Consider the following 288,358-nt stretch of genomic DNA (forward strand, 5'->3'; position numbering starts at 1 on the left):
CAAGATCATGGTTTAACACTGACATCAACTCTGAAAATGAGCCAACTAAGAGCCACAGAGAGACTCTAGAGAAGCAACCCTCCAAAATCCTCGGCGAACAACTAAAGTAGCTTGCAGGAAGTATAAAAAACACATCCAGAACAAAAGAAACTAATTTTTCTGCACCGCAAGGGACAATGCAAAAAACAGGCCCAGGGAGCTCTTTAACATCACTAGACAACAAACCTCCAAGCCTGCTGCCTCCTCAGTGCAGGCTTCCAAAGAGCTCTGCGGCAATTTCGCCAACTTCTTCGAGGACAAGACCAATAAGATTGAGCTCTCACTGGACATCAACATCACCCCCCTCATCAAGAGCATCTCACCTAGGACCAAGGACAACACAGCAAAGCCCCCTTCAAAATCCTGGAAATCTTTTATCCCTATACATGAAGCAGAGATAGTCCAACTGATCTCCACATCCAATCCCCCCTCCCACTCTCTAGATCCTCTACCTCCACAACTGACCAAAAATCTGAAACTCTCCCTTGCCCCGCTCTGGTGCAAGATCATAAACAGCTCCCTGAGAACCGGAGTCATCCAGACTGCCTCAAAGTCGGTCAACTCATGCCACTACGGAAGAAACCAGGCCTAGACAAAAAAGATCTGAATAATTTCAGACCAGTTTCTAACCTAACTCTTCTATCCAAAACCTTAGAAAGATGAGTACTTCTTCAACTAACTCAGCACTTGGATAGCATCAACCTTCTCCATTCCCACCAATCGGCCTTCAGAAAAGGCTGCCGCACGAAACCGCGATCCTCAACCTCATCGATGACATCCACAAATCACTTGATGTGGACAAATTCTGCCTTCTCATTCTCCTAGACCTATCGGCAGCTTTCGATACGGTTGACCATCAACTTCCTTTTAAAGTGCTTCAAGAAAGGGCAGGTCTATATGAGGTGGTTCTACATTGGTTCTCCTCCTTCCTTCACAGCAGCACCCAAAGAATAAAAATCAAAAACTTTGCGGCCGACCTACACCCTGTCAGCAGGGGAGTCCCCCAAGGTTCAGTGCTCTCGCCGCTACTTTTCAACATTTACATGGAACCACTCACAACCCTACTCAGAAAAACCAACTTCCCCTTCCATCTATATGCAGACGACACACAGATCTATCTGCAAACCACCTCAATTGAGGACATTCAGAGACTGAATGACACGCTGAGAGAAGTCCGACACTGGCTTTCAAGTAACTACCTAAAACTTAACCATGACAATACTGAAATACTCCTCAGCTCTAACAAAGAAGAGAACCCACATATTGTGGAATGGCTAAAAGCGATCGATGCGCTCAACAGGAACCTCATACCTGGCGGACTCTGTAAAATCACTAGGTATACCGCAAGACCTGAAACTGGATATGACCAAACACATTAAGAATTCCGCCAAGAGCGTCTTCCTTAACCTAAAGCTACTGAACAAAATTAAACCTTTCATCCCACCCAAGGACTCAAACAAGCCACCCAAGCATTGGTGTTGTCTAGATTAGACTATGGGATCGCAGCCCTCTAAGGTATATTAAAGTCACACCTTAATCCCCTCAAAACAACTCGCAACGTAGCAGCCAGAATGGTCCCAGGATTGAAGAAATTTGTCCACATCTCACCCGCACTCAGAGAACTAACATGGCTCCCTGTTGAAATGCGTGCTAGTTTCAGAACGGCTTGCCTCACAAAGCCCTTCACCCAGACCAACCTGAATACCAGGCCTCCAAACTCAAAAAAGCTGGTCAGACCAGGACCCTCAGGAGCTCGGACACACTACTACTCATCCAGCTGAAAGCTCGCAAACAGAATACTACGACCCGGTCCTTCGCGGTTAACACACCCAAAATCTGGAACTCTATTCCCCCCCATATCAGAACTATCTTGTCCTTTGCAAAATTCAAAGGACAGCTCAAAAATCTTTTCCTAGATCGCTCCCTAGCAAAGGGACAGGAGCTGCAGAAGCGCTTATGACATTACTCCCTGGAAGGGGAGTGTGGGCCAAGACTATGACACTTGTTAAAGGCATTCCAAGTCTTCAATGCCCCTGGTTGCACAACCCGCTGAAACTCTCCGCCCTTGTTCTATACTATTACTGTATTTTATGAGCTTTTGCAGTATGACTGTTATAAAGTGCTCCGATACCCGCGGGTCTTGCCAGCGCTATATAAAACTTCAGAATAACTAAATAATAAATAAATAGTGAACAAAATAACAATGGGTTTGGATCCCACCCTGAGCGATTAGCAATGGTTAGACAAATTGCAAGCATTCCCCCATCACCTTTTGTGTAATACAACTTTAAGTACTCATCAGTGCCTTTGTGATTTGCCCACTATGACTTTACAATGCACTGTGACTACCTATGATACAATTACGAGCTTCATTTAAGCCACTTAGCGTGCAAGTATAGAATACCAACAAGGCTGTTAAGCTTGCACGAAGAGCAACCGGCAAAGCAAGAAAAGTTCGTAAAAATATGGATTGCTAAGAGCAGCCATCTGCTGCCGTCTTTCCAGAACAGTATAAGCAAACAGGTGGTAGCTAAATGTTGACTTTCAAATAATTATGCACGCTCTATTTGGAAAAGTTGATTATTTCTTGGAAAACACGCTATCGCCAATAACCATCAAATGTTTTTTATAGAATGTTTTCCGTCTACACACAGTAATCAGTATAGTAGGTGATAAAACATGTTCTTTGTAAAATAGCACAATGGGCTGACGTCATTTATTCGCGGTGAGATAATACAGACATGGTAAAAGATTTCTCTTAGACAGTAACTCAGGCACGTTACTGGTAAACGTGAGTGCATGAAAAACATCAAAGGGTCATCTTGTGGGCCTACTCTACATGAAGTAATCTAAAGATGCGATAGATATAGATAGATATATAGATATATAGATAGATAGATAGATAGTCAATAGGTTTGACTTTTGTATAGTTCATGCTCATAACATAAGGACGCACACAAAGGCATCCCTACGTGCAAACCGACCAAAACACTTGCAGACAGCTGTTCACTCAAACTAACATATGTACAGGCATGCATGTAGACAGGCAAGCAAGTATACAGGCACACAAGCACAAAATCAAATTGGTATAAAAGCACTCATGAATATAAATGAGAAATTTAGAGGCATATATGCAGACAGACCAGCGTTACACGTGTATCTAAGCCACCATACATGCAGACGCACATGCACACAAATGATCAGTTATGCATAACCCTGTGCAGCAAATGGCAAAGGATGATGTGCAGTAAGGAAAAACAGTTTGCCATACAGCGAGGGATATGTCAATTTTTTTTCTATTGGGGAGCACAAAGTGATCCACTCAAATGACCACTTGGTTATCAGCCTCGAAGGAGTACCAGATGACGTAGTACTGGAAGAAGTGAGTCGGTGGAGCTCTGAATGATTTGCTTCAGTTAAGCACTGGCTGTAGTGCATTAGGGGATTTATGCGAGTCGTGCATCAGTGTCATATTACACAAGGTTAAACAGTAATATAATAGATGTTTGCACACATTTTGGTGGTGCCTGGGCATATTGGTATTACTCAAGAGGCTGCAGACACTTGTGCTGCCTCTTCTGTAATGTGGAGTGCTCTGCTGCCCTTTTTCTTTTTTTTCAGTTTTATATAGTGCAAACTCGACCCGAAGTTATTGGAGTGCTTTACATTAGCACTAGTTACATCACACAAGGACACATTCATTTAATGTAGGCACAGGTGGAGAATAATTGATTTGCCCAGAATCACAGGATGTTAAGTTGACGCCAAGACTCAAACCTGGTTCCCCAGATTCAAAGTCAGCAGCTCAGGATATTACGCCATATCCGCCCCCTGTTTTGATCAAGCAATTGAAAGGGTACATTCCCTCATTTGAATGAGTTTTTCAATATCATAGAGCAGTTATCTGGGTATTGTCGGAGGCAGCATGCCATAAACATAGTTGTTACAAGTTGACTCCCATCTTAGCTAAGTAAACCCTTTCCCAATAAAGACAGGTATAGCTGAGTTTATTTTTTAAAGTATGAAGACTTTTTCTTGATTATAAATTTAGATTATCAGGCAACATGTACTCCAGGCCCTAGATGAGAATAAAGCATAGGTTGCAGGACATCTATTTAAATCATTAGTGACCAATAGCAGAATTGGTCCTGTGGTTGACCATTAATTGGACCACAGTTTTCCACAAATTCACTTTAGACTCATGAAAGTACTGATCAGTTTTGGATTATAGTCGTCCATAAGGTTTTTGAAGGTTAACAATCTGTGATGCTGAGTAAAATGTTACCAGTATGATTGAACTATAGAATACTGAGTGCAAGAATATCATGGCACACTAATATCATAGCCAAAACATTGAGGGACAAAATATCAAAAGGTAAGTGCCTATAGGGAAGTATAGTTTTACTATTCTTAACTCAACATCTATGTAACTTGGGAATGTATTTATCGTCAAGGTACACATATGTGGAATTAGGTATGGAAAATCTATTCAAATTAACTTTCATATTTTGTCCCTGGATATTTTTTTATTGATATGAGTGTGCAGTGATATTCTGCATTCTATATTCAAGATCCACGCCAATCCACCTACAGATTTACTTCCTATTCCCTAACGCAGGTAGTTTATCTCTTTTAGCTAATTGGATGGCTGTGGGACTCCATGAAGCTCCTTTTAACATCAGACAAGAAGCACCCAGAGAGGATCTGTACAATCGATTGGGTTTTAGAGCCGTTAAACGAGGCCAGCAATCTCAAGAATTATGAAGGTCTAGTGCCAGCTATGCAATCAAATGCCCACTCAGCATCTAGAAAGAGTAACACCACCTCCTCTGGGTCATCACTCACCTGTAGAAGAAGATGTGAAAGAGTATGGAGCTTCTTTCTGGAGGAGGGCAACATAAAACCAATTCCTTATGTAATGCCTGAGTTATTAAGACATTTGAGTCATTCAAAAGCCATAATAAATTGCGAAAATTGGCAGCAAAAATTGCATATTTGCCCCAGTCGAAGTCGAACCTGGGTGGTATATCGAGCTAAAGGGAACCATGGCATTCTTTTACCTAGTCATCACCTCAAGCAAAGGTTTGCTAAGATTCAAGCAGTAGGCCACATATGCTTTCAAAATAAGCCTCCAGGTTTTGCAATCAGTATAAAATACTCCTGAAAGATGGCTACTTCCGTCAACCATTATTGTAGTTTCGGGCCTGAGGCTAGCTTCCAAAAGCAGAGTGTACATTGCCACCATAAAAGAGTCACTAACAATCTCGTTGCATGTTTAGCAAGCTTGTTGAAATTGACTTGGGTTGACTTGGATTTAGTCTGATTGAATTTATACTAAGTAAGTCTTTGTGGAGAAATGTTTTCTGTTATGGGGTAGTTTCAAAGTTTGAAATCTGAGCTGTACCGGGTGGTGGACCATTGTTTTCCTGCAATGGAGAACATAATTTATTCCAGAGCTATTGTGTGATTCCTATGATTCAACTTCTTGATGGCGAATGAGCAGTAGATTTGTCTTCAGGAAAGTGGTGGGGAAGGAATCGCTATGTTTATCAGTTGCATATCGCTAAGCTATCCTTCTGTGGCTGTTCGGCATTTTAAATGTGCCCATTTATGCCAAAAAATAGATTCCAGAACCGGTTCAAGTAAAATGATAAAATGGAAGAAACACATATTGTGATGAACTAATCTGTCAATAAGCATTACAGGTATTTCGAACAGGTCAAGAAATTATAGAAACTGTTCAAGTTCACCCATATCGTGTGGTCTTTGGTTTTGTCATCCATAGTGATTATCCTTGTGGCCAACTCAGGTAACCCATAATAAATGTCAGGTAATTCTTCTGCCTAAGGTTACTATTATTGGAAAATCAGCTGATATGTGGATCACCTGGCCATTGCACCTGAAAGGGTCCCTGTTTTAGCTGCAGTCAAAAAGTGTATAGTGTGCTGGTGGCATATGATACAGGTGACACTGGATTGTTAGTGTGATGCAGCCTGAGTCTGTGAGCACCCTGGAATTCCAGAGACTATTTCCAGCAATTCTTGTAGAATGCCTGCCAGGGATCCAATCAAACCTTCCAAGCTGGCTTTGATATTCCTAGAACCAGACAATAAAACATTTACTTCTGTGCTCGGGCTCTACATAACACCTGCGAGTTCCATATTTTCTGGCCCAAGTCAAGTGTGGCATTTAAATATTCCTGAATTGTATTGAGTCTTTATTTCGGTGGAATCTCTCCTTGCCTGGAACGCCAATTTCAAAACAAATTGATTTTACTGTCTCATAGGCTTTGAAAATTGTGGCTTCTAGCAAGCCAATGAGTATTTTGATTGGTGTCAGTTCGCTCATGATGAAATAAGACTTTACTCCAGGCATTTTGACACAAAATATAGTGCTGGGGTTGCAACTTTTAGCAAGTGCCTCAAAGAAAATAAGTTGCCTAGAGGTTCTGGAAGCAGACACCATAAGATAAGGTATTTCCTCAGCCACCTTAAAATGCACACTGCAAGGGTGTCATCTTCGTTGCATAGGCAGTGGTATCACATCTGGAGTTTCAAGCCACTTCTCAGAAGAGTCAGTACAACAACATGGCTCAAGCATGGGATGGCAAAACATCACAGCAGTATTTAGGCTTCAGAGAAAGTCATGTCCTGTCACATGGAAGTCTGAACCTCAGAGAAGGTGCATTAGCATCATGCTGGGGTCTATATTCTTCCACATCACCCCTTGAGAGAAAAGTAAAGATAGCCTAGACTATTACATTTTCAATAGACTCGTGTAAGCAAAATGCCCAGGTCAAGTACATTGATAGTAAGGGCAATTTGCAAAAAGAAATCCATCACAGGAAGTAAAGTGGGGTCTACAGCAGTAAAGACCCAAACACGTCTTCAGATATTACTAGAGCCATTGGGTCTGAGTGCTCAGCTCCAAAAAGTGTCAGCCTTGCAGTGAGTAGGACAAAGGGTGCATGTACATTAATGTTATTCCAATGTTATTCCAGTATAAAGTGTGGCAACACACAAAGCAAGGCTCAGGAAAGTACAGATCTCACCAAGTATTAAACCTCCATAAAGATGTTCACCGTAAATTGGGAAGACCTGAACAGATCCTCGAAAGGCAAGCAGCGATTCCAAGATCACTAATGATCCTCCCAGGTGTGTGGCAGACTCTAAGATGCCCATTGTGAATGGAAAGCAGCAGTGGCCTTTGCTCCTTGCAGGAGGGCTCAGGCTACTTAAAAGATGTTGGATGTCAGGCAGATCCCATCAGATGCAGCAATCGCAGTCACTGGTAGCAGGTGATATATCGTTTTTTTCTATTTTTTTGACAAACTTTTTATTGAATTAACATTTGTAAAAACTGTGTCTCATAAACATCGTGCAGAATCACATATTGTCTCCTTTACAATAAATCGAATTCACAGATTAGTCCCCCTCCTCCCCCTCTGCGCCCCAGCGGATGATGAACGTTTCAAAATTATAAATTTGTAACACCCCAGTCTGCATGGACCTTTTTTTCATTCAAAAACCCCTATATGCCTGTAAAGGACCCCAAATCCTGTCCCATTTCTTGTAAGTTATTTTCTTGGCCCCGGCACACCAATCTAGATCGCACAGTACCCAGAGACACCTTGGCCCATTTGTTGAAGTGGTGTTCGTGAGGTATATGACCTGTGTAATATGCGTAGTTGAATGAGGCAAAATCTATCTCGTATCGCTACCTCTCTTGGACTTTGTATCGCCTCTTCCCAGTCTTCGCTTTCCAGAGACCTTATTTCCGTTTCCCATGCTCCTTTTCGGGAGTCTATTGGGTTGGGCGAATTGTACATTATTTCCCTATATGTTAATGAGGTGGCCTTAGTTAACATGGGATCCATTAGCAGAGTGTCTTCCAGTGGTGAGTAGTCTGGCAATGCTCCCCTCTCTCTTATGTGTTGTAGCAGGTCATGACTCAATTGGATGTATCTAAATCTTTCTGAGTCTGCCAGGTTGTATTCCAATCTTAGATTGTCGAATGAGATCTGTGCCTGCCCTCTCCATATGTCCCCCAACGTATCAAATCCCAACAAATCCCATCTTTTAAACCCCTTTAGAGCCCGATCTCCTTTAAGTGATCGCTGTACTATAGTGGGGTTTTTCCCGTCAATCCTCCCTCCCAGCCCGTGTGTCTTGATGCTTCTCGTCATACCCGTACCACCGTCTGTGTGGGTTTTGGGAGCTGCTGTTCTTTGCCTCTTCGATACAGGCTAGCCACATGTCCCCCATCTCCTATTGCTCTGTGATCTGCCCTAAAGAGTGGGTCGATGCGATCTGTGAATACCCAATATTTTACCACTATCAGCTGTGAGGCCCAGTAGTACTTCTGAATGTCTGAGACTGCAAGCCTGCCCACATGCACTCCCCGCTGCAACATGCTCAGTGCTATTCTGGGTCTGCCACCATCCCATAGTAGTTTTCTCAGTTCACTATGCATTCCCCGGAACACTGTTTTGAGTATGTTATATGGGATATTTTGCAACACGTACAATAATCTGGATAAGTCATCATCTTGAAGAGCACTGCTCTACCCATCAAGGAGACTGGCAGTTACCTCCAGTGTTCCACATCTTTTTTAAGTTGCATTATTTGGGGGTTAAGATTTTCTGCTAGGATGTCTTCCTCTCTCGTGAAGATCTTTATGAGCAAATAGGTAAAACTAGTCTTAACTGTTAGTGTTTTTTTGTCTATCAGTGCCTGCAGGACTTTTCACCTAAGTGGGAAGATAAGGGATTTATCCCAATTTATTTTGTATCCTGAGTAAGTTCTAAAGAATTGGAAAATATAAAATACTCTTTGCACTGATCGGTATGGCTTACATAGGTATAACAGTATGTCATTGGCATAGAGTGATATTCTGCCTTCCCAGTCATCTCCACCCAGTTTTCCAGAGAGTATTGGGTTGTTACGGATCCATGTCGCCAAAGGCTTGAGCACCAAGGCGAAAATCATGGGCAAGAGTGGACAGCCCTGTCTCGTACCCTTTATCAGTGAAAATTAAAGGGATACCTCCCCATTTACTTTAACCCGAGCTTGTGGATCCTGATATAATAGTTTCACCCATGTGCAAAAGTTTGGTCCAAATCCCATTTTATTCAGCGTTGCAAACATAAATTTGCATTCAATACTATCAAACGCCACTTGAGCGCCGAGGGAAAGCAGTACCAACTCTTCCCTGAAGCTCGCTCTCCTCCAGTCTAGGACCCCATACAGCCTGCGAAGGTTAAGTTGTGTGCTCCGCTGCCGCAAAAATTCAGACTGGTCCAGATGACAGTCAGCAGTCTGCAGTCTGGTTGCCTGAGCGCTTGCCAGGACCTTTGCCTCTGTGTTCAATATAGAGATTGGCTATATGAATCGCTGTCATCCGGGACCTTGCCTTTCTTCGGGATCACCACCATTGTGGCTGTTTGTTGATCAGGCGGGAGTTCCCCCCTTTCCTTAGAGTCTTCGTACATATTCAGTAAATATGGGGCAATCTTGCCTGCGATGCTTTTATATAGTTTGAATGGGATCCCATTTGGACCATGCGCTTTGCCGAGTTGGAGGTCTGGGAGCGTGCTTACCAACTCCTCCTCTGTAAAATCATCTTCTAATGTTTGACTATCTTCTGTCGAGAGTGTAGGAAGAATGATCTCTCGTATTAGTTCCTCATACTCCTCCGTCGAACATTGCGTGGAGGAGGTATACAGTTTTTCATAATACTGTGCAAAGGCCTTTCCTATCTCTTTCCCCGTTTTGTGGGTCTCGCACCCTGGGGTAGTTGGAGGTCTGGGAGCATGCTTACCAACTCCTCCTCTGTAAAATCATCTTCTAATGTTTGACTATCTTCTGTCGAGAGTGTAGGAAGAATGATCTCTCGTATTAGATCCTCATACTCCTCCCTCGAACATTGCGTGGAGGAGGTATACAGTTTTTCATAATACTGTGCAAAGGCCTTTCCTATCTCTTTCCCCGTTTTGTGGGTCTCGCACCCTGGGGTAGTTATTTCCAGGACCCAGTTTCTATCTTTATCCCTGCTTTCTAGCCAGGCTATCAGCTTGTTTGCTTTATTGCCTACATGGTAGAGTTTCCTCTGGGTTGCTAATGTGTGTGCCGTCGCCTTCTGCTCACCTAGCTCCCTGAATTTCTGCCTTTTGAGTAGGAGTCTCAATGCTCTTGACCCGTCCGGATCAGTGTCATCTACAATTTCTTCCTTTAGCCAGCTTATTTCGGTCTTGAGAATGATCAATTCTTTAGTTTGCTCTTTATTTTGAATGCCAATTTGTGCCTGCACATATCCCCTGATAACTGTCTTATACGCCTCCCACAGTGTGGAGGCCGAAACAACTTAACCCTCATTTTCTTGGAAGTATTGTGTGGTGGGCTCACGCACCTGGTCAGTAAAGTCCTTATATTTAAAGTGCCAGGGGTGTAGCCTAGGTGGTAGGCCCTCACTTCGTGGTGTGCCCTGCAGTTGCACTTCAACTGGGGAATGATCTCCGTGCCTTATGTGTGGCCCTCGGAAGAGTCTTGCTTGTCCCCGGTGTGTGAAAATATAATCCAGCCTGGAGTGGCTGCTGTGTGCATCGGATGTGTATGTGTATTGGCGGAGCATCGGGCAGTGCGCGTGTCAGAGGTCCGTCATGCCCATTGCCTGGATGAAGCCTTCCAGTGGATCTGCACCTGCGGTATCCACTGCCCTGGTTAATCTGTCTATCTGTGGGTCCATGACTGCGTTCATGTTGCCTTCCAGAATCTGGGGATATACAGTGAGCAAAAGTTAATATTTGCACCTTCCCAGCTTCCAGTCAGCACTACAAACCGCGATATCTAGTTCTTGGAGATTATTGTGGCAAGGTGGAAGGGTCAGATCAGCACATACCTCCTATCAGGACTCTGCTTCAGAATTGTGAGTGGTGTGCACACCCGCAGAAATAAAGTGTGCAGCGCAGCAGTCAAAACAGCCCAGTAGCCAGCAATCCTCAGTGGAATTAGAGGCTACCAGCAGACCTGTGGCTAACGGTCCGATCAGCACATAGGTGGGGTGGTCTTGTCCGTCAGTCAACTGGTCTGCAATCAGGAATGTGGACATATAGATCCAAATCAGGCCTGTATGTTCCCAATCGTTTCACCAACAAAGCGCTGCAGGGCAAAAGGAGTTGGTGGAAAATAGTGCAAACATGGTCTCTGACCCAGGCAGGCAGCACAGAGCTCAAAGCGAAGCGGCCATCTTGCACTTCAACAAGCTCTGCTTCTCTCCTTTTTTGGCTCACATAAAACCCCTTTGGTGATAATGGATAGCTTTGATTTTCTGGGTTTGGATTGCAACTATAAAGCCTCTGCAAGAAAGAAACACGCATTGCATTGGTAACTGGACAATAGTGTAATGGCGACCAAGTAATTTGCACTTAGCAACTCATGCAATACGATATTTTCACTGACTTGTCTGTGCCCAAAAACATTTGCACTGATTTTAAATTACATTTTGCACTGGTGTGTAATGCCAGTACTCATTGGTCAGTGAAAAAAAATACTAATGCACAGGTGCAAATGAATCCCAAGTCTGATTGTTTACCAAAAGTAAAGGTATCAGTAATCACCAATCATTAAAAAAAATATAAAGATTGCGATAAGTTGAATTTTGCTAGTTTTTATTCCGTTGCAACGTATAGAGCTGAAATGAAGTAATTCGGTAACGATGCTTGCTTTGCGGTTGTAAATAATTGATACTAAGGAAGTGTATTATATATATTCCCATAGGTCTACATTGTCTATAGCTTAGTATTCTGAGATGTGCTTCAGGAAAATCTCAGAATCTGCCAACCCAACCCCCTTCTCTCTCAGATTTACACCTAGTTAGATCCTCTGGGGGCGCCTTATAGAAACTCAATGAAGGCTTTGCTAAAGTTATATAGATCCTTTACCATAAAAAGATGCTCTATTGATGTAGATGAATTCTAAGAAAACATGCTGGGGCATATTTACAATAACTGGTGCATCCCTGCAAATCAGCAGGGATGTGGTAGTTATTGAGCGGCACACCTCCGCCATCATGGATGCGCCGCATTTACAATGCGGCGCACCATGGGTCAAAAACGGCACAGATTCGTGATGCATCTGTGCCGTAAAAGTGACGCATTGCTGGAGTTGCGTCGCAATGCTCTGGGGGCCCTATCTAGTTAATGCTGCGTCAATCCTTACGCCTGCTTCAGGAAGTAGATTGGGCCTAAAAGTGACTAGGTGAAATCTTCTAGATTTCCCTCAGCCACTTTTAGGAGGCGTTCCTGCGCCGGAACGCCCCCCCCCCCCCACCAACCCCCCCTGCACAGGAAAGCCTACATGTGGTGCAGGGCATTACAACGTGGCGCATCTCCCAGATGCGTCACGTTTTAAGTACCCCCGCACCATGGATCAGGATTTGCGCTGCCGCTGCGTCACAAAAGAGAGGCAACAGCAGCGTAAATGAGGCGCAAGGGGCTTGTAAATCTGCCCCGCTGTTTTTTCAATGTAGTGTCATAATTAAATTGTTGCTAGATAGGCAAATAATCTCTAGATATTTCAAGTAAGAGTTCTGTGACTCGACTTAGAGAAAAAGAGAAATCCGTTCTCCAACATAAATAGGGATGGTTCGTCACCTGAAACTGCCTAGTCGCCACCTCCTTGGTTGGAAATTGAGTTGCGACAGTTGACAGCTTTCGAACTTGCATCCTAAGTCTGTGATGTCATCTTGGCAGCCAGGTGTCCCTCCACTAAATTGGTATACAGCTGAAGATGGAACAAATTTGTGGCATTGTGCACAGCAAAGGGCCCTTTCTACCCCTCTTTCAGAGGTCCTTTTGTATATACTTTCTTTGGCCCAGCAAGGCTTTGCTCTAGGCACTCTAAAAGGTTATCTTGCAGCTATTTGCTTTTCTTCGGCTGCCAGATCAGCCATCTTTGTTCAAGTCTTCTTTATTAACAGATTCTTTATAGCCATTATTCATCTGTTCCTCTATATCCCTTCATAATGCCCCATCTGGACTTGAATCTTGTACTCACATTTCTTATGTGTGCTCTCTTTGAGCCTCTTCATAACTGTCCTCTCAGGCTCCTCACTCTCAAGACTGCCTTCCTTGTTGTCATCACCTCTGCTCGCAGGGTGAGTGAGCTTTAGGCTCTATCTTTCAAGCCCCTTTCTTCTTTGTGCATCCAGACAAAGTAGTGCTTAGAACGAGCCCTTTTTTCCTTCCTAAAGTGGTTACACCATTTCATGTAGGACAATCTGTCACCTTGCCCACCTTTTTACCATCTCCTCACCCTTCAAAGGAGAAGTAAAGACTTCACCATCTGGACCCTAAACGTGCACCGTTATGCACCAAAGACTTCTGGGTGGATGGTCAACTCTATCTGAAAGAAACAGTAAGTTATAGATTCCTTACCTTAGAATTACCCCCAGGCGTCAGACTGGATCTGGAAAGTTTTTTGTCAGTAGTACCCCTGCTCATCGAAAGGTGCTGTCGGTCGGCTCCACATTTGTTGTTGGCGTCGTGTTCGCTGGAATGAACCACAGTAGATACTTGGATGCCACCCTTGCGATCTGACGTCAGTTCTTTCTTTTTCGGCGCCAGCAAGCGCACATCCCGAGAGAGCGGTACCCCCAGTCACTTTATTTTTTAATAACATTTTTTATCGGAATTTTATAAGTAACTACAGTTGGTACAGTACAGTGATATTTGATGGTGCACACATCATGATCCAGAACATTATACATGATTTGCACATCTAACATCTTCACCAGAAAATACTCCTCACATTTTCTAACTGAAAAGCAACAAGGACTTACGGTATTCTCCATATTTTCCCATCTTAGTTTTGTCAGTCACTGACATCCGACAGTGATTCCTTGTGCGGGGCTCACATATATTCCTGCAGAAAGCATTCCAACACTGTACCCATTTTTTGGGTCATCCTCTGTGGACATATACTGATATCTCCACTACCATTGCAGTGTCCATGTCTCAGTATCATTGGTGAAGGGTAGAAGTCTTTCACGATCTCCAGTATTGAGCTATATTCCGCTGTGCTAATGTCGCACCTAGTGTCACCCAGTCCCGAGTCATGTGATTGAGATCCGTGGGCTCCCAAATAATAAGAAGGCAACTCTTTGGTTCCGGCGGAACCATAACATCAGTAACTTGCGAGATTGTACTCATAATCACACCCCCAGTAATGTACAATCTCCGGACGTTGCCAGAACGTGTGCAGAAATGTGCCTGATGCGCCACACTGTCGTAGGCAGAGCGGTGTGTCCGTCTTACCTATTTTATGCAGAAGTGTTTGTGTATAATAAGTGCGGTGTACATTTTCTAATTGTATTCGCTTGAGTTTAAAAGATATCGCAACTTCCTTTGGGCAGGCGAGTGCCTCCCGCCAATCTGCTTTGTCTAATTCTCCCCCTTTCGATTCCCATCTGACCTTAAGGACTGTTGTGGGGTCCAGCTGATTATTTAATATTTTCCAGTAGGTTTGGGAGATGGCTTTTTTGCTCAGATGATCCGTCAGGAGTCTATCCTCCAACGGTGATGCCTCCGCGAGTTGTGTGCCTGGTGGAATAAGTCACATGAGGGTGTGTCTGATTTGCATATATAGCGGTACGTTTCCATCTGTGCCAGTCTGTATGTGACCTGTAGCTGGGCAAATGTGACTATTTCGCCTTTCTTCGAGATATCACCTACCTTTGAGATTCCTATCAAATCCCACTGTCGAAAGCCTTTGGTATAGCGTAGTTTACCTAAACTTTTTGTTTCCCATAGTGGCGTGGCCTGCGTTATTACCCCTTCCCAGCCCAGTGCACACTGCACCTCAAACGAGAATTGGATGGTGTGTGCCGTTGGACCTGTGAAAACTGTCCTTTTAGTCTAACTATAGAGTGCCCTCATAATCCCCTCGGCCTCCAGGAGGAGTCTATCCATAAGTAACGCTGGGTCATCTTGAGGTGTGTGAAGCCACTGATTTATGATAGTGAGCTGTAATCCCAGTAATATGCTTTTATATTTGGGAGGTCAATGCCGCCATCGTACCAGCTCTTTATAAGTTTATGCATGGCTATGCGGGCCATCTTTCCGCCCCACAGCAGATTGGTCAGTTCGGCGTTCACTGCTGCAAAATATGCTCGGGAAACCGAGAACGGTGTGTTCAGGAGGACTTACAGGAATCTCGGGAGTGCCATCATCTTAAAGAGGGCTGCTCTCCCCAGTAATTTGAGCGGCAGTGAGCGCCAGTGTTTGTAGTCGCGCCTAAATCGTGCCAGGGGCTGCGTGAGGTTTACAGTGATGAACTGCGGGTTGTCATGCGTTATAAATATCCCTATGTATTTAAAGCCTCTATCTGCAATCTGGATTTTGCAGTCTCGTGGGAGCCGCAGTGGGAAACCAAGAAGCACATAGAGAAGCAATTTTGCAAAATTTACGGTATACCCGGAGACCCACCCATATGATGCACATATATCCAATAGGCAATTAATTGAACCCGCTGGGGAGACCAAGTATAGTAGTATATCATCAGCATATAGCGAAATGCGGTCTTCCCATCTCATAGCCTACCTCAACCCACGGACAACCGGGTCTTGACGTATCCATGCCGCCAGTGGCTCCAGCCCCAGCGCAAAAAGAAGCGGCGAGAGGGGCAGTCTTGTCTTGTCCCTTTTCCTAGCAGGAAATCTGCCAAAATATGACAGTTCACAACAACTTGTGCAAGTGGCTTTGTGTACAGTCACTGCACCCATGCGCAGAACTTGGGGCTGAATCCCAGGTGGCAGAGAACCACGAAGAGAAAGAGCCATTCAACGAGGCCGAATGCCATACGTGCATCAAGAGACAAGATGTCTGGGTCCTCATTGATAGTAGGCCTGTGTGCGATGACACTATGGAGTTGTCTTAGGTTAACCCCTTGGCTGCGGGGCTGTTTCCCCCACTGTGCTGGGGGCGTGAGGTGCGCACAGCACCCCCATGCTCATGACGAGGTCAGCTCGTCATGAGCTACTTTGCTTGTGTGCTCATGATGAGCTGAACTCGTCATGACCACACCCGTTTGTGTGGAACGCTCGCACAGCAGGGGAATTAGCCCAGCGTCCAAGCGTTCCAACGCTCATGACGAGCTCAGCTCGTCATGAGCACACTAGCACCGTGGCTCTTGACGAGCTAACCTCGTCATGAGCATAGGAGGGGTTAAGTGCTGTGTTATGGGTCAGCATAAATCCAGACTGATCCAGGAGGATCAATGTGCTGAGATATGGCTGCAACCGCTATGGCCAGCACCTTTGCAAGTAATTTGGCTCCTATGTTTAGTAGGGAAATCGGCCTATAAGACATGCATTCATTTGCCCGGCTTGTGTATTGCAACTATCGTCGCTAGGGGTTGATCTCTGGGCAGGACCCCCTTCCCTATCTGTGTACATATTAAGCAGGTGCGGTATAAGGTGAGTTGGTGTTTTCTTGTAGAATTCTACCGGGATTCTGTTGGGTCCTAGATCTTTACTCAAAATTAATGCGCCAATTGCTAGCGCAAGCTCGTCCTGAGTCAAATCCTCTTCCAGAGCTGTAGCTGCTGCAGGGGACAGTATGGGCATCTTTATATCTCTGAGAAAGGGCAGACTTTCTACTATCGTGGTTGTGTCATAATGGGCTGCTAATGCATCGAATATTTGCTGGGGATCTGTAGTTATAGTTCTATTATCTAACCGGATCTGCGCCACCCACCTACTGGCCCTGTCCCTTTTGTCAAGCCAGGCTAGAAGCTTGCCTGCTTTATCACCTAGTTCGTAAATAGTGTGGTCCATCTTGGTGAGTTTGGTTTTTGCCTCTTCCCATGCGTCGGCCCTGTACTCCTGTTGTGCTAATTGTACCCTATGTGCAGCATCCACATTAGTGTCTGAGACATGGTCGGCCTCTGCCTGGGATACTCCTTGCTAAAAATTTTCAATGTGTTGCTGTTTGTCCTGTTTATGACCTGCCACTAGGGAGATGGCCTGGCCGCGCAATACTGTTTTTTATGCTTCCCATAGCGTCATCGGAGATGAGACTGATTGTTGGTTTTCCGCAAAGTAATGTTCTGTTGCTTTGAGGAGAGTTTTACCAATCTTACATTTTTTAAGATATGCGGGGTAAAGCAGGAATAGACAGGGCCATCTTGGGGTGAAGCATGTGTATGTAATGAGTACTGGGAGTGATCTGATATGCCCCTGGGTAAGTGTGAGACCTCCAAGACCCTCTCCAGCCCCATTGCTAATGTGAATATGTAATCAAGTCTCGATAGGCCATTATGGACTCCCAAGTGGAACGTGTATTGTCGTTCCAACTGGTATTTTGCCCGCCAGACATCTATGAGACCAAGAGCATCAATAAATTCTACCAATTTGAGGTTCACACTACTGGGATTTCTAGGGGGTTTCCTATCTATGGAGGCATCCATCGTTGCATTGAAATCGCCCCCCATTATTAGTTCGTATTGCGGGAGTGATAGTAGGAATTTTCCTAGGGCCTGGAGGGTTGTCTGATGCAGCGTCAGTGGGATGTAGACTGTCACTAGGTTATAGGTCCGTCCCTCCCATTGACATGTTATCGCAGCAAATTGTCCTTGGTCATCCCTCCAGGATCCAGTTAGGATTAGCGGGAAACGTTTATTAACCAGAATCCCCACCCCTCGAGAACTGCAGGTAAACTCAGAGTGCACTGCCATTTTAAATCCCCATCTATCTAATACCTTACAAGCCAAGCCCACCAAGTGTGATTCCTGGATAAGCATGACAGCAGGACCCTTGCATTTAATGTAATGGAGGACTAGCCCTCGTTTTATTTTGTCACCCAGACCATTTACATTCCATGACAGCACCATAAAAGGGAGATGCGACATACGAGAGTTCAGTGTCTGGGCATCTGAAACATCAATTGCCGTGCCTATTCGAGTCATGTTTGACATCATCAATGCTGAAGTGAGTAGCGTCTTGTGAGATGTATACTGTGCTGTCACCATGGATGTTATCAGTTATTTCACTGTCTTTCAGTACCAAAATGAACAATAGCTCATTAAACTGTACCCTTCCCCTTCACCCCCCTCCCTGTCTCCCTGCACAGCGGACTTGGAACTCCCCGCCACCCTATCTTAGCAGAGGGCTTTTCCCCCATAAGTTTGTAATTGCGTATGGAGGAGAGTTGCTCAGTGATCTCCTTACATTGCCCCCTTGAACTTGTAGTCCACTGCGGATAAACTTCACCACAAAATGTCCATGCCCAATCAGCATTTTTCACCAATGACACCATGTGGGGCCTTCAGTGCAGGGTATGTCTTCTCATAAGTTCGGTACTCGTTACTTCAGTCTGAGTTTTCATCTGCATTCCTTTGTGAACCGCCCGATCCTTCCAATCCTCTTGTGTCTGGCGGTGTTGTTGTTGTGGGTTGTTGTTGCTTCTGTCTTGGCCCCTGCCTCCTGGGTCCCCCGGCAGGGGACCATCCCTCCAGCCAGTCATGAGCTTCCTTAGGTGTTCCGAAGAACCAGGTTCTCCCTTCTGCCTGAACTCTCAATTTTGCAGGATACATCATTGCATATTTTAGTTTACAAATTCACAATTCTTTTGTAACTTCCAGGAAGTTACGCCTCTGCTTGGTCACTGCTGCCGTGTAGTCCGGATTGATGGTCACAGTGCAGTTGTCTACCTGTATAGGTAGTACTATGCATGCCGCCTGCAGAATAGTGTCTCGATCTCAGAAGTTGAATATACATGCCAGTATCGGTCTGAGGGGGCCTCGGTTGGGCATACCCCCTTACACCTGATATGCTGTCTCCACCACAAATAAACTGGATAATCCACAAGGCTGAAGTTGAGTTTTTATAAGGTCCTCTACGAAGAGATACAGACCCGGTCCTTTCACGCCCTCTGGTACTCCAACCAGGTGCACATTGTTCCATCTCGATCGGCCTTCCTGATCGTCATTCTTGTCCTCCAATTGTTTCTGCGTCTGTTCAAGTTTTTGCACCTGTTTCTGCAATGCTGTCGTGCCTGTAGAAAGAGCCGCCGTAGTAGTTTCCACCTCTATTCTTCTTGTGCTCATTTTGGAGACGTCTGCGCGGAGCAGTGTGATTTAGAACTTTACTACATGGTCCACATGCTGCACCACCTCCCCTGACTCATACACCTTCCACCTTAAGCACATGCAAACAATATAAGCAACATGCCACACCTCACAACTTCACTTTCCCATGTCTACTGCACAACAATGTTACACCACGAAAACAACACAGCACTCCAACTCAATTTCAAACAACATATCCACCACATATACACGCAGACCCATCAAAATGCTTTCTTAGCAGGCTGGATGAGGAACATGATACAGAACAGCTACATGATTCCTAACCTAATACAGCTAATGCCAGAACTAAAAACACTCCTGCTACAAACCCTAACAATACTGATCATCCATCTACAAAACAAAGACTCACTATCACCAAAGGCCACTCTCTAAACTGTCTACTAAGAAATACTTGATCCCTCTCTAAAAACAAACATCAAATCTATGACCTTCTCACAGATGCAAAACCAGACATACTATTCATAACTAAATCATGGTTGGCAGAGGATATGGCTCCAGTCCTTCATGAAGCCATTCCTCTAGGCTATCAAACAATCACCCAAAATCATGTAGCAAAAAAAGGAGGTGATATAGCAGATGCCATCTCTATAAAGAATTGTGAGGCTCTTCTAACAAGATGCAATCCTACACCGTCTTCCTCCTATAACTTCCTTCTCCTTTACAGACCTCCACCTAGCAAGGCAACATTCCCTAATGCACTTCTAGACACAGTTTCAAACCTGATAACAATACACTTCAGCCTATGCGTTCTGGGTGACCTCAACATTTGGTTTGACAAACCCAATATGTCCCATCCAAAAACAATAATCACTGGCCTAGATGCACTGAACCTGCCTCAGATTGTCCACAAACCGACACACACTGCTGGACATATCCTAGATGTCATTTTTGCTAATACTGAACTAGTTACCTTTCAAACTATAACTCCAGTCACATGGTCAGACCACCACTTGCTTGCTTTCCAACAAAAAACAACACTAAGCGACTCACCTAAAATTACCTCACATCCATCCACCTATCGTCTGTGGAACAAACTCAATTTGGAACACTTAGAAACACAACTAACATCAAGTACAAATCTGTAAACAATAAATTCTGTTCAAAATCCATATGAGCGGCTACAGGAAGCTCCTGATACCACTCAAAACCACACAACAGAGCTAAAGAAAAAAAGCTCCTTGGAGAAACATAGAAATAAAAGACATAAAACAACAAATTAGAAAGCTGCAACGTACCTGGCTCAAAACAAACGCCAAACAAGACAAACTTAACCTACAGAAAATCAACATTATACAAGTCGGCTATCAAAAAAGCTAAGAAAGGGTACTATTCAGACAGAATTAAAAACTCTGAATTAATAAATATAGAATTCTATAAAATACTGATTGAATTTCAAAAACAAAATTGCCTAGAAGGAACTCATCCTGTTACTCAAGATTTCACAGACAAACTGGCAAATCATTACATGGACAAAGCAGAAACATTGAACTCATACTTAAAACAGAAACGAAGCACCTGCACTAACCCTTGTACAAAACAACAATCCAAGAATACTCTAACCAAACCTCTCCGTTCCTTCCAACACATCTCACACAATGAATTTATGGACCTGTTCAAATCAAGCAGGCCTGCCAGCAGCCCTTCTGACCCCTGTCCACCACAAACTGTCAAGACAATTCTTTTAACAACCTTTGCTGCCACTAGAGTAAGGAGAATCATCAATGATTCCTTCACTACAGGAATATTTACAGAAAAACTAAAAAAATTAAACATACGCACTTTACTGAAGAAAACAAACTTGGACCCGCTGAACCCTGACAACTTCAGACCCATTACAAATAGAACTTTCCTGGGCAAACTGATAGAAAGAGCAGCGTTCGCCCAGATGTCACACTTCATTGAAGAGAATGACATACTTTCAGACTTCCAAACAAGATTCCGTCCGGGAAGAGGCACTGAATCTGCCCTCCTTGCCATCTGGGATGACCTGAAGACTACAGTTGACCGCAACGGGGTTGCTGCGCTACTCCTCTTGGACCTCTCTGCTGCCTTTGACACGGTTGACCATGACACTCTGAAACAAAGACTCTATGAAGCCGGCATGGAGGGAACTGCTCTAGAAAGGATTGCAACCAACATTCGAACAGAACTAATGTCACCCATACCCCACCTTTCTCGTCCAAACCATACTCCACAAAAGCAAGGGTCCCTCAAGGATCTCTCATCTCACCAATGCTTTTCTACATCTACATGTAGTGATTACCAGTACTGACCAATAAATTTAATCTCACGTGCTATAACTTTGCAGATGACACACAAATACTCCTTCAACTGGAATGCCCCAAAGACAGTGGAAAATGACCAATTTCCAGCTGTCTCAGAACCGTGGATCAGTTGATTTCTTGGATCCATCTCAAAGTGAATGCTTCAAAAATGGAAATACTCAAGTGTGGCGATTGGAAACATTACAACCCGCTTGCCCCATGGCTTAATGAACTGGGATCACTGCCTAAAGTATCGAAGGAAGTAATAAACCTCGGAAGGACCATGGACTCCAAGCTGTCAATGAATGCCCAAGTGGACAAACTAGCAAGATCAAGCTTTGTCACTATAAAAACACTGCAATAAATTTTTCCCTCATTTTGGATTTCCACATAAGGTCCAAAGCTACCATCTCCCTTGTTCTGTCCAAACTCGATTACGCCTCTAGCCTCTACCACGGATCACCTTTAACGACCATGAAAAGACTACAATGGATTCAGAACCCCACTGTCAGACTACTCTTGCATATCAAAGCGCGAGGCCACATCTCCTCAGCCTTGAAAGCCCTGCATTGGTTGCCAGCTGATCCACGTTCAAGGTGCTTTGTATCACTCACAAAGCAATACATGGAATTGGACCGCTCTTCATCAGGAATAAAATCACCAAACACATTCAACAGAGGAACCTCCGCTCTTAAAGGATCATCATGCCTCAAAATCCCGATACTAGAAAAAAAACAGGGGTGGCACATCCTTCTCTGTTCAAGCAGCCAAACTATGGAACTCTTTACCCCAACATAAGATCAACCCACAACCACCTTATCTTCAGAAAACTACTCAAGAATTGGCTCTTCTCCACATAAGCTCCATACGCAAACAGAAATTTAGATCATATCCCTCTGTATATGAGCATTTGTTTTTACTATAGAGATGTACATATCTTTGTGTATTGCTTTGTATAAACATGTAGAATAATTATGTTGTAGAGAATAAAATAATAATAATAATAAAAATAATAATAATAAATAAATAAATAAAAATCATCTTTGTTCTACAAGTACTTACTTTCATTGTGCATCTATGTACCTTCCATGTACTTGGTGTCTGTTACTTTTCTCCTGAAAAAGCATATCCAATGCACTACCCTATTTCTCATCCTGTGCCTCTATCAATATCTTGAATCTACATATACTTACCTCCTGTATATATCTATATACGTTCAATGTACTTATGGATCTATATTTGTATCACTTTCTTCTAATTTAGCATTTCCAATGCACTACCCTATTTCTCAGCCTATACGTCTCGCAATATATCTTCTAGTCCGACCTTCTGACTCATATCAAACTTCTTTCTACTGTTCTTCTTTCCATTGTAGTACCCTATCTCTCATCCTATACATCTATCAACATATCCTCTACATCCACTCTCTCATTTATCCAAACCCATACCACTACTATGATCCCAAAAATAACCCTTTCTAGACTCTCTCCTACACTACTCCTCATTACATCATCTGACACCTCTTTTACTATACTGATCCCCTAAAACAAACCTTTCTAAACTCTTCCCTCTGACTACCCCTTCAAAACTCCTTTTTACTCATCCAAAAGCCTCCTCCTACTGCTAAGACCTAAAGAAAAGAAAAAAAAATACTTTACTCTTTCATCCCTCCACTATCCTTTTCTATCAAAATAACAGACTAACGTTCACTTCTCAAATTCCATATTCAACTATACTAATTGATCACTAATCCTTTATGGGTTCCAGAGTAGCGTGCGACTCGCCAATGAAGTGTCTCAACACCCCATCAGAGTTACACATGCTATATAAATGCAAAGCTTTTCATTTTTCTACCCCTTCCCACCCATCTCAATCCAAATAACTGACTAACATATCCACCACAAAAATTACCTTCTTGTTTCACAATACAAATTCAACACAAATCCTTATGGGTTCCAGAGTAGCATGCTATTTGCACTTTAAAACCTCATCAGGGGTAGCAAGTGCTATATAAATACAAACCTCTTTCCCTCTTCTATCCCACCACCTACCCTTCTCTACCCAAATAACTGAATAACATATCCACTACTCAAATTACTTCATATTTTACTATACTAATTTTCAACACTATTCCTTTATGGGTTCCGGAGTAGCGTGCTCCTCGCCAGAAAAGCGCTTTAACACTCATCAGGGGTAACAAGTGCTATATGAATGCAAACCTTTCTTCCCCTTTTATCCCTGCGCTATCCTTCTCACTCCAGATAACTGACTAATATCCACCATTGAAATTACTTTCATTTTTCACCATATTAATTCAACACTAATCCTTTATGGGCTTCCGGAGTAGCATGCTTCAACACCCCATCAGGGGTGACAAGCGCTAAATAAATACAAACCTTTTTTCCTCCTCTATCCTTCTGCTATCATTCCAAATCCAAATAACTGACTAACCTAAACACCACTTAAAATGTACTTGCATGTTTCACTATACCAATTCAACACTAATCCTCAATGGGTCCCGGAGTAGCGTGCTACTCACGGAAAAAGCGTGTTGACACCTTGTCAGGGGTCCTAAACGCTATATAAATGCAATTACAATACAATTACAATACAATTAAATAGATTTGGCTTACACTGTACACTACCCCCACCCTTTCCCCCCAATCCTGTTGAGGCATTTTTCTAATGTTTGTTCGAATCTGGTTTTTATAGGAACATGCTTTCTGTCTTTTGTATTGTCCCCACCACACTTCCTTGTATATTCCTACTTTTTTGTGTACTTCACAGGAAATACGTTGTCTCAATTTTCATGTGGAATAAGCCAGATTCAAAAGAGCTTCATGCATATCTGCACTAGCGAAGGTTAAACAAAGCTACATTTTGCCCGTTTGCTAATTCACAAACCTTTTTGCATGTGCAAAACTACCTGGGTGTGTATTCAGAAACTGATTTGAACAACAACTCAAACTGCTGGCCCGACACTGTCTCCCTTAAGCCTTCTTTTTAGGTCTCGCATGGCGTAGTGTGCACATGGGCAGTCGAGCTCGCAAGATTTTATGTTTTAGAGTGTACTTTACTAGCAAGGGTTAAGCCCCGCCCCTCTTCTCCATTGGCTGGCCTCCTAAATGGTGGCAAGCCATTGGAGAAGAGGTCCTAGTGATGTTCTTCTTTCTCTGGAACGCGGCCAGGGCCAGAGATGATGCCAGTTTTTAGTCAGCACTCCGATACACAAAAAAGGAGTTAATGGAGCATAACGGAATTGGTAAGGCTCGTAATACTCAGCTCTGTGTTGAAAATATTAGAGGCACTTTAATGTGCAGCACGTGTAGAGTGATCCTGACTCATGATAGCAATAATACCAGGCAGGTGTCCATTGAAAATGTAAAAGCCCCATCCAAGCAACTACATTGTGGACTTAATAACGCAAGGTCAATAGTCAAGAATGCTTTACACATTCAGGATTTACTTATTAAACTGAATTTAGATTGCCTATTTGTTACAGAAACTTGGCTGAACGAATGTTTAAACCCGGATATTGTGCAAGCTCTTCCCCTGGGCTACACCCTGACCAGACAAGATAGAATTGGTCAGAGAGGAGGTGGACTGGCAATTATTCACAAACAACACCTGAAACTCTCGCCAAGCAACCCTATAGAACTCACAGAAGCGGAAGGCTTGTCCTTCTGCTTCCAGTTACACTGTAGAACCACGTTTGCGGGGGTTCAACTTTACTGTCCACCAGGCCCCTGCACTAAACTCCTGGACACCGTAGGGGAAAACATTAGCTCTCTAGTGATCAAATACGCTAACTTTACTAAGCTAGGCGATTTCAACATCCACCTAGGGGCTAAAGACACTCCCAACACTAGACATTTTCTGGAAACAATCAGTACTCTTGGCTTAAAACAACTAGCAGATGGTCCCTCACATGATGCAGGACATACCCTAGATGGGATTTGTACGAACATGACCAGCCTGGCCTCTGAACCTCTTATAACGCTCTCTTGGTCTGACCATAGGGTCATTCCATTTAAATTGGATTATAAATATAATCCATCTGAGAAATCTCTGGGACAGGCTGGTCCCCTGGGAAGATGAAAATGGAACAGTATGCTTAACAATACGGAACTTCTACCCATGGCAGAAGCAAGTATACCCATCCCTATGGGTAACCCCTCGTAGATAACGATAGATTCAATGACTGGATGACATTACTTGTGGATTATTTAGCACCAACTGCACGCCCTAGGAAGAGTTCCACACACAAGGTGTCTGCACCTTGGTTTACTCCCTGTCTAAAGGATCAACAGAGCCTATGTAGGAAACTTGAAAGAATTTGGAGAAGGGATTATGTATTAGAAAACCTTATCCTCTTTAAAGCTGTTCTTAGACAATACCATCACCAAATAAAGACGGAAAAAAGACCTACTATTCCAATCTAATTAATCAGGCTACAGCTAACCAGAAACATATTTTCAATATTGTCAAATCTTACACGAATCCTAAAATATTAGATCTGGAGATCCAACCATCACAAGATCTGTGCGATCGAATCGCAGAATTATTTTAACAGAAAATTACAGACCTGATGAAAGAGTTCAAGGAACCGATCCCCATGACAAATAATTCCTCACTCCATAGGACGACTACAGGAGTGTTTTCTTGTTTTCAAGAAATTAGTATGGAACAATCTAGACAAGCCATCCTATCATGTAAATCTGGTTCTCCATTTGACCCTAGCCCTCCTAGAGTACTACAAGCACTTGTTGACATCATAAATCATAAATCCAACTGTAAACCATTTGATTAACTCTTCATTTGAATCTGCCTGTTTACCAGATAACTGGAAGATTGCTCCGGTAAAACTTCTGCAAAAAAAGAAAATTGCAGACCCCACTACTCTATTCAACCTCAGACCCATTTCACTGCTGCCCTGGATGAGTAAAATAGTGGAGAAGTTGGCTAATAACCAACTAAATGACTTCCTGCAGAAAGAAAATATTTTACATCCCAAACAATCTGGCTTTAGATCAGGCCATTCAACAGAATCCGTGCTGCTCCATGCCACAGAAACCTTAAAGCTGGCCTTAGATCATGGTAGGAATGCAGTACTGATTCTGTTGGATTTATCGGCACGTTCAATACGGTCTCTCATAACATTCTGAAAGACAGACTCCAGATGAGTGGCATCACTAATAAGGCACTTGCCTGGTTTGTGACCCTTGGTTGCCACAATTCACCCAAAAAACAGCTATCAGCGGGAGTACAACAGGGTTCCTCTTTGAGTCCGACGTTATTTAAACTTTATATGACTCCACTGCTTATTTTAATTGACTCCTTTGGTGTTGAAGCTATAACAAAAGCCGACGACACCCAGATTATTCTTACCCTAGACAAAAACTCCACCGATGCGGAAGATACATTCCATCACTGCCTAATGGCTTTCATGAACTGGATGAAATGCAACCATCTGAAGTGCAACAGCCAGAAAACAGAGATCTTGCTGTTTGGGAAGGCTAACACCTTCACACCCAGCCAGTGGTGGCCGGCTAACACTGTTCCACCGCCCAATACTGCGGATACAGCACGGAACTTAGGAATCAAGTTTTATTCAACCTTGTCTATTCATAGCCAAGCACTTGCAGTGGCAGGTATGTGTTTTCACACAATTAAAACTCTGAGAAAGTTCCTAGACCTACTTCCAATCAATGCTAGGAAGTCAGAGGCTGTTGCACTGGTCCTGTATCGTTTAGACTATTGCAACAGCGTCTATGCAGGAGCTAATAAATCAGTGCTGAAAAAACTGCAGGTAGTCCAGAACGCGGCTGCCAGGCTGGTACTTCGGCTCCCAAGTGGTTCCTCCTCTGGAGCAGCACTCAATCAACTGCATTGGTTGCCTATTCACAAAAGGATTTTATTCAAAGTTCTAACAATCATGTACAAAGCATTTAAGGCAACAGGGCCTTCCTATCTCAGGTCAAGAATTCACCCATACTCTACTCAGCGATTGCTGTGATCGTCCTCAGGTAACTACCTAGCAACTCCCAGCTACCGCTTGAAGACAAAAGGAGGAAAAACAATTGCGGTATTTGGAACCAAAGCCTGGAATTCTCTTCCACTACAATTGAGATTGACACAATCAGAACTTCTCTTCAGGAAACTTTTAAAAACCTGGCTATTTTCTACACCTGATAATCTGGTATTCGCCCTCATCTGAGCCTCTCTCTACCTTTAGATCTGGCCCTCCCGCTGCACTACTGCATTGACCTTCATATTCCTCCCTCTGGCGCCAAGATACTCCTTGGATTGAAGGTTGCGCTTTACAAATACCACCATTCATTCTTTAAGCCCTGTCCTTTTCAGACTGGGTTCTCTGACTTACTGTTGAAGGAAAAGGTTTCTTATTTTCTTTATGGGTCCAGATGGCCCCATAAAGAAGATGAGGAACCTTTTACCACCCCTGTACCCCAATCAATATTTCAACAACAACTAAGGAGTGACTAGGTGCAAATGAATAAAGGATAATTCCCCTTGTGAATATTCTTCTCTAAAGGGGTTTCTTGGTTCTTGAGGGGAGTAGTAAGAGGAACATATATAAAGAAAAAGACACTACAAACCCTTTTTTTTTAATTATCCTTTATTCATTTGCACCTAGTCACTCCTTAGTTGTTGTTGAAATATTGATTGGGGTACAGGAGTGCCTGCTCATGCCCTTACTCTCTAGTTGTTTATTGATATATTGCGCAGCGTACAGCTGTGAGAGTTTCAGTTCTCTGAAGTAGTATAGCTTCGTCTGTAAAATCAATCCACCATGGAAGATTAGTGTCTCTCCTCTCCCACAGAAGAAGTGGTTATTTTATTAGGTGATAATACTCTAATTTTTGACCCTTTTCTCGCAAACTAGTGACCTCAAGCGCAATGACTCTAGTCTAACTTCATGGTCCCGCTGGTTGAATCGACTGCCGGCCTGTAGCCTTGAACTAATATATAAATCCATATGTTAGACACTCTTGTAATTATTACACTAACTAAATCGGGCATTATGAATTTTGGCATAGCTTGGTGAGCATTGTCTATAATACTATAATATTTGCTCCATCTGGCACATGGGGGATTTGAACCCCGAATGTAAACATATTATCAAGCCACTATCTCTTTAAGAGCTGGAGCCCAGCGTAAAGAAGTTTACGTCAGGCTACCCACGTGATCGGAACTCCCTTGAACTGCATTTTAAATGCGATCCCGGGAAAATGCATTTTGCTTCCGGGGAGACAGCAGCCCAGAGTGCAGGTACAATGCGGGGAGTCGCGAGAGCCGAAGTAAGTCACAAGCTCTGACTTGATTTAGCGGCAACAAAGGAAAATAATTCTGATTCGTGGGATAACAACATTTTTTTCCCCCCTTTGTGAAGATAAACTCCGCGTGAAGGCATCCCGCGCTGTCTCGACCCATGGGGAGAGTCTATTATTCTTGTAACGTGAGTGTATGTGTTCGTATGTCGCTGTTGATAAACGCACCACTGAGATCTTACCAGGGGCCCCTTCTTACACTGGTTTTCCAGGCACTGTTGGAAGAGGCACGACACTATTTAGGACGAAGCATGTTAGCTACTCTTTCATTAATTATTACTTTTGGCAGTGTCAGATTGAGTAAAATATACTCCCTCTACATTCTGCCCACATTAAAATAAAAGCAGCTGAAATACAGCTTGTTAACATTACCTTGGGGTGGAAAAGTCTTTCACTTTATCGATGGGGGACATTAGAAAACCTTGAAGGCTCTCTGTGAATTTCAGTGCCTAGGAATGGTCACCCAAAACAAAATAATGGCTTTGACACCATTCTGACATTGTGCATGTAATATCGCTATGCACTATATTCTGCTAATATGATAAGCTTATTTCATGTCAGTGTGTCATTAAGTGTTATTGTGTATTGTCTTTTTCTCTCCACAGGTTTTTTCACTCCTGCAAATCGCAGTGAGTTACCACGGCGACTAACCGTGACTAATACTTCATAAAAAATAATTTTTCACATTTAAGAGCCTCACGGGAGGGTGCGCCATAACGCGCGTACACCACCGGAGGACTAAATTTAGGTCCTGACGAATGCTGAGCAAATTTGCAGTTGTACCAGCAGAAACATGTTGACCAGTTGTTTGTTCAAAGGATACAGGTTTCCTGAAACTGAACCTTGTAGTCCGCCACTTTGTTTTTAATTTAATACAGGTTGGTCGGTATTAACAATTTTTGTGCATGCCTCAACCTTGTATTTTTAATATTGCACCCACAGTTACACTCACACCTTAATTTGGGCACTGTTGCACTCACCACATCCCGCTCCGCTGTAAATCAGGCGTTGTAGCACGCTGGGGAGGCATTCGGCCACCCCAGCGGGGACCCAATGATGAAGCATGTCACCAACTAGTGGTGAGTGAGGGTCCTTTTACAAAAAGATATGATTTGCCATCCCCCTGGAAACCATACAAGGAACATTGTTTCCCCTTGTGAATATTCTTCTCTAAAGGGGTTTCTTGGTTCTTGAGGGGAGTAGTAAGAGGAACATATATAAAGAAAAAGACACTACAAACCCTTTTTTTTTAATTATCCTTTATTCATTTGCACCTAGTCACTCCTTAGTTGTTGTTGAAATATTGATTGGGGTACAGGAGTGCCTGCTCATGCCCTTACTCTCTAGTTGTTTATTGATATATTGCGCAGCGTACAGCTGTGAGAGTTTCAGTTCTCTGAAGTAGTATAGCTTCGTCTGTAAAATCAATCCACCATGGAAGATTAGTGTCTCTCCTCTCCCACAGAAGAAGTGGTTATTTTATTAGGTGATAATACTCTAATTTTTGACCCTTTTCTCGCAAACTAGTGACCTCAAGCGCAATGACTCTAGTCTAACTTCATGGTCCCGCTGGTTGAATCGACTGCCGGCCTGTAGCCTTGAACTAATATATAAATCCATATGTTAGACACTCTTGTAATTATTACACTAACTAAATCGGGCATTATGAATTTTGGCATAGCTTGGTGAGCATTGTCTATAATACTATAATATTTGCTCCATCTGGCACATGGGGGATTTGAACCCCGAATGTAAACATATTATCAAGCCACTATCTCTTTAAGAGCTGGAGCCCAGCGTAAAGGAGTTTACGTCAGGCTACCCACGTGATCGGAACTCCCTTGAACTGCATTTTAAATGCGATCCCGGGAAAATGCATTTTGCTTCCGGGGAGACAGCAGCCCAGAGTGCAGGTACAATGCGGGGAGTCGCGAGAGCCGAAGTAAGTCACAAGCTCTGACTTGATTTAGCGGCAACAAAGGAAAATAATTCTGATTCGTGGGATAACAACATTTTTTCCCCCCCTTTGTGAAGATAAACTCCGCGTGAAGGCATCCCGCGCTGTCTCGACCCATGGGGAGAGTCTATTATTCTTGTAACGTGAGTGTATGTGTTCGTATGTCGCTGTTGATAAACGCACCACTGAGATCTTACCAGGGGCCCCTTCTTACACTGGTTTTCCAGGCACTGTTGGAAGAGGCACGACACTATTTAGGACGAAGCATGTTAGCTACTCTTTCATTAATTATTACTTTTGGCAGTGTCAGATTGAGTAAAATATACTCCCTCTACATTCTGCCCACATTAAAATAAAAGCAGCTGAAATACAGCTTGTTAACATTACCTTGGGGTGGAAAAGTCTTTCACTTTATCGATGGGGGACATTAGAAAACCTTGAAGGCTCTCTGTGAATTTCAGTGCCTAGGAATGGTCACCCAAAACAAAATAATGGCTTTGACACCATTCTGACATTGTGCATGTAATATCGCTATGCACTATATTCTGCTAATATGATAAGCTTATTTCATGTCAGTGTGTCATTAAGTGTTATTGTGTATTGTCTTTTTCTCTCCACAGGTTTTTTCACTCCTGCAAATCGCAGTGAGTTACCACGGCGACTAACCGTGACTAATACTTCATAAAAAATAATTTTTCACATTTAAGAGCCTCACGGGAGGGTGCGCCATAACGCGCGTACACCACCGGAGGACTAAATTTAGGTCCTGACGAATGCTGAGCAAATTTGCAGTTGTACCAGCAGAAACATGTTGACCAGTTGTTTGTTCAAAGGATACAGGTTTCCTGAAACTGAACCTTGTAGTCCGCCACTTTGTTTTTAATTTAATACAGGTTGGTCGGTATTAAAAATTTTTGTGCATGCCTCAACCTTGTATTTTTAATATTGCACCCACAGTTACACTCACACCTTAATTTGGGCACTGTTGCACTCACCACATCCCGCTCCGCTGTAAATCAGGCGTTGTAGCACGCTGGGGAGGCATTCGGCCACCCCAGCGGGGACCCAATGATGAAGCATGTCACCAACTAGTGGTGAGTGAGGGTCCTTTTACAAAAAGATATGATTTGCCATCCCCCTGGAAACCATACAAGGAACATTGTTTCCCCTTGTGAATATTCTTCTCTAAAGGGGTTTCTTGGTTCTTGAGGGGAGTAGTAAGAGGAACATATATAAAGAAAAAGACACTACAAACCCTTTTTTTTTAATTATCCTTTATTCATTTGCACCTAGTCACTCCTTAGTTGTTGTTGAAATATTGATTGGGGTACAGGAGTGCCTGCTCATGCCCTTACTCTCTAGTTGTTTATTGATATATTGCGCAGCGTACAGCTGTGAGAGTTTCAGTTCTCTGAAGTAGTATAGCTTCGTCTGTAAAATCAATCCACCATGGAAGATTAGTGTCTCTCCTCTCCCACAGAAGAAGTGGTTATTTTATTAGGTGATAATACTCTAATTTTTGACCCTTTTCTCGCAAACTAGTGACCTCAAGCGCAATGACTCTAGTCTAACTTCATGGTCCCGCTGGTTGAATCGACTGCCGGCCTGTAGCCTTGAACTAATATATAAATCCATATGTTAGACACTCTTGTAATTATCACACTAACTAAATCGGGCATTATGAATTTTGGCATAGCTTGGTGAGCATTGTCTATAATACTATAATATTTGCTCCATCTGGCACATGGGGGATTTGAACCCCGAATGTAAACATATTATCAAGCCACTATCTCTTTAAGAGCTGGAGCCCAGCGTAAAGGAGTTTACGTCAGGCTACCCACGTGATCGGAACTCCCTTGAACTGCATTTTAAATGCGATCCCGGGAAAATGCATTTTGCTTCCGGGGAGACAGCAGCCCAGAGTGCAGGTACAATGCGGGGAGTCGCGAGAGCCGAAGTAAGTCACAAGCTCTGACTTGATTTAGCGGCAACAAAGGAAAATAATTCTGATTCGTGGGATAACAACATTTTTTTCCCCCCTTTGTGAAGATAAACTCCGCGTGAAGGCATCCCGCGCTGTCTCGACCCATGGGGAGAGTCTATTATTCTTGTAACGTGAGTGTATGTGTTCGTATGTCGCTGTTGATAAACGCACCACTGAGATCTTACCAGGGGCCCCTTCTTACACTGGTTTTCCAGGCACTGTTGGAAGAGGCACGACACTATTTAGGACGAAGCATGTTAGCTACTCTTTCATTAATTATTACTTTTGGCAGTGTCAGATTGAGTAAAATATACTCCCTCTACATTCTGCCCACATTAAAATAAAAGCAGCTGAAATACAGCTTGTTAACATTACCTTGGGGTGGAAAAGTCTTTCACTTTATCGATGGGGGACATTAGAAAACCTTGAAGGCTCTCTGTGAATTTCAGTGCCTAGGAATGGTCACCCAAAACAAAATAATGGCTTTGACACCATTCTGACATTGTGCATGTAATATCGCTATGCACTATATTCTGCTAATATGATAAGCTTATTTCATGTCAGTGTGTCATTAAGTGTTATTGTGTATTGTCTTTTTCTCTCCACAGGTTTTTTCACTCCTGCAAATCGCAGTGAGTTACCACGGCGACTAACCGTGACTAATACTTCATAAAAAATAATTTTTCACATTTAAGAGCCTCACGGGAGGGTGCGCCATAACGCGCGTACACCACCGGAGGACTAAATTTAGGTCCTGACGAATGCTGAGCAAATTTGCAGTTGTACCAGCAGAAACATGTTGACCAGTTGTTTGTTCAAAGGATACAGGTTTCCTGAAACTGAACCTTGTAGTCCGCCACTTTGTTTTTAATTTAATACAGGTTGGTCGGTATTAAAAATTTTTGTGCATGCCTCAACCTTGTATTTTTAATATTGCACCCACAGTTACACTCACACCTTAATTTGGGCACTGTTGCACTCACCACATCCCGCTCCGCTGTAAATCAGGCGTTGTAGCACGCTGGGGAGGCATTCGGCCACCCCAGCGGGGACCCAATGATGAAGCATGTCACCAACTAGTGGTGAGTGAGGGTCCTTTTACAAAAAGATATGATTTGCCATCCCCCTGGAAACCATACAAGGAACATTGTTTCCCCTTGTGAATATTCTTCTCTAAAGGGGTTTCTTGGTTCTTGAGGGGAGTAGTAAGAGGAACATATATAAAGAAAAAGACACTACAAACCCTTTTTTTTTAATTATCCTTTATTCATTTGCACCTAGTCACTCCTTAGTTGTTGTTGGAACCTTTTACCACAGCAGGAAGTAGGGGCCACCCAGTCTGCAAGGGACGGGGCTTAGAGAGAAAGACGGCCACGCAATGATACACTCCCTCCAACCTTCAGAAGGACTTCACTTCACCTTTGATGTACGTGTACAATTTTAAATTGATATGTTCTAACTTTCTTGTGAAGCGCTCTATTAAATCACTAAAATCAATAGAACACTCACCCGCGTGGCCTCATCGTACCGATTGCCTTGGACCGGCAGCCATAGCAACGGTGCGCTGCCGTGATACACCCAGGTGCTCGGCAGCATCACTGCTCGGTGCTCGCAGAACAAAATTGTGCTTCTTTAGAATTGCAGTCCTTTTACCAAACGGCCTGCCTCCAGAGAGCGGGTGGGCTAAACCAGGGCTGTGCGGGGGGCACTCTGTACTGAATAACTAATCTGTTCTGCGTTGTTAACTGCAGGCCCAAAATCTATCCTGTCCGTCCATGTGGCAGACTTCAAGCCAGCAAGAAGAAACTGTGACTGGCAAGAGAGGCAATCTCAGTCTGTCTTTTTTCAAACCTAGCTACGCAGCAGCCTCCCTGTCACTTTCTCCTGATCCGAGCCACGCGGCATCTACCTACGTCATGGGACGTCATCTCCTGCTGCCCTCGGTTTCGTCTGCACTCGTTGCTGGTCGGGTCTCAGACATCCCCTCCCGCTTCATGGCCCGCCTCACCACGAGCCACTGCCCGAGTGTTCCAGTGAGTTCAGGCCCAACACCGCCCGGCTATAGGCGCTTCACACCCCCCTGTGAGTGCTTCTCTGTTTTTTTGCCGACACGCACCGCTCACCTCTTCTGCGCCGCCCTGGAGCCTGCAGCTGAGGGTGAAATTGACCAGCCGGGAAGAGCTGCCTCGCAGAGCTAAATTCACCAAGTTATGGAGCTGGGGTTGGGCACACTGAATTGCTACACGGGGATGCGCACCCCCCACGATTAAAGAATGTGGCTTGACTGTTTTCACAGGCGCTCCAGGTTGCTGCCTGCTGGGGTCCTGGCGTATGCTCCCTGAGATGCTTCTTAGATGAAGGCTCCTTATGCACCTGTTATTTCAATGTTTGCCCTCTTAAAAACAATGTTACAAAATATCCAGGGTAGTATTTAAACCTGTTTTGCTCTTCCCAAAGCCTTTTGTTCCATCACTAGAGTTCTCTTATGAGGCAGCAATTGTATGCACAAATCGCACACTGTGGCGTTACAAATTGAATGAGTGTTAAAGCTTTGAGTAGCACGTGTTGCAGGGCCTCCCCTGTGATTCAGTGAGTGTGTGTAGCTACTGGTGGTGTGGGCTTGATGTTCTCTTGCAAACCAAGGTGATCTCAGTGACAGAAGCAGGGTGGTCTCCGACTCGTGAGGTGCTCTCAACTTTTGTTCCTAGTGGGGTGAGATTGAAAGGGGCTGTTGACGCTTGTTTCCTTCATAAACTCAATGGTTCTGGACTATGGGGATTAAACATTTAAGGCACTAGTAGTGTTGCTAAATGTCCATTGTAAACCCATGTTTATACTATTTTGGGTAACAGTGTGTGTGTGGCTCTGTGTGTGTGTGTGCGGCTCTGTGTGTGTGTGGCTCTGTGGCTGTGTGTGGCTCTGTGGCTGTGTGTGGCTCTGTAGCTGTGTGTGGCTCTGTGTGTGTGTGGCTCTGTGCTCTGTGTGTGTGGCTCTGTGTGTGTGTGTGGCTCTCTGTGTGTGTGTGTGTGTGTGTGTGTGTGTGGCTCTGTGTGTGTGCGTGTGGCTCTGTGTGTGTGTGTGTGTGTGTGCAAATGCAATAGGTCTCGCATTTGCGAGAGATTAAGCTATTGGCATTGTAAATGACAATGTCATTTATTTATCTGTTTTCAAAACCAACACATTAATAAAAAGTTTGTCATTTACAATGCCAATAGCTCTAACTTTTGCAAAGGCGAAACCGTTGCATTGTAAATGCTTTTTTTAGACCGTCTTTAATCCTGTATTTTCTCCCTCTCAAGTGGAGGAGAGGAAGAAAAGTGACAATATTTTTGGGAACACTTCCCCATGATATCAAAGGAATTAAGCCTTAGTTGCTTCCAGACTTTAAATTTCGCTGTAAAATATCACATACCTACATACAGTGTGCAGTTGGGCAGGTTGCTTTAGTAGAAATAAGTGGATTTCTTACAGCATAAATGAAGACAACACTGTAACATGGTTAACTTTAGGTCTCAGAATGTGCATTTTTTGAGAGAGGAGAGACCAGAGTTAGTGGTAGAAGAGATTGGTTTTGAGATGTCTTCCAAACCTGAGCAAGTTGTATTCAGTTTTAATATGAAGAGTCACAGTGTTGCAAGTAGAGGGGGCAGCACTACGGGAGAGTTTCTGCCATGGGAGCTTTTGAAGAGCATTACTTCAGATTCTAGGGAGTTTTGGCTTCGGTTTTTTTTTCTAAGGCCCTTCAAAATCGTGAGGAGCTTGGCTTTATATAGGGGACCATACAAATGTAAGACTCTGTACACAAGGCAACATAATTTAAACACAATTCTCGTCTGCATAGGTATCCAATGTAGTTAGCATAGAGCCAGAGTGGGGCCGCACGTGCCGCACACACGCACACAAACACACACTTATAAAAGGCTTTTTCCCCCTCACTCGGCAGCATGCCAATATGTAAATCAGTTTGCAAGCCAATATGGAAATCAAGCTTTCGCGCATCAGTTCAATTTGCATCAGCATTGTCTATTTAGCTCATGGTATCAGTGATATATGTAATGTCATATCTAAGACATATGCTGTGTTTTACTGCTTCATGTTGATACTTGTTCGAAGATTATTAATAACCAAATACTTGGGCTGTTGCGTTTGTGAAATTTATAAAATGTCTACACAGCTGTCTGGAGTGCAATGATTTAATATACTATTAACAACTTCTTGCAACCTTGCAAGCACATCGTGCCTCGCAGAGACAGCTGTCATTATTAATTAATTCTTGAGACTTAGTCTTGTTTTTCTGCTTCATACTGTGGGTGAACATTTGTGGCTGTCGATCAACGGGTCGTGTTTACAAACATATTTTTAACTTGTAGTTTCGTTATTGCTTATAAAGTACTAGTATTTACTTCTATTGTTAGTCGAGGTCTTTTAGACTACAGCAATCATTCGATTATTGTTTTTAAGTTGTTGAAGAGCTGGCTGCCTCCTCTGCCTCGCTGTTATTAATCCCACTCAAGGAAAGTCAATAAAGCTACTATTTTAGATAAGAAAAGTTAACTTGTGTAAGAAATTGGGTTTCTGGTTGAGGATGGTGAAACCCTACTCAAACAGGAACCTTAATCCATGCTAGGGGGAAGTCACAAGCAAACCCAAAATTAACTTGTGCTCATCCCTCTGGAAGCATGGCACAGAGTAGTCAGGAATAAAGCAGAGGTAATATGTAAAGTATCTATGCAGCACTTCAAACAGCAATAACTTGAAAACACAAGACAATAAGAATTTATTTATTTATTTATTTATTTTTAGAGTTTTCTATAGCGCGAACTTGAACCGATTAGGTTATCAGAGCGCTTTACATAGCACCAGTTCCGTTACATGTTATCACAGCAGTTTACATAGAATCAGTTATGTTGCACATTTCAGGATCTTGAACCCATTAGGTTATCAAAGCGCTTTACATAAGACAGCATTCGATGTCCAGTGCCCTCCTCCGCCGTGTAGCGGGGGACCACTTCCAGCCCTCCGACGTCGTCGAGCTGTTGGGACTAGGCTCCTGGAATTTCAGCTGCCCCTTTACAACTAATTAGTTTGAAGTCATGACAGAAATCTCAATCCCAGCATCTCAATCGGTGCATTACAGGTAAAAACAGGATATAGGACCACTACGTAAGACCAAATAGAGTAAACTGTGGGCACCCCGGAATATATGAGGAAGCAGTCGGTGCGTTACAGGTAAGAAACAATTTCATAACAGGTTATAGGGCCAGTACATAGAGAAACAAATTGTTGTACATTGTAAGCATCCAAGAATATATGTTGTAGCAGTCGGTGCATTATAGGTAAGGACAGTTGCAAAAACAAGTAGATGTAGAAAGGCTGCAATAAAAGGCAGACACTATCACAAGATACAGGCAAGTAAGGAGCGCGGTAGTAGAACTTAGACTATGTGTCTGGTCTCAGCTCTTGCTCCAATAGTGAGATTGAACTAGTCCATGATGGCCGCCACTGCGAAAGAACAGTCTAAGATGGCCGCCAAGAAGGGGAATCATAGTCCTCTGTTTGTTGTTATTGCTTTGGACCTGTGTGGAGGAGATATGCCGAGGATCCTCGTGGGCCTCTGGAGATACCGGCAGAGATTTATGGTTTCACTTAGTGACCCCTGCCCTTGTGAACAATGGCGGTTTAAAAATATGAAATGAGTGGAGTAAATAAAGTACCTTATGATTATTTTCAGCTCAGTGGCGCCTTAGAGCTTAGGATGTAGTATTGCCGATATCACATTTTGCAGGGTCTATTCAGGAGGTGAGGTAGGATGCGGTGAATTACTGGCAGGCTGCGTGCTAGTCCCCATGCCCGATCTTCGGTCCCCGCCAGCACCGCAAGAAATCTGTTGGTCCGCCGGTCTGCTCCGCATCACTGCTCCTGGAGCCCTTGCAGCAGCATGGGGGGGGGGGGGGCAACCGGGAGTCACGTCCGCCGTCCGCCAGAACTCCTAGGCTGTTCACGCAGCCCGTTGTGGTTGTTGACTTCAGTCCCGGGAAAGTATCCGCAGCTGTTGCTGATCGGGAGTGGGGGAGGGGTCCGGTGTTCGTCTCGCCTTCGTTTTCAATGCCGGCTGCCCTCTATGCCTCTGATGCGTAGCGGGCGGGAGACTTCCCATGCCCCCAACTATCCGCGCAGGTCCCGGTGCTGCAGCCAGTGCCCTCCGCTGCCGATGGGCAAGGGTCCGTTGTCGTTGCCTCGACCCCCGGTCCCGGTGTAGCATCTGCTTTGACTGGGGGTGGGGGGAGGGGTCCGGTGTTCGTCACGTCCTGGTCCCGGAGCCAGTGCACTCCGCTGCAGATGGGCAGGGGTCCGCTGTCGTTGCCTCGACCCCCGGTCCCGGCGCAGCATCTGCTCCGACTGATAATATGATTCATCGTAGGCACTGAGGCAAACATGCCCTTCAGAGGGGCACTCAAAGTGTGCCACAAGAATGTGGGGTACTTTCAGCTCGCCTCCTGAAGGCAGCCCTACCATTACATTTATACCAGTACATTTCAATAAATAAATCAAAACCAAAAAAGGCAAAAATCCAATCAGTAGTACCGGAAATATGCAAGTTAAATTTGCTTGAGTGAAAATAGCACCAAAAAGCACAAAGCGCCTACATGGATGAGCTTGAGCTCATCTGTAGCACCTAGTGGTATCGGATGAACCTTATGAACCACAGCTTGAGTTTTAGGTGGAAGATGAATGTGGTGCTCAAACACCTTCACTGTAACCACATGTTCACAAAATACTTCATTAAAATGACCTAAAATCCAATTTCTGTAATGTGGGAATTTTCTTCTATATATGCAATAGGTTTTTTACCCACCACCACTGCGTTTCTAGTTTCTGCTTGAGGCACAGACCCATTTTGACTAAATCCTGCCACCCTGTTATGTTCCTCCCCTTAAAAACGACTTGTAGTTTGGTTATAGTGAGTCTCATCAAATATACCAATCTGGACACTTAATACCCAAGCATTTCTATATATTTTTCACCAAAAGCCTTGGGATTAATATCTGTCCCTGTGCGGTTAACCTTTAATTCCCAATTTTCACAAAAAGTTGTGTCAATAAAATTGGGATTGGAGACACTTTTGCTGAAGACTACTGAAGCTGCCATTCTATTCTATTCCAGAACATGACATTAAAGAAAACACTCAAATGTAAACAGCATAGCCATGCACTTAACACCTTCCATGCTCATGACGAGCTGAGCTCGTCATGAGCCATGGCGCTCCGGTGCTCATGACGAGCTCAGCTCGCTCACACGCGGGAATAATTCCCCTGCTCTGCTGAGCTTTCCACGGGAACGGGTGCAGCTGTGACGAGCTCAGCTCGTCATGAGCACCGAAGCGCCGTGGCTCATGACGAGCTGAGCTCGTCATGAGCATGGGTGCGCTGTGCGCGCCCCCCCACCCCCCAGCACAGCGGGGGAATTACCCCCCGCAGCAAAGGCGTCAACAAACAGAGATATATACGTATATTTTAAGCAGAGCCATGTAATTATATTACTTTAAAACCCGAGGGGAAGGAGATAACAGGATTGAGGGACGGGAAACTCAATTGTATGGACAGAGAGACACAAGCTGGGAGATATACGTATGTGAGATGGGGATACTGAGGCGAAGACACAGGGCCTAAGACTTCTTCACTATTTCCTCAGCTATTCCCTATATGGACCTCCTTTGGCTGGATGTGTCCATTCCAGATATGGATTTGAAACTCCACCTATTTACAAAGCATTTTGGGGTCATGTAAGATGATTAGAGTGGTGTGTTTAGCATCAGTGTTAGGAGTAGCAAAGAACGAGGGATATAATTCTCAAGTTTTATATCATTTCTGTTTGTAGTTGGAATGGTCTAGGTTGTGAGTGAGGCCTACTTGAGAAGTGTTTTAGTGCTGCGTTGCTCTCCTTATGTCACTCTAGTTGTGCAGCTGCACTAAAGTGGGCATGGAGTGAGATACAGTTTTGCTCATGCATACCCTGCTTTCACTGGAGGCTGGTTCTGGCTCTTTGTAGGTGCAAGCATAGCTCATCTGGTCAGGGAAGAGCTTGATATTTGCTGACTGTACAACTAACCTATGAAATTTCTCAGTGTACCATCACAAATAAAAAACACATACATGTATACACATTTTGCTTTTGTCAACATCAGTGCACATCAGGAGGCAAAGGGTCAGCCCTTTTCAACTATTTATTCACTTGCAATTTGAGACAACATTTTGCCTCATCACGTGTACACATCTACCTAAAAAGAGAGCACTTCAGTGCCAGGGCTAGTGGGACAATTCTATACTGTGCCAATACATTTTACTTTACATTATCTATCCTTTCCATTTGTTTCAAGCCTCCTTCTCTGTTTAATCAATGTATTCAGGTTGCAACAATTCTAAGTCAATCGCACCTTTCTTTGTGCCAATAAGAAGCATAATTTTCTTTGATGCGCATCAAAACTTAAAAAAAGGTTTCTAGAGCTATTCTAACTGGCCCTTTTGGCATTCATACTATTCTCTTGACATTACAGGCAATGGATGATTGTTTTTTTATACAGATTTTTATTGCACGCATTTGACTTTGACATTTGGTCACTGGAATGATTTTTTTTGTCTCTATTTTTGTAGCAAATGCTTGCCAAATAAAAATATTAACCTTCATACTAGCTTTAAATGGCTTTGCTAGTCCTTATTTTATAATGGCTTTGCCTACATCAACCTGCTACAAACAACTTGGTTTTAACATAAAATACAGCCTTCGCTGGCTTGAAAGTCCTTCTGCAAACCACTAGGGGCCTCATTTATGATGTTGTGCGTCACTTTTACGCTGCCGGTGCGTCACTTTTTGTGACGCACCAGTGGAGTAAAAAATGTGCATCGTTGCGCCATATTTACAAAGTGACCCATCCAGGTAGATGCGTCACTTTGTAAACCCGTGCGCCACATTATACCTGCGCCAGGTATAATGTATGCAAGAGGGGCGTATTGATGCAAGGAAGGGTCGTAGAAGTGACGCAGTGAAATTTATGAGATTTCACTGTGTCACTTTTAGGACGCCTTTGCGTCAAAATCTTGCGCCTGCCTCACTGACGCAGGCCCTTTCACATGGGGCTTGCCCCATGTGAAAGGACGCATTGCTGGAGTTACGTCACTTTTGTGACACACTCCAGCAATGCGTCACTTTTGCACTTACAGATACGTCAGAAATACTGACGTATCTGTAACTTCTTGCGACATGATGCGTCATACATTAAATATGATGCATCAGGAATGTCGCAAGGAGTGCACACTGAGAAGTGACGCATCGCTGCTGTCACGCAGCGATGCGTCATTTCTCATAAATGAGGCCCTAGGTATTTGACAAAGACGCCTATATTCTAAATCATCTAGTCTTGATCTAGCTCTCTCTCCCTGCATTACCCTCCTCATACTATGCCTTTTATGTGGTCTCTCCGATACTCTTTGTGGAACATTCTAGAACCACTGCTGATGAAAAATTAGATGTGGAGAACGTGTTCTTCCTTAAGACTCGAGGTTTGACAGAAACATTCCACGTGCAGCTAAACAGACCCCTCTAATAGAGGAAAGATGACCAATAATGTGACTGTGATGAGTGTGGTATGACCTTTTTTTTAGAAGAATCTTTTAATAGGCATTTTCTTAAGCAGCATATGACAATATTGTAACATACAGTATATATCAGAGAAGAAATAGAATTTTATACAGCCCCCCTTCCCAGGTGTATCTGTGTCTCTGGGTGGGTGGCCCCTCACAACCTATGCATCAACCTTCCCTGTGAGTAATTATTGCGAAGTTCCTGGCAGGAAATGGATGTGAGGTTTATGTCTGCCCTATGATCAATCATATAGGGAATACCCAGTTGCCAATTGTGTAGATACAAAAGGAATAAGTAAGAAGAAAGAACAATATTTCAGCTCTTTCAATGTCTAAACTTAGACCACACTGTTTGGCAAGGAATAAACAAAATCCAAAAGGAGAAAAAAAAGAAAAACCTTGGGGAGGGGGTGTTGTTGCTCTTTGTCGGGTTTTCTAGGATAGTCGGAACATATATTTCCAGGCTAGCTGCCTATGGGAGGGGGGGGGGGGCAGTAACTCATTTCTCTGCGGGAGGGGGGGGGGTATGTAATATTGTTCAGAAACTGGGCTTCTTTGGATATATTATTTTTGTGGGTTATTTGGCTCTTTTCTTCTTGACCTAGGAACTCTATGTGGTTACCTCATTTACTGAACTAAGGGTCTCTCGCTAGTTCGAGGTTTCCCCCTCCGACCTTCTCTCATGTGCTGTGTTTTGTCCGCTCCCCAGTTCATCACTGCTGTCTATAGTGTCCTCTTCCCTATCTATCTGCGGGTGGATCCATGTTACCAGGAGATCTGTCCATCAGTCTACTATTGGTCTGATTTGCACACCTCTAACCTCTTCTCAGGTCAGTGGCAGTTTCTCCGTCTTCGTCCACTTCGTGACGTCTTCCCTCCAGGTTTGTACCCTTGGCCAACTTCCATGCCATAGCTACTCGTCTCTTTGCTAACGCTAGTGTAAGATCTATGAACCATGTTCCAATTTTTTTGGGGGTCGGTCTTGGGCACAGCGCCAAAATATAGGTTTCCAAGGTGCAGGAAAGGGTCAAGGCTTTTGCTACGCTCTCCCAAAAGGTTCCTACAGCTGTGCAACTCCATACCATGAGAGTGAAGTTGGCATCCGGGTTGTCGCATCTAGGGCAAGATTGACATTTACCTCCATATAATAATAATAATAATAGTTACATTTGTAAAGCGCCTGGTTACACTGAGGCCAGTGTGTCCCCGCGTTACGGTAACAATAGAAACAGCAGCAGCAAGCTACTAACAGAACAATAATTAAGTAGCCGGAAATAGATGTGTCTTCAGACCTTTCCTGAAGATGGTTTCAGAACACTCCAGCCGGAGTGCCTGAGGAAGCGAATTCCACAACTGGGCTGCTAGATAACAGAACAAGTATGTGGGCCCTTTTCTTTGTAAACTACGATGGCTCACACACAAAGCCTTGAATTTCACTCTCTCCCTGATAGGGAGCCAGTGCAAAGAAGCCAGCGCACTTGTCGCTGAGGCACTCTTAGGGAGCATGAGGACTAATCTTGCTGCTGCATTCTGGATGCATTGCAAGCTCCACAGGCATCTGACAGTTGCACCCAGATGTGGTAGTTTAAGGACAGCTTATTATCAACCCAAACCCAAAGGTTCTTAGCTTGTTCACAAGGTATGGGGGTAGGGCCCAGTGACTGGGGCCACCACGCCGAAGACCATACTGATGGAGCCTTGCCTATCACCAGCACCTCAGTCTTGCTGCCATTCAGCCTTAGGCAGTTGTTTGCCTTCCAGCCCGCCAGTTCTTGAAAGGCAGGATACAATGTTGGAGGCCGCACCAGCCTGGGCTCCGGTCAGAGAGACCACCAGCTGGGTGTCATCAGCATAGGACAGGGCATTAATCCCAAATTTATCTGAGATTTTAGCCAGGGGGGCATCATAAAGATTGAATGGAGTTGGGCTCAAAATGGAGCCCTGAGGCACCCCCTGGGTCAGCTTGATGTTTCTAGAGTAGAAGCTGCCCTGCATAACTGAAAAGCTATGCTCAGATAAAAAGGATTCCATCCACTTTAGTGCTCCGTCCGTAACACCCCCTTTCGCTAGGGGGAAACAACCTTTACAACTCAACCTTTACACCACACTACCAATACAACAAAACTTTTACAACGCAACATCCATTACAACGCATGCATTTACAACGCAACCATTACAACGCATGACACTACAACGCACACCACTACAACGCATGCAATTACAACGCAGTCATTACAACGCATACCATTACAACGCACAGCATTACAACACATAGTTATGTTATGTTATGTTATATGTTTGCTTGTAGCGCGCACTGTTAGTCAAGACTGTCCTGGCGCGGGAGAGGATTCAAATATCAGCTAGAATAAAAGCAGATGGTACAAGGGTGTACTTCTTTTCAGAGGCCTCCTATTAGAGATACTCCCCCTTTGATCGTAAATTCTTTTCAGAATTATTATTTTTAGAATTTTTGTTTTCCCATTTCTTTTGGATGACCTAAACTGAGGTCTTGGTGTCCCAACTGCTTCTGAACACCCTTGTGTAAAACGTATGTGCTGCGACAATCAGGAAAAAGAAGCTTGCAAAAGAGATTGCTAGTACCAATATAGTGAATAGTAGATACATTTCTACCATTGTAATGAAGAGAAACAGTTCCGATAAAAACAGTAGCACTTGCATATTCCTAAAATGTGTGCCCTGAGTAATTTTGCTAAAATGTACCTAGCCTGAACCTGGGTGTGTAGGTGTATGTGTATCTCTACGTAGAACCAGCCCCCTTACCTGATGGTTTAGAATGAAGGACTCCATCCCTGCGTCGAGGATGACAACCCGCATATCAAAATGCTACCAAATCCTGCTCTGAAAAACAGTCCACAAGTCATCAGAACACAGCGCCTACCCTCCCTGATGTCTAAATAAAACAGAGGGCAGCCGAATGTGCAGAGAGTGGAGGGATGAGCGGTGGGCTCCCGGGAGCCAGACGGCTCCATTTTGAGAGCTGAGGAGTCGAGTAAGCAGTGCAACAGGGTCTGATTTGGAGAGGACACGCTGGGGAGCCGGGAGGTCGGCTGGTATCCAGAGGGTCAATGGTGCGTGGAGGTTGAGATCCGGAGTCTGGCGAAAAGGAAAGAAGCGACCCTCCGGTGATGGTGGTGAGTGGCCGACACACAACTGCAACTCGTGCACAGGTTGACCGGAGGAGAGCCCCGATAGATCAAACTACAGGATAAGAAGTGCCGGCACTGAGGTAAGACCGCTCCTAGAAGTGAGGGGCGGAAATACAAGGGTCGGCAAAGCATCAAATATTTGCCGAGAAAAAGGGAAAATTTAAAACTGAGGTGCGTGCCTGCACAAAACAGCATGCAAGCACTGGGTTTATTACTTATGCAGCATCCGAACAGACACCACGTAATGCGGTATTAAGCCTGTCCGCTACCACACATTGATTAATGGTGAGTGGGGCTCAGGAGACTCACAATGAACAGAGGAAAACAGTAAAAAAGGAAGGGAGGACATGTTCCAACGTGGACCACCCTAAGAGACACCACAATGGCCCAAACAATCCGGGCACTTAAAGAACGTGTGAACACTGGCAAAGATAACATAAAAGTACATGAAAATATGAAGTAGTAAGGCCTAGGGCTCGCGAAGCCTACAAAAGGTCAGAAGAGAAATAGATACAAAGGGAACGGAACATCGCAACAACAAAAGATCGAAGGGGAGTAGTAAGGACGGGCAGCACCTACACACTTAGACTAGTGATGCAGCGGCGCTGGTAAGGACTCTCTACAGGAAGTCTAGGCAAAACTGAGGCATTCCTGGAGGGCCAGAAGAAAGGCTGAGCCCAAGAGATACATATAATACTGGGACAGTGCTCTCATAGGAAAAATATTTTGTTTAAACATCACACTAAAGGAAATGCTGGAAAAAGGATTTCCTAATTTTTCTAACACAAGAAGTAGCACTCCCTGAAACAATGGTGAAGGAGCAGGCCCAAAAGCACAAGCTAATAAAATATTGAATTACGCACAACCAACTATAAAAGGTGCAGAAACTAGGGAAGAGGACGCCAATGGAGGACTGGTCCCACATGAACCGATTAACGCAGCTCCCCCTAAACTGGCAGATGTACTCCAAGCGATCCAGACAACAAGAAATGACATGGTACACAGAATTGAAGCAGTAACCATTGATGTTATTATTTTACGATGTGACTTAAGGAAAGTGTCAGACAGGGTGACCCCCACTGAAAACAATTTAGACACTCTCCAGAAGGATGTACGCAATCTCAGTAATACAGTGGTTGAATAAAAAAATAAAATGTAATCAAAATACATGAGAGGACAGAAGATTCCGAACAACGATCAAGACAGAACAATCTACGATTTCTTGATTTTCCAGAGAAAGCAGAGGGCCCCTCAGCAGAATCATTTCTAGAGGAATGGATCACTAAGGAATTGACCCCTAGAAGCCTCTCCAAATTCTTCAATGTGGAAAGTTCCCCCGCCCAGACCAGGCGCTCCATCATTGCTAGCTTTTTTAATTATAGAGATTGCAATGTCATTCTGCAGGCGACCCGCAATAGAGGACAAATTCACAATGAGGGACACCCTATATCAATATATCCAGACTACACATAGAGTCCAGGAGCAGAGTAAAACCTTTATATTGGTCAAGAGGAGACTTGGAGATCTACATTTAAAATACAGTCTCATGTTCCCTGCAAAGCTACGCGTTGAAAACGAGGGGCGTGTTCTGTTTTTATCTCAGCCACTGAAGTCAGCGAGTAGCTCGATACCAGAGGAGAAGGAGGGAACTGTCTGGTGCCACTCACGGGATATGGCAGAACCCAGGAGACCAGGAATTAGGTATAGCGGCACTGAAGATCAAAGAGACAGCAACAGCCAGGACTGCAAGGCAGTCTGTGGTGGATCAAAGTTCTTCAAGATGGGACAATCTAGGCCTCTGATGCAGAAACCGTACCCAAATCAGATACGACATCACATGATCTGACGGCATACCCAGGGGGCTTAGGGTGATCAACTATCCATAAAGTTCACGGATCGTCTGTAATTTTCACATCCTGTCCATTGTCCATGATAATATCTTTAATGGATGCCATTTGTCCATAATTTTGATGATTTTAGGTGACAGACATGGACGTTGTGCCTTCCAGCCATTGATTTTGTGCCTTTCACTCTCCAAATCTACCTAGGATTGGCTTGAAAGCCATAAGCCGATCCTAGTGCTCACTGCTCCACTGCAGGACCAATGAGAACAGCTTTAGGGTGCCCAGGACCAGCAGATCACGCTTTTGGTCGTTCGCTTCCTATTTACACTACAGGATCTGACTCCTGCATTTTTGGGAGAGCAACGTCATCTGCCAGGCCAGCAGGCTCTCAGACCTTGAAGAACCGGAGCACAGAGTCAGCCACAGGCTACATTACCCCCTACAAACAACTTTTTGAACACTTGATAAGTTGAAAAAATATGCTTTTCATGTATTTGTAGATCTGAAAATTATATCTGTCTGTTTTTGTATATTTCTGTCTGTCTCTGTTCACTTGTGAGTGTCTATCTGTCTGTCTGCCTTCTACCAAGTGTTTTTCCTCTCTATTTGTCTTTACCTGTATGTGCAGGTCTGTCTTCTAATTGTCGGCCCACCGTTATTGACGGTTGGTCTCCCTGGGCTGCTGGCTGGTGGGTAATGTGCAACATCTATATCAAAAGAGGGAGTGGAGACAGGGAGTGTCCGGCGGGACGCAGGGAGTGGATTCAATCTCCCCTTACTACAGTTCTTAAACATAAGGAATCCACCCACAAGGCCTTAAGCGAAAAACCAAATGGGCGACCTCAATAGTGATGTGGTTCCTACTCTGGTGGGAAGCACATTGAGTTGTTTAAATACCCCTAACACACCAAAAGGGCCCTGGGTGAAATGCTCCTTCATAGGGGTCTTCGCACCCCTCTACGAAATTTAACATTCACTCACTAATCACTTCTGACCCTACCCCTCACACCCTCTCATACACTACACATAGTGGTTACATCAAGTGCTCCTGCATATTCGCTGGTTAGTATCACGCCGCGCTTCATAGAGGGGTGCGAAGAACCCTATGATGAAGCATGACACTAAGGGCCCTTTTGGTGTGTGAGGGGTATTTAAACAACACAATGTGCTTCCCACCAGAGTGGGTAATGTGCATCGTCTCAGAACCCTCCGTGCACAGGGGCTAAACCCTGTCCTCTGTCTGTGTGGGAGAAGGGAGCGCCTTCACTGCTACAGAAGACGCTCCTTTATCGTTATGTTAATAGCTCTGCTCACATTGTTTCCCTGCCTAACTGCTCGGACAGCAGCACAGAAGGTCACTCACTGCATGGATACGTCTGTCTCACTGTATGTCGGCCATTGGGTCACTACTTTAATGGCAACCCACGAAAAGGAACAGAGCAACCGATAGGAAATCCCAGACCAGATATGTCCCAAATAGGATGCAGAAAGGCTTTTTCAATACCATCTCACCCTGATACTCTAGAATGTTCTTTCTTTTCCCCCGTTCACAAATCACATTCACAGATTCACTACATCTTTCTTACACAATCTGCATTCCAATTTATGATTAAAGTCGAGTTTGGCTCTATACTGATATCTGACCATGGACCATGCCCCTGTAATTATCAATATGGACTATCCCCTTCCTTCTCACGCTTCCAAGAGGTGGAGCTTCAACAATTCCCTTCTTCTAGATACGCAATTCTCTGACCAATTTCTTCCATTTCCCCAGGAGTTTTTTTCAACAGAACCTGGATTCCGTCTCTCAATATCACGTTGTTTGGAACGCTTTCAAAGCCTCTGCTAGGGGTTTTATCATTGACATTGTGTCCCAGAAAAAGAAGAAGGCCCTTTCACACTCGCTATCGCTATTTAAACAAATTGAAGCCCTAGAGCACAAATACTTTACTTCTAATGGTCATGATACTCTACCTCTCCTTATTCAGGCCAAAATGAAATACAACAAACTATCTTGGGATTCGGCCCGCAACGTCCTTCTCAAATTCAATGCTAAAATGTATGGTGGTCACAATGAGGCTGGCAGATCTTTAGCAAAGTATCTTAAGATTAATAAACAAAAATCTAAAATTGCAGACATCAAGGATAACTCATAACTCTACACTTCTCAGATTCTACCATTCTCGACTGCTTTTCAAAATATTACTCCTCTCTCTATACTCCCGAGACTAACCCATCTTCTGATCTTATTGATTCTTTCTTCCAAAACATTCCTAAATCCCCTGTAAGCATTCCTGATCTTACTTCCCTTGATGCTCCCATCTCTGCAACCGAACTTTTGGAGGCAATAGCCCTATTACCTAAAGATAAATCTCCAGGGCCGGATGGCTTTTCTGTTAGATTTTTCCTACACTTCAAAGCATTCATGACCCCCCATCTTTTGTCACTTATAAACTACTTTCTACTTACTGGCGAGTCACATGGCTCTTTTACACAAGCAATGTTGTGTCTAATACCCAAAAAAGTTAAAGATACCTCTTTGTGTAAGAATTATAGACCAATCTCCTTAATAAACACCGATTGTAAAATGTATGCTAAACTTCTTGCCCTCCGCATTAATAAGATCATTCCTAATTTAGTTAACATATACCAATCTGGTTTTGTGAAGGGACGCTCCATTACAGATACTTCACACACTCTTCTTAATATCATACACTTAGCCTCAAAATCTGACTCCCCTATTGCAGCTATTACCGTAGATGCTGAAAAAGTGTTAACTAGGACTTTATCTTTGGGTCTCTAAAATGGCATGGATTCAGCCCCACTATCATTAACTTCATAAAAATGTAATACTCTGCACCTACTACATTGGTCTGGGTAAATGGCTGTCAATCTAGATAATTCCCTCTTCTCAGAGGCACCAGACAGGGTTGTCCTCTTTCTCCCCTTCTTTTCATCCTAGCTCTTGAACCCTTCTTGGAGACCATTAGACGTTCTAAAGATTATATGGGTTTTCACTTCCAAAATGTTGACATAAAATTCACTGCTTATGCCGACGATATCCTCCTTTTTATGTCTAACCCAACTGTTTCCTTACCAACCTTTTTTTCTTTATTAAAGACATACTCTAGTGTCTCGGGATACAAATTGAATGTTAATAAATCAGAAATCTTACCTCTAAATAAATTCTGCCTCCCCTCTATATTTTCTGTTTCCGGTTTTGAAAGGACTACGTCTCATACTAAAAGTCTGGGTATTTTATATTGTAATAACCTTAAAGACCTCATTAAACTCAATCATTCTGAAATCCTTAAAAAAAATTCTGACCCTTACTGATAGCTGGTCTCCTCTTTTCCTTTCATGGTGGGGCAGATTGGCCACGATAAAAATGATGCATCTCCCCATTATTAATTTTTATCTTTCCATGCTTCCTATTTCTCTCCTGAACACTTTCTTTCGCACTATTAATAGTTTGCTTATCAAATTTCTTTGGAACAATCGTAAACCTAGAATCTCACTGGCCTGTCTTCAATCCCCTAAGCATCTAGAAGGTGTTAATTTTCCTAACCTCAGACGATACCATTTCGCTTTTTCTTTTAAACAAATTTGGACTTTTTTGTCGGATTCCACCGCCTCACCATGCAATGCATGGAGCGCCTTAGAACAGGCTATATGTTCTCCATTTTCTCTTCTCTCAGCCATCCGGCTCACCTCACCTCCGAAACGCCTATCCTTTTCTACTCTTGTCCACTCTATGGCTTTATTTCTCTCCTCGCTTACTGCGCACTTTTCTTCCACCACCCTTTCTTTGGATTTCCCTCTATGTTATAATAAGAACTTTACGATTAATAATCACGCCTTATTTTGGAAGGAATGGATTGATAAAGGTATTATCACCCCCCAGCATCTGAAGAAAGATGATACTTTCTTATCTTTTCTGAACTTTAATCCTTATATGACATTTCTCCTTATCATTCCTCTCACTATAGTATCCTCAAAGATACCCTCACCTGTTACTTTAACCCTATAAACCCAATTTACACTTCTTCTCCTGCTCCTTTACCTCCATCTCCTACCCTCATTGAATTTTCCACCCAATTTAAAGCAGCTACCATTTATAAGCTGATATCCCGACCTCCTCTATTTGAATAAATTCCTCCTTGGAACTTCTATTGGAAAGGGATTTCGGTCTTGATCTTTCTGTAGATACCTAGAACCTCCTCTGGTCAAAGATTCACACCACATCTCGCTCAGCCGGCACAACAAAAACCTTATTTTTTTCTACAATAGGTTATTTTTTTACCCCTAGTGACCTCCATAGATTTAATTTACTTGGTTCTGCTACATGTTGGTCCTGCCCTCATGTCCTGGGAGATCCTATTCATATGTTTTTCCAGTGTCCCCTAGTACACAACTTATGGTCTTTTGTCAGATATTCCTTTTCACATTGAACATGTTTTCCCTTCCCCTTCCCCTGTATTTGATAATTACAGAAATGTTGGCAATTTTCTCAATTTATTTTTAGCTATTACTTTTCAGATTATTACCTCCAATTGAAAGGACACCTCAAACATTTCCTTTCAAGCATGGTGGAACTTACTATGTCACCATCACAGAATGAACAGAGCTTATGCCACTTCCACTCCTTTGATGATTAAAAGGACTTACTTTGGTTACCTTTAACCAACTTTTTATCTAGAAAGTCAACTTAACTTTTATTGTTATTATCTTTGTAATGTTATTTAATGTACTCTAACTTTGATTTTCACTATTTTTCATATCTCTAGCTCATTTTCGCTTTTTGGGCTCTTCCTCTTTTTCTTTTCCTCCTTTTCTTTTTCTTCTTTCTCCCTTTCTTCTTCTCCTCCCTCCCCTCTTTCTTTCTTTCCTCTCTTCAAAGAACTTTAAAAAAAAATGCATTTTCACTTTGTACAGCTATATTTCATAAGGATATTGTATACTATATCTTTTTGTCCATTATCCACGTTATTAAGCTTCCTGTTTTTCTCGACTATGTAATGATGTTTTACATTGTTTTACAATCTCAATAAAGCATTTTAAACTACAAAAAAAACAGACAACAACGGCCTCTATTGCACTAATATCATGAAACATTTTACTATTTCTAGCGACTAAATTAATAACAAAGCTGTTTTGCAATTTTAAATACTCTGTAAGTTCAGCCAAAGCTCGTAAGGTTCAATTACCCCCTGCAAAGAACTTCTTGAGTGCCACCATTTTGCCTTTCTGTCTGCCTAGTTTGCTGTCAACTTCCTTTCCTTTACAGAGCTGATTAAGCAGTTTTAGCTATGAGATCTCGGAAGTAAATACCAAAGAGCATGAAACTGCCATAGTAATGCTATCTATCTCATCCCTTGTTATACTGTCTGGAATACGTTGGGCTGTACTTCACAGTGTGATTCCATGCACTCTATGCTTTACGGTGGTAATGTCTGATAGATGCTGCTTACCTGATTCAGTTTCTGTTGCAGCAGTAAAACGTACATAATCAGTAAAGCACAAGCTGTGTCTGCTCCCACAACATACTGCCTATTTGTTGGGGGTTGTTCTCGAACAGGAACACAAAGCGATGAACGGCCACTTGCCTCATTTGTAAGGGTTTCTAGGAATCTGTAAATATTAAAGGGCCTTGTTACTCGCTAGGAATAAACACTGCTCCTGGTATGGTGCTTTTACGCAAAGTTCTTTATATGGAAATGGCTCACACATACGCATAACATAGTCCCAGCAGTGGTCAGAGGAACATTTTTCTAACATGTTAGGGAAATACCCAATAGTTTCGGAAAATTTTCCTGTACTGTTGTCTGGCACAGGTTTGAATTTCCACAAACATAATATTTGGGAAATTGAGAGCAGCTTTGCAGAGAGAAATCCACACCATCCTTTCTTACATTGGTATCCAAAATAGAATTCGCTTCCATGAACCCACATGGGCCGTATGTTTTTTTACCTTGAGAATATTAAGGGTGGGCATAGTATGTGTAGTGGGGCTACGCGAAGCTACGCAAAGTGGGCATGAAACTACGCCCACCCACGCACTTCGCGTAGCCCCACTACGCGCAGCCCGCCTCCTTCCCACGAGAAATGCGCAGAAATGCGCATGCGCGGGCGGACGCGCATGCGCATTGGGATCAAAGACGGCGGCGCGAAAGAGAAGAGGGAGCCCAGGACGCCGCGGACCAGGTAAGTGCCTTTCATTTACTTTTGTAGTATATGTAGCTTTAATTAGGTATTTAGGAGAGGGCGGGAGGGAGGAGGGTGGCGGGCAACTTCGCTCCATCCACGGAGCGTGCGTAGTGTTGCCTACTAGGCCTACAAAGTAGGCAACACTACGTACACTCCGTGGGCGGAGCATAGTCTTGCGCCCAGGGTTAGAGGATATTCCACAGCTTTATGTTGGTGGGGATGATGATGCCAAGTCAGGTAGATTGTGGCACTGCCCTAGTGGGTTGTCTACCGGCCTTTCCTGCTTTTTCGCTAGTGTTTGATATCTCTCCATCAACTGGGTCTGCGGCCCATGACATTACCTATGCCAGTGCATGCTTACATAGTTTTTGTATTACGCAATGGATATAAAAGTAAAAATGTTTACAAGGTTAAACATGACGGAGGCTATTAATCTACCTTTCCTGAATACTGAATTGCACAATAATGAGCTCTCCATTTTATCCACTGCGTGTTAATGTTGCTTTTTCATGACTTTCCATGCCACCAGCTTTATGTTGCCTCATATGCTTGGTAGGGTGAATATGCTAATGCCCAAAGGTTTACTCTGTCTGGCATGCTGTCTCATTGTCATTGTGGGGCTTATTTGTGTGGAATTAGCGTAGGGCTGCACTGTCCTACACAAATGTGAAAGGGCAGGAATAGACCGTATTTGTGCAGTACGTTGCATTCCTGTCCTTTCCTTTGTGCTGGTGCACAATAGGCGGCGTAAGGCCAATGCAAGCACCCTTGCACCATGGTGCAAGGGTGCCTCCATTGCAAGCAGGATTGTTTTTGTGGAGGAAGTGGCACCTTCCTGCTTAAAAGCAATCCAGAGAGGGGTTTTTCTCTTTCTTTGTGTTCAGGACACATGGAAAAATGAGAAATACAAATATTTCTCTTTGTTACGCTTGCTTTAGGGCGGCGTAAGGTGCTAGCTCTTTCCCAGGTTTGTGTGCTGATGTAAATCTAGGGCAGTGTTCAAAACCCATAGCTGTTGCATGGGAAAACCCACCACAAATCCTATGGAACTCTTCCCTGATGCAGAGTAAGGCAATGCAACGACTTCCACTGCTTTGTTTTACTCCATATCTATGAGGCACTATCACACATACATCACAGCCTTATGAGTTTCAGTTGAGAAGGTGAATGGGCAATATAGATTTTGTTTTCAGCTTGTCATGAGTGCTATGTGTTCAAGAATAGAAGACAAATGTCAGGCCATGTCTTCTGACAAATGTCTGCTTATTCCTTTAACGTGGATTGGTGATTACAAAATTCCCTCACTTTGAGGTCAAAGACATAAAAGAAAAGTGGACTGGTTGACAATCTTGTTGTGGTGGTAAAGGATATGTGAAAACAAAGGATGTAAGCTGTCCAATTTTTTTGGAACACACAACAAATTTTAAATGCCTGTAAATTAACTTTTTTTTTTTCACAACTGCGTTTATTGACTGTTTAGGCATAGCATAGGCACAGTTCTCCACAATCAGGAGGACACTGTTAAATGGCAAACATATAGCAGGATGTATACATAGCCTAAACGCTTAAATCACCCCCCTCCCACACCCCTTCACCCCTCCAACCACCCAACGCCCCTACTACCCACCCCTTATCCCACCCTAACCCAATGCACGTGATCACCTTCAACCGCAGCACATGAATGGAGTACAGTAGGTATCGAGCGCCCCCCCTAGGCCCCGAGGTCCCCATCTGCAGGCAGTCCATCATCTAAGTCGATTGGGGGCTCCAAGGTTAACCCTCTATAATCCGCCCACCGCTTCCAGATCTTGTAATGTTTCCGGGGGCATCCCCTGGCTTCAAACACTGGTAATTCTAACCCCATGAGATAATCCAGGCCCGCTTTCCAGGCGCTTAGCGGAGGAGCACGGTCACTCTTCCATGCCCGCGCCAGATCCCGCTTAGCCACTCCTAGACCCAACAACAGGAGGTGACGCTTGTAGATGTTCCCACCAACATTCTCCAGAACATGCAGAAGACCCAGCCTGGGCGTACGGGGAAGGTCCCACCCCAGCACCTCCGACAAACAATTCCACACCCCATTCCAGAACCGGGTCAGACCCACACAGGACCACACAGTATGTAGCAGTGTGCCTTTCTCAGTCCCACAGGGCAGACACTCCGGAGTCGCAATGAGGCCAGCCTTCCACAGTCTCTCTCTGGTGTAATAGGCCCTATGTAGGTATTTGAACTGTATGAACCGGAGTCGCACAGCTATGGCAGCCCCACGGGGGGACTCCAGGCCCTCCCTCCAGTCATCTTCATCTAAAGGACCAATGTCTGTCTCCCAGGAGTCTTTCAGCGGCAGTAGGGAAGAGGAGCAATGGGTGACCAGTGTTTGGTATATTTTGGAGACTTTCTTATCCCCCAGATCTCCCATGAAGAGCTTGGCTTCCACTGGGCTAAATTCGGGAAGCCGGTCCAACCCAACCAGACTAGGTGCAAGCGCATGGCGGAATTGTAGGTATTTAAAGAATTGGGTCCTGGGCATACTAAATTCAGAGCTAAGGTCTTGGAAGGATTTGAGTGTAACCCCAGTAAGAACATGACCGAGCGACGAAATTCAAATAGAGTCCCAGCCACCAAACCCCGTCAACGAGGCCAGTGCGGGGAGCTGTCCATTGTGCCATAGTGGGGTTTCCGCCGTCAGTCTACCCCACCAGCCCATGCGGCGCAGTACCTGTCTCCAGATCATGAAGACCACCTGGGTGACCTGCGGCAGTTTCTTCCGCCGCCCAGCCGAGTACAACAGCGTATGTAATGTGGCGTCACCCATCAACACGCGTTCCAGTGCGTATGCAGGGTCATTGCTATCGCCGTACCACCACTCGTTCAGAACCAATAAGTGGGAGGCCAGGTAGTAGGACAGAAGGTCTTAGGTAGCTATACCTCCACAATATGTGGATAAGAAGCAAGTCCGTAGCGCCACCCTGGAGGCACCCCCCGCCCACAGAAAGCGGCCCAGCAACGAATTTACCCGACGGAACCACTGTGGTTCGATCTTATGTGGATGGTTCTGCAGTTGATACAAGGGACGCCGGAGGGCGACCATTTTGAAGATTGCAGACCTACCATAGATATTGAGAGGCATGCGAGACCAGGTTTTAATGTCCGATTGGACTCTATCCCACACAGGCAGCACGTTGTGCTCCCACGCAATTGCGGCGGACTCAGACAGGAAGACTCCTAGGTATTGTAGACCACCGACCGCCACCCGCAAGGCCGATGCCCAAGGGTATATCCCTGACTCTCTGCCCAGCACCCACAGGGTCGACTTGCGCGGGTTGAGGAAGAGTCCCGATACCTCTCCAAATATACGCATTATTTCCAATATTCGAGGGCCAGAGCGGTTAAGATCAGTCATAAAGAAGAGGACATCATCCGCATACAGCGCGATTCTATTCGAGAGTCCCGCCCCCCACACAAAGCCACGAAGCTGTGCGTCGATGCGCACCCAAGCGGCCAATGGTTCCATGGCCAACGCAAAGAGGTAAGGGGATAGGGGGCATCCCTGTCGGGTCCCCCTGGCAATTGAGAATTTCTCTGAAATCGCCCCTGACACACGCACCGAAGCGGTGATGTCCGTGTACAGCAGTTTGACATAGGAAACAAAAACCGGGCCCAGGTTGAGGCGTGGCAAAAGGGCGAAGAGGTACGTCCAGCTGACCGAGTCGAACGCCCTGTCGATGTCTGCCAGCAGTAGCGCCGCTCGTTCTCCAGTCGCCCCCATAGCGTCCACCGCTGCCTGTGCACGTCTGATGTTGTGTCGCGTCGCCCTATGCGGCATGAAGCCCGCCTGATCCGGATGAACCAAGTCTTCAACATATGGGAGAAGGCGGTTTGCCAACGCTTTGGCCAATAACTTGGCTTCAAAGTTGAGCAATGATATGGGGTGATAAGACTCATGTCGTCGGGAGGCCTGCCCGGCTTCTGGAAAACTACAATTTCAGCATGGCGCCAGTCCGCCGGCAAGCTACCTCGTTCCCGCACTGCCTCCAATGCCCGCCTGTAGTGTGGTCCCAGCTGCAGGTGGAATTTCTTATAAAATTCACAGGGGAATCCACTCGGTCCGGGCGCCTTACCCGTGTTGAGTTGCCCCAGCGCAGCTCCCAGCTCCTCTGCTGTCAAGGGGAGGTCCAGAGCTTTCCTGGCATTGTCTGATACTGCACGGGGGGGCAGGTCAGCAATGAACTTGTCAATCGCGTCCGGTTGGAGGCTGTCTCGGTGGGCATATTGCTCCGCATAGTAATGGGCGAAGCTCGCAGCAAGAGTCGCAGGGTCCGTTATGGCAATTCCCTCGCCATCAGTGAGGCCCGGCAGTGTGATTGGCTGTAGATTATGTTGACACAGCCTATGTAGCATGGTGCAGGACTTATCACCCCACTGGTATACCCTGCTCCGTGTGGCCAGCCCCACCTGTCTAGCCTCGTCCATTAGGACCGAGGCATAGGATTGCTGTGCTTGCAGGAGCAGTCGTATCGCCACTTCGTCACCACCCCCCTGACACCGTCGTTCCAACACCTCCACCTGTGCCGCAGCCGCGACGATGGCCTCTCGACGACGACGACGGGCAGCAGCACACCATGCTATGTCTATGCCTCTCAAAGTGGGCTTCATGGCCTCCCAGACTGTCACCCCATCCACCCCCTCCACCAGATTCTCCTGCCAGTAGTGGGCAACTGCGCTGCGCATATGTTGTGTATAGTCCACCTGTTGGAGATGCCACGAGGACATCCGCCACCGGAATGGCTGACGTTTCTTGCGCAATTCGATCCCCACCACGACAGGGGAGCGGTAGGATAGCCCCCTAGGCTGAATTGTGGCCTGTCTTACCCTATCAAGGAAAGCTCCTGGTACAAACACACAGTCCAGCCATGAGAAGGAGCCATGTACAGCAGACACATACGTATATTCACGCGTCATGGCATGCAAGTGTCTCCAGGCATCCACCCAGCCCAATCCGTCAACCATCGCTTTTAACCGTGTAGGGGAGGCCGCCGCCACAGTCCCCTGTAACCTCCTGCGGTCCAGGCACACATCCAAAACATCATTACAGTCACCACCTATTACGGCCAAGGAGTCTGGGATCTCGGCCCACAGCTCGAATAGTCTCTCTGCCAAGGACCATTGTAGAGGGGGGGCATACACACTACCAAACACCACTGGTTCCGTACCAATCATGCCCTTAACAAACACATAACGACCTTGTGGATCAATCCATTGACGCTCGTGGGTGTAGGACAACCTCCGATGGATAAGAACAGCCACTCCCCTCGAACCCCTGGAGAACCCAGCATGAAATACTTGTTGGTAACCAAATCTCTGTAGGCTAAGCACCTTTGTCCCCTTCGTGTGCGTCTCTTGTAATAGCATCACATCAGCTGAATCCCTTTTACCCCATCGCAGGACTGCCCCACACTTGATTTTGTCCAACATTCCCCTGACATTCCAGCTTAAGATACTCATAGAGTCCCCAGCGAGTTCCTGCCTTGAAGTATCAGCCATAGTCCCGATGGAAAAATCTCCGAGGACCCCAGCACCCAGCCCAGGCACTCAACACCATAAACGTCAATGCAGCAGAGATCACGTGCACCCCCCACCCCGTCACTTCCCTCCAACACCGACCACCCAACTGCCCAACACCCGTTCCCCACCCCCCTCCCCTATACCTCATGAAACACTGAAGTACCTGTCGCGGCATGGGGAGATTCGGGCCCAAAACAGAGCGCCCAAAGCCAACCATACCAATGGATCCAAACTATACCCACCAACCAACAGGACCCTCCCTCAGGGCCACCCCCTACCGTGGGGGGACTAGGCCGCCCTACAGGTCATTACCCCGAACCCCATTGTACCACAACTTTCTGAGCTCAAGTAGAACGAGGCAGCCAGACACCACCAGCATTGTTCCCCTTGATCCAGACCAAGATCCAGGTCGCACAGTACCAAATGGTAAATTAACTTTTTAACCTAATATAAACTTATTTTGACTAGTATTTTTTGTCTATTTACTTACTTACATACTTTTGTGCGACCTCCTTCGTAATGTCTGTTAAGCGTACCATTTGTCCTGATTTTTTGTCTTGAATTTTGACCTTTCGTCCTTAATTTGTGTCCTGAATTTTGACCTGTTGTCCTGAATTTTTACACTGACGTCCTGAATTTTCACCCATGCCAGTTGGTCACCCAAAGGGGGTTCCGGAATTGGACATAAATGAACAGAATCAAGAGGACATAAGGACAAACACAGATAAGTGATCAATGAACAGGTTTACATCGGGGGATTTCTTTCTTTAACAATAAGGACAAAGAGGCGAAGTTATGCCTCACATGAGAAATAACCTATGATGGAGCAGAGCAGTCGAGGGGTAGTATTTCCCCCAACAAAGGCTGAACTTCACCTGAGGAGCTTGAGGAGTTCCCTCACACCACTGGCACAGCAACTAGTTACAGGAACTCTAATACAACAAGCATTTGCAATGCAATAGGTCTCGCATTAGAAAAGTTTGAGTTATTGGTATTGTAAATGACAATTTTTTTATTTATGTGTTGGTTTTGAAAATAGCGAAATTAATAGCTTTGTCATTTACAATGCCAATAGTTATAACTTTCGCAAATGTGACACCTATTGCATTTGTAATGCAATATGTGTTGTATTTACGTGACTTAGATGTATTGATATTACAAATAACAATGGCTTAATTTTTTAAAATAATTAATACTTAAAAGTTATTGTAATTTATAATGGGAATAGCTTAAACTTTAGTAAATAACTTTTGTGAATATTATGTTCAGTGTACTTTATTGTGACGAAAATCCAAGAACAGAAATGAAATATTAACATATTTTTGTGACATTTGTAATAAGGCTTGAAACATTGATAGAACATATTTGAACCAGTTGTTGTTGAATCGTTGCACAGATTGATGCTGTGGTGCCCCTGAGTGCTGCTGTGGTGCCCCTGAGTGCTGCTGTGGTGCCCCTGAGTGCTGCTGTGGTGCCCCTGAGTGCTGCTGTGGTGCCCCTGAGTGATGCTGTGGTGGTGCGCTAGATAGAGTGAGGGCGATAGAGTGAGGGCGATAGATAGAGTGAGGGCGATAGGTAGATAGAGTGAGGGCGATAGGTAGATAGAGTGAGGGCGATAGGTAGATAGAGTGAGGGCGATAGATAGAGTGAAGGCGATAGATAGAGTGAGGGCGATAGATAAGAGTGAGGGCGATAGATAGATACAGTGAGGGCGATAGATAGATACAGTGAGGGCGATAGATAGATACAGTGAGGGCGATAGATAGATACAGTGAGGGCGATAGATACAGTGAGGGCGATAGATACAGTGAGGGCGATAGATAGAGTGAGGGCGATAGATAGAGTGAGGGCGATAGATAGAGTGAGGGCGATAGATGGATAGAATAATTATGTGCCGTGTAATTATGTGGCACTGAGTGGTATTTGGAGTGTATGTTGCATTGAGTGCAGTGTAATTATGTGGCATGTAATTATGTGGCGTGTAATTATGTGGCACGGAGGGGTATTTGGAGTGTATGTTGCGTTGAGCTCAGTGTAATTATGTAGCATATAATTATGTGGCACTGAGGGGTAATATGAGGAGTGTATGTTGTATTCAGTAGAGTGTAATTATGTGGTGTGTAATTATGTGGCACAGAGTGGTATTTGGAGTGTATGTTGCATCGTAATTATGTAGCATATAATTATGTGGCACTGAGTGGTATTGTGTGGAGTGTGTGTAGCATTCAGTTGAGTGTAATTATGTGGTGTGTAATTTTGTGGCACCGAGTAGTATTTGGGGTGTATGCTGCATTGAGTAGAGTGTAATTATGTTGTGTGTAATTATGTGGCACTGAGTGGTATTTGGAGTGTATGTTGCATTGAGTGCAGTGTAATTATGTGGCATGTAACTATGTGGCACTGAGTGGTATTTGGAGTGTATGTTGCATTGAGTGCAGTGTAATTATGTGGCATGTAACTATGTGGCACTGAGTGGTATTTGGAGTGTATGTTGCATTGAGTGCAGTGTAATTATGTGGCACTGAGTGTTATTTGGAGTGTATGTTGCATTGAGTGCAGTGTAATTATGTGGCACTGAGTGTTATTTGGAGTGTATGTTGCATTGAGGGTGCAGAGTGTTTGAGGGTGCAGAGTGTGTGAGGGTGCAGAGTGTGTGGCCTAAAGTAGTGTGCGGGCGCAGTGTGCGTGGCCTAAAGTAGTGTGTGTGGCCTAAAGTAGTGTGTGTGTGCAGTGTGCGTGGCCTAAAGTAGTGTGTGGGCGCAGTGTGTGTGGCCTAAAGTAGTGTGTGGGCGCAGTGTGTGTGGCCTAAAGTAGTGTGTGGGCGCAGTGTCTGTGGCCTAAAGTAGTATGTGGGCGCAGTGTGGGTGGCCTAAAGTAGTGTGTGGGCGCAGTGTACTAAAGTAGTGTGTCACCTCATTTGTCAGCAGCGAGCGCAGATGCTCTTCGAGGGTGGTGGCGGAGACATAAAATAAAATAGGGAAAGCGTCTCCATGGATATCGATGTTTTACTTACAGATTGTATTCCCAGCCTAACATTTTTTTTAAACATCGTTATGTCACTCCCATACATGAGTGCAAAAAGCGAGCCCCAGCGCCTTGACAGCTGTAGGTGGAATGGGCGCTACACAAACATCTGATAACATAGCAGCCAGATCGTAGCCTGAGGTTGAGCTACAAACAGCAGAAAAGAGAGGATGATGGAGAGATGAAAGAGAGCTAGAGACTGCCCGAACAGAGAGTCTGCGGGGGAGGGGCTTGGAGGAGAGAGGGAGATCAAGAAAGGGGGAAAGAAGAGTAAAGAATCATTGAGAAAGCAAGGGGGGGTGAGGCACGGAGAATGACTTAGAGGAGGACAGAGATTTAGGAATGACAGGACAATAGACTAGAGAGGCGGGGGAGCATCCCCACTCCCCAGAGAGTTGGCAGGACAAAGTCATGCGATAACGGGTTGGGCGTGAAACGGAGAGCTAGAGAGAACGGCGAGATAAAGAGAGGAAGAGAAACTGGGACCGATAGAGTGCGAGATACGGGGCTTTTGCAGAGGAATAGCAACTCGTGACTTGAGCAGAGAGTGACAGACAGACGCGGACAGAGCAATCCAGGGAGGGACAATGCAGAGAGATAACAATGGACTAAGCGGATTTTCAATGAGGTCGGGGAGCGTGAGGGCAAAAACAGACATCAAGAGTGGCGAAAAGGAATGAGAGAAATGGGTCTTGGCAGTGAGAACACAATGCAAGAGAGACAGCGAGAGGGAGAGAGAGGAGGACAGCTGGAGTGATGGGGAAAAAAGAGCGGCAAAGAAGGGAAACAGCGAGAGAGAGGCGGTAAAAGAGAGTATGGATTCAGGGAAGGTTTGGGTACCACTGAGCAAGTCTTAAATCTGACTTTATTAACGGCAAATACGTGAATGCTAAAGCTGGGAGAGTGCATATGGCTTACGTAGACTTAACATCAGCCTTCGACTGCGTAAGCCACTCGAAAATGTGAGGCATTTTAATAGAAATGGGTATTGATCTCTCACTAGTTAATTTCCTACGTGAAATGTACTCCAATGCCACGGCCAGAGTGAGATTTGGAGTGGGAGGAGAGCTGACAGCGCCGTTTAGGGTTGAGCGGGGTGTCAGGCAGGGTTGTGTCCTGCCCCCCTACCTTTTTACCCTTTATACAAATGGCTTAGAAGAAGCCATGTTGGAGGGGTGCCAGGACCTACCTCTGCTCCAAAACCGTCCGATACCCGCTCTCTTCTACGCGGACAACGCAGTGATTATTGCCCGTACGCCCCTGGAACGCTCACTCAACAGATATAACACCTTTGTGTCTAATCTTGACATAAAAATTAACATCAAAAAAACTTTTATAATGAATGTAGGGCCAAGGCATAAAAAAAGTAGAGACATCTTTATCAATAATTCCAGGGTGGAGAATACAAATACATACCCTTATCTTGGAATTTAAATAGATGACAAATGCTCATGGAGAAAAGCTATAGAGGCCAGAAAGTTGTTGCTTTTAAGGTCAACCATGGCGTTAGTAATTTTCACTCAGAGGCTAGGAAAAAGACCTCCGGTTGAGATGATCCGTATATATCTGTACTGTATGAGATTTTTAAGCTATTTTTTTATTTTTGTACAAATATATTGTATTTGATTAAATTTTGTGCTATGTACGGTTTTAGATTACTTTTATGGTTTTATGCAAAAACTGAATAAAGTGTATTTGATTGATTGAAACACTGAAATGTAACCTACTTCTATTAGTAACCAAAAGTGTAGGTGCACTCCAATTCCCATATTAAAACTACCTGCCAGTGTTATTATCTAAACAGTAAAGAGGTGCTGAGTGGTCACTCCTCGACAATATAAAGTACAAACCACAGTGATGAAGAGCTGTGTAAATCACTTTTGCCTAGCCTTTATTGCCACCGTGCTCTCTCAGATGTCTGCAAGTCAATGTGCAAGTCAATGTGGTCAATTTTACTAAACGTTTAATGCAATACATTAACCATCTGAGCATTAAACACTTTCTGTAAAGGCGAGTTCTACAAGAAGTATTTACCATGTGCGAATAAATAAGAAACGTGACATCAGTACTAGTAGCATTGCAATGAGGTCAAGAGAACCAGAAGCAGATGAGAAGCAGGGTTGGCAACGGTGAACAGCGAAAGAGCCCGAGCTGCAGAGGCCTCCAAAAATCCAACAACCCTAACTGATGACCACAGGATCCACGAACCCAGCACAATCTAAACAGAACACTAGTCCCTATATACAGAAAATCACAACAACACATCAAGACTAACAATAAGAAAAACTGAGGACCGATAAAAGCAAAACCCAGCACATAACAAGCATTCCAAGTAGTTTATAGTGCAGAATACAAAAAGAGAAAATACACAATAATCGGGCATGTAATCATCCCCAGAAACAAATTTAAAAGAGCCTTAGTCAACAGCAACCAGGCCCGGGTTAAATACACATCAGCAAAACCGTCAAGGAGGTTCAATAATAACACGTCTGCTTCACTGCTTGCATAACACATAAATGTTACAAAACGAACTTCTCCGTGCACTGAAAACAATTCCCAAGGACTCATCTACAGTTTGGAGGGGTCTTAAAATCCTTTCTGAAAGAAAATCTAAATGCGGAGTAGGTGCACCCGAAAGAATTTCCTCTTCAGCATGGATAGTAAACAAGTACCTGGAAATCGCTTGAGTTCCTGGCAAGCCACCGGCCCGACTGGCTCGAAATCCGGAAGTCCGGCAGCGTCATGCTTGCTGTGGGGCGGGACTTCCGCCATAAGCTCGTGCAAGAAGTGACTCGCCGAGATGGAAGTGGTGACGCCGGGCTCCCATGCCGGAGGGGGAGCCCGGCGGTGGCAGCAGAAAAGTGGTGACTGATGCTGTGGATACAAGTGCGGGGCTCCCATCAGTGAGAGAAGCCCCGTGTGTGCCACGTCAATGGAGGCGGAGGAGATGACACCCGGTGAGTGAGACTTGGTGCCTTGGGGGCTCGTGCACAGGCTCGGGCGGCTGGTGCGTGTGTGCATGGCCATGACGGCTGGTGCGTGTGTGGGCAGCTGGTGCGTGTGTGCGTGGCTGGGGGCGGCTGGTGCGTGTGTGAGCTGGTGGGTGTGTGCGCGGCTGGTGCGTGTGTGAGCTGGTGCGTGTGCGCGCTGCTGGGGGCGGCTGGTGCGTCTGTGCGCGGCTAGTGCATGTGGTGGCGGCTGGTGCGCATGCACGGAACAGAATCTGCGCGTTCACGGACCTGAATCGCCGCTCGTGACCCTGTCTGGGTCCGTTGACAAGCAACTTGGCAGCAATAGGTCTACGAGACCTAAAAATCAAAGTTAGATAATTGCCAAAGTTATATGAACTTGGAAAGCAATATTCTAGAGACCAAAGGTACGCACATAATGAGGGGGAGGGCAATGGGGTGGTAGGTGTTGAAACTGGTATCATTTATAATGACGGAGGCGAGAATCAAAAAACTGCCCAGGCGGAGAGGGGACAAGGGAAAGTTGAGTTTTCAATGTTATATCGCGTTGGGGATAGTCCACATTGTCGAGTTCAAAATACAGGTCCCAGTTAAAACCCAGTATGTATGGAAGAAGGGATGGGACAAACCTAAAGTAGGAAAAGGCGAAGAACAGATTACAACAACTAAGGATGGCTGCACAAGCTCTAAAGATTGGTAGCTTGAATGTCCGGGGTACAGCGGGAATTGATATAAGTCGCCAAATACATGCCTTCCTGAAACGATATAAAGTGGCAATTGCCTGTCTGCAAGAGACTCACATATGGAGAGGTACAAATACTAGTGTGAAGAGGAGATAGAGGGGACAGATCTATGCTACCTCCTATGAGGGACACATGAGAGGACCACTCATATGGGTAACACCTGGGACTCCCTTCCAGCACTTATATCATGTTCTAGATTCAGAGGAGAGATTAGTTTAATTGCATCTCTAATGGTACTTTAGATAGAGAGCCACCTAGAAATGACACAAAGCCCCGAATGACAGCATCGCTATTAACAGTGCAGGGCATGCAGCTGAGAGTGAAACATTCTCATGCTACACCCCTGCAGCTAACACATTCAGCCACATTGACCATTGCTGTCTGACACCTGGGCTATCAGCGGCGAAGGAGAGAATAGTTTATCTGCCTCTATATCTCTCTGACCACTCGCCACTATTACTGACGCTGATAAATGCCAGAAACCAGTCCCCGGAAGCTTGTTTCCTTCCCAGTGAAAGAATTGGCTTGGTAGTTTGGTCTGCCCTGTTCCCATGATGCACTGGGCCAGGGACAGACTAATTTGCATATAGCCAGGTTCTGAGCTGGGATGGTGCAGTGAGCTAAAAAACGGTGTTGGATCAAGCCCTGATCTCTTGACTGGGTGAGAGTATTCTGCTTAATTCAGAAACTCTGTCCATCACCACCCCCTGTTGTTTAATTATTTTGTCCACCATAAGCGTGGAAGGGTATACTCAGACTTGAGTCCCTTGCTCATTGCACCATCAGGATTCAAGCAAGCCGGGCCGAAGACGGCTGTAATGCCAGAAACCGGTCCCCGGAAGCTTGTTTCCTTCCCAGTGAAAGAATTGGCTTGGTAGTTTGGTCTGCCCTGTTCCCATGATGCACTGGGCCAGGGACAGACTAATTTGCATATAGCCAGGTTCTGAGCTGGGATGGTGCAGTGAGCTAAAAAACGGTGTTGGATCAAGCCCTGATCTCTTGACTGGGTGAGAGTATTTTGCTTAATTCAGAAACTCTGTCCATCACCACCCCCTGTTGTTTGATAAATGGAGAGGGCAGCCCGCAAACCCACTATGGAGACGATGGGCAGCGTTACTTACTGATCCACCTTACGTGTCGCAAGTATCAGAGGCTGTATCAAATTATTTTTAGGAAAACTGGGGATCTACAGCCAACAGATCCATGGAATGGGAGGCTATCAAGGTGGTAATAGGGGGTATGTATAAAGAAGACATATGGAGTGAAACACCAACTAGGGGGGACATTAAAACACTAAAAGAACAGCTGAAAAGAACAGAAGGCACAATATAACACAATATAACACCAAATGGAATAAAGTTAGAGAGGAATTATTGGAATCATGGAATAGGTTAGAAAAATGTACATGCACAACATATAGACAGAGACTATATATGGAAGGAGATAGAACTGGAATATTATTGGTGAGACTTATAGGAACGGTTAGAGAAGCTACAGCTATGTTACAAATGCAAAATAAAAATGGGGATATCGTCTGTACACAGAAAGCAATCTTAAGGGAATTAGCACTACACTTGGGATCAGCGTGCAACAAAAATCCGCACCCCGCCAAGCAAATAATGCAAGATTTCTTAAATAATATGAAAATACCAAAATAACGACAGGTGACCATTTACGAAAGAGGAAATGTTACTAGCTATTAAGAAACTAAAAACAGAAAAATGCCTAGGGAGTGACGGACTTCCAGCAGACTTCTACCAAAGATTCTCCCCACTGATGGCTGATCCTTTACTGGATGCCAAGATCTTAAGCAGAAGTTTGGCATCCCGCTTGCTTCCATATATGTCCCAGCTTGTTCATCCTGATCAGGCTGGGTTCATACCCAGGCTGAATACTACTCACAATTTGTGTAGACTGGTACATGTATGGCATGCGCCCAGTCTAGTGGGCGAGAACTGTGCATTGGAGCTTCTAGAAATAGAACAGTAATTCGACTCAGTAGAATGGGAATATATATGGACAATTCTCAAAAGAATAGGGCTGGGTCAGGACGTTATGCAATAGATTAAAATAATTTATACTAACACAACGGCCAGAGTAAAACTACGAGGACAGGTTTCGGGACCAATTGCTCTGACAAAAGGCACCCGACAAGGCAGCCCGTTGTCTCCTCTTATATTTGCTATAGCTATGGAACCTCTGGTTATTACACTGAGAGAAAAGCTAGGAAGATGGGAAATCCACCTAGGAGAGACCATGCATATGGTCTCGATGTAAGCAGATGACACATTAGTATATATACGCCACCCAGATAAAGCAGTACCAGCTCTACTTGCAGAACTTGAAAACTTTGAAGCTTTATCCAGTCTCCGTCTTAACCGTGGGAACCTTCCTGTCCAGGCACGATGGGACGATAGGTTAGAGGATCCCCTGTCAGAAAAAGATTGGGTTAAAATACATGAGGGAGTCAAGAAGATAAGTTCCAATGCAAGATTTAAGCTCATCCAGTATAATATTATCCATCAGACCTATCTGACACCCAAGACTTTAAACAGAATATACCTGGACCGCACTAACAAATGCCCTAGATGTGGACAGGTAGAAGCAAATTTTGTCCACATGATCTGGGACTTTCCCACACTCCCACAATACTGGGGGAAAACAGTAGACAGGATACAAATCGCCACCAGATGGAAAATCCCATGAACAATTGCAGAAGTAATATTAGGGCAGCTCCCTATGCCGAAAACTAAGAAGCTTCGTAGAAAATTTGTTCCATTGGGACTTGTGCTGGCAAAAATAAGAATTGCGATGAAGTGGATCAGCTCAGACCCCCTCACCCCCACTCTGGAGGGTTAATCAAAGGACATGGGCAACTGCAGAACTAGTTAGAATGAAAAAAATCAGGAGGGATGAAAGGGTAGAAGAGGATACACACGCATGGTCCTTTATGATAGCTGACACTATAGAACCCCCTGCCCCAGATGAGGAGTCAATGGGGAAGGGGGAGTAGGGCTCAGGTGAAGTGGGAATGACCAATTGAGAAAATAAATGAGAATGATAAAGAGGCTAGACATGATATTTCTCCTTCTAGGTGATCTTACTCAACATTGTGTGGGAAGGGGGAGAGGGGAAAGTTACAGTGTTTCTTATGGAAATGGCATAATACCTTATAACACAAATGTATATAGATCAAGTATCCTACAGATATTGATGTCAGGAAATTGAGATGTAAAAACAAAGAATGTAATTATGAATGTAGATACAGCAAATGTATATGTGCTATATTAACCTTGAAATGCCAATAACAACATTTTTTTAAACATCAGGAGAGAATCATGTATTTGTATAGTGTGAAGTGGCACCATGGGCTGTTCTATTAAAGATACATTGACAGAAACCAATCAGTATAGTAGAAATTTTGTTACATAAAGCAGTCTACTCTAGAAACCACCCTAAAATTAATAAACAATAAACCTATTAAAATGAATAGCATTCTCACTCTTATTCCCTTCAGATGGAACCAGGAGTTCAATAAACATGTAAATAATTGATATGGATACTGATAACAGCACACTGTTTCAATTTGAACTCTCTAAATTAACCACCATTGTGTTATGTTGGCAATAATATTTCTGCAAAGATACATTCTTATTCTGCAGACCAATAGATGTCTAGTGAAGCACCACAAAATCATACACTAAAACCAAAGAACTAACAAGGCACATAGTAGGTCGTGGAGAAAAATAATTTAAACGTGAAATAGTCTCATGAAATTGGGAACAAAGAATTCAAACTGGATCGGAGCCAACAGTAACCATTGCTTTAACCCATGTGTTATTCCAATTTTTTAAATCAATCTTCCACTAATCAAGAGCTGTTTTAAGCCCAGTTGTTCCATTTCTCCTAAGCATTGTTCGGATTTCTGTGAGCAATCCGAAAGGAATATTCTGCTGGACAAGCTACATCCACAAGAGCCCTCCGTACATTCTATTGAATGCTGCCTGGAAATTGTCAGAGTGAAGCTACCACTAACTTGCAGATCCAAATGTGGATGCAGGAACAATATGGAACACATAAGTCTCCTTGAATGTCAACTAAACCAAACACATCCAAGACTGTGCTCGATACTGATGGAGAAGAAGGGGATAGTGTAATAGGGATATGAGAGAAGGCACACAAGAAATGCCATCAGGTTATATTCACACAGTTCATCTCCATCCAATGGAGGCTCCCTCAAGTACATGGAAGACATTTGGGAGTAGTCAGGGGTCGCAGCTCCAACCTTTAACTAGCTCCCTGCTACTCCTGGTACTTTCTTTGTGGCCCCTGGCCTCAGAGGAGTTAAAACGTTTGGCTCCTCTGAGGCCAGGGAATGCAAAGTAAGTAACTGGAGTGGAAGAGAGCAAGTAAGAGGTTGGAGCTCTGACCATTGACTACTCCCACATGACATCCATGCTCAGGTATTCTGCAGTCTCTCTAGAGGGACAGCTCTTTTATGCTAATCAGAACACAAGAAAACTATTACTTTCTGTTCTTGCATCAATTTTAATTGCATGCAGTTATTTATTTCTAAATGGATTTTACATGAATACTAACAATGTTTCAGGATTTGTAAACAACTGTATCAGGGTTCGAGAGACAGAAAGCTTAGATGGTTAATAATTAAAATAGATAAATGTAATTCTTCCTAGCAAATTGCTAATTTGAGGGAGACAACACTTGAAGAAGCCAAAAAGCTCCAACGTTACAGGAAATATTTGGCGTGACACTTGATAGAAGTTCCAAGGTGCTCCATAGTCAGCAGATGAACTTGGGTTCCAAGGTGCTCCATAGTCAGCAGATGAACTTGGCCTCTAGCTTAAAGATAATTTTAGCTGGAGAGCCAGGAATAGAGGTGAAGAGTAGAACACAAGTAAAGGATTTCTCTCATCAACACAGAGGAAACAATGGCAGAAGATAAGCAACGGGCCACGCTCTCCCAGTGTTCCATTTCTTGGGTTTAAAATTTGTCAATAATTCGGGATGTCTTATAGGGTTTTTCTCTCTTGTTGTCCACTTCTTTCCTTTTGGACACTGCATTTTACATCATCATTTTGAAAAATATTTATTTAATCTAAAGGGTGCCTCTAATTTAGATTGACCTTCCATAATGCTCCACTTTGTTACTAATTGATTTTCTTTATTATGTATGAATGTCTTTAACTTTTCCTTTCCTTTATTCGCCTCCTCGGATACCCCTGAGGGACCCACATTGTTCACTGTCTTTACCAATCCTCTAACATTTAACACAGGTAACAACAAATCAGCCTATATGGGTCCCCCATGTTAACTTTCTGTTCTGTGAGTTTAGTTATTGCAGATTTTAAATATTGGCTGGGGGAAACATGATGTCATAACGTTCCTTATTGTTTCTAGTATAATCTAATATGAACAACTGTATCATTCATCACAAAAAGTCAGTTATTTCCTTCTGCCATCTTTTCTAACAACCTTCAAGATCATCATAAACAATGACATTAAGTTCTCACAAATCCTAATACGCAATGGGAAGCTGGCTAAACAACAGTGGCTTCTGATATGGAGCCAGCCACTTGACAGCTAATCTCATTTGATGCAGCCCAGCAACTCTTGAGCAAGTACACTTGCCTGCCAGCCTCTTAAAAAAGGTTTTGAATGTGCATGCATTGCACAATCTTAGCTTTGGTGTTGCAATTTTTGAGGGCCACAGCTAAAGCTGCAAGCAGGCTTCAATTTGATTACATTTGTCACTATCACAGTAGGTGACTGGAAGAGCAGGAAGGGAAACATAACTAATTCCATTTATTTTATTTTATTTTAAGAATTTTATATAGTGCTGGCTAGACCCAGAGGTATCAGAGCGCTTTACATGAGGTTCCACAAAATTACAAGATTACATCAGTTCCAATTTACATCAGTTGCTAGACAAACAATTACAAGAGCATAGAAGACAAGATAATTGAAGTGTAGAGGGGAAGGGGGTAAGGGTTAAGAGTAGGAGGGAGATACTGCAGAAAGACGAAGGAAAGTCTGCCCAAAGTCCGTCTGGGTAGGTGACGGTCGAGGGGGAAGTCCCAAAACCCATCTTCTCTATAGTTATCAGGTAGCTCCACCGGGCATTGGCCAAATAGCTTGGTCTCAATAGGAAAACATTTAAAGAACATGGAGGACAAAATAAATGGAGTGTAGAGGGGAGGGGGCAGGGAAGGTGAGAGGGGGAGGATATGGGAAGAGACAACAAGGAGAGACGATTGGGTAGGTGATGACCAAGGAGGGAGTCTACGGCCCATCTCCCCTATAGCTAAACCAGGTAGCTTCATCGGGCATCAGACAAAATAGTTCAGTCTCAATACATTGAGAGAGGAGAGAAGGAGAGACATAAATAGAGGGAGGATGTGGGAAGAGATGAAAGAGAGACGAAAGGAAGTCTGGCTAAAGACCGACTGGGTAGGTGACGCCCAAGGAGGGAATCCCCGACCTGTCTCCCCTATAGCTAAACCAGGTAGCTCCATCGGGCATCAGACAAAATAGCTAGATCTCAAATGACGAGGGAAAATTCACAGATAAACAAAGTGGGGACTAAGAGCCAGGACAGGTGAGGGCAGAGGTCAGTAGCAGGAAAGTGGAGATTAGTAGAGCGGGGAGGGGTAGGGGGTAGGTAGTTCGGTAAAAATCCCCATGGATCTGCTTTGCAATCATTCAAAAAGCAGATCCGTTCCTTCTCAGGCGCCACCTTGAGGTTAAAACGCCAGGTGAGATTTTTGCCAGTATCCTTGTGTTGGGATGTATGACATTACAACGCATACTTTTACCACGCATGTCTTTACAACGCGGTTTTTACAACGCATGCCTTTACATGGGGCGCTGGATAGTGAATAGTTTAATTTACTATTCCAACTCCAGTCCCCGTGGATAGTAGGGAAGGTGTTGGATTGTAAATTAAACCTATTTCCTATCCTAGAGCGCCCCCTAGCGCAATGCGTTGTAATGGTTTGCGTTGTAAAAGTTGTGTCGTAAAGGCACTGCGTGGTAAAGGTTGCGTTGTAAAGGATGTTTCCCCTTGTGTTGCTACGACCGGTTGGAACGGCGGCTACAGCGTCAGACGCTCCCGACCATCCGATGTCAGGAGATGGTTGAAGCAGTTGTTTAGGTGGGGAATATAGTGCCTCACTTAGTTGATGAAAGTGGGGCTCCAGCAGAACAGAGGCTCTTAGCAGCCAAGTTGGATCCTGGCTCCTCCACCTCTCCCCTGAGGTGACACCCCAGAATGCAGCAATGAAACATGGTCCTGATATTTATGGTAAGGCGTCCCTCAGTTGAATATACTGGCAGAGGAAGGAAACAAGCAAAACCTTACTGAGCCTTCCAGTGTGAGAGGCACCCAAATGATGATATTGCGTGTCAAAGGCGGTGTGCAAAGAGAGACTAGTGCAATGGTGTCCCAGGTGCTATTAGAAACTTCTGCAACCCCGCTTCTTGTGACATCACTTCCAGTTACATCACTCCATATGATGTCATTGTGCATTGTCTATGATAATTATTCAATCCATTTTTCTTAGGATTTGAGCCCTTGTCTCCATTTACCAGTGGGCAAAAGAATCATTCTCGAGGCTCTATGCCTTTTTATTGGAAGCAGAATTCGAGCACTCCCTACCACTTAGCCTTTGCATTCATTCAACTTTGCTGGTCTTAAAATGGACAACAACAAGGTCATAGATGGAATGCTTGAATTATTTTCAACCACTGGCAATCATTAGGTGTTGCATCCCAATCCATCGTATTTCACCAACCATGCCACCTCAGTTTATAGAGAAATCAGCCTTGACTCTGCTCCAATCGGAAGAGTCCAGCACGAACTGCCAGGCCAAGACCTCCATGAATCAGAAAACAAGCAAACCAGCTCTGGTTTTGATCTTATTGTGGGCTCATCAGCCAGATATAGGTTGATTATAGTGGCACAGTGAGAACCGGACCATCTGGGTATACCCATCGCACTTAGGCCAGCAACTGCAACAATAACAAGGTGATGGATAAAATGCTTGAATTTATCTCAGCTATTGGCAAACACTCGGGCTGCATCCCAATCCATAATTTTTCACAGACAATGCCACCTCAGTTTCGACCAAGCCAGATGCCAATCAGTGTTCACCCCGCTCCATTAGAAACAGTTCAGCACGAACTTCTGGGCCAAGTCCTCCCTAAACCAGAAAACAAGCAACCCAGGACCGCTTTTGCCCTTGTTATTGGCTCATCAGCCCGGTATAACTTGAATCCAGTGGCACAGTGGGCAATTAACCCACGATTGGGCACACTCATCGCACTTAGGGCGGCTACTGCAACCACAAACTTCCTATTCTAATTTATTTTCGATGGACCAACATATGCAATACAATATGAACACACATGCAATACAGTATGAACACATATGAACAGCAAAACACTGTCCATACATGCATAAAATGCATTTGTAGGCAAGTATAAGTGGCAAAAGCTCCCAAAACTATGACAAAACACCCACTGTCTGCACTGCAAAGCGGCATTCTGTAGCATACCACTATCAAACGAGTACAATGTATGTGAATACATGTGATCCTTACCTGTGGTCATTTTTAACATATTTGACAATTTCTATAACTACACAAACACACATTTCCTGTGTACCTTATTTTCCTTAATAATGTTGACACACCACCTTCGGACAGGGATCCATAAAGAGAACTTCAATGTATACGCTGTGTGACTAAAGGGTATTTAAGGGGCGAAAAAGAGCCTTAAGGAAACGGTAGCACCAACTATATGGAGGAGTGTAAGGAAATATTGCTTGGTGCCCTGGGAGCCAGTTGCTTAGTAACCAAAGACAGTGCACATGAGTACAAAAAGAAATAGACTATAGAAATCATTTACCGCTTGTCATTAACTGCATAAACAAACTGAGATTGACGCATTAATTTACTTAAAGGAACTCTCTAGAGGTAAGAGCCTCCCACAACTAGTCAGGTTTTTCATACATGATTACATTTCGTACTGCAGGTTGTTTTACTCCTAATTGTATTTATGCTTGTAGCTTTCTTTATATCACTGCCGCAACATAGTTGATTTATTCATTTATTTTGACGTGTTTTCTCTTGATTCAGAGCACAGAGGTGACTTTATGGGGTTTTTATGACCAGGTCCGAGCGGCAGGAATTTCCTGATGTTCTGCTCGCCACCCTAAGCTGTATGAATTGAATTGTAAGCCAGTTGGAAGAGTTATGTTTTCAGCTATTTCAGATGCAGCATATACTTAAGTTCAGCTCTCAAATTTGGAATCAGGGGTGTGATGTTGCAGAATGGTGGCTGACGCTCAAGCTCTAGTGCAGGCACGATGGGTATTGCCTTTGCTACTGCTTCAAATGATGGAAAATGATGGGAAACAATCATTTGTTTCTGTATCTGTGCAGTCTGGATGAAACCCTATCTGTGTGAAACTTACCTCTAAGTATACATTTTCTACCCCTTTCGGCTGCTCTCACAGACTTATCCCACTCAAATTAACTATTATTTTCACCTACTTGAGGGTGAGTCTCACCCGAACAAGGTACTGTAATACTTTATGTGACAGATTAAAAATAACAACGTTTCCTTTAGAACCAATTTATTTTCTGTTATTCAATCAGTTGTGGCTGCAAAGAGTAAATTTACAGTTCTGAATTAACTTTCAGCAAAAAATCTTCAAAAGGATGTTCACGTGTCTGCCTTATCTAAACATTCAATTGCCCAGTTGACTACAGTCTCAACCACTGCTCCCAAAAAAAGACTTCTCATCAAGCTCCACTGATAAAAGGGTAAAAAAAAGATCCTCCTTCTCCTTCTAAGACAAACTCTAGTTCATCTATGGACATTATATTGGGAGCAATTAGAGCTTTGCAGCCCTTCATGGAAAATGTCTAGACCGAATCAATGACAAAGGAGCCTTACTAAAGGACAAAGGAAATAGTAAGTTTCTAACAAGGTTGCAAGATGTGAAATAAATGGCATTGTAGAGGTGTTTCATAACTCCTTAAAGGATCTTTACTCCCAAGACATGAGTATAAATGATGTTGGTATATATATATCTATATATTTACTTCTCTTCTATTCCAAGGAACAGTTCTGGGTCACAGGCTTTAAAGATGTTTTTCTATCACTCTGACTCTATGACATGAGGAGAGAAAAGGGAGGAGCTACCAAAGTGTAGACCTATGTCGCTTAGAGGGGAAAATTACTTTAGATGAACTAGTTAAAACTATTGCAACATTAAAGCATGATAAAGCCCCAGGTCCGGATGGTGTTCCGATAAAATGTTACTCATTATTCTCAGGAAGTATTGTCACAACATCATTGTATCAGTTTACAATGATTTGCTTCTTCAAAATAAAAGTGCAGATATGTTCTTAGAGGCATAAATGTGTCTATGTGTCTGTTTCCTTAACCAGATCATGGCAGTTCTCAATTCCATAGACTTGTATCGGGTACACAGTCTAAATATCGAGTTTTATATATCGACCTACAAAAATATCGAGTTGGAAACATCGAAGGTATAGAATATCGAGGTCAAGAATATCGTTGGACAGAATATCGACCCTAAGATAAGTAATAACTATATTTTTTATATTGATGTAAGTAATATCGAAGTTAGTAATATTGATAGCATATATATCGATGTAACTAATTTCGATGTTACTAATATCGATATTTGTATTATTGTTATGTATTTTATTATGTATGTGTAATATGTTTTTGTTAAGTATATTAATTGTTTTGAATTATATGTGTACTATTTTTATATATTAATAATGTTATTTTTAAGTAAATTTTATGTTTTAGTATCGGAGCGGGTTGTGGGTTTATAGGGGAATAGGGTGGGAAGTCATTTAAATATACTAAATTAATTATTAATTTTTAGGGATTATAAATGAATTTTAATTAATTTTTGTTTTTATTACTGTAGCGGGTTGTGAGTTTATAGGGGAATTGGGTGGCAAGTTATTTAATTGTAATTAATTAATGATTTATATTTATTTATTAATATGGATAATTCTTTTATTCATAATTAGTTATTAATTGGCAATTAATTATTTTAATTGATAATTATTATTTTAATTGGTAATTAATGTTAGTAATTTTTAATTCATTTTTTTAATTGATAATTCATTTTTTAAATAATAAATTATTTTGTTAATTGCCAATTGTCAGATTCAGATTCAGAAATGCTTTATTCGATTTTAGCAAAGTATAAAATCATAAAAGCATCGCAATAAATACACATTACATCATACACTCAAACATCCTACTTTAAAACAGAATTTAAAAAAACATTAGATTAATAACTTTTCGATATAAAGCAGATCCTTATAGACATTACTTTTCAAATGAGGTCATTAATCAGTCAGTTACCATCATTAACTTACGTTTTTTAAAAATACTTTTTAAAAAACAAGTCATAACCATAATGCGTTTCTCACTACCTAATTGCAGGAGGCTTAGATACGCTGGTCTGTATTGGCGCCAATGATCTTGTCTTAAATACTGTCTAATCCATCTTTTACGTTCCCTGTCATAATGTTTACAAAATAAAATCAGATGGAAAGTAGATTGATTTGACAGGTCATCACAAGTACAGGGTTCCAAGTCCCTGGACCAGTCATTCCTTGATGGAAAAGTTACCATGCGAAAGAATAACTAAAATCTGAACTGCGTTAAGAGAAAACGGCCAAAACCCACACTGCAAATAGATAGATATGGTTGGATCGTCTGGCATAGCTGGGTCATTTGATGCTTTAAGACGGTACGTTTCAGGAGTTCACAAGCACTTCTTAACATTCCAAAATGACTCGTACGTAATAGTTTTAAGTCTTTCCTGGATATCCCAATGATATTTTCCGGGTCACTGTATAATTCTGGTCTTTGCAGATCCGTAAAGATATTTTTGACATACATTAGTCACGGGATACAATATACATTGTCGAGGGCCATTGCATCCTTTATGATGTCCTGATTTAACTCCAAAGATTCACCGGTCCATACCCTATGCCAGAGTAAGATTGGTTGGATTTTTACAAGGTCAGAAATATACTCTAGACCTAATTCCTCATGGCAACTAAACGTCGCTGTACCCTGCGGCAATGCCAATAGATATCTTAGAAAACAATTCTCAGCTACCTGAATAGTCGGAGCATTCTGAATTCCCCAGATTCCAGACCCATATAGGGTTATACTCCTGCATTTTGACTTGTATATTTTTAGAAGAATTTACGGGGGTCTTTTGCTCAACTGCTTCGAAAAGTTCATAAGTACAGCTATAGAGCGCTTAAATAACAAAGTCCTACTTTTTATGGCAGCTCCCCACTGCCCCGTACCATCAAGCAGAACCCCTAGGTAAGAAAACGTTTTTGTACATTCGATTGTAAGGCCATCCACCCTTAATCCCTTTGGTTCGGCCCGCCCCTTCCCACACTCATCATAAACGATTTCTTGGCATTAATTCTTAGCCCTCTTGAAGCCATAAAGTGATTATATTTTGCTAAAGCCCTCTTGGCTCCTATCTTGGTACGGGCCATAAGCACTGCGTCATCCGCATAAAGGAGTGATACAGCTTGTTTCTTACCAAATCTTGGCCAATCAATGTTGCTGGCCTCCAATTCTTTCTCCAGAGCATTAGTGTAAGTGGAAAATAAGAATGGGGCCAGCACACAGCCCTGCCTGACACCCTTCTCTATGGGAAAAGGCCCAGTGCATTCTCCCTTGGTCCCGTGCCGTCCCCTAGCTGTTGCCCCAGAATACAGCTGATTGTCATAAAAAGTATTATTTGGTATGAAAAATATTATTATTTAATAATTTTTCATTTTGAATTCATTTTAAATAATTTATATTTTTTGTAATGAAACATATTTTATTTTTTTTATTTATTATTTGGTGACTAATATTTATTAATTAATATTTATTGGTATTTATTGTTAATTTATTTTTAAGTAATTATTCAATTGTAATTGCTTTAAATAATTATTCATTGTTTGTAAATTATGTAGATTTATGTAAAATTTAATTATTCATTATTTTATATATACATTTTTTTAATGAGTATGTTATATTTAAATTCTATGCTATCCAACGGTTTCCTTTCTGTTTCACTCCCTGGAGTTGGAATAGTAATTTTTACCCCTACGCTATCCAACGCTTTCCCTACTGTTACACCCTCCGGAGTTGGAATAGTAATTTTTACTCCTACATTATCCAACACTTTCCCTACTCTTGCACCCTCTGGATTTGGAATTGTAATTTTTACCCCTACGCTATCCAACGCTTTCCCTACTGTTAAACCCTCTGGAGTTGGAATAGTAATTTTTACCCCTACGCTTTTCAACTATTTCCTTACTGTTACACCCTCTGGAGATGGAATAGTAATTTTTACCCCTACGCTATCCAACGCTTTCCCTACTGTTACACCCTCTGGAGTTGGAATAGTAATTTTTACCCCTACGCTATCCAATGTTTTCCCTACTGTTACACCCTCTGGAGTTGGAATAGTAATTTTTACCCCTATGTTATCCAACACTTTCCCTACTGTTGCATCCTCTGGATTTGGAAAAGTAATTTTTACCCCTACGCTATCCAACGCTTTCCCTACTGTTGCACCCTCTGGAGTTGGAATAGTAATTTGTTCCCCTACGCTTTCCAACACTTTTCCTACTGTTACACCCTGTGGAGTTGGAATAGTCATTTTTACCCCTATGCTATCAAACGCTTTCCCTACTGTTGCACTCACTGGAGTGGGAATAGTAAGTTTTACCCACCCGCTATCCAACACTTTCCCTACTGTTGCACTCTTTGGAGTGGGAATAGTAATTTTTACCCCTACGCTATCCAACACTTTCCCTACTGTTGCACTCATTGGAGTGGGAATAGTAAGTTTTACCCACCCGCTATCCAACACTTTCTGTACTGTTGCACTCTCTGGAGTGGGAAAAGTAATTTTTACCCTCACGCTATCCAACGCTTTCCCCACTGTTGCACTCTTTGGAGTGGGAATAGTAATTTTTACCCCTACGCTATCCAACTCTTTCTCTACTGTTGCACTCTCTGCAGTGGGAATAGTAATTTTTATCCCTACGCTATCCAACGCTTTCCCTACTGTTTCACTCGCTGGAGTTGGACTAGTCCTTTTTACCCACCCGCTATCCAACGCATTCCCTACTGTTGCACTCTCTGGAGTGGGAATAGTAATTTTTCCCCCTACGCTATCCAGCACCTTTACCCACTGTTGTACTCTTTGGATTGGGAATAGTAATTTTTATTAAACACGCAAAAGGGGAGAGGGCCAAATCGTTTATACTCCAATACCCCGAACCCCGTAAATGGACTATAATCACATACACAATGGGTATATAGAGTTCACCAACATAAGGAAGGGAAATTCCCAAATTAGAAAAAACTGCCCTCACTCACATACCGAAGTATGTGACATGCTTCATCATAGGGCCTGCTACAAACTCCCTGGTGTAGCCACATCCAGGGTGGAGCATCAGGGAGGGGAAAAAATAATAAATTTCCACGTTACAAGACGTAAATACGTACAACGAGTAACATACATGAGTGATACCGTGTGTGGAGGAACACCTCGTGGATCTGATGTGCGTGTGACGAAAATTAGTGCAGTAAGGACGTGTGTTAAAACTGATTAGGGGTGCCAAGAGAAAGAAATACTTTATTAGAACCAATTATGGTACCCTTATCAGGATTAAAAGAAAAGAAAGGATGGGAAAAATGTCTTGATGAGAAAATGAGGTTTCTCAAGACTTCCCTCCTACCACTGCTCGAGTCAACATGTTTCGACCGCTATCTTTGTGCCCCGAAAGGTCACTCCGGTCTTCTTCAGGACTGTCGCAGTCAAATCCACCAGTTACCCATGTCTTAATCTGATCATTGGGTTGCCCAGCTAGATGTAGGTCTCAGGGATCCGTACTCTTCTGGGTATGTCTCTAAATCAGTGGAGGAAATGTCCCCAACAATTATGGGAAAACATTCACTGCAAAGGAGTAAAGGAAATAGTTAGGTGAGAGTGAGTGCTCGTCCCTCCCAACACACGATTTAATCTCAAAAGAAATCTCTATTCCATCCTGAGGATTAGTAATATGCTCAGGTTTGTCTCCACAATAATGAGATTTACAACTAGGTTCCACACACACACACTTATTAGAATGTAAATGAAGACGGGGTGGTCATATTCAGCCACTCACAGCATATACTTCAATAATAAATTATGAGGCATAGTAATTAGCAAGAACTGGTGACACATTCACAAAGCAATATCCCAACCCGGGACTCCATGCATCCACTAACAACCTATCCATGAGCTCCCAATAATTAGGGCAGGTCGTGAAACATTTTCAAAGAATAGCAAAGGTTAAAAATCCCATGTAAGATAATTCAATTCATCAGGTAGACTCACCGAGTTTATGGGATTCACAAACTCGAACTGGTGGCCGCCCGGGGGCTTCTGCCCATGAACACAATCTACACGGAGTGAAAAACCGGGAGAACCAGGTGACTCACAGAAATTGTATGATCTCACACACCGGCGTTTAACGAACTTAGTATGACGCCGTGACAATAGGCATCTCATCCGGTAGTCTTACCGTTCAGTCCGGCTAGACCCGCATACACCTGCTCAGACGGAGAACCACAGCGTAGATGGAAAACTTGGTGTTCATTCCTTTGTTTATCCGATCGGAATCGTCGCTGGAGAATGACGTCATCGCCTTAGCGACGTCGCCACGCCGACGAGGTAAACAGCATGGACCTTCGGGAGTTGTAGTTACAAATAGCCCGTGATTCCTCCCGCTGTTTGACATAAACAACCGTGACAATCCAGTTGTTGAACCTCAAGTACTGAATTCCGCGTTACATGCGGTAAAGTCGTATTTGCAAAAAAATGTTTTTGTGTATCTCTCACTTATTTCACCATTATCCCCAGAGGGGGTGTGTTAATGATTCTGGTGTATTGTCAGCATAAGCAAGAAATGGATACAATACCCTCGCTGGAATTGGTAGACACTCGTGAAGCCGGGATAGGTTAACCCATCATTAATGTAAAAAAGGCCATTGGTTAGCTCTCGGGCACAGCGCCATCAGGGGTATAAACTGTATCAGCATATTTAAGAAAAAGGGCGTAACAAAATTGGCGAGTGTTATGTCGTATATTATATTCTCAAGTGAAGATAAAAGGAAACGCTCGTTCTTTTTTGGGAAGAAGGGGAAAGTGGTAAATATCCCCCATCACAATCTTACTTCACCCTGGTAGCACCATAAGTCCCAATAATGTGGGATGATGTAATGCTCGCTGACCCCGCGGTAACTGTTGTTATTTTGTTTCATAACATTTTCATTTTATATTTATTTTTGTTATTGTTTACTGGGTAGACTTAATAGAATAGAGCAGACCCCTACATACGGGGAATTAAGACTGACAGAGTACCCACGTGAATACCTCACTATCCCCTTCATGGTAAAGGAACCCTAGATCCATGACCATCCGTCAGGATGATGTCTCTATTGAACTGGTGTGGTAGTGTGTCGTCTAGTGTCCCCCGGGTGTAAATGATTCACTGGAATACACACAAGAGCCATGGAAGAGTCTGGGACAAGAGATGATATTGACGCCATTATGGAGATCATTTCTTCATAATTGTCTCCCTAATGTTTGCCACAGGATCTCATCATTTAAACCCACTACGTGGCTTTTCAAGCGGTAAACCCAGTGTTGTTCTCGTTGTAGTAATAATCTTTGGTCTTCCAGGTGATGTCTGCTGGGTTTTATCTTTTCAATCACAGTCCATCTGATGTCTTCGATGCTGTGTCCTTGCTCAACAAAGTGTGACGTGAGTTTCGTATTGGTTTTGCCACATCTTATGGTACTCCGGTGCTCCGTGATCCTTATCCGCACTTTTCTGCTGGTCATCCCTACGTACATTTTTTGGCAGGGACAGGTCGGAAGATAAATCACTCCCTGGGAATTGCAATTGGTGTGTGATCTCTGTTCCCAGGGAGTGTGGAGTCCTAGGTCAATGGAGGTACAGTTGCTCGTCAAATGGCAGACGCTGCACGCGCCACAACGAGTGTGACCAGTCACTCTAGGTAGGCCTGTTGTTGTGAGATTCTCTCTCATTACTCCTGGATCCCTAGGTCTGGTGTGTATCAGGAGGTCCCTCAAGTTTTGGCTCCGTCTGAAGGAAAATAGGGGTGTCTCAATTTTCATACCCCCTGTATTCAGAATCTTCCAGTTTTTAAGACCAACTTTCTGATCTGTTGGGATGCCGTGTTGAATGTAGAAACAAACACAGGTTTCTTTGTCTGGGGCCTCCTGTTTATAGACAAGAGAGTTTCACGATTGGCGTTAAGTGCTCTCTTCCTTGCTTTCTTAATGACTCTGGTGGGGTACCCCCTCTGTTGTAATTTCGAGGTCCGATGTTTAGCTTCCTCAGTAAAGTCGTATTTATTAGAGCAATTCCGTCGAATCCGGAAGAATTGTCCCACTGGTAAATTCTCCCGTAAGGAGCGTGGGTGAAAGCTCTCAAAAGCCAGAAGAGCATTTTTGTCCGTAGGTTTATGATGGACTTTAGTTTTCAGAAAGCCGCCGCTGGGTTCAATCATTAGGTCCAAGAAAGGCAAGCTAGTTTTGGTGACGGTAGAAGTGAAATGGAGGAACGGATTTTGGGCATTGAGCCACTCCAGGAAAAGGTCCGCAGATGTTCTCTCGCCCCTCCATATCACTAGGACGTCGTCTATATAACGTCTCCATAACCACAGGTTGTTCGACCAAGGTCCATTTGTGTCCAACACTGTGGTGTCTTCAAATGCCCCCACGTAGAGTCCAGTAAGGCTGGGGGCAAAAACACTGCCCATGGAAGTGCCATGGGGTTGGAGGTAAATACCCCCTTCGAATTCGAAGAAATTTTTAGTAAGGGCTATTTCAGCCAGATGTAAAATGAAGGTGCGTGGAGTTTGAAAAGACCAATCTCTTCCAAAGAGCAAAGACTCGAGGACCCTCAATGTCTCACATTGACGAATGTTTGTATAGAGGTCCTCTATATCTAGTCCTATCAGGTATTCTTGATCCGGGTCAAACGTAACATCTTTCAATACATTTAGAATATCCAGAGTGTCCCTCAGATATGTGGGTAAGGCTTGAACCATCGGTTTAAGAAAAAAATCGCAAAATTGCGAAAGGGGTTCAAGTAGAGACCCCATTCTGGAGACAATGGGTCTACCGGGAGGGGGCCTCGCTGTCTTATGTATTTTCGGAAGACAGTAAAAATAGGGGATTTTAGGATGTTTGTTGACAAGAAACTCGGCTTCTTTTTCAGTGATCCAATCGTTAGTCCTTGCTTCTTTCACCATGCTGCTGATTTCTCTTGAGATCTCTTCAGTAGGATCATCTCTGAGTTTGTGATAAGTCCTGGGATCAGAAAGGAGGCGAATACATTCCTGGCGATAAGCAGCCATATCCATCACCACTATCGCTCCCCCTTTGTCTGCGGGTTTCAGAATGATATTTCTGTTATTACCTAGTGATCTCAATGTTTCCCTCTCACAGTTGGATAAATTAGAGTAGTGTCCGGAGCTATTCAAATTGGAAGTTTCCAGGTCGTGAACCACTGCTTCTTCAAAGGCCGCAATCTGTTGGGGAAGTAGCGCCAGCTGTGGTGTGAATGTGGATTTAGGGCGGAAAGGAGTGTCCCCAGTCTTATTTTCATTAGGATTACGGTTTTCAAAAAATACCTTCAATCTTAGATTCCGAAAGAAAACAGAAAGATCTTGTCGGAGTTTGAAAAGGTCTGGGTGGTAGGTAGGTACAAAACTCAATCCCCTATTCAAAAGTTGTTCCTCCATGGGAGTGAGGAGATGTCCCGACAGGTTCACCACTAGACTTGTTCTCTGCTCGTACTCGGGGTCGATCCCTGTGCCATACTCCTGGTTACCCGTTGGGTGATTTCCTGGTCTTGGTCGGACCAATTCACCCTTGTTGGTGGTTTCTGTTTGCCACGTCCCTTTCCACGGCCTCTCCCTAAAAAAGGCCCCTGAAAGTTCTGAAATTGGGGGTTTTGAAATTCCGAATTTTGTAACCTTTGGTTGTCAAACGCTTGATTTTGGAATGGGCCTGGGGGTTGGTAACCCATCATCGGCCAATTGTAAGCCTGGTTAGGGTAAGGTTGGAAGGGCTGGTGAAAGAAAGGTGGTCCAGGACCTCGCCAATTACCCCGACCTCGTCCACTTCTCTTAGGTTGATGTTCATTACCACTTTCCTCACTTGAGCTACTCGTGGTGTATTCGGAGAGGGCAGCCCTGTTGGTTGCTTCTGTTGCCCTCTGACGTCTTTTGTTTAGCATATTCATTGGATGTATAGGGATAAACTTTTTCTCTTGAAAAATTCTTCAGATCTTTTTGAAGTTTGGAGATTTTATAGTGAATCAAATGGTCTCTATATTCTCCTAATTCAGTGTTGATTTGTTCAAGTTTCTGGCTAAAAGATGTCATAACAATGTAAGTTTGTAGACCCGCCTCTGTCGCCTGGATTTTAATTAAGAGGGCGTCAGCTAATCGTTTGGCTGTTCGGATAATTAAAACCAGCCAGTCTCTGGTGCATTTCCAGGATACTAAAGCACAATCTCGTCAAAAATCCTCATCTTCGAGAAAAATGAGGGGTTCATTGGTAACTGAAAGGCCCCATTGTGTATGTGATAATAGTAATTTCCCTACTGTTGCACTCTCTGGAGTGGGAATATTAATTTTTACCCACCCGCTATCCAATGCTTTCCCTACTGTTGCACTCTCTGGAGTGGAAATAGTAATTTTTACCCCTACGCTGTCCAACGCTTTCCCTACTGTTGCACTCTCTGGAGTGTGGATAGTAATTGTTTACCCCCACTCGATTTAACAGTTTCCCTACTGTTGCATTTTCTGGAGTGGGAATAGTAATTTTACGTCCTACGCTATCCAATGTTTTCAATATTGTATTTTATTTGGACTTTAAAAAGTAGTTTTATTTATTTTTCTATTTATTATTTTTTGTGTTATTTTAGATAATGTAGTATTTAATTAATTTTATAAACATTGAAAGTATATATATTTTTCTAATTTATTAAGTATAATTATTTACTTTTTTATGTTATTATTTTATGGGTGTAGATGTATTTGTAATTTATAGTATTTTTAAATAATTTATAAGTAATTAAAATATTTATTAAAACTTATTATTAGGTAAGTATATTATATATTTTATGTATATGTTTAAATAATATATTAATAATATATATGTATTATTTTTTTAATTGTAAACATTATTAAATATTTTTAACTGTTTATTTTATTTTTAAGCATTATTTACTTTATTTTACACATTATTATTAACAGATAAAAAACGATATTTTTAATAACGATATTTTCAACATCTATATTTTTGTTTCAATATTTTTGTACTTACCATGTTGTAGATAGGTTGTCGATATACTTGCCTTCGATATTCCAGCATCGATGTTTCTGTAGGTCGATATTCTGTCTTTCGATATTCTGTCATAGATTCCTTGTTTCGCTACTAATATACATAAAGTGCTTGTGATATATTTGGAATCTGTTATTCTGCAGTGTAATTCCGGATGAGCCAACTAGGTTTAGCAAAGGTAGAATATTTTCTAACAGTGTACATATTTTTCTGAATATTATTATCAAAGCTTTGAGTTTTAAATCTCCCTTTGCTGCTGTCCCAATAGATGCTAAAAAAGCCTTTTACTTGCTAGGTTGGCAGTTCATATTTAAAGCAATAAGATGACATGGTTTTAATTCAAACGTTTTGAATACGTTTTCAATGTTATATTCTAACTATAACGTAGTGCTTTTTATAAATGGCCTACATCTCCTTATTTTATTCTACAGAGAGATAAACTTCAGAGTTGTTCTCCTCCATTGTTTATTTTCTCTCTCAACCCCTTATTCACCCATATCAAACACAATTCTCTAATAAAGAGTTTTTGTGACTTTGAAATTCAGTACTCAGAATTATGTTCATAATCCTCACTCTTACCTACCTAATTTTTCGAAGATGTATTTTGTTTTCATACAGAATCTAATTATGCACCAAACCTTGATTAACCAGAGATAACAACCCACTCAATAGATTATGTAATCTGATAGTTGTAAGTATTTAATTATTATATGGAACCATTCAAATTGTAAATATTTAGGGGTATTGTTCACAAACAGCATTAAAGAAACTGTTAACTCAAATTATTTTTAATAACCATATTTTATTAATTTTCTTCGCATTGAACAACAAAACAAACACACAAAAGAGTCCTCAGTTCATTAAACCAGCAAGGATTGCAGAAAACACAGTCAATAGTCAATAATCCGCCAGTACCAGCATCCAGTCCATGGTAAACCCACCACCAGCCCCAGAGCTTCTCATGATTACTAGTGCAGCTCTGAGCCTCATAGATGGGCCACTCCTGTTGAGCGCACTAGCCCACCACCTTCTGCCACTCTGCCAACGTAGGAGGGGTGGGATACCTCCATTTATGAGCGATATCTGGCTTAGCCACCAGTGTCAATATCCCAATGAAAATAAGCTACATCCGAGGTCCACCCACATGCTCTAGAAATCCCAACAATGCCACCCTGGGAGTAAGACAGAGGCTGCTGACCAGAATTGCAGAAATCTCCCTCCCAATCACCCCCCAGAAGGTATCTAGTCCCGGGCAGGACCAGACTACATAGAAAAAGCCTGCAGCTGGCAAGAAGCTTCTGGCACAGTTTGCTAGGTGAACCCTGCCAGTCAGTGGAGTCTCATGGGGGTCATGTATGTCAAATGCAAATTAAGTTGGCCCAGCCAAAGATGTATGGAAATCGCTAACTCTTGAGGGGCCATCCTAGCCTCAGGCAAGGCCGCATTCTCGAGGTCTCCCACCCAGGCCTCCTACTTTTGTCACAATCTGGAGACTTGGTCTGGGTAATTGACAATCAAAGAGCGATAAATCGAAGAACTAGCCCCAGTCTGCAACTTCCCCATCAATAATTTAGCTTCAAGGGGACTAAATTCCAGGAGCTGTGAGTCAGGTGGAACATTGGCCAACAGGTCATGTCACAGCTGCAGGTACTTATGAAATTGGGTGAGAGAGAGTTGATAGCACTCTTGTAAGTCCTGAAGCACCTGAATGCGAGTGCCTGCCCAAACATCCCCAAGGTGAGTGATTCCAATCATGCCCCTCTGAATAAAGTCCCCAAACATACTGTATGATGTACTCACATCCCTTGCCACATGAGGGTCAGCCCAATGAGTCGACGGTTCCTACCCAGAAAATGGAGCTCAGCCCTCCAACATAGCAGCATCACTCCGTTACAGTAAGGGGGGGGGGTCGGGGACTTGGGGCCCGCAAAATAGGGCCAGCAGCCTATCTAAGCCAAAGGTTTCCAGCTACACTAGTTACGTCAGGTCTTATCACCCCCCAGAAACCAGTCATTCATCGCACCCAGCTACAAGGCCAAGTATTACCAGTAAAGATCTGCCATGCATATCCCTCCTCAAAGGGGGCCTGCTGGTAACTCAGAAAGGCCACTAGGGAGGCCACTGGCCCAGAGGAAGGGACGATCACTGAAGAAAGGATGTGGAGCCATCACTAGGGGATTGGATGTGGAAAGTTCCAAAAAACATATGAAAATCGTGGTAGCACCATAATTTTGAGAAGAGACACTCTCCCTAGAACATGCAGTGGCAGACAGCCCCACCTCTGCAAGCCTTGCTTCATTTAGTAACTAGGAAGGTAAATTAAGGCTAAAGACCAGGTCTGGAAAGTGCAAAACATTCATTCCTAAGTACTTAAAAGACAAGTGAAGCAGAGGAATTGTGGATTGCCAGGAGCAGGTACACCCATTACCAGCAATGGTGACCAACAGGGATATAGACCTGATGACCGTGAATCTGGATTCCTCCCCATACATGTGGGGGATCTCCTAGCACCTTGGACCTGAAGCTGGGGATTCACATGGAACACCAAAATATCATCCGCATACAGCGTGATATGGTCCTCAGGGCCCCCGTCTCAAGACCACCAATGAATATAAGCATCAGAGCGAATGAGACGAGCTAGGGGCTCGATCGCCAAATCGAACAGAAGAGGGAAAAGAGGACAGCCCTGCGAGGTACCACGACAAATATCGAAGTAAGGAGACAAGACACCATTGACCGGCACCAGATCAGCAGAACAAGTGTACAAAAGAACCACAAAGGCACGAAACCAGGGCCCCAGTCCAGCCCGCTCCAGCACAGCACTCAGGAAGGATCAGTCCATGGTGTCAAAGGCCTTTTCAAAATCTACCAAAAGCAGACCTGAAGGATAGCAAAGGTGATGGTCCTGGACGATGACCACCTGGACCCTTTGGATATAATGTTGTGTGCCGTGGGCATTCACAAAGCCACATTGGTCTGAATGGACCAGATAGGGCAAACTGTGGCGCAATTGGTTGGCCAAAGTCTTAGTGAACACCTGCACCTCCACATTGATATGAGAAATAGGCTGATAGGAAGAACATCTATCTAGCAGTTCGCCCAGTTTAGGAATCAGGATAATCAGTGGCCTCGTCCAACCCAGTGGGGAATGTCTCACAGTCCGCCCCTTCCTTGTACATTGCAAGCAGGTGGGGAAGCAGAAGACTGGGGAAACTTTGCTAGTATTCAGCCGGAAACCCATAAGGGCCGGGATTAATCCCCGGCCACAGCTCAGAGAGCGCCATGGGGATCGAGAGCAGCAGAATTTCCTGCAACACCGGGTGCACAGTTTCATGAGGGGTTGAGGTCTACTCTAGTGTAGCCAACTATAGCAATCCACAAAAACCTGAGTGACATCAAGGACCTGGTCACTCAAACAACCTTCAGTATACCTAATTGAGGACACAACTCTGGAAACAACCTCCCTGGTGGCCAGCCAGTAAATAAGTCTATTCAACTTATCTCCATGTTTGTAGATCCTCTGTGTGGAAGCTCTCTCCCATTGTCTTGCTTCCTGTAGTAAGGTGTGACGGAGGCGGGTTTGCACCAGCACCAGCTCAGTGGAGGGCTGTCACTGTACCTGTTGCTCCAGAGGAAGCCTCCAAGGCCATCGTCTGCAACAGCTTTTGGGCTTCTTGGCTTCAAACGTATCCTGTAACCAAGCCTCTCAAGACGGATTTACGGGCTGCCATCAATGTGCCTGCCAACTCCACTATACCCTCATGTATCCTGAACTAGAATGAAATCTCCTCCTCAATTAATTCAGAGCATGCAAGATTCATAAGGTACCAAGCCACCTGGGCCACAAAACTGCAGTGGCAAGGCAAATTTGGAATAAAAGGGGTGCGTGAACCGAGATACCCTGGGAAATGGCCTCAATTTTGGAGAGACGGGTGACATCCACTGAATGAAGCCAGACAAAGTCAATATGCAACATGGTTTTGAGTGCCACTGAGATATGAGTAAAGGGAGAGTCTCAGTGGTGTCATGTTTGTCACACGTCACAGAGGCCCAAGGAATCCACCCATGCCAGAAGTTGTCGAGAGCATGTCTGACACCTTGGCTGTGGAACCGCATTGAAGTCGCCCCCCACCATGGTGGCACCATGAGGGAGGATCAGAAGAAGCTCCCCAATGGATTGCATTGTATCCTAGAGCTGGTGTTGCAGAATGTAGACTGACAAATAACCATAGTGCCAACCCCCCAGCCGACCATTCACATATCTCCCATGGGGGTCCAAGTGAGATGCAGACACCACTTATGGAAACTATCTGTGCAGAAACATAGCCACCCTCTGAGCTCTTTGGGAAAACCCCACATGGTAGATTCTATCCTATCAAAAGCGGCCCAAAAAAGGACATTACGTACCCAGCAGGTGAGTCTACTGAAACATAAGAACTGCATGGCTGATAATGCCTACGTTTAGCAGGGAGTAGTGTGGTCAAACTCTCAAAAACAAAAGGAACCCCCCCAGCTTCTCCCACCCTACACTTATACCCCAGAAACATCTGTACTCCTACCACCTAAACCCCTTCCATGCATCGGACGTGCAGGAGCTGTCCAACGCATAAGTTCTCCTGTACATCGGAGGGCTCCAGCGCGTCCTATGCCATTGCAGAAGAAATCCCTCTGGTACAGGCACCAGAGGGATTTCTTTTTCATCCCCAAAGCCCCTGGAGCTGGGTAAGAGCTTCCCCAGCTCCTGAGGCCCACCCACCCCATTTCTATGAAATGACGATCAGCACGTATGTCGCGCTGACGTCATTTCATAGAAACCAAAACTGAAATGAGCCTTTAGGCTCATTTCAGTTTCACTTTCTACGTGCTCAGGGGGCTATCTCAGCCCCCTGAGCACGTAGAAAGACAGGAGAGGTATTATTGGAAAGGGGAGAATCACCCCAGGAGGGCAATCCCCTAGCAGGGATCCATCCACTAGACACCAGGGAGTGGGAGCGGCCCCTTGGGCAAGTGCCTTTGCTCCCCCCATAATATTTTGCCCATATTCAGTCTTTTTTTAATACATGTTTATAGGGTCGGGCTGCCCAAAACGGGCATTCCCATGACCTAACCCTGTGCCACAATGACAACCTTCCTACCCCCCCTGAGGGCAGATGGAGCAGTAGCCCCCAATCTGCCCCCGGGGGCAGGAAGGCCAGTAGACACCAGGGATTTTTATGGGGCAATTTAGTTAGGGTGGGGCTGCCCAGAACGCGCATGCCAATGCCCCCACCACAATTACAGCCTTTCTGACCCCCCTGGGAGCAGATGGTGTGGTAGCCCCCAACTTGCCCCCCCCCTCTTAGGGGCAGAAATCTCAATAGAAACAGGGATTTATTTTTTATTTGTGTAGGGGTGAGGGCTTGAAAATACCCCCAGAGAAATTCCAGTCCCGGGGGTGGGGAGAAAGACCACAAGTCGCCAGAGATTAAGCTGGCTTTTTTTATGTGTGGGGTTGGGGGCTGTCCAGAATGGGCATACCAATGCCCCCACCTCGATGAAAATTAGCCACAGTATTTCTGCATATCAAGGCAATACCCCCCCCCAGATCCCCCCCCCCCCGATTCCCTCCCAGGGAGGCCAAAAGCCCACTTGGCACCAACTTTTTTTTTAGCAATGTGCCTAGCTCTAGATTTTGAAGCCTGACTCTGCAGCACCTAGGGGAACCTAGCTAACCTATACATTTCTGAAAAGTAGACACCCAGGGGAATCCAGGCTAGAGTGACTTGACTGGCTCTCACCAGGTTCTGTTACCCAGAATCTCTTGCAAACCTAAAAATGTGTCTAAAAAAGCTAATTTTCCTTACATTTCTGTGGTGGAAAGTTCTGGAATCTGCGTGGATCCACAAAAATCCACACACCCCGCGCTTCCCAAATTCTTCTTTGAAAAATGATACCTCACTTGTGTGGGTAGGCCTAGGGCCCGTGACAGGAAACAGCCCAAACGCAACGTGGACACACCACATTTTCACAGTGAAAACTGACCCTTTTTTTGCAAAGTGCCTAGTGGTAGTTTTTGAGCCCTAGCTCTGCCGGCACCTAGGGAAACCTAGCAAACCTATACATGTTTGAAAAAAAGACACCAAGGGTGATCCAGGATGGGGTGGGGTGACTAGACTGACTCTCAGCAGGTTCTGGTACCCAGAATCTCTTGCAAACCTAAAGAATTGTTGAAAAAAAAAGTTTCCTTACATTTCTGTGGTGGAAAGTTCTGGAATCTGTGTGGATCTACAAAAATCCACGCACCCCGCGGTACCCAAATTCTTCTTTGAAAAATGATACCTCACTTGTGTGGGTAGGCCTAGGGCCCGTGACAAGAAACAGCCCAAAACGCAACGTGGACACACCACATTTTCACAGTGAAAACTGACCCTTTTTTTGCAAAGTGCCTAGCGGTAGTTTTTGAGCCCTAGCTCTGTTGGCACCTAGGGAAACGTAGCAAACCTATGCATGTTTGAAAAAAAGACACCAAGGGTGATCCAGGATGGGGTGGGGTGACTAGACTGACTCTCAGCAGGTTCTGGTACCCAGAATCTCTTGCAAACCTAAAGAATTGTTGAAGAAAAAAAGTTTCCTTACATTTCTGTGGTGGAAAGTTCTGGAATCTGCATGTATCCACGAATTTCCACCCACCCCACTCCTCAAAGTCTTCCAAGAAAAATGGCAACTCAGTTCAAGTACCCGCGACAGGCAAAGCCCCAAATCCTATTGAGGCAACATCAAAATTACCTATCACAGACCATCCTGGTTTTGTAAGGGGTGTCCCACGAGTTTTTGCCCCGGGGCTCGGCGGCAATCGAGGGAAACCTACCAAACCCACACATTTCTGGAAACTAGACACCCGGGAGAGTCCAGAGAGGTCCTACCCAGAATCCCCTGCAAACCTCAAATTTCGCTGAAAAAAATCACTTTTTTCTCAAATTTCTGTGTGGGAAAGTTCTGAAATCTGCGTGGATCCACAAATGTCCTCCCACCCAGCGTTCCCCCAGGTCTCCTGATAAAAATGGTACCACACTGCATGGGTGGGTCAAGGACCCGCGACAGACTAGGGCCCAAAACCTATTGAGGCGACATCAAAATGTCCTATCACAAACCAACCTGGTTTTGCAAGGGCGACCCATGAGTTTTTGGCCTGTGGCTCAGCAGCCATCTAGGGAAACCTACCAAACCCACACATTTCTGGAAACTAGACACCCTGGGGAGTCCTGCTTGGTATGGCTTGCGTGGGTACCCCAGCATTCTTCTACCCAGAACCCCCTGCAAACCTCATATTTTGCTGAAAAAATCAAATTTTTCTCAAATTTCTCTGTGGGAAAGTTCTGGAATCTGCGTGGATCCACAAATTTCCTCCCACCCAGCATTCCCCCAGGTCTCTCGATAAAAATGGCACCGCACTTGTATGGGTAGGCATAGTGGCTACACAGGAAATGGCCCACATCTTAATGTGGAGACTTCAAAATTATCTATAACAAAACTACCTGGTTGGCCGGGCCATCCTGGGAAAGTACCAAACGCAAACAGTTCTGAAAACTAGACACCTGGGGAGTCCAATGAAGTATGGTTTGTGTGGATCCCCCAACGTTTCCTACCCAGAATTCCATGCAAACCTGAGCAAGTCCCTGAGTCCTGTAATGGGCAATGCAAAATTTCCATTCATGTTGTGGCCAGCCAATCAAAACACTTGCTCCAAAAAAGACCCCCAGCCAATCAGAAGGCATGGCTATTGTAATTTCAGCCCAACTGTCAATATATCTATACATTTTGAACTGTAAATTCTCCCAAAATACTCAATGGTTTTACTCCAAATCATAAAAAGAACACTTTTTTGCGTAAAGGTCGAGCTTTCCGCCAAATCTGGTGTAATTCCATGTAGCCATTTTGTCTGTAGTACTGTCTACAATTACCTCTGGATATTGCATGGGGAAATTGCAATTTAGGCCCCCCCATATTTTTCTCAGTCCCCACTTTATGGATCACCCTGAAAGTTAACACACAACAAGAGAGGAATTTCCCTTAACGGACACAAATTCTAAATGTCAATATACCTCAAATCGGTGACAAACGCTAAACAATGCATTGCATTCTTTCAAAAAGGTATAGATTGTATTTCATTATATATCAAGTCTTTCATTTTTCTCGTTTGCTAATACATCAAAATTCTTTACCATTCTCTATACAAAAGACCTTTTTTTATATATAGATTTTTTTTAAAATCCAGAAAAGTAGAAAGAGAAAAAAGATATCATAAAAAACATGTAATCTACAGCTCTGCACAATCTCAATTTTGTACACAAAAGAACATAATGTTATTATACCCCTTGAGAAATACAAAGATCACAATGCTATCACACAGCCAACATTCACAACATTCTCACCCTATCTACATACATCACCACACCATATGAAACAAAGAGGAAAAAATCATGAATACAGGTCTCAACACTCAATGTGAGACCCCGCACTTGGTCGATGCGCGTTTCGGCGGCTCAAGGCCATCTTCTTCAGGACCTCTTCCAATACAAGCAAACCAGGTGTCCAGGGGATAAAGGGGAGCAAATATTCTAGACTCGAAGAAGACTCATATGGTATAATGCAGTGTCCGGATAAGGCATTCTTGTGTAATTCGCCTTTAGATGCAGCACTCACAACGGTGGATACTCAAAGGGTCACTTTTAATCTCTTCATGTGACGTGTTTGTTATTTTCTCTTCAACTGGAAATACTCTAATAGTTGTATTTTATCTCAGGGTTCTTTCAACCGCGATCTCTGTGTCACATATATAGGAACGGACTACTAACAGTGCTTCCCAATGTCCTGTCCATAAATTGGTAATCGCGCTGGCGTGAACTACGCTTAGTGAGCCATGACAAGCGACCCTGAAAGTTTTCTGAAAGGCCCTGTGGTGGATGAACTTTTTGGGAAGGTTTCATGAAGACTCATCAAACGGTACCAAATTTGTTCGCGTTTTTAAAATGTGTGCCCTAACTAGAATTACAAGGTAGCGACACTAGAGGAGTTCAGTCTCACCCTTGTTCAAATAAAGTACTGTTGCACTTAACATTTTGCTAGAAGTTGAACTGTGCACACTATACATGTTACTCTACTGAATCAGACTTGTCTTCAGGGCTACATTATTTGTATTTCATAGAAAGAGTCAATGTATGGAATATATATTTTGTGGGCCCTTTACTAGTTACTTTCTTTTCTTAAATGATCAAGTAGTTTAGAGCATAATTTAAGGAGCAGTAGTCTGGATAATGTTTTTTCAGCTCAGACTGAATGAAAGCCCTAAAAGAAAACAAGGTCCACAACTATAATAACAATGTATAACAAAGCATAAAGAGAACTACATAAAAATCTAAATAATACTGTATATTGGGACATATCAAAGAACAATAATTGTGTATAACATATAACTCAAAACTGTAGTAGAAAGACACCAGACAGATTCAAAATATCTAAAAAACATAAATATACATAGAGAAGTCAATTATATACTTACACAAAGCAGCATAGAAAGAGGAAGAAGGCTGCCTTCCTGGAGTTTGTATATACCGGCATATTCTAATTCTGGAATTTTGGGTGCGGTTTTGAGTTGCCTTGAATGACTGAATGGAGTGGCAAATAAAAGATTGATGCATAATGCTAGACTTCGTTCTGACATGAAATTTACTGACACGCTGCTGCTTTTGTTGGAAGTACAAGTTTCACTCAGCAAGACAGACTTTATTGTAACAAGGCTGAGGAAGATAGTGTGAATTTATGGAATTAATGTTCTCATCCTAGATTCTGTAGCACCTTCCATGAGCTCTGTGAGGAAATCATGAGAGAAAGATTTTCTCTCAAAAATGTTTTATCAAATCCCAGCAGATAATCGGCATTTTACTCATGGTAAAATCACCTTAGAATACACTGCAATTCCTAAAATTAGTATTGTACCACCAACAAATGATTTTGAATGTGATTAAAATCTGTTATCACACTTCATTGTTGCTCTTTTTTGTGATCTTCAAAAATTTCAATTCACTGAAATGCATTTCAATAGGGACTATGTGCCAGAATCCTGTAATGGCTGCACAGCATGTTGTCTATATTGTGGTCAGCCAATTAACCACGCCACATGCCCTTGGGGTCACAGGGTACTCACCCTGCCCCTTTACATATTTTATATTAATTTTCAGGACACAGGGACCATGTTTCTGAGTTCTGAAATCACTGCTACAACATATTGTGCAGATTCCAACCAGCCAATCAGGAATGACTGGTTTCCTTTAATTTGGCAAGCATGGAAACAGTCCAAATATCTATACATTTTGAACATTAATTTCTCAATAACTACTGAATGGATTTACAGCAAATCACAAAAGCACACTTCCTGGGTACAGATTTAGATTTCTGACAAATTTCGCATAATTCCATTCAGCCATTTGGGCTGTAGCACTGTTCAGAAATCCCAAATGAAATTGCATGGAGAAATTGCATTTTGCCCCCCCCCCCTTTTTCTTGACCTCTGTTTGATGGATGACTCCAAAACTTGCAGCTGTGGTGGTTGAACTTTTTTGGGAAAGTTTTGTAAATATTCATCGAATGCTGCCAAAGTTATTAGCAAACCAAGAAAAGATATTCCTATGGTGACTAGGCTCTAACTATAACCACACATAATTAAAAATGTAATATTTATTATTCAAATATAGATTAAGCATAATTTTTGATTAGTTTATTTGTATTAATAATTGTATGAATGCACTCAATTTTCTTTTTTAAAGAAAATTACACTAAAGGTTTAATCTTGTTTTAAAAAGTACAAATATCGATTAATAATATAACTTTTAACAACATTTATTACAAGTTCAATAACAAAATAATTTAGTGAGAGGTGGGTGATTTTGTTATTACATTATTGTTTATATTTCTAAATTAAATTAATATATTAATTTATTGTATACATTAATACAAATTTAATTTCAGGAGGTAACATGACTGTTTATTGTATTAGCTCCCGGCTATTATTAGTTATGATAAATTAATGTGCATTTATGTTTTTCATTAATATAACCTACTTAACTTTTTTAAAGAAAACAATACACTTTAATAATTTTCCCTATGGTTTTCTATATGGAGATCTCCACACTTTAGTGTACACCTAGGTGTAAATCTCAACTCAGAAATGGTTAGTGGCAAAAAACTAGGGAGATACACTTAAGTGTAGGATCAGATGTACATTTGATTAGACCTCACATGCTAATGCATTTTGGTGGATTAGTCCCAATGTGCTTCAAAGTGAGACAGGTCTGAACCAAGAATAAATAAACCATTTGCATTAAATGTCATTATTGATTAACTATGGTAATCATAATGGCAAAGGTTAAATAAATGATTGCATTCTTGTACAATTCTGTTGATTAGGATCATTTGGAAAGCCATGCACACAGTGTTTTCAAACATTTAAAATCATTAATATTGGTATGTGGAAACACTTTGCACTTACCAGACATCCCTGGACTTAATTAACATGATAGCCTCTCAGTATTATCCTCTTGATGAAGCTACTGCAACCTAAAACGTAAGGAACAAAAAAGTATTTCAAATGGGACACTGCTACAGTCAGCAGGTGATGTTTATCCTTACACTCATCTCATATGTTACAGAGCTTTTGCTATCTTCAAAAATAGCCAATCAGGCGCAGAGAGTGTGACAGAGTAGTTGGTCTAGTCTAGTAAAAAGCAGACTCCTTTGGTCGAATGTTGAGGAAACAGTAGTTATGGCATTCTTCTCCTTATTGGCCTTCTCCATACTTCATTTGTCACTTTAAAAGCTGTTCCGTGGTCTGTTACTAGATCCTCCATTGTGCCTTGAAAATGTAATCACATAGCACTAGCCATGAAAGAAATGTATTGACTACCAACTAAACTGTATACTGAATAGATCTTTATACGTATTCATCTTAATAACCATCTTGTAGAGCTCAAGATTCTGCCAAATATGCTGTTCTTTATTTTAAATAAATATTTAAAACAAATATTTAATTTTATATAATAAATGTATTTAAGTATTTAGTTTGAAGTGAAGTTAATAGTTCTTTTATATATTTTTGGTTCTACAGTTAAAATAAATATAAACGTTTAGGGGCTCATTACAATGTCGGGCGGAAAGCCTTCTCCCAACATCGTCTCGGATTCAGGACTGACCAACTTGCGGTTCAGAACGCCGGATTACAATGTGACCAAACCCTTTTTGGTAGGATTTCCATTATATCGAATGAGAGCTCGTATTACACCTGAGAACCCGCTGTAACACAGACTCTTATGGGGAAATAAGGTGTTTGTGCAAAACCCCTCACCCTGTTGCAGGCACCCCATGGTGCCTGCCACATAGTGCCGGGTTTTACTGGGAGGTACCTTAGGTACCCCCTCAGCCACCAACTGAAGGCCGCGGAAGCTTGGGGGCCCTGCCAGGGGCCCGCAGAGTCACTTTCCGACAGCCTTTCCGTGTCAGAAAGGCTGGCTTGAAAGGCTGTTGGAAACCAACATCATAATCCCAACAGCAGAAACACCATCCGTAGGGGGTTACGAATCCGATGCAGTTCCGACCTACAGGTATACACCGCGACTCTGTCACATCTGAGTCAGAATGACTGGCTGGTTTACGTTCAGACCACGAGCATCGTAATCAGGCGGTCGGAATGTAAATCGACCGAGTCAGTCGGAAGGGCTCTGTCACGGTCGGGAAGATTCCGACTGTCTGGAGGAAGCTTTCCACCCAACATCGTAATGAGCCTCATTTCATAGAATATCTTTACTTTTTCTTTTGAAAGTTTATTAACATTTTTACATTTCCCTATGCATGTAGACCTATGCCTTCATGTGAAAATTCACTAGCTGTAACTTTACACTCATACATGTTGGTGCCACCCCCTTTTTGAGAGAGTGGAACATAAAAGTCTATCCTTTGTATTACATTTCAACTTGAAATGTGTGAATTGCCAAAAGTAGCAATTTTACTATAAAGTGAAAGAGTAAATTTACTTATGCAGATTTACTCCCATGCAACTTTACCTTTGTGAATAGTCCCCAAAATAAGTAAAATGTAACAATTCAGAATTTTGTTTTGAGTGCAAAAATATTTTTTTATTAGTATACCAAGGGCCAGATGTAGGTAGGCGTTTACCGGGTGGTAACGGCCGAATTCGGCCGTTACCGACTGGTAAGAGCAATTTGACATGTAGGTCGCTGTATTTTACAGACTCGGTAAATTTACCGATAGGTAAATTTACCGAGTATGTAAAATACCGAGTCGGTATCATTACGGATTCCGGTAAATTGGTATGTAGGTGGGACTCTTCTGAGTCCCACAAGCAGTACAAAATCGGTATTTTACCATCAAATACTACTTGATGGTAAAATACCGTTTCTGGTGTGCATGCACATGTGTGCATGCACACCTATGCCATATGACAGGCAGACCTGCCCTTAGGGCAGGTATGCCTGCCACATGGCACCCGAGCCTCTTTTGGGGGTGCCAGAGGGTGTCAAAGTGACACCCCCTGCACCCTTGTGACAGTCGGTATTTTCCGATGTGGTAAATACCGACCGGTAAATGCCCAATCAATCCTATGGGCTTCAAAGCCCATAGGAATGAATGGGCATTAACTGGTCGGTATTTCCCGCATCGGAAAATACCGACTGTTTCCGATTCGGTAATTGCACATCTGCATTTACCTACATCTCGGTACTTTTATTTTCCGACCTCTAAAATACCGAGTCGGTATGACTCGGTATTTAAGAGGTCGGAAAATAAAATTTACCTACATCTGGCCCCAAATGTTTTGTTTTTCTTGTAGCTTTATATATTAAATGTTTTTTTAAGGGAAGATTTTCCTTATCCTGACTGAATTCCTACGAAATTTCTGCCTTCTTTTTTAGCACATTATGGGGCCGATTCCGATTCGGGAAAAACCGCTCCGAATAGCCGTTCGGAGCGTTTTTCCCGTACGAATCGTACCCTGCAACGTCCCCCGTACGTACGACGAAGTACGATTCGTACCAGGAGCCGTACTCCGTACGAGTCGAACATTGGTCCGTACGACTCTAATCTCCGTACAAATCTCCCTCGGAACCCACTGTACGCGACATCTGTATGGTTCGTGGCTGGTTTTTACGACCCAGCAAGTACGATACGTGTCAGGTACGCACCGTATGACCCTTTTTACACGGGAGCTGAAAACAGCCGTAAAAGCAAAGTTCACGCCAAAACAGGTACGGAACACCCCCCCTGGGTACGGTGCGTACCCCTGCGATCATGGGGTGTACGACCCGTACCCCATGTACGATGGGTGTACGAGCAGTACCCCATGTACGATCGGTGTACGAGCCATACCCCATGTACGATGGGTGTACGAGCCATACCCATGTACGATGGGTGTACCCATTGTACATGGGGTATGGCTCGTACACCCATCGCCCATGGGGTACGGCTCGTACACCCATCGTACATGGGGTACGGCTCGTATACCCCATGATCGCGGGAGTACGGTGCGTACCCCTGCGATCATGGGGGGTACGGAACGTACGGTGTGTATGTGTTTGTGTGCTTTTCCGTACGACTCGCGCTTACCTGAAGTGGACCGTACGAATCGCGTCCTCATACCTCGGTCCAGATCGTACTCGTCTGGTCGTACGGCATGTGTACGAGTCGTACGGCATGTGTACGAGTCGTATGGTTCACGGTTTCATCCTTGCAATACGTACAGATCGTGACCATTCGGACGGATTCACGGAATACGGATCGTACTACGCGACTCGGACGGATGGGTACGATTCGTACGGAATCGACCCGTATGTTTCACCAGGCTGTAAACATTACCAAAGGGTTTCATACAAAAAGTTTGTGCCCAAATCCAACCCTATGGAAATGAGGTACCTCACCCCCCACCCCCTCTTCCAGATCTATGCATAGCTTCCTCTCCTGCTGTTGGAGAGAGACAAATGTGTCAGAGCCCTCTGTGGATGAATGCTTCTGTCACTTGGGCCTGGTTCTGGCAGTCTCATATTAAGAGGAAGGATGTTTCTTAGGCCTTTGGTGATGAATTTGTTCCTGTTCCCTCTCAAATAATCCATCCTTTCTAGATCCTATCTAAATGGTTGATTTTGCAGTCTTGTCATTGAACATTATTTCTGGACAGCACAAGCACAAGCACCTAATTTGAATATTAATTGTAGCCACTGGGAGGAAAGGCATGCCACATTAATAGGTTTAATTCTGCTTGATTCAATGCACTGCAAAGTGTATTTTTTAAAGTTTCTTTTCCGCTAAAGAAATCAAAATATATTAACATATACATACCATCATCACTAAGCTACATTTTTGATAAATTAGTAAAACATAACTGTTAGGCAAGCTTCTGCTATTCTATTAGGTGCAATTATAAATATGGAGTTGAATTCCCAGTTAGAACCTCTAAGAACTTGCATCTTGACCTAAAGAGAGACCAGTAGGTTTTGTTGAATGTCCAGAGGTGGCTTAAATATTAGTGAAAAGTAGGATTTTTACAAGACGAAACACTTTTCTATGACATGCCTTACTGCAATAGATTTAAATTTCCAATAGAGTTGTATTTAGCCATGCATTTGTGAGTGGTGTCAGTATACACTGTGGCACACCAAAGACATTTAACTTACATGCTACTTGTACATTTCATGTGCCAACTAACCCCGGCTTGCTGCAAAGCTAAATATACATTACAGTGCACCAAATCTTACCTTAAATTTGCAAGAAAAGAGAATGTGCAATATAATCCTGACTGGCAGGGTCAAAGCACACACTACTTTAATACAAACCAAAATCTGCCCATAAAATAGGGAAATATCTAAGGAGACCACTTAGAAAAGACACATTTTCTACACTGGGTTTCAGGGGATAGTGTCCCTCTGGCTGCAGTCAGTCACACAGGGTTGCATAAAATTGGACTTTTGCCTCCATGCATGAAAGTTCTGGGACCCTAACTCTATTGTCCAGTTTTGGAGTTCCAGCTGGTGAGCCTCTGGGTCTTGTAAGCAGCCCCTGTCCAACAGATGCCTCTACAAACGAAACCTCTTGACAGCAATTTTCAAACCTGCAAAACATACTTCCTAAGTTTGGTTTCACCAGGTGACATATTTGTAAGTCTTATCCTATTCCAACATTCGTGCACAAGCTTCTCTCTGAATTTCTTTTAACCCCTTTGGTGCACATGACGGTCCCCGGCCGTCAAGAGCAACGGTGGGCGTGTGCGCCCGACGGCCGGTGGACGTCAGAACCCCGGCCATGAATGGAATGTCCAGCAGCGCAGCGGAATTCGCGCCGCAGCCAAGATGTTAACAAAACAAATCCTCTCTAAAACTGAGGAAAAAGTAGCATAAATGACAACTAAATGCAGAAGACCAGACAGGATGGACAAATGGATGTGCAATTTACTTCTTCACATGGTAACACCTAGTGTAAAGTGCTAAAGCCAAATAACCAAAGCAATTCAATTATAAGGCCTAGTAAGAGCAGAGAGGTAATTCAATTTGTATAAATAATGTATTTGTTTATTATGAGGATTGTTGGACCTGGCCCTTTTTGGCAGGTTCACCCTGAAACATTTTGCTTCTTCCTAGCCTGTTTCTATGACCTGGTGTTGGTGATTTTAGGCTTCTGCGCACTTTTTCACTGTGGTACAGTGTAAAGTGTGTGAGCTCTCTGTGTGTGTTGAGAGTGACCTGCCCTCCCATAGGAATGCATGGGGAATATGTATGACCATGGTAGTTCCTGATGTGTGGGGAGTGCAGGGTCATGTTTGGTATGTGCGAACTCGTCAGATTGAATGCTGCGCAATGATGTATGTGGCATGAATGTGTCTAGTGCGGAAGTGCCACTTTTAGAAGTTGGCATTTTTGTGTAATTTGTGTCTGGCGTGTGATTGGCTGGAGCTGGCTGGTGAGCCTGGCTCCAAGAGTCTGGGTGGGTCTGCCCCGGTGGTGAATGGAGTGATTAACATGCTGATGTGAAGGAGGGGTACACCTGGGACCTGAATAGGGCTGGGGGTTCCCTCCACAATGCTGGCTCAACCCCCTGTGGTGCGTCTGATGTCCCTAGCCTGGCCAGTGAAAGGAGTTCCCCATAACCAGTTGTAGCTGGTTCTCACACTGCCTGCACCCTGCTAGACAAAGTATTTTGGGTATAAAAAGAGTGCTGTGACACTCTGAAAATGTTCTTGTTTCTGACTTGAATCCTGCCAGGGGCATGCTGCTGCTTGGGCCCAGGGGAAGGCTTGCCTCCCTGGGCCCTGCCCAGCCCCTGGATACCTGATGGACTGGAGGGGGCTCAGTGCAGATGAAGGTTGGTGCCTGATTTAGGCCCCGTGGGATTGTACCTATATGGCGGCCCCAGATGGTAGTGGGCCGCCCCACCAGTGACGATGTTCAAGAGCCTATGGGTGGCTCCAGTTTAGGGGGTCCCTTCTAGTGGTTTAAGGAGCCTGTGGGCTCCCCCTGAAGCCCCATTAGTTTCCAGAGCCCATGTGTGGTTCTGTGGGGGACATTATTGATTTAAGAGCCTGGATTGCTCCCTGGGGCAAATCAGTTGTTGCAGAGCCAGATGGCTCCCTGGGGCACATTATTGAGTTAAAAGGCCAGAGGAGCCCGCGCTGAGCCCCGTGGCTCCAAAGTTTGGGCATATGTTATGTCAGAGCCTGTGTGGCTCGAACGTGCGCAGAGTTTCAGAGCCTGTGGGGCTCCAATAGATGCCGCAGATTTGTTCTAGGGGCTAGTGAGAGCCCCTGTCGCAGTTTTGTCTACAGCTGCCCAGCAATTAGTGGAGAGAGAGAGTCCCTGTGTGGGGCGGAGATGGCACAGAGGTGCCAGGCCTGCCACAGCTGCGCAGCACTTAGTGCCAGCTACAACGTTTAGGCCCTGTTACTGTTCTCAGCTGCCCAGCAAGTAGTGGGCAGCTGCAACGTTTAGGTTTGCGCCGGTGGCGCATCCCTGCCTGGTGCTGCGATGGCAGCGCGCCCTGACATTCTGGACACAGGGCAATTGAGCCCTTCTTTAGATGGCCAGCTGGCCAGGGGGCTAATGTGATTTCTGCGCAATGTGATTTTACTGTGATTGTGAGGTTACTTTACCTGTGTATGTTTATGTTAGTGAGAGTTTACTTCACTGTGAGTCACGCCCCTACATGTGAGTTACGCTTCGGGGGAGAGTCTAATGTGTTTAGACTAGTGAGGAGATTGCCTACTGTATTTTTACCTGTTAGGCCCAAATGTGAGTTATGCGTAATGTGCTATGCCATTATGCCTGTGACACAGCTGAATGTGTTTTATGCATTATGGGCCGATGTAGGTGGCAAATACCGGTCCCAAACGGCCGAATTCGGCCGTTTCCGAACGGTATTTGGCATCTTGAGATGTAGGGGGCCAGATTTGACAGATTCTGTAAATTTACCGAATCGGTAAATTTAAAGAATCTGTAAAATACCGAATCGGTATTTTTACCGATTCGGTAATTCCCAGATGCAGGTGGGACTCTTCTGAGTCCCAAAGGCCCAACAAATTCGGTATTTTACCACCCAATCCAATTGGGTGTTAAAATACCGAATTCAGGTGTGCATGCACATGTGTGCATGCACACCTAGCCATGTGACAGACAGACATGCCCTTAGGGCATGTCTGTGTGCCACATGGCGCCCATGCCTATTTTTGGGGTGCCAGAGGGTGTCAAAGTGACACCCCCTGCACCCTTGCAAAATTCGGTATTTACCGATTCTGTAATTACAGAATCGGTATTGCCCATTGATTCCTATGGGCTTTAAGGCCCATAGGAATCAATGGGCAATACCGATTCGGTATTTACAGATTCAGTAAATACCGAATCTTAACGATTCAGTATTTACAGAATCTGTAATACCTACATCTCCCCCTTCATATTTATCGACTCTTAAATACCGAATCGGTAAAATTCGGTATTTAAGAGTCGGTAAATATGAATTACCTACATCTGGCCCTAAGTGTCTTACCTACAACTCTGATTGTTTCTTTGCATCATGTGTAATGCTTCTGACCTATACCCCTAAATGTATTTTATTCTTAGGTGGTTGTGTTTTGCCTAGTATAATTTATACTAGAGAGGTTAGGTGTCCATGCATGATCTAGGCCTATCGTTATTAGTATTGCGTAGTGTGTACCTACCTGTTACCAGTGGTTACTGGTTGAGGTCTATAGTTGTTATTTTGTGCTATACCTATTCTAAGTTCTAGAAGTGCTATTTCTGCTAAGTGTTGATTCTTACAGTGGGCCATTTGGCCCTGCCCTGTAAATAATCCTGTGTGAATATTGCCAGTGCCAGTTGGCACAATGTATATTGTGTGATCACTATCTGATGTGTTTTGACAACACAAAAGTTATGTTTATATAACCTTGTGTGGAGTTCCTTTTGTGGTGTGCCTAGGATGTTGTTGCTGTTGTGTGCGTGCACAAATGCTTTACACATTGCCTCCGGGATAAGCTGGTCTGCTCGTGCCAAGCTACCATAGGGGTGAGCAGGGGTTATCTTGGCGTGTGACTCCCTTGCCCTGACTAGATTGGTGGTTTCTACCTGGCTTTGGCGTCAGCCTTAGCCAACCAGAAATAGCCAGTTCTAACAAGGATCATGTTAATTCCCCTGTCATCCTATTCTATGTGCTCTATATGATGCACAGGAAAAGTTTCGGAAACAGGCATTTGTTCGACAGTTTGCAAAAGAACCACACACATACACAAACATATACATATAATTGTATTTTATTGTACCATTTATATAGCACTTAACACCCCTATGTGGGATGGTGAAGTCTTGCTTACATGGGTAGAATGCCACATCTTTTCAGGTGTATAGTTGGAATTGTGTCTTTATTTTGATCCTATGTGGGGAGGGATTCCATGTCATGTGTGATGACCACCGAGGTGCGCTTATTAACATATGGGACGTAGTGCTTGGCTGCGTCATGGATGAAGAATTATAAGAGAGAGGCGCACAGTTTATGGTTTTTCAGTAAGCTGCTTTAAATAACTCTTTATGGTATTTCTTATGATCGGTCCACTTAACTGGTAGCTGCCCTGGGTCTTCAATTCTTAAATATTTTGTATATGAATATCATTGTGAAATGATAAAAAGCAGACATCATACATAACTTGTTGGGACCTGCAGTGCAGGACTAAATACAAATTCTCAATTGGCCAGTGGCATGTGACAGATCTCTTCAGGTATTCCATGCCTGTTCAATTGCTGTAGACTGAAGACTGGTAGAGTACTGGGTGATGGACATGATCCATAGCAATTTTATTGTATGTGAGTGTAAGAGTGCCAATTCGGTGTAAGAAATTGATTATTTAGCCTCCATGAACTACAATCGCCTGCCCAACTGCTGTGTGCTATGGTATTAGTGTTAATGTGGGCAAGGAATTTTATATATAGTATTGCATTGTAATTGCATGTATATAGCGATTACTACCCCTGATGAGCATGGACGTCAATTTGGGGTCGCCAAGGTTCGCATTTGTGACCCCTGGCTTGCCCTTTGTGACCCCTGGCTCTGCCTTTGCGATCCCTGACAGAGGTCAGGCAGTGCCAAAACTGACAACCAAGGCGGCTCAGCCTTTTTTACATTGTACAGTCCCCATACTTGTTGTTTCTCCCATAGTCCTTTAGACTTATGAGGGATTAAGGTGGGAGAAGAGGCTAGTACTAACCGGCCCATCTGTGTCACTCATATCCATTAAACAGCCTGTTATTGGCTCAGGGAAGAAGAGGAGGATAGGTATTACTTCAGAATGGAGATTTAAAGAGAGACTGGCAAGGACAAAAGCCTTGGGGTTACCACCAGATATTCTTCTTTTACAGGGGTGGAAAATGCAGTGTTGAGAAGAATCTTGGTGGTGCTGTGGTTTGGTCTTCTGGTCTTTCATGATGCCAACGTTTTGTGTGTTCCTGTTTTCCCGGAAAAGCCACAGCCGCAGGAGAGACTGACTTCTACCCTTTGGAAGTGTAACTGTTCCATCACTCCCCATCTCACTCATCTCTTGGTTGTTTTTAATGAGTGTTTAAAAGATTAGCCAGCAAAGTGCCAACACAAATAGCCCCAAGAATGGAGCTTGGCCGATAAAGGGCCATACAAGAGTTACATGAGGATGGAGAGAGAGCACTGGACACGAAGCACCAGTCCCAGAATGAGGGGGGAAGCCATGGCATTATAGGGATAAAGGGTCACAGCTGTCAGGCTCTGGGGTGAAGTGTGTAAATAGACTAAAGGCAACAGAACAATTAGTGCAGGAAGCATATAGGCAACAAAAGAGGAGATGCGTATACCTCTAGGTCTGTAGGCAGGAAAACTGGGAAGCTGTGGCACTTCGGGACCAGTAACCCATTATAGTAAGAGCCACTTCTTGAACAACCATAATGCAAGAGTGAAAAGGATGGTGTGTCGACAGCGATTGCCTGGCTCAGTGAGGAGGCTGTGCTGGTATAGTATACAGGAAAAACAGGAAGACTAAAACTAGGCCTCAAAACCTATTTGATCACCCAAGGCTCTAACTACCACTTATTCAAGTAATTCAATCTCTATATCGGGGGATATATTATTGAATGGCCCAAACAATGCGGTCCTACTCCTTGACCTGCAGAGGGACTATCATCTGCACATCCCAGTACTAGGACCTACCATAGAGCAACGAAGACCAGACCAAGTCCACAAAGACCACCAACGGCTCAGTTGTGAAGAGCATTCCTTTCAGACCAGCCCTGCACGTAATCTTTCGTAGGCATTCTAGGAATACCCCATATCCATCCACTGAGGATCATTATGAATGGGGGAGAGGGAACAAAAAGCACCTGACCCGGAGCACAATTTATTATTTATTTATTATTTAAAACACTTGTATAGCGCAGCTGTCACCTTGCAGGTATCCTGGCGCTGGAAATAACTCCTGAGGTGGAAGGCAGTGGGGGACAACAAAGAAAGGTAGCCATAGTTTAACATTTAGGGAAAAGCCAGGTTTTGATCTGCTTTCTGAAAGGAAGAAGTTCAGTTGTTTGGCGAATGTCAAGGGGCAGGCTGACACCGTTTTTTAGCCACAGTCTCACCTCCGTCCACAACCTGGGTGTCATGATGGACAACAAACTTAGCATGGAAACTCAGATTGCAAAAACAGTGTCCACTTGCTCGGCCCTACTGCGCTCTCCACGCAAGATCATGCCACTCCTCCCCTCACAGGCCCGGGCGTTAATAGTCAGGTGTACCATTCTTAGTCGCCTTGACTATTGCAATGCGATGCTGCTCGAGGCCCCAGCTGTACTGCTAGACCGACTCCAAAGAGTTCAAACGGCCGCTGCCAAACTGGCCCTGGGCTAGACTAGGAGATCTTCGGCCACAGCGGCTTTGGCCAAGCTGCACTGGCTCCCTTTGAAACAGCGAGTGGCTTTTAAATCACTCTGTCTTGTTTTTAAGGCACTTCATGGAGTCGGGCCCAGCTCCCTGCAAGCCATGTTCACCTGGTACACCCCAACCAGAGCCCTCCACTCCTCCACAGCCCGCCTTGTCACAGTACCAAGATTCAACAAGGTCAGGACCGGGGGAAGATCCTTTAGAGTTGCAGCCGCAAAACTTTTGAACAGCCTGCCCCTTGACATTCGCCAAACAACTGAACTTCTTCCTTTCAGAAAGCAGATCAAAACCTGGCTTTTCCCTAAATGTTAAACTATGGCTACCTTTCTTTGTTGTCCCCCACTGCCTTCCACCTCAGGAAATTATTTCCAGCGCAAGGATACCTGCAAGGTGACAGCTGCGCTATACAAGTGTTTTAAATAATAAATAAATAATAAATTGTGCTCGGGGTCAGGTGCTTTTTGTTCCCTCTCCCCCATTCATAATGATCCTCAGTGGATGGATATGGGGTATTCCTAGAATGCCTGCGAAAGATTACGTGCAGGGCTGGTCTGAAAGGAATGCTCTTCACAACTGAGCCGTTGGTGGTCTTTGTGGACTTGGTCTGGTCTTCGTTGCTCTATGGTAGGTCCTAGTACTGGGATGTGCAGATGATAGTCCCTCTGCAGGTCAAGGAGTAGGACCGCATTGTTTGGGCCATTCAATAATATATCCCCCGATATAGAGATTGAATTACTTGAATAAGTGGTAGTTAGAGCCTTGGGTGATCAAATAGGTTTTGAGGCCTAGTTTTAGTCTTCCTGTTTTTCCTGTATACTATACCAGCACAGCCTCCTCACTGAGCCAGGCAATCGCTGTCGACACACCATCCTTTTCACTCTTGCATTATGGTTGTTCAAGAAGTGGCTCTTACTATAATGGGTTACTGGTCCCGAAGTGCCACAGCTTCCCAGTTTTCCTGCCTACAGACCTAGAGGTATACGCATCTCCTCTTTTGTTGCCTATATGCTTCCTGCACTAATTGTTCTGTTGCCTTTAGTCTATTTACACACTTCACCCCAGAGCCTGACAGCTGTGACCCTTTATCCCTATAATGCCATGGCTTCCCCCCTCATTCTGGGACTGGTGCTTCGTGTCCAGTGCTCTCTCTCCATCCTCATGTAGCTCTTGTATGGCCCTTTTTCGGCCAAGCTCCATTCTTGGGGCTATTTGTGTTGGCACTTTGCTGGCTAATCTTTTAAACACTCATTAAAAACAACCAAGAGATGAGTGAGATGGGGAGTGATGGAACAGTTACACTTCCAAAGGGTAGAAGTCAGTCTCTCCTGCTAGGCAGGTTGGTTCTGCATGCTAGTTTCCTTAGCTTGACTGCACCATGGTTGAAGGAAGGGCAAACAATGATAGTATATTTGATTATTCACTGTTTATTACCATTACTATGAGTCTAAACAGGTGGTTGCTATTGGATTTGTGTATTGCAGACTGCACCCTCTCACATTTAAATTCAACACTTAATTTCAATTACTCCAGTTTACTCTATTTGTCTTTGATAACAACATTATGTTTTCTTGCACAGCTACCCATCCTAGTCCATCCGAAATCTTTGAGCAGAACATAGCACATGCAGGCACCACAATACAGACATTTTTTTAAATAACTTATGGTAAGAGGAGCCCTTTTGTAGATGGGGAGAAAATGGGGAGATATCTGGAAAAGGGCAAAACAGTGGCTGGCACTGTATACCTATAGGTAGAAAGTCCTCTACTCTAAAGCACGTAGGTCCTCGCCCACCCTAGGGTGGCATGCTTCAATATAGGGCCCCTCCTCATCCTTCTATCAGTGAAAAACAGAGGTGTGGACAACTAACTTCGGCTGAGGGGAGCTCCTTGGATGTACCACAGAAGGGTGTCCTTCTGGTTATAGATGTATGAGTGCAAAAGAGTACAGTGTTGCACAAGGGATACAACTATCTCTCAATTGATCATGTATTCTGATCCCCAGTGGCTAAAAGGTAAATACACAAATGTGGAATAATTCAACACATGAAAGTGGACAACATGTTTCTTCCTAATGGACTTTATAAAACAGGTGTCTAGGAACTCATCGGAACAACTTAACCTCTCAGCCAATCAACATCAATTGCTAAAATGATTAATAAGTAAGATGAAAGGACAACCAGTCATTTGTTGATTGAATCACATCCAGGCTGGTTTCATCACTCACTTGGTTGGGTTGAGAAGCCTGTACTCAGCTCATAAAGTCAACACATAAATGGGCCCAATATTAGGCCCTTTTTCTAGTATCCTACCATGCAGAGAAGATTTTGTATTTCCTTACACTTCTTAATCAGCAGTCTGATAGTGTCCTTGCTGCATGAGTGGTTAAAACCTCTAGCGACTCTGAACTACCCTCCAAGTTGGTATGTTGGTTGAGATGGCTTTGTCAAGATGGCTTTGTAAATTATCAATGCTCAGAAGTAGATGTGGACCAGCAATGGGAGCCAGTGGAGTTGTGTGAGGATGTGGGTCATATGATCACATGTCTTAAAACCAAAATGAGGTATGCTGCGACATGTAGGCTGCCCTTAATGTGTGCCAAGCTGGAGTCTAGAAGGTCATGGAGCAGGGTGCTACCAGTATCTATATGAAAGAGAACAAGGGCCTGAACAGCAATTATGAAGTAGCTTTCTGGAAGAAACAGCTTCAGTTTCTTTAGAAGCAAGAGCTGGCACCAGGCCATCTTTGATTTTTGGCAATATGTTCCTTGCAATCAAGTTTGGTGTCCAGTATGAAGCTGGGTATCCATGATAACTCAAATTTACTGATGCCGATTTTTACAACATTTTGGTTATTTTAATGATCTTGAACCTATTGTTTAATTTTGCAAAGTTTATTTTTTAATCTTCAGTGATATCTCTTCCCATGATGTTATCAAGGGCCAAAGATCATGTGACCCCTTACATCTCTGCCTCCAGGCCCACGTATGTGATATCACTTTCTGTGATGTCATCAAGGGTCAAAGGGTGTGTGGTGACACTTCCACTACCCATAATATTTTAGTAATTGACGTCCATGCTGATGAGGTTCTTTATAGCAGGCAGCATTCTGCTCCAAGAAGCCAAGGTTAGTGTGGTTTTTCAGTGAGTATTTTGGGTTATTTTTATTAGCCTTGTGGTCTTAATGAACCATTCTATGCATTTACTCAAGTTTCTGCGTGGTGGATTAAATGAATAGGAGTGGCATGAGACCTTTAATAGAAGGGGGTTATTGGAATTCATGCAAATGGTTGCAGGTATTAGTAGTTGAGCTACCAGAGTTTAGGTGTAGTGAGGTTATGGGGGTATGACTTTTAAAGGAAAGGTTGCGATTGTTGGTAAGTGCATACTCAAAAGGAAGAACATCAGAAAATAAATGTTGAAGAGTGTTGGAGAGTGTGACCAATAAGCCCCTAATTAATAATTGTTACTTCTAATGTACACAGGATCACCTGTGGTATATTTGTCTGTCCATTGCTTGTTGTAAGATTAATAAAAAGATGTTTAAAACAAAATACACATTCTGATTCACTAAACCATTCCTGCATATATCTTTAACCCATACACACAAATGGCCTCTTTTCACAGTCTATAGCCAAGGTTTGGGTTCATAAAGCATGGACTGGCACAACAAGAATAAATCACGCGTATTTATTGAAGTGTACATTTCCCAGGGTCAGGAAATGGGTGTTCCAGGCTTGAACACTTGGAACGGTTTTGGAAACCCATAAATGTCCTTGTTTGGTGGTGCACACAAACTTTTTCACAGCCCAATCCACCTTTGAAATTGCCTGGGGTCAATTTTGTATAAACAGACCCACTTGCAAGAATTTAAAAATGGTGATACTTGCTACTTTGAAGCAGTCAACATTTGTACCAAATCTTTTGAAAACGTGTGGACACAGCTGAAGGTCAGCATGTTATCCAGCTGACATGAGTGTGAAATGTATGATAATACCAATATATTTTCAGCAGCTTCCACTAAATTCCAGATGCAAATATTAATATACTACCTTTGCCCATTCAATATACTGTCGCCCTCATTGCATTAGGAGTCACAGCCATTTAAGGGACTAACAAGGGGGACCATGATTTATTTTTTGAATGTCCACTTCTTGCAGGAAATGTTGTTTTTGCTAGCTTGCCATCAATCCTAGGACACCTACAAAAGACACTCTTACATGCTACATTTGAAAACTTGCCTTGATGCTGTACCATTGAGCAAAAAGAACAATTGATGGACGGAATGCTGAACAATTGAAACATTCACTTCCAATACAGTGATCTGGACCTAAATCCATCCTTTTTTTGCACACCATGCCATTTCAGTTTAGATCCAGCCATTTGCAAATCAGTCTTGACCCTGCCCCCCATGAGAACAGTCCATCCTGAACTACCAAGCCAGGTCCGCATGAATCCTGGGACCAGTTTCAGGATGTCATCCCTTATCAGCCAGGCTATCTTGACCAATGTGGCACAGTGAGCACGGGACCCAAGCCTGGGCAGACCCTTCCCACTTAGGACGACAAATGTAAAAAGAACAATTGAAGGAAGGCATGCTGAACAATGTCAAACATTCAGACCTGGGCCGAAATCCAAGTTTTTTTTGCACACCATGCAATTATAGTTTGGACCCAGCCATATGCAAATGAGTCTTGACCCTGCTGCACCATTGAGCAGGCACAGGAGGTGTGTGGCAGCTACAGTCGTTTACACTCTTAATGGCTCACACAAAACAATCCGCAACCAACAGACAAAATGGTTTCTGAGTGTCGGAATCAGCAGCATGCAACTTGAATACAAGAAAAGAAGTAATAACAAAAGGAAATGTCAAACCTCAAGAGTAAATCCAGTCTTGCATGAAAAAACTGTTTGGATAAGCTTTCGTCTTCTTCTGCTGACTCACCTATTCTGGGAAGGAGACCCAAGAATCTAGAGTAGAGCAGTCAAACATCCTGGTCTTCCCGAACAAGTACAAACGACGTGTTCCCAAATATACCATCACAGAATAACAAGCACGGTACTGTTCTATGTCATGCATGGCAGGCTCGTCACAGCGACTTTACTTGTGTCCGACTTCCCCGGAGTCCTCTGCAAAGGCAAGCACTTCAACTGACAAACATGACGTTGCGTTATTCTTTGCACGCTTAATCTCCAGTTATAAACACGTCACAGATATTTAGATTAGGAGTAGCAATCATTTCCTTTAGCAGACATCGAAACAGTCAACCCACTTGACAAGAAACAGGCAAAAAAGAGAACAAAATAAAAAGCATCTACACATGGAGTACAGCGATCACACAGAAATCCTTATGGTTCAGCAAATAGTGAAAACCACCTTAATATCCTATGTTATTCTTTACCTAGTTCTTTGTGAGACATTAACCCCCTCAGATTTGCAAAAAAATAAGTTAAATTATGATAATAGTAAATTTAGATAACTTGGCATTCAAAGAATCACGTGCATTCTTACCCTAGTGGAAGTGCTTCTCCTTACTTATAATAACGATTAAATGTCATAGCAAGTTTCATTACTTGCCGTTTTTAATTGTGGTCAGTGCATGCTATCTCAAACAAAATTCCAATAACCACTGACAAAGCACATAGGTTTAGTTTTTTTACAGTGCAAACCTAGAAGAACACAAATTCAAGTAAGCATTCATCCATAAAGATGTGTGCATATATGCAGACAAAGTTGCATATCATCAAACATTCTCACACATACACCAACAGACCTAACGAAATCTATAAATGCAGACCTACAGATGTCAGGAGCTTATAAACGTATACAAACAGACCATTCACCAGGCATTCATGCACATGGAATAGCAGACATGCAGGTATCCATTAACATACGTACACCCATACACTCATAGACAACAAATAACAGCCTTACCAACACTCATAGGCAATACATGAAGAGGTTCCTTTTCTTAATATCAAATTGAACCAGGCTTTGGTAAAGCCAATAGTTCTGGATTTTTGTTAAAACTGTTTGATAAAGGCTTGGTAACTTTGTGTGTGTTTCCCACATCTGTCAAATAAATTAAATAGTGTTTTGTTGTGATTCACTTCGAGGATTGAAATGTTTACTTTTGCTCTGGTTCTTTTGTGTGAGCTCATTCTCCGTTAGTCAGTTGATCCCGGGCAGCTGAGGGTGAGTACTCTCTTGTTGCAGCTCTGAAAAAATACTTACAAACAACATGCTAAAATGTGGAAAGAGAGTTATTTGCACCAGATTTGGAGACTAGCTGCCAGCCAGACAAACCACAACACCACCACATAGCCAGCAAACCCTATGTGACGCTCACAAACAATGAGCAAGCAGTAAATGTATGAATTCCTCAGAGTATTTGAGGGTAGGAGCTGATGGGTAGTACTAAGACTTTGCTCACCCTACAAGAGATAGAAGAAACACTTGTATCGTTATTGTATTTGTTCCCATCTTACCTCATGCACATCAACAGCGTCTGACACAAAGTCCTGAATGCGCAACTTCAACTCCTGCCAATCTGGTGACTTGCTGGCGGAGAATGATATAGATGCAAGACTTGGAGAGTTTTGTGAGTCCGTCTCTTATGTTTCTGCTGATATAGATACAGTGTATGCATCATAAATTGTGAGTAGAAGCCATCTTTTGTTGGGAAGGGCTTTAATATGTATGTTTCTGGTATGCACCCCCCTTCTTCACAGCATGCCAACAGTGTACGCACAATCAACAGTGACATGCCCACCGTTACCTGACAAATCAAGTACTGTAATCCTTACTGATTTGAGCTTTCATTTCCTCTAATTTCTTATTGTAATTTTTTTGTTTTTGTGGGTCATCATGGTGCAGTTTGGAACAGCTTCCGTGGTCCTTTTGGAGGCGGTCAGACCAACGCAGTCTCGTCGGAATCAGTCGGTATAACCACCGGATTCCGATGCATGCATCCTGTACTCTAACCGACTGCTGACGGACCGTCAAGTCCGACAGCCTTTCTCCTACTGCCAATATGTTGGTTTGAGAAAAAACAGCAGCCATAGGGCAGTGCAGGAATCTCTGACTGCGGTCTGGATTACAATGTGGGTTTATGACAATCCGACCATGGCTGGCCAACCGACTGCCTCGAGTCGTCAGAAACTAAAGTGTTTGGGTGCATTCTCACCCTATTCTGCTTCTCTCCGGCAGTCTCTACCATAGATTACTTTCTCCAGGTCCTCTCAACACTTGAGCAGCTGTACCTCGATGTCTATGACCCTGTGGAGCCGGAATCTAGATAAGCCCTTCTGCTGTATGTTTACCCATTGACTGGACTGTGCACATTCTATCACACTCCAGCAATGGGGTACATGGAGCACAATGCATACTCCCACATATGCCATACATATGTGTTTAATTCACATGTTTTCTTTGATTTTGTGTGCACTTGCAGCAACATATGCAAGGATATGTGCACCGCTTTAGATGAGACGGCCGCGGAAGCAGTGGTTGCATCGTAATACAGAGGGGCAAACTTTTCTGGCCTCAGCGGTTGGAATTGGATTGTGGCAGTCGACTAGTCGGTCCGACCGGCAACGTAAGGACCCCCTTAGGGTATACAATTTACATTCATGACTCTATTTTGTCATAGAAATCCACTGTGCCATAATTGCACCATCACTATATATTTTTCCAAACAGGCAAACATCCATCGAAAAGGACGACGGCATGGGAATGTTAGATAATATTACACTGGAGCATTGGATGGTCAGGAAAAAAGCTTTTCTTCTAAGCACTCTTGGCATGAAAGGTCCTCATGTCTTTAAATATTTACTGATTGTAGTGAAACTGATGGTCAACCTATAAAGAATGAGTTCAAAGAAGCTTAAAGAAGACTGAAAAGTAAGTTTGCCAAAGAAGTCAATTTGGTGATGGTTAGGTTTAAGTTTTACATCCCACCACAAAATGACAACAAATCCATAGACGAGTTTGTAACCAGACTTATCCAGTTAGCAATGAAGGGTCAGTTTGCTGCCATAAGAGATGAGCTTACATGAGACCAATTTATGGGTCAGTGTAAAAGTAGTGAAATGCAAGAATGCCTTTGGGTTTCAAGGAATCCAACAATTAAGGACGCCACCGACATTGCTAAAGTAGTGGAGCAATCTGTTTTTTGCAGGAAAGGAATGGGCAAAAATTACATGTTAAACCATGAAGTTACAAGTATAGCGGTAACGGGCACATCTTGCTCCAATGTGGATTGCCATAGTGAAGTCTAGTAATACATTTATCAAGAATAGATAGAATTCTAGATATTGCTAAAGTTGTGGCAGAACTACCTTGGAGACTCTGGATCTATCTACACTATTTTCTTAAAAAATAATGTTCGAAGAAGAAGGCCCAACACAGTTTTGTCACCTAAAAACGTTTGTCTTGGAGGCTATCAAGGTGACATTATAGATATTTTGGGTCATGTGTTGGCTGCCATTTATTTAGAAAAAGAGAGATTAATGGCAAAGTGTATATTTCAGAAAATGCGTCACCCTTACTTTGGTAGGATCATCAATACATTTTGCACATTGTAACTAACTCAAGAGCACCCAACCAAAAGATGTTAGTGGATGATATTATCATTATTTAAATTATAAAAGGGACACATAATGTGTTTAGAGGCAGTTTGGGATACTTGAAAAAGCACGTGCACAAGATTGCTGTCAAACCTGATGCTCAGCTAATACAACATAGGATGAGAAGAAAGCCTATTGTTGATCGAGCTGAGGTCAAAAAGATGTTAGATGAAATGATTAGTGGAGACCAAATTGAACCTGTGGAAACTTCTAGTTTGATCTCACCAGTCGTCATCACAGACAAGGTGGATGGATGTTTGGCATTTTGCATAGATATCAGACCTTTGAATGCGAACATGGTTGTCAATACTAACTTTACCCCACCTAACATCAATGAGAAAATATTATTGTTGTTGAGAAGTAGTTAGTATTTTTCGAAAATTGATTTGAAAAATGTATACCACCATATCAAATTGCATGAAGATTCAAACCCTCTTACTTTTATCACTATGGAAGGCACTTATAAGTTAAAACATATGATGTTTAGCCTGCCTTCTGCAGCTACTGTATTCCAGAGGATGATGGATAACATTTTTTAATGGAACCCATAACATCTTGTAATTAAGTAACACAATTTGATACCCAAACATGCTTCAGACAGATTGTGGGAAGCTGGTCTTACCTTAGACAGGATAAGTGTAAGTTTTAGATTAACAAGGTGAGTACTTAGGCTATATCCCAATCTTGGAGAGGGCTAACCCAAATATTTGTTACGTGCCATCAAGCTGGTACCATCACCCACTGTTAGAGACCAATTGAGGTTGTTTATAGGTCCCAAAGAATATTATTCTAAAATGTATTGAGAGATTTGCTGATAATACAGAGTGGCTCAAATGTTGTTGAGAAAGGTTTGCGACTAAGTGTGGGGTGTTGAATAACAGAAGTGTTTTGATTCTATTAAAAATCAATACTGGTATTCTATCTCCAGTTAATACTAAGCTCAAATCGATACTTAGAGTGGATGACAGTGCTGCTGATTTATAAATGTGCTATATCAAATCCACAGAAAAAAGTGAAAAGTGCTGCGGAGTGGATGTGTGAAATGGATTTGGTAAATGGCTTCTCTTATTGGGTGTCTTGAAAAAGAGTGCTATGTCACCTTTGGTGAGACCCTTTGTCATGGTTTTGGGTGAAATGGCAATGTGTTGTGAGATATTGTTAATGAGTGGCAAAATGTTTGTACCACCAATTGGATTATGCCCACAGTTAATTAATCTTGCTCATGAAGGACAGTTGGAATAGACACTTAAAAAGAAGCAACTTAAATCAGTGTTATGGGGGTCTGGAATGGATGACCACGTTACCTCTTGGGTGGAGAATGTCAGAGTGTGCAAAGAGGGGAAACATAGTCTGAAATGGGCCATGTTGATGATCCTGGCTTAATGTGTGCATGGATTTCACTGGGACAATAAATGAGCTTTCAAATGGCATAAGGTCAATGGTTTTGGTGGATGTCCATTCAAAATGGTTGATTGTGAAATTCATGAGGAAATTACTACCAGAGTGACCGTCCATAGTTTAAAATGTATCTTCTCTGAGGAAGGATTTCTGTCTATAATTATCACAGATAGTGGAACACTGCTTACTTCAAATGAAATGCAAACTTTTCTTTGTCCTGTGGTGTTAACCAAAACAGAACATCACTTTGCAACCCACAGACCACTGGAAATGTTGGGTGGACTAATAGATTGGTTAAATGAATAATTCAATTGGTGCATATTGATAATCTGGGGAAAGATGCTACACAGAATACTGTCAAATGTATGTGTGGGAGAATCCTCGTTACAAACTTGTTTCCAACATGGTTTATGGAGTGAGAGTAAGATGGTGTGAAGGCAAGAGAATTTTGTTGGAGGAATGATTAGCGCAAAGTTGGTGAACGCTTAAGGTCAAGGCAGGGCGTTTGAAAGGAGGTCTGACCAAATTTAAAGGTCCTTTTAAACTCAGAGAAACTCATTGTTAATCAGTAGTCTTGGAAAATGGTCGGAGGTGGGATCAGGGAAGAATTGCACTATGAGCATATCAAAGATATAAACAGAGCATATATCAAAGAGGGGGAATATGTGAAGTGGAGAAAGAAAAGTGTAGTGGGCAGGAGAGCTCTTCTAGGATGGGTGTTTGTTGGACTTGGCCCTCCCTGCAGGATTACCCCAAAACTTGTTTTGCCTTCATCCCTCCTGTTTTTCTGAATTTGTTTTTGTTGGCATTAGGACACTCTGTGCACTTTACTTTTACCACTGTTAACAATTGCTAATGTGCTTGCCCTCTCTCTTAAACATAGTAAAATTGGCTTACATCCGATTGCCAGATTTAATTTACTTATGAGTCCCTAATATATGGTACTATATGCATACCTTGCCTGTAAATTAAAAGCTACTAGTGGACCTGCAGTACTCACTGTGCCGCACACTAAAATAGCACTTTAAAGCATGTTTGAGGTTTGCCAGTGCTGCAAGTATTGCTGTTTTAAAGTGCCAATTCATCCTGACAAAAATAAACGTTTGCCAGGCCTGAACCTTCCTTTTTAATACATATAAGTATCCACATGGTAGGTATTAAACAGCCCATTGGGTAGTGTGCAGTGTATTTAAAAAGTGGGACATTTGTTTCACTTGTCCTGGTAGAGAAAAACTTCTGAAGTCGTTTTTCACCACTTTAAGGCATACCTCTCCCCTTCATTACATTTAGTAAATGCTAACGATTAATTGGGAACATGTAGAAATGTCATGTTTAGACTCAATGAATTGTAATTTAAAACCCTCTTTAGAGCGCTGCATTTTCTTGCACAAAACATTTAAGGCCTTCTAGGAGTTTCCAGCTGCTGGGGCCTGTTAATGGCTCTCCCATTAAGAATGAGTTTTGGGCCCAGATTGTGAACAGTAGGGTAGAAGGGTGGGCCATCCTGCCAGGATGGTTGGGGTGAGCTGTTCCTTGCTTCACTTTCATTTCAAAGGGGTTGCCTCCAGCACACATAAAGGAACCTGACACTACTCTTTTGCCACCCCAGACATCTTTGAGACTTTGCAGGGGAAGGAAAGAGCTTTCCAGAGACAGAGTTGTATGTATGTGTAGCTAAGAAATTCTGCCAATTCAAAGGATGGCACCGGGTATAACTATTGGACCTTCTGATCCAATCTTCACACTTCTTGACCTGCCGAAATTACAGTGGAAGGACTGCCTTGTTCCGCAGAGGACTGCCCTGCTGCTTAAGGTTTGCCGTGTTCCCCAAAAAACTGTCCTGCAGCTTGAGGAATGCTTTTTCTCCAGAGGATTGTAGTGCTGTTTGAGGCCTGCCTTACTTTCCAGAGGACTGCCCTGCTGCTTGAAGCTTGACACGTTCAACTGAGGCCTGTCCTGATGTTTGATGCTGGCCTTGTTTTTTGGATGATTGCCATGCTTCTTGATGCTTGCCTTGTTCCCCAGAGCACTTCTCTGCTGCTTGAGGCCTGCCCTGCTGTCTGTGAAGGAAGACTGGACTTGCTCCCTTCATACACGGCTACCTGAGTGACTCCAAAGGTCAGTTGGCTGACCTCCTGATTTGGGTGACAGGGACACTACAAGGAGCCCTGCTATCCTCTGATAGAGTGAGTCCCTGATCCTCCAAGAGATGCCTCCACAGGTCCTGGACCCTTGGCTGGCATCAGAATGCACTCCCCTACAAGAAAAAGCGAAATCCTGAAGTTCTGGACTCTTCACACCAGACACTGAGTAGGTACTTTTTCAGCAGGACTAACACAGTCCCTGTATCCATTCCGCTCTCCATCTTTTTCAAGGCAATATGGGAATATAAACTTGATGTAATCCGGTATGGATACTTCGAAGGCCAACTTCTAGTGATTTGTATCCGGGCAGCAGTAACACGTATTACTGTGTGTGCAGACTTTTGTCAGGTCGCATACTTATCAAGGTTTTGCCTCCTCTGTAAAATATTGGTTCTACAATACTGTTTTTTTTAAAGAACGATATTCATGGTCCTTAGAACATAACCGGATGTGGGTTGGCCCATTAAGATATCTATAAAGGGTCGTAATATCAGCAGGTCACACGTTCCAACAGGGAAGTTACTATCGTCACTCGCGCTATTTCGCAGAGTGAGTCTGAGTGCCCGGACTCACTGCACGGTCTAAATTTATGTCTAGACTCAATTATTCTGCTTGAGACGAATCATTATACGTTGGCCTTCGAAGTATCCATACCGTATTACATCAAGTTTATAGTCCCACGTTGCCTTGAAAAAGTCTAAAAGTAGATGAAACCTGTGTTGGCTAAATCGTGTGCTGGGAATTTTTGGGAAAAAACAATAAAGAGTTTATTAAAATCAACAGTTGACATCTTTGGACTGCTTCCATGTTCTGTAAACCTGTGGTCTCATTAGACTGTTCATGTGAATTCCTGCCAAGGATTACATTTGAAACGAGACCTTTGTTCACTATTTATTCAATACTGTATTGGGATCATTATACGTATTAATGGGTGTGCTGTAACAGCTTTTTTCTTTGGACCTTCTGTGACAAATTGAAGTTGGTCTTTGAGACCCTAATCATTCAAATTAATTGAGCTGAGATACAATAAGTGGCCAATGGTGTGCAAGGGGAAATACCTAACTGTGAAATGGGGAAAGATGCAGAGCAATTAAATGTTAAAATCTTTCTCACCAAGAGGATGATTATAGGCGATGCTGTGCATTTTGTATCAAAAATAAAAATACATTTAACCATAAATGAAAAAATGTATCCAAAACAACGGTGACAAGGAAGGCAAGGCAGGGTAGGTTGGTGAAACGTCAATTACAGACTCTGCAATTGCACATTTGGATGTCATATCTACCATACCACTTGCTTCAAACAAGGGTTCCCTGTCTACACAAATGAAACCTTACCCCTAGGTCAGGGAAGTTACACAATGGAAAAAACAACCTAGGCGGAAGTCTTAAAGTGCCTACACAATGGTTACAAGACAAAAACAAGGAAGGTGGGGGGAGGGGGGGGGAAAGAAGGTGGGGCCGCAGTTTCCAATAAAAATTATACTACTTATATATATACTAAATAGATTTTATTTTTAAACAAAACAGTATAAAAATGCATATATTTCAATACAAAGTAAAAATGCAATTAATAAACAAGACAACGTAATAAAAAACACATATAGATTTCTTTTTGCAAATTCCAAAAGGTGGTGTGTCAAGTTGAGTGTCAACGCGTTTCGGCGTCCAGCGCCTTTATCAAGACAAAGAAACACTCCCTATAGCTGAAAGCAGCTCAGAATTGACTTGCGAAGCTGGTAGTTTCTATAAGATTCGTTTAAAATGATGAAAGGAATCTACTCTCTATATAGTATTCATCTGTTATGCGTCATTGATCTATTTATTCTTTATTTTGATCCAACACTTTGACTCAGTGCTTAGTTATTCGATAAACCTGATATGTAAAAACAATGTGACGCCACCTCCACGGGATGTAGCGATTCAAAATGGGTTTAAAAATGGAGTCTCTCTGTTGCACCCAAAATAATTAATTTCCTGTCTTCGAGTGGCAACGGATAAGTGCTCCTCGAGTTGTTAAGATTTAATACAATAGCAGCGTTGTTCTGCTCACGTTCCAAAAGAGGTCAGTACTTGTAAGCAGAAGGGGCTTCTGAGGCGTCGTCTTAATGTTGACAGACGCTGTGCGAGTTGAGGAATATTCTCGCTTTATTTTTTTTAAAAGCGTCGTCTCGTAGTTGGCGAACACTAAGGCGCGGGTCTTCAGATTCTTTCGATGTTTTCTCGAATTGAAGCGCGTGGAGGCGGTAGTCTCTGTAAAACGGGTATCCGGAATGCATTCCGGATACCTGTACTGACCTCTTTTGGAACGTGAGCAGAACAACGCTGCTATTGTATTAAATCTTAACAACTCGAGGAGCACTTATCCGTTGCCACTCGAAGACAGGAAATTAATTATTTTGGGTGCAACAGAGAGACTCCATTTTTAAACCCATTTTGAATCGCTACATCCCGTGGAGGCGGCGTCACATTGTTTTTACATATCAGGTTTATCGAATAACTAAGCACTGAGTCAAAGTGTTGGATCAAAATAAAGAATAAATAGATCAATGACGCATAACAGATGAATACTATATAGAGAGTAGATTCCTTTCATCATTTTAAACGAATCTTATAGAAACTACCAGCTTCGCAAGTCAATTCTGAGCTGCTTTCAGCTATAGGGAGTGTTTCTTTGTCTTGATAAAGGCGCTGGACGCCGAAACGCGTTGACACTCAACTTGACACACCACCTTTTGGAATTTGCAAAAAGAAATCTATATGTGTTTTTTATTACGTTGTCTTGTTTATTAATTGCATTTTTACTTTGTATTGAAATATATGCATTTTTATACTGTTTTGTTTAAAAATAAAATCTATTTAGTATATATATAAGTAGTATAATTTTTATTGGAAACTGCGGCCCCACCTTCTTTCCCCCCCCCCCACCTTCCTTGTTTTTGTCTGGTAACCATTGTGTAGGCACTTTAAGACTTCCGCCTAGGTTGTTTTTTCCATTATATCTACCATACCATTAATGAAGGACAGTCTTCAGTCAATTGACAGGTGGATTTACATATTGACATTAAGATTAGACCAAAGTAAGGAGTGCCTATACAAGCATGGAGCACAGATGGATGATGCCAACACTGGAGCAGTGGGTATGCCTGAATTCACGGCTATAGGGAGGGTAGTACTGTTTGTTGAGAGCCTGTCATCAGACCTTGTTAGAGCAAAATACATTCTCAGACTTGCTTGATGTTGAGCATGTCTGTAGATTGCTAGCACAGAAGCCACCTCCAGGGGACCCCCATGCCTCATAATGCAAGATTTGTGAATTAGAAGAGTCATGATACAGTGCTCTGTGTGCCAGAGAAAAGGGCATACTACGGTAAGAAGATGGTGAGGTGGCATTGGTTCCAGACTTTACTGCTAATATTCAGGAGCCTCAAAGTACCTTCACATAGGTCAAGCAGGCACGATGATTCACTGAGGTACAGTCACTTACGTTCTTCACTCAACCGGAGGCTGCTCTTTTATTCTTAGAAAAACAAATACGGGAATAGAAAATATGGTGGGGCACTGACCACTTCCCAAGTGGCCCAGATGAAACATGTATGCATGAGATTATAAGTGACATTGATTGAAGCCCTTGCTCTGATACGTGCTGTATTTACACCTAATTTACAGTTATATGTTTTGCAAACGGCCTGCTCATTTTACTCCTGGTTTACATGATTCACAATGCTGGTTAGATTATTGCCTCTTAGCTAAAGAGATAACACATTGGACTTCTCAAATAGTATCACTTCTAAATACACTCTTGGGCCACTCCCCTCTCCTCCTGATGATGGAGATTACCATACTTCAAGATCAGGAGGTTTCCTTTGATGGCCCTACTTAACAGTTATTTTGTGAAGAAATGTGTTCAGCGATTGTTGAGTTCTGTGCAAAAAATATAGCATCTGTCTGGAAAGCATTGAAGGTGTCCATAAGGGGCATAGTAATATCGAAGCACTTTGGGGTATTAAGTTTCATTAGGACTCAACTTAAAAAGCAAGAGGTGGTGTTAGCAAGACTGTGGGAAGCACAGGTCAGCCTGCATTAGCAGAGATAGTCCACTGGTGATACATAGAGAGATGGCTGAGCCTGAAGTACATTTTCTAGACAAGGATTCCCTGGCACGTAGGCATGTGGAAGAAAAGCATCTCAGCAAAACATTAATTAGCCTAGCTACTGCAATCACAAGGGGAGACCAACAGGAAGGTAACAAAGTTGCAGGAATGTATTAACTTTTAGACAAACTTACTCTTAATTAGCTACTGACAGCATCAATGGGTGTCTTAATGTAGTGGCCCTGGCTTGGGTCATTGATGAATAACGTGAATCACATATAATCTTATGTTATGTTAAGAACATTCTAGAGCATGTTGTAGTATTCTGGGTTTAGTGTTTATGTTACTGCTCTTCTCTGCTCCAAGCTACTCAGCCAGTGTGAGTGTTCCAGGTTAGAATGTGAGTGTGATTGACATGGATAGAATGCTTGTGTGACTGGTATGAGGTTGGCAGTTGGAGTATGGGCTGAGTAGCTAGGAGGCTGCTCCTGGTGGGGCTGCTTGTTCCAGCTTGATTCTTCTTGTAAACTTATTTATGGCTTAATAAACCTACTTCAAATCTCAACTACAACTGCCTCGGCTACATCATTGCATGTATGTATGGACCTACATACTACACATGTGTTACCTCAAGGGGTGTTGTGGCACTGAAAAGGCAGCAGGGCAGCTGCAGGAGAAGTAGTATTAGAAGAGCCAGGTCTTGAGTTTCTTGGGGGAAATGATGGTTTGTGATTTGTTAAGGTTCAGAGGTGGCATGTCCCAAATGTTGAGTGTTAGAAAGAGAAAGAGTGGTCTTCCAGATGTAGGCTGCGTATACTGAAGACCACTAGGAGACTAGGAGTAGACTATCTGAGAAGGTGGAAAGGAAGTTTGTGGGTGGAAATAGGGTCTGAGTTATAGTGGCCCCGTCATTTAATTTGCTCTGTGTGCAAAACAGAGTCCCTTGAACATCGAGAGTTTCTTTATTAGGAGCCACTGTAGGATTTTAAGATGTGAAGAAATGGAACAAGAGGAATAACGTTTAGGATAGGGGCAAGTAAAAGGGCTGAGTTTTGGACTTCTTGAAGATGTTGTGTACAATAATGCATCTAACGGTTGAGAAAATGTACCTAGCTATAGACAGCTTTGCTGGCAGTAAAGCCACAGGGTTTGATTACCTGGTGGCAATATTTTGCATAGAATATGAAGCCCAATTGACAAAACTGTTATGAGACAATAATTAACTAGAAAAGGTTATTGAAGTGAGGTTGAATTCCACTGTTGGACAAGCAATCGGGTATTGTTTCCAGTTATGACACAGCACATAACCTGAGGACTCTGTCCAACATTTTACACCAGATCAAACCAAAGTTGGAGACAATCTCTGTGTTTCTTGATGTTGAGAATGTTTTTGACTCCTTCAAATGACCACTCTTTATGTCAATCAATCAAAATTTCTTTATATCCCAATTTTTTGGTTGCATATAAAGTACAAAGTATTATCGATTTCATCAAACATAAGTTCTGTAATAAAAGGTACTTTCCATCTAAATATGATAAAAACAAATATAGTTAAAAACAGAATCCATTTAAAATGCTGAAAACATATCATCAACTTTAACTGATCCCTAAAAGTGCAAATGTGGACTGAGTTCTGCTCAGCCTTAGGGCTGACCCCAATAAAATACCACACAAACTGATCCCCAAGCATTTAGATGAAATAAGTGATACCGACATTGTCTAAAGTTTTGTCTCCGTATAAGAGGCAAAATGAATTTTCTCCTAGGCTCATAATAAAATTAACAAAAGAAAAACAGATGAAGATCCCATTGTGAGGATGAACCATCACATGGGCTTGGGGGTAAATCATGTAATGAGTACCTGTTACCTGGGTTCCCCAGCTTCAAAGGAATATAATTTAGTTGGAACCTTACTAATATAAAGCAGTATTGTAAGTTGGGAATCTGTGCCAAAGAAGAATGCATAACCAGGGGGATGGAGGGGAACAATTTGTAAAGATTCACTAAAGGTTTCAGATGATGGGCCTACCTTCTTTCCTGCATAGCTTTCAAGCAGAAGGCATCCTTCAGCTTTGGTTTAGTAATCAGCCTACAGCTGGTTGGATTTTCATAGAGTTCCAGAAAGCCCAGTGCTCCTAAAGTGGTTTTTACATAGTGCAGCCATTTAATTGGATCAACATGATATAACTTTAGGCAATCACTCAAAATGTTTTGCTTTAATGTTACAGACTCTCTTCTCCAAATGGAGTGCCTCAATATAATTGGTGCTAAGCATATCATTTCACAAAAGAATGAGGCCCCAAATTCAGTGTGCCTGTTGTAATTGGAGCACGACAGTGGCAGGGAGAGTAATCTTTTGTAAAACCATCCTCAGCACACTGCAGAGTATCGACATTAGCTGTTTCCCAAATTCCTGCCCCATACGTGACCACTGATAATGCCTTGGCCTTATACACCTTCAGGATTTCTGGGATTTGTTTAGACCCTAATTTTATAACAAAGCTGAAGATGGCACTTAAGCTTTTTACAAAGTATAGGCCTGTCTTTGCTAACATGCTGTTCCATGTTAGGTTTTCATCAAAACAAATCCCAAAATACAGAAAGTTAGGGACAACCTCCAACCTGCGTGCTTTAATGTAAAATGATAGTCGTTTCTTTAACCGCTGTCCTCCCACTAATATTTGTATTTTCGCCTCATTCACTTTGAGGTAAGGGCGAGCGGTGAGCTCTGCTCCACCGGCGAAGTTTGCAGATTTAGGGCCAGATGTAGGTAAATCACATTTACCGATTTTGAAATACCGAATATTACTGAATCGGTATTTCAAAATCGGTAAATGGGATGTAGGTACCAACATCTGGATTTTTTACCGATACCTTAAAACTCGGTATTTACCGATTCGGTAAATACCGAATCAGTATTTGCTATTGAATCCTATGGACCTTGAAGCCCATAGGATTCAATGCAAATACCGATTCGGTATTTACCGAATCGGTAAATACCGAATTTGTCAAGGGTGCAGGGGGTGTCACTTTGACACCCTCTAGCACCCCCAAAACGGGCATGTGTGCAATGTGGCACACAGACATGCCCTAAGGGCACGTCTGTCTGTCACATGGCACATGTGTACATGCACAGATGTGCATGTACACAGGAATCGGTATTTTACCATGGATTTGTATTCCATGGTAAAATACCGATTCTGAAAGCCATGTTCCAATGGAAAATTGGCTACCCACATATCAATCTAGCATTTTCAGTAATTTTACCGAATCTGTAAATATTACCGATTCGGTAAATTTACCGATTCGGTAATAATAACGATTCGGTAAAATTCCCGAATATGTGCACCTACATCTCCATAGCCCTTTACCGATCGGAAACGGCCGAAAATCGGTATTTTCATCCGATTCCGATCGGTAAAGGGCTACCTACATCTGGCCCCTAGTAACTCCGCACTCAGTATGGAGTGCAAAGTTTTCCAAAACTCTGCCTACGCAGCGTGGTGCAGTTTACTGGTGAAGTGGGAGACTTAACTTCCTCCCAGATCGGTGTCCTCTGTCCTGCTCCTGCTGCTGTAACTGGCTCCACTACTTCTGCTGCTCCAGGAGAATTACAGGAAGAACTACAGTGTGCATGGCATACTGCGTGAAGGCATGCCTGATCTAAAGGTCAGGCATACCTTAATACAGTACGCCATGAGCACTGCAGTTCTTCCTGTAATTCTCCCGGACCAGTGGATGTGGAGCCAGGCCCTGCAACAGGAGCAGGACAGAGGACACCGATCTGAGAGGAATGTCAGTCTCTTTAGAACTTTACTTAGACTATGCAAGAGGGGGCCGGGGCTGTAGCGGGAGGGGGTTCGGGGTCCAGGGCTTTAGCGGGAGGAGGGGCGGGTCTGGAGCTTTTCGGGAGGGAGGCTGTGAGGCTGGAGCATTAGCAGGGGTGCGGGGTGGGGGAGGGGCAATGGGCACTCTTCCAGGCCATGGAACTCCACAGAATGTCATCGAGTTTTCTAGTAACTCTGCGGAGTACCACTACGAGAGCTCTGCCAACCTCTGCTCTGAAGTCCATTTGCTTCATGAAACTAATGTAGGCATCATTTAGGGTCTGAAATGCTCTGCCCATCCTTACAGTTAAGACTGCATCATAAGCGTGTAGAAGGATGGGAAGAGGAGTGGCATGTATGTGTGGAATAGCCCTTGAAGATCCTATAAGTGTGGCCTCCACCCCGTTAGTATAAACCGAGAACAGAAAAGGGACAAGGACTCATTATGGCAATATGGGAAAGAATGAGCTTTGGTAGATATATTTCAGCACTTAATAAGTAAATATATAGCCACCCGACAGATAGGATCAAATTTAATGATTGCCTTTCCGGTCCATTTCTGATAAATAGGGGCAAGTAAAAGGGCTACCTTCTATACCCATGCTGTTGTCTCAGCATTTGAACTACAAGTTCAGGGAATGCCAATCACTTAGGGGAACATCATTACTAACTATAAGGCTTTTGGAGTGCTTATTAGACCTGGCTGAAATTTAATTTATGCTGACACAATTAGTGTAATTTCTGGAATTTCACGTTACGCTTCTTAAATTTAAGCCATTAGAGCACATCACATAATTCAGTGCATTCATGGAAAAAATTTACTGCAAATGCATACGTTTTGAAGAAGACAAAGAAACAGCACAACACAAGCATCTGTTGTGGTCTTTTTGTTTTTTTGCACTTGTTTTTACGCAAATTATGTCCTTGCACCAAACACAATGTCAGTACTCATTTCATGCTAAAATATAGAGCTAAATTACAGAGTTCTTATAACGTTTCCTAAATTTCACATAATTATGCAGAAACAAATTATGCAAATTTGCACACCCCTAGTCATTACATGTGAACAATATTCTGCTATTTGTAAAGAACCCATCATTGAATCTAACACCACTCATAAGTATGATTATATAATTTGAGTGGTTCTCTGGAATTACAATTGGAAAAATACCTTCCCCTTGACCCAGGCGAGTAAGCCATCAAAGAAGGAAATTCTGATATTCAGGTGCAATATCTCTGTGAAATACTTGGAGCCTCAAGTAAACCAAGATAGCAATACTGTCCTGTAAGATAACCATGGCCCTGCTAATGACACTCCTAAGAGCTAAGTTAACAAATGGATAAAAGTACACTTGTTACTTGCAGGCACAGCTTCTTTGATAAAAAATGTGGTCCTCGGAGAGCGGCGCACAATGCAAAACAAGATGGCCGCCTAGCGCGGAGTTCCGTCCCATGACGGAAGATGCTGGTGATTTCTGTGGTTCCAGCCCTCATTTACACCTGAAACGGTGCTCTACAGACATCGGAAGACACCCTGCACATCCTGTGGGCATTAGCATGGCTTTTTTCCGCTATTATTTGGAGATATTCTAAAGAAACATATCTCCTAATTTTCGGCCTCCAATTTGTATTTCCTGCCATGGTGTTTTTCTCATCAAATGCAAAACGCCTGAAGAAAACCTCAAAATAAATATACCTACCATGTTTTTTCTGACAGAAGGCATGGTTTGTTTAGCATTTTATCTGATTTTTTTTCAACCAGCTAACTTTTGAAGTAGTCTAATTTGGGCATTTCTACGCAAGTAATATTTTTAACTCTTATCTTCTGCCTTTTTATTCTTGAAGCGCAATTCACAGCAAAGTTTCTATATACTGAAACGTTATACTCCTGGTTCTCTACAATTTTCTGGTTCTTCATCTGCCCTTTACTTATGGGAAGGAGTAAGAAATTACTGTTTATCAATAAAAAGTCTTCTCATATTGCTTCCTCAATACAAAGTACCGGCAAGATGGCACAATCTAATTCTTCTAGACAAGTGGTTTCTCCAACGTCTTCAATTAAAATGCAGCCTCCTTCCTCTGCCATGAAACGTCATAAACAGGACCCTCCTTCTCCGACGAAGTCTGTCTCTCCAGTATCCTTGTACACTCTGTTGGATAAAATACGTGCCCTACATCCATTTATTGAGGAAACAAATTCTCGTCTGCAAACTTTGGACCCTAAATGGACTTCTATGGATTCTCATATTTCTATGGCAAAACAACATGTTGGAGAGTTACATGACCTGTCTGTCAAGGTTGTTACCTAAGAGAAGGAGTTCCTCCTGTTAAAGAAATCTGCCGAAGATCTTGCGAATAGAAACAGACTAATTAATCCTCGATTATATGGTCTTACGGAAGGCTTGGAGGGTGACGATCCTGTTCATTTCTTCACCACCTTCCTCCCTAAGCTTCTGGACCTCCATTCATCTACAAACCTAAGTATCCAGTGGGCTCATAAATTGGGTCCTTGTTTGACTTCTACGTCAGCTCCTTCGAAACCAAGGGGTGTAGTTTTTCTCTTTTCGAAATGTATTGACCTCCTACAAGTTTTAAACTCTGCTAAAGCCAAAAAACAACTTACATGGTCTGGTTCTAAATTATTCATCTCACAAGACGTTTCTTCAACAACTGCCAAACCTCGGAAGGATTTTCTTGATCTTCGTTCTGCTCTGCGCACAATGGGCGCAAGATATGGGTTATTTCATCCATGCTTATTTAAGGTCACTTTTCAAAACAAAACTTCCTCCTTTGAAGACCCAGTAGACTTGAGAAAATTCATTCCATCTCATTCCACAACTTCGATGGAAATCGCTGGTCCTTCTTCTGCAGCTTCGATACCTTGACTTATCTCTTTTTACTGTAACATGGTTGTTCTACGTAACTTCATTTGCTATTTTTTTCCCTTGCAGGTTGTCTACTGTTTGCTGATATCTGTTTGTTGATATCCGTTTTCATCTTCTCACAGGATTTGTCTTTGGAGTTTCCTTGTGTATCCATTTCGTGCTCATTTTATACACCTCCCTGTTGTGGTTTGTGCCTCCTGTTTGGGTATGCCGTCTTTACTTGTGTGTCGCCACTCCTTGTCATTTTTCTTCTAGTTCCCCCCTAAAGGTACATTTTGCAGTCATCATTCCCTTTTCTGTACCCTCATTGTTATTATATATTTCTTTTCCTTCAATGGTTGATATGTACTGTCTTTTCTTATTATCGTTTCTATTAGTCCTACTTTTCCCCCCTTTCTCCTCTTTACTATCTTCCTTTTCTCTATTTTTCTTACCTGTTTCGATTTTTTATTTTTCCTTGTTTATTACTGTTGATCGTGTTGTTTTATATATTGTTCAATTAATCTTCATTCACGGTTATTTCCCGGAATACAAAAGGTTTTATTAACCCCGTTAAAAGACGGAGAATACTTTCTCATCTAGCCTCCTATGATCCAGACTTAGTCCTTTTACAGGATACTCACTTGACAGAAGTAGAGGCTTTGAAGCTCAAACAGAGTTGGGTTGGTTTAGTTCTTGTTTCTCCTACCTCTAACAAGAAACATGGTGTCATTATCCTCTGTCACAAAAAGTTAAATTGGTCTGTTGTTTCTCAAGAGATAGATTTGGAAGGTAGATGGTTATTAGTTCAGCTACTTATTAATAATATGTTATTGACTGTTTTTAATGTTTATGGCCAGAGTCAACCTGACTTTTCCTTTTGGCCTCACATTATGAAAAAATGTATCCGATGTAAAGATGATTTTTTTATTTTAGGAGGTGATTGTAACCAAATTGTAGATCCATTTATAGATCATAAATCCCAGGTTTGTTTTATTCCCCATAAAACTCACAAATAATTCCACAACACCATTTCTCAGTCACACCTTATTGATGCTTGGCTTTTCTGCAACCCATATGTAACAGAATTCTCTTTTTTCTCCCCCCTCACGGCTCCCTTACACGATTAAACTACATTTTCCTCTCTAAACATTTATCTAAAAATCTTATTTCCTCCTCAATTGAACCTATTGTGATTTCTCATCATGTCCCGGTGATTGCTGATTTTGTTTTGCTCCAACCGCTGCCCAGATCTTCTCGATGGAGATTCAATAATTTCCTCTTACAGGATCATAATTTTTCCGCTTTCTTCACATCTTCTGCTGAGGAACTTTTTCTCTTGAATCAAGATCCCAATTCTTCTCTGTTGGACTTGGCCCTTTTGGCAGGTTCACCCTGAAACTTTTTGCGTTCTCCTAGCCTATTTCTTTAATCTGGTATTGGTGATTTTAGGCCTCGGTGGTCCAGTGTAAAGTGTGTGCGCTCTCTGTGTATGTGTGGTGAGATGGGCCTGCCCTCCCATAGGAATGCATTGGGGATATGTGTGTCCATGGTAATTCCTGGTATGAGAGGAGTGCAGGGGCGAGTTTAGTATGTATGAACTTGTGAGACTAAATGCTGCACAATGGTGTGCGCAGATTTATGGTGACTGGTGGAGAAACGCCACTTCTAGAAGTTGGCATTCCTGTGTAGTGTGTGTGTCTGCCTGCCTGATGTGAATTGCATGTCTGGCTTCTGATTGACAGGAGCTGAGAGGTGTGGGTGGCTCCAGGAGACAGGGGGAGTCTGCCCAGTGGTGAATAGGGAGATCTGCATGTAGATGGGAAGGACGAGTTACACCTGGGACCAGAATAGGACTGTGCCTTCCATCCACAATGCCGGCTTCGCCCCCTGTGGCGCGTCTAATCCCTGAGCCCCCACTTGACAAAGGAGAGCGGAGCTGAGCAAAACAAATGCTCCAACGCTCCTCTGAAACAGTTGCATCTGGTTCCCCCATGCCCTGCACCTTTACACAAAGGGAGTTGCTAATATAAATATAGGGGCTGTGTCCCCATGACAATGTGGAGTTCTTGGTTGCTGTTCCTGCTGGGGCGTGCTGCTGCTGGGGTGCAGTGGGAGCTGCCACGAGGGCTTGCCTCCCTAGCCCTGCCTTGCCCCGGGATGCCTCAAGGACTTGTAGGGACCTTTTACTTCATTTCTTGATCCCTACTAGGGACTTTGGTCTAAGCGCCTGGTGAGTGCTTTGTTTCATTTACTACAAGAGCGCTCCTGTTTTCCCCCCTGCAGCGCTGGGTTGCGATCGTCTGTGAGGGAATCCCGATGTAGGGATTCCCCCGCTTGTGATGACTTCATAGCGGGTGCCCACCCCGCGTCATGGCCGCATCTGTTTTATTAGATTGAGTACGGGTGCCCACCCCACGTTGTCCGCCCTGGAGGGTGCCCACAAAGCGTTGTGTGGTTTTAGGAAGAGGGAGCCTACCCCTCATTGCCACCAAGAACCGAGATCACCACTGCGGCCCAAGCCGCAGCAAAAGCAGAAGTCAGGCAACATTGTGCATGGCGGCGGGCGGGACTTCCGGTTTTGCAGAGGTAGTCCCACGCACGCACCCGCAGCTTGAGGAGATGTCTGGAGCCCCGTAGGCTCCATGCCGAAGCTGCGGTCCCATGAGAGGGACCGGGCGAAGAGCGGAGTGCTGGCCCTGGGAGCCCCCGAGAGGAGACCAGAGCAGAAAAGAGCAGAGAGGTCCTGCACCACAGAGCCGGTGAGTAATGGCTCTTTTGCGTTTTGTTGTCCGTTTGAGGCACAGTCTGAGCGGTCCCGCCAAGAAAGCGGCCCGCTCCCACGTTGCTGGCATGATTGCTGACAGAGGGCCCAGAGGGGCCCGTGCCTTCTCATTGGGCAAGTTTATTTTCAGAGCCCCGGGTGGCTCCAACGAAGGCGGGCATGTTCTATCTAGAGCGTCAGTGCGCTACAACGTTTGGCATCATGTACTTCCAGAGCCGTGTGGCTTCAACGTGGGATATATTTGTTTAAAAGACCCAGTGGGGGGCCAAAGGGCACCGCATGTTAGGGCCCTCGTTTGATTTACAGCTGCCCCGTTTTGCTAAGAGGGCAGCTGCCACATTTTTACAGCTATGTTGTTTGGAGAGCCCGTGTGCTTCAGCGAGGGGGCCAGTGTGATTTAAAAGCCTCTTCTCCCTACTCAAAGCTGTGCCGCAGCGCGGGCAGCTGCAACCGTGGCCAATTGTTCTAAGGGAACATTGAAAGCCCAAGCCTCATTTTTATATTCCCAGCTGCCCAGCAAGTAATGAGCAACTGCCCCGTTTAGGTTATTATTTCTTCAGGGGCATGTTGAATTAGGAGTGAGATGCACTCCTTTGCCCCTGACATTCACAGCTGTGCAGCACTTAGTGCCAGCTGCAACATTTAGGCCGGCGCAGAGTGCGCACCCTTGACTTTGGCTGCTTTGGCAGCGAGCCCTGACTTTTGGACATAGGGCATTTGAGCCCTTTTGAGATGGCCAGTTGGCCAGGGGGACTGTTGAGTTTATAGGGCGCCAGGCCCTAATGTGATTAATGTGGTGCTAGGAAATGTGATTCATGTAGTATGATTTATTTAGGCACCCTGTTTGCTACATTTAAGTGTGTTTTTTATGATTATGTGGTTGTTTTGCATAATGTGTTCATGCTAGTGAGTTTGGCGCAGAATGTATTTCACGCCTAATGTGATACTGTGCATAATGTAGTTTATGTTACAGGCTGATGCTAAGTACAGTGGTTACCAGTGATTACTGGTTGTACGTTTATGATATGTTTTACTTTTACTACGTTAACTCTGTGATGGGTCTGACAGTGATCCAGTGGGCCCTGCCAGGTGTATATAATCCCTTGTAGATATGACCTAGTGCCAGGTGGCACAATGTATATTATGAGATTACTATTCTAATGTGTTATAAGAATACAAAGGCTATTTTTGATATAACCTTGTGTGGAGTTCCTTTTGTAGTGTGCCTAGGATGTTGTTGCTGTGTGCGTGCGCAAATGCTTTACACATGGCCTCCGGGAGCCTGACTGCTCATGCGAAGCTACCAAGGGGGTGAGCAGGGTTTATCTTTGGTGTGTAACTCCATTGCCCTGACTAGAGTGGTGGTTTCTGCCTGGCTTCGGCGCAAGCCTTATCCAACCAGAAACCCCATTTCTAACATTCTCCTTCATTGATATGGGACGCTTTAAACAAACAGAAGCTCCAGCACTCCATTCAATATCAAAACATGTCACAAGTAACAAAATTCCAGATCCAATCAGCAGGTCTTGTGTACATTTTCTTTATTCAAATCTTCTTTAAAAGGAAACTACCCTAGCCAAGGACTTCTTCAGGGCTACAAATAAGTGTATATGACAAATATATTATATTTACAATAATATTTACAGACAGATATAGTTTTTAAAAGAAATTCTATTTAGAATTTTAATTTTCATTGCTTCAATATGAAATAATTTCATATCCAATTGTATATATTTAATTGATGCAAAAGAAAAATAAATACATTTTATAAGTTCCAATTATATAAAAAGGTAATACAATACCCCTAATACACACTATTAAACCACAACCTGCTGAGAAAACAGACTTCTTAGTCACATTTGATTTAGAAATCCACATGAGGGTCAACTTTCTTTCTTGCAATTCATATGTTGCTAGAGCCATAATCTGTGCTTTCATTACTGACAAGAAAAAGATGGCTAAATGCGCAATTATTAATGCGAAATCTCCTACAATTCCATTGGTGTTGTATTAAACAATGAGAATATAACCAAGAGACATAAATTCATTTATATTCTCGATATTTCTACAAGACCAGACAAAAAATGCAACCATCATCACAAAATATTTTGACAATTTCATCCGCGCCATAGTGTAAAAAGATCTTGTGATACAGAAAACAGATCTTTTCCAGTGAAAAGATGCTACCCAAATAACAACTAAATTAACGCTTACCAAATATATTTTTTCAATAAATCTGTTCCTATTTTCGTCAATGACAAACTTGTAATAGGTCACTCCCTCCCAGAATAACCTACTATATAGTAAAAACTGGATAAAATGGAGCATATGTTAAAGTCACGGTCCTATATTAGGATTTGCATTGCTTAGATAGTTATATTTCTTTAGATGAACATACCTCAGTAGATTTCACGAGTTGTTTAAGTCCCTGATGTCAATATACCTATTTGTCAGGTATCTGGTTCCAGCATCCCTTATTAGTCGATGTGTGGTGTTTCACCTATCGCAATCTACATACTAAACCAAAAGAATAGGCAGCCTTTAGTTTTTAAATATCCTTATTCTAATAAAGCCAAGTTTAAAATGATTCATACCAATTCATGAAATAGTGTCAATTGCTCAAATATTTTGTTTTCATGAACGTAAGTCACCGACAGCTAACCGAAAATCTTAGTTTTTTTGTATCTTTATTCTACTAATACCAAGCTCAAAATAATTCAAGTTTTTACTATATAGGAGGTTGTTCTGGGAGGGAGGGACCTATCGCAAGTTTCAATATATTGATATGGGATGCGTTTAAGGCTTCTGCTCGTGGTTTCATTATCAATTGTGTCTCCAAGAAAAAGAAAAAATCCCTTGCTCAATATAAATCCTAGCTAATATTAAACGATTAGAACATCAATTCTATTCTTCCTCTTCTGACTCTAACCTAGATGAACTTATTTGTGCAATATTCGATTTCAACGAATTAACCACTGATAATGCTTGATCTATTCTCGTACGTAGTAGTGCCCGCTATTATGGTGGACCTAACAAAACTGGTAAGCTTTTGGCTAACTACCTTTAAGTTCGAAAATAACGTATGTTAATAGATTCTATTCAAACTCCAGAAGGAAAATATCTTTTTAAAGAGCAGGATATAGTTGGAGAATTTGTGAAATTTTATAATACCTTATACATGACTGATGCACTGCCTCCTTTATGGACCGATTTCTTATGGGCAGGATATGCTCTGCCTTACAGGCACTCCTCCCCAGCTTTCCTATTGAACCTGACTCATTTGCTCGGCTCACCATGATAATAGAGAGCCCTGAGGGGGTTCATCTCATTTCTAAATTATACCGTGCATACTCTGTCGGTATTCCTGTCAACGAAGACAAGATTCGTAAAGCTTGGGAGGTGGACCTGGGACACCCTGTCCTTGATGAGCAATGGGATAAGTGCTGTGCAGTGACAAAAGACGTATCCCTGAACAGCCGCCACAAGTTAATCAATTTAAAATGTTTACACAGGATGTACATCACCTCAGCGAAGTCCCATAAGATAGACTCGAACAGATCCCACTTCTCCCTCACATGCGGGGCACCACAAGCAGACTTTGCCCACCTTGCTTGGAGCTGTAGCAAAATACAATCATACTGGGAGTCGGTACACAAGACATTGAGTGACATGGTAGATCTCACTCTCATCCTCACGCCTGAAGTGGCCTTATTGGGATATGTGATGAACATTCCGAAAGGCATACGGAAATTTGTCTCCCTTAGTTTGCTATTGGCGAAAAGAGAGATTGCCACACACTATGGCTTTAATACTGCCCCCACTTAAAAAAAATGGCTAAATAGTCTAACATATTGTAACATGAATAGCGAACTCTATGCTAGCACATTACCACATTCTTCACGTCCCAAAGACATTTGGGGTTCACTCAGGTATTACGTGACAGCGGATCATCAGGCGTCCGGGACACAACTCGAGCAAGGCAGAGTCCCTACCGGGTGGGGTAATAAATTGCTAAAGGAGTCATAAACTATATGTTGGTTCATTCTGATACAAGCCATTTGTTGTAATGTACTTTAATGTACTTTCTACTTTATGCACCCTCCCTACAGAAGTTCTCTCCCTGCTGCTCAGCCAGTGATGACATCAGATGGAATGTTGATTGTGTTGGTTTGGATGAGTATGTCAGTTGGTGTGGATGGGCTGAGCAGTGGAGAGCCTGCTCCTGGTGGGGCATTCCTATGGATCTAACTACAACTGGTCACCTGTAACTAAGAAGAGATCTAAAGAATAAAGTACAGATCTTATTACCTACTTTTCTTGGTCTTCGCATCATTCATCATTTTAACACTGGCGACGATTCAAAGAACCCATGGAGCTATCCTTGGACTGATTAGATTTTTAAAACTGAAGCAGATGAAGTAGCGTTTTTAATATGGATATAAAGACTCGGAACCAAAAGACTTATAGACTTCAAGTAAGTGGAGTGGATGAAACTAGGCACCCCTTATGCCCCACCAGTGACCCTGTCAACGGTCGCCCTTAACTAGATTGTGCCAGTTTCTGTATTCTTGCTGGTTTTGGAAAATGACTGACAGTCTATGTTATATTCTATCATATAACAGCTTTGAGGAATACTGCCCTTGCGTGCTAGAGCGTTTGTCTGAAGGTGCAAAATGACATTCCTATAATCTCTTTAAGGCAGTACATGTTGGATTTTCCTTTTTCCTGCCTGCCAACAGATTATTAAAAGACTGTGTACTGCGCCATGTGGCATGAGAGTTTGACCCCTGAACTACCGTTTTTTTGGAGACATGAAAATCAGGTGCATTTGACTCTATTTGCAAGAAGATGAAAGTCTTGTTGTGCCAAAAGACATCGCATCGGCCGAGGGTTGAACCAGTGTTTTGAGTCATTTCAATCGAGCGCTGTAAATGGGAAAAGTTTCAGGGTACAGTGAAGATTCTATTGCCCTGTTGTGAGTCATTCTACTGACTAAAGTGGACAGTGCTGGCCAATGCTAAGGAAGTAATTACGCTAGTGAATTCCTTTGGCAGCAACTACGTCTACCGGCAAGATCAGCAGACACCCGACTTACTGTGCTATTACTGCGCAACAGAGGGAGAGAGAGCAGCACTCGTGTGTGTTCCTGCGGCAGTTTGGCGCTGCAGTGGTTTTACATTGTTTTACATTGTGAGTGCTTTATTTGCGGTGCTGTGCTGTTTGGTGCCACGGAGAGAGAGTTAGCTGTGCACAGTACGACCGAGTGGCAATTAAGTGCTACAGAGAAAGACTTCATTTGCAACAGTTCTGTTGCGATATCGGAGCTGGTGATTATTCTACATATAAAAATTTAATGGTGTATGGCGAATTCCAACAGCTGTCCTAACTTTTAAAATTCAAAAGAGTACTCACTGTCTCACGAGCTACAGACGATCAGTCTTCTATGACGTTTGCATGCACTGCTGGTACACGTTGTCATGCAACAGCGATTGGAGAGCCACCCGGAGCAGCGTCTGCAGCGTGCCACCATTTTCTTCTGCGAGTACAGTTTTCCTCAGTTTGAATGTTCTCCGGTGGATTGACGGTCTTCTGGACAGTGAGGACAGTAGAAAATCGTTGAGAAACATAGGAGGGTTCTGGTGTGCCGCAGGTGATGAAATCTTCGGCAATAAACTTCTGGCCCGGCAAGTTAATTGACGTAGCTTTAAAATGATTTCGAAAACGAACTTGCTAAGATGGTGTTTTGACTAGTACAATCTTTTCTCATCTAAATGACTGTGAGGAAAGGACCTCGGGTGAGACGTCGCTCACCGCAGCTACATAATTGCTGTTTGCTTAATTTACTTCTGTCATTATATTTTTTGCTTGTTTCTATGATTTCCATTTTTCCATATTTAGGCCAGCACATGTCCTTGGTTTAAGAATACCCATAGTATCTGTTAGTGTGTTTTGGGGTTTAAGGTTACCCTAGATTGTCATGGGTTTAAGGATACCCTAGATTGTCTTTGGGTTATGGGACACCTATAATATGTCAGTTTTGGATTTATGGTTCCCAAAGGAAATTTTGACTGTATTCTGGGTTAAGGGTTACCCTCGTCTGATTTATGTATTGGACTGTGCGTTATTGTTACACACGTACAGTGTTTTTCGGACTGTGTGTTACGGGTGCACAGGTAGGAAGTTTACCTTTTGTGTAGCTTCTCCTACCTGGTTTTGCTGTTACCCTGTATGTGGTTAATGCCTCTAGTAGGTGTCTGGACTGTGCATTTTGGTTGTGCACGTTGAGTTTGGTGATTCTAATAATTCATTTGCTTTGGGCTTTAGCAGACCATAATAATGGTTGCTTTGGGTTAAAGGATACCCATATTGGTTTTTGAATATTTTTTGTTTTTTTTTTACCCTGTTTTGGTTTGGGACTGTGTCTAATTCCATCTCTTTTGGGTAGACCTGGTTCTTTCTTTGGTTTGTGCAGTTGGGGGGTTGTTGTGACCGTATTTTTGGCTCTATTTCTGAGTGATGGTGACTTTAAGCTTGCTACCATCCTGGATCTTTATTCTTGGCTTGTGTTGGTCCCTTTCAGGCCTTTTTCCAGACCTAGAAGCATAAACTAGAGGATAGCTGCTTTATATGATGATAGATCCCTTATTCTTGACTTTAATCCATCTATTGCCTATTGGCTTTGACATAATTATGTGTCCTTTCATCATCCTACCTATAGTAGAGGGTGGATCCTGTAGTCCTGACTTTATATTACATATTGGTATGGTTTGTGTATGTACTCTGACAGAGCTAAGTGTTATTTCATCCTTCTCAGGCCTACCAGGCCCAGAACTAGAGAGACTCCATTTTGCTTTCTGTCCCTGCAGACTGAGATGCTTGCAGGGTAAAGGTGATGTAGAAAGTGAGCCCATATTACTATCGATGCCCGGGCTGCTGGCGCAAGTCGCCTCTTAGTTCCCATTCTGAATAGTTACCAAATAAAGAGACGGGCGCTGGCAGTAGGACTCACAAGAACAGGATTTATTACTCATGAGGAGAGCCTGTCATTTCGGACACGAAACACAGTGCCTTTCGGGAGGTGCTCTAACAAGTTCTCTGAGACATCGCCTTTCATACCTTACAAAACATTCCTTATTACAATAACGACATTGTGAAACAAGGGAGAGACATCCCCATAATCTTCGTGTCAATCCCACCCCACATACATCCACAATAGAGGCCCTTAGCCTGCCGATAAGAGGAGGGGGCAATCACGCAGCTGAGTGTTCCGCCGATTCTTTGGATGTGTGCGCCTGATCGTACCCAGGGGGTGGGGAGGCCAGGATCAATAGTGGGTCCTTTGAAGAGGAGTGACTCCATACAATAAGGGGCAGTAAACAGTATCTCCCGGCTTAGGCGATGGCCTCGGACCTGTGTGGACAGTCAATCGCGGAGGGAGGGTTTACCAACAGAGGGGTTATTCATGAAAGGAAAGGAGGTGTTGGTCAGGCGCGGCCGTGACTCCCAAGGACAGGGTCATGCGGACTTGTGCATGTGAGGGAGGGGGCAGCCAGGGTGCGCGGAGGAAGAGGGTCATTTGAGAGTGGGGGGGGGGTGTTCAAATGCGCGCAGGAGGGAAGCCAGGGATTTCAATGAGCGGGCAAAGAGGCCATGGTGCCTAAAATGGCTGTCAGGTACATGCGGGCATGGGCCTTTGCTGCCGGAGTGATGCGGTCAACGTCTCATGACATTCATGGTGCGCACAGGGAGGGGAATGGGAAAAGACAAATGAACGCCGCTTATGTACATCAGTTTTGCGAATTTCCACAGTCGCCGCTTTTTACATAACAAAGTTCATTTCCTAATTGATGGGCATACATATAAACATGTGTGGTTGATGAAATAGCATTTGTCAATACTAACATATTGCATATAACCATGAACAGTCGATGCGATTGGCAGAATGCAGCACATAGGAAATTGCATTTGCAAACGTACTACATAGCATAAATGCTTCTGACTTTCTCAAAAAATGTGACCAATGAACATTTTGACCAAGTAGTTGAGGGAGGAATTCAGTCTAACAAGATCTCTTCGTCACAGTGTCTTTTTAGCAGTGAGCCATCACTGGTAGGCTCTAGTCCGTGTCCTTTTGTTGGCGCTGTTGAGCACCGGGGGTGGAGCTATAGGTCCAGCTCGGATTTAACCTTTCGCGTTGCAAGGTGCAGTCTGTCCTCTGCTGTTAGACCACAGTCCTGTTCCCTAACCAATCCTTTTAGTGGCGCCTTATGCTCGGCACCTATATTTCCGTGGCATAACCCCATTTCCACCTAAATGTTGGTCTTCCTTTCGGCAAAAAGTCACGTGGAAAAGAGGGTGTGTGGTTCAATAGTCGATGGGAGAGAGAGCGGAGTGGGGTCAGATTTCCTGGGACACACCAAAGGGACCAAGGGAGCAAAGGATAACAAGCAAGCAGGCCCATCAATCGGGCTCGAAAAGGGGGCCGGAGGCTTCAGGCACACGTGGGTTAGCGGACAAAGAGCTTCAGGACAGCCCTTTATCCTTTCGTCTACCGCGTTTGAGAGTGCTGCCTCGTCCCGTATCTTGTTGCGCTGCGGCTCCACCTTTGGTCGAGGTCGCATGTGTCTCATGATCTGCAGCCAGGCTGTGCGCCACGTCCGACCCTTCTCCTCCGATGATCGTATATCTTTGAATGGGTAAAAACAAGTTTTAGAGAACTGGCAGGAGAAGAGATTTTTACATTTGAATTCCACTCGCAATCCTAGCACCTGGGGGTTATGCTCATTGGTCATAGTCAGAAGTCTATTACCATGAAGTAAGTATGTGGGTATTTCTACTGTGTTCGCACCAAGTCTAATCGGCGTTCATTCATGACACATATGGACAGAGGTCAGACTCCTATCACTTGCGTATTTCATCAAAAACTCCAAAATTGGCAATATTCAGGGGAGACTCGTCCTTCTAACCCGAGCCTTAACAGTCTTACATTTCCCTTTAGAGTTGGCTAACTCTTTCAAGCAGAGCGGGGGTGCAATCATCGAAGGACAGTGTTAAACAGGGTTTTCTCGAGGGGCGACAGTTGGTCATGGTCATTAGTTATACATCGGGAACAGCAGCTGGGGTCAATCAAGTGGGACGGGGACGCTTCGGGCATTCGCGCTTGAGTGCAAAGGGGCGGGCAATCTGGGCATTGGGGGGTCAACCTGGACATTGGCGCTTGTCTCTAACGAACTGAAAATAGGGTGCCGTTGACATATAGTTCCCCTATTAAAGGCCAGATTAGGGGACCTTAGTCGTCTTACCTGTCCTTTCTTTCTTAGCCAATTCGAGTTCATTCATTTTGCAGAAAGGAGAGGTAGCAATATGGCAAGTTACAATCGTTTTAGTTTCTGTCAATTTCGCTGAACACCTTCGTGTTCAATAAGTATCCAAACAGACTGGTGCCAGCGGGGCACAATTTTACTACAAAAAGGAAGATGGAACAGGGGGACTCTCATAGAGAGTGAGAGTCGTCCGCAACCTAAATGAGCCATTCGGTACACGTACGACATGTAGGGAGAGAGGGAGAGAGAGAGAGATAGATAGAGAGGGAGAGAGAGAGAGAGAAAGAGAGACGTGTACGGGAATAGGTCATTTAGTGCGCTCACAACACAGAACAGCAGGGGTCAGGTAACAAAGAGACGCGAACAGAGGGGAGTCATAAACCCATACAGTACATGCACACAAACTCAGACGAAGGAAGACAGTACATGTATTACATACACAAGAGATTCACGACAAAACATAGAACAGTTATTGGCCAAAAAAGATCTCTTTTTGCATGCTGCGTATCTTTAATATCCTGTTTATCTACGGGCTGAGCTCTTTTTACCCTTTCCTCCTTTTTCCTTTCGCTTGCTATTTTTGCAAGCGTTCTCGATTGCTAATACTTACACCTCGGTCAGCCGGTCAGAAATTAACCTGGTCGGGCTATTGCCCACGGTTGGATCTTAAACCACTTTAGAGTTTCTTCTTTTGGTGAGAAGTTCTCCAGGCTGAGGCAACGGAGGGTATTGATCGGGAGAACAGTCGAACAGCTTGGTTATATCTATAAGAGTGCGAGAAGGAGGTGGTATATTTGAACATCAACAACATCCCTACTTTTCCAGACGGGTGGTGCCTAGGTAAACCTTACCCCAGAACTTTTCCTTGTCCTTTCTCTATCTAGTAAAACGTCATAGTTGCACTATCTGGCGTGCTGGTTCGAGTCAAATTCTGTCATACAGTACTAACCCGTCAAGTTTCTATGTCAGTCCATCCTCCCAGTCGCTATGTTCTAAGGAGGAACAGTCATATCTAAGTCTATGTCTTTCAAAACTCGTTAGCATAAGTACTATGCTCAGATCCCCTCCTACCCCTTTCGTCGGTCGTTCGATCATCACTCCTCCATACTTCAGCCGATGTTCAGGCGCAACCTGCAGAAGGGAGGGGAAAGAAGGGGGTGGGAGGCAGCATTCGGAACACATCAACGCGCATAAATCCGAAAATGTTTTTACCTACCACATACTCGACCTATCTCCACGGGGTGCATTCTCTACCATCTCGGCGTTTAAGCCCAGAGGGACCTGTAGTGTTTAGATAGATAGTCGTCGATGGTCTGTGTATCTACATGAATCACTTGATCGTGGCCTTTTCGGTCATGCGCAAGGGTGGTGGTCAAGTGGCATTTCTTTGGTATCGCTTAAGGGCGTCTAAAACACTTTCCCGGCTGCCTGTGACACATAATGTAGCTGCTAAGTATCGGGCCTTTTTAACCTTCAACCTTAATCATGCTGCATGTATTTTACTTATGTCGGTGACAGTAGCCATACATTTCGAAACTCATCAATACAAACGCTACGATTATATTTGCGTGTTCAAAAAAAAAAAACTTTAATGAAAATGTTGGCGCACAAATACGGGCCTACAACCCAGTGGGCCGGCTACGGAGCAGACTGGAACTGTGCATAAGAGGAACGAAGTCGGTGGCCATTCATTTCATAAAGTGCAGCAGTGCAATAAAATCGTATCGAGCTTTCTTAAGGGGCGAGTATAATACGTGTCAAGAATTCAAGCTTTCAATAATATCATCTCATTGTCCAACTATTTACTCAAGACCTAACGTTTATCAATTTATTGTCCAAATGCTCAATCAGTTCTTATTTTATACCAATTCATTGCTTCCAAACATAATTAGTACCCACCCTAAATCAGTTCACTGTCCCAGCACATAATCAATATCCATCTTATATCGCTTTCTTTTCCAAGCACATAATCATTATCCATCTTATCTACTTTTATTGTCCCAAAAAAACTGCATACATATCTTGGAGCATCAAGGCTGAGCAATCAGGGTGCAACAAGGAGTTTGGAAGTCTCATTTTGTATCGGCGCCATTTTGGGCGAGGTCAGGCAGGTCCCAGTAGAGTCGGAATGCTTCCACTGACTCGTGGTTGGACCAGAACCTCTTTTGGTAGTTCAAAAAGTTTTTCGCAATGGGGTAACAGACTAGCAATATGAACCATCAGTCAAAAAGTGGGGAGGGCGGCAACAATCTTTCCTACCGGGTCATTCTGGTGTTCCACCGGAACTGAACAAATCTGTATCTTTGCAGGATTTTAGTCATTTCCACACTGAGGCTGGCGCCGGCAGGAGTGCGCCGACGTCTCGTGGCTCCATCGGAGGACGGGGGCGGGGGGCGCCTCGTGGAGAGGTCGGCCCCCCCGGCTCTTTTAGAATCTTCAAGGTTGAGGAGCACAGGGCGTGGGCCCGTCCCGGGCAAAAAACCCGCTTTTTGATATGGACCCTCTTCAAGCAGGAGCGTTGGGGTGTCGCTGGAAGCCTCCACCTGGAGGGAGGTGGGGGAGGCTCGTTCGCGCCGCCTCCCCCTTCCAGCGACCCCGCGCCGTTCTTCGGCTCCAGCGCTTTGGTATGGCCGTGCCAGGCGATGAAGATGGGGGGGGTCGGAGGCAGCAAGACATCCACCCCCTTTTGTGGCGGGACTACCTGCAACTCTCAAGGGTTGTCACTGGCGGGACTACCTGCAACTTTCCAGGGTTGTCCAAGCCATAATTGAAAAGAAAGAAGTGTTGTTGCAGCCATTATAGCTGAAAGAAGCGCTGCCGACCTCGCCTTGGCTTCGGTCTTTGATGATGGCCGGATCAGGCAAGAGAGGGGGGGGGGGTCGGAGGCAGAGGCAAGACATCCCCCCCCCCGTGGCCTGTAGGGCAGCAGAAGAGGGGAAAAGGGGAGACCATTACGATTTTCGGGCCGTCCGCCCTACAGCCTCCCCTTCCGATGGCGGCCAGCCGAGCCCTGCTCTGCACGCATCGAGGCCTCGCCTTCCGGATGGGCGTAACCGCGGACCTGTTGCACTTCGGGAGCTTCCGGAATGGGGGTAGGTATCTATTGATTTGTATCTATTTCATGTTACCGTTATTTGGGCGTGGTGGGCAGTGAGGCAGACATGTTTGGAGCAGGAATAGGCAGTGGAGCCTAGCTACCTCGTGGCTGTCTTGCCGTCGAACTTTCGCCATTTTATATTTCTTATTACGAACTATTCCTAATGTTTCTTATTTTTTTTAAGTGAAGTCGAAAGCTCATCAGGGGGTTACTGACTTAGCCCGATTTCTTTTATTTTTCCTTCCTTTCCTTAGCGTGTTTCAAGCTAAAGTTTCTGTTAACAGGGTACGGTGATCACTTCATATTTTTATATGTCCTTTCATTAGGGGTACTCCTGGACGGACCAGATGAGTTACCTCCAATAAAGGGTCCGGGTGGAACTAGATTATCAATCAGTGGGGAGTGGGTAGGCCTGACGAATCATAAAGGGGCATAACCTACCCTTTACTACTTGCAAAGACTAGACAGAATATTTCTATTCCACGTTATTTGCAAACAGAAAATACCTCAAACGAACAATTCCTTGGACAACAATGCCCAGTCAATCAATCAATCAGTGGGGAGAAAAACAGGCATGACGGATTACAACGGGGACAAATGTCTGCATTACCTGCCCTTCGCTATCTGCAAAGGGAGACAGAATATTCCTATTCCTCTTGTTTGCAGACAGAGAATATCTCAAAGAGCAACAATCGATGAAAATCGATAACAAACAATCAGTGGGGAGAAAGGTAGGCATGACGAATCATAAAGGAGCATTACCTACCCTTCTGTTGGACAGGCCACATGAAGGGCCGCTCTCCCCCGGCCCAACCAGGCCTGAGTCCAGTCCCGCAAGTACCACACACCACCATTGCACGTCCTCCGTCCCCTCAGGGACCCCTGCCCTCGAGCATGTCGACCTCGTGGGTCCGATCCACTGCCGGCCCACGCGCCCAGCCTGGGGCGCCATCTTGGACACTCCACCACGAGGCCGCCTGGCCCCCGATCGACCTCAACCCTGGGCCTGGGCCGGCCTCAGACATTCCGGCACCACCCTCCACCCAGGAGGTGAGCGGGCTACTTGGCAAGTCAATAGGAGAAAGAGGTGCCGATGGCTCTCCCCCACCAAGTGCCGCTCGCCCATCGCCTCCCCGGGCGCTGGCTCCACCCCCCTGCTGGGTGTCTGGACTCCCTCATCCCGGACCTCCCGACCTCCAAGTGCGAGGGTCCGGACATCAAAGCACGCCAGCCCTATAACTGGGGCAGCTCCAGAGCAGGAAGGCAGTTGTATCTTGGAGTCGAGAGACGTAAAGAGGAACTCATCCTGGACGGACTACTGGCGCTGCCGTAGCTCTGTCTTGTGCACCATCGTCCTGCCTGTTGGCGCTGCCACAGCCGTCGTAATCTTCATCACCTTCATCGTCGTCGGGACCTGCTGGCGTGGCCGCGGACCGTTGTAACTGCCATCTTCACCGGGACCTGCAGGCTCCGCCGCGGACCGTCGTTTTCCTTCGTCCATCTCGGGACCTGCCTGGCTCCGCCGCGGCCCGATCATCTAGAACGCCGAGCTCGAGGATTGAGAGCTATTTTCCACTCGTTGGTAACAAAGACTGTCCCGCTACCCCTTTCCTAAACCAGAGACTAGAACCGAGGGGACCCCTGAGTCCAGACCTCCTTGTATCCATCATCGTAACCTAAGAATTGCATATAAAGTCTCGTTAACCTTCAACCTTGTGTGGTGTCCGTCTGTGGGGGGGAAGTTGCTTATCTGTACAGTCGTTGGAGACGGCTCTCCCTGGAGACCTCTCCCCGTAACCTCGGCCGACCCTCCCGGTCCGTCTAACATTGGTGGCCAGCGGCGCGATCCGAATCACCGCATAAACGTACAGAGAGTAGCTCACCCCACGACGAAGTCACAATGACCACGAAAGAGAGCGGATCAACCGAGAAATTCCAAATGGAGAAATTGGAGGAGTACAACCATCGTGAACTAAAACAATTCTGCATCGAACTGGGTATCGCTACCACCGGACTGAGTACCAAGGACGATTTTAAGCATGCCCTAGAATCTTGGGCAGAGACCGGGGCTGCCGGAACCCCTGATCAAAGCACCGTAGAAAAAACGACCACGGCCCCTGAAGGGCAAAGAACGGGTCTCTCGCAAGACGAGATCCAGGAAAGAGAAAGGACCCGACTACACGAACTAGAAATGGCCCGACTCAAAATGGACGTTGAACTTAAGTTGGCCGAACAAAAAATCAACTTAGAGCACCTGCGTCTCCGAGAAGAAAGAGAGGAGAAACAGAGACAAAGGGAGCTCGAGGAAAAGAAACTAGCATACGAACACGAACGGAACCTAGCCGAGATCAACCTACGCAAGCAGAATAAAGAAGCAGGGGTGCCCGAGCGACCCCCCACCTCCGGGGCCACAGACAAAAAGGTACACATCCCCAAGGATGTTGTCCGAGAATATTTCAGAGAGGACGACATCCAGCAATGGTTTAAAGCCTATGAAATCGCTATGACTGCACACCGGATCGATAGAAGCGACTGGGGAGCCGGTCTCTGGGGAAGATTCCTCAATGAGGGCCGCGACACCCTGCTACAGCTCCCGGACCACCAGATGACCTCCTACGACCATATGAAAGCGGCACTCCTCACCCGCTATGGTCTCACACCCGAGATGTACCGTCAGAGGTTCCGAGACTGCACCCGCATCCCGGGTACAACTTGGGTGGACTATGTAACATACTTTAGCCGAGCCTTCGAGGGCTGGATCCGAGGAAGCAACGTCACGACCTACGAGCAACTATTTAATCTAATGGTATGGGAGCATCTGTCGAACAATTGCTTCATTGAACTCCGCCAGCACCTCCTCGACAGCAAGTTAACGGATCCCCGGCAGCTCGCAGCCGAAGCTGACCGGTGGGAGATCACCAGAGTGGGCCGGAATGGGTCCTACGAACAGAACCGGAACAACAATGGTCAGCACCGACCCAGAGGAGGAGGAGGGGGCCAAGGGCGAGGAAGAGACAACGCCCCGGTCGCCCCCGCTACCAACACCACCCCCCCGGCCAACCGGGGCAGCACCCCAGCGCGACCGGGGTACAGAGCCAATGTCACGTGTCACCGATGTCAACGAGTCGGCCACTATGCGAACGACCCAAACTGCCCGCAGTACCAGAGCCCAAGACCCCGCCAAGTGGCCGCTGCAGCCCTAGGGGAAGAACAGATCTCCGAGGAACAGGAAGAATACGAACAAGAGCATCAAGAGTGGGAGCCAGCCGCCATGACTCTAGCCTGCTTAGGGGGGAAAGACATGGTCCCGCGGGTCCCCCTACCCGCTAACACCCAGAAGTACAGCCAATGGGTGAGCATCAATGGACGCCAGGCCGAAGCCCTTCGTGACACCGGGGCCAGTGTAACAGCCGTCCGCTGTCACCTGGTGGCCCCAGAACAGTATCTACCGAACATTCTCTGCCCTGTACGATCAGCCGATAACTCAGAAAGCCTGTGTCGGATGGCCTGCGTTCCCTTCGAATGGGGGGGGGTCTCCGGCATGTTGAAAGTAACGGTCCGAGACGATGCCCCCGTAGACTGCCTCCTGGGCAATGACCTGGAAAGCTCTCAGTGGGCCGCCGTGGAGCGAAAGGAACACCTGGGGATGTTGGGCGTCCCGGACTGGGCGTGCGTCACCACCCGTTCCATGGCCGCCCGTGCCAACCACCGACCAGAAGAACCCGAATGGCCGGCGCCACCGCCTCCGGTCGCCCCAGCCGAAAACACCGACCGTAACATTCCCTCCGAACCAGCTCAACCTACCGACCTCGCTAACCTCGACCAGTGGCCTCAAGAAGGTGGGCCCACGCAAGAACAATTTCGCCAAGAACAGAAGACCTGTCCCTCCCTCGAGGGACTCCGCCAGCAAGCGCTCGCCCAAAGCGCAGGGGATACCTCCGGAACTCATTGGGTCTACTGGGACAATGATCTGCTGTACAGCGAGCAAAGAATCGCCGAGCTGGGGAGCAACCGAGTACTAGTGGTACCCCTCCGTTTCAGAGACTTCCTGTTAAACCTGGCCCACGATGTCCCCCTGGCAGGACATCTGGGACAAGATAAAACCTACAGTCGCCTAGTGACCCACTTCTTCTGGCCCAAAATGAGGAACGATGTGCACCAGCATTGCCGATCTTGCCCCACGTGCCAAGCCAGTGGAAAGAGCGGCCGCAAACTAAAGGCCCCCCTGCAACCTTTTCCCGTGGTCACTACCCCGTTTGAGAGAGTCAGAATAGACATTGTGGGGCCCTTGGACCCACGCACAAAACAAGGCCATCGATTCATCTTGGTGCTAGTGGACCACGCCACCCGCTACCCTGAGGCTGTTCCCCTGCGAACTGTGACAGCCCCGGTAGTCGGCCGGGCCCTGATGGGGATCTTCTCCCGTGTGGGCTTCCCCCGAGAAGTCGTCAGCGACAGAGGCACGAACTTTATTTCCAAATACATGAAGTCCCTCTGGCAACAGTGCGGGGTTACCTACCGATTCACAACCCCCTATCACCCTCAAGGGAACGGACTCGTTGAGCGGTTCAACCGCACGCTAAAGGGAATGATCGGGGGGTTGGAAGAGCCCCTCCGTCGCCAGTGGGATGTGCTGCTGCCGTGCCTCCTCTTCGCGTATCGAGAGGTCCCCCAGAAATCCCTGGGCTTCAGCCCATTTGAACTGCTATATGGACACCCAGTGCGAGGGCCGCTCAGTCTCGTCAAAGAAGGCTGGGAGATGCCTCCGTTAAAGAACCCTCCAGATGTCTTCCGGTACCTCCTCACCCTCCGCAACCAGACCCGGCGGTTCAGAGAACTAGCGAAGGCCAACCTAGAGGCCAGTCAAGAGGACATGAAAAAATGGTATGACCAGAATGCCTCATCCATTGAATTCGAACCTGGCCAACAGGTATGGGTGATGTCCCCCACTGAGCCATGCGCCCTACAAGACAAATGGACGGGGCCCTTCAAAGTAATAGAGCGCAAGGGTCCTGCCACCTATCTCATCGACATGGAATCCTCCCGGAACCCTCTCCGGGTCCTCCACGCTAACAGACTAAAGCCCCACTTTGTGCGAACAGAGCTCAGCCTCCTGATGGCCACAGACACTGGGGTTGAAGAAGACTCCGAGCCTCTCCCTGACCTCCTACGGACTCAAGAGCAAGACGGCGCCGTGGATGGGGTCCGGCTCTCAGAGGCCCTCACCGGAGAACAACGCCAAGAGTGTCAAGCCCTCCTATCACAGTTCGCCAGCCTGTTCTCCCTCACCCCAGGTGTCACCTCCTGGTGTGTGCACGATGTGGACACCGGGGACAGCCCCCCTATCCGCCACCGGGCCTACCGCGTGCCAGACCGGGTACGGGCCTGCATCCAGGAAGAAATAGCCAAGATGCTCACGCTCGGGGTCATCGAGCCCTCAGACAGTCCCTGGGCCAGCCCTGTCGTACTGGTCCCCAAAGCAGCTGCCCCCGGCACCACACCAGAACTCCGGTTCTGCGTCGACTACCGGGGCTTGAATGCGGTCACCAGAACAGACGCGCATCCCATCCCCCGGGCAGATGAACTAGTCGACCGCATGGGAGCTGCCCGCTACCTCAGCATCTTCGACCTGACAGCAGGCTATTGGCAGATCGGCCTCACACCCCGGGCGCAAGAACGTTCTGCCTTCTCCACCCCCGATGGCCATTACCATTTCACGGTCATGCCCTTCGGCATGAAGAATGCCCCAGCAACATTCCAACGGCTCGTCAATCAGGTCCTGGCGGGGCTCGAAGGATTCAGCGCCGCCTACCTAGACGACATCGCTGTATACAGCCACCATTGGACCGAGCACCTCCACCACCTCCGAGCAGTGCTGCAAGCCCTTCAGCGAGCTGGCCTCACGATCAAGGCCAGCAAGTGTCAAATTGGGCAAGGGTCTGTAACCTACCTCGGACACCAGGTGGGAAGCGGCCTAGTGGCCCCTCTACAGCTGAAAATTGCCGCCATCCAGGCTTGGCAGCCCCCCATCACCCAAACCGAGGTACGAGCCTTCCTGGGCCTCACGGGCTATTACCGAAGGTTCGTGAAAGACTATGGTACCATAGTGGGGCCCCTCACAGAACTCACGTCAAAGAACCAGCCCAAGAAAGTCACCTGGACCCCAGAGTGTCAAACTGCATTTGAACAATTGAAGGCCGCCATGTGTTCCGCCCCTGTGCTCCAGGCCCCAGACTACAGCCGGGAGTTCGTCGTCCAGACGGACGCCTCCGACCAGGGCATTGGGGCAGTCCTGTCTCAAGTGAATACCGAAGGCCTTGATCAACCGGTGGCCTTCATCAGCCGGAGACTCCTACCACGGGAGCAACGCTGGAGCACCATAGAGAGGGAAGCCTTCGCTGTGGTATGGGCCCTCAAGAAGCTCCGGCCCTACCTTTTTGGCACCCACTTTCGGGTGCAGACCGACCACCGACCCCTGCAGTGGCTGATGCATATGCGGGGGGAGAACCCAAAGTTGCTACGCTGGTCCATCTCCTTGCAAGGTATGGACTTCACAGTCGAACACCGGCCTGGGCCAGATCACGCCAACGCGGATGGCCTGTCCCGGTTTTTCCGCCTCGACGAGGAGAGTCCCCAAGAGGATGGGTAACTCTCCCCGCCTTCAGCTGGGGGGGACGCATGTTGGACAGGCCACATGAAGGGCCGCTCTCCCCCGGCCCAACCAGGCCTGAGTCCAGTCCCGCAAGTACCACACACCACCATTGCACGTCCTCCGTCCCCTCAGGGACCCCTGCCCTCGAGCATGTCGACCTCGTGGGTCCGATCCACTGCCGGCCCACGCGCCCAGCCTGGGGCGCCATCTTGGACACTCCACCACGAGGCCGCCTGGCCCCCGATCGACCTCAACCCTGGGCCTGGGCCGGCCTCAGACATTCCGGCACCACCCTCCACCCAGGAGGTGAGCGGGCTACTTGGCAAGTCAATAGGAGAAAGAGGTGCCGATGGCTCTCCCCCACCAAGTGCCGCTCGCCCATCGCCTCCCCGGGCGCTGGCTCCACCCCCCTGCTGGGTGTCTGGACTCCCTCATCCCGGACCTCCCGACCTCCAAGTGCGAGGGTCCGGACATCAAAGCACGCCAGCCCTATAACTGGGGCAGCTCCAGAGCAGGAAGGCAGTTGTATCTTGGAGTCGAGAGACGTAAAGAGGAACTCATCCTGGACGGACTACTGGCGCTGCCGTAGCTCTCCGTGAATATTTAACAAGGACCCCCTGAGGATTCGGATACAAAAAGTTCCTAGGCCAGGGAAAATGAACCAATTGACAAAAAACAACCTAGGCAACCAGTACAATGTATTCAAAGACAAATGGCTACAAAAAGTTTAAGAAAATATATGTTTTTTTATTCTGAGTTTATATTTTAAAAAAAGATATACATGACATATAATACAATTCACAATGGACATCAATAAAATTTAATCCCGCAAAGGGGGAAAGTTAAAAAAGTTCATATACTAGTAACAGAATACATGAAAAATGGGTTAAAAAAGAACAAAACACAGAAAGTGGCTGATAGGGTCTCTACGCGCGTTTCGGCGAACCAGCGCCTTCTTCTGGAGTAGCCACACAAAGCTCTAAAACAAAATATTTATAAAAAACATTGCATTAGTTAAACATCCTTGAATCAATATGTATAAAACATATAACAATCTATATCAGAACATTGTAGCCAATAAGTCTTATTGCAGATCAATTATTTTATCTCTTTTCATTTCCTATTATATTTCATGAGTCCAGTCAGACATAGACATATATTGTGGGTAATACCCATTAAGACCAACTAATAAGATGATTGCGGAGGGAAGTACTTTCACAAAACCAACTGATTAACAGGATAAAACTAGAGAGACACTAGGGTGATATCCGTGTTTTAACCAAACAACTTTTTTATTGGAAGCCACATAATTATGGTGATTCATATTGATCCTGAACCATTTTTAATACAACCAACGTAGTTCAGATTTATAGCCATATGGTGATTCTATTTATATGTCAGGATATAGAGATTTCTATATGCCATAGATGATTAGAGAAACATTTTTAGTAGTAGACCCACATAATAGTTGATAATTAGTCATATTTCATCTCTACCTAATTTTTCAAGATATGCTCTGTACTGGGAATGCAATACGTTAACCCGCTTGATAGATGGTACTCACAAGTAATTTTCAGATTTTGCGTCACTGGTCAATAAGACGTACAGTCGATGTTTGAGATATTTTCTGATTGTTGATCTGTTCTTGATGCTTTTATTTATCGAAGGGAAGACAAAGATAGGATTCTTTTTAATTTTATGTAGCCAATATCAAGAGATTGAGTTTAGTGGGCGACTATTATTCAAATTACCTCGTATCGGTTGACTAAAGTCTGTAGCTCCCGCCTGCCGGATATATAATAAGGATATGTTTCTGAATTCTAGTGGGTTCCAATGGTCGAGTTATTTAAAAGATCTCCCTGCCTGTTCAGTATTATAGAGAGACAAAAAAGATTTTTTAAAAAATATTAGCTAAGTTGCTTGGTTGATCTCGATTATACTGATTTAAATATAAAGACAAGGGTTCGCATCTTACCCGAAATTTTTCGGCAGAGCTCTTTAAAATTGGTGATTTCTTTGAACAAAGAAAAGGATGTTCCTGTCGATATAAAGCATTATCTAATTTAAATATTTGAATGGTTACATGGATTTTGATTAGTGCATTCTCTTACTTTAATCCTAAAGAGGCTTACCTTGTTGTATAACAGGAATTATTTCCGCATAGTCAGTAGTTTATGTAACACCTAGGATATAAGGTGGTTCTTGTTTAAAAGATCTCCCTGCCTAGAACGGGAAATAATTTCAAGAAAATATCAGTTTCCTGTCTTGTTAGCATTGTAATATACCGATGTTGAAAAGTAATAATCGGGAAGTCTTACCCGAAAGTATCGGCAAGGCTCCTTGAAGATAATAGAAGGGAGCGCTCTTTCTATAAGGCAAAATAACGTATGGGGACAGATTAGTTTTAAGTAGATTGGGATTTATTTTAAACTTGAAATTGCGTAGAGGGATACATCCTGAAAAGCGTTGCCGGTAGGGGTATTGTTTACCTGTAGTTTACAGCAGAGCAGCAACAAGTCCGACGGCGGGATTCCCGAAAAGGATGTGTATTCGGCTGTAGCAGATCGCGTCCTAGTTTCGCGGGGATAGTTCGGTAAAGCGGATTGGTTTCCGCTTGGTATATATGGGGAATTTTGATTGGCTAAGCATCGACTCACCTGTGAGAGCCTGCTTTTTGTAGGAAATAGAGATAGGACTCTTCGTGCAAATGGACATAGAAGACCTATTCGACACGGGACAATCACTTTTGTAGTTTCTACCATATTCTATATATTTTTAAATTGCGTAAAGGCAATTTTGGATATATTCCTTGTTATGCTTTAAATATATATATTAGGTCTTTAGAGATAGAATGGTGGCTTTACTTGGGATTTTAGGGAACCTCGTTTGAGATGGAATTAATCAAAAAGAAGTGGACATAAACAATCTATGGAAGGCCGACTGTTTCTATCCGATGTATTTTGGTCATTAGGTAAAATACGTCAAGCTTCGCGTGTTCTAACAGTCTTATTATTTATTCTATATAGGTCAATTAGGGTTATTATTAAGAATCCTTTTCGGTCAATATGATCCTAACCTTATTTAATTAGCTTATTGTTGGATATAGGAAAAAGAGGGGATTACCGTACAGTGTGCTGTCTCCTATATTCTATTCCTTATTTTTTACCGAGTTTCTGGAATCTTTATAACCGAGTGAACAGCGATTTTTATAAAATTGCGTGCTCCCAAGGAATTTCACTGTTGAGACCTTTGTTAAAAGTATTAAAAACAAAAATCCAAAAGACTTCTCTTTTTTTGCGAATTGCTGTTCCTCCTTTCGATTCGGGGGTATGGATTTTCTCTAAGATTCTCCATGTGAAATCATTTTCGCTGTGGTTTTTCTCTATGAAGTGCTTCACCATTGGGGAGGCAAACTTCTTTGTCCTGATTGCCGAGCGATGCTCACTGAGACGTGTCTGTACCATACGAGATGTTTCTCCCACGTACCCTAGTGAACATGGGCACTGTATGTAGTAGATTACATTAGATGATCGACAATTAAACATCTCTTTGGCTTTTGTTTTGTGCTCATTATGAATGAATTCTTCTCCTCCTATAATATTACTGCAAGAAGAGCAAGAAGAACAGGGAAATGTACCTTTAAGAGGTTTGTTTGTCAGTATAGATCTCTGTAAAAGGCGTTCTGAGTTCAAGTTGTTAAATCTGGAATGAACTATATATTCCTTGATGTTTTTGTTTCGTTTATGGGCGAACAAGGGTTTGATCAGTTTTTGTTCAGTGGTACAGTTACTGTTTAGAATATGCCAATTGGAGTTGATAATTTGTTTAACTTTATTGTTTAATGTCGAATGTTTTGTAATGCATACTAATTGGTTGTTAATCTTGGGAGATTTTGTTCTTAGTAAGCTATCGCGGTCATAATATCTTGCTCGTTTATAGGAGCTTCTTATTAGTCTATGGGGGTAACCTCTTTCTAGGAATTTGCTTCTCATTATTACGGCCTGTTTGTCAAAATCTGCTAAATCTGTGCAGTTTCTTCTTACTCTCAAGAATTGAGAAAAAGGAATACTATCTTTTTGTGTTGTAGGGTGGAAACTGTGATAATGCAAAAGGGTATTCCTGGCGGTGGGTTTAACGTGAAGATTTACTTTCAGGGTGCCATTATCATTCCTTATTTCAATATCAAGGAATTCCACATGCTCACTGCTAATATTGCTAGTGAAACGTAGATTCGTATTGGCTTCATTGATCCATTTGATAAATTCATCTAGAGATTCCCTCCCATCGGTCCAGATAAAAAAGATGTCATCAATATATCTGGACCAATGGGAGACAGATTCAAAAAAGGGGGCGATCTCATTATGGATAAATTCATCTTCAAAGGCGGCCATAAAAATATTGGCTATAGATGGGGCCACAGAAGCACCCATACTCACGCCTTTGATTTGGCGGTATAGATGGTCACCAAATTCAAAGATGTTTTCTGTTAATACAATCTTTAGGCATTGTAATAAAAATGTTTTGGGACAGGGGATATTGTGGAGGTCAATAAACCATTCTGTTGTTCGTATTGCATCTATTATGGGGATGTTGCTATATAAGGACTCTACGTCCATCGTAACTAGCAGATCTGTATTACAATTAAAGGCTAATCCTTCTGTTTTACTTATCATATCTCCTGTATCTCGTATGTATGAAGGAATTTTCGGAACATAGGGGCGTAGATAGTTATCCACAAACTTAGATAGTGGTTCAGTTGCAGTGCCGATTGTCGAAACAATAGGCCGGTATGGAGGGTTATTCGGATTCTTGTGAATCTTAGGGAGTCCGTATATACAGGCAGTTTTTCGATCATTTTGATTCAAAAAATCATACTCTTTATTATTAATAAAGCCGTTTTCTAAAGCACCAGTCGTGAGAGAGAAAATTTTCTTTGACAAATTTGGAGTAGAATAGGAGTTAATTTGTTTATAGAAGGTTGTGTCATCCAGCATACTAAGCATATTCTTTTCATATTCCGTTGTATCAATGATAACTATCCCACCTCCTTTGTCACAACTCTTGAAAGTGAGGTCTTTGTTGGATGAAAGAGATAGTAGAGCTTTATGTTCTTCTCTTTCTAGGTTATATATTGGTTTGGGGATAAATTTGAGGGCTTGATGCAGTTTCTTCAGGACAACAAATTCAAAAGTCGCTACTTCAGGTCCTACCTGGTCTAGTGATGGGCTGAAGGTAGATGGTAGACAAAGTGGTTTGACCAAAGGTTGTTCTTCCTCTATGCTTATATTGGAGAAAAATCTTTTAAGACGAATTTTACGGAAAAAGGAGATTATATCACAATACAATTCAAACAAGTTAGCATAAGAATGAGGGACATATGATAAACCTTTGGAAAGTAGTTTAATGCTGTGGCTATCTAGATCATGTTTGGAGAGATTAAAGATTGGAATCACATTCCGGGTTTCCAATACTGTCTGTTCCGTGTTTCGCGGATGAATTGTGGTTCTGTCTGGTGTTGATGATGTTGGGGCTGGTAATTGCCCCTCGGTTGGCCCTGGAAATGAACTCTGGGGCGTCCCCGATGCCCCCCTCGATTCCCTAAAAAAGGGGGCTGTCTTCGGTTACCTCTATTTTGTGTTTGATTGTAGCTGGGATCTGGGTCGTAATACCCATCAACACTTTCATTCTCTGAATCAGATGTTTCTGAGAATGTGTTGACACGTTGTTGTTGCGGTTGTTGATCTCGTGTTTCCGTATTATAATGATTCTGCTGATAGAAATCCGGTTTGAGATATGGATATGTATTTTCAATTGTTGCAAAATGTTTATCCTTAAGTAGTTTGTCATTTTTTCTCTTATCTAGATAATTTTTAAAGGACTCAAGTTCCTTGTTGCACTCTTCGATCTTTTTGATAGCATCATCTATATTACCCATCTTTTTAAGTTTTTCTTCTAGATTTTCTACCTCTGTTCTAACTTCTGTAGCTAGTTCTTTTGCCATTTCCACTATCAGCATCATTAAGTCTCTTGAACAACGGCTTGCGATTCTGCTCCATTTGTCTAAGAAAGCTTTAGAGTGGATAAAAAGGCCAGGAATATTTCTAACTCTTAATCCCATCGGAATGATGCCAAGCCTTAAGTATGCTAGCTGTCTTGTGCACCATCGTCCTGCCTGTTGGCGCTGCCACAGCCGTCGTAATCTTCATCACCTTCATCGTCGTCGGGACCTGCTGGCGTGGCCGCGGACCGTTGTAACTGCCATCTTCACCGGGACCTGCAGGCTCCGCCGCGGACCGTCGTTTTCCTTCGTCCATCTCGGGACCTGCCTGGCTCCGCCGCGGCCCGATCATCTAGAACGCCGAGCTCGAGGATTGAGAGCTATTTTCCACTCGTTGGTAACAAAGACTGTCCCGCTACCCCTTTCCTAAACCAGAGACTAGAACCGAGGGGACCCCTGAGTCCAGACCTCCTTGTATCCATCATCGTAACCTAAGAATTGCATATAAAGTCTCGTTAACCTTCAACCTTGTGTGGTGTCCGTCTGTGGGGGGGAAGTTGCTTATCTGTACAGTCGTTGGAGACGGCTCTCCCTGGAGACCTCTCCCCGTAACCTCGGCCGACCCTCCCGGTCCGTCTAACACCTTCTCTATCTGCAAAGAGAGACGAACGTTCCTATTCGCCGCTGTTTGCAAACAGAGAATGTCTCGTTCTCAAGAAGAGAACCAATATTTCAAGTAGCAACCAAAGCTAAATGAACCAATAAACAAACAATATCAGTATTTAAATACCGATTCCAATACAATCAATCAAACAATCAGATGGATAAAACCATCCTACCAATCAGGCGTAAAAACGCCCTACTTAATCTTACCCGGACCGGACCATGCGGACAGTTCTTCGTCTTCCCCCTCCAGCGCCCGATCGTTCTCTTACTCTATGCAGCATTCCTGTGGGATTCCAGTCAGGACAATAGGTCACTCGAGAGAGGTCCGTTCAGAATCGGTAAAGTTCATTCAATCGGCAGCCGGACGAGGGCCCTCTCAAGGCAGGTATACTCCAATCATTTAGATGTTCACCTCATCGTCTGGATCTCTCTTACTGGACCTTATGTCACTGATGGACCCCGCGTTGGGACACCAATTGTAGAAAGTGAGCCCATATTACTATCGATGCCCGGGCTGCTGGCGCAAGTCTCCTCTTAGTTCCCATTCTGAATAGTTACCAAATAAAGAGACGGGCGCTGGCAGTAGGACTCACAAGAACAGGATTTATTACTCATGAGGAGAGCCTGTCATTTCGGACACGAAACACAGTGTCTTTCGGGAGGTGCTCTAACAAGTTCTCTGAGAAATCGCCTTTTATACCTTACAAAACATTCCTTATTACAATAACGACATTGTGAAACAAGGGAGAGACATCCCCATAATCTTCGTGTCAATCCCACCCCACATACATCCACAATAGAGGCCCTTAGCCTGCCGATAAGAGGAGGGGGCAATCACGCAGCTGAGTGTTCCGCCGATTCTTTGGATGTGTGCGCCTGATCGTACCCAGGGGGTGGGGAGGCCAGGATCAATAGTGGGTCCTTTGAAGAGGAGTGACTCCATACAATAAGGGGCAGTAAACAGTATCTCCCGGCTTAGGCGATGGCCTCGGACCTGTGTGGACAGTCAATCGCGGAGGGAGGGTTTACCAACAGAGGGGTTATTCATGAAAGGAAAGGAGGTGTTGGTCAGGCGCGGCCGTGACTCCCAAGGACAGTGTCATGCGGACTTGTGCATGTGAGGGAGGGGGCAGCCAGGGTGCGCGGAGGAAGAGGGTCATTTGAGAGTGGGGGGGGGTGTTCAAATGCGCGCAGGAGGGAAGCCGGGGATTTCAATGAGCGGGCAAAGAGGCCATGGTGCCTAAAATGGCTGTCAGGTACATGCGGGCATGGGCCTTTGCTGGCGGAGTGATGCGGTCAACGTCTCATGACATTCATGGTGCGCACAGGGAGGAGAATGGGAAAAGACAAATGAACGCCGCTTATGTACATCAGTTTTGTGAATTTCCACAGTGATGTTTTAGTTATGAGGTGTTGTTCGCTAGGGAAAAACCAGCAGAGACTGGTTCTTATCGGAGGAATGTGTTTGTCTCTTGGGCCTAGACGTAACATGCAGATGGTCACTGCAGGCTGCGCAAGAGGCCTCGGAGCTGGCACAGGAATTCGGTGGGAGGCAGCCCTCTGTTGGAACTTTCCATGAGGAGAGAGCATTCCATATTAGTGAAGTGCAGAGGCGGAGTCGGTCAGAAGGAGTTGAGTTGGAGCAGAGGAGAGAAGAAGACAGTCGATGCTTGGAACAGAGAGAAGTCAGTTAGTCAGTTTGTCAGTGAGACAGTTGGAGCCAGAGAGAGAAGAAGATGCTTGGAACAGAGAGAAGACAGACAGACAGTCAGTGAGCTGGAACCAGAGAGAGAAGTCAGAAGCAGTTGTGAGCAGATGGTGTTTTGAACAGAGAGATGTGAGATGATGTTTGGAACTGAAGGAAGCAGTCAGAAGCAGTTACTTGTCAGAAGGAGTTGTGATCAGCTGGAGTCTGAAGTGATGCCTTTTGGAAGAGACTGAAGTTATATCATGGATTAGTCTGTGGGAGCAGCTGGAGTGAATTGGACATTGGAGCTGAGATAATCAGACAGAGTGAAGAAGCTAGTGGAGCGAACGGTTATCAGAGCGGCAGAAAATATTAGGCTGAAGCTGGAAGGTGGAGAGAGTTCGTGGGGGAGAGGAATCCAGTACAGAGTGATTAGCGCAGATGCGTGTATCTGAGACGAGCTAAGGCACAGACGAGAGAGGAACCCAGATGACAGCTAGAGCAAGACTTCATACTAACCAGGTGATATCCTTCCTGTTATATAGTTTGCTTTACATTTAAACATTAACCTTGTCCCTATTGTGTTGCTAATCCTTTTTCTTTCAGCGGTGTGCAGTCTATTTACAGTCCCTGTTAGCTACATGTGGATGTGTTATGGTAATAAAGCTTTACAGAGACCCCGCAGATCTGTGTATGTGTCTATTCCCCTTTTACTTTTCAGGCTATGTGTTATAGTATAGTGTTATATTGTTATTGTTATTGTAATAAATGAACCCCAGTTGTTAGTGAACCAGTGTGCATGTGTTATTCTTATGATAAAGCTAACCTTTCTTCTAACCAGATGCTGTATAGAAACTGATGGATCAAAAGGAAGGAGGAGCGCTTAAATCAGGGAATAACTTTTGCATATAGTGTACCTCTTGTTTTTACAGTAAAAATAACCTTTTCTTCTAGTCAGGTGTCATTGCACGAACGGAAGCGACCCCCGATCAGGTAAGTGGTACTTGAATAATTAGGGAGAGAGGAGCCCTTGAACTAGAGGATAAGTTGTATACCGTGTAATTCGGCCATTCCATAATATTATTGTACCTCTAGTGAATAGTGAGAGAAACTTCCCAACATAGAGAGAGAGAGCTGAAGGTATTCATAGGAAAGTGATCGTTGTGGTAAGGCGGCGTTAATGAGAACACCAGGGGGGATACTGGTGTGGATACCCACAGGATTGTGGCTTGTGATGTAAGTAAGAGAGCACCAGGGGGGATACTGGTGTTTATACCCACAAGATTGTGGCTTGTAAGGAAATAGAGAGGGCATCAGGGGGGATACTGATGTCTGTACCCACAGGATTGTGGCTTGAGCGAGCACTGGTTGCAGTCAGTGTGTAATGGTAAATAATCAGAACTGCCCTAGGGTAGATTAGTCTGGGCCCATGTGCTCGCGAGACTATATTGTGTGAGTGTGGTGTAGGGCATGGACGTCCTTAGTAATCAGTGAGTATTCCTAGTAATCCCTATAGATTTAGTGGTGTTTCTGATGATATGAGCTTGTATATTGATAATTCCCCATCCTCAGGTAGGTACCCAGGTGTCTGGATAGATGGGTCCTGAGGAGGGAGGTGGTTGCGTTTCGGCTGGGTTGGTGGTGCTCTGATGAGCTGATTCTACCTGGTCCGAAAATCCGGTCGTTACAGGGTTGTAGATCCCTCTTCTGCCACTGTTTTGTGCCTTAGTTTGTGGTACATCTGGCTACTCATTATTGTGCCCATGGTTTGGGACTTGGGTTTTGTGGATAGTTTCCACTGGTCTTGAAATATGTTTTAATTAACTTGCTTTCTTTTTGTTTGTGATCATTATGAAGGGGAGATGGGTGTAGTATTTGAGTTCTCATCCATTTTCCTTTGTCCTCATTTGTATGTTTGGCGACTTTCATGCATTTGTTGTTGTGATCACTTTAGCATGGGGATTATGTATATTGTTTCTTATTATTGCATCCTCTTTTGTCGTAACGTGTGTTTTTTCATCTTCACATGTTTTGTTTGTTTTCTATCATTATAAAGGGGGGGATGTGTTGTAATGTACTTTAATGTACTTTCTACTTTATGCACCCTCCCTACAGAAGTTCTCTCCCTGCTGCTCAGCCAGTGATGACATCAGATGGAATGTTGATTGTGTTGGTTTGGATGAGTATGTCAGTTGGTGTGGATGGGCGGAGCAGTGGAGAGCTGCTCCTGGTGGGGCATTCCTATGGATCTAACTACATCTGGTCACCTGTAACTATGAAGAGATCTAAAGAATAAAGTACAGATCTTATTACCTACTTCACCTGGTCTACGCTTCATTCATCATTTTAACACCATTGTAACCGATTTCAATTGCATGGTCTGGGTATTTTATATTCTGCATAGAAGGGGGGGTTGCATTGTAGCTCTCCATGTGTATGGCTTGATCAGAACCTTGGGGCTGACGTTTCCACAGGATGATGTAATTTGGCTTTACTCCTATTGATTAAATGATTATTTTTATGCTACAGTAGATATGACAGTGAGCACTCAGGTTGTTTTTGATATTTGATACTTGATATTTGATATTTATGTGTATTTATAGAGCGCAGACATTCGCTCCGGAAGGAGCATCTTGGCGCTAAGATAGCGTGCGACGAGTACGTGAAAAATGGAAAAAGATGAAAAAAAGATGAAGAAGCTGAAACTAGATGGCTGCCAATACTGAGGCGTCTGATTGTTGGTACACCCATGTCTTTAGAAGTTTTCTGAAGGTGCTCTCCTTGTCCGTCAATCTAAGATTGACCGGTAGAGTGTTCCATGCCCTGGCTGCCAGGACGGTAAAGGTTTTCCCACCCCTGGTTTTGTACTTAAATCTTGGAATGGTGATAAGATTTTTGCCAGAGGATCTCAGACATCGCGGGGGGTGGTAGCGTGTAAAGCGCTTTGCAAGGTAAAGGGGCCCTGAGTTTTTCATAACTCTGAAGACGGTAAGAAGGAGTTTAAAGAAGATCCTTTTGTGTAATGGTAGCCAGTGGAGAGTGTTTAGCGCCATGGAGGCTGATGACCTTCTAGGAAGTCCCAGCACCAATCGAGCAGCTGCGTGTTGTATGCTCTGCAGCTTTTTGAGGGTGGACTTTTTCACTCCCGCCATTAAACCATTACAGTAATCAAGTCGGGAGAGTATTAGAGCTACCGCGACTGATTTTCGGGCTGCAATGGGGAGGAGGTCAAAGAATTTCTTTAGGGACTTAATAAGTCCAAAACAGCGTCCAGCCGTGATCCTGACGTGTTCGTCAAAAGAGAGGGATGAGTCGAATTGCACGCCTAGGTTCCGTGCTGAAGGTACGGCGCAGGGAGGGGCCTCAGATCCTATGGGCCACCAGTCCTTCGGACAGAAGGATAGATCTTTACTCAGCGGTATGATTTCAGTTTTGGCGCTATTACATCTTAAATGATTTTTGTTTAGCCACTGGAAAACATCAGAAAGACAATTTTGGAAACGCAACTCTGCGTTCGTACACTTTTTGTCGATCGTGACGACAAGTTGTGTGTCGTCAGCGTATGACGTGACAAGGATCCCATGAGATTCTATCACAGCGAGGAGGGGGGCCATATAGATGTTAAAAAAGAGAGGACTTAATATGGACCCCTGGGGGACTCCTAATGTTATAGGTTTCTCGCTGGATAGGTAGGGACCCAGGGACACAGTTTGGGACCTATTAGATAGGAAAGATGTAACCCATGCCAGAACTGTGTCTGTCACGCCAATCTCTCGCAGTCTGTTGATAAGGATGACGTGCGAGATGGTGTCGAACGCTGCTGTTAGGTCAAGCAGGATGAGGACATCCTGCCTGCCCTCATCTTGCAGAAACTTGATGGAATCAGCTAGTTCTATAAGGGCTGTTTCGGTGGAATGACCGGAACGAAAACCCGACTGCTGCGGATGCAGGATGTTACCAATCTCAACAAAAGTTTTTAGCTCTTCATATACTAGTTGTTCCGTGATCTTACCAAGGACGGGAAGTAATGAAATGGGGCGCATGTTGGTCAGGTCGGTGGGGGATTTGTTTGGCTTCTTCATCAGAGGCTTCACTATGGCCTTCTTCCAGTCATTAGGCACTATCCCGGACTCGAGATTCATTGATGATGATGTTGATATAAGGGTTAACTGTATCAATCAAATGGTGCAGGATGCTGGGAGGGCAGGGGTCAGTAGGAGCTCCTGATTTGCATGCCAGAATTGCCTTGCGTGTTTGTTGAATGGAGACAGGTTTGAAGTTAGAAAGAGGGGGATAATTGTCTGTTTCCGCGTGAGATGTGGTCAGAGGAGAAGGGAAGTCTTTCTGAATATTAACAATTTTCTCTACGAAAAAGTCTGCGATTTGATTGCACAGGCTTGCAGAGGGGGGGATTTCGAGCGTGAGAGTTTTGGGATGGGTGAAGGACTTAACTATCCTAAAGATAGTTTTTTGTTTTTGATGGGCCTCATTTATGGCTTTAGTAAAGTGTTCCTTTTTAGCCGTTTTTATGTTGGAGAGATATAGTTTCCTTTGTTGGACATAAAGTGCCCTTGTGGCATCATCATACGTTTTTCTCCATTTTCTTTCTAGTCTTCTACATGGAAGATGACTGTCGGAGAGGGCCTGGGTAAACCAAGGTGCGTTAGGTTTTCTTTTATGCTGTTTCACATGTTGGTTTTTAGGTACGGAGTTCGCCGAGACAATTTGATCCATCCAAGTATGGAAATTATGAGAGTCGGCTATTACATCTCCAGTAGGTTTCAGGGGTTTAGGTAAAGGTTGAGAGTCCAGCTTGATGTGTTCCATCACTTTCCTCCAGTTGACTGTGAAGGAGGAGGGGGGTGTTTCTTGCTGGGCAGAGTGGGAGCTTGTGTCATAATGTCAAACGGAATAAAGGAATGATCAGTCCAAATTTGTGGTATCGGAAGGGACGTGGTTAGAGACGTAAGGTTAGAGCAGATACCGTCAAGGGTATGACCTGCGAGATGGGTGGGCGCAGTGACATGTTGGGATAGTCCAAAGATGTTTAATGAATGCTGGAAGGAGATGGCATGGGGGTCCACACAAGACTCCAAATGCAAATTCATATCTCCTAATAAGGTGAAGTAGGGATAGCGCAGTATAAGTGTTTCCAGGGCCTCATCTAATGAATCAAGAAAAGGGGTGGCATTCCCAGGAGGACGGTATAGAAGTCCCCCCGAAAAGGAAGTAGCAGCATTAATTTTGATTGAGAAGCCTAAGCCCTCACTTTCTTTGAGATGTTCTAGGTCGAATATGTGGCAGGGGAAGGTTTTTTTTATTGCAAATGCTATCCCACCGCCTCGTCCAAGCGGTCTGTCCCGTCTAAAAAAAGTAAAATCAGGAGGGAGGGCAGTAGCCAAATCAGGATTGGATGAGTCATTAAGCCACGTTTCGGTGATAAAGAGGGCATCTAAGTTGTGGTCTGATATTAAATCAAATATGTCTTGACTGTGACAGGCAAGAGATCTAGCATTGATGAGACCTCCCTTGAAGTAAATGGGATTGGTATTCAGGGGGGAAGGTGAGTGAGATTCTCCAGAGGTTAAAACAGGGGATGTCCATTTACAATGTGAACATGAGAATGGACTGGATAGGGGGTCAATGGGGGGGCAATCGGCGTAGTGATTAACTGTATGTGAACGTAGGGCAAGTACATTTTTTCTATCATACCTGATTGTAGGGGGAAGCTGGGCAGCATGTCCTGCGCCCGGCGCGGTCCGGTCGCGGACGGGCGCAGACGGGCTTAGCTTAGGCGCGGCTTCGGCGCGCGTCCGGTCCGGCGCGCCCGCTGCGCCAGCCCGCTGTGCCGTCTGGCCGGTTTGCACATGTTATAGAAAGAGAGGAGGGCGGAAGGACGGCGCGACTAGAGCGCTGTCCCCGCCTGACTCAAGATGGAGCCCACCGCGGCCGAGTGTCGGCAAAAGCGGTTGTGCCGGCTGAGGGATTGCAGGAGGTGTCTTGTTATCTTATGGTTGAAAATGGTAAATAAATTTATTAAAAAAAGTATTAGCACTTAGACAATTGCACAGTTTCAAGATACGAAATTTCGAACCTAAAATGATAATTGTAACACGAGAAATTTATTTGTCACATACACGCAAACAATATTGAACTACAGCTGTCTCAAAATAGTCTTTATGTTGTTATTGTGGAAAAGAGTTGAGCTTCATAAAGCACAGCAAATGAAGCAGAAAAAAAAGGAAATAGCTAAATCCTTAAATTTACTTCAAAAACAGAAACTCCGGGCACAGATGGATTTACGATAGAATTTTATTTAGAATTTTCAAATTTATTACAACCCAAACTACTTCACCTTTCCCATATTTTTGCAATACTGGCAAAGCAGAGGGTACATTTTAGAATCTACAATTTGTTTAACCCATAAGGAAGGTCATGATCCAAAGTTTTGTAAGAATTACAGCCAAATTTCCCTTTTAAACGTGGATTATAAAATGTTCGCAAAATTGCATGCCGTGCATCTCCAACCTCTTCTGCCTACCCTAATCAATCTAGAACAATGCGGTTTCATGAAAGGCAGATTAACCTCTGATAATTCTCTAATGTTTTTCAATGTCCTGAATCAATCATCCACCCTCTCTTATTCTCTTGCTGCAATTACTGTCGATGCAGAGAAGGCTTTCGACAGAGTTGATTGGTCATTTTTATTCAAAACTCTAACCTGGCATGTTTTTGGCCCTAAATGTATTTCCCTTATTTCTTTACTTTCCTTGTCACCTACTGCCTCTGTTTTAGTTAATGGCCTTATCTAACAATTTTTTCCATTGCAACGAGGTGTTCTCGAAGGATGTCCCTTATCCTCTATTTTATTTGTCCTATCTATTGAACCCTTCTTATCTCGAATTCGTCAAAATTCTTCTATTCTGTTTTTTCTTATGGAGACTCTCATTTGAAATTGTCAGCCTACGCAGATGATATTTTGCTTTTTTATTTTCAACCCTGAAGCCTCTATTCCTTCTCTATTACAAGAATGTTTTGAATTTTCCGTGGTTTCTGGATACAAAATAAACCCCGATAAGATGGGAATCATGCCCATAACCGAATTCCGTCTTAAACACCAATTTAGTATCAATGGTTTTCGTTGGAACAACTCTAAAATTAAATACCTAGGAATTTGATTTAATAACTCCTTCTTAAACTCGGTTAAACTCACTATGAAAGAGACCTTCTCCGTGTTTCTAGCCGTCTTTCATCCTGGAATCCTCTTTTCCTCTCATGGTGGGATCATCTTGATTCTATGAAAATGATGATTACTCCTATGTTATTATATGTTCTCTCAATGATTCCCATCCGCATCCCTTCTACGTACTTCAAAAAATTGTACTCTCTTCTATCTACATTTTTATGGCATAATAAGAATCTCCTTGAAATCAAAAGCTGATGGTGGTGTAAAGTTTCCCGACTTTTGACTTTATCATACAACTTTTCACTTGAAACATTCCTCCAAATGGCTTCTTACAGTAGATACACCTTATACTCCCTAGTGGGTTAACATGGAAAGAACACTCCTCGCTCCTTTCTCCATAAAGGAAGTTTTATCCTTTACTGCAAAGACTAGTATTACGTCCCACCCATTATTTAGTCACACCTGTTTCCTACTAAGACCTTATTATCAACCTTCACTCTCTAATAGAGCATCTTTCTCACAATCTCCCTTATGGTATAATCGTCCTATTCTCAACTCTCATGGGAATTATTCTGGATATCTTCTACTCCCTCCCCTCTGAATCTTCCCCACCTTTATTTGATACTTTTTTAAAATTATTTTTGCTCTTTCCAAGGGCTTCCTTGAACTATAAATATCTTTCCTCTCCAGACTCTACTCGCTCTAGAACAAATTGGGAGCTTGCTTTGGAAACTGATTTGAGTGTTACTTGGAGCGTTGATTTCTGGAATACATTTTGGACAAGATCATTAAAAATCTCTCTGTCTGCTTCTACCACTCAATCTATGTTCTTTCTTTACCACCGACTTTACTTTACTCCCATATCAATAGCAACATTATCTCCCACAATGACTCTTGCTGGACTTGCTGCTCCCCTTCTGCTGACTTGTTACATCTTTCATTCTTATGACCACTGTAGCCTCCACCTGGGTGGGTATTGGATCTCTTATTTCTAAAATTGTTCACTTATGCTTACCCCTCACCAATGATATCCTTTTTGCAGGTAGTTTAATAGAGTCGTTGGCTCTATCTGCACATGGAAAAAGGGTACTTGATCTTATGCCTTAGCCTTTCAACAAATTACATTACACTGGAAATGCTCAACTAAACTCTCAGTTAAGGCATGGTGGAATAACCTTTGCCACTATCATAGATTAGATACTGCTTTTGCCTCCTCTCATAATCCACTTGTTATTAGAGATTTACATTGGTTACCATTAACCACTTATTTAAATAAAGTTGCAAAAAAAGAAGTAATATCCTTCAAACGTTCTGAAAATGTTAGACCTCTGTAAGATGTTATTTCCCTACCTTTTACTGTGTATCAGTCCTAATTACTATTTATTGGTATGTTAGTTACTTCTTCATTGATTACTAATTTGCATTGCAATTCGATCTTCAGTTATTGAATTAATTTATATCCCTTACCCTGTTCCTTCCTCTCATAATGTAAAACTGTAAACAGTTTTTTATTTCTCTCAGTATGCCTTACATATTTGTTATTATATACTCCAAGATATTTTATATGGCTTACTGATTTGCAATTCATGTTTTGTTTTAAATAAAGCTTTTAAACTAAAACAAATAAATGTGGTCCTCCTTAAGTTCCTGTATCTAATTACAAACATCCTCACTCCACAGTTCAAGGCCTTCTTCACCATCTGTGGCAATTGAAGATTCTCAAGTAATAAGAACTTATTTTACGTTTGGTGAGCTGTATTCTGCTCCTCAAATCCTGCTAGCATCTTGGGAACGATACACATGGCCTTAAATGTAACTCTCTCCTGAAAATGAAGCCAATGGAGGGGCTTCAGAGCTGGTTTGGGAGATTGGTGGTTTGGAATCCCAAGGAGCATCCACGCTGCGCAATTTTGCACCGTCTGGAGCTTCAAGATGGTGGCACAAGGAGCTCCTAAATAGAGATCATTCTCATAGTCCAGGTGAGAGAGAATGAAAGCCTGGACCATAAGCCAACTTAGGTAGAAGCCGAAGAACTTTCCGGAGCATCCTAAGGATGCCATAACAGGATGCCACCACATTCCGAGCCTGTGACTTAAAGCTCAAATCATGATCAAGCCATATAACCAGACTTTTAATCTGGTTCTTGGCAGCGGAAGCGGGACACAGACAGACTGGCCACATTACTTCTGCATTAAAAATGGAGGCGTTATGTCTTACCGCCATTCAGTTTCAAATATGAATGATACATTCACTTGCCCACCTTCTCCAAGCAAAGGCGTAGGCCAAGAGAGGAACTATCAGAATGGTTCAGGGCCACGACAAGTTGAGTGTTGTCGCATAGGTGACAATCTGCACCCCAAAAGAAAGTACGATCTCAACTAGCGGGCTCATATATACATTGAAAAGGGTGGGACTCAAGGACACCGCAGCAGAGAGACATCAGTTTTGAAGTAGTATCACCTTCGAAAACCTGAAAAGACCTGCCTTACCAAAATGATTCCAGCTACACTATGGCCCCCCCAGTCACCCAAAAAATGTCTAAGTCTATGGACCAAAACTTGGTGGTTAACAGTGTTGAAGACTACACTAAGATCCAGGAGGATGACAGGAGTAGTACCTCCGGCGTCCAAGATCTTCTTGGACTCTTCGATTACTGCTAAGAGGGCAGTTTCTGTACCTTTTAGGAGATGAAAGCCAGTCTGCAACGGGTGAAGAAGATTGTGGAACTCCAAAAATGTAGAAAGGACTGAGTTAACATGTTTTTCCACAATTTTACTGATCCCTGGAAGAAGTGAGATGGGACGTTAATTTCCCTGTAGATCAGGATTGAGACTGGGCCTTCACCGTGGCACTTTTCCATGGAGGAGGAACTACTCCAGTACAAATGGAGGCGTTTATCAGCTCCACTAAAATTGGAGAAACAGTTCCAGTGACCGATTCAAAATAATAGGTGGAGCTGAGTCTCTAGGCAACCCACACTTTATGAGTGCTAAGATAGTTTGAACGACTTGGGGTTCATCAAATAAATTTCTTACAAATGATGCTCCCTGCTCTGTGGAATAGTATCAAGCATTAGTGAATTACCATCCGCAAAAGGAAAAAAAAGTATAGATGGCTTGAATTTTTTCATAAAAGAAATGTAACAGACTATTACAGCGAGAGCAGGTAACTTCACAGGTAGCTGGAGATGAGGGGCATCTATGCAGTTTTTTTGCAATATGAAAAATTTCACAAGGAGAATTAGCTGCCAAAGAAATTCTTTCTTCATTAAAGAAGGCTTGGGCCAATTTAATTTCTGCTTTATACATTTTAACAGCTTCCCTATATTTCAATTTCTTGACTAAGGAAAAGTCCTTTCTCCATACTCTTTTAAGTTTCTTACAAGTTTATTTTAGCTCACTGAGCTTAGGAGAGAACCATGCCGTTCTATTGGTCCCGACTGTATTCTGAATCCACTTCTTCGGGAGTACCCGGTTTAGTGAGGCCTCAATCGAATTATTGAAATTTTCATTGGCAATGATATAGGCTGTACGAGCCATTGTTCTGCTCAAATTTGCGAAGTGCATTCAGACTTTACATGTCTTTACAAGTACACATACTTGTGCAGCTACCCCAGTGTACATGAGCACTCAGGCAATGACGAAATAAAAACTAATGAATGAAAAATAAGTTGTAAGAAGTTCTGAACGCTTAATATTGTTAACATTTACTGTTGAAAATCAAACCTGATATCAAGGAAAATCTGTGTGACATGCTGTATGAGATTTGGTATCATGTTTATTTCTTAGTGATTTGAAGTGGAGCCCTAATTGCTTGTGTACTATATAAAAGCAACACATATGATAACAGTATCACAGATATAATTGAGTTGTTGTCTTTTTCTATGAAGGTCAAATTTACCTATTTCACACTTAAAGAATAATCGAGCTAACTCACACAAATTAATTATGCAGGTACACAAAGGTCATTATCATCATGGGTTTGTACTGCCACAAATAGAAAAAAGTTGGGAGCCAGGAAAGAAGGTAGAATGATGATGAAGAGGCAGAGAAAAGCTGTAGGTTATGGGGGGAGGGGGCTTAATGATAACGATTCAGCAGGAATGTTGTTTATCGAAGGTGATAGGACGTGGGCCCATTTGTTCAGTAACTCTCCAATGTGGATCATCCGGTGGTTCTTTTTAGCAGCATGAAAGTGTAAAGGGGAACAAAATTTTGCAACTCAATTTAATATATAGTGTAGCTCAATATGGTTACACAATAAGTCAGGGTGACAACCAAGTGAAGGTTAGTCAAGATTTATTTCAAATTAAAAAATAGTTGGACATATACGAATCTCAGCATGAGAGTATAAAAATACAGAGGAAATGGAAGGAATCCAAATCTTCTGAAAAGATTCACTCGGTGCATCAAGAAAAGAACTAAAAGTTCAATAACTATCATGCAGGAAATCAGAAAGCATAAGTTAAGGTTCCCCTGCATTGGCACTTCATTGGAGAAAAGCATTGAATTCTAGCTATCCATACTATCCACTCTAGGATCGCCATCCCTAATTTAGCATTTAAGCAAAAGGTTTGAAAGAGGAAAAGGTGTCAGCGGTGAGAGTCTTCCTAAGAAGTCACTCGACCATCAGATGGGTCAAGCATCATAAAGCCACAAACAGGAAAGAGCAAGCTAGCGCTCAGGTGCTTCTGTCGGAAAGGCAAGTTGGAGAATGAGCATCTGTCCTGCTCTCCAATGCATCATATATTCAAAATTGTATTATTGAAGTGTCCCATAATGCTTATCTCAGACGTATTCTACAGTAGGTTTCAGCCACAATATTTTCCATGATGTTGATTCCTATCATGGCATCCTCCAAGTACGCCCCTCTACAACAGTTTGTCTTTGGTCTCCTCTCCTTCTCCTGTGTGAACACATCTCCCAACACCTTATCTTCATGCTAACTGTAACTCTTTCATTCCTGAACTATCTAATAGAAACAATACCCCTACTCTTCACTAACAGAGCGTTTGTCCACCAGAAATGCAAAATATGGAAACAAGTAACATTCTACAAGACTCACATGGGAATCTAAGCATTCTTTTCGGAAATGAGAACATTCAAAATGTGCTGTGGATTCAGGCCTACAACTTAGACTAAAATAATAAATGAACCATGAAACTCACGTTTAGCATTTCCATAAAGTTATTCACATGTTCAATGGAAACATTCACTAAACTATATTAGTATGTCTATTTCAACTACATCATTGGCCTAATAAACATTCAGAATACATTTAATGTGTCAATGCGTCACATCACTAATGAGAACTATATACATTTGTTACGTTGTTTATAAGTAGTTTGTACAATTCTATGAATCATTTGTTAAGCTTGACATTGAGTATCATTACAACTTTTACCTGTTGATGAGCAATTTGGTCCTGAAGAATTGCCTGAGTGGCATGAAACATGTCGACCACACTATAGGCGAGGGTTGAACGAGGCAAGATCACTTAACTCTCTGTGCCTCGGTACCCCTCCCTTCACCATTTTTAACGAGGCAGTGAGCCATATCATTAAAGCTCCGTAATGGACTCTACTGACTTCTTTTAACTTTCCACACACGCTCACAACTACACTTCCCTTCTGGCCCCTCACACACATGCATCAAATGGCTAAGGAATAAAAGATCTCCGCAAAAGAGTAGCACTTCAAAGCTACCCGACAAGCATTGCACCGCCAGCCTGTCGTTGGAGCAGGAGGCCAATGATGACACAATACAATCATCGGGTGGGATGGCAGCAGTCGTCCAACCTTTGAGTTGTGTGAGGCATCCTAAATTCCGCGAAGGGATTACCTTAATCTCCACCAATATACTCACCAGAGAGAGAATCTTTTCCTTTATTTAACCACTTCCGGGTGGGGAACTCTGTACACTCTTTTGATACCCAGTTTTGAGGACACGTACATTGGACCCCGGTAAATATTGTCCGCATTTGTCCCTCTTGTTGTTATAGTTTTAAGCTTGACATTGAATCATGTTAATTTCACAAGAACATGTTCCCTGGTTCACATTTCCGCTAACATCTAGTCTCACCAATAGCACTGAATAATATGTGAGCGCATAATACAAACAGTTACATTGCACTCCTAATAAGTATCCCATATAGGACACACATTTCTACTCTATCAAAGGTTATAGGACGATGCAAAGAATGGTTACTGAGAAATGTTGGGTGATAATAAGGGGTCACATTATCCAGTGTTTAATTTGTGCCAGGTCCCTCATCAGGAGGACACAGTTGCTTGCACCATCCACTGCCCCTGCCAGTGCTGTCAATGACACTACCACTCAACTACTAACATCACACTCTAAGAAGCAGGGGCGGCTTCTCCATTGGAGCAGAGGAGCGTCACCCCACTTAAACACCCCCAAAGCTCCAGAGATGGGAAAAATAATGGTACTTTTTCACCATCTTATTTTTCATGCCCTGTCCTGAATAGAGGGTCAGGATGGAGCCGGGCCGCTGCCGAGTGACAGCAGCATGTCACTCAGCAGGGAAGAGGGTGTGCTGGCAAAGCACTGTTTAAAGTGTGCATGTCTTTTTGTCTGGCTGTCATGTGACGGCCAGCCACACATACACACTTTAAACAGCTGTATCCCAGCTGTCTTAAGACATCTGCATTAGAGCAAGCTGAAACCTCCAGAGCACCGTGGAGTGCCATGTGAGACCACTCCCATCAATCCTAAGGCTGCTCTGATGCTGGTGAAAGCAGCCCTAGGATTGGTGAAGGAAATTGCTGCTTCCGGTTCCAGTTCAAAAGAAGAGGTCGGGACCGGAGAACGTTGTGTTTGCATATGGTATGTTTATTTGTTTTATATATTATTTGCACATTTTTTTTAATATATAATTTGCGTGTTCTCACCCCACCCTTGTAGATGCCAGCCGCTACTGCTAACAAGTGTAACAGTCCCTTCTATTTCAGGTCGTCAAAACTATAAGAATGTCTTGGGTGGCAGCTATTAGTCATTGTTAATATATATTCAGTCAGCTGCTGCTCCTCTGCAATGACGAGGAGCGTAGCCCAACTGCTTGGCTCAGAGCCAGAAAATGTAAAATAAAACGATGTTCTTGCATTGTTTTATTTGGCTCTTGCTAGCTCTTAGCTAGTGCTGTAGGGAGGTTCGCATCCTAGGCATGGGAGAGTGGAGGAGGGGTTCTAAATGTCCTCCCTAAGTACCCATGTGCGTTTGGCCGGCCGTCTAAGGCCAACCAAAACACACATGCGCACTTAGGGTCCTCCAGTATGGCTGCATTGAACAGTCGGGCAGGAGAAATCCCCACTCACCCATCTGCCAGGCCGTCTTTCTAGCCCGCTAAGACTAAACCCTGCGCAGCTCCTCAACACGGAGATTGGATGGGAGGCTGTCCCAGGGGCTGCTGGGACTAAGAAGAGGCCAGATGGAGCAACGCAACATGGGAGACAGCCAGTGGCCTCAGGTAAGTATTTTTATATCTATTATTTCTACTCCCCGCGTTTGCCCCCCCCTCATGACCCGCCACCCACCCGACCACCCACTCCACCACCCTTTCTTTATTTGTGGTGGACGCCGCTGTATTCAGTTAATAAACGAATGTTGTTGTGCTCCTCCATAATTAGGCAGACAGCGCTACCATGTGGCAGACTGTATTAAGAGATGGTGCTAACATTTAAGTGTTGGTGCTGAGCACCAGAAACCCCTGGCTCAAATTAAGCACTGATCACAGGAATGATGTGTTTTAGGGAGGGAGGTTAAGTGACATGCTAATTTGGAAATGGGGAAATTCCTTATTTTGAAGGCACCTCACATAAAAACATATTTTCAACCCTGCCACGTCTCAACAGATTATATATGACTGAGAATCTACCTGGAAGGACCACAGCAAATAATAATGGAATAATTAAGGAAGTTATAAAGGAAGAAAAAGCCAGAAAGAAAACAAATCTTCGCAAAATAATAGACACGTCATAATAAACATGACAGATCCGGATTTCCAGTTTGTGATGGAAAGTATATCATTTTACATCAGTTTGTAAAACGAGTATTTTCTTGTGGATAAATAACCTCCGATAATTTGGAGTAGGGTCAAGCATGATATATTTCCGGAAAGCATGGAGGACCTATTGCTTTTTAGCAAATGTGTGTGAACATTGTTGGTCCATCAGCCCATGCACACTCGGGTGAAATAGTGTCTACGGTATAACTGGAAAGATCTCTCTTTTTTTGGAAGGGTTAAGAAATCAGTAAATCCTATAAAAATCGGACCTGTTGCCATCCATCACTGCAGTTCTGCTCAGAATGTAATGTCTTCTCTCAGACTGTTCGTCGCTGTAGCGACCCAATATATTATTCTCAACGTTATGAGTGAGGAAGCCACGCATTGTCAATCCCATCCAAAACAGTGCTAATTAGGATGTAAAAAGATCACACATATCCACTGATTTCGTGGATAAGGGGCACGTCAATGTGCACATTTATGCTAAGTAAATGGTTGTTTGTGAAAATGTAACATTTGACAATTATGTGACGTCAATTATTTTTGCACCTGGTTACTCGAACTTGTATACAATTTCTGGCAAAGCCATCGAAGTAAGCTCGACCTTCCATTAAACGTGCAAAATATGTGATGTTTTCAATTGCATTTTTAACAGGCGAAATTTTCTTCCGAGTTATATTTTAAATATGCATCAACGTACAATATTCTAGCCAAAGAAGCATTACAGCGAGTGCTAAACATAGTTTCCCATATGTACACCACACTGCGATGTTTTGCTGAACCGGTAGCGCGTCTGCTGAGCAGGTTGGTCTGGGCCCACACAGAGAGCTGCCTGTCATAATGCTAATCAGCTGTGCATCAGGCAGAACAAGCTGGGGTTTAATGTGCTCCATTAGTGAACAAAACAGAAGGCAAGATCGCTAATGCGCATGATGTAACTGGGGTCCAGAAAATAGCTGCAGAGGCTTTTAGCCAACGCCTAGGCTCGTTTACTGAATCCTTAAGCCAACAGAGAAAGCCAGTTGTGATATGAAGGGCAGTCCTGCTGCCAGAGACGAGGCACAGCAATCCTTCCCTCTTATTTCAGAGAAAATCTCTGTCCCAAAATGGCTGACCCACAACACCCCCGACGAGACCATTATTCGCACAGCCATTTGAGCAGTAAGCACATTAATAATAAATAACACATATAATTGGTCCAGCACTCGGAAATGGCTGGAATCCAATAAAAACAAGCATTTGCAATACAATAGGTCTCGCATTAGAAAAGTTTGAGCGACTGGTACTGTAAATGACACATTTTTTATTTATGTTTTGTTTTTGAAAATAGCGAAATTAATAGCTTTGTCATTTACAATGCCAATAGTTATAACTTTCGCAAATGTGACACCTATAGCATTTGTATTGCAATATGTGTTGTATTTACGTAACTTACATGTATTGATATTACAAATAACAATGGCTTTTAATTTTTTTTCAATAATTAATACTTCAATAAGAGTTATTGTAATTTATAATGGCAATAACTTAAAGTTTTGTAAATAACTTTGTGAAGATTATGTTCAGTGTATTTTATTGTGACGAAAATCCAAGAACAGAAGTGAAATATTAACTTTTTTTGTTACATTTGTAATAAAGCTTGAAACATTGAGAGAACATATTTGAACCATGTTTTGTTGAATGGTTGCACAGATTGATGCTGTGGTGGCGCTGAGTGATGTTGTGATGGCGAACAAGTGATGCTGTGGCGTTCAGTGATGCTGTGGTAGCGCATAGTGATGTTGTGGTGCCCCTGAGTGATGCTGTGGTGGTGCGGAGTGATGCTGTATGCTATGCTATGTTTTTATTTGCTATCCTATGTTTTGTTTTGTTATGCTATGCTATGTTTTGCTATCCTATGCTTTGATTTGTTATGCTATGCTATGCCGTGTTTTGTTATGCTATGCTATGTTTTGTTATGCTATGCTATGTTTTGCAATACTATGCTTTGTTATGCTATGCTATGTTTTGAAATGCTATGCTATGTTTTGTTGTGTTTTATTATGCTATGCTTTGTTTTGCTATGCTATGTTTTGTTATGCTATGCTATGTTTTGTTGTGTTTGGTATGCTATGTTTTGCTATACTATTATATGTTTTGTTTTGCTATGCTATGTTTTGTTGCGTTTTGTTAAGCTATGCTACGTTTTGTTGTGTTTTGCTAGGTTTTGTTATGCTATCCTATGATTTGTTTCGTTATGCTATGCTATGTTTAGTTTTGCTATCCTATGCTTTGTTTTGTTATGCTATGCTATGTTTTGTTGTGCTTTGTTCTGCTATGCTATGTTTTGTTGTGTTTTGCTATGCTAGGCTTTGTTATGCTATGCTATGTTTTCTTATGCTATGCTATGTTTTGTTGTGTTTTATTATGCTATGCTTTGTTTTGCTATGCTATGTATTGTTATGCTATGATATGCTATGTTATGTTATGCTATGTTATGCTTTGTTATGCTATGTTTTGTTATGCTATGCTAAGCTTTGTTTTGTTATGCAATGCTATGTTGTGTTTTGTTATGCTATGCTATATTTTGTTGTGTTTTGTTATGCTATGCTATGTTTTGCTATACTTTGCAATGCTATGTTTTGTTATGTATGCTATGTTTTGTTGTGTTTTGTTATGCTATGCTATGTTTTGGTGTGTTTGCTATGTTTTGTTATGCTATGCTTTGTTTTATGTTATGTTATGTTATGCTATGTTTTGTTATGTTATGCTATGTTTTGTTGTGTTTTGTTATGCTATGCTATGTTTTGTTATGCTATGCTTTGTTGTGTTTTGCTATGCTATGTTTTGTTTTGTTATGCTGTGTTTTGTTTTGCTATCCTATGCTTTGTTTTCTTGTGCTATGCTATGTTTTGCTATCCTATGCTTGTTTTTGTTATGTTATGCTATGCTGTGTTTTGTAATGCTATGCTGGTGAGGGTGTGTGAGTGTGTGTGAGGGTGAGTGAGGGTGAGGGGGTGTGAATGTGAGGGGGTGTGAGGGGGTGAGGGTGAAGGGGTATGAGGGTGAGGATGAGTGAGGATGTGTGAGGGTGAGAAGGGGTGAGGGGGTTTGAGGGTGAGGGGGGTGAGGGTGTTTGAGGGTGTGTGAGGGTGAGGGGGTGTGAGGGTGAGTGAGGATGTGTGCCGATGAAGGGGGTGAGGGTGAGTAAGGGTGTGTGAGGGTGAGTGAGGGTGTGTGAGGGTGTGTGAGGGTGTGTCAGGGTGAGGGTTTGTGAGGGTGAGGGTATGTGAAGGGGTGTGAGGGTGAGGGGGGGTGAGGTTGTGTGAGGGTGAGGGGGTGTGAGGGTGAGCAGGTGTGAGGGTGAGGGGGTGTGAAGGTGAGGGGGTGTGAGGGTGTGTGATGGTGAGGGGGTGTGAGGGTGAGGGGGTGTGACGGTGTGTGGGTGTGAGGGTAAGGGGGAGTGAGGGTGGAGGGGTGTGAGGGTGAGGGGGAGTGAGAGTGAGGGTGAGGGGGTGTGAGGGTGAGGGATGCAAGGGTGTGGGGGGTGATTTTGAGGTGGTGTGAGGGTGAGGGGGTGTGAGGGGGAGGGTGTGGGGTTGTGAGGGTGAGGGTAAGGGGGTGTGAGGGTGAGGGTGTAAGGATGTGACAGTGAGAGGGTGTGAGGATGAGGGAGGGTGAGGGTGATGGGGGTGAGGGAGAGGGGGGTGAGGGGGTGTGAGGGTGAGGGTGTGTGAGGGTGAGAGGATGTGTGAGGGGGTGAGTGAGGGTGAGTAGTTGAAGGGGTGTGAGGGTGATGGGGTGTGAGGGGGTGAGGGTGAGGGGGTGTGAGGGTGAGGGTGAGTGACGGTGTGTGAGGGTGAGAGGGGGTGAGGAGGTGTGAGGGTGAGGGGGGTAAGGGTGTTTGAGGGTGAGGGTGAGGGTGTGTGAGGGTGTGTGAGGGTGTGTCAGGTTGAGGGTTTGTGAGGATGAGGGTATGTAAAGGGGTGTGAGGATGAGGGGGTTTGAGGTTGTGTGAGGGTGACAGGGTGTGAGGGTGAGGGGCTGTGAGGGTGAGGGTGTGTGAGGATGAGGGGGTGTGAGGGTGAGGGTGTGAGGATGTGACAGTGAGAGGGTGTGAGAGTGAGGGAGGGTGAGGGTGATAGGGGTGAGGGTGAGAGGCGGTGTGAGGGTGAGGGTGTGTGAGGGTGAGAGGATATGTGAGGGGGTGAGTGAGGGTGAGGAGTTAAAGGGGTGTGAGGGTGAAGGGATGTGAGGGGTGAGGGGGTTTGAGGGTGAGGGCGAGTGAGGTGTGTGAGGGTGAGAGTGGGTGGGGGTGTGAGGGTGTGTGAGGGTGAGGGGGGTAAGGGTGTTTGAGGTTGAGGGTGTGTGAGGTTGAGGGTGTGTGAGGGTGTGTGTGTGTGTGTGTGTGTGTGTGTGTGTGTGTGATAAAGAAGCAGAGACCTCTGGATAGTTCCCAAGTTTAGCTGGAGAGCAGCTCCTGTGTAGAGCACCTTACCACCAGCCACACTCTTGAATTTGCTCACCTCAGATGTCTGCTTTCTATCAAAGTTTTTAAGCATAGGATTAGCACATTGCCATCCATGCTGAGATAGAATGGCCCAAAGTATTTGGCCATTTCTACAGCAAAGTCTTTCGCATGGGATTAGCACAGTGCCATCCACACCGAGCTGTAAAATGCTAGTAGATTGTTACCACTCTGGGCACAGTGTTACAGCTTTGGATTAGTTAAATGCCATCCAAGCCAATCTGGAATGAACAAAGGCAACCACTGACATGTGTTCCTCCTTCATTATAGCTCTTCAAAGAGGTTTAGCTTTGTCCAGACACAAGGGAGCACCCAGTATAAGTCAAAACAATACCCTTTCATAATAGAGTGCTGCATAAATTATGCAAAAAAGAAGCAGAGAACTCTGGGTAGTTATCAAGTTTAGGTGGAGAGAAGCTCCTGCATATAGCACCCCACACACCAGCGACATGCTTAAATTTGCTCACCTCAAATGTCTGCTTGTCTATCAAGGTTTTTATGCATAGGATTAGCACATTGTATCTATGCCGAGATAGAAAGGGGCAACGTCTTTAAGCATAGGATTACCACAGTGCAATACACGGCAAGCTGTAAAATTACAAAAATTATTCTAAAGCTCCAGGCACGGTATTGCAGCTTTGGACTGGGAAAATACCATCCAAGCCAACCTGGAATGAACAAAAGCAACCCTTAACATGTGTTTCTCTATCATTATAGCTCTTCAGAGAAGTTTAGCTTTGTCCAGGCACATGGGAACACCCAGTTTTATGTCAAAACAATACCCTTTCAGGCATAAAATGCCATATACATTATGCAAAAATTAAGCAGAGGACTCTGGATAGTTCCAAGGTTTCAGTGGACAGCATGCAGCTCCTGTATAGAGCACCGTACAACACCAGCGACACTCTTGAATTTGCACACCTCAAATGTCTGCTTTTCTATCACAGTTTTTAAGCATAGGATTAGCGCATTGCCATCCATGCCAAAATAGAAAGGGGCAAAATATTTTGCCACTTCTACAGCAAAGTATTTAAGCATAGGATTACCATCCATGTCGAGCTGTAGAATGACAAAAGCCTTTTACCACTCCAAGTGTGGAATTTTAGTTTGCGATCTGAACATCATCTGCGCCAGCTTGTCACCTATGCACTACGCGCACGGCAGCCATTCTGGGTCACCTATGTATTACGTGCACGGCAGCCATCTTAGATATCATGGTCTCCCTGTCCACGACCGATCGCCAGCGCGCCCCTCTGACCCAGCAAGCATCCTTCGCGCGCCCTGGCTCCCCCCCCCTCCCTCCTCCTTATGAGCATGACCCATCTGCATGACCCTGTCCTTGGGAGTCACGCCAGCGCCTGACCAACACCTCCTCTCCTCCCATGAATGCCCCTCTGTTGATAAACCTCCCCTCTGCGCTGGATTGTTCATGCGGCATGAATACCACTCCATTGATGACCCCTCACCCCGTGTCCGACTGTCCACACAGGTCCGAGGCCATTGCCTAAGCCGAGAGATACCATTTACTGCCCTTATTGTATGAGGTCGCTCTCCTTCAAAGGACCCTCTATTGATCCAGGCCTCCCCACCCCCTGTGACATGATCAGGCGCACACATCCTAAGCCTCGACGAAACACTCAGCTGCGTGATGACCCTCCCTCTTATCAGCAGGTTGAGGACCTCCATTGTGAATGTATATGGGGGTGGGATTAACACGAGGATTACGGGGATGTCTTTTCCCATGCCTTACAAAGTTGTGATTGTATTAAAGGAAGGTCACATGCCATAAACCAGTGTATAAGAGGCCAGGCCTCTGAGTGGCTGTTAGAGCACCTCGAGACGATACCTTGTTGTCTGATCTGATGTGTTCTGCTCCGTCGGAATAAACTTCTGTTTCCTGCCTTCTGGTCTCCGGCGCCTGCCTCATTGCTTGGTAAACTTGAATGGTACAAGGGCGGTTAGCGCCGGGCAAATCTTGAGAAAGGTCCTAGCCCTACCTTTTTCTACAAATTGGCGCCCAACGTGGGGCCCATCAGCGACACGTGGATCCAGTGGGAGAGGTCCCGATGACAGAGTGAACGACTGCAACGATCGGGAAGAGCTCATGTCCGATAGACCCTCGTCTGACAGCCGATCATCCGACCTTCACTAGTTCTGAACAGACCTCTCTCGAGTGATCTACGGTCCTGACTGGGAACCATCAGGAGTGCCGCGAACATCACGAAGGAGAGAGGACGATCAGGCGCTGGATCCAGAGGACAGGAAACCGTCCATGCGGTCCGGGTAAGGTCGTGTAAACACGACGAATTGAGGAAAATTGTTTTTGTTTGGATAATACTAGTATTACGCTTTGTTGAAACCTCTGGAGATTCGCTGTCTGCAAACGGGGAAAAACAAACAGGCTCTCTCTTTGCAAACAGTGAAGGATAGGTAACGCAGACTTTTGTCCCCATTGTAATCCGCCGTGCCTATCTTCCTCCCCCACTGTTTCCCGAACTGTCGTTCGTGGATTATTGTCTGGAGATTCTTTGTCTGCAAACAGGGAAGAACAGGGTCTCTCTTTGCAGGTAGAGAAAGAGTGGGTAGCGATAACTTTTCGTGCCCACTTATTCTCCCCACTGAATTGTTTGATTGGCCGATTATTCGGTATTGGTTCGTTTGAGGTATTCACCGCCGCCAAACAACGGAGAATAGAAATATTCTGCCTAGTCTTTGCCCGCTGTGATAAGATAGGTAGTGCAGACTTTTGTCCCCGGTGTAAACCGTCATGCCTATCTTCTCCCCACTGGTTGGTAGCCTGTTTAGCCCGGACCGCTTATTAGAGATGAACCATCCAGCTCCACTGGAGGGCACCCCTAATAAGGACATGTTCACTAAGTATGGACTAGTCGCTATAGCTTACACTAGACTATGGCATAAATATACGAAAAAGAACCCTGAAAGTCAGTGGCCACTGATAGGTTCCTTTAGTGAAAATAAAATAAAAACATTAGAAATAGCGCTCCAGAAAAATAAGACCACACCCACCATGCTCGACAGTATCGGCATGTGGCGCAAAGAAACGGAACAACGAAAGAAAAGAGAAGAAGCAAAAGTAGGGAAAGAATTACGAAAGGCAGCCCACCTAGCCGCAAAGCAACTAGAAGAGGAAATAAAAGAAAGAAACGAAGCTACACAAAACCAAGAATCGGGGTCAACAGGCCAATGTCCTGTTAGGACCCCCTCTGCGCTCTACCCTGAACTACCCTCCAAACAACGGGCAAACGATGAGTTATTGCTAGGTCCCCCAATCATCTACATGCCCCCTCCATATGCTCCCAGCCAACAAAACCTGCAAGCCCCGAGTGTGAGTGAAAGTGACCCTAGTGCTAGTGCACCGGCCCTCACGGCCTCCGCACCAGCCGCATTAACAACTTCATTAGGCGACCCCGAGGCTAGCAAACAATCATCAGCCAGGTTAAATAGGTTAAGCAAAGATGAGCGGGATGGGATCGACAAAATAGCAAAGACATTGGTAGAACGAAGGGAGAGCGAAGAATACACAATGAGCGTGTATAATTCACATGCCGACAGCCACAGACGGCATTTCATTTTGCGATTCAGCTTCCACACCTTGAACGCGTATGAAGATAGGTATCAGAGTAAGGGTCCCGCTAGACTAACAGCACTGTATAGGAAGATTGATGTCGGAGATGGGACTGAACGTGAGGCGACGGAGCTCTTCATGCAAATGCTCGAGGTCTTCCGCCACCTCGCCGAACAGAAACCAGAAACAAAGGTTACGCCCCCTGAAACAGCCTCGGCAGAGGCAGCCAATACAATGATGCCTATCAGAGAAGCGGCTCCTTACTGGATCCCGCCACGGGGCCAGGGAACGAGCGATGATATTAATAATGAACATGCAAAGGGAAGGGTTGTGTACAATTGGGTTTACCAACCATGGGACCGACAAGACATCCTAACCTTCAAGCAAACCTTGCCCGACTTAAGAAAGAACCCGACGGCATTTTACACTGAATTAGGCACAGCTTTGGGTTCGACAATAATGACTTTAGCAGATATTGACTTGTTCTTTGGGTTATGCCTGCCAGCTGATGTGTGGAAGCAAATCCGGAAAGTCGACCACACGGATCTGTTTGGACATACCTGGGACCAACTCGGTAAACTCGATAGACAGCGAGAGCCAGGGAGTAAACCAGTGAAGGACATACTAGAACTCCCAGACAAACTGGTTCAGAAGTTAAAAACCCTGGTCCCGGAAAGAAAAGTAGACTGGTCGATAGTCACGGCCTGTCGACAGAAACCCCAGGAGGATGTGTCAGAATACTTCTCCCGATTCGAGACAGTGTTCTCCGACTACAGTGGCCAAGACATGACCACCGCAACCGGACAACACCTGTTTGTGCAAAATTATGTAAAGGGACTAACACAAGAAGTCTCCCAAAAACTGCAGACGAGTGAGAGTAGTTGGGGAGCCTCCAAACCCGCAGCCATCCTTCAGATGGCTCAGTATTACGAGCACCAAAGGAATGAGAATGATAGGGCGTCCGAGAAAAAGAAGAAAGATTTGAAGGAAAGGGTAATGATAGCCCAGATACAGGGTATAGCGCTAGGACGGGAACACCAAAGGGGGAACTACCAATCAACCACCCCCAGAGATCAACCTCCTAAAGATCACACCCCAACATCCCACACTGGACGGAGAGACATTAGCAATGACCAATGCGCCTTCTGCAAAGGGCTCGGCCATTGGAAATCCCAGTGTCCGGTTCTGCTAGAGATGAATAGAAGTAGGGATTCCAGGGATGTGGCGGGTGGTCCGAGGAATAGAATACAGGGACGAGGGAACCCCAACGACACCAATAATGACAGATCAGGAAGACTGAACACATTTGACCGTCCCCGACAGAACCAATATCAGCTATCCGAAGGTGAACATGCCCCCGACTTTGCATAGGACTGCCAGGGGCAAGGGAGGGATCCAGTCGAGCTCTGTGTTGACCAGCAAGGTCCTTATGTCACCGCTAAGGTCTTGGGTACAGAGTCTCCATTCTTGGTAGACACTGGGGCGACACGCAGTGTGTTATCAAAACGACTGATTCCAAGGGCACCCTTGTCTGGCTCACACATAACGTCGATAGGTTTCGATGGGACGCCCTCCACTAACCCCCTGTCCGTACCTATTACCTTCGACCTAGAAAACAACACTACTGACGCGACATTTCTCCTCTCCTCCAACTCCCCTGACGCCATTATGGGCATTGACTTACTGAAGCATTTTCGAGCTACCATTAGGTGTTCCCCAGATGGAATACGAGTCATCCTGTACGACAACCCAGACATGCCCAGATCCCGTCCCCCACGACACATGTGCTCTATAACTGATGCTGACCTATCCCTGCTTGACACCCTACCTTCGTACCTGTGGGCCAAAAATGACTCTGATGTGGGGCGGATGATGATTGACCCTATTCACATAACTATACGACAGGACGCTATGCTCCCGAAACTCCCGCAGTATCGGATATCGCCAGAGGGTGAGAAGGCACTGGTAGCGATCATTCAGTCTCTGGTAGACGCAGGAGTGGTTGAAGAGGTGGTTAGCAACGTCTGCAACAGCCCAATCCTACCTATTGTTAAGAAGCAAGGTGAAGGAGATGAGAAAGCGTACCGCTTCATCATCGACTTGCGAGAGATTAACAAAGTGGTTGTACCCCAATATCCTGTGGTCTCTGATATCACCACCATTCTGACCCTCATCCCGTCCACTGCCACCACCTTCACTGTTATCGACCTTAAGAACGCGTTTTTCTCTATCCCCATCCATCCAGACAGCCGTTATCTCTTCGGCTTCACTTTAAAATCCCGTTCGTACCGATTCTGTAGAGCTCCCCAGGGGTACACTGAAAGTCCCAGCATTTACAGCCAGGCCCTCAAAAGACAGCTGGATGCCTTCCAGCTACCAGAGGGAGTGGTGTTGATCCAATATGTCGATGATATCCTTTTGGCGGCTGACACCACCCCGCTTGCAACGACAGCCACCGTTCAACTCCTACACTTTCTTGCAGAAAACGGCATAAAGTCTCCAAAAAGAAGTTACAGTTCTGTCAGCCACAGGTGACTTACCTAGGCCATCTTCTGTCCAAAGAATGGAGAAAACTTACACCCGACCGAATCCAAACCATCCTAGATACCCCCATCCCGAAAACACAAAAGCAGGTCCGCTCCTTGGTTGGCCTGACATCTTTTTGCAGACAGTGGTTGCCTAACTACAGCCTCATTGTGAAACCATTACTTGCCCTACTGACCAAGGATGCCCCCTCCCCGTTTCCTTGGACCGCTGAGTGTCAAGCCTCCTTTAAGGAATTACGGGATGCACTCTGCTCAGCGCCCGTCCTCGGAACGCCGGATTACTCCAAACCCTTCTCCCTCTTCACCCACGAAAGGGAGGGATGCGCATTGTCTGTCCTAACTCAATCAATTGGTCCTAAGCAGCGCCCTTGTGCCTACTTCTCCGCCACTCTTGATCCTGTAGCCAGAGCTTTGCCTGCCTGCCTTCGAGCAGTAGCCGCCGCTGCTGTCTCTATCCGTCAGAGCGAGGGAATTGTACTTTCCAACTCCCTCACAGTGCTAGTACCCCATGCAGTCGACACCCTCTTGAATCAGACAAAGACCCAGCACCTGACTAGCGCACGACTGACAGGGTATGAACTGACGCTACTTGCACCCCACATCACCCTAAAAACATGCACGACTTTGAATCCTGCCACATTGTTACCCCTGCCTGAAAATGACCCTGACATTCCTCCCATCCACGACTGTGTGACCCTCACGGACGAGCAAACTAGGAGTAGGATTGACCTCCGAGACACTGCTTTCCCTGACCCCGATGGAGAGCTATGGGTAGACGGCTCTTGCATCAAACTCCCAGATGGCACCACTTCAGCTGCCTATGCAGTAACGACAGCCCGAACAGTAGTTGAGACAGCCTGCATCACACAACGATCTGCCCAAGCAGCAGAGCTGATAGCCCTCACTCGAGCATGCATCATAGCCGCAGGGACCACCACGAACGTATATACGGACAGCCAGTATGCCTTCGGAGTGGTCCACCATTTTGGGCTCCTGTGGAGGGAGAGGGGATTCCTGACGTCCCACGGCACCCCGATCCTCCACGGAGATTTAGTCTCCGCCCTGATTGAAGCAGTTCTCCTCCCCAAACGATTAGCGGTGATAAAATGTCAGGCACACAAAAGGGTGACAGACTTAGTTGGACAAGGGAATGCATTGGCCGACATTACTGCACGAACCACAGCCGAGAACAGGACGGTGACACGCATGTACGTGACCAGGTCACAAGCAGAAACATGGAGTGACACAAGGACAATGATCAGAGACATACAATCGGCCAGCACCCCTCACGAGCTGACTAAGTGGGCAGGGGTGGGTTTGAAGGATGAGGAAGGCTGTTGGCGAACGAAGGATGCAAGCAAATGGATGCTGCCCGACTCATATCTGATTCCCATACTGACCATGGCCCACTCCCCCGCACACATAGGATCTGCACCCATGATCGAACTCATTTCCAAAGTCTGGCATAACGACAAAATCCCTGACTCAGCCAGACGCCTAGTTCAGCAGTGCCTTATCTGCCTGCAACACAACCCCGGGAAAGGGACTGTAGTGCCCCGGGGAGGGTTCGGGACCCCCAATCACCCCTTTGAGGTCCTTCAGATGGATTACATCCAACTAGAGAGATGCCAAAACCTGAAGTATGTACTAGTCATCGTATGTGCCTTCAGCAAATGGGTAGAAGCCTATCCAACCCGTGACAACACTGCCATGACTACTGCCAAAGTACTACTGAAGGAATTCTTCCCTCGCTATGGCCTTTGCCGAATTTTATGGAGCGACAATGGCCCTCACTTCATAGCTGAGGTTATCCAGCTAATCCTGAAAGGGTTGGGGGTGAAGCAACGATTCCATGCGGTCTTCCACCCCCAATCCGCCGGTCTAGTGGAGCGCCATAATGCCACACTGAAGCTGAAATTGTCAAAAATCGTGGCCACCACTGGACTTAACTGGCCGGATGCCCTCCCACTGGCTTTGTTATCAATGCGCTCCACTCCCACCAAGCACCATTTGACCCCCTACGAGGTCGTGTTTGGGCGGCCTATGAATCTCTGGACTGCTCCCAAACCGACCTCCATTCATGACGTCCCAGACGTCCTACTATCTGATTATTTGTGCAAGTTGACTAAAACGTTGTCTGTCATTCATCAACAGGTGCAGCAGGCCATCCCCGATGCTTCCAGGGGCCCCGGTCACGACATCCAACCGGGAAATTTTGTATTGATACGAAATTTCCAGCGAACCAAGAGTCTGGAACCTCGGTGGACGGGCCCCTGGCAAGTGCTGATCACCACCCGAACGGCACTCCGAGTGGAGGGGAAGAAGCACTGGCTGCACGCGCATCATTGTCGGAAGGTCCCTGCAAACCTGGCCACGACAGAAAACGTCAGCACCCAAGAAGAGCTCCTGAACAAAGACCGACCGATATTGGACTGTTATCCAGATACTGGGGCACTCGAACTTGCAAAATTCTCTGATCCTACTGTGCCATCCAGAGAAGGGTATTTCCTGCGTCGAAAGGAGGGAGTCTCGGCTAAGTAGGCCACGGACTAAGTTAAAATCTCAGAACGGTGACCCACACACAATCAAGGGTTGCCGGGAGAGAGGCTAAACAAGGTCTGTGGTTCTGCCCACTACCGAGCCCCTTGAAGGTGATGGAAGCGCCAAATAAGAAGATGATGGAAGCGCCAGATAAGAAGATGATGGAAGCGCCAAATAAGAAGATGATGGAAGCAACGGGAAATACCCAGTATAGAAATCCAAAGACTGACAACCTGCACAAATCGAAGACAATTGCACTCTTCATTGTCTTCCTCTTCTGCCTCCTTCTCATGACCTCCTTCTGGATTCTGGAAGAGAGCACACCGGCTCATGAAACATTGCTACCTACTGCACAGCCAACACCTTTGAAAGAGCATCACCTAATCTCTCTGTCGCCTCAGCTCCGAGAAAGGCGCAGGGAATTCTGGAACAATTCCTTCGTGCAACTGTTGCACCAACATAACCTTGCTGCAAATGCTACGAACTGTTGGATCTGTGGGTTGCTCCCGCATGCCACTGGACACTCCATCCCCTTCATCCCTTCACCCTTCTCAGTTCACGGCTCTTGCCTCGCCTGGTTGATCCTCATGCAAGAGAGCCACAGGGACAACGCCACCTCCAGCCGGACAGTGTCACACTTCTACTCTGGGTTTTGGCTGAACAAAGCAGGAAAGACCCCAGCTGCCCTGTGTCCTGCGCTCGCAGGCGCCACCTTCATCAAAGACATTCCGGCCAAAGAACGAGTCGAAGTACAGGTGCTCCACAATCCAGCCAGAACCACCTTCACTCATCTGCAAAAGCAATCTACTGCCACTCTAACTGTGGCCCTGTCCGTTATCAATGTCACAGGTCTCGTGTGTCTCGAAGGCCATGGAACGCAGCTGGTGGGTCACAGCGCCTGCCGAATCACCAGAACATTGGACTCAGCTGACCCCCCTTCCTTTGTTGCTTCTACGAACATGTACTTTGTGTGTGGCACCAAGGCTTACACCTGGCTCCCGAAAGGCTGGAAGGGCACCTGTTATATTGCCTTCATTCTTCCACCCACATATGTAGCCCCTGCCAACCACCACCGGCAGAGGCGTGCAGACGACCTTGGGCAAGCCGACTCCACTGGAGCACAGTTCCTGGATGCAGCAAAGGGACTTGTTCCTCTGTGGGGCCCAATGGCAAACAGCCGTGCTATCCGACACCTGACCCAGGCAGTAGAAACAACGATCAACATCACGGCTGGCATCCTCGCCAACAACACTGCGGAGCTTCAGGCGGTCCGCCTCGTGACCCTCCAAAATCGTCTTGTCTTAGACGTGGTCCTGGCCGACCGAGGAGGAGCATGCCGCATCATCGGATCCAGCTGCTGCACCTACGTGCCTGACAACTCGCCTTCAGTCTACAAAGCCATTGAACACCTCCACAGACTGTCCTCAGAGGTTCACCAAGAACAGGAAGGATGGTCGCTTGGGAGCTGGTTTTGGGACACTTTGAAAAATTGGGGTTGGAAGTTGTTTTCCTTCGTGCTGATACCTATTGTAATATTATGTGGGTGTTGTTTAGGTATCCAATGTCTGCCACCATTGTTCGGCCTTCTTTCTAGCTACATGTGCCCAAAGACTTTGGACTTCCGAAAAGAGCACATGAGCCCCCTCTATGAAGTAGAACTACGTGGCCTTATGGGGATAAATCCGAACTGACAAGTTGGCGAGACATGTTAAAAGGGAGGACTGTGGAATTTTAGTTTGCGATCTGAACATCATCTGCGCCAGCTTGTCACCTATGCACTACGCGCACGGCAGCCATTCTGGGTCACCTATGTATTACGTGCACGGCAGCCATCTTAGATATCATGGTCTCCCTGTCCACGACCGATCGCCAGCGCGCCCCTCTGACCCAGCAAGCATCCTTCGCGCGCCCTGGCTCCCCCCCCCTCCCTCCTCCTTATGAGCATGACCCATCTGCATGACCCTGTCCTTGGGAGTCACGCCAGCGCCTGACCAACACCTCCTCTCCTCCCATGAATGCCCCTCTGTTGATAAACCTCCCCTCTGCGCTGGATTGTTCATGCGGCATGAATACCACTCCATTGATGACCCCTCACCCCGTGTCCGACTGTCCACACAGGTCCGAGGCCATTGCCTAAGCCGAGAGATACCATTTACTGCCCTTATTGTATGAGGTCGCTCTCCTTCAAAGGACCCTCTATTGATCCAGGCCTCCCCACCCCCTGTGACATGATCAGGCGCACACATCCTAAGCCTCGACGAAACACTCAGCTGCGTGATGACCCTCCCTCTTATCAGCAGGTTGAGGACCTCCATTGTGAATGTATATGGGGGTGGGATTAACACGAGGATTACGGGGATGTCTTTTCCCATGCCTTACAAAGTTGTGATTGTATTAAAGGAAGGTCACATGCCATAAACCAGTGTATAAGAGGCCAGGCCTCTGAGTGGCTGTTAGAGCACCTCGAGACGATACCTTGTTGTCTGATCTGATGTGTTCTGCTCCGTCGGAATAAACTTCTGTTTCCTGCCTTCTGGTCTCCGGCGCCTGCCTCATTGCTTGGTAAACTTGAATGGTACAAGGGCGGTTAGCGCCGGGCAAATCTTGAGAAAGGTCCTAGCCCTACCTTTTTCTACACAAGCATAGTTTCACTGCTTTGGATTGGTAAAACACCATCCAAGCCAAACTTGCATAAGTAAAAGCAACCCCTGACACGTGTTTCCCTATCATTATAGCTCCTCAGAGAGGTTTAGTTTTATCCAGGCACAAGGGAGCACCCAGAATAAGTCAAAACAATACCCTTTTCAGGCATAGAGTGCCGCATAAATTATACAAAATAGAAGCAGAGAACTCTGTATGCTCCCAAGTGTAATATATATATTAATCTGTTGGTCTCCTTTAAAAGATTGGCATCCAGTGAAAGAATTATTGGCTTTGTCAGTGCATATTTTTTCCCTCCAGGTCTCTACAATCCGCATTATGATTTTAGTATTAGTCCACTCCATCAAGCAGATAGTTTCCTTAGCCTATAGTACTTCTGGGAGTGTTTACTAAGTTTTATCCCTCCAGACTATTTTTTAATAGAAGAGAATCCCTCCTCCAAAGGCCCCTGCAACTTCTGCAGTGTAGGAAGGTCCCCTTCTCTTTACGGGCCTTCATTCAACCCAAAGCCACATAGATTGGAGACTTGGGCTCCTTATCACACTCTCTGGGGAGGCCTCATTTGCCTTATGCCAGCGATCCCACTAACTTACTTTAGAGTTTAGGAGAATACTTGAATGAGGGTGGTCATTCATGAATTTCAGAGTTATAAAAGAGCATGTGAGGCCTTATATACTCATAAAAGAATTGCTTTTATGACTAAAAGTCGAATAAAGCTTTGAAATTGCATAAAAGAATTGGAATAAAAAATAATAGTGGAACAGAAATACTAGGTTTTGCACAGTCAGGAAACATGACTTTTTTTCTTTAAAGCGGAAGTTCGTAGATTTTAGCAAACATAGTAAACCCATAACTGCCTGCAACAACAAAACCAGGGGACATGAAGCAAAGGATGGTTGCTCGTTGTTTACAGGCCCCCTAAACATGAATATTTAACCTATGCACAATCTCAGGCATCAGCATCAGTGTCAGTATACAAAGTAATGCTGCTGTATATGCCAAGCATGCGGACAGATGTCATGTGATTTGCAAACATTGCCGCACGTGGTTGTGTAGGAAGATCTCTGTGGTGGGTAAGTTTATGTGCATTGCATTTTTATTCACTTCATTTACCAGAAGCTACATTCAGAAGAGAATAAGATAACTTTAGAGTGTTAAGCCAACTTTTAATAAAGAATAATATAAAGCTGAGTGTGCAAACAAGTTATGACCTTTATTCTCATATTTTCTTTCGAGCAATATATACATAACTCTAAAAATATAAACAACACAGGGTAGTTTCTGCTTGCCAAGAGCTGGCATGGCATGCTATGCTCAATAGCCAGATTAGAAATCTTTAAAAGCTCTGGTGACTAATAGCTGCCCTTTCCAACAGATATGAGATTCTTATCTCCCACAGATACCCTCTCTGTGCCTGTTTTTTGTTGTTGAAGGATTCCATATGGATTATTCCAAGTTAAATAAATGTCAAATACAATTATTTGTGCATTGGAACTCTTCCCACAAGGGATGTGTTTAATCTGTAAAATCAATTTATGCTCTTGTCGCGATGAGTCCTTGGCAAGGATCCCCATTTCCCCCTGCGTGTTGGGTCAGCAGGTGAATGTCCACTCTACTTCAGTCCAGGAAGAGTTTATATAAATATTGTTTTTTGATGGAGCGGCCTGGCCGGTATGTGAGGGGTGAAAAATAAATGTAGGCCTTGAAACTCCCTTGAACTCACAAATGATTCCCTTTGAGCAGTTTCGTGATCTGTGTATTAAGCATTTTCATTTACATTTTATTTATGTGTGGACTGTGTGTTCAGTTGAGCACTGAACAAATTTAGGCGCTGTTATATGACTAATAAAACTGTATTGAATACTACATTTTTGCATTTATTGGCTTTTGGATTGATAGCATGGGCTGTTGTTTTATACTCATTGTTAGAAATAGGGGGTCTCAAGTTGGCAGAGATAGGTACTTTTGTCCAAATAAGGAGGCTTCCTTCTAGTCTGGGTAAGGGGGATATACACTTCAGATAACTCCTGCTCACCCCCTAGGTAGCTTGGCACAAGCAGACAGACTTATCCCAAAAGCAATGTGTAAAGTATTAGTACTCAAAGCACACAGTTAAAAAAAATAAAGTATCTTTATCTAAACTAAACTCAACAAGACCAAAACAACAAAAATCGAACATACATGTAATAAGAATATGACTCAAACAACTTGGCTCATAGAAAACTATGGATACCTGATTTCTTTCAAAGTACCTCTAGTTGCGACAAAATTTACAAGGCCAAACAGCCGCAGAGATGGGACGCGCTGAAAAACAAAGAGATGCGTCAGTTCCTGAGAACATGGAGAGGTGATGCGACAGTTCTGCTGCATGCAGGAAAAGTGATGTGTTGAATCCAGTCTGTAGGGGGGAGTGATTTGTCGATTCCGAGATGGTTCTGCTTCGCGGGTGATGCGTGGGGAAAACTTGACACACCGGTACAATGTGTGGGAATCCAGGATATGTCAGCTAACGATGAGGCAGCGTCGAGTGGCGCTGCGTTAGTTTCTTCAGTCGTGACCCCTAAATGCATTGGTTCTTGCAGCGGCGACAGGTGCTGCGTCGGTTTCGGCAGAGGCACAGCGATGCGTGGAGATTCTTCTCACACAGCGGTGCTGTGTCGTAGAAACAGCTGCAAGAAGAGAGATGTGTCAATTTTGTTGTTGTTGCATTGCTTTTCCAGCTCCCAACAGCAGGAACAACCTCCAGAGGCCCAACACAGTCACAGGCACCTTTTGGCAGCTCAGAACTTCCAGCAAGGACGTTTAGGGGAGGTGGGGGTGAAGTCTTTGTGTCCCTGAGACTTCAGGCCAGAACACACAGGCCCTTGGAGATCGTCCTCAAGCAGGGGACACAGCACAAAGCAAAGTCCTTATCCTCTCCTTGGCAGAATCAGCTACCAACCCCAGACAGCACACAGCAAAGGGGCAGTACTTTTCATTCAGTTTCTCCAGCTCTTCTCCTTGGCAAAGGTTCCTCTTGAATTCCAGAAATGATCAAAAGTTCTGGGGTTTATGTCTAGCACTTCTACCCCAAAATGTCTTTGTTCTCTTTGTGCAAGGGTCTCTGAGCCCAGTCCAAACCTGTTCTGTCTTCACTGGTGCAGTATGGCCGCAGGGGGTGGAGACAGCATTGTGCAAGGGAGACAGGCATTATTCAGGTACAAGGAAAATCTCCGCCCACTACTCTGAATGCAGCCCATGTCTATTCAGCCCAGCCCTGACTCATTCAGGAAAGGCAGGACACACATCACCCCCTCCCCCAGTGGCTGTCTGAAAGAATGCTCCTCCATAGCCCCTGTAACACCAAAACCAGTCAATACACAAACAGGCAGAGGCACACAGAATCGCTAAAGAAGAAAATGCCTACTTTCAATGAATGGGATTTTCAAAAACACAATTTAAAATCTATCTTTACCAACCTATGTGTTATTAAATTCTGAGTTCAGAGAGCCTAAACTGTATTCCTCTATTGTGTCCCAATGGGAAGTTATACTTGTAAGATGTTACAAAGCATTTGCCATTATATCCTATGGGTCAAGATAGCCTTTCAATAGGCAAAAACGGAATTGGCAATATTTCACTATCAGGACATGTCACACACACCAGTACTTGTACTACCTTTCAGATACACTGCATCCTGACCAGGGGGTACCGTGAGCCTACCATAGGGGTGCCTTACATGTAGGAAAAGGGAAGGTTAGGGCCTGGCAAGTGGGTGCACTTGCCAAGTTGACATGGCAATTAACAATTGAGCACAGACAGTGGCAGGCCTGAGTTACCTTTTCAGAGTTACTCATGTGGGTGGCACAACCAGCACTGCAGGCCCACTAGTAGCATTTGATTTACAGGCCCTGGCACACTCAGTACACTTTACTAGGGACGTAAAATAAATTCACATATGCCAATCATGGATAACCAATCATGTTCACAATTTAGACCGAGAGCATATGCACTTTAGCACTAATCAGCAGTGGTAAAGTGCCCAGAGTCCTAAAACCCAAAACACCAGGTCAGGAAAAAATAGGAAAATAGGAGGAAGAAGCAAAACTTTTGGGGATAACCTTTCAAAAAGGTCAAGTCCAACACTCATGGATTAAGTTCCCTGAGTGGCACTTTTCATCATCTTTAACACATACCCAAGGAACCATTGTGTTCTTATAGGTTAACAGAAAACAGGCCTGGCAGGGCCTGCAGCAGTTCATTGGGTGAATGTTTGCACTGCACGCGTCAATGTTTGCAGTGCTGCAGCAGCCAGTGTCCATAGATTTTAGACTTCATGTTAAGAAAATATTTACTTTTAAAATGCAATACTGTATTACACAGCATTAGTATTGGTGCCACCGGATATAAAACCTGTTTAAGATCAGTAATGAAGGGATACATTTTGACATGCAAACCCTAGATTGGTTGTATTTATAGGGAATATGATGATTGCATGGGTAGCTTGAAGATTTAAAGATTTACTTGAAACAACCGATCTCATAAAATTTTAAAGTAGTGTAAATGAATTGACTGGTGGAATTTTAAATGGAATTTTAATACTGTGTTGATTTCATAATTACTGTATTGGAGAATATTAAAGAAGTATAAGAAGATCCATTAAATGTGATTTTAAAGGAATACAAATTAATGTTTTCCCAGAACTTTTTAGAGTGTATTATTAGCAGAGTGGTTTAAGGGATGTTTCTGATTTCCATTGATTTTAATATAAATTATGCAATATATACAATAGGGAAAATTGTGTAATTTGATTTACTATTATTAACTCCACATGTTGTAGCCAGAGTGGAATAGGCTCTAAAGGAAGCACGAAAAGGCCCACTTGCTCCCTCCTTTCATTGTAATAGATAGCTATATTGAGGTAAAAAGGCCAACTCAAATCCTTGAACCATGTGTCACTTCACCTGCAGAACCTGTGGTAGCGATGTCCCTGAAAACGACATACTCTGCCAACAACACAGCACCTGATGCACTGATTTGTGCAATGCCCTGTGCAGGTTTCCTGTGGCAGTCCTCTCTGCCCCTTTCTGGATGACTTACCTTGTCAGAGCCCGAAACGGCACAAAGCCAAAGTACATGCCAGCTTAAGAAGGTAGCACTTCCAAGGCAGTTATCTGTAATTACAGTCACGAACTGGCGCACTGCCTCTCCTCCAGTTCAGTCCCATTCTCGCTTTTTTGCTCGCCTTATCTATGAAAAATTCCAGTGATGTTTGCATGCCTTCTGTCCCAGAGATCTGCAGATCAAAGTCCCCATGATAGTGCTTGGCTCATGGCCCTTGGCATTGGCCCATCCAGTCCTTAATGTGTGTGGTGCCCAATGCTGGACTTTGAATCCTGAGGTCATTGCTACTGAATGTCGGCATGCCAGATGCTAAGGCTGCTAGTCTGGATTCTACAACATGTCCCTCTGTCCCTTTATCGCACTTTTTTCTCTTATTCCTTCTTTCCCCTTTGTGAGGCTTTCCCTCTCTCTCTAAATGTCTGATGAGTAAAAATTTGTGTCAACCCCCAAAGAAATAAGTGTTGTGTGTCCCATTGCCAACCATCGGCTCACATTGGTCAGTAGGCCCATCTGGGCTATATTTTCACTGGCCCTGCTGCAAAATCCTACATGAGGCTCAAAGTGTATTTGCTTACTTTTGTCAGGCACACTGAGAAATTTAATCTCCTGACCAGATTAGAAGAAAACTGATACACCAAATATTCAATTACTTATTTTAACTTGTGTAATACATTTTATTGCTTTTTCTGTAAGTAATCGTGAAATGAACTCTTGTATTTGTGTTATGGGTTGAGGGCACCTTATATTCATTACTGTTTCCTCACTTTAGAGGCAGGAAAACACACATTTCATAATCATCAAGAATTGTAATTGTCGGGTTTGCCAGAGAGCCGCTCAGTAAGATGGCCGCTGCTTAACACAGCTCTGCCAGATGAGATGACAATCCTCCATTTGCCCTCCATAGCCCTCAAATACTCACCAGCTGTACTCGGAGGGCACTCTTGACCAGCTGGTAGAAGGCTGGGCTGTCTTGGGAGCATGCCTGTAGCTTGTGGATGGAGGCTCATCTCCTGAGACGATGTGGCCTACCTATGCCAGAGGATCCTTGAGGCATCCTGCTGCTGAGCCCCGTGCCCACCCACTCACCACCTGAAATGTGACACCTGTCGCAACCAGACCATGTCCCGTGGCCCCTCTTTCCTTGGGTGTGTCATCAGCAGGTTTGGCTCTGTGTGTTGCCTGTTTGGGGTGCTGTGCCCCAGTGGGGGCTGCTGGCGTCTCAGGGTCCTCTGGGGTGGTCGGCCTGTTATTTCCCGCTGTCGCCTGAAACGTGATCATGGTCATGCCGCTGGGGGGTGTGGTGGCCCCCTTTGACGCTAACTAGGATGGCCCCCCATTCAGAACATTGCATAAGTGAAGAAAGATATGTCCCTGACACCAGCTGGCTGAAGGGCGAGCTGGAGCGATGTCTGGGCTGACTCGCTGAGCGCTATGGTTGAATTCAGATCTTCTCATGTCTACTGGACATAGGTGTGTGGCAGGACCCAGCTTGCTCCAGTTGTAGACAATAGATCTTCTCCCCCCATCCAATTTCGCAATGGGCAAACAGGACGGTAGGCTGTCGAAACTATCTTTTCAGACCCACCAAGCTGTGACTGCAGTGGATACACCTCTGGAGACTCTGGGGCTATTGGCCGCCGAGGAGGCCTCCTCCCAGCTCGACCAAGGCATAAAGGGTATTTTCATGACGCTCAAGCAAACCCTCCGTTCCATAGACTCCAAAATCGATACGCGAACTATGTGTTTGGACAAGCACGGCAGATGCATTGACCAGGTCGAGACAAGCATTCTGAAGATAGAGGATACTCATATAGCCGCCAACGAGCACCTTTGAGGATGGAAACTACACTGGAGATAATAAAAAACAAAAATGAGGACTTGCAGGCCCCATCCTAATGGAATAGCCCCTGCACCCCGCATACTTAAGCTCCCAGAATCAACTGCTATGGACAGAATTGAAACCTATGTTGAGGAGTTGAGGAGCTGCTCCGCTCCTTGTTCGGCAATGCTCTGTCCTCACTGTTTGCACTCAAGCATGCCCACCACTCGCTGAGTCCTTAACCACCTCCAGAGACTCTGGCACGATCTATAGTGGCAAGCCTCCTCAGCTACAAAGAGAGAGACAGCATCTTGAGACTGGCTGGGGAACCCCAAAACAATAAAGGTAATTAACTTTTGTTCTACTCGAACTTCACAATATCTGTACAAATGGCCCGCCTGAATTTCTACCAGCTAAACACCTATGACACATGGCTGAGGCACATTATTCATTAATTTTCTCTGCCAAATTGCATGCCTCATTTGGTGGCAAAGCTCACCTTTTCACTCACCCTACGGTGGCTCCGATATTCTCCGGAAAGTTTGCAATCAGCCCCGATCCACTAAAAGCGGCTTTAGGCTATGCTCACAGTGACTTGACCTGCAAGCCATGAGGCTTGGCTGTGGATTGCTGAGGCTATGTATTGCTTCTTACTGTCTGTGACCATCTTGACCTGGCCCCCAGATACAATATTTCCACATTGACCATGAACCCCCCTATTTTATGTTTGCTCTCAGTCTTGGCCACCCAACTTGGACTTCCTGTGCTATACGCTAGACCTCCTGGTGCCCTGAGGCATGCATTCATACATACTTTCTTACCTTGTTCCTACCTGGAGCTATGGTTTGCCTGCCATCCCCTGCAGTTTCCAGCGCCCCTCGCACAAGCCTTACACCCAGTGCTCATACCCTGTAGGCTGCCATGACTACCCTAAGATGCTTGACCTGGAACTTACGTGGATTGAATGGTCAGCATGAGGCTAGGCTAGGGCCCACTTACCAACGGCGATACCACATTGATATTTATATTTTCAGGAACTTCCTCTCACTAGGCCCTCCCATCCCTGACAATGCGATGACCGGCTCACAGTGACAAATGCAGCATTATACTTTAACTATGCTCCTGGAGTCACCATTCTCGTCCAGAAGGGCACACAAACATGTCCATGTGCGACATGCAAGGTAGGTATATCATCCTGCATGGCAAACTCATGGGTAGGTCTCTCTTGTTGGTGGCAGTCTATGGGCCTATCACTGATAGCCGGGAATATTAACATGGTGCTTGACCCTCACCAGGACTGATTTAGCTACACGAGGTGGTGCAGGAGTAGTCGCTCAACTAAGTCTTACAATAGAAGACCAGGGGCTTATTGACCTGTGGTGGTGCACAAATCCCCGGACAGAGAGGGCACTTGCATTGGTGCCACACATAACACCTGGTCTAGAATTCACTAGCAGTGCCTACCTCAGGACCATTGAATCTCTCAAGGACACTTTCGGAGCTCTCCCCTATCCTCCTTGAACTCACAATCTCGACATGCGGAACCATTCCTTCACGTGGAGACTCCCAACCAATGCTTTCTACGACTGGATATTCCAAGACAACGTTTGATTGAGTATTGTAGAATATTTTTCCCTCAGCTCACAATCTGTGTCCTCTGCTTCAACACTCTGGGAGGCTTCCAAGGCCTACATACTGGGTGTGTGCATAGCTAAGCAAGCTGGGGTGCTGAAAGCGATTTGAACTCACCGTGCTAAGCTTGAATCTGATATTCTAGCCCTCGAGCTTGCCTTCTTTCTCTCTAGGGATGTGGACTTCCTCACCTCAATCAAGTGGAAGCTTGGCAAGTATGAGGAGGAGGATCTACGAGAGACACACTTTCTTGGCAAAAAGGCTGTGGCCCGACGATACAGGGAGGGGGACAGGACGAGTGGATGCTGGCCAAACTGCTTCATCAGCCCTGGGCCAGTGACCATATCAGAGAGATACTTTACAAGGGTCAGGTTCCCCTCTCAGACGCGGAGGGCCTTAAGCACACAAGGCGAAACTTTTACACTGACCTCTACACCTCTAAGTTTGCTCGTGACCCAACCCAATTAGATGAGTTCTTGGACTCTATTCAGTTCCTCTGGCTTGAATATGTGTTTCAGCAGTATCTTGATGACTCGTTCTCAGCTGAAGACACATTACAGGCGAATCAGAGCATACCTAGGTATAAATCACCGGGACTGAATGGTCTGGACGCCACTTTTTTAAAAGGGTATGCCCAGATTCTTGCCCCTCACCTCTTGGTGGAATATAATAGTCTCTAAATTTGGAAGAATATTATGAGGCTCCCCCGCATTGCGTGAGGCAGTGATCATCACAATTCTAAAACACGGGAAACCTCCCAATCATTGGGACTCCTAGTGCCCTCTCTTAATGATTAATGTGGATAATAACATTTTCGCTAAATTACTTGCGACTCACCTGATGCTACTGCTGCCTGACACCATCTGTTCGGACCAATTGAGCTTATGGTCTGGGCGGAACACTTCTCAGAACCTCCGTACACTATTTGCACTCATGCACTCCATAAACCCTCGCTGCAAGGTGGCAGTCCACTTGCTTGATGTAACCAAGGTGTTCGACTCCTTGGAGTGACCCTTTCTATTGCACTGCTGGGACGCCTAGACCTCAGGACCTGCCTCACCTTCATTGGTAGGGTCAAACTACTCTACACACTTCTGTACACAAGGCTGCCCATTAATAGCAAGCTCATGACCCCTTTCCCTATCTCCTGTAATTCCTCTATCTATTCTTTAATGTTCCCCTGCCACTAACTGCATACTTCTTCAAACAACTCCACACGCAGTTAGTAACTCTGACTTGGGCTGGCAAGCAACCAAGGGTCTCCTTGGAAATGATAACTCTTCCCTTTGAACAAGGTAGACTGTGTGCCACAGACATGGAACTATAATATTTCTGCGCACAAGTGCAATATGTGCACGTTTGGATACATCCACCCCCTTTTCAACCACATCTGGCCATTAAGGACTCCATCGTGGCCCCCAACCAGCTATCCACCACATGATATCTGCTTGCCTAGCACACCCGGGTTGAAATAGACACTGTCACATGTGCGATCTAGGCATGTGATAGAACTACCAGCATCAGATGATGAGAGGGTGTCCCACCAGTTGACTTGTCTACATCTCCTCATGCTGGGTGACTTATGTCTGGAGGTGCACGTTTTCATGGCACAACACAACTGCACTGCCACAGCACACTCTACTTGACATTTCACGTACTTTCAATTTAGAGCCATGCTTTGAGCCCTGCATGACACATTGCCTGCTGTGCCTCTGATATTTCACACCCTGGACATGATCCTAACCATCCCATTACCGTGGAAATTGATCACATGAGTGTATGGGGTCATATAAGATAAGACACCTATATACATCCCCAGGGCGTACTTCAATTGGGCAGGGGTGCTGACCCCCCTCTCATTGCTACAATGGCGATGTTGCTGTGAGCTGACTAAGGCACTCTCCCCCAACTTTTGACTGCTCTTAATCTAGATTCAATTCCTTCATCAAATGTATCACACTACCGCCCGGTTACACCCCATGGGGTTCTCGAATGATGCCCTCTGCTGCTGGTCTCAATTTAACCTGGGAGTATCCTGGGGTGGAATGTTTCTGGTTGGCTGTCATTTATGCCATTGACTTAATCACTGGCCACCGGCCCGTAGATCTTCATTAGTTGGAGTATTAATATTCCTGGACAGACATAACGTTGCAATACACTGGTGACGCCACCGTGCACCACAAGTGAATAAATGGTTGTGTGACCTAACTTACTGCCAAGAGCAACTACCAGTAGAACGGCAATTACTGACTCAGAGTTCCCACCCGGTAGACCTCTGGCCCCCTTTCATCACATACCTTGTATCCCGTGTGAGCCCAGTGGGAGTCCATAGTACCCCCAATCCCATGATACATGAGAGGTCTGCCCACAAAAGCGTTGACACCCCAACAGGCTTCAATTGTTGATCGGTGATGGGTCTGTTGTGCTGTCAGTCATGTTTTTCAACTTTCTGCATTTACATTGTGGTTTTGCTCTGCCTCTTCTTTTGTGGTCGCTTACCTTAACTGTGTGAGGTTTTTTGTGTTTGTCGTTGTCTTGATAAAGCACAATAATTAAATAAATGCAAACAATTGCAAGAGTCTGCAGGTGGCACAAGTCTATCAAGACTAATTCATTGCACAATAAATCAATGCCCAGTGATTCCAGAATGCTACACAATTATAGGAGAGAAAATTAAGGGGCATTGCCTAGAGTTTTCTAGACTCAAAGGCAATGCAGGTGCATATCTAGCTAAACTGGGTGAAGGGATCTGTAGAATAAAAGAAACAGGAAACCTATGGTTACCTAGAGCAAGTCAATAACCTCAGTGCTGTTAACTCTGCTGCGTAAGGTGATGCAAGGGCACCGCAAGCTTTTAAGTGATATTTACTATAACACGCAGAGACACTGACTTTTTCAAAAATGGCTGTGTTGCATTACAAATTGAACAAATCTAGCCCCCCTCATCCAATGGCTCATTAAGGCACTGTAATAAAAAGCATAAGTATAAAAGGATAATAATGTAATAACAGCATGCCTGCATGTTATTGGAAAGTCAGATGACAAAATGAGAAGGATGAAGAAGTGCAAAGAGCTGTTGCAGTAGCGGACTTCTAAAGACCACCAGGGAAGCAAGTTGCAATAACAGGGTAACTGAAAAAGGCACGTCCACCTACCACGAAACCTCCCCGCTCTTCAACTTAGTGAAAGGCTGAAATGGTCAAGCCAATGAGGTGGATCATAATAGCATGTACCAGACACGAGAAGATTCCAGGTCATGTTTCAGCTCTATTTGAATCCAATGGTAATGGATGTCTTTTCAATTAAAGCATTTTTCGACCATCTATGTATGCCATTGACTAGACAATGCTTCCTGTAGAGATACCACCAAAGCTGGTTGCTAATGCAGATTGTCCATCAAATTTAATGAATATGGTCAAGAGCATGAGGGTGGTGTGATCACATGAGTGTGAAAGGTAAATGCGTTGACTGGAGTAGTGACAAACCTTCCAACCTAGCTAAAGAGTTGGTGGTTTATTTTGCATCTAAGGTGGCTTGGTTTGAGTACCAGTTATTACAAATCAACATAAGAGTGACAAAAAAAAAAAAATGAAGAACTACCCCCTAATAAATTGGGTCGGGGAGTAGTCCATACTACTTTTAACTTTTCAATCACTACTTTCAATATAGAACCCAATGAAGACAAATGGCAACCAACTGTCTTGTTGGTGCCTGAGGGTCCTTCTTGTGGCACTCTGCATGCAACCCTATCTGTCCGAATGCTCTCTGTTTGTTATCTTTCCTTCGGGTTTGTGGTAGCCATTGACTATCCCTTCATTTTTTTTTTTTAGTCACTCTTCTGTTGATTTGTAATTGCTGCTCATAAGGGGTACAAGAGTGGCCTTACAGGCCCTTTCTCTCCTGTTGATTGTATATTGATTACCAGTTAGTCACATGCATGTCTGTTTGGTATATGTGATATTTGAAGTGGGAGTCAGCTGTTATTGACAGTCACCACCTGAGGAAAGACGTACTTTGCTGCAGCAAGGGCAGGGCATGGAATGCTTCCCCTCTATTACCTCACCCGTCCTCCCGCCTTTCACCATGACATGTAGTGACCTCCCAGCTCCCAATTACCATGTTCAAAGCAGGTGGCTATTGGAAGGGGAAAGGCCTATCATTCAGCACAGATTCAGACTCTTCCGATGGCTTTTTACCCACTAAACCTGAGTGAACATGTGATTCTCACTCCATATAAAATAGCTCATAATAGGGACATGCTTCCAGAAAGTGCTGCTCTATAGTGCCACCTAGAGTTGATAAAAAATTACAACAAAGACACAGAAAATTACCATTTCTACAGTGCATAGGGGACACTATAGCAAGCAAAGTTCTCTTTTTCTGGGGCATTGAACATGCTCCTCGTAGCAGCCTGTAAATGCCCGCAGCAGCTGTCTGAGAGAAGCCAGTTGTCCTCCATGAAAGATCTGGTCCCGCCACAGCACCTGCTGCGAGGGCTGGCATGACTCGATATGAGATTAAACATTAATATTGGAAAATGCACTACTTTATTGACGATCGACCACCCCAGACTTTCCAGATCCCGTAAAAAGCTTCTACACCATAGATTTATGCAGAGACTGATCACACCCAGAAGGGCTCAGTATTTTGTGAGGTACCACCTGAGGCCTTTACCGAAACCGCCAGGTGTTTGCTTGTACCTCCGAATGAGGAGAATTCCGCAATATCACGTTTTCCCCTGCTCTGATCTGCAAAACTCAGAATTTGCAATGTGTTCGGTGCTCAAGTTCTGATAGTGTTTACTTGGTGACTTTTGTGCTGGGGAACCTTGGGATACTTGTACATCAATTGTAATCCCAATTTGGGTGCAAAATCTCAAATGGGGCTGAAGCAGGGTTACATACGAGCCGTTGTAATGAGAGCTTGAATGTAAATTGCACACCAAGATACCCGCACCTAAACTTCTGCCATAGAATCCATCCACTAGGAAAGCTACACAATCTGGTATTTTTCTTTAAGTTTTGCAATTCCTTTTGCTGCATAAATAACAAATATCCACTTAGATTCAACACGTGCATCTAGCAGTAGCTAGAATTGCCTGATATACTTAGGGTGAAAAGCAAAGGTCAGTGTAACAGTCAAGCTTCAAGAGGCTCCGGCATCTTACAACTTTTTCTAGACTTGAGCCATGATATGTATAGTACCATTATAATTGTTATGCAAACCATAAAACAGTCACATCACTACTCACTGCTGCTGGCCCGAAAAAGAGCTGAAAATGCAAATCTAACAACGAGAGCGGCGAAAGTATCTTGCCAAGCAGAATTATTCATTTGTCAACCAAACATGTATCATGTTCATTGCAGCGGGCCTTTTTTGAAGCACGGCTGGTAAAGTATTCTAATAACCTGGTGATTAAGGTTGTGTAAGAGGTGTTTGCAGTACCTAGACAGTGTGTTCTTGTGGTTGGAGTGTTTGCCTTTTTGCAGTATTTTCCATGTACTTGTGTTTGGCGCCCTTTTGTAACATGCACACACCACTTTGCCCTTGTGACACACGGTTTGCTACCTCTAACATGTTTTTACCTTTGATACTACACAAGTGCCACCTTTGCCTACGTAACGCTTGCTCTTGTGCCTGAGTGTCTAGCACTTATTGCAGTATTATACCTCAAATTATACTCTGTTTTCTCTCGTAACTGCACACTTGTCACTTTTTCCTCTTGTGCACTTTTTACTACCTCATGTATTTTTGGTTGCTCACAATTTTTACTACCTCATGTATTTTGTTTGCTCACAATTGTCACTATTACCTTATGTAACGTAACGTCTGCTTTTGTAATCTCTTCTTGTGTAATGTTTTTCATCATGTTTCATCTCTGTTCCTATTGTGAAGCGCTCTGACGCCTTCGGATAAAGTCCGCGCTATATAAAAATGCATAAATAAATAAATAAATAAATAAATAAATAAATAAAAAACCGAAACAGCAGGAGAGAATGTGGCGTTTTTAAGTCTTCAGTAGCGAAATGGTTAACATAATTCCTTTCCCTCCCTCCCCTCATACCCCCCACCGGGGCTGCCTCCTTCCTCCCTTCGGGCACATGGATCACCATTATTTTCATTCTGATAAAATGATAACCATGTTTTTCTTTCCATGCTTCAAGGTTGACATTTATCGGCGCTACACAAAACAGGCGCATTCCTTCAGATTCCACGCAAAGTAGAAAGGAGTGGGTGGGATGGATGAATATATTGCCCTGGCCAATGTTTATTTAAACAAGAAAAATATAAAGATTAGATTCAATAAAAATGACAGTGTCAAGCTAGCAATATAAATCTTGGCAATCTACACAGGATGCATTCAGCAATGTAAGATTATATCAGATGGAAGTAACTCTGAAACTCTCTAGAGCTAGCCGCAGCCCTGAAATAAAATAAAATGACCTCAGTGCACATCTGGTAATTCATTCCAAAGAGTAAAAGAAAAAGCGGAAAAGGGGGACTCGGATGCGCCTCACTCTGAAGTCTGCTTTTCAGCCTGACTGGCCTCTGTCGCTCGGCTCAGGGCGCTACACACACAGGACTTGTTCAATTAACAGAAAACGCTCAGAAACAAGATGTATCTGTACACTGGACACATTCTTTATGTAAACGTTGGAATCGTCAAATTGTTTGACTATTTATTATGACGAACGAGTCAACAAACGCCAGGTTTACGGGAGCCTGTTGGCCAATGAGCGCGTGCCTCCATCCTCGAGGCACCAGAACTAGGGACTGCAATGTCCCGCCTCCGGTCCTCTCGCCTTCGGGCACCCACTCACTGGAATCCTCCCTGTTAAACCTCAAGGTCGGCCCAGCCCTGCAGGATTCAGAACAAAAGCCACAAGCCCCTCTCTCCATACGCGACGACACCCAGGTTAAATATTACCGCTGAGAGGCCTTCTAAAGTAAAAATGTCAATTTTCTATCTATACCTCAAGCTAAAAGTCTGACCCCTCTACGCTAAAGTATTGCAGATACTGTTGTTGTACAGTATTACAATGTCTGTTAGTCCTCTCTTTTGAGTGTGTGTCAGACAACAGTCTGTTTACCTTTCTCCATATATAACCTCAGTGTTTTTACAGCCCACTCAGTCTGTTTACCGTTCTGTGTACCTTGATGTAAACGTGGGCGAACGTGCAGCATTTATGAACAAAATATTACTTGTCGCTCGAAAGAAAGAAATAATTACCCAGAACACATGGACTATAATGCCCGCGTCACCAACCTGTACACTTTATTACTTCGGTTTTATGGTGCAAACTTCAAAATACCCACAGGTCTACTACATGAAAATCAACAAACGTTTACTCTCCCTCACATTTCTTGACAACCGGCCATATCACCGTAAGGGATCAATCACATTTACCAAGGGCCTCAACAAACCTAGTCGTAATCAAGTTAAAATATTGAATGAACACTTATTCCCAGGAGCTTTCAACCTACAACTCGTAGGACAAGTCAAAGCAATAAGTCAACTTACTCACTTTAATCTGACATGAAAACAACCTTCATCAGCATTGTCAGAAGCCAACTCATAGCAAAGGCCCCATATTCAGAACACATGCAGCCAATTCTATGCTCCTCAATATAGAAGGACCCGTAATTACTGACTTGTCAGGCCAGCACAAAATCAATTTCTAATTAAACATCCGTTGACAGACCTAAGAAGCAGCCAAAAGCACCCTACACTTGATCTATGAGCATCAAAAACATCTCCCATGGCGCCTTTAATTATAAACTCCCTTTCACCATGTATTGAGATGAAACTTATCCTATTTTTGGCACCTCTACATCGGCCCCTCCCCGCCTCCTGCACAGAAGAATATATAAAAAGGTGACAGGTGTTTGCTCTTGAGAGTCACAGTTAAAAGTAAAACGTACAAGGAGAAAAAAACTAGGGGTGGGAGTACCTTGCGTAATTTGCAGTAGCATAATTACGTGAAATTACAACAACATTATGCAGAATTTTGCAAGTAGCGCAACAGCATTTAGCAATATTTTCGAACGAGCAAATGCACCCTCACTTCCAAAATGACCCCGAGGATGTGTTTTGCGCCTAAAAAAATAGCGCTATGTGCAACAGAACACAAAGCACAGCAGCCGCTCCCTACTTTCTTTGCTCCTGTGCTCGTGCAGTAAAATGTGTGTGCCAAATCACTCATAAATATTTCTGAAAGGGCGGGGAGGAACAAACCATCACCTGGCTGCATGGGTAACAAGGACCGAATGATTCTGAGGTAGAGGGCTGGGTGCCAAAACAAATGCAGAGCTTCAGGAATCCTAATCTGATCAAACTGAACGATTGCCCCCCCAACCCTTTAAGTAAGTTTCCCATATTGTATTACAGACAGTGTATTACAATCATTGACTACACAACCCAGCCCTACGGTTGGTTTTCCCCCACCAGGCAGCCTTTTATTGGCATGGTGACCTACTTTTGTGGCGCCGTTGCTTCACCGCCATTTGTTGCCTTTCTGCTTTCTCAGAAACATTTACCCTTTATTTATTTAGTATCGTGGCACTCCCTTCATATTACAAAATGATCCTCAGGCATACAGCCGTTTATGACTAAGCATTTGCTTCAACTTGATAGTCCCCAATCGAGAGAAGGCACAGGTATTTTCTTGATATGACCCTACATGGCGACATGATTTTATCTGATCTTAACGCATTTCGGTGACTATTTTTTTTCTGGTTTATTCTGTGCAGCTTCTCATATCTTTTCGTGCTCGGTTATCCATCGCTATGTCCTGCTGATGACCCGATAAATCAATAAGGGTCGAAATGCCGTAGGCGATTACTCTGCTTAAAAGTTATTATTGGGAGACTTTTAAATATTCAGTCACTTCTCAAATAGTCATCATCTCTCAATATTTTAAGCGATTGCTTCTTCTTTTTTTGCCAGTGTCTTTATACGGGATCTTTTGAGCACTGTGTATTCACTCATCACACCGAGCACTCAGTTGTAAATATTCTAATTGTTTCCTATGCTGCATAAACGCCAGTACTAAGATAAAGAACGTCTAGAACAATCAATTTGGCCGCCTCCTTTAGTTATACATTGATGTTATATACTGATACATAAGTGGGTCTTGTATTAAGTGTATTTGTTTTTTCAGAACGACATTTATACGGTGCTTGTTTGATACCATATACACCCCAGTCCAAAGGGGGTCTACGGGTTGCCCCTGTGGTATATACACACTGAACTTTCAAAACAGCTCGACCGACCTCTGAATCCCCGAACCCCAACACTCTCAAGTATTTATACAACTAACAATATCTTAAGGTCAGAGTAAACATTGAAGTGATCTTATTATGACCCAGGAATTAGCAATCATTATTTCACCTGAATTCAGACTGAAATCAGACTGACTTTGAATTTTGGATTCTCCATTAAAGGTCTCAAAGAACACTTACTGATGAAACACATGTACATTAAATGATTCTCTTCACTATAACTGAGCAATTTCGCGTGGTTTTCACACTTTGCCGTTGACGGGAAGAGAGACTTGGCGTCTGATGTAGGACGAGGTTAGAAACGAAACATCATTTCGCAAGTGTCACATATCAAAGTGTACACTATCTTTTCCGAGTTGAATCAAGATACCTAGAAGACCTTGAAAGTTCAAAATATTGCTACCAATTTACGGACTCAATACTGCTACACTCGCGCAATTTGAGCATCTGCCCTGAGGAAGCCCAACCTGGGCGAAACGCGTTGGCTGTTTTGTTCTGATCATCTTGTATCAAGAATACGCTCAAGGATACAATAAAAATGATCTGTGCATATCATTGAAGGACTATCACTTGTTTTATGAAAAAATCTGTACAAATATCCCTTTTGTTGCCTCTCTATTCTTCTATTGTTTGTATGTTCATGGTTCGTTGGCAGTGGACCTAAGAGGTGGGCAACATATGCAAAAGCAATTTGTCGTGATTTTAGTGTATAGCGTGGTTTGTGCAACTAGTTATTCCTTACTGCCATCTTGCTGTTTTTTGTACTATTACTGAGTAGCAATCTTCACTGTTGCAAGTGATATAGGACTCCTTCAATGACCGTGATTCTCCCCACTGTTAAACTCTACACTCTACCAAACTCTTCTCTCCCTCATAACACTGAGACAGAAGGGTTGCTCCGCTCTTCCTATCATCATCATGCACCCATTCCCTCTTTCCTTAAATTGCTCAATAGGTGTCCCTTTTCTAGGGTCAACCATCATCTAAACTATGTATCACTACTCTGATAATTAATAGAAGGACATTGAACCACCTGACTATTTGATGCACCTGGCACTACACATCATATTGGCTTCTAATATAACGATAGTTTGCTGTACTATGGGCTTTCCTTCACCTCATGCTTCTTCAGTGCTTTTAAAGCAATTTCCTCCCGCAACCCTTGTAGTGACCTCTGTGAGAAGTGCTCACCTTCCAAGGACACACACCTCATTGCAACTTTCTAAAATACTGTCATTCAACATTTACCAAAGTTGAGAAGACTCCATCTAGCCTACTTTTAGGGCAGGGGAGAACCCTGAAAAGCTATCCCAGCAATCCCTCCTCTTGTTTCATATGGACAAGGCAACCAAAAGGGTGAAGGAGAATGAGGATGAGGAAGGTAAAACCTAAGTTTAAAAGATTTGCATTAAATACTGTCGCTATTGCCATCTCATATCTAATTCATCTCAGACTATATATTAATAATTATACCACAGAGCAACATGCCTTCGTTATGACCTACAGCCCTGAGAAGATAAACTCACCACTAAGTCAAATGTACAGAACACCACGCATAAATAAGGACAATTTGGATGATTCATCCAGGGGTTAGAGTTGAAACTGGAATAGAAAAGTGACGACCATTTTCTATTTTGTGAGAGAGACACCTAGGGCCTGATTTAGAGTGTGGTGGACAGAGTAGATCCCACGAGGGTGGTGAAGAACATTATCTTCACATTCTGCCTGCTAAATTTCAAAATGACCTCTGGCCCGGTCGACATCATTGCACACCGAAGAGAACCACCATGAAGGCAGTTCCTTTCAATGTACTGAAGGTTCATATGGTTGCTGCCACTAGTTTTGACGGCTATCCATGACATTTTTGACATTATTTTTTTTTGTCAGAAACAAAACCCTAAAGCATGTGTTTATTTCTGAAAAACAATAAACCATAATAACTCCCACACCCTAACATTTTTTGTTTTTCAGAAACAAATGACAAAGTAGTAGTTTGATTAATAAAACAAAAAACAATAGTGACCCACACAACCATAGAGTTACTTCCCGGTGTAGGGATTATTGGTTTTTCCTCCCCTCACCACCAGGTTTTTCCAAACTGAGGTGGCATGGTGTGCAAAATAACAATGGACTAAAATGTGACTCGAGTAATTACCAGTACCTGAGATCAATTCAAGCCTTCCGTCCATCACTTTTTGGTATTCTTCATTGTGACAACCTAAGTGGGACTGGTATCTCCAGATGTGTGTCCTGTGCAAATTGTGCCATTGGACCCAAGATATCCGTTACTGATGAACCCTAGTAAGGGCAAAGTCAATCTTGCGTTGCTTGTATGCCGGTTCTGGGAAGACCTGGCTTGGCAGTTCAGGTTGGACTATTCACAGTGGAACAAGGTCGAGACTGACTTGCATATGGCTGGGTGCAAACTGAGGTGGCATGATGTGCAAAATAACGGTGTACTGAAATACGCCTCCAAGTAATTACCAGTGGCTGACATTAATTCAAGCGTTTTATCTATCACTTTTTTCTATACTTTAGTGTGACAGAAAAAAAGGAATTACACCGTCAACCCAAAATAGGGCTGATGGTGTAATGGCCTTCCTCCGTCATAATCTCCTCCTCCTTTGAGCCATCGAAGGAAGCATTCTGTCGATGGAGCCAATGGGGGCACCATCAATGGAATACTTAAGGTCTGCAATCTCTAAATGTGGTCGGAAGACTTAGGGTTTGGTGGGCAGTATATTCTGTTGTGTTTGCAATGGAGTACCCTGTTGTGAAACTCTGAGTCAGGCCCTGAGAGTTGTACTTGCATTTGGAGATGATAGGCTGGAGGAGAAGTTCGGGAAAGAATGTTGTGAATTTCTAGACATGTTGAGACATGACTCTGTAAGTCTAACCTATGACTAACTTGTCTTGTTATGAACTAATTCCAAAGTAATAATCAGTGGCGGCTCCTTGAGGGAGTGCTGCGGGGTGGTGAGGCAGGGCAGGGGAGGTGCAGGGTGGGGGCAGTAAACTCCAGCACATGGCCAAACTGAGTTAAGTACATAAATAAATAAATAAAACAGATTACGTTGCAAGCGCTGCAACCCAATCAGCAGTGCAGCACGTGCAATGTACTTTGTTTTATTTATTTATTTATGCATTTAACTCGGTTCAGCCGTATGCCGGAGTTTACTACCCCCGACCCTGCCCTTTCCCTGCCCCACCACCCCGCAGCACTCCCTCAAGGAACCACCGCTGGTAATAATATTCTTTAACGGTTCATGTTGCTTTTGAAATGCTTGCACAAATGACATGTACTTTTATAGTGTTAACGTTTACCAGTATTTTAATTCAGCAGTTCTCTTCACTTAGCAATTATGTGCAAATAGTTGCACATTCTTTCTTGAATTAAACTATTTTCTCATCCTGTGATCAGCTATGAAAGTGGATAATTACTTTCTGTAGTACAACAGTTTATAAACTTTCAGATTTTGAGCTGTTGGAGAGAGATCATTCCATTCTTAGTGACATGGTAATGGACTGAAGTGCCCATGCTATGAACCTGGACTATCACCTCAACAGTAATTTGCTAATCTCTGGTCGACAGCGGTGTTGGGGTATGTTGTAAGTAGAAAGTCCACAGAAGACCAGGTTGTGGTTCCAAGAAGTAACTTTATTCAGTTTGAAGTTCCAGAAGCTTTAGATAGTAGCCAAGATGATAAATAGGCCAATATGTACACCCCACCAGGAGCAGCCTCCTAGCTGCTCAGCCTGCTGACACCAACTGACTCACACCAGGCACCCAACATTCCATGACCTCATCAATATTCCACACATACTCAGGCTGAACAGCAAGTGGAAATAGGGAGCAAAGACAGAACAGGAAAAAACCCCTTATTACATATCCTCTTTCTTTACACTAAAAACAAAACAAAGCAAGAAGGTATGCAAAGAAGTAAATATATCACTTGAGCAAATAAGTATAGAAAGAGATAGATAGAAAGGTAAACCAAAGAACAATGGAACAATATCATAAAATAGGCAGGTAAGAGAAAAGAACAATGGTAAAAATATACACATGCACCCAATGGCAAAAAATGACATGAAGAAAGCAGGGGCGAAAAAAGAACAAAACATAACCATAAAATGAAGAGAACCACACCCATCCCCTATTCTCGCAAGGAGAGGGCATAAAAATAAAGCGTATGCCACAGAAAGAGCATACAACGCAAATCCTGCAAATCACAAGAAACAACAAGCACACAGGATCTCCATGCAAACAAGTGAGAGAGCGCAAACTGAACGAATTGTAGCAGTACATCACACTTACACGTAGTAAGCACAATCATGAAGAGAAATGCCATGAGTGCTAACATTATATTCACCTATATTCTGACATGTGTAGTTAATCTAGAGATTTATGTAGAAGTGGAACTAATGCAGAAATGTGTGAACATGTATAACCTTATTAGAAGTGATTAATCCTGAATCCATGTCGTGTAGCTGCTAAAAGGAAAGAATGACATGCTGTAAGCACAGAACGGAGTAGGCCTCAGGGCCAGAGCTGAAAGGGTTTGGGAAAGGTATTCATTTGCACGACGTGGATTGCACTAAATGATATTTAGTAGTTATGTTTGCAATAGGTTTATATTTTATAGATGTGTTATATAGTCCTAAAGTAGAGTATTAACACGAGATATTGATTAATGAAAGAAGTTGAAGAATATAATCATTATGAGCAATGTTATAGGCCTGAATTGTTTAACCATGCTTGATTTACACGTATTGGTAGGAGCCAAGGACGCCGAGACTTAATGTTGCAACTTCTGTTAGAAGTTTATGAGAAATGGGGTCCTAGCTGCAAATGTCTGTCTGCGGGTGTGAGGAGGGATCCAATTAAAGGTTGGATGAATAGGGTTTTGTTCAGGAGAAGGAAACAGACATGGAGGAGGGTTTAGGAATGTTGGGGGGTATCGGCGGGCCGGAGAAGAGTCTGAGAAGCAAGGTCAACTCTAACGCACGAGGCCCCAATGAGGATCATCATGGAAAAAGCCAGAAGCAACACCACGTGAGGGGCGTCTCACAGGGGGCGTCTCAAATGTTGTTGTATTTTGGTATTAGGGACAGCACCCCTGGGTGGAGACAGAGCAGAAGCCTGAGGACCCTTTAGAGAGCGGATGGGTAGGCAGAGAGGGGTCATGACCGGCGATCATAGGTTTTCATCTAGAGACTAAGAGTGGGTGATCTCCCCAGGGAGTCATTCACCGCTGACACCTTTTGGTAGGTTGGGATTCTGTTAAGTAGGGATACCATCCAGAGCAGGGTAGGGACAGCCTAACCTGACCCTTTTACTCCGCCTGTAAATGATTGAGAGATCACAATGCGTGTCTATGCTTGCAGCTCTATTAATATTGGAGCTAGTCTTGGTAGTTTTCTTTGCTCGTCTGAGGGTTTTCAGAGAGCACATGTATGTAATCGTACCCATGTATCTGGTGAATATTATGCTGAGGTGCTTGTACTTACAACTTACCCTAACTTTATAATAAATTCTTGAAAGCTAGAAGTTGTTTGTGGTTCTTCCGAGCGGAGTCCATTATTGATTGAACTAACCTGGTAAGAGATGCACCTTCTTTCCTCAAAGACAGGCAACAAAGGTTCAGTCGACCAGAACGGGGTTTAGATCAAAGGTGATAAGATAGCGATCAAAAATCCCGCCCCCGCAGTTGGTAGCTATAGAGGATGGTTGCTTTCTTGAGGAAGGTGACCTAGGCCAGGTTAGATTACCCCAAGGCCTCTAGAGATCGATGATCGGAAGAGCCGCCCGCCGAAGAAGGTCCGGATGACGTGAGACAGAAAAGCAGCAGTATCGGTCGAGAGTGAGTATAAAGGGTCATGCGTGTTAGATTGCGGTGTTTTTGTGCTGTATCTATGTTGTAATGTCTGGCGGAGTTGAATGCCTCTAGAGTGACTGTGGAACAGGTTGTGAGCGCGCGCAACCGGTGAAAATCTTAAGTTCAAGGAGAGCTTAAGTGGTTCGGGTGTATCGGACATCCAGAGTAATTGTCAGCCAGAGTGAAGGGGGTCATGAGGTACCATTGATCGCCCGCAGGACCGTGATAGGGGGAACGTAAGAGTGAGTGTGTGAGTAACGGACGCTGGTCGGAAGTTACTGTGTGTAAGCAACCTATCAGAGAGACGGAGGACGTTTCGTCAATTGGTATGACAATTACAGATAGACTGTGGACGTACAGTCAAGAGAAGTGACGGCTTGGTCGGAAGTAGTCATTTTTCGGCGTATGAATGGGACGCATGCATGACCGGGAGACGAGCTGAGAAAGGAGGGGTGCTGCTGCAAAGCGGAGACGAGTGACGTCAGGAAGTGCCGCGCTGGGATTGGCCGGCCGGAGCAAGACCGCGCTGTGATAGGCCAGCTAGCAAAGCCGCGCTAGGATTGGTGGATTGTCATCAGGAAGTAAACAGAATAGTGAGGCTGGAAATTGTGCGTATAATCATGAAGTGCTTTAAATGGTTAAGAGCGGCGTTTAAAAGAGAGAGGCGGAGATTTTATGAAGGGGAAGAAGCCCCGCCGGAGGGTACGCCGGCTTATTATATGGCGGCAAATGTTGGGCTCCATACAATAATGTGGATATCAGAGTGGAGTAAGATTACAGAGGGAAATGAGGAACTGACGTTTCCAAAGTATGGGACGTTCAGATTAGAGGTGCTACACAGATTGAAAGCAGTCATGACCTCAACGAGACCTATGCCTAGACCGACCCAGTTCGAAGCTCTCAATGCATGGATTAGGGCAGCGCACGAGAGGAACCTGAATAGACGACAGGAAAGGGTGAAACGATCGGTAAGAGCAGTGCAGGATGCCAAATGGGATGCGGATGCTAAAAGATGGAGAGTGCATAACATTGAAGTAAATAAACTGTACCCAGTGTTAGAAATGCCAGGAAACAAAAGTCCATTAGAAGAAGACGAAGAGAGCGAGACAGAGGACAGCCTGATAAATAGGTTACTGACAGATAGGCCACCCCCGTATAACAAAGAGCCAGGAAGTGTGGAGACCAGTGGAGAAGGGGGGGCCAGCATAGGGGAACATGGACCGCTTCCCATTCCCGATTGGGATCCCACTGCAAAGAAAGAACTGTCCCAATCTAGCCAGGTGCAGCAGGTGGTCGGGAGGTTTGTGGTACAAAGAGTGCCGGAAACGGAGTGTGCCACATCTTACGCACTACCAGATGCCCTGCAAGTACCTGTTACTATAGGTCCTATAGTATCGATTTATGACCCAGAAAGAGCTAGAGGGGAGGAACAGGTACGGAGGGACAGGGAGAGAGCAGAGATGGCAAGGAGGAACAATACGATCAACTCCCCAAGTCAGTTGCCAAGACCGAGAGATTGGAGCACCCCAGTAAATACAGCAGTAGATCCGATAGGGGATCCGGGGGGCCCTAGATGGCCGGAGGATCTGAGGGGATCAGGACGAAAATCCTTCCAGGAGCTAAGTGAGTACATGAAGAAGTGGGACGAGGCAGTGGAGGCTCACAAGAACATCATTGCCGCGGAAGCCGGAAGGGAAAGCCAGGATAGTAGGACCCGGACTCACTGTGGGGCTGGCGAAAGCAGTCCAGAGTGGGACGGGAAGGAACAGGACAAAAGAGGGGACACTTGCCCTATCAGGAGGAGAGGGAAGTCAGACCTGGAAAACAGGGGCCCCGAGTGTGGGGGGGTGTCTCGCCCAATACACAGTGAAGGAGACCGGAGAACGCAGGAGTACAGGGACAGCTTTAAGTGTACCCACTATGTGCCTGGCAATGGCGAACAAAACGAGAGTTGCGAGAGGCCTCGCTATAGCCCCTGTGATTACGGACAAGAACGCAGTCCAGGGGATATGGGGAACCGGGAAGGATCATACCGGATACTGAGTGACACTAGACAGAGAGAGAATGGCGACCGGAGGGAGAATAGCAGGGAAACCTGCCGTGGAGAGAGTGAAGAAAGAGAGAGTGGACAAAATAGGATTGGGGGTAACAGGCCCGTGTTCCATCACCTTCCAAGATCGGATGGCTGAGCATGGGACCTAGAGAGATGGGAGGAAGGAAGGACTCTCCTTAACTCTCCTGAGCCCAAGCGTAGGGCTCGGAGTTGGGATGGTAGAGAGGCCAGTGAACCCCCTTCGAAAGACATACTACGAGCAGAGATAAAAGCCAAGAGACTCGATGTCGCCAGCTTAAAGTCAGATCTGGATGACATGGTAGATGGTACCTTGCCTCTAGAAAGAATGGAGATGTATGAGCAGGATGAAATACTGTTCCTGGCAAAGGACATCACCCGGAAGGCGAGAACAATCCATGAGAAATTAGTTGAACTAGCAGGCAAATATATGGTGGACCTGTCGCGGACTAAAGCGTTACAGGGTAACCACAGGCTACATTACTCAGATCGAGACTTAGATGAGAGAACAATAGGATTGAAAACGCACATAAGGGAACTGATCACGGGAATAAGGACGTGGAGGGCACTAGATAAGTGGGAGGAAAGGTGGTCCAAGAAGGGGACCGTCAGGAGAAGCATGCTTGGTATGACACCAGGAGGATTACAAAGAGTAGAGGCATACCCTTTGCGTGAGGTTGCAAATGGGAACTATGTGCATGTGCCATGGAGTAGGGGGGACTTACTAGCCTTTACTAACTCTTTCCCAAAATTGAGGGAGAACCCCGTCGAGTGGTATAAGCAAGTGGAGAGGTTCGTGAAAATCTCCAAGGTACTGTGGATAGATTTGAATACACTATTTGATATAGTGGTACCAGGAGACCTGTGGACCGCATGTAAGGTTAGCGCCGAGTGGCCCACAGCAGAACCAGAAAGGGATGCAAAGACTAATGGGCCGTCCGAGGCAGTAATGGTAAAATACGAGAGAGTGATGACTTGGCTGAAGGACAAGGTGCCAATGCAGGACATAGATTGGGTCAAAATAGATCGAACTAGACAAGAACCCGAGAGATTGCTGAAAGCGTTTAAACAATATAGCGGGTTGGATGTGATGGACCCGAAAGACATTGGGCAGTTTGTGTCTAAGTTTGTCCTGGGTCTAAGACCGGATATTAGCTTAATGATTCAGCAACACTTAATTTGTTGGCAAAATAAACCTTTAGATGAAATCCTGAGATATGCCAGGTACTGCTGTGATGAGATAGACTCCAAGGCAAAGAAGTTAAAAGAAAAACTGATGGTGGTGCAGATGCAGGCAGCTGGTAAGGGTGGACAGCAGCAACAGCAGCAGGGAACAGGAACTGGGGGTAAGAAACAGTATGGCCAGAGCAAGGGCAATGAGGAGAACTCCACCTTTAGACCAAGGGTGGATATAGCCGCATTGAAGAAAACGACTCGATGCCACCAGTGTAACGAGGTGGGGCATTGGAAACGCGAGTGTCCCTACAACGTTGAAATTGGAGAACAGGAGGTAGAGGAGGAAGAGGTTCAGAGTACTCCGGCGAGAGGGGTTATACCCTACCAAGGGAAGGTGCTCAAAGGGTGGACCCCACCCCCACGAGCCCAGTTCCCCCAGCCACCCAGAGTAGGGACCATGGGTAAGACATATAGACAGATGCCTCTGTTTGTAGGAGGGGAAGAATGCTATTACATTGATCCACTAACAGGACAGAGAGTGGAAAGAGAAGATTGTACCCTTGGGGCAGCCTTAGATGTGGACCAAAGGGGACCCTATGTTGAGGCCGAAGTGGCAGGGTGCCCCACAACCTTCCTAGTGGACACAGGAGCTACTCGATCCACGATAAGATCAGCCGCAGTTCCAGGCCTGCCCATGTCTGGCGAGACTATACAAGTGGTGGGGGTCGCAAACAGGAGAATGACTAGCCAATTGACAGAACCAGTGCAGGTGAAAATAGGGAAATACAGCGATGAGCATCAGTTTGTGGTTTGCGATTCTAGTCCTGCATGTCTGTTAGGAAGAGACCTTTTGTGCAAATTAAATTGTACAATATACTGCACACCACAAGGAGTGGAGGTGTTGACCAATGATGACGATGCGGACTTCAAAGTCGCAAATTCAAGAATATGTGTGGAGTTGTATCCCACTTTGACCGTGGATGAGCTCCCATGGGATCTGAGAGAGACTGTGGCACCGGAAGTGTGGGATTTCACTGGAGAAGAGATTGGGCTGGTCAAGGGAGTAGACCCAGTGAAAATTGTAGTGAAACCGCATGCTGAGTTTCCAAGAACACCCCAATATAAATTGACTCCAGAAACGATTGCAGGCATAAAGCCAGTGATCGAGTCCATGATTAAGCAGGGAATACTGAAGGAAATCGTGGGTAGTCCATGTAACTCCCCGATCATGGGTTTGCAGAAACCAAATGGGAAGTTTAGGATAGTGCAGGACCTCCGAAAGATTAATAACATAGTTGTCTCATGTTGTCCAGTGGTACCGAATCCATCCGTGATATTGTTTCAGATACCGTTCCAAGCTGAATGGTTCACTGTGATTGATCTTTGCCAGGCTTTCTTTTCGATCCCATTGGATGAGGATAGCCATTTCCTTTTCGCTTTTAAGCTGGAAAATCGCGTATTAACATGGTGTCGTATCCCCCAGGGGTATACAGAAAGCCCATCGATCTTTAACCAGCTATTGAAGAAGAATCTTGAAAGTCTGGTACTGCCCCAGAAGTCAGTTCTGGTCCAGTACATAGACGACCTCCTTGTGGCGTCAGAGACAGAAGAAGCTTGCAGGGAGGATTCCATTGCTTTGCTAAATCACCTAGCTGTAAATGGGCACAAGGTGTCTCCGGGAAAATTGCAGTACTGTCTGACAGAAGTGCAGTACTTGGGGCACAGAATAGAGAAGGGTAAACGAAAAGTGTCACCAGACAGAATAGAGGCGATCATGAAAATGAATGCGCCAAAAACGCAGAGAGAAGTCAGGATGTTTCTAGGGATGGTGGGTTATTGCCGACAGTGGATCGCAAACTTTTCACTGAAAGCAAAACCCTTACAAAAACTGACGCACAAGGAGGTGAGTGATCCGGTACCATGGGACAAAGACTGTTTGATGGCGTTCCTGCAGCTGAGAGAGGACCTGTGTCGTGCTTCTGCTCTGGGAATGCCTGATTACGATAAACCATTCTTGCTTTACTGTTGTGAGAGAGAAGGTTGTGCGTTATCGGTGTTGGTCCAAATTCATGGGAATGCCCGTAGACCAGTTGCCTATTTCTCGGCTACTTTAGATCCAGTAGCCGCAGCGTTGCCCGGATGTCTCAAATCCGTTGCTGCAACAGGTGTCAGTATCGAGCGTTGTGAGAATATCGTGATGGGGCACCCGTTAGAGTGTACGTGCCCCACTCTGTTGAACTGTTGATGACCAGGACCAAAACACAGCATCTGACCAATAGCAGGCTCACGCGCTATGAGCAAGTCATCCTTGCTGCAGAGAACGTGACCCTCAAGAGATGCTCTGTTTTGAACCCTGCTACCTTGATGCCACTCCCAAGTGATATCGATGACGATGAATGTACAGACCATGATTGCCTCGATGTGACTGAACTATGCACCAAACCGAGACCCGACATCGTGGATGAGCCACTGACTGACCCCGATGAAATTTTCTTTGTTGATGGCTCATGTGTAAGAGACGAAGTTGGGCAGTTGAGAGCAGCTTACGCTGTTTGTACAATTTCTGGAATTGTGGAAGCTGGATGCCTGGAAGGAGTACACTCCGCTCAGGTAGCCGAGATTATTGCATTAACGCGTGCCTGCCTGGCAAGCAACTAAATTCGAGTCACCATATACACCGACAGCCAATACGGTTACGGGGTAGTTCATGATTACGGGCAGTTATGGTCTCAGAGAGGTTACATGACGTCTTCAGGCTCTCCTATTCGAAATGGAGAGTTTGTGCGTCTACTGTTAGAAGCTTTGCAATGTCCAGCAGGGATCGCAGTTGTAAAATGTACCGCTCATACTCGAAATATGGACTTCGTGTCACAAGGCAATAGATATGCCGACGAAGTTGCGAGGTACTGCGCGGAGCAAGGGTACTCTTTCACAGAGGTGGAAGTGGGTGGAATCAATGTAAGAACTGAATTAGCCATGATATTGGAAACTGTCGACACTTGGGATGAGCTGAAGTGCATGCAAGATAACGCACCCGATTTTGAAAAGCAAACATGGGAAAAGGCAGGATGTGTGATGGGTGAGGCTCATTTCTGGGTCTCGGCAGATGGAAGGGCAGTGTTACCCAATGAGCTGGTGAGCCCAATGGCTAGACAGATCCATGGTCCAGTACACTTAGGGAGAGACGCTATGATGAGGGTATTCAGACAAACGTGGTACAACCCTAAGTTCAGAGTAGCAGCTGAAGCGATGTGCCAACGTTGTGTGACCTGTCAGCAGCTGAATGTAGGAAAAAGAACACCAGTTGCACTGAGCCACATAGGGAGGTCTGGAGATCCATTCAATCGGATGCAGTTAGATTTTATTGAAATGCCAAGGTGCAACCGCCTCCGTTATGTCTTGGTGGTGGTTTGCGTATTTTCCAGATGGGTCGAGGCATACCCTACACGCAGGTGTGACACCCTCACAGTAGCTAAGTTACTGCTTAGGGAACTCATCCCTAGATTCGGGGTGCCGGCCTCTTTGGAATCAGATAGGGGAACGCATTTCAACAGTGAGCTTGTGAAGATGATTTGTGCGGCCCTGAACATAGATCAGAAATTGCATTGTAGTTACCGACCAGAAGCATCAGGGATCGTGGAGCAGAGAAATAGCACCATTAAGGCCCGAATTGCAAAGATGTGTTCATCAACGTCCCTGAGTTGGCCTGATGCTCTGCCATTGGTCCTTATGAGCCTCCGTAGTACCCCAGACAGAAGAACGGGATTGTCGCCCCACGAGGTGTTAATGGGGAGAGCAATGAGGCTGCCATCTGTACCAACTGCTGCATTGTTAAACATCACAGATGATATGATCCTGGACTATTGTAAGGGGCTGTCTGACGCCATTCATTCTGTGTCCCTTCAGGTGCAGGCTGCCGAAGTTCCGTCGTGCCAGGATCCGTGCCATGACTTGTGCCCTGGTGATTGGGTGCTTGTGCGAAAGCACGTGAGAAGAAGCTGCCTGGATGTTCGCTGGCGAGGACCCTACCAGATCATCCTGATCACGAACACCGCAGTGAAGGTGGGAGGCCTGCCCAATTGGATCCACGCGTCGCATACGCAGAGGGTTCCAGCACCTCTGGAAGAAACAGCTCCTCTCTCGGATAGAAGTCCAGCTGTGGACCGAGAAGCCATAGAGGGGGCTAGCCAAGCTGTAGAGGTGCCAGAAGAAGCAGGGAACGAGTCTGATCAGCCTGAGGACGGTCAGTACAACAGCGAAACAGACGACGCTACTGAAGGAGAAAGTAGCTGGGAGTACGAATCAGACACCGACCAGTCTGAAAGAGAGCGTGAACAGACCAGGAGGAGAAGGAGCAGAAGGGTACGTGGAGAAGCAAATTGGCCACAAAGAAGGAGTTCTAGCCTGAGGTCAACTCCAGAGAGAACCCTTGCTCCGATATCAGAAGACTCAGACCCGGAAGAAGGTGCTCAGGGCTCTGAAGCACCGGATCTAAGAAGATCAAGAAGAGTACGTGTGCCTAGCAGAAGATACGCCACTCCTGAGTGGACATATCTGGCGACAAATGTCTTTGGAACGGGAGACAGGGAGGATACGAGCGGTGGTGGTGTCCAGCTCTGAGCCCATCATCACAGTGGAAGTGCAGCTGTTAGTACCCGGAGTCGAAGCAGAAGGGCCACTAACTTTCACACTCCCCAGCCCTCCCCGCCTCAGCAAGTTAAAGCACATGTTTTTCACAGAATTGCAATTCCCTGACTTTGGAACAAAGATAACAAATCATGAAGAGCACACTCTTCGCCTGGAAATACTGAACTATGCCGTCCAAGCCGCAGGCCCAAGCCTGATTGTGGATGCTTAAAGACTTTTGTAAATAATTAAGAAGGAGAAGATTACCTAGCGCCTAGGAAGCAGAAATTCTTAGGGACCTTCCCATAAGTTGACGGAGAAGGGCTAGGGTTGTCTGTGTTGAAGCTTTAAAAGACTTTTTGCAAAGGAGTTGCCAGCTTCCAGTTGTGGGGTTCTAAAGACTGAAGGAACAAAAGAGACTGTAAAGGGACGAGAAGAAAAAGAGCTTTGTGTTGAAGTAAGGAAGAGAATCCTACAGTCTGACGAAATGGAGGCAGGCACCTCGAATTGTAGGGCCAAATGTATAATAGGCACACTAATAGTAGGAGTGATATTTCTGATAGCTTTAGTCGTCACAGTTTCATATGTAGTGGGACATGAGAGGGAGGCAAGGGTATCAGATGAGAAGTCTGTAGTGACACCAAAACCCACTGTTGCTGATGAGAAAGGAGAAAACATACAGGAAAAGGCGTTATTAGCAGCAGAAGCCCGCAGATTACATATGGATGAGTCCCAAGGTGACTTTAGGTCAAACGCTTATGCTAAACTTTTGTATGAATACGTGGATGCCATGGAGGTTAAGGACTGCTATGTTTGCATGCAGTTGCCGGCGTCTGTAGATGAAGGCATTAGATACCATCACCTCCCGCTGACATATGGCATTACATGTAGCTTATTGCTTAGTATATTTTATGGGAGAGATAGTTTTGAATACTATTTCTCCAATTATGATTCAGTGTTACCAGAAGTCCCAAATTACAAACAAATGAATAAATGGGACTACTGGAAGAGTGAAGACAGATTGGCCAAGTTCTTCATTCCTTGGATTACCTTAGATACTTCACATGCCCGCAGAAATAACTTGACATGCAAGGTGTCAGAGGTCGAGAAGAAGTTTATAGGGCAGGTGGATGATCGATACAGAAGGCAGAAGATTTTGAAAAAATCAGGACAATGGAAAACAGATTGGACCGAGGAAGAGAAGGCACACAAGAGAAAGGGTAGTAGTGGTCCAATAGCTTTGGATAAAGCGCAGAGAGGAAAGTTATGTCTTCACAGAGCCAAAACGTATTATGAAAATGTATACGTAGGAGAAGTCAGTTGTGAACATGCTTTCAATTTAGAATATTATACAAAAGATTTCTTGAAAGGAATGCAAGTGATTCCAAATGTATATTTTGTGTGTGGAAGAAATGCTTACGTGAGACTGCCTGACAACTGGTATGGCTCATGTTATTTGGCAATTATCTTCCCCAAAATATATCATGCCCAAGACTTAGAGATCATCGAGGGCAAGGCTTCAATAAGGGGGAGATGAGACCTGGGAGATGCAGAAATGGTTGGAGATGTATTTGGTGCCGTATTTCCTCTTTTAGGACTGATCCTCAATGATGTCAAAATTAGACGACTGGCAACAGTCGTAGACAGGTTGTCTGCTAGCACTGCAAGGTCCTTAATGCTGGTGGAAGGAGAGATGCAATCGATAAGGGCCATGGTGCTCCAAAACCGTCTTGCATTAGACGTCCTGCTAGCAAAGGAGGGCGGAGTCTGTAAGGCTTTGAAGGTCCAGGAATGTTGTACTTACATTCCAGACGATTCAAAGCCCCTGGAGAAAGTTATCATGAACATAACTAATATCCACAAGGAGATCGAAGACCTGAGTAGAGAAAATGTTTGGGAAAAAGTGGGCCATGGAATGGGTGACGTTGGAGGTTGGTTCGCCAACTTGGGAAAGAGCTTCGTATGGTATGTGCTGAAACCTATCATCATAATATTGATCTGTGTGATCATGTTGTGGGGATTTGTGAGGGCATACAAATGGTATAGATCAAAGAGATTGGAGAGAGCCCAGAGAGAACAGCTATAGAGATTAGCTGCAATACAAGACAATCAGTATAGGAGCCTGAGGGCTCTAGAAACACAGAAGCGAGGAACACTAGCAATTAGTTCAGTTTAAATATTGGTGATGACCCCTAGAGGTCATCAAAGGGGGGAACTGAGAGAGCGCAAACTGAACGAATTGTAGCAGTACATCACACTTACACGTAGTACGCACAATCATGAAGAGAAATGCCATGAGTGCTAACATTATATTCACCTATATTCTGACATGTGTAGTTAATCTAGAGATTTATGTAGAAGTGGAACTAATGCAGAAATGTGTGAACATGTATAACCTTATTAGACGTGATTAATCCTGAATCCATGTTGTGTAGCTGCTAAAAGGAAAGAATGACATGCTGTAAGCACAGAACGGAGTAGGCCTCAGGGCCAGAGCTGAAAGGGTTTGGGAAAGGTATTCATTTGCACGACGTGGATTGCACTAAATGATATTTAGTAGTTATGTTTGCAATAGGTTTATATTTTATAGATGTGTTATATAGTCCTAAAGTAGAGTATTAACACGAGATATTGATTAATGAAAGAAGTTGAAGAATATAATCATTATGAGCAATGTTATAGGCCTGAATTGTTTAACCATGCTTGATTTACACGTATTGGTTGGAGCCAAGGACGCCAAGACTTAATGTTGCAACTTCTGTTAGAAGTTTATGAGAAATGGGGTCCTAGCTGCAAATGTCTGTCTGCGGGTGTGAGGAGGGATCCAATTAAAGGTTGGATGAATAGGGTTTTGTTCAGGAGAAGGAAACAGACATGGAGGAGGGTTTAGGAATGTTGGGGGGTATCGGCGGGCCGGAGAAGAGTCTGAGAAGCAAGGTCAACTCTAACGCACGAGGCCCCAATGAGGATCATCATGGAAAAAGCCAGAAGCAACACCACGTGAGGGGCGTCTCACAGGGGGCGTCTCAAATGTTGTTGTATTTTGGTATTAGGGACAGCACCCCTGGGTGGAGACAGAGCAGAAGCCTGAGGACCCTTTAGAGAGCGGATGGGTAGGCAGAGAGGAGTCATGACCGGCGATCATAGGTTTTCATCTAGAGACTAAGAGTGGGTGATCTCCCCAGGGAGTCATTCACCGCTGACACCTTTTGGTAGGTTGGGATTCTGTTAAGTAGGGATACCATCCAGAGCAGGGTAGGGACAGCCTAACCTGACCCTTTTACTCCGCCTGTAAATGATTGAGAGATCACAATTGGTGTCTATGCTTGCAGCTCTATTAATATTGGAGCTAGTCTTGGTAGTTTTCTTTGCTCGTCTGAGGGTTTTCAGAGAGCACATGTATGTAATCGTACCCATGTATCTGGTGAATATTATGCTGAGGTGCTTGTACTTACAACTTACCCTAACTTTATAATAAATTCTTGAAAGCTAGAAGTTGTTTGTGGTTCTTCCGAGCGGAGTCCATTATTGATTGAACTAACCTGGTAAGAGATGCACCTTCTTTCCTCAAAGACAGGCAACAAAGGTTCAGTCGACCAGAACGGGGTTTAGATCAAAGGTGATAAGATAGCGATCAAAAATCCCGCCCCCGCACAAGTAATGGAAGTAAGAAAAACCCGCACTAGATCAGCACGCCTGACGTCAAGGCACCCCTATGTTCTGTGAAAAGGAGCAAACAGCGAACCTGCGCTGCAAACAGAGAGGGACCAGAACATAGAACGTAGAAATGAAAAATGTACATGCGTGTAAAGTAGAAAGTAGGCAACCCTCAAGAACAACGTAAAAGCAAAATTGTACGCCTACACACACCCCGGAATCAATTGGTAAGAAGTAAAATGTAAAAACTGCGCAGTAAGTCTGTGAAGACCGCAATGAGTAAAGTAAACTCAATACCCAAGAAAAAGGTAGAAACTAGGCCTAAAACTGTAACGTGTAAAACATTCTACACCAAAAAAGAAAGTACATATGAATTCATGCAAGTAAACCCAATGTAAACAGTAGCTAATGAATAATAGGTAGGTAAGTAGGCAACTAGAAACAAGAACAATACAACAGAAATGTACGCCTACACCCAATCCAAAAGGTAATGAAGTGACATATTAAAACTGCGCAATTAGTCTAAGAAGACGTAAAGAGTACAACAGACTGAACAAACTGTCAGAATACCCAGGGGTTAGCCTGTAACTGAAGAGGGTGAAACCCCCACTCACAGTAAACATATATTCATGAAGAATAATGACTGTAAACTGTAAGTTAAAGAGTAATAGTAAAGGTACTGTTATCTCAATATACACTAATAAGTTATAACTGTAAATTGCATGCTCAATTAACAGTGTCATATGGAAACAATTACCCAGGAATTGAATAGAAAGAAAAGTACAAGTCATCGAATATAACGCAAACAACGACAAAGCACAATGGGCTATAAACTGTAAAGATAAAAAAAAAGTAAATAAATAACGTAGTCACCGTAGTAATTTTAGTGAAGGCAAGGAGTCAATACTGCGTGCAGTCCTAGGTCCAAGTGATGTATGAAACGAAGAAAGAACATGTAATCCTTAATTGCTGAAAGACGAGGACATAGAGAGAAAAAAAAATAAGAGTCCCCTTAAGTTCAATTAACCTTGGGCAGCTCGTCTGGACACACTAAAACTTGAAATTCTTCCGCTCTCAACATCTTCTCTTCTTGACGCGACGTTAGTGTTAGACATCGAAGAACACAAAACTTTATTGAAAACGAAGCGCATTCAGAGTAACCGTGGTTGACAATAAGCGCGAATAGTGGGAGACTGAATATAATATAGTAGGTGCCAATCGCAAGATGGCGGTACGTTTCATGACACCACGCTGGGTGGCTCACGGCGTGCTGAAGCATGCAGGTGTCAATTGACAGCTGAACGGGTCAAGGAGAGACAGATGTCATTGAGAGACGAGGAAAGGAGAACGAAGGCACCCTGCCTCCATGCGACACTAGAAGACAGGTGAGGTGCGTGAGCATGTAATTTGAATTTGAAGAATGTGCTGCCGTTTGTCAAGGTGGCGATCCGCCTTAATGGAATAAAACGGCAAAGTAAAAAAAATACGTGGCCACTCACAGAAAAAACAAGCAGTTGGTACCCTGGAGGATAGGCGTATATGCTCACCCGAAGTGCCTATCCTCCTGCAGCTAATCACTAGGGCCATTGAATGTAGTAACCATTTAAGCACAGTCACAAACATGCTGCTCTTTGATAAACACTAATTCTGCTATAGCTGAATGCGAAGTAAAGCTTGTTATCAGGGTCCAAACAACACAGAGAAAGACAGCAGGGTGATCAAGCCAGCTGCGTCTCTGTGGGAATTGTAGTTGAAGAAGCTGTTAATAGTATGCCAGGCTCCCAGGCTGGATAGGTGATCTAATCACACCAGGTGTTCAGCGGTTAGAGATGAAAAGCCACAGCAGGGAAGTAAAATCAGTGAAGAACTCGCCAAGCTTGAGTGGAGGTTAGCACTCCCGGGTTAGGCTGACCAGTGTTGTTTGGTCACTGGTGGGGCTGGGGCTGCCAGGTGGTAACGTGAAGATGGTTCAAGCTTGGATTTCTTGAAGTAGTTGCAGTGTTTGTAGGTTTCTTAGTTGCTGTAAAAAGGTTACTTGTAATTTAAGTCCATTGAATTTGAATTCATGCAGGGTTTGAAGACCAGATCGTCGCCAAATGTTGTAAGTAGACAGTCCACAGAAGTCCAGGTTGTGGTTCCAAGAAGTAACTTTATGCAAGTTGAATTTACAGAAATTTTAGATAATAGCCAAGACGATAAGTAGGCCAATATGTACACTCCAAGAGGAGCAGCCTACTAGCTGCTCAGCCTGCTGACACCAACTGACTCACATCAGGCACCCAACATTCCATGACCTCATCAACACTCCACACATACTCAGGCTGAACAGCAAAGGGAAAGAGGGAGCAAAGACAGAACAGGAAAAATCACCTTACTAGAGGGTACATTTCTGCTGATCAGCAGAAAATATAATACATTCTTCTGTTGACGCTAATTTAAATGTTAGAGTTTTCTTCCTGTTTACCTTTTTAATAATTAATAATGCTAATGTTTCGTTAAAATGGCCATAATTGCTTCTCACACTTTATAATCTACAAGATGTGTACCTAAATCACTGTGGTGTGTGGTTCCGTGGTTTGAGGGTCTGTGGTTCGGAGGTTCCGAACCCATTCAATGAAGGTCGTCGGATATAGACGATTTTGGTATCAGCGAACTGCAAATGACGAGTGCGGTATGTACGAGTGTTTTCGTCATAACCGATCAATGAGAACACTACGTATTCATGGATTTCATTTGAACCCTCTGGTTCCATTTTTTTGTGCGGCAGCCATTTTGTGTGGTTGCCCTCACATAGGCCGATGACTATGGCCGAATGAGTCCTTGGGACACGTACACCTTAGCTGACTTCTGTGTGACCTGGCCGAACTGACTCCCTTGCCCGAGGCTGACCTCGTTGAGCCAGTTCCTTGTTAAGTAGCTGGTCAGATAGAGATCAAAGAGCAGGACATTGCTGAGTTTATGGTACATGCACACACCCTTCTATCTTGCTTCTCATCTGTTCCTGTTCCTTCCTTTATGGCTTAATTATTGATTTGGATTGAGGTCTTTATGATGGGTTTGTCCGGCCCGTTCGAACAGGAATGTTGAATTTTGCTTGGTCATTTCTGGTGGGCTGGACAATGGAAAGTGGGATTGTCGTTATGCGATATGTTTGAAATGTCGTTTCTCCATTGGCCAGTTTGTATGTGTTGGACTTGGCCTTTTCCCCCCAAAATCTTTCGCTTTTGACCCCCTTGTTTAGGATGTCTCCCCCATGGGATTAAACCTGTGTAGGCCATGAGTGGTGTGAGACACCTTGTTGAAAATGTAATGTCATGTAATAGTGTGAGCACTTGTAAATTTCCCCATTTTAGAACTGCACCTGACTGAAATGTATTGTATTTAAAATGGATGCCATGGCCATGGGTTTTGCCACTGGACTGCCATAGGTCAGCGGTCTAGATAATATTACCCAGCTACCCCTAGCTTTTGGAGGGAAAGCCTGGCACCCAGGGTGCTCACCCCCTCCCCTTGAGCCAGTTTAGGCTAGCTTTGCCAACATTCTAGAAGGTTCTGGCACCGCCTGGGAGGAGGGTATAAGTAAGGGGGAAGTGCCACCAGAGAGTCAGTCAGCGCCGGGACAAGACAGAGAGGGGACCTGCTGCGAGGTGCTACCGCCACATGGGCCTGTGAGCTGGGCCCTGCACCCCTAAAACCCCCCTACTCTGCTGTCCCCTGGGCCCCTGAATTATGAGGGCCCACCCAGGTCCCTGTCACTATTAAAGGACCGTGAATTATGCCAGCACAGCGCGAAAGGAGCACCCAGGAGGGGAGGAAGGGGCCCCTGAGGATCTGTACTGGGACTGTCCACCCCCCTTGGGAAGTTGTGGCCCCTGTGGAAGCGCTGGACTGGGAGGATTGTGCCCCCGAGGAACTGTGTCTCCTAATCTGCCCCTGGACTGCCTACCAAGCGCTGTGGGGAGAGAAGCGCTGGGGCTGGTGTGGCCCCCGGAGTGCTGTTGGCCCTGGAAGTTGTGTGGGCCGAGGGAGGAGCGGTGCGCTGTGAATAGCGCCATTTTCTGAGGAGACTGTGGCAGCCTGTGAATAGCACCATTTGTGGAGGCGCGCTTTTGCCGATATAAGTAATTAAATAGAAGGTAGCCTACCCCTTATTGTTGCTGTCGTCACCGCCGCGGCCCGGCGCCGCCAAGGAGACCCCCGCCGTGTTCGGCATCGTTGCGGCGGCCCCCGGTACCAGGAGAGGGCCGCCGAAGTGAAGAAGGGGCCGTGCTAGGCCCTGAGGCCGCGGCACTCGCATCACGTGACGGGGTCGCCCGGCCGCGTCATCGGCCCGCCCCCGCCAATGCCGCGCAGGGATTGGCTGCCGGCCTGGGCGGCCGGGAAGGCAGGAAGAAGCCGAGTCGAAGCCCCGGGTCCCCGTGAGGTAGGAGCGGGACCCGGGTGAAGCGCCGTTGCGGGGATCCCGTGCCAAGGAGGGAGCCCCGAGCGAAGTGACCGGAGCGGGAGGCCACCCCGCCGGTCTGTGCCCCCACGCGAGGGGCCGGTGAGGTAGGCGGGGCCGGGGCACACTGTCGGTGCCAGCCCCGCCTCCCGACCTGAGGCGGCCGGAGAAGAGAGCCCCGCGGACCCAAGTTGGCCGCATTGAGCCCCCCAAGCCCCCGTGAGGAGGAGAGGCCCGGGTGATGCCAAGAGAAGGGGGGGCCTCGAGGCACATTGCCGGTGCCTGCCCCCTCCCCTGAAAAAGGAGCCCTGCGTCCTGATGAGGAGAGTCCCGGGTCCCTGAGAAAGGAGAGGAGCCCGGCGGAGGGCCGAAGCCAGCTGGAGGCGTTTCGCGGGGCCCCCATAGTGGAGAGGGAGCCCCGGTTGTGCAACAGAGGCCTGAGAGAGGCCTTGCGGGCCCCTCGAAGCTGAAGAGAGCCCCTGTTTGGGGCCTGAAGCCTCGCGGAGGCTACCTTTAAGTCCCGGGCCCCCGTGAGGACGGAGGAGCCCGGCTGTCGTCGTGAGAGAGGGGGGCATCGAGGCACATTGTCGGTGCCTGCCCTTCCTCAGTGAAGCCCTGTGCCTGCTGAGGACCCTAAGCGAGAAAGAGTCCAGGAGCAGCCGGTGAGTGGGGCCTGTCTTAAGTTGGTGGAGGGGGGGCATTGTGGTACATTGCCAGTGCCTGCCCCCTGGGACTGTGTTACCCTGTCAGGCGCCCCGTCTGGCGGAGGGCACCTGCGACTTGGGCTCCAGATTTATTGAACTGCCCTGACTTTACTGCAACTAACTGCCATACTAGACAATTCGGGAGCAAGCCGGTTGCCCTTATTGCATAGTTTGGGGTAGAGAGTCTTACCCCCCCCTTATTGCAATTATAGGTCCCTATTGTATGAGATGCCCTGAGGTCCCCAGTTATTAAGGGAGGAAGGAAATGTCTAAGGGAGCCTAGAAGTAATGAGGGTTGGCTGTTGTGTACACCCTGATGTTTGATACCCCTAGTTTGATGGTAGAGGGAGCCTAGCTGTTTCCTTACAGGTGTTCCTGGTCTATGAGGAGGGCCCCTACCTGATCTTAATGATGGGTGATGTATGTTCTGCCTAATGTTGGTCAATAGGTTGGCCTGACATGTTATTCCAGGCCCTTGGTTATGCCCCAGGTTAATGGGCCAGCCGTGCTGATTTATTACAGGTGCTCCTATTTATGATGTACTGTGAAGCCCTGATGTTTTTTCCTTACAGGGGTTGGGTTGGCGTTATTGTGCATGATGTATATCTATGCTAATGTGGTATTTTGCAATTACAGCCTTCCCCTAAGGATGAGAGTCTGAGTTGGCCCCTCCAGATTGGCCCCAGATCTAATGTCATTTTGATCCCATCCTTTTTCCTTTCAGCATAGACTTATAGACTCAACCCTTACTTCCCATGTAAATAATCCCCCCTTTATACACTTGGCTCTGGCCCCAATGGGCGTCCTGTTGTGACACTACTGTTTTGCATGTTTTTGCCTTGCAGGTTGGAAACACTACTAAACTACTTATATTTTTCCAACTCAAACTGGTGTCCTGCCTCTCTTTTGGTGTGCCTGGGGTGTTGTCTGTGGGTACTGCGTGAGTGCTTCACATGTCCTCCGAAGTTTGGCCTGCCCGCTTGGTTCCATGCTACCCCCTTGGAGATTTGGGTAACCCCCATTTCTTACAGTATGTAATTGATGCTAGCCTGGAACGTGATTTTTGGCATAAAAGACGATGCTCCGCTCTATGAATTTGTGCAGTCTCTAGCGAACCACCCGTGTTGTGCTTCGTAGACCTCTGTTCCTGGTTGCAGCCAATAAATTTGGTCTTTGACGTCATCAAGAAGTGTCCCGTGTCTCTGTTTGCAGAGGCAGGGGAACTCGAAGACATCGGGCGTTATCCCTGGCGCTGCTGGGTTCTAAAACCCGGTTCTTCAGTTGGCGCCCATTGTGGGGCGACTTCAGCGGTACCGGTCCAAGCCTGAAGATCGTGAGGAGCTTTGTGTGGAAATTCTGGAGGAAGGCCTGCCACTTCATTGACCCCTGTATGTCGTCGTGGTCCGAAAGTCTTTGCTGCGAGGTTCCCCGCTTTCCGACGGCTACGAAGGACTGCTGCCCTGACTGTCGCACTGTCTTGGAGCCATTAGACGATTTGTAGAGCGAGACAATAGACGGGTCTTCTGGTGACGCCATCGACATTTCAGTTAAGTATGAGTGGAGCGTCTCCCGGTCCTTAGTTTTGTTTGGGTATCCTTCGGGATCGCTTTGATTTGGTACCTGCAGGCCCCAAAGCCGAGGGACTCGTGTATTCACGAGACTATCGTTTTGAGATTTCCCTTGAAGTTTGAAGCTAGACTAGTGAGCGAAGATGCCTGGTCTTAGCAGACTTGGAAAGATATTTGGTTTTGGTTGTAATAGGGATTCCCGATTGGAGGATTCGTGTCCGGTTCCTCCGATTGGAACTCCGACCTATGAGCTCTACGTAAAACATGGAGTGGGCCCCATCGCGTATAATGAAATATGGGTTAAATATACCAGGAAAGACTGTGTCCTACAGTGGCCCCGTTATGGTAGCTTTGAAACAGAGATTTTAGACAATCTCGAAGTTAAACTGTTCAAGAAGGCAACGTTTGACTCTTTCCGCTTATGGCGAAAGGAAGCCAAACAGAAAGAAATTAAGTTAGCGAAGAAAAATAAACGAGAACGAGGTATGTCAATGGTGCAAGCTGCTATACAGTTTAGGGATAATGAAGAAGAACAAGAAAGCGAACAGATGCTTAGGCAGTGTAAATTAGCGGTAGACAAATGCTATCCAGCTTTGCCACCTCAACAACAAGAAGAGAAGAAAGATCTTGTAAAAGATCTTTTAATGTCGCATCTATTGTGTTCGCCACCCCCTTATGTTGAGAGTTCTACGGCACCGCCACAAGTTGTGGTTGCACAACCCCCGGTTGCTTTGCCACCTGTGATTCCTCAACAGCCAGCTCCTCTTCCACTGGCTCCTATTCCTTTGGTGCAGCCTTCTCAAGGGCCGCCGCCTTTGCTACTTCCTTCGTCTGCTACTCCTACGCCTGTCTTGTCTGTTCCTTCTGTTACTGTTCCGATTTCAGTTTCCTTTCATTCTGTTCCTTCTCCTGTTCTTTTGTCAACTTCTCCTTCTGCTCGACAGAGAATGACCGATGCTGTTGCTGGTCTCTTTTCTCCTCTGCTGGGTTCTTTGGGTATATCTCCTGTTGTAGAGCGTAAGCAATTGCGTAGTCAATTGCCTGATGCTAATGAAAGGACTGTGTTAGATCACTTAGCACGTAAAAGGGTTACGTATAAGCATGGGCGAATTTTGCGAATCTCGCGTTCGCGAATTTTGCGGATTTGCGAACTCGCAATCCGCAAAATCCGCGAATTCCCGCGAATTTGCGGATTTTTTTTCTTTTGTGTTCGCGCGTGTTTCTGCCAGTTCGCGAGGGTTTTTACAATTTCGCAATTTGCGAACTTACCTGTCGGGTCGCAAGTTTTGCGAACTTGTTGTTTCTACGTGTCCAGCCTGTTTGGGACACTCTTCTTCATCACTGCCACTCTCTGTCACCACTGCCACTCTCTGACTACTCATGCCACCCTCTGGCCCACCCATGCCACCCTCTGTTTCATCACCACACCCTCTGGTTGTCCAGTGTACATTATTTTCGGCAAAGCAAAGCACACCTTCCCTGCCTCAAGTGACCTGAATTAATTTGGGGCTGATTAATGTGTCACAGAATATTTTTTTAGCTGGCACCTGCTTCCTTAGTGCTTCCTGATTAGTGATCTTTTGCACTTGCTAAGTGCTTTCATTGTTGCAAAATTAGTTACAACACCTGCCCTGCCCCAACTGACAATAATGAATTAGGGGCTGATTAATGGATTTTAACTTCCAGCCTGGCTCCTGCTTGTCTCCCTTAGCTGTAATTCAGGACCTTTGTGGCATATGTGTAACTATTCTGAGGTTCAGAGCAGGGTCACATAATAGTTGCAACTGGCAACTGAACTCTGGAGAGGCCCCTCAGGAAGCACTACAGGAAATGGCTACTAATGATGAGCCTGAACTTTTGAACCTGGTAAGTAGTTTCAGTTTTGCTAAGATCGTATTTCTGCAATTTAGCACTTACTCGCGGGGTGCGAAGTTGTACTGGCAAGCCGCGAACTCACGCGAACAGTGCGAGCAAGCCATAAAATCTGCTGCTCGCGGATTTGCGGATTTCACGGGAAATTCGCAAATCTCGCAGATTGCGAATTTACCGGAAATCCGCAAAATCCGCGAGCGAAACGGATTTTCCGCCCATGCTTAGTTACGTATCCTTCGCACTATGACCTTGAGGGTGTTATGGATGTTTTCCATCAATGGGAAGCACCGAAACAAAGATATGTTTTTGATATGATGTGTTCTTTCCTTCGTGAACAATGGGAAGATAGTGAGGTAGGACAGACTCCGCCTGAGTTGTACCGCATACGTTCTGAATTTGCGAAAGGGACTGTTGTGGGTCTCGAGGTTGAGAAAGCAGTTGCAACGTTGTTGTCGTTTAGGAGTGAGTCTCCTTCTCAGCGACTGTTTGAGCCTGATCCGTCGGTTAGGAGGAAGGCGTGTCAATATCCGATGCGTGAGGTTCCTCCAGTTTGGAGACCTGGTGATGCACAAGCTGTTCCGCCTATTCAGCCACACTTCCAGCGAGTTTGGGTACATGTTCCATGGATGCGTGCTGAAGTTTTAGCTCTTAAGCAGACTTTGCCTGATCCGCGCAAAAATCCAGGAGAGTACTATAAGGAGCTATCTCAAACTGCAGATTCATATATTATGAATCTGGCTGATATAGATATGTTTTTTGGGAATGTTGTTCTACAGCCTATTTGGGGAAAGATTCGTCATTCGGATCATGCGCAGGAATTAGGTGATACATGGAATAATCTTAGAGCTGCAGATGATAGACAAGTAGGTGGTGCTAAGTCTGAAGATATAATTGCTGAACTCCCTGGTAGGATTATTGATTATATGAAGACTTTGATGCCTGCTTTGCATGTTAATTGGGACAAGTTGTCTGTGTGCAAGCAGAAGAAAGACGAAACTGTGTCCGACTTTTTCACGAGGTTCGAAGAGACCTTTGTAGACCACAGTGGTCAGGATATGAGTACCGAAGGTAGTCAACGGTTGTTCGTTGACAAATTTGTTCATAATTTGCTTCCAGAATTGTGCAACAGGTTGAAGGATTCCGAGAGTGCTTGGGCTGTTTCCACGTCAGCACAGATTTTGGCTACTGCCCAGTACTATGAGAATAGGAACAAGGATGAGATAGAGAAAGCGGATAAGAAGACTAAGGAATTGAAGACTAAAGTTCTTCTACAGCAAGCGTATCCGCCTCGTAATAATCAGCGCGATTATCAACAACCCCAGTAATATCAGAGAAACTCGCAAAGGTTTGAGTCTTCTCAACAGCGTTTTCCTGTAGGTCCTAATCAGTGTGCGTATTGCAAGGAAGAGGGTCATTTCAAGAGTAGTTGTCCGGTTCTGTTACAACGTACGAATGGTGCTTCTGGTGTGAGAGGTCGTGGTCAGAATGCGTGTCCTTTGCCTCCACAGAATTCTATGAATAGCTTTGATCAGCAGAATGGTGCATCTGGTAGGACGGCACAGTACTATGCGGACGATTACTATGTCGAAGGTGAGAATGTGGATGGTAATGATTGCTACGACAGCCATAGACAAAGAGAGGGAGTTGTTTCAGTTCCAGTAGATCAGAGTGGACCCTATGTTGAAGTGATTGCATCAGGTGTGTCAGAGCCTTTTCTGTTGGATACTGGTGCTGCAAAGAGTTCTATTATGCACTCTAAACTCCCTGGCGCACCTTTGTCTGGCTTAAAGAATGTTTCAATAGGTTTTTCTGGCGCCCCGGTTACGAATCCGATTTCTAGCCCGTTGTCTATTTCTGTTAGACCTTGTGAATTTGAAGCACCCCTCATTCTGACGACTGGTTGTGGTGAGAATTTGATGGGATTGGACTTGTTAAAGAGATTGTATGCGACGCTATATTGTTCTCCTTCAGGAGTACATCTTACATTGGGTAAGAGAGTGATCTCTCCGATGTACTTATCCAAAGATCGACTTCCCCCTGAATTGCCTTCTCTCCCTGATTCTCTTTGGGCTACTGGTCCGAACGATGTGGGTCTCCTAGAGATTCCGCTATATGTTGTGACGTTAAAAGCGAATGCTAGTTTGCCACGCATTCCGCAATATTGCATCTCTAGTAATGGTGAAAGAGCACTTTTGGCGATTATTTATGATCTGATTGAGAAAGGTGAGATTGAGGAAACGAGAGGTAATGTGTGCAATAGTCCGGTTTTGCCGGTTCTGAAGAGAACTGATTCTTCACAACCTCCTGTATATAGTTTCGTGATCGATCTCTGCGAGGTGAATAAGATTGTTGTTCCGCAATTTCCTGTTGTGCCTGATATCACCGCTTTACTGACTTTGATTCCGGCTACAGCCACGTGGTTTTCGGTGATTGACTTGAAGAATGCTTTCTTCAGCATCCCGATTGCCGTGGAAAGTAGAGATATCTTGGGCTTCTCTTTAGGAGGACGAAGTTTCCGATTTAAGCGCGCTCCTCAAGGCTATTGTGAGAGTCCATCGATCTATAGCCAAGCTTTGAAAACGCAACTTGATTTGCTGGTTTTACCTGATTGTGCTGCTCTTATTCAGTACGTTGACGATTTGTTAGTTGCTGCTGACAATGAAGAGATTTGTAGAGAGGCTACTTTGTCGTTGTTATGTCATTTGTCTGATTTCCATCATAAGGTTTCTCTTTCAAAGTTGCAATATTATCGACAAGAAGTTACCTACTTAAGTCACCTCTTATCGAAGGAGGGAAGGAAACTGACCCCAGAAAGAATTCAAGCGATTGCGTAAATGAGTGTGCCTACGACACAGAGAGAAGTACGTGCTTTCTTAGGTATCACGTCGTACTGTAGACAGTGGATCCCTCATTTTTCGTTGCTTGCGAAGCCTTTGATAGCTCTTACTGTTAAGGATACTCCAAATCCTATTCCTTGGACTGACGAATGTCAGAAGAGCTTTTCAGAATTACGTGATGTGTTGTGTTCGGCTCCTGTGTTGGGTACTCCCGACTACAGCAAGCCTTTCACATTGTATGTCCATGAGAGACAGGGATGTGCTTTGTCAGTTTTGACTCAACAGTTTGGTGATAAGCAGCGTCCATGTGCTTATTTTTCGTTGACTTTGGATCCGGTAGCTAGAGCATTGCAGAGTTGTCTGAGAGCTACAGCGGCAGCTGCTGTTTCTATTCGACAGTCTGCTGGTTTGGTAATGGACAATACACTGATTGTGATGGTTCCACATGCAGTGGATTCCTTGTTGAATCGTACTAAGACACAGCATTTAACTAGTGCTCGGTTGTCAGGTTACGAATTGACCTTGTTAGCGAGTCATGTGCATATAAAGAGATGCAACACGTTGAATCCAGCTACGTTGTTGTCGATTTCAACTGAGATAGACGATACCGAACAGCATGATTGTTTCCTTAGAACTGAGGAAGAAACGAAAGGGAGGATAGACCTTAGGAACACTCCTCTTCCAGAGTGTGATGGTACCTTAAGGGTTGATGGTTCGTGCTTCAAGCTTCCGAATGGTGATACGACTGCGGCATATGCTGTTACGACTTTGCATACGATTGTTGAAGCTGCACGTATCCCACATAATTCAGCGCAAGCAGCAGAGTTGATTACATTAAGGAGAGCGTGTGTGTTGGTGAAAGGAAACCGAGTGACTGTGTATACTGACAGCCAGTATGCATTTGATGTGGCTCATAGTTTTGGACGTTTGTGGAGAGAACGTGGGTTCCTGACTTCGCATGGGACCAAGATCCAGCATGGTCAGTTGGTGAATAAACTTCTTGAATCTCATACTTTGCCGTTGCAAGTAGGGATTGTGAAATGCAGTGCGCATAAGAAAGTTACGGATGATGTTGGTCGTGGTAATGCGTTTGCAGATGAAGTTGCGAAAGAAACTGCGAGAGATGTGATGAGTCGAATGTATGTTGCAGGTCCGGCGAGATGGGTTCCGGATGGAAGTATGTGTGAAGATACGATTGAGAGTGTGAAATCCATCCAAGCTGAAGCTACAGAGAAAGAGTTGAATGAATGGAGAGAGAGCAAGTGTAAATTGGATTCGAATGGTTGTTGGATTGATTTGTCAGAGCATCAGAGATGGTTGTTACCCGATGCGTATGTACTTCCAGTGGTTACAATGGCTCATGGATTGGCTCATATTAGCGTGAAAGGGATTTGCAAGTTGTTGGCTCCGGTTTGGCAGAATGCTGGGATTCCTAAGTGTGCAGAGAATCTGGTTAAGAATTGTATGGTGTGTTTGATGCACAATCCCGGTAAGGGAATTCCAACTCCAGCTGGTCATTTTGCTCCTCCAACGTATCCGTTTGAGGTTTTGCAGCTAGATTTCATCCACATGGAGGGGTGCAACAACCTAAAGTATGTGTTAGTGGTTGTTTGCTCTTTTTCTAGATGGGTGGAAGCCTACCCTTTGAAGGACAACACTGCCTTGTCCACAGCGAAAGCCCTTATTAAGGAATTCTTCCCTAGGTATGGTTTGCCAAGAATCATCTGGAGTGACAATGGGAGTGAATTTGTGGGTCAAGTGATGAAGAGAGTATGTGATGGGTTAGGTATCCGGCAGAAGTTCCACGCTGCAAATCAGCCCCAATCAGCTGGTCTAGTCGAGTGCTATAACGGCACTCTCAAATTGAAGTTAGCCAAAATTCAAGCGAGCTCTGGTTTACAATGGCCAGATGCCTTGCCTCTAGCCCTTCTGTCCACTAGAATGACTATGCATTCACAAATGGGTTTGAGTCCGTATGAAGTCGTGTTTGGTCGCCCGGCAAACATTTGGGGAGTGCCGAGGCCGACAAAATTTAGCGAGATAGAACATCCTGTGTTGCTTGACTACCTGTATGAATTGACGGCTAAATTGCGTGTTTTGCATCAACAGGTTCACGATTCATTGCCACAAGCTTCTGAAGATCCAGGACATGCCATTGAACCAGGCGCGTGGGTCCTTGTCAAGAATTTTCAGCGGCGCAAGAACGAGCAGCCCCGTTGGACCGGACCTTACCTGGTGTTGTTATCTACCCGTTCTGCAGTACGAGTGCACGGTAAAAAGAACTGGATCCACGGTGTACATTGCAAGAGAGCTCCTTTGCCTCTGCTGTAGGACCGGTGGGTCCAGAAAGGACTTCCTGATCCTGAGACTGAGACCGTGCCTCATTTTCTGCCTTTCAGCGATGCCCGTTTGATTGGGACGAACACTGCGAAAGAAAGTGACGATCTTCTTCAAGAAGCTGTGCCTCCGTTGAACTGTTTGAACACTGTTGAACCTGAGCTCCTATTCCTAGAACAGACATTGCCTGGCAAAGAGCGTTATAATTTGCGACCGAGAGTCGCGGGACAAATAAAAACATAAAGTTTTCTTTTTACTGATTTTTGAAGGTTAACTCTCCTCCGAGGAACTACTTTGATTTTTGTTTTTCGAACCGACATCCGGGTTCAGCTGTAGGGTCGCGGTTGCCGAAGTCTTTGGAGTGCAAGCCGAAGACGTTAGGTCGACGGTTCTGGTTGGTCTAAGGGAGTTTCCCTGGACTGACAGAAGCATTCCTTAGCATAGAACACCCTACCAACGCGAGCAGCAAAATAGAGAGGATGGAGTTTTTCGAGATGGAGAGACCTGTTGAAAGAATAAGCTTTAAAAGCAAAAGTTGTAAATTGATGAGCCGGAAAAGATTTTTAATATTGTGTTTGTTTATGTTGCTTAGCTTAATGATGTTTATTGTAAGTAAGCAATCTCGTAGGCAGATAGGGTTCTTCAAGTCTTCTTTAATGACACGCAAGTAGAAGGCAATACAGCGACATGATAGCACAACCTCCGTCTTCCCCTTCAGTAACCGACTCCCTCCCACAGCATTCTCCCTGGCATACATTCCACGCATTCCACACGAGCACATACACACACGCGCACACATACACGCGCCATACACACGAGACACACACACGCACAACACATAACACGATACCACACACCCTCCACCTCAAAAAGCTTAAGTACCCGCAAACGGAATCCTCCTAAACTGAAATCAGAAAACCGGACAGGCAACTTCCTTACTCTTTCACTACGGCGAAGACATTCATCATCAACACCAAAATTAGAAGAAGATGGTCCAACATCACCAACATCCCCAACACCATTTCCAGACTCACAGTCGGTACTACAGCTACCTGCATTGCTAGATGACGCCAACTCTTTTACTAGGCCACAATCATCACCTAACAAATAACCGCTACAAGACCCGCCATCATAATGTGCACCTACCACACCACTCCTCTCATTACAAAGACTCAATTGGCGAAAATTCCATCTTTTACCATCTTCTAATTCAACAGCACTACCAAAAACCTTTATTACCCTTAGGGGTTTAGACCATACACTTTCACCTTTCAATACCTTCCTAGGGTTCTTCACCCTAACCATCTGACCAATCCTAACTAAAGGCCAAGCACGTCTATTACTATGATACTGCTGATTACGATCTTGATACTTCTTAACCTCAGATCTGACTTCTTTATCAATATTCTTAGTGTTGCATTGCATTTTATCGTTTCTTTTCCTCAACCACCAAGGTACCAACCCAGAGAATGGTTTCCTACCTCTCAAGATCTCAAAGGGTGTTTTCCCTGTAGCTGAATGGGGAGTGACACGATAAGCAGTCAGCCTCTCTTGCAAAGCTTTCCTCCAAGGCAAACCTGCAGTCAATGCCAATTCAATCGCTTCCTTAACCACTCTGTTGAAGCGTTCAACTTGGCCGTTTCCTTCTGGGTGATATAATGATGATTTAATGTGTTTGATACCCATCACCAGTAAAAATTCTTCCATCTTCTGTGATACAAATTGGGGACCATTATCTGAAACTAATATTTCAGGAACACCCTCTCTTGAGAATACGTCCTCTAAAAATTCAATAACCACATCTGTTGACATCCCACTTACCATTCTTACCTCGGGCCATTTTGAATAATAATCAACTAGTACAATGGCATAACAGTCCATAGATGACACAGCTAAGAATGGCCCCATAAAGTCGATAGCTACTTTCTGCCACGGGTATTCAGGTAACTCCACCATAGTTAATGGTACATTTAAAGGTTTAACCACTTTATCACTAGTACCACAAATCTTGCAATCCCTTACCAATCGGTCCACCATGGAATCTACACCTGGCCACCAAAACCACTCTTTGACCCTCCTTTTAGAACTGGACATACCACCATGCCCTAAGTGGCTTTTCTCAGCAATATCTTTCCTTAAACCAATGGGAGGAACAATCCTGTCGCCTCTTAGAATAATATCATTGACAATACACAATTCATCTCTAATCTTAGAAAACGCAACACATTCACCACGTAAGTTGGATTCTCTTGGCCAACCCTCAACTATAAAACGTTTAACCTCCTTCAAAACTACATCCTTCTCCATCTCATTCATCCAAGATGTTTCAGAAATACCACTAATGGCATCCTGAGTACCTACAAGAAATACGTCCTTAGCAGTAAATGCTATTTCACAATCAGTATTGGTTTTAACCTCCTCAGAATCCACATTGGGTAATCTGGATAAACCATCCGCCACTACATTATCTTTACCTGGAATGTATTCTATGTCGAAACTAAACATCTGCAGCTTTGAAGCTAAACGAGCTAACCTTGGAGTTAAAAATTTTCCGCCCTCAGGTCTTAAAATGTTCACCAATGGTTTGTGATCAGTGCAAATTTTAAACTTCCTCCCCCACACATACATTCGAAATCTTTCAGCTGCCCATGAAGCAGCCAACAATTCTTTCTCTATTACGGAATAATTCCGCTCCGCTTGGGTCAAAGTGCGTGAAGCATACGCTACCACCCATTTTTCAGACTTAACCCGTTGGGAAAACACAGCACCAATTCCATAACCAGACGCATCCACAGATAACACACATTCAGCCGTTGGCAAAAAAGGTTTCAGACAAGGAGTAGTAACTCCTTCTTCACTTTCTCAAAACATGTCTTTTGTTGCTCACCCCATGTAAATACTACACCTCTTTTTAATAGTGATCTCAAGGGTTCAACTTTTGAAGCATAGTTCTCAATAAAACGTGAATAAAATTCTGTGAGTCCAAGGAATGACATCAATTGTTCTCTACTAGTAGGCTCCGGGACAACTAAAATAGCGTCTACATGACTGATTTTAGGTCGAATGCCATCCTTAGATATAACATGTCCTAAGTATTCGACTTCAGATTTCCCAAATACACATTTCTCATTTTTAATAGTCAGCCCACTTCTTCTCAATGCATCTAGAACCTCGAATAAACTCTTATCATGACATTCTTTGTCCTTCCCATATATCAAAATGTCGTCTTGAAACACCTTAGCATTTTCAATACCTTGTAAAACCCTGCACATTTCCCTTTGGAACACAGCAGATGCACTGGCAAGACCAAATGGCATACGTTTATACCTAAACATTCCTTCTGTAGTAATGAAGGCAGTGCAGTGTTTAGAATCGTCCTCTAACACAATTTGATGGTATGCACTGGTTAAGTCTATCTTGGAAAACCAAGATGAGCCGCCAACGGAAGATGTGAGTTCCTGCAGATTAGGAAGAGGAAATGTGTCCACCCAGATGGCTCCATTTAAACACCTTAGATCCACACACAGTCGTAAATCGCCATTAGATTTAAGCGAAATCACCACTGGCGAAACCCAATCTGAGCTTTCAACAGGTTCGACAATACCATCACTACACAGTTTCTTAAGTATTTCACCTAACTTTTCTCTATAGCTGATGGGAACATTCCTAAGTTTTTGTCGAATAGGACATGCACCTTCTCTTAATATTATTTTGTGCTTGAACTCACCATTTTACCAATCCCATTCGAAAATACATCAGGAAACTTTTCTTGTAGGTTTGAGTAAGCATTATTCTCAACGCATTCGTCCTGAATAGAGTACACAGGACATTCCCGTCTGGGGTCGATTTTCATGCCCAAATCAAAAATGTGTGGCCACCCCAAAATAGTCGCACCTTTGTCAGCCACATAAATTTTACCCTGGCACGAATTACACCCAAAGGTTATTTTAGCAATTATGAACCCTTCTAAAGGTATTTTATGCCCAGTATAACTACCAGGACGTACATCAGGACCTAATAATGGTCTGGTAGGCCAAAGGGATTTAAACAAGTCCATGCCCATAATGGTATACCATGCACAAGAATCTACCATGACCTTTACTTCCAAACCATCAATATTGACAAGGCATGATGGTAGTTTTTTTACCTTATTTGTCCCTTTAACAGATTCGTCCTGTATACTACATACATCACCTACAACGTGGAAAGCATCATCTTGATTATTTGCGTGGACACAATTAATGTCATCTTGCTCATCATCTTGTAAATAATTAACTTTAGCTTTAAAATTCCGACAAACTCTAGTAAAATGTCCCTTTTTTCTCGAATAAAGGTTTAAAAAAAAAAAATGTCCCTTTTTTTTACAATTAGTACATATTTTGTCGAGAGCAGGACACCACTTATAGTTTGCTAGATGAGTAGAAGACCCACATCTAAAACACGCAAACTTTTTTAGCTCATTAGCTTTCTCATAAGTTTTTTCATTTCCCTTTTTATTAGAATAAGATGAATAACTAGTCATCTTACTGTCAGTCTTGGGTTTATAATTATCAACCTTATTAACTGCATTAATTGATGTAGAATCAATATCATTTTTTTCATTTCTAACCTCACGAATGCATTGGTCTGAAATTTCTACGCCTCTGGCAACTTCAATAGCATTTTTCAATGAAGTACTCCCAGATGACCATAATTTCTCCTGAATTATTTTAGATTTGGTCTTCATAAGGATCTGGTCCCGTAAAACCTGATCGTACGTGATGGTTTCAAATTCACACGTGACTGCTAAACCCCTCAAAGCTGAAACAAACTGATCAATTGACTCATCACTTTTTTGAGCTCTTGAATAAAACTTAAACCTTTCCATCACTACGTTAATTTTCCTTCCAAACCTTTCCTGCATCTGTTTGACGGCACATTGATAAGCACCCATATCACCAGCATTTTCAATTTTCGGTAAGTTTTTGAACTCCCTTAAACCTACAGCACCTAATCTATGTTTAAGCAATGATACCTTCCTATCTTGAGAAGATTCCTCTTCAGCTAACACTTCAACATAAGCCTCAAACATATCAATCCATAAATCCCATGCAATAGGAGGTTCACCAGACTCCGCCAAAAAAAATGGAGGTGGATGAATTGAAGACATTACAATTACTATGTAAGTTAATACAATTTAACACTTGGAAAAATGAAAATAAATAATAAAAAAAATTTCTCTGTAAATACTTGCGCAAAAAGTTCACCAAAGTCCAAGCTAATATGTAATTTTTCTTGTACAAAAAGTTCACCAAAGTTTTAATAGCGTTGAAATTGTAGTGTTAAAATTGTACATAAAATTGTACTGGTAATTTAAAAATTAAAAATGATGTTGAAATAAGTCATATAAATGTTACCAACAACGTAGAATCAACTGGTATGGCTAGCGTAGAATTTGCTCATAAACGTAGTAATTTATATTCATTTGAAATATGCATCGGCATCTGAACGCGTTAATCTGAACGCGTTACGCGGTGAAGCGTTACTCTGTTGATATGTAAATCGGTTGCCGCGTTGCTACGATACCAGAATACATCCAAAATGGCCGCACGCATGCGTGATACATGATGACAATATCACGCGGTGATGACGATTGGCTACGCGATGACAACAATCAGCTACGGGAAGTCAGGAGGTTCACAATGACGATCCGCACGCGCAGACTATTCATTCACGAGTCCAGTTCAAAAGATGCAACATGCGTTGCCGAAGGTCGTTGCAAGAAGGTAAATTTTCCACAGCATACCAGTTTACTGCACACAGTTATACAGTTTGTTACTCACAGTTGTTGGACATTTCTTCTTATTAAATTGAAATTTGGTTGCAAGCAAAAGTTGAATAATCCAAACGGAAACAAATTTTTTTTTTTTTTTTTAAAAGATCAATGTCGCTGCTGCCGTATCCCGCTCGTCGCCATGTATTGTAAGTAAGCAATCTCGTAGGCAGATAGGGTTCTTCAAGTCTTCTTTAATGACACGCAAGTAGAAGGCAATACAGCGACATGATAGCACAACCTCCGTCTTCCCCTTCAGTAACTGACTCCCTCCCACAGCATTCTCCCTGGCATACATTCCACGCATTCCACACGAGCACATACACACACGCGCACACATACACATACACGCGCCATACACACGAGACACACACGCGCACAACACATAACACGATACCACAATGTTCTTAATTGGATATGTGACATTCTCTTTTCAAGTGACGTTCATGCCCACTACGCAACCTATACCTCCTCCTACTATTTCTTCTCATTCTTTTCACCCTCTGCCAGAACATGAAATCATTTAGAAGACTGGAATTTGCTAATAATTCCTTTGTTCAGCTTCTGCAGCAACACCAGCTAGTAATGAACACGACAAATTGTTGGGTTTGTGGCCTTATGCCCCATACGACCGATAAAGGTATTCCTTACCTGGTTTTGCCTTTCAGCTACAATGGTTCTATTTGGGCATATAGAACGATGTTCATCTATGCTCATGGAGTCTATCCCCAACGTGCCGTGAAAGATAGTCCGAAGACTAGTGCTCTGGTCAAGGGTATAGTCGACATGATTAGAGGAATTAGTTCCTATGAGACTATCCCGAGAGATGAGACACAAGCATACATTGGTTAGAACGTTACTGGATATGGAGTTAGTCTGCGTGTTAACCAGAGAGCGAAAAGTTCTCCACCGATTTGGATAGTGCCCCATCAGGGTCATTATTGTCTGCAAGGTAATGGCAAGAATCCGAGAGCTCAATTAGGGAAGAGTGTCTGCACTGAGACATATGTATTTGCGTCTCAGACTTCCCCATCGTTCTTAGCAGCTAAGGGTACCTATTTCATCTGTTACGATAAAGCGTATACATGGTTGCCCCCTGACTTCTCGGGCACATGTTTTGTTTCTTTTCTGTTGCCTCCCACTTTTACAGCTGCGGCAGATTACCATAAGACGAGAGTTGCTAGAGGTGTCTTCAGTAAGGAAGATACCGCAGGGCAAGAGTTGGGAGATTTCTTTAAGGGTTTTCTGCCGTTCTGGGGACCTATGGCTAACAGCAGGAACATTCGCCAGTTGACGAGAGTGGTTGAGTCCACCATAGTCGAAACTGCAGGTGCCCTTAGTAACTTGACTGCTGAGCTCCAGTCGGATCGACTTATGACACTTCAGAACAGAGTTGCGCTTGATGTCATACTTGCAGATAGAGGTGGATTGTGTAAACTGATTCAATCGAGCTGCTGCGTTTTCATTCCAGACAACGCTCCGACAGTCTTCCAGGCCATTTCCAAGCTACATAAGATCTGCGAGTCTGTACATATAGACGAGGGAGATTGGTCGTTGATGGGATGGTTTTGGGGATTGATATCCACGTGGGGATGGAAGATTCTGATGGTCATTGGGATGATCTTAGCTATCCTTTTCCTGTTCTGTCTCCGTGTACAGTGTGCTCCTGCTATATGTGGCCTCTGTGCTACTTCGTGTGCGAGGAGACCTGTCCAGAGAGAGTTGCTAAGTACTAGGATGATGCTACTGCAACATCTTGATGATCTGATGAATATAGACCTGGATTCAGACTGACATGGGTTTGGGTTTGTTGCCTATGTAAGGGCAAAAGGAGGTCTGTGGTTCCGTGGTTTGAGGATCTGTGGTTCAGAGGTTCCGAACCCGTTCAATGAAGGTCGTCGGATATAGATGATTTTGGTATCAGCGAACCGTAAATGACGAGTGCGGTATGTACGAGTGTTTTCGTCATAACCGATCAATGAGAACACTACGTATTCATGGATTTCATTTGAACCCTCGGGTTCCATTTTGTGTGCGGCAGTCATTTTGTGTGGTTGCCCTCACATAGGCCGATGACTATGGCCGAACGAGTCCTTGGGACACGTACACCTTAGCTGACTTCTGTGTGACCTGGCTGAACTGACTCCCTTACCCGAGGCTGACCTCGTTGAGCCAGTTCCTTGTTAAGCAGCTGGTCAGATAGAGATCAAAGAGCAGGACATTGCTGAGTTTATGGTACATGCACACACCCTTCTATCTTGCTTCTCATCTGTTCCTGTTCCTTCCTTTATGGCTTAATTATTGATTTGGATTGAGGTCTTTATGATGGGTTTGTCCGGCCCGTTCGAACAGGAATGTTGAATTTTGCTTGGTCATTTCTGGTGGGCTGGACAACGGAAAGTGGGATTGTCGTTATGCGATATGTTTGAAATGTCGTTTCTCCATTGGTCAGTTTGTATGTAATTGATGCTAGCCAGGAATGTGATTTTTGGCATAAAAGACGATGCTCCGCTCTATGAATTTGTGCAGTCTCTAGCGAACCACCTGTGTTGTGCTTCGTAGACCTCTGTTTCTGGTTGCAGCCAATACATTTGGTCTTTGACGTCATCAAGAAGTGTCCTGTGTCTCTGTTTGCCGAGGCAGGGGAACTCGAAGACATCGGGCGTTATCCCTGGCGCCGATGGGTTCTAAAACCCGGTTCTTAGGTTGTTCTTTCACTTCTTAGAACTAGAGCTGGAAGGAAGGACCTTGTATATAAAGGACCCTGCAGAGTTTCTGCATTAATGGGGCATTTTTAATATAGTCCTGGTATTTAGTATCAATGAGGGAGATCTGTCTTTTTTCCTACCTTTGTGGCTGTATCTGATATCCAAACGTCCCTGAAAGCCCCCCCTCCCCCCCAAAAAATATAATGAGAAGTCAATTTGCCTTTTGGCTCCCAAGAAGGGGAGCAAGCAGAGTGATTGGCACTTAGATGACTGAGTGGTGGAAGGTTTTATTCAGCAGGGTATCAAACAGTATGAAACGGGTGAGTAGGCTGAGAAGCAAATAATGGTAGACAACATCATTTAAACTTTAGCGTTGAATTATGTGAGCGTTTAAACAGAAGACTATTACATTTTCCACCTGAATTAATGCTTTGAGCAAAAAAGGCATAAAGGTTCAAGTAATGTTTATGCCTGTTTTGTGCTCATATTGTGCTCTTAGCATAATTGTTCATCGCAAAATGAAGTGTTAACCCCATGCAAGCAAAAGCAATTACTGCTCATCTAGTAATTACCGTTGGTTGGTGTGATGTGCAAACTCATTTGTGCCCCTTCAGCACTATTCACCAGCTTCTAACATGCAGTCCCTGAGTAACTAAAACTCCCCATAGGTTTAAGAGCTAGAAACAGGCTTGATGGTAATTGCAAACTCACAGTGCTCTCCCACCAGCCCTCTGCCTGACCCATCTTTGATAATTTGTTAACTATTTTTATGAAATGAAACAGAAGTAAATTTCCCTGTACACATAGATCCCTTCCATAAAATGGACTTTGAACGTATAATTAAGACTGTACCTATATATCTACTACATCCACCCTTAAAAACATCTAGCAACACTAACCAGAACTATTGTGGGCTCCAACCTATAAAGTGACCATGTTCTTTGTAATGCAAACACAACAGGTGATGGACCGAATGTGGATCAATGTCACACACTCAACCCAGTCCAAAGATCTGGGCCCAAATCCATCGTTTTTTTGCACTCCACACCACCCTGGGTTAGACAATGGCGATATGCAAATCAGCTCTGACCCTGTGCCCCATGGGAACAGTCCAGTCCGAACTACAAAAGCCATGTCCTTCCCAGAACGGAATCAAGAATCCGAGGACCGGACCGGTTTCGAGGTAACACCTCTCATCAGCCCGGCTAGCTTGACTCCAGTGGTGTGGAGTGCCTGGGACCCACGTCTGGGCATCCCCAGTGCACTTAGGGCGGAATATGCAAACACAACAGGTGATGGACCGAATGTGGATCAATGTCACACACTCAACCCAGTCCAAAGATCTGGGCCCAAATCCATCGTTTTTTTGCACTCCACACCACCCTGGGTTAGACAATGGCGATATGCAAATCAGCTCTGACCCTGTGCCCCATGGGAACAGTCCAGTCCGAACTACAAAAGCCATGTCCTTCCCAGAACGGAATCAAGCATCTGAGGACCGGACCGGTTTCGAGGTAACACCTCTCATCAGCCCGGCTAGCTTGACTCCAGTGGTGTGGAGTGCCTGGGACCCACGTCTGGGCATCCCCAGCGCACTTAGGGCGGAATATGCAAACACAACAGGTGATGGACCGAATGTGGATCAATGTCACACACTCAACCCAGTCCAAAGATCTGGGCCCAAATCCATCGTTTTTTTGCACTCCACACCACCCTGGGTTAGACAATGGCGATATGCAAATCAGCTCTGACCCTGTGCCCCATGGGAACAGTCCAGTCCGAACTACAAAAGCCATGTCCTTCCCAGAACGGAATCAAGCATCCGAGGACCGGACCGGTTTCGAGGTAACACCTCTCATCAGCCCGGCTAGCTTGACTCCAGTGGTGTGGAGTGCCTGGGACCCACGTCTGGGCATCCCCAGCGCACTTAGGGCGGAATATGCAAACACAACAGGTGATGGACCGAATGTGGATCAATGTCACACACTCAACCCAGTCCAAAGATCTGGGCCCAAATCCATCGTTTTTTTGCACTCCACACCACCCTGGGTTAGACAATGGCGATATGCAAATCAGCTCTGACCCTGTTGCCCCATGGGAACAGTCCAGTCCGAACTACAAAAGCCATGTCCTTCCCAGAACGGAATCAAGCATCCGAGGACCGGACCGGTTTCGAGGTAACACCTCTCATCAGCCCGGCTAGCTTGACTCCAGTGGTGTGGAGTGCCTGGGACCCACGTCTGGGCATCCCCAGCGCACTTAGGGCGGAATATGCAAACACAACAGGTGATGGACCGAATGTGGATCAATGTCACACACTCAACCCAGTCCAAAGATCTGGGCCCAAATCCATCGTTTTTATGCACTCCACACCACCCTGGGTTAGACAATGGCGATATGCAAATCAGCTCTGACCCTGTGCCCCATGGGAACAGTCCAGTCCGAACTACAAAAGCCATGTCCTTCCCAGAACGGAATCAAGCATCCGAGGATCGGACCGGTTTCAAGGTAACACCTCTCATCAGCCCGGCTAGCTTGACTCCAGTGGTGTGGAGTGCCTGGGACCCACGTCTGGGCATCCCCAGCGCACTTAGGGCGGAATATGCAAACACAACAGGTGATGGACCGAATGTGGATCAATGTCACACACTCAACCCAGTCCAAAGATCTGGGCCCAAATCCATCGTTTTTTTGCACTCCACACCACCCTGGGTTAGACAATGGCGATATGCAAATCAGCTCTGACCCTGTGCCCCATGGGAACAGTCCAGTCCGAACTACAAAAGCCATGTCCTTCCCAGAACGGAATCAAGCATCCGAGGACCGGACCGGTTTCGAGGTAACACCTCTCATCAGCCCGGCTAGCTTGACTCCAGTGGTGTGGAGTGCCTGGGACCCACGTCTGGGCATCCCCAGCGCACTTAGGGCGGAATATGCAAACACAACAGGTGATGGACCGAATGTGGATCAATGTCACACACTCAACCCAGTCCAAAGATCTGGGCCCAAATCCATCGTTTTTTTGCACTCCACACCACCCTGGGTTAGACAATGGCGATATGCAAATCAGCTCTGACCCTGTGCCCCATGGGAACAGTCCAGTCCGAACTACAAAAGCCATGTCCTTCCCAGAACGGAATCAAGCATCCGAGGACCGGACCGGTTTCGAGGTAACACCTCTCATCAGCCCGGCTAGCTTGACTCCAGTGGTGTGGAGTGCCTGGGACCCACGTCTGGGCATCCCCAGCGCACTTAGGGCAGAATATGCAAACACAACAGGTGATGGACCGAATGTGGATCAATGTCACACACTCAACCCAGTCCAAAGATCTGGGCCCAAATCCATCGTTTTTTTGCACTCCACACCACCCTGGGTTAGACAATGGCGATATGCAAATCAGCTCTGACCCTGTGCCCCATGGGAACAGTCCAGTCCGAACTACAAAAGCCATGTCCTTCCCAGAACGGAATCAAGCATCCGAGGACCGGACCGGTTTCGAGGTAACACCTCTCATCAGCCCGGCTAGCTTGACTCCAGTGGTGTGGAGTGCCTGGGACCCACGTCTGGGCATCCCCAGCGCACTTAGGGCGGAATATGCAAACACAACAAGTGATGGACCGAATGTGGATCAATGTCACACACTCAACCCCGTCCAAAGATCTGGGCCCAAATCCATCGTTTTTTTGCACTCCACACCACCCTGGGTTAGACAATGGCGATATGCAAATCAGCTCTGACCCTGTGCCCCATGGGAACAGTCCAGTCCGAACTACAAAAGCCATGTCCTTCCCAGAACGGAATCAAGCATCCGAGGACCGGACCGGTTTCGAGGTAACACCTCTCATCAGCCCGGCTAGCTTGACTCCAGTGGTGTGGAGTGCCTGGGACCCACGTCTGGGCATCCCCAGCGCACTTAGGGCGGAATATGCAAACACAACAGGTGATGGACCGAATGTGGATCAATGTCACACACTCAACCCAGTCCAAAGATCTGGGCCCAAATCCATCGTTTTTTTGCACTCCACACCACCCTGGGAAGGACATGGCTTTTGTAGTTCGGACTGGACTGTTCCCATGGGGCAACAGGGTCAGAGCTGATTTGCATATCGCCATTGTCTAACCCAGGGTGGTGTGGAGTGCAAAAAAACGATGGATTTGGGCCCAGATCTTTTGACTGGGGGAATGTGTGACATTGATCCACATTCGGTCCATCACTTGTTGTTTTTGCAATTGCCGCCCTAAGTGCGCTGGGGATGCCCAGACGTGGGTCCCAGGCACTCCACACCACTTGGAGTCAAGCTAGCCGGGCTGATGAGAGGTGTTACCTCGAAACCGGTCCGGTCCTCGGATGCTTGATTCCGTTCTGGGAAGGACATGGCTTTTGTAGTTCGGACTGGACTGTTCCCATGGGGCAACAGGGTCAGAGCTGATTTGCATATCGCCATTGTCTAACCCAGGGTGGTGTGGAGTGCAAAAAAACGATGGATTTGGGCCCAGATCTTTTGACTGGGGGAATGTGTGACATTGATCCACATTCGGTCCATCACTTGTTGTTTTTGCAATTGCCGCCCTAAGTGCGCTGGGGATGCCCAGACGTGGGTCCCAGGCACTCCACACCACTTGGAGTCAAGCTAGCCGGGCTGATGAGAGGTGTTACCTCGAAACCGGTCCGGTCCTCGGATGCTTGATTCCGTTCTGGGAAGGACATGGCTTTTGTAGTTCGGACTGGACTGTTCCCATGGGGCAACAGGGTCAGAGCTGATTTGCATATCGCCATTGTCTAACCCAGGGTGGTGTGGAGTGCAAAAAAACGATGGATTTGGGCCCAGATCTTTTGACTGGGGGAATGTGTGACATTGAACCACATTCGGTCCATCACTTGTTGTTTTTGCAATTGCCGCCCTAAGTGCGCTGGGGATGCCCAGACGTGGGTCCCAGGCACTCCACACCACTTGGAGTCAAGCTAGCCGAGCTGATGAGAGGTGTTACCTCGAAACCGGTCCGGTCCTCGGATGCTTGATTCCGTTCTGGGAAGGACATGGCTTTTGTAGTTCGGACTGGACTGTTCCCATGGGGCAACAGGGTCAGAGCTGATTTGCATATCGCCATTGTCTAACCCAGGGTGGTGTGGAGTGCAAAAAAACGATGGATTTGGGCCCAGATCTTTTGACTGGGGGAATGTGTGACATTGATCCACATTCGGTCCATCACTTGTTGTTTTTGCAATTGCCGCCCTAAGTGCGCTGGGGATGCCCAGACGTGGGTCCCAGGCACTCCACACCACTTGGAGTCAAGCTAGCCGGGCTGATGAGAGGTGTTACCTCGAAACCGGTCCGGTCCTCGGATGCTTGATTCCGTTCTGGGAAGGACATGGCTTTTGTAGTTCGGACTGGACTGTTCCCATGGGGCAACAGGGTCAGAGCTGATTTGCATATCGCCATTGTCTAACCCAGGGTGGTGTGGAGTGCAAAAAAACGATGGATTTGGGCCCAGATCTTTTGACTGGGGGAATGTGTGACATTGATCCACATTCGGTCCATCACTTAATGTTTTTGCAATTGCCGCCCTAAGTGCGCTGGGGATGCCCAGACGTGGGTCCCAGGCACTCCACACCACTTGGAGTCAAGCTAGCCGGGCTGATGAGAGGTGTTACCTCGAAACCGGTCCGGTCCTCGGATGCTTGATTCCGTTCTGGGAAGGACATGTCTTTTGTAGTTCGGACTGGACTGTTCCCATGGGGCAACAGGGTCAGAGCTGATTTGCATATCGCCATTGTCTAACCCAGGGTGGTGTGGAGTGCAAAAAAACGATGGATTTGGGCCCAGATCTTTTGACTGGGGGAATGTGTGACATTGATCCACATTCGGTCCATCACTTGTTGTTTTTGCAATTGCCGCCCTAAGTGCGCTGGGGATGCCCAGACGTGGGTCCCAGGCACTCCACACCACTTGGAGTCAAGCTAGCCGGGCTGATGAGAGGTGTTACCTCGAAACCGGTCCGGTCCTCGGATGCTTGATTCCGTTCTGGGAAGGACATGGCTTTTGTAGTTCGGACTGGACTGTTCCCATGGGGCAACAGGGTCAGAGCTGATTTGCATATCGCCATTGTCTAACCCAGGGTGGTGTGGAGTGCAAAAAAACGATGGATTTGGGCCCAGATCTTTTGACTGGGGGAATGTGTGACATTGATCCACATTCGGTCCATCACTTGTTGTTTTTGCATGTTCTTTGTAATGGCCTTCTTCACAAGTAGTGGCCGGAACCCAAAAATTACATAAACTCTTAAGTAATTCTTCATACGAACTGCTCCCCTTTTAAAGCAGTCATTCTTTTTTTATTGCTACAAAACAATACAGTGCTTTGATCTAAGTGTATTCATATGGAAAAATACTGGGGCTGCATAACGAAGCACTAGAGTCTTCACAAAAAATGACTTGTACAACTTTGTTTGGACACATGCAGCCATGTTTCTATCTTTGATACACCTAACTATTTGCACAAACCTTCTTTCGTGATTAGCGCACTTCCGCATATTAAATTTTTCACGAGTAGTGTTCATTTTATGAAGTTATCCCTAAGAATGTGACAAAATCATATGTCAAATTCTCAGGCAGGTTTCTGATAAACGTGGCTTAAATTTGGTGGGCAAATGAACTGTTTCTGCACCAATAAATGGTGGATAGCATGTGCTATTACTGTAGTCCCCCCAAACCCCATTTGGAGGTGGGAAAAGAAGAATTGGGTGCAATCTGATCTCTCAGTAAATATTGATGCACACATAATCTGTATTTATTGAATGTGAATTTGTGTGTGGGAGGCGAAGAAATGTATGGGTCCCTTGTGATCAGGGGTTTAATTCATGAAAAAAACAGCACTAGCAGTCAAAAACCCAGAACCAGGAGCCAGGAAGCAGGGCAGGTGCTAGGTAGAACGAGCCAAGGATCATAGTAGCAAGACTTTGGAGCCAAGGCTCCAATGTCAGGCCATGGGACACAGAGAGTAGGCCAGGGTAGCAGAGTCCAAACCCGAGGTAGCACGACTCATGACCTAAGTAACAAACCATATTACACATGAAAAAGGTAGAAGGACCCAACACACAGGAAATAGATAGCAGGACAGAAGATCCAGTTAAGGGGACCCATGAAGCAGGACCTCAGGCCCAGTAACAGATACATGAAACAGGACACAGGGAGCAGGACACAGGTAGCAGGGCCTACGACCCAAGTAGCAGGACCCAGGATGCGGGTAGAAAAACCAAGGATAGAGGATTGCGGTAGAAAGGCCTGAGTAGCAGGACAGAGAATTCATGATCAAGTAGCAGCACACAGGTAATACAACATAGATAGAAGGCCACAGGTAGGAGAATCCATGGCTGAAGTAGCATAGCCCAGGTAGCAGGACCCAGCACTCAGACAGCATGACCCAATTAGCAGGACGCAGCTAACAGAATGCAAGATACCGAACTCATGTAGCGATAAAGAAACCTCTGGACCCAGGCAGCAGGAACAGGGATCAGGATCGGTGTAACAGGCCCAGGATCCTGAAGCCTGGATCCAGGACACTGGGAGTAGGACTCCAAGAATAGAACTGAGGAGTCAAGGACCAGGACAAGGATCAGGACCCAGGCAGAAGGACACAAGAGCCAGATAATAAAACCTAAGTCCCAGGTCTCAGGCAGCAGAACACATGACAAAGATAGCTGATGCCAGGTAACAGGACTGAGGACTAAGCGTGGGCAGTACACTCCACTCTGCTGGCGGAGCTTTGCCACTCCAGCACTCCGCATGGAGAGCGGAGTTCAGCCAACTCCCCCTACCGCCAGTGGAGTGGAATTTTATACGCTTGACAGTCCGAAAGTGCAGTTGAAGATAGCTATAGGGGAAAAGGCACACAACTCGCAAAGAGGCTGTATGGAAATAAAACACTCTATGCAGCAGCAGAGACTTAGGGGTTATCCACCCGACGGCCCACAACCACAACACACTTTTCCAGGACGCTTACCGTTTGCTGGGAATGTATGTGTTTTTGAAATTCCCTAATGCTGTCATTCAGGTTTGAGTGGCCATCCTCTTGAAACGTTTCTGTAAGCGTAAACAGACATTTTAGTAACACAGAAATCCCCGAGTGCATCACATGGGACAGCTGCTCCAAGCCCCCGGCTCTCTGGCTTAACAAGAAAGTGACCCTAGCATGCCGTACTTGACCTTAATTTTTTTTTATTGGGCACCAGGCGGAAGTGAGGAGATCACAGCCAGGGCACCGGAAATGAAGCAGGAAGCAGACAAGCAGCGTGCTTCATGCCCTCCTGTGCTGAGCAGGAGGGGAATGCCTAGAGCCCTCAGGTGCCACTGCCAACAAAGGGAGACAACTGTCCCGAGACTGAGATCACAATGGTCGCAGTCGCCATGCCTGGGATCAGCGCAGAGGGCTGCGAGGTGAGTGTAGGACAGGACGGAACACCGCACAATTCCACTGAGTTTTATTTTCAACTACACATAGTACAGCTCGGTTAACTCAGCCCACCCTTACTGAGAACATGCATAACAGTCACCAATTATCAGGTCCTATTCCCTGTATGGAAGAGCCCAAGGTGCAAGACCCAGGTGGTAGGATCCAGGACCCAGATAGCATGACATGTGGAACATGAGTACCCAGCACACAGGTATCAGGATCCAGGTAGCAGGACCTAGGACTCAGCTATCAGAACACAGGACACAGATAGCAGGACCCAGCACACAGATAGCAACACTCAGGATGCAAGATCCAAGGCCCAGGTAGCAGGAAACACAAGCCAGATAAAATGATTCAGGTGGAAGGACCCGGCATCTAGCTAGCGACACCCAAGAAACAGGTATTCAGACTGAGGGTCGATGTGGCATGATGCAGAATTTTGGACCAAGTCAGGCAGACACAGAACCCTGGACCCAGATAGCAGGGCAAAAACAAATCAGAAAAGTAGGACTCAGGTCAAAGACAACAAGACAAAGGTAACAAGACCCCAGGACCCAGAACTCAGACACAGGAAGCAGGAAAAGTTCTCAGGGCCCAAGGATCAGGATACACGACCAAAATCTAAGATACCCAAGACCCAGACAGCAGGGTTTAGTACAATGGATACTAGAAGGACTGAGAAGCAGGAACCAGTACCCAGAACTAAGATAGCAGTAACTTGGGAGCAAGGCTCAGGACTCAGGAGGCAGAACCCAGGACCCAGGTAGCAGGAGTGAGGCTCAAACAATACCCAAGAGCCACTCTAGTAAGAGGTGCACAAGAGTAAAGACTCAATGTACCAATGGCACAGTGCCTTTATCTTGCTAGATCCAACAGGCTCGCCATGAGAATGCTCCTGTCCTGATGTCCTATACAAAGTTATTAAAGCTCCAGAACTTGAGTCACCAAAGCATAAAAATTTGTAGATACCTCTTCAAAGGCCCTAGAGCAGGAGTCTCCAACTGGTTGATCGTGAACTACTGGTAGCTCACCCATTCCCTTTGAGTAGTTCACAGCTTCATTTTGGGGAAAAAAGCAATTAAATGTTTAATGCATCACGTTTTGCTTTCTGTTGTAAAGAACATGTCATTTTGTGCGTTGGCCTCTTTGATATTTATTTTAGCCGAGCAGTGCCTAATACCTGTCATGACGGGTACTGCGCCACCTGTCTTACACTGCATGGAACAGCGCTTAGGTACACTGAGCGTTGGTGCAGCAGCACGTTCCTCCTGGTTCTGGCATGTTGCTTTTCTAGGGCCTGGGCAAGACTAGCAAAGGCCTTCCCTCGCAGTAGCCGAGCATCAGAATCTTGGCCTGGGGCAAGGGCTGTGGCATTGGGGCTGTGTCTGATAGCAGCCCCCTGACACAACATGACTCCTGCTACAGTCCTGCCATCGGGCTCCAGAGAGCAGGATAGGCCTTCCCACGAGGATTCCAAGGTACAATATTGGAATTGATGTCTCTTTTCATGAACATTTTATTTAAAAATCTGGATCTCATTCATGAGTGTGGCCTTGCAGGCGGATGCATCCTGATTTTTGTATTTGATCTCTTGTAATCATCATGCCTTAATTACAAACTCTATTAGCTCTTCTTGACAATAGAAAAGTGTAATGATGTTCTTCTTATTACAGTTTGTGCATGTTAGACCTGACATCATTGGCGTGAGTTTCTCTTCCATTTTTGACGGATTGCCTCCTCTGTTTTGATATGTTTTTGCTGAATTTATGCTTTGGGCACTGTGCCACTGCTAATGGGTGCCACAGTGCAAGTGCTCCCCATGTTAAATTAATATACTGATTAGGATTCCATGATTGGGTTATTTGATTTATCTGTCAGCCCCTAGTACAGTGCACCATGTGTGCCCAGGGCTTGTAACTCAAATGCTGCTGGTGGGCTTGCAGCACTGGTTGTGCCACCCACAGAAGCAGCTTGTAAAGTGTGTCTAAGGCCTGCCATTGCAAGGCCTGTGTGCAGTCTAGCACTGCCATGTCGACTTGGCCAAGTGTACCCACTTGCCAGTCCCTAAACCTTACCTTTGCTTCATATCAGACACCCCTATTGTAGGCCCATGGGTAGGGTGCATTGTAAGTATAAGGTAAGACATGCTCTGATGTGTGTAGCATGTTCTAATAGTGAATTACAGCCCTTTTCGTTTTTCACTATTGAAGGCTACCTGCTCTCATAGGCTAGAAAGGGCAGTTAGATTATTAAATTCTTATAATCCTAACTGACTCAGGGAACATGGTAGAAATTCGAATTTAGTATGCCTGAACTCAGAATAATAAAGTACATATTTTAGTAAAGTTTATTTTAATATTCTGTGTTTGCAAATACCACTTTTAGAAAGCAGGTATTTGTGTGCCTAACCATTTGAGCCTGCCTCTGCTGAGTTGTGTATTCCTTGTATGGGTTTGTGTGTGACAGGGCTGGGGAATTCCAGGAGACAGGCCTGGGCAGCCCAGTGGTGAATAGAGAGATCTGCATCTAGATGGGAGGGAGGAGTTACGCCTGGGACCCGAATAGGGCTGGGCCTTCCCTCTACAATGCTGGCTCCCCCCCCCTGTGGCTTGTCTGATGTATCTGCCCTGCACTGTGAAAGGATAGGAGCAATCATGTCAATAGAGTGCTCCAGAGCTATATTTTCCCTCCCCTGTGCTGCCTCCACCTCCTGTGGGGCGGCTGATGTCTCTGCCCTGCACAGTGAAAGGAAGAAGAGAGTCATGTAAACAAAGTGCTCAGGAACTGATTTGGACTAGGCAGAGGCCTCTCTGCCTTCACAGTACAAAGGATTTTGGGGTATAAATATTGGGACCCTGATCCCAAGAAATTAGATCACTTCTGGAACAAGAAACCTATCTGACTAGGAGAAGAACCAAGGAAGCTGCAGGAGTTTGGACTGCCCCTCTGCCTGCCCGTGTGCTGTTTGCTGGGTTGGCCTGCAGTGGTTACTTCATTGCCAAGGGAAAGGAGAAGGAACTTTGTAAGGACTTTCATCTACAGAATATTCTCCAAGGGCTTCAACTGTGCTTGCCTCCTGCTGAAGTCTCAGGGACAAAAGACTTCACCTCCAGCTCCCTCCTGAATTTCCTTGCTGGGAATTCTGACTCTAGTCACTGGCGTGCTGCTGGGAGCTGGAAGCGCGACGCATCGAGAAGAAGCGTGTCGCAGCTGCAGCTGAAATCATTGCAATGCCGGAGAAGCGAGCCTTCATCGCATCTCCCTGGAAGCGTGTGTTCATCAAAGCTGTCTGCTGTCGCATCACCGGAGAAGCGTGACGCCATCGTGAGAGTCGCCATCGCATCACCGGAGAAGCCTGTCGCAGGACCTGTTGCGGCTCCAAAGTACAGAGTTGTCGCAAGGCTGCCAGGGCGTCATCACATTGTCATCGCATCGCCGCATCAAGGGTGCCATCTTCTCGCATCGCAACCGGATCGTCGCATCGCATCAAGGCGCCATCTTGCGCACCGCAACGGGCCCTCAGGCCGAGAATCTACGCATCACCTCCACACCTGTAAGGCTCAAGACGAGTCCCCTACTCTGCGCAAGCATTGAGGAAGGACGCAACCGTTCCCCCGGGTCACGGAACCCACGCATCTCTCCTTTTGCGAGCCTTTTGTTCACTTTGCATTACGCATCCAGGTACTTTGTTGAGAACTTTGTCGCATTTACCAACAACTTGAACTAAGAGACTTTAATCATCTTTTAAGTAATCTTAAGTGTAGTATTGTGGATTTTTGTTGTTTGTGGTCTTGTGTTTAAGCCTATATAAAGAATACTTATTTTTATAAAACCTGTGTTGTGTCCATCTGTAGTGTTATCACTGTATTACTGTGTTTATTCACAAATGCTTAACACACTGCCTCTGAGATAAGCCTGTCTGCTTGTGCCACGCTACCAAGGGGGTGAGCAGGGGTTATTAAGGAGTGTTATCCCCTTATCCTGACTTAGAAGTAAGGGTCCCTATTTGGACAAAGGTGATAACCATTGCCAACTAGAGACCCCCGATCTAACAGTGCACTTGCTAGGAAAAGATAATAAGCATTATTTTTTCCCCTATGAATCATACCAAATGTAAATAATGCTTATTTCCTGTCAAGTACACGAACGTATTAGACTAACACCGAACAACATTACACTTTCATATTGTAGGCTTTCAGCTACTATCCTATGAATCACACCAAAATAAGTCATACTATTATCTTTTCTTAGCAAATGCACTAGCTGTAATAAAACGGAGCAACATTATACTTTTCTATTTTAGGCTTTGAGGAAATATAAATTTTATGGTCAGAAATGTTCCCTAACGTGTACCCCACCGTCTCCATGTACAAGCTTAAAGTGCATGTAACTTCCCTCCTGTGCCAGCTATGAAGACGCAAATACATTTGCGTCCAACGTTAACATGTCCTCTTTCAGATCCACCCCGAACGGGTTGAATATTCCATTCCTAAGTATGCCATGCCAACGTCTTTTTGTGGTGTACTTTACACGTTTTTCAGCTCTGGCGAAGTAGGCCCTGAATTCTGCCATCGAGCCTTTTTCTGCCTTCTGACTCTGAATGCCTCAGCCTGGGCTGCCTCTATACCCGTGACCTCTGCCTTACTCCCTGTGCGGCTAACGGCGCTTAGCTCAGCCTGTTGCCTGCCAAGACTGTATTCAACCTTCGAATTATCTGCTCCGCTCCTCAAAAATACATTCCTGCCTACTAGTTCAAGTAAACATCCTTCCAGCTGCAGAGCAAAGGGCCCGGCCTCACTGTCTCCGTGCAAGTAATTCATAGCTCCTGTTACCATGGTAGGCCCATGCCCCCTCGCATCTCATGCAGACACGTAGACGCTTATACACGCACTCACAGTCAGTATAGAATAGCCTCTGCCCAAGAGACCTTTCCCTCTAGATAATATGGTTCCCAAACATCAGATATCAGATATGATATAGGTACGAGTTGATCTGACATGCCAGACTTCTGTCTCTTTCCGCTAGTGTAAATGTCAAGTCCCCTGCACCCTCCAGCTTCACGTCAATCACACGTCATGCAGCTGCGCGCGCATCCAGACCTCAGATTTCTGCTGACATTGCAAGATTCTGCTATGTACCCACCCACTTGTGACACTTTCATGTGATGTTTCTAGCACACACCTCTATGTTCACGCCTAGTTCACGCCTTCTGATTACGTATTGCTAACATGTGTGTGCTTTTATCTTGTTTCTCTCAGCTGTTACGCCTACTGTATTGGTATCCATTATATGCTTTAAGTATAAAAGTTATGTCTTGTCAATAAAGTATGCTCTATCCCTTCCTGAACCCCAGTGGTGTCAGGAACACGATATCCGGTTCAAGAACCATTCCTTTTTAAGGAATAAAACCCCTAAGAACTCTAACACCACGGACTCTGCGTCTTTCTTTCCGATTGAGTTATTCTATTTTAGTACTTACCTGCATAGAAATTAAGACAGTAATTAAATATTTACCACATTATTTTGGCGCCCGAACAGGGACCCCTCCCCCACCTTACGCGCCGGTTGGTGCGTTGCAACCTTTGCCCCCTGCCATAAGTCAAGACGGACAATTACGCGTACCCGCAGGATTTCCTGTATCTCCCTCAGGCCTACGGAGGTGACGGAGACTGCGATCAGCACCTAGACGAGGCGGTGAGGAGTGCGGAGGATCCCGACCAGAGCCTAGCCGAAAGAAGCAAGGTCCGAGGTGTCAAGAGGCCCACCAGTTCCGAAGTATTCACGTGTCGAGTCGAGTTGAGTCCGGTCCAGTCCAGTCGAGTTTTCCGAGGCCTTCTGTTCCGTGCTTCCCGGTGAGTACCATTGCTGGGGACGCATCTAGACGGGTGCATTATTATGTATCCGGTAAAGACGGGTTTGGGTACACAAACGCGGTCTGCACTGTTTTAGACAGTGTATCTGTACTGTTTAGCAGTATATCAGGCATTCAAGTTCTTGCACTGTTCTCGACAGTGTATCTGTGCTGTTTAGCAGTACATCTAGTATCAAGGGTAGTCATATGTGTTCAAAATGTTTTCATGTGATTAATGTCGTGGTATGAGTGACTGTTTGATGTACATTACTGTGTTTTTGTAGAACTAGCTGTGTTCAGAGTAAGTAATAAGTATCGAGTATCCAGTACTAAGTAACAAGATGCCGTTTTTCAATAAATTAAGACAGTTAGGAACTAGGAAAGGGATACTAGAGGAAGAAATTCCTATCCCCCCTAGGGACACTCCTGGAAATTTTATGTACCATAAGCATGGCTTAGATGCCATACTGTACCTAGATTTATGGGCCGATTATACCAAGCACCTAGACGAGAGACACAGATGGCCCGTTACAGGAACATGGGATGCCGAGTGCATCATGAAGGTAGAAGAAGCGCTATGGAAAAAGAAAGCCAGACAATCTCAGAAAGACGCCATAGAATTGTGGCGTAAAGAATCACATAAACGTGCCGAAAAAGCACTCCGAAAAGAAGACAGACATAGAGAAGAGTCGGATAGAGTCCGAGAAAACGAATTAGTTAATGAAGGGATCCGAGTAAAAGCAGAACAAGTAGACCGCATGCGAAACAATCTTGTAAATGGCATGTACTTAGTGGCCGAGGGTTTGCCTGAAGCCACTTCAGAAATACCAAAAGATCTGCCGCCACCATTGGTTCCTACTAAAGTAAGTCACAGGACCACCAAAGACATATTCCTTGCTTCCTATCTAGACGATGTAGCACCCGCTTACACCAATCCACGTGCCCACGTACCGCCTACTGACGGTGACGGAGGTGGCAACCCGCCTCAAGACAATGTCCCGCCATTACCGCAACAAAGCTCACCCGTTCGACAGCCTGCTCCACCTGCTCCTCCACCTCCACCACTTCCCACATCTAAGATTGATATACTAAATCCGTTTGCGCCTGATCCTAATAAGAGACAAGTTCAGGTACACATACAGACTCCACAGAGAAATAATGCTCAAGCCTCTGCCTCAGGAGGTGCGACAGGAGGTCTCCAGACCCCGCCACGAACACACAGATTAAACATTAGGGACTTAATGAAGCAACGTACACCCCAATCACCAAGTTTTGACATGCTTAAAGAACCCCTTCCAATTTGCAGATACGATCCAGTACCCGGCAAAGACGATAGAATGTTGTTAGCATCACTACGCTTACGACAAGCTACAGATTACCTAGTGTTATTCCCAGGGATGGCTGATCACCTAGATAGAATATATCATTTTGTCCAGACTGGGGAAGATCCTGAAAGTATTAAAGAGGCCCTGGCTCACCAAAAAGTTGATACTCAAGGTTGTATATTACGTTTCTTCATAAATTGCTTAATAAGAGACCGAGACAGGCCTGGAGCAGACAAGGAAGAGATGGAAGCACTAAACAGATGGGGTCAAAATATAGCCGAAGGAAACCATGATAAACTAAATTGTATAGCAAGCATGTACAAGAAAATCAGAAAAGCAGTAATAGAAATACACGAAAAAGAAAATGACAGGAATAACTCCTCCGAGGAGAACGAACCTGAAGAACCAGAAACGACTAAAGAAATGATAGCGTATGTAGGTAAGGAAAATTACCTTAGGAAAGGCATTCGTCCAGAAAGCAAGAGAGTTTTTCTCTCTGGCATATCAAAACCAAGTTCTCCCGAATATCTGTTTCAAGTTACCGATAAAATTCTTCAAGAACAAATGGGGTACCATGTACTCAATTCTATGGATGAACAAGAACTAGCCCGGTCAGCAGTACTATGGGCTGACAACCCTAGCACATACAATGATGATACAGTAGCACAGACATTTCTGAACCTTTCCCCAGACGAGCAGAAATTAGCTGGTGTATACATGATTCAGCATCTCATCACGTTATACAGACAACAACATTCTGATCCAGGTCCCTTACCTGATACATTAGAAGCACTACTTATGAATAGATGGAGAGGCCTAAGTACCAAGTTAATTCAAATAATTCTAGAACAACGCCGCAGATATAACACTTTCTTAGGCCCACAATATGTTTCAGCTCCGCCCCCAGAAAGAAAAATGTTTCATTTTGACAGGCAGAATCCTTTACGAGAAGTACACCCAGTTATGAATGCCAATAACGCCTTGGAACGTGTGTTTGTGTACACACCTTTAACAAAGTTAGAATTGTTAGAAATGAAGAAACTAGTACCCTGTCATGATAAAGACCCTGCAGGTTTTCACCGAGAACTTAAAGACATGTTACTCATGGGAGATTACACGTATACGGATATTATGAAATTGTTAAAAGTACTGCTGCCCACCAGCATCTACGAGAAACTCAAGGAAAAAGAATGGGAGGTGGGAGATAAAAAGATTATTTGGACTGAAATAGAAGACGAGGAAAAAGGTCGTACTCCAGGGCTAGGCCTTGGGGACAAAGCTAAAGCATTACCAGGTTTAATAGTACAGGTCTTGCCAAGATTATTGACAACTAAAAAGGAAGACTGGGACGCAATCTCAGCCTGTAAACAGAAACACGATGAAGATACTAGTGATTTCTATTCAAGATTCGAGAAATGTTTCATTATTAATAGTGGCCTGAAACCAGGTAGCGAGTCATACCCACATCTTTTTGTAACAAAATTAGTCGAGAATTCCCTGACACAAGTTAAGAATCGAGTATATAAGGTTGAAAGTACATGGCAAGCAAATACGCCATCCCAGATGTTACAAATGTTACAATACCACCAGAACAGAATTAGAGAAGAACAGGATCACGAACAGAGACGTATGAAAGACACGAAAATGAAAATGTTAGTGGCCCAGTCGGTTCCAGCCGACGGTCAGAGGAAGGGTACGACCCAGACAGGTAATGCAGCAGCTCCCGTTAAAGGGACATGCAACTATTGCAAACAGCCAGGTCACTACGTACATGAATGTCCAGTCCTGAAGCACAATATAGCAACAGGTAAAACTAAAGAAAGACCGCATCAGCCTAGACAAGACCCGGTCCAGCAACAGACTTCCCAGAATACACAGCCTATGCATGCTCCACCACATACAGTACAGACCGCAGCGGTATCACAGCCACAGCCACAGCCCATTGCCGCTACGCAGCAAGTTTCACGGCAGATGAACCAGTATGCCCAATCTGATTATCCCGATTATCAGCGATACACATGAAACAGCCTAGAGAGGGAGGTTGGCTTGCCTCTTATTGAGATTCCTGTAGATCAAGAGGGTCCTTATGTACACAGTCAAGTATTGGGAAAAGACAGAAAGTTTTTAATCGACACAGGGGCAAGCCGCACAACAATCAGCCATGATGAAGTCCCAGGGGCACCCCTCTCAGGCTCACAGAATGTTTCCCTTGGTTTTTCAGGACAGCCTATTGTAAATGAAGTATCGAAACCAGTCCCCCTAGCAGTAGGTCCATTATCACACGTTACAGACTTGTTACTCACTAAATCATGTCCAGAAAACTTGTTAGGTAACAAGACATTGAAGGCTCTGGGAGCTGTGATATGTTGTTCTCCGGAGGGAGTTAGACTCTTCCTACGTGACTTTAAGGGTCACTATGTATTACGAGAGTTTGATGTCAGATTGAAAAATGTACCGAAACACCTGTGGGCACAAGGCCCAACCGATGTAGGTTGCATGCACATCACACCATACCGTGTTACACTCAAACCAGGAGTTGTTTTACCACGAATCAGACAATACAAGTTACCACCCGATGCTGTAGTGGCTTTACTGGAAATCATTGAAGAGCTCATTGCCCAAGGAGTGGTCGTAGAAACCGACTCCAATATCTGTAATTCCCCTATCATTCCGATTCTTAAACGTACCGACCCCAATGCACCGCCAGTATATCGGCTGGTGATTGATTTACGAGAACTGAATAAATGCATTGTTCCACAGTATCCTGTGGTTCCCGACATCTCATCCTTATTGACTGCTATTGATTCAGAAGCGACGTTCTTTACTGTAATTGACCTCAAGAACGCCTTCTTCAGTGTACCCATTGACCCAGAGAGCCAATATCTCTTCGGATTCAGTTTAAATGGACGAAGTTTCAAATTTTCACGCGCACCTCAAGGATTCACAGAAAGCCCCAGCATCTATAGCCAAGCACTGAAAAGACAACTTGACTGTATCCAAATGCCAGTTAACACTGCCTTACTACAGTACGTCGATGATCTGCTGATCACCGCACGAAGTGAACCCGAATGTGAACAAGCATCACTGACAGTTTTACATTTTCTGGCCGACAAGGGACACAAGGTGTCTCCTTCGAAGCTACAATTCTGTGTTCAGCAAGTTGTGTACCTGGGTCACTTGCTGTCCAAAGTGGGGAGACAGCTCACTCCTGATCGCATCCAGTTAATTGTAAACATGCCACAACCCCAGACACAAAAGGAAGTGCGGGCCTTTATAGGCCTCACCTCGTACTGCAGACAATGGATTCCTCAGTATGCATTTCTAGCTAAGCCACTCATTCAGTTGACAACACAGGAGGCAGCGACTTCGACTGCCCTCCCTTGGACTCAGGAACATACACAGGCCTTTGAGGAATTAAAGAAAGCTTTATGTCAAGCACCAGTTTTAGCGACACCATGTTACAGCAAACCTTTTACACTTTTTGTTACAGAACGTGATGGTACAGCGTTGTCTGTCCTCACTCAAGATCAAGCAGGTTCACATAAGCCTTGTGCTTATTTTTCAAGTACATTGGATTCAGTAGCCCAGGCACTCCCTGCGTGCTTAAAATCAGTTGCAGCGACAGCCCTAGCAATCAGACAGAGCGACTCAATTGTATTAGGACATCCATTGACAGTACAAGTTCCACATTCTGTAGAGGTCCTTCTAAACCGAACACAGACTCAACACCTGACTATAGCACGACTGACAGGTTATGAATTGACGCTATTCCAGCCACACATAGAAATCAGACGCTGTAACATTCTAAATCCTGCAACATTGTTACCTTCGATTATGACAGATTCAGCCCCGCATGATTGTATAGAAATCATTAATGCAGTAACAAAGCCCCGACGAGACTTAACAGATGTTCCACTGACAAATCCAGACCTGACACTTTACGTGGATGGTTCATGTATGAGAACAAGCACAGGAGAATTAGTGGCCGCGTATGCAGTGACCACTGAAACTGAAGTTAAAGAAACACATCGTATTGATACACTGTCCGCTCAAGCAGCAGAGCTTATCGCTCTGACCCGAGCCTGTATACTAGCCAAGAACAGAAATGTTAACATATACACAGATTCACGTTATGCTTTCGGAGTCGTACACGACTTCGGAGTGTTATGGCAAGAACGAGGTTTCTTGACCTCTCACGGTGCCAAAATTCAACACGGTCCCCTTATTCAAGCACTGTTAGAAGCAATACATCTGCCTTCAGGCATTTCCATCATGAAGTGTAAAGCACATACTAAAGTTACAGACTCTATTTCCCAGGGTAACGACCTGGCAGACCAAACAGCAAAACATACAGCATTGACTCACACCCAGACAACGGATGTAACAAAGATCATAGTGCCGACACATTGTATGACAGTTAGGGATCCCACACTAGATGTAATGGATATTCAGACACATGCTACTCCAGATGAAATCAAGAAATGGACTGAACTAGGAGGGATCCAGACAGATCAGGGATGGATGACGAAGGGAAAATCTACATGGTTTCTCCCCGACTCTATGGTTCAAGTCATAATAAATACAGCACATAGTCCAGCACACCTAGGGGAAAAAGCTATGTTAGACAGTTTACAGAATCTCTGGTACAACAAACATTTACGAGCAGCCGCAAAACAGAAAGTGCGTACTTGCATGATCTGTTGTCAGTTCAATCCAGGTAAAAGCGTCACTGTAGAGCAAGGTGGGTTTCATCCTCCCGATCACCCTTTTGAAGTCCTCCAGATGGATTATATCCAGATGGACCGTTGTCGAGGATTCAAGTACGTCCTCGTAGTTGTTTGTGCACTTTCCCATTGGACCGAAGCATATCCAGTCCCAGATTACACTGCCCCGACCACTGCCAAGCAGCTGGCTCGAGAATTCTTCCCACGGTACGGCTTGCCTCGTATCGTGTACTCAGATAACGGACAGCCATTCTCATCCGAGCTCATGAAGCAGGTTTCACTTCTGCTAGGATATCAGTGGAAATTCCATTGCATCCGACATCCCGAGGCAGCTGGCCTTGTAGAAAGGCATAACCAGACACTAAAGACACGTCTCGCCAAAATATGTAAAGAGAAAGGGGTCGACTGGATAGTCGCGCTGCCAGTTGCACTGTTCTATATGAGAATGGTCCCCCATTCGAGATCAGGACTATCCCCGTATGAGGTGGTCTTTGGCCGACCACCAAATATGTGGGGGACGCCCATGCCTAAGAAAATAACCGATGTTGACTGTAATATGCTGACAGATTACCTTGCCTCCTTGATGTCTGCACTCCAATCATGTCGTTCACAGGTTGCCGCAGCCTTTCCCGACAACACTGATGTGAAGCCACACGATGTCCGTCCTGGTGATACAGTCTTGATACGAAATTTCGACAGGAGGAGTCTGCTGGAGCCCCGTTGGCAGGAGCCGAAGCTCGTCCTTCTGACCACGAGGACTGCAATTTAAGCATGAGCGAATTTTGCGGATCTCGCGTTCGCGAATTTTGCGGATTTGCGGATTCGCAATCCGCAAAATCCGCGAATTCCCGCGAATTTGCGGATTTTTTTTTTTTTGTGTTCGCCCGTGTTTCTGCCAGTTCGCGAGGGTTTTGTACACTTTCGCAAATTGCGAACTTACCTGTCGGGTCGCAAGTTTCGCGAACTTGTTGTTTCTACGTGTCCAGCCTGTTTGGGACACTCTTCTTCATCACTGCCACTCTCTGTCACCACTGCCACTCTCTGACTACTCATGCCACCCTCTGGCCCACCCATGCCACCCTCTGTTTCATCACCACACCCTCTGGTTGTCCAGTGTACATTATTTTCGGCAAAGCAAAGCACACCTTCCCTGCCTCAAGTGACCTGAATTAATTTGGGGCTGATTCATGTGTCACAGAATATTTTTTTAGCTGGCACCTGCTTCCTTAGTGCGCCCTGATTAGTGATCTTTTGCACTTGCTAAGTGCTTTCATTGTTGCAAAATTAGTTACAACACCTGCCCTGCCCCAACTGACAATAATGAATTAGGGGCTGATTAATGGATTTTAACTTCCAGCCTGGCTCCTGCTTGTCTCCCTTAGCTGTAATTCAGGACCTTTGTGGCATATGTGTAACTATTCTGAGGTTCAGAGCAGGGTCACATACTAGTTTCAACTGGCAACTGAACTCTGGAGGGGCCCCTCAGGAAGCACTCCAGGAAATGGCTACTAATGATGAGCCTGAACTTTTGAACCTGGTAAGTAGTTACTTTCAGTTTTGCTAAAATCGTATTTCTGCAATTTTGCACTTATTCGCGGGGCGCGAACTCACGCGAACAGTGCGAGCAGTGCGAGCAAAATCCGCTGCTCGCGGATTTGCGGATTTTGCGGGAAATTCGCAAATCTCGCGGATTGCGGATTTCCCGAAAATCCGCAAAATCCGCGAGCGGAACGGATTTTCCGCCCACGCCTACTGCAATTAAAGTTGAGGGCCGAAAGGGGTGGATCCATACGAGTCATATTAAAAAATGTAATGAACTGTTGCCAGAAACTGACTCTTCCACCCCCTCAAAGGACTGCCCCGATTCTAGTGACTTTAAAGTTCCCAAGAGAGAGAAAACTCCACAAGAGGGGTATAAATCCAAATTGCGGTCTAGCAAATCAGACAGTTTAATTGTTTAAGTCCTCCCCTAGGTGAATCGGTTAAATTAGTTTCTGACATGTATCCCCTAGACCGAGATAGAGAGAGAGAGAGACAACTCAAGAAACGTGCATATTGTAAATCACTTCGTAGTCACTGTATAGTGACATTATTGGTTATGTTTTTTCTAAGCCTTTTGATTATTGCTGCCAGTATATTGCTGCATATATATTACCCTATCTTCAAGCGTGAACAATCTGCTTACAATGTCACTGCCGAACATTCTTTTAGCGAATTACCCCCACATGAGTTATCTTACAGACTTGCGCTGCGCAACAACACATTCATTAGTATGTTACATCACTCCCATCAGACTAATAATGCTACAAACTGTTGGATATGTGGCCGACTCCCTCCCTATCAGAAATACAAGGGAGTTCTGCCTCTCTTTCCATACCCGTTCACTCACAATGGCTCATGTGGAGCATGGTTTAGATTAATTAATTCCTTAGATCCTGATATTGCTGTTTTCGAAGGAAATTGGGTTTGGGGAAACCTGAACTTAGTTCTGCTTAACGCCTGTTACCCTGACAAGAAGGGACTTCCCACTAGGACAGGAACTGATCTAGAAAATGAAGTATATGGATTAGGTGATTATACAATTAACCTCATGATTCTTACTGTTGAATCCGAAGCTGCACCAGTTCTCCCTGCTATGTCAGTATTACCAGTCACAGGTGACTTATGTGTCAGAAAGAAGGGTTCAGTACACTTAGGTCACAGTAAATGTACTACTGTGGTCGAATTCAGTGATCAAGGCAAGTCTTCATTTAGAGCTACTCGTCATTCCTACTTTGTTTGTGGCCATACCACATACATACGCTTACCTCCAGATTGGGATGGTACCTGTTACATTGCATTCCTTCTGCCACCCGTTTTCCTAGCCCCTCCTGATTATCACAGAAATACAAATCTAGTAAAGAATAGACTCCGAAGAGATCTCCCGATTGTCGACTATACTGAAACGGCATGGGAGCAATACACAGACTTCAATAAAGGTTTCTTCCCCTACTTAGGTACTGTCTTTAATAGTAAACTGATACGAAAATTAACTAGAACCCTCGAAGCAGTAGTGAATGAAACTACCTCCGCTCTAGGCAACTTAACAGAGGAGCAATCTGCCATGCGGGTTGTTGTTCTTCAAAATCGTCTTGTTATTGACGTCATCCTAGCAGATAGGGGCGGAGCCTGTAAGGTCATCGGGTCGAGTTGCTGTGTTTTCATTCCAGAAAATGCGCCAACAGTATATAAGGCTATCACACGTCTTCATAAAATTGCAAGTTTGATACATCAGAATCCAGGCACCTGGACTTGGTCCGGTTGGTTCTGGACAACGTTGACCGCTTGGGGATGGAAGATCCTATCCTTCCTAGGCATTGCCCTTCTCATAGTATTCAGTTGCTGCCTGTGCCTACAATGTGGGCCAGCGATTTGTGGTCTGTGCGCCACATCATGTATTCCGCATTCAAGTTTCCACTCAAAACGCGAAAAGAAGAAAGAAGAACAAATGATGTTACATGAACAGACTGATCGATTCATGAGGATCGATATATCATGAAGGGTCCGTAGGGAACAAGGAGGGAATGAGGAAATATAAATTTTATGGTCAAGAAATGTTCCCTAACGTGTACCCCACCGTCTCCATGTACAAGCTTAAAGTGCATGTAACTTCCCTCCTGTGCCAGCTATGAAGACGCAAATACATTTGCGTCCAACGTTAACATGTCCTCTTTCAGATCCACCCCGAACGGGTTGACTATTCCGTTCCTAAGTATGCCATGCCAACGTCTTTTTGTGGTGTACTTTACACGTTTTTCAGCTCTGGCGAAGTAGGCCCTGAATTCTGCCATCGAGCCTTTTTCTGCCTTCTGACTCTGAATGCCTCAGCCTGGGCTGCCTCTGTACCCGTGACCTCTGCCTTACTCCCTGTGCGGCTAACGGCGCTTAGCTCAGCCTGTTGCCTGCCAAGACTGTATTCAACCTTCGAATTATCTGCTCCGCTCCTCAAAAATACATTCCTGCCTACTAGTTCAAGTAAACATCCTTCCAGCTGCAGAGCAAAGGGCCCGGCCTCACTGTCTCCGTGCAAGTAATTCATAGCTCCTGTTACCATGGTAGGCCCATGCCCCCTCGCATCTCATGCAGACACGTAGACGCTTATACACGCACTCACAGTCAGTATAGAATAGCCTCTGCCCAAGAGACCTTTCCCTCTAGATAATATGGTTCCCAAACATCAGATATCAGATATGATATAGGTACGAGTTGATCTGACATGCCAGACTTCTGTCTCTTTCCGCTAGTGTAAATGTCAAGTCCCCTGCACCCTCCAGCTTCACGTCAATCACACGTCATGCAGCTGCGCGCGCATCCAGACCTCAGATTTCTGCTGACATTGCAAGATTCTGCTATGTACCCACCCACTTGTGACACTTTCATGTGACGTTTCTAGCACACACCTCTATGTTCACGCCTAGTTCACGCCTTCTGATTACGTATTGCTAACACGTGTGTGCTTTTATCTTGTTTCTCTCAGCTGTTACGCCTACTGTATTGGTATCCATTATATGCTTTAAGTATAAAAGTTATGTCTTGTCAATAAAGTATGCTCTATCCCTTCCTGAACCCCAGTGGTGTCAGGAACACGATATCCGGTTCAAGAACCATTCCTTTTTAAGGAATAAAACCCCTAAGAACTCTAACACCACGGACTCTGCGTCTTTCTTTCCGATTGAGTTATTCTATTTTAGTACTTACCTGCATAGAAATTAAGACGGTAATTAAATATTTACCACAGCTTTTAGATCAAATGTGGGAGCAATTCCTAACATCATATTACTGTAGTGGTGATGAAAAGTCACACATCGTTTGATTGATAGCCATTTGCAGTGCAATTTGGTGTTATTGTCAGACACAGAAGGCATTTATTTTATTATCCTTACAGGAAAACATTTTGAATAAGGTTACATAAGGACACAGAGTCACAATTAATATGATCAGAGCTACTTCCAACACTGCTGAGCCTGATATATGAAGAAAGGTTCAGTATTCAAGACAGTTGTAAAAACTTCTTTAAGGCGGGAAATATAATTATAGACTGTATATTGCAGAATATCACACCTGCTGGGTCCTTTATTCTCATTACATTCTGTAATGTGTCACTTAAAATGGTAAGCCCTAGTTGTAGGAGCAGACAGAAGATTCTAAACACGCCAGGAAACGATTAAAGTGTGGATATTATTACTCTGTGTGATGAAGAGGAATAATGTTTATTGGTAGGAACCTCACTTGCAAATAAGTTTAAGGCGCTGAATGCAATGTAGGAGCTAAAGGGGTAAGTAAGTAGAAGACACCAAAATGAAGCGCAATGACAGCCACAAAAACAGTGATATAGTCTATGAAGGTAGCATGAGAGCAAGATGTTTGTGTGGATGCTTTTAAATGGGAGAAAATTAAAATGAAAAGTTAACCGATAACTCTTCATTTTACTTTTCACCCATTTAAAAGTGCAGCATTTGCAACCAGCAGGCATCTTGCTTCCAGTGGCTGATGGGCACTGTGTCATTTTTAAGAGAAAAATAAAGCCATTGTTTTAAAAGGGAGAAAGTGCAAATAAAGAAAAATGTTTAAAAAAAATATGGTCTTAATGTTTTATAAAGCCTTTTCTTCAATTTCATTTAATCAATTATATCTTATGAAGTATTTTATTTCAATGTATTCCATTATAAGAATGTACTTTATTTTTCTGTTCTAAATATGCCACCCTGCCTACCAGAAGATGTCTTCTGTTTGAAACTGCGACCCTTTTAAATTGAAGAAAATTAAAATCAAGAGTGTGATGGAATCCAGCAAAGTAAACTGTTCATTTGAGTCTTCTCCCATTTAAAAGTGTTCCATCTACAAACATCTTGCTCCCAGTGGCCGGTAGGCTCTGTGCCATATTCATAACAGAAAAGTTCAGTAATTTGTTTAAATGATAGAAATTTGAAGTGAAGAAATATGTTTCATATTATGAAACGTGTTTCTTCACTTCAAATTTCTACCATTTAAAAAAATGGTTGTATGTTTCTGTTATACATGTAATGGTGTTACATATGGTGAGAACCCGAGGCATGTCCTGTGCCACAAGTGCATATGGCTGTAAGTATTTGGTTCAAACATAGGGGGTCATTACAATCACCAGCAGCCTGCAGGTGGCGGATTCACCTCCATCGCAAAGCACTTTTCCACCCGCCCGCCAGATTTCGATGGCGGGCGGTGTGCATGGCGGACAGAAAGTCTGTCCGCCAGGGGTCCGACTCGGGAAATCATTACGATTGCCTGGTGAACCGCCCCTGCATCTACAAAATGGTGGCGGTGACTAGCAGGCACCGTCTACTAGATTATGATGCTGCATCCCCGCCAGCCTGTCTATTACGGTTCAAACTCCGTTGACAGGCTGGTGGGGATGCATTTTGGGGTGCTGTTGTGGGCCCCCCTCATGCAGAGGCATGTGGGATTTGCACTTGTGGTGCCTCCCTACAGTAGGTGACAGGCACTGCGTGGTGCCTGCCATGCAGTGCAGAGAAATGCACAACATGCGTTTTTAACATTGCGGCAGGTACTGCAGCGATCAGCACCCGCCGGAATGTTAAACATGCACAATGCGATCGCCACAGTGGCATGGGGGGCCGGGTGGGGGGAGTCAATGAGAGACGATGAGGTAAACTTAAATTTTAAAAATAAAAAATAAAAACCCTTACCTTGCGCTCACCGCATCGCCAAGTTGGTGATGCGGTGAGGGCAAGGTAAGTGGTTTTTGTTTTGTTAAATTTAAGTTTACCTCGTCGTTGTCTGTCGACTTCCCCCCACCCTGCCCCACAGCTCTTACCTGCATGGGCTGCGCCTACTTAAAACCTTGTAAAGAAAACCCCTTGAGCAGGGCCAAAAATCCGGGAAGCATGATCCTTCCTCTCTGCTCTCACTGCAATTATGTCTGACATGTAAACTCTCTCCATACAGGATGTTTTAATTACATTTTGTGAGTGGAAACTGGATGCAGGAAGCACCATGTTGCTTGTACAGTTTTGTTTCCAGTTTGTTGTTTTTAACATATACTGTAAGGTCAAGGAAATGTACTTCAGTTTTTCAGACACACTTTGATATGTTCTTGAATGTGCTGCCTATTACTGATATGATTGGGCGCACCAGCCCATATTGAATTTCAAGAAAGAAATATGAGTCTGTTTTTAGTGTTTAGGATGATGTTATTGGTGATAGCACTACAAATAGAGAAACAAAAAGGTGCCTCATTTACCGCGATCAAGGCTATGATATAGCTGAAACACATTAAGGTAGCTATATATATTCACTGAAAAAAACAAAGGTTACAGGGACGTTATAGTTAGGCTCAGATTTTGCTTATACAAAACCAATGAAATCAGTGATGTCACTGACCATATCATGAGTGATGTAATGTGTGAGGTCATAAGCAATTTTTAAAAAATTCTATTTCCTAATTATAATGTCCCTGTAACCTTTGTAAGGGTGGGCGTAAAATCCGTTTCGCGGGCGAATTTGTGGATTTTCCACGATTTCGCGATCCGGAAATCTCGCGAAATCGCGGTAAAATCCGCGAATCAGCGGGGACGAATTTTCAGCCAAGCACGGGTTAGAGCAGCAGGTGCAAAAGTTGAAGCTAATTTCTTTGTAACCTTTTACAAAAGGGTTACAAACAAATTAACTTCAACTTGGACACCTGCTGCTAATTGCTTCCTGGCGCCTCGTTGCCTAATTGCAACTATTCTCTGACCCTGCTCTGACCGTTGAAGCAGGGTCGGAGAATAGTTACAAGTAGGCAACGAGGCACCTGTCCAAGGAATGAAACCTCATCAGGAAGCACTTACAGATATAAAAAACAGGAAGAAGGAAGAGGATGACAAATACACCCATTTTGAGTTGTCAGGAGGGGTTAAACTAAAAGAGACCCTTACAGCACAATTTTCATATGCATTTTGCTAAAAATAAAAAGCTGTATGTTCTGTAGGGGCAACTCAGGAATCTGGCCCTTCAGAGATCCTGCCTCTATTTCTTTCTCTCGTTCTCTCTCTCCCTCTCTCTTTCCCTCTCTTTCTCTCTCTTTCTATCTATCTATCTATCTATCTATCTATCTATCTATCTATCTATCTATCTATCTATCTATCTATCTATCTATCTATCTATCTCTCTCTCCCTCTCCCATAAACGACTGCATGGGTAACTTCGCTATGCAAGCGGCTCGCGAAGACGCAAAAATCCCTGCGAACACGCAAAAACCCCACGAACACGAAAAAACCCTGCGAACACGCAAAAAAAATAAAAATCCGCAAATTCACACAAATTCGCGAATTTTGCGGATCACGAATTTGCAAATCCGCAAATTCGCGGATCGCGAATTCGCAAAATTCGCCCATGCTTAAACCTTTGTATTTTAAGCGAATTTCTAAGGTTTTACAAATTCTATTTTCTAACTATAATGTTCCTGCAACCTTTGTTTTTGAAATACATTTCTATGGTTTTTTAACTAGTAGTTGCATTTGCAGAGTGGTGGAGAAAGGGAGCAGGTCTCCGACCAGCTCTCAGGAATCCCACTAGAAGGGATGTACTGGAGGTAACAGAAGGGTGTCTTTGCCCCAGGACCATCTGGAGCTATGGGGACTTCATCGACCAACCAGCAGCATGCCAGGAGGTGTGTTTGCAGAGTGGTAGAGAAAGGGGGCGTGGCCTCCAAAAACCTCTCAGCAATCGTGCTGTGTGAGACTTACTGGAGGTAATAGGAGGGGTAGTTGACCCCAAGGACCCTCAGCAGCCAAGGGGACTTTATCCCCCAACCAGCAGTGCCCTTGAGGCATGTTTGCAGAGTGGTGGAGAAATGGGGTGTGGCAGCCGAAGACCTCTAAGCAATCCCACAGTGTGGGACTTACTGGAGATAACAAGAGGGCTTGTTGGCCCACAAGGACCCTCTGGAGCCAATAAGACTTTATTCCTCAACCAGCAGTGCACCAGGAGGCACGTTTGCAGAGTGGTGAAGAAAGGGGGCGTGGTCTCCGAAGTCCTCTCAGCAATCCCACAAATTAGGACTTATTGGAGGTAACAGGAGGGTGTGTTAGCCCCAAATGACACTCTGTAGCCAAGCGGACTTCATCCCCAAACCAGTTGTGTGACAGGAGGCACATTTGCAGCGTGTTGGTGAAGGGGGTGGGCCTCCAACAACTTAGCAGTGTTTTTTCCCTAGTTTTTCATTTTTTACCTGAGCTGTTTTTGATCCCTTCACCGGGTCAGACCTTTTTTCAATGGGGGAGGGAGGCTGCACAGCCCCTACTCCCCAGGCCGATTTCTGCCCCAGGAACAATATCCCCCAGGGCCCTACCTCTTTAAAAAAAAAAAAAATAGAAGTGGGTGCATGGCCCATCCAGGGCACCCACTGATCATATCATGAGTGATATAATATTTGAGGTCATGTACAGTATATTGCAGCATCGTAAGCTATAGTTAACTGAGGTAACTATAACTGCTGAATATCTCTGTTTTTTTCCAAATGAAATCTGAGCCTAACTGTAATGTCCTGGAACGTTCGTTTTTTTCTGTGAATTTCTGAGGTTTTTTTACTTCTAATTACTAATTATAGCATCCCTGTGACCTTTAGTGTTATCAGTGGAAAAATAAATTATATATATGGCAGTCACCAATAGGTAGTTCGGACCTAGTTTCCGTAGAAAAAGCGCTTTTTGACTTGCAGATATCTTTTGCAACTGTAACCTGTAATCTTTGAGAGTGAGTGTGTGAGTGAGTGTGTGAGTGTCTGAGTGGGTCTAGCAGTGGGTATCAGACTGACTGAGTGGGTTTGCAAGTGCCTCCATGAGTGTGTGTCAGTCTGTGAGCAAGTGCATGTGAGTCTGAGTGAGTATGTAAATGGATGCGTAAGTCTGTGAGTGGGCCTGTGAGTGGATGTGTGAGTCTCTGAGTGGGTCTGTGAGTGAGTCCATGAGTCTGTGAGTGAGTGGATGAGTCTCTGAGTGGGTCTGTCAGTAAGCGCATGAATCTCTGAGTGAGTGCGTGAGTCTCTGAATAGGTCTGTGAGTGGATGCATGAGTCTCTGATTGAGTGAATGAGTGTCTGCATGGGTCTGTGATTGGATATGTGAGCATCTGAGTGGGTCTGTGAATAGGTGCATGAGTCTCTAAGTGGTTCTGTGAGTGGGTGTATGAGTGTCTCAGTGGGTCTGTGAGTGGGTGTGTGTGTCTCTGAGTAGGCCTGTGAGTGGTTGTGTGGGTTTCTGAATGCCCTCTGTTTTGCCCTCTTCTGCTCTATTTTGCCTTTTTCTGCTCATTTTCTGCCCACCGTTTTGCCATCACTGGTCCTTTTTCTGCCCTCTGTTTTCCCTCTTCTGTTCTGTTTTGCCCTTTCTATGAGTTTTTCTGCCCTCTGTATTGCCTTTTACTTTTCTGTTTGTTTTTCTGCCCTCTGTTTTGCCTTTTTTTCTGCCCCCTGTTTTGCCTTTCCTGCTCATTTTTCTACCCTCTGTTTTGCTTTTTCTACTTGTTTTTCTGCCCTTCAAAATTGCTTTTTCTTGCTCATTTTTCAGCCTTCTGTTTTGTCCTCTTCTGCTCTGTTTTGCCATTTCTGCTTGTTTTTCTGCCCTCCATTTTTCCCTGTTCAGTAATGGAGAGGGGGGCCACACAGCCCCCCTCTGTTGGCCGATTTCGGTCCAGGGAACCCATCCACCACGGTCAGGCCAAACCTTATTGGTGGAGGGGAGCTGCATGGCATCTCTCCGCAGGCTGATTTTCGCCTTGAGAACGCTATCCCCGGGGCCCAGACAAAATTCAATGGAGGGAGGTGGGCCACATGATAGGGACCGGGGAGGGACCTTTAAGGCTACTGAAGTCTCAGCCGACTACCTGCTTCCTGCAGGAGCTGGCTTTGCTCCCACACGCAAGGAGCTGCTAAATATGCAGCTCCCTGCATGCAGGAGCAATCTTTCATCTATTTCCCCAGCCCGCATGATAGATGAAAACTCTGCTCCCAACAAGTGGGAGCAGTTTGACAGTTCCGCTTGCTAAGGGCAGAGTTATTGTTTGATCTTGCTTGACCGCATGCACCTTCCCCTTACAAAATAAATGGTCCTCAGAGATGGGGTCCCCAGGACGTACAAGGCTCTGGAAGGGGGTGCGTAAAAACAAATGGCCATTGGGGAAGAGGTCCCCGGGGTCAGGCCGTATTGCCAAGCCCTCACTGTGCACTGCCTTTGGCTGTGTGCAGCATGTGGTTAGCTGTATGGAGGGGAGTTGGCTGCAGGACAGTAATGATTTCTGATATTCTCCTGCACTCTTTTGTACTTACTGTCAGGCCTCGAATGCCATAGTAATCTATATAACAATACGTGGGAAAACAAAAGTTGAATGATGTCATCAATGATGTCATTTGAGATGTCATGAGTGAAGGAATAGAACATTTCATAAGTGATGTCATGTGTGAGGCCATACATAAGTCATGGCGGTGGTGCAAGTTATAGTTACTGCTGCTAACTATATCTGGGGGATTTCTATGTTTCTGTGTTTATTTTTAGTTTGAAACGTTAATGTTGTCATTGACAAATTCACCTAACAATAATGTTACTTTAGCCTTTGTTTTTTTCAGTTAATATATATATATACATATAAATATGTATATTTGTTTCTATACCTATTCTAACTTAACTCACATCTATGTACCTTGAACATGTGTGTAGATATAGCTTTACTACTTTTATCTGACATCTACGTAACTTGAAGATATATATGTATATCTTCAAGGTACGTTTATGTGGAGTTAAGTATAGAAAATCTGTAAATATACTTACCTGTGGAATTTAAGCCTTCGATTTTCTGATCATAATATTTGATATTGCTTCCTCTGTAATTTGGAACCATGTCACCATTCGTACCCTCCAGGCAGAAAGAGCTTAGGCCGCTGCTAAACAGAGCTTTAAAGATCTTTGGATACCCGCCTCCAGAGCAGTAAGCTGGCACAGCTTTTGGTTTTATAATAAGTGGATTGTGGCCGATGAAGAATGCAGTAGCACAATTGTCTTCTTTATTTTAACAAAGCATTCTTTCTTGTGCTTCCGCACCCCCAGTACTGCATATTTCACAGAATTGCAGTTATGCTCACAAGAGAGGTATTCTTTGGTAGCTATTTTTGGAGATAAATAGAAAAATTATGATGATGAAGCATTTTTCATTTCTACTGGAATTCCATTTTTTTTCCTGCTTCTTTTCGTGATTTGCTTTTCCCATGAAATGAACCTCTGATAAATAAAAGAGAATGATCTGCCTTATTTTCTGGCTCACCGCTACGTTCATGCTATTATTACTATCTCATGTTCTATCTCCCTCTGTCCTTCCGGGTCTTTCTGCCTCTTTCTTGCTCTCTGACTCTTTTTCGGAGTTTTAGTGCTATCCATTTCATTTCAATGCCAGACACTATAGGGAGCTTTAAGTCTCTCTCTTTGACTTGTGCTCTCTGTCACTATATGCCTCCCTCTCTACATAGCTTCTTTTCTCTCTCATCCCCTAAGTCATTCATCTATCTATCTATCTATCAATCTATCTATCTATCTATCTATCTATCTATCTATCTATCTATCTATCTATCTATCTATCTATCTATCTATCTATCTATCTATCTATCTATCTATCTATCTATCTATCTATCTATCCATCTATCTATGAAAAACAGTGACATTCACAAGTGAAGGTTAGCTCCGTAATCCTTAAATTGCACACCCTTGATGCAACCTGTATATCACCATCCAAATGCAATGCTTAAACATTCCCAACCTTACCTTTGCCTTAACTATAGTTTTTCAGTGAATCTATATCTATTTATGCTGCGCCATGGCAGTAACAATAAATGCATATGTACAGCGAAATTATTATGATACAAACACTGTTTGGTACCTCACAGGTTGAAAGTTGCGATCTCTTCCCACAGGCAAACGCTCTCTTAATGCTCATGAGACCTCTTCAATGTGATTCTAGCTCATTGCACAACCTTAACTCTTAGCATCCTGGTTATCCCCGTTTTAAAAAAATAAGGAAACCGGCATAGAAAAATGCAATGACATAAACCATATATGCAGGTGTGAAGAGTTTATTATGCAATGTATGACCATTTTTGAAGGAGGGGATATGTGAGCATTATAAACTTGAAGGTTTGATTCTTGTGGATTCTTGTGGACACTTGTGGATTCTGACCCCTCCCCACAACCAGAAATAGTAATAAACAATATATTATACTGTGTGCATCTCTCTCTCCATATACATATATATATTTATATATGTAGATAGATAGATAGATAGATAGATAGATAGATAGATAGATAGATAGATAGATAGATAGATAGATAGATAGATAGATAGATAGATAGATAGATAGATAGATAGATAGTCTATGTACAACACTCTCTAATTTCAGGCTACGTCTGTTGTAATAACAGTTTCTGTGGTTGTCGAGCTAGCTCTGTGGTATATACGTCACACTTGAAAAGAGTGCAACACATCTTAAGGAACCTCTATGATTAGCCATCTACATGCAATACATTACATTGAATTCATGCATTCTTTTTTGCAGGGCATGTTATACCAGTGTACACGTTGCCATTTGTCCTATAGTCTCTACACAGTGTACCCAGGTACTGAATGTAGGTTGCGACGCACTGTCAAGCTTGCTTTTCCCATAGTGCTTAGTTACTTCAAGTGTAGCAGAATTTACTCTTTTTTAAAGGAATGTAAAATAACATGTGTAAATGATATGAGAATAGAGCTCTCAAGTTTTACAAGTCCTGGTGAGAGTAGCACGTTAAATCCTGGTCTCGTATTAGCTCTCTGGGATTTATAGTTTGAGTTCATGATGTGACTGCAAATCCCAGAAAGCAAAACTAAAACCTGGATTAGATGAGCTCCTAACTCATGAATAAGAGACATTTGAGAGCAATGAGGAGGACTTGTGTCACTCATTCTTCTTCATTAGGACAAGCCTGTGAGTTTTATTTCATAGACTCATCATGTTCTTTAGTTTTTCATCAGTAAAGCGGATGTACATAGAGGGATACTGCCATGTATTTATTGGCAGCTCGTGTTGTCCTTTTCTGAGGATTATTAGTAAGCTAACACCTGTCTCCTAAAATTAAGACAGTGCATACATTAGTTTTGAGTTTAGTTACTTATATTTTCTTTTACTCACTTTTTATAGAGCTTTTATTCAGATATTTGTGTCAAGCGTTTTAACACAGGTGAACCATCCAATCAGCTTTAACAGCGCTACAACAATTCGACGTGTGAACAACCCGACCCTTTTCCTTAAGTAAAAAATAAACAACGTTACCAAAGGGGTGCTTTGCTAATTGGCAAACATATGGAAGGAAGCGGAGAGATTAAACCTGTAAGTGATGCATTTTCAAATGTCAGTGAGTGGGTTGCGGAGAGCCAGATCTACTGCAATGGATGTCACTCCTACTTGGAGCAGAAAGTGTCTTTTGTCCTTCCCACATCTATTTTGTCTGAAAGCTTTCTGTGCCCAATTGCATTAATGAATGTTGAACAGCAGATAATGCATACAGATCAATATGAAGACATCCATGTAGAATTAGGTCATTCTAATGGATATCAAACCGACCTATTGAAGAAGCACTCTTCTAAATGAAAGATGACACACTAAGAACCGCTCGGTCATTTTTTCATTTCCTCTCTTACGGTCAGTGATGACAGCATCTCATATCTCAAGCAAGAACTGATCATTGAGAAAACTGTTCTCTACTTCAGCTTTGAAAAATCTTACTAATATTTCAGCTAAGAGCATTATTCAAGCTTTACCCGTTGGAAGATTGCGCCTGTTACTTTATCAAATGACCATAGCGCCAGAGTGCAATTTCTGGGCACTATCGCCCATATAAACTATTGTCCTTGATAATATTTCCCAGAGCTTGAAGAATAGTAATACTGTCAAAGACTGAAATGATGGATAGCTCAGTTGGTTAATGTGGTCTTTGCTAAAACCTCTAAGTAACTTGAACCGCATATATTTAAAATACATCATCTTGACCTTTATCCCTTGGGGTCTTTAAAATGAGTATCGCTATTGTCGTTCTGTTATGAGAATTCTTAAAGGCTTAGGTGTTCATTTTGTATGTTACCATCCAAAGTCTGATTCAAAAACATTTTAGTAAAAAAAAACTGAAATCTGCAAAAAAAAAGGCTGTATTCTTACGAAATTAATATGGTTCTACCTTTCTATGGATTTACAAAAATCCCGAATGGTAGCCATATCTTAGATGCCCTTGAGTTTTTCTCATTCACTGTACCAAGCTATTGGGATATTCTGTAGGGAGACAGTCTGCATTAGTAAATATAGTACATTGCAGATTGATACAGCAAGTATTGTTTTCTTATTTATCTATCAGAAAAATAGTTCTTCTGCGTAAGAAAGCCTTATCCTATTGCCCCACAATTTCTATGAGGATGTTCCCTACATCAACCAATAATGGAAAAGCTTTTACTCCAACATGTTCTGTATGTTTCCACAGTAGGGCTGGTCATTAAAAAAATATTGTGACTACTCAAAAATTACTTCTTGAATGTTTCATGCATTAGGTATGACCACCCCTCAGGTACTCCACCTTTCTTATCCATAACTCTGAAACAACAACTGAGGGAATACAACCATAGTAACTCTGTGAATCAGTATCTGAGGATTGTTGCTAGCGGATGGCTCTTGTACACACCTAAGTAAGGAATAATTCACTGAAAAGAGTTTTGAATTGGAACCTTAACGATCAACAACTTGATGGCAAGGGAATATTTTGTGAAAATCTCAAATGCAAGACTACAGTAGATATACATCTTCTAATAAAAAAATGCGGACCAAAGAGCCCTCAAGAATTTTATAAACAAGCCCAAATGATTCCAAATCTTTGACCATGACACCTCCACATTCACACCAATCATAAGTCCTTTCCTGTTGATAATACAGGAGTTGCTTTTGGACAAAATAGATATATATATGAGTCCTAGGCTTAGGTATACAATTTTAATACATTTGCTCAATTTGGGTATCTGTCATACTTATCATTTCCCAAACATTTTTATTCACACTGAAGATATTTTCCATATGTAGAAACCTCTTCTTCTACAACTCTTTAACATACTTAACATAATGTTGCATACTCTCTCTCCTTTGATGCACATTTACTCCACTCTCTTTTCTTTTCGCTGTATCTTTCTATATACATTTAGGAATCCATTGCCTCTGCATATCCATGGAGTTCTAAGTTTGTGGTTGTTTCTGTCATTCACAGAGGCCATACAAATGTTCCCATTCCTTTCCTGAACTAATGACCGTAGAAAATTGACACACTTCCACTGTCTGGGAAAGCTGTCCTTATCCTCCATCTTGTGCCATGCCAAACGATATCATCCAGGTTGGATCTCACTAGTTTAAGCACTCAAAAGCACACATATATAAAGCCACACTACCACACAGGTGTCACACACTCACTGTACTCACACATGCACATGGCCTGCAAACGGCATGTCCGCACAAGTTTCCGGGTTTTGTATAACACCCCCTCTTATATGAGAGGAGTCAGTAGACCATGCTCTCACTGATATGGATAATAAAGGTTGGCCACATTATCAATCACAAAACAGGATGTGCTACCCCAACTATCATATGTTTTACAGTTTTCAACTTTCCCTATAAAGGGTATGGTTGGTGTATGCCTTCAGGTCACAGTACTAGTCTTGGACCTTGCATTGTCAAAAACAGGCCTAAGCTTCGGCTTGCGTGCTAGATTAGTGTTACACCAGGGACAAAATAAAAGTAAGGATATAAGTATCACATGTAGTTTCCTATTTGGGGTATAGGTAAATTCCCATTCCCTGTGTGGGTGGCATTCCTGTTCAAACACTTCCTGTGTTCTTTTCCAGCAGAAGAGGTCAATTAGAGTGTCACTCTTCCAAAGGTAAGCTCGTTTTTTCTTCATCCAAAGGGTGAGCATTCACACCATAGAGTTTCTCCCCAACTAGCAGACTATTATTACTGTGGGTTTTGCAGAGAGTGACTGTATACCATATCGAAATCCCCCTACTTCCACCCATCAGTATAAATCAACGCTCCCTCTCCATTTCTTTGCAGCATTCTGTTGGACGAGGATGTCCCTGAGACCCTCTAAGAGGTGCTTTGTAAGTTCCTCCTTCCTTGAGAGAACAAGCATTTGCAATGCAATAGGTCTTGCATTACTGAAAGTTTGAGCTATTGGCTTTGCAGTATTATTTGCAGCTCCAATAGGTCAAACTTTCAGTAATGCTAGACCTATTGCATTGCAAATGCTTGTTTATCACTGCAA

Source organism: Lissotriton vulgaris, chromosome 3_1, assembly GCF_964263255.1.
Source record: "Lissotriton vulgaris chromosome 3_1, aLisVul1.2, whole genome shotgun sequence".
In the NCBI taxonomy this organism is placed as follows: domain Eukaryota; kingdom Metazoa; phylum Chordata; class Amphibia; order Caudata; family Salamandridae; genus Lissotriton; species Lissotriton vulgaris.